The sequence below is a fragment of the Bos indicus genome, chromosome 16 (genome assembly GCF_029378745.1).
Source record: "Bos indicus isolate NIAB-ARS_2022 breed Sahiwal x Tharparkar chromosome 16, NIAB-ARS_B.indTharparkar_mat_pri_1.0, whole genome shotgun sequence".
NCBI lineage: Eukaryota > Metazoa > Chordata > Mammalia > Artiodactyla > Bovidae > Bos > Bos indicus.
Window position 1 is genome coordinate 28179781 of NC_091775.1, and position 247693 is coordinate 28427473.

A 247693-nucleotide genomic window follows, 5' to 3' on the forward strand; every position below is an offset into this window, starting at 1 on the left:
AGTACCCCAGTGGCCAGGGTCCAGAATCGGTGCCTTAAAGCACTAACACTTCCAATAAAAACTCAAACTGCAGAACCACAAGACAACTGCCCAAGGTCCCTTACTAGCAAAGCATTTCTCCTCCTCGGGTTTTTAATTACTGTTTACTTATATGCCCTTGTTTTCAAAAAGGATACAGCATGTCTCAATACTCCTACAATACCCTGTAATAAAATGAAATCAAGTGAGGAAATCAGAATGAAGAGACAATCAGGGTAGAAAAAGTAGAAGGAGGTTAGGAGGGCTTATTCACTGGGTAGAGCCACTGAGAGTCACAAATTCTGAACTCAAGATTCTAGAATGGAAAAAAAATATGATCAATTACATGATGCACAGGACTCTCAGAAATTTAAGGCAATCTGTTGCACAGGAAAAGAACAACCGTTCCCGGTTAAAACCAGAGAAAAACTTTTTCCTGCAAGCTCTCACAAAGGAAATAGTGTGTGATATAGTCATCAACAGCCACAGAAACATCTATAGGAACTAAAATAATGTTATCCAGCTCCCTGCTGATGGCTCAACACAGGCACAGATTTTATAGTAACTAGAAAAACGAATCAATGTCTAGCTTTTCTCTCTTTTTTCTTTTTTTTCCTTTCTCAATATATATTTTTTATTCCTCCTACTCTAATACCTGCTCTTTGGAATTTGAACATTAGTGAAAAAGCTATAAAATCTTGGGCTGAAAATGAAAACCTAGTACAAAGTCATTCTGACAATTACTGTCATAAAGAGGAGGAGGAGGAAGAAAAGGAGGATGTTCCTAAACAACATTTACTTATTCCCTAAATAAATCAACGCTTCTTTCCTTCTGACAAACTAACCCTCCTCCACAGCTACTGCCCTGTACGCTGCCCTCCCACTAGTCAGAATTGCAATGTTCTATTAGAACACATTAGATTCCAAGAGGTATACATTCTTCTGCAACTGCAATATGATACTTTGTAATTTCTTTGCTGTAAAAACTAAATCCCACAACAGCCCAGCTGGGAATGCCCTGCCTGTATAACTACCTGAAGTCTCTGGTAAACCTATTTGAATGCTCATTATTTCCTGGATCCCGATGACCTTATAAATGAGCTATTACGTGATTATGGGAGAACTATTAAAAATAATATCAGGAAGCCAAAGGATATAAAACAAAGACATGAGTAATTGCTTTGGTCTGTGATCATTAAATGTTTGGCACCCGTAAAAGGCCAAGCTCTTTAAATGAGGCAGGATGAGGCAGAAGGCTGTACAACTCTTCCCAGAATGTCCTCTGGCAGATCAATGCCAATGGTCAGTCATCTGATTTCCACGTGATTGTTAGAACAGATAAGTGATGGGACTTCTCTGTCAGTCAAGCAGGTAGGACTCTGCGCTTTCACTGCTGTGCATGCATGCATGCAAGGTCACCTCAGTTGTGTCCGACTCTTTGCAACACTATGGACTGTAGCCTGCCAGGCTCCTTTGTCCATGGGATTCTCCAAGCAAGAATACTGGAGAGTATTCAAGAGTGGTTGCCATTCCTCACCCAGGGATTGAACCTGTATCTCTTACATCTCCTACGTTGGCAGGTGGGATCTTGGTAAGTAGCACCATCTGAGAAACCCACTGCCGTGGACTGGGTTCAATCTCTGGTTGAGGAACTAAGATCCTACAAGCTGACCCCATAGCCAGGAAAAAAAAAATAATAGACAAGTAATTCTCAAAGGTAAGGACCATTCCCTTCTCCTACCCCCACCCCCAAGACGGGAATTTCTCAAAATTTGGAGATGTGAACTATGTCACATTGAAATCACATTATAATGTTGCAATATAATTTTATATTGGAAAAAAGGAAAGTTTTTCCTTTTTGATACATTTTCGATACATCTGAAAATAATGTTCAACAAGGTCTTCTTGGCTGCAGAGAATACAAAGAAGCAGCGTTTGTCAAAGTCTTAAGAAAGCAGGAGACAGGGGGTCATGCCTCCCTATAGACTTACCCTGTAAATCAGGACAGGACCTGAGATTTCCATCGTTATCAAAGAGGACACAGGCTTAAAAGTTGAGAAACCCTGTGCCAGACAGTGGACCATGTCTGATTCATCTTCCTGTGCCCGGCACTTATGATTCCATTTACACAAACCTACAGGACAAATAGGAAAAGGAGTACATCAAGGCTGTATATTGTCACCCTGTTTATTTAACTTCTATGCAGAGTACATCATGAGAAACGCTGGGCTGGAAGAAGCACAAGCTGGAATCAAGATTGCCGGGAGAAATACCAATAACCTCAGATATGCAGATGACACCACCCTTATGGCAGAAAGTGAAGAGGAACTCAAAAGCCTCTTGATGAAAGTGAAAGTGGAGAGTGAAAAAGTTGGCTTAAAGCTCAACATTCAGAAAACCAAGATCATGGCATCCGGTCCCATCACTTCATGGCCAATAGATGGGGAAACAGTGGAAACAGTGTCAGGCTTTATTTTTCTGGGCTCCAAAATCACTGCAGATGGTGACTGCAGCCATGAAATTAAAAGATGCTTACTCCTTGGAAGGAAAGTTAAGACCAACCTAGATAGCAATATTCAAAAGCAGAGACATTACTTTGCCAACAAAGGTTCGTCTAGTCAAGGCTATGGTTTTTTCTGTGGTCATGTATGGATGTGAGAGTTGGACTGTGAAGAAAGCTGAGCACTGAAGAATTGAGGCTTTTGAACTGTGGTGTTGGAGAAGACTCTTGAGAGTCCCTTGGACTGCAAGGAGATCCAACCAGTCCATTCTGAAGGAGATCAGCCCTGGGATTTCTTTGGAAGGAATGATGCTAAAGCTGAAACTCCAGTACTTTGGCTACCTCATGCGAAGAGTTGACTCATTGGAAAAGACCCTGATGCTGGGAGGGACTGGGGGCAGGAGGAGAACGGGACGACAGAGGATGAGATGGCTGGATGGCATCACTGACTCGATGGACGTGAGTCTGAGTGAACTCCGGGAGATGGTGATGGACAGGTAGGCCTGGAGTGCTGCGAATCATGGGATCGCAGACAGTCAGACACGACTGAGCAACTGAACTGAACTGACAGGACAAAAAGAAAAATCCAGTGTGTCATGATAGAATGCAATCTCAGTGATTGCCTAGAGCAAGGGGCATGAGGAGTGGGGATTGACTTGGAAGGGGCACAAGGGAATCTTTGGGGGTGATGAAAATGTTCAGTACCTTTTTACTTTAAAAATACTTCACTGGGACTTCCCTGGTGGTCCAGTGGCTATGACTTCATGCTGCCAATGCAGGGGGCCCAGGTTCAATCCCTGGCCTTCAACTAAAGATGCCACATGCTGCATATAGGGAAAAAAAAAAATATCCTGCATATCCCAACTAACACCTGGCCAAATAAATAAACGAACAAACAAACAAAAATAGCTCACTGATCAAAAATGTTAACCATCATCTGACAATGCAGAGTTGCCACAAACTTTCAATTTACAGAAAAAATGCAATATCTGTGAAGCGCAATAAAGCAAAGTCCAATAAAACAAGGTATTCCTGTACCACATTTTTTTTAATCCATTCAATCAGTAAGGCTTCCCTGATGACGTACATGGTAAAGAATCTGGCAGCAAACAGGAGACTCGGGTTTGATCCCTGGGTCAGGAAGATTGCCTGAAGAAGGGCACGGCAACCCAATCCAGTATTAGGTCCTGGAGAATCCCATGGAATGAGGGGTGTGGTGAGCTACAATCCATGGGGGTCACAAAGAGTTGGACATACTGAGCAACTAACAACACTTCATCAGTAGACAGTAGTATTCTTATCTTGGCTATTGTTTAAAATAAAAATAGCTGCAAAAAACATGGGAGAGGATATATCATTTTGAACTAGTATTTTCATTTTCTTTGGCTGAACAGTCAGAAGTGAAATTGCTGAATTATAGGATCGGATCGGATCAGATCAGTCGCTCAGTCATGTCCGACTCTTTGCGACCCCATGAATCGCAGCACGCTAGGCCTCCATGTCCATCACCAACTCCCGGAGTTCACTCAGACTCACGTCCATCGAGTCAGTGATGCCATCCAGCCATCTCATCCTCTGTCGTCCCGTTCTCCTCTTGCCCCCAATCCCTCCCAGCATCAGAGTCTTTTCCAATGAGTCAACTCTTCGCATGAGGTGGCCAAAGTACTGGAGTTTCAGCTTTAGCATCATTCCTTCCAAAGAAATCCCAGGGCTGATCTCCTTCAGAATGGACTGGTTGGATCTCCTTGCAGTCCAAGGGACTCTCAGGAGTCTTCTCCAATACCACAGTTCAAAAGCCTCAATTCTTCGGTGCTCAGCTTTCTTCACAGTCCAACTCTCACATCCATACATGACCACAGAAAAAACCATAGCCTTGACTAGACGAACCTTTGTTGGCAAAGTAATGTCTCTGCTTTTGAATATGCTATCTAGGTTGGTCATAACTTTCCTTCCAAGGAGTAAGCGTCTTTTAATTTCATGGCTGCAGTCACCATCTGCAGTGATTTTGGAGCCCAGAAAAATAAAGCCTGACACTGTTTCCACTGTTTCCCCATCTATTGGCCATGAAGTGATGGGACCGGATGCCATGATCTTAGTTTTCTGAATGTTGAGTTTTAAGCCAACTTTTTCACTCTCCACTTTCACTTTCATCAAGAGGCTTTTGGGTTCCTCTTCACTTTCTGCCACAAGGGTGGTGTCATCTGCACATCTGAGGTTATTGGTATTTCTCCCGGCAATCTTGATTCCAGCTTGTGCTTCTTCCAGCCCAGCGTTTCTCATGATGTACTCTGCATATAAGTTAAATAAACAGGGTGACAATATATAGGATAGTTCTATATTTAATGCTTTGAGGAACCTCTATACTGTTTTTTATAGTGGCTGCATCAAATTACATTCCCACCAACGGTGCAGTAGAGTTCACTTTTCTCCATATCCTCACCAACACTTGTTACTTCTTGTCTTTTTGATGATGGCTATTCTGATAGGTGTGAGGTGACATCGCATGGTGGTTTTGATTCATATTTCTCTGACAGTTAGTGATGTTGAGCATCTTTTCCTGTACCTATAGGTCATCTATGGACAGGGAAACCTAGCATGCTGCAGTCCACGGGGTCGCAAAGAGTCGGACATGAGCTGAACTGAACTGATGAACTCATGAGCTTGGACCGAGCTAAACTGAACTGATGTCTTCTTTGGGCAAAAAATAAAAGCCTAATCATTTACTCTGTCCATTTTTTAATTGGATTTTTTTTTTTTTGCTATTGATTTGTATGAATTCTTTATATACTATTTTTGCTACTGAGTTGTATGAACTCTTTATATACTTGGAATATTAACTGCTTATCAGATTTTGAACAAACTTCCTGTTCAAAATAGGGAAAGGGGGACATCAAGGTTCTATATTGTCACCCTGTTTATGTAACTTATATGCAGAGTACATCATGTGACATACCAGGCTGGATGAAACAAAACCTGAAATTAAGATTGCCAGAAATATCAATAACCTCAGATGTGCAGATGCTGCTGCTGCTGCTGCTAAGTCGCTTCAGTCGTGTCCGACTCTGTGCTACCCCATAGATGGCAGCCCACCAGGCTCCCTGTCCCTGGGATTCTCCAGGCAAGAACACTGGAGTGGGTTGCCATTTCCTTCTCCAATGCATGAAAGTGAAGAGTGAAAGGGAAGTCGCTCAGTAGTGTCCAACTCCTAGCCACCCCATGGACTGCAGCCTACCAGGCTCCTCTGTCCATGGGATTTGCCAGGTGAGAGTACTGGAGTGCATTGCCATTGCCTTTTCTGATATGCAGATGACACCACCCTTATAGCAGAAAGCAAAGAGGAACTAAAGAGCCTCTTGATGAAAGTGAAAGAGGAGAATGAAAAAGCTGGCTTAAAACTCAACATTCAAAAACAAAGCTCATGGCATCCAGTCCCATCAATTCATGCATTTAAACGGGGAGACAATGGAGACAGTGACAGACATTATTTTCTTGGGCTCCAAAATCACTGAAGACAGTGACTGCCGCCATGAAATTAAAAGATGCTTGCTTCTTGGAAGAAAAGCTATAACAAACCTAGACAGTGTATTAAAAAGCAATGACATTACTTTACAAAGGCCCATCTAATCAAAGCTATGGTTTTTCCAGTAGTCATGCATGGATGTGAGAGTTTGACCATAAAGAAGGCTGTTGTTCTTGTTGTTGTTCAGTCGCTCAGTCATGTCCAACTCTCTTTGACCCCATGGACTGCATCACACCAGGCTTCCCTGTTCTTCACCATCTCCCGGAGCTTGCTCAAACTCATGTCCATTGAGTTGATGATGCCATCAAATCATCTCATCCTCTGTTGTCCCCTTCTCCTCCCATCTTCAATCTTGCCCAGCATCAGGGTCTTTTCCAGTGAGTCAGTTCTTCACATCAGGTAGCCAAAGTACTGGAGCTTCAGCTTCAGCATCAGTCCTTCCAATGAACATTCAGTACTGATTTCCTTTAGGATGAAGTGGTTGGGTCTCCTTGCAGTCCAAAGGACTCTCACGAGTCTTCTCCAACACCACAGTGCAAAAGCATCAATTCTTTGGCACTCAGCTTTCTTTATAGTTCAACTCTCACATCCATACATGACTGCTGGAAAAACCAAAGCCTTGACTAGATGGACCTTGTTGGCAAAGTAATGTCTCTGCTTTTTAAGATGCTGTCAAGGTTGGTCACAACTTTTCTTCCAAGGAGCAAGCATCTTTTAATGTCATAGCTGCAGTCACCATCTGCAGTGGTTTTAGAGCCCCCCCAAAAAAGTCTGCCTCTGTTTCCACTGTTTCCTCATGTACTTGCCATGAAATGATGGGACCAGATGCCATGATCTTCATTTTCTGAATGTTGAGTTTTAAGACAACTTTTTCACTCTCCACTTTCACTTTCATCAAGAGGCTCTTTAGTTCTTCTTTGCTTTCTGCCATAGCGGTGGTGTCATCTGCATATCTTAGGTTATTGATATTTCTCCTGGCAATCTTGATCCCATCTTGTGCTTCATCCAGCCCAGCATTTCTCATGATGTACTCTGCATACATGTTAAATAAGCACAGTGACAATATACAGCCTTGACGTACTCCTTTTCCTATTTGGAACCAGTCTGTTGTTCCATGTCCAGTTCTAACTGTTGCTTCTTGACCTGCATACAGATCTCTCAGGAGGCAGGTCAGGTGGTATGGTGTTCCCATCTCTTTCAGAATTTTCCACAGTTTATTGTGATCCACACAGTCAAAGGCTTTGGCATAGTTAATAAAGCAAAAATAGATGTTTTTCTGTAACTCTTCCTTTTTCAATGATCCAGCGGGTATTGGCAATTTGATCTCTGGTTCCTCTGCCTTTTCTAAATCCAGCTTGAACATCTGCAAGTTCACAATTCACATATTGTTGAAGCCTGGCTTGGAGAATTTTGAGCATTACTTTACCAGCATGTGAGATGAGTGTAATTGTGCAGTAGTTTGAGCATTCTTGGGCAATGCCTTTCTTTGGGATTAGGAATGAAAACTGACCTTTTCCAGTCATGTGGCCACTGCTGAGTTTTCCAAATTTGCTGGCATATTGAGTGTAGCACTTTCACAGCATCATCTTTTAGGTTTGAAATAGCTCAACTGGAATTCCATCACCTCCACTAGCTTTGTTCATAGTGATGCTTCCTAAGGTCCACTTGACTTCACATTCCAGGATATCTGGCTTTAGGTGAGTGATCACAGTATTATGATTATCTGGGTCATGAAGATCTTTTTGATATAGTTCTGTGTATCCTTGCCACCTCTTCTTAATATCTTCTGCTTCTGGTGCTGCAGTCCATGGGGTTGCAAAGAGTCAGACACGACTTAGCTGCTGAACAGCAAGAACAGATGTATGATTTGCAAAGATTTTCTCCCACTCGATGGGTTGCCTTTTCATTTTGTAGATGCTTTCCTTTGCTGTGGGGCCTCCCTGATAGCTCAGTTGGTAAAGAATCCGCCTGCAACGCACAAGACCCCAGTTCGATTCCTGAGTCGGGAAGATTCACTGAAGAAGGGATAGGCTCCAGTATTCTTGGGCTTCCCTTGTGGCTCAGCTGGTGAAGAATCTGCCTGCAATGCAGGAGACCTGGGTTGGGAAGATCCCCGGGAGAAGGGAAAGGCTACCCACCACAGTATTCTGGCCTGGAGAATTCTGGACGACTGAGCAACTTTCACTTTCACTTTCCTTAGCTGTGCAGAAACTTTGCAGTTTGATGTAGTCCCACTTTTTTCCCCCTGCTTTTGTTGTGCTTGCTTTTGGTGTCAAATCCAAAAAATCATTGCCAAGACTGATGTCACAAGAGCTTAATTCTCTGTTTTCTTCTAGATACTTTATGGTGTCAGGTCAAATTTATTTCTTAATTAGTATAAACACACACTTGCTTTTTTGTTTCAAGGTGTTTTTCCCCCTTTTACTTACATCATCTACTTCCCCTAAAATTATATTTAGAAAACTTTTTTGGTAGTTCTCTCTTTCCTGCTTGACCATAAGACTAACGAAGGCAGGAAACCTGTGGATCTTGATCAGCAGTCCCAGGCATATGCACTTAATACAAATGAGTGTGAAATAAATGCTTGAAAGCTAAACACTACAAAAACATTATAAACCAAATATAACTTATGTAATTATAAATTTGCCAATTCTGTTATATCTTTGTCCTGACTTTTTGGTGTTCTGAAATAACTTTTAATTTTTAAGTTTTAAAATCATTTCTAAGAAGTTATACCATTTTGGAGAGAAAATCAGTTTAAAGTACAGTATTTTTATATGAAATTTCAGAAAATATTCTATACCTTGAATGTGGTAGTGCTTGCATGAGCCTGTACGTTTGACATAACTCATCAAAATGTGTGCACTCTGGGACTCCTCTGGTGGTCCAGTGGCTAAGACTCCTCACTCCCAATGCAGGGGCCCAGATTCGATCCCTTCGTGCATGCTGCAACGAAGGACCTGGAGGAGCCAAATAAATAAAAATAAATGTTTTTAAAAATGTATGCACTTATCAACCTGCCTGACTTCATACTATACTACAAAGCTACAGTCATCAAGACAGTATGGTACTGGCACAGACAGAAATATAGATCAGTGGAACAAAATAGAAAGCCCAGAGATAAATCCATGCACGTATGGACACCTTATCTTTGACAAAAGAGGCAAAAATATACAATGGAGAAAAGACAATCTCTTCAGCAAGTGGTGCTGGGAAAACTGGTCAACTACCTGGAAAAGAATGAAACTAGAACACTTTCTAACACCACACAAAAAAGTAAACTCAAAATGGATTAAAGATCTAAACGTAAGACCAGAAACTATAAAACTCTTAGAGGAAAACAAAGGCAGAATACTCTCTGACATAAATCACAGCAAGATCCTTTATGACCCACCTCCCAGAGTAATGGAAATAAAAGCAACAATAAACAAATGGGACCTAATTAAACTTAAAAGCTTTTGTACCACGAAGGAAACTATAAGCAAGGTGAAAAGGCAGCCTTCAGAAAGGAAGAAAATAATAGCAAATGAAACAACTGACAATTAATCTCCAAAACATACAAGCAGATCATGCAGCTCAATACCAGAAAAATAAACAACCCAATCAAAAAATGGGCCAAAGAACTAAACAGACATTTCTCCAAAGAAGACATACAGATGGCTAGCAAACACGTGAAAAGATGTTCAACATCACTCATTATCAGAGAAATGCAAATCAAAACCACAATGAGGTACCATTTCAGAATGGCTGCCATCAAAAAGTCTACAAACAATAAATTCTGGTGAAGGAGAGGAGAAAAGGGAACCCTCTTACACTGTTGGTGGGAATGCAAACTAGTACAGCCCCATGGAGAACAGTGTGGAGATTCCTTAAAAAACTGGAAATAGAACTGCCGTATGACCCAGCAGTCCCACTGCTGGGCATACATACTGAGGAAACCAGAACTGAAAGAGACATTGCAGCACTGTTTACAATAGCTAGGATATGGAAGCAATCTAGATGTCCATCAGCAGACAAATGGCTAACAAAGTTGTGGTACATATACACAATGGAATATTTCTCAGCTATTAAAAAAAAATGCATTTGAGTCGGTTCTAATGATGGAGAAGGCAATGGCAACCCACTCCAGTACTCTTGCATGGAAAATCCCATGGATGGAGGAGCCTGGTAGGCTGTAGTCCATGGGGTCACAAAGAGTCGGACACTTACTGAGCAACTTTCACTTTTCACTTTCATGCATTGGAGAAGGAAATGGCAACCCACTCCAGTGTTCTTGCCTGGAGAATCCCAGGGACAGCGGAGCCTGGTGGGCTGCCATCTGTGGGGTCGCATAGAGTTGGACACGACTGAAGCGACTTAGCAGCAGCAGCAGCAGTTCTAATGAGGTGGATGAAATTGGAGCCTACTATACAGAGTGAAGTAAATCAGAAAGATAAACACCAAAACAGTATATTAATGCATATATATGGAATTTAGAAAGACAGTAACAACGAACCTATATGCAAGACAGCCAAAGAGACACAGATGTAAGGAACAGACTTTTGGACTATGTGGGAGAAGGCAAGGGCGGCACAATATGAGAAAACAGCATTGAAACATGTATATTACCATATGTAAAATAGATGACCAGTGCAAGTTCAATGCATGAAATAGGGCACTCAAATTTGGTGCTCTGGGACAACCCGGAGGGATGAAGGGAGGAGGGAGGTGGCAGGGGGGTTCATGATGGGGGGACACATGTACACCCATGACTGATTCATGTTGATGTATGGCAAAAACCACCACAATATTGTAAAGTAATTAGCCTCCAATTAAAATAAATAAATTAAAAAATTTTTAAACTTAAATAAAATATAAATTGCTTGAATCTAGGTAAAAGGATGTTATATCACAAAAATTTTGGCTTGTTTCAAGATTTGTTTAACATTTGGAAATAAAACTACGCTATCATATTTAAATTTTTAAAAATGTGTGCACTTTACCACATGCAAATCATACCTCTATAAAGCTGATTTTAAAAGAAAACTTAGTAGGTTCAAAACAGAACTCTTAATTCTTTTCACCCTAAGCTTCCTCCCAGTGTTCCCCATCTCAGGAAATGTCTTCCTTCTTTCATTTGTTTGGATTTTGCTGACATCTTTAACTTTACTCTGTATTTTATCTGTATTTTCTTTGGTCTCATCTACACTGTAAGGATATCCAAAATCTGATCCCTTCTCGCTACCTTCCCTTCTTCCACTCTGGTCCAAGCCCCACCATCTCTTGCCTGATGTGAGAACCTCCTAACTGGTCTCCATGCTTCCATCCCCTGCCCCCACTCCACTTCTGCCAGATCTTATAACTATGACTATTCTCTTCCCTGAAAAGACTACAGTAGCTTCCTGGAGCTTCCCTGAAGCCAGAATGATCCATTTACAATATAGCCGTTCATATGACCTCCTAGCTCAAAACTCCCCAGTAGTTTCCTTACAAAAAAAAAAAAATCTGTTTAACAAGGATGACATTAAAATAGCTCCTGACTTTTCCACCCACATCACTAAATCCCCTCTCATTCAATCTCCACACAGCAGGCAGTGACCTTTTCAAATCAGAACATGTTACTTCCCGCTGAAAAGACTACAGTAGCTTCCTGGAGCCCTTAGAATAAAATCCAGTCTCGTTCCCATGGTCCAGAAGAGTCTACGTGATCTTTCCTCAACTTGTCACTGTCCTTCTCACTATCACCCGCCCACCTGGATTTCTGTCAGAACCACAGAGTTCCTTCCACCCCGGGCCATTTGCATTTGCAGTTCTCTCGCCTGACATTCTCTTGCTTGCATCCTTCGCTTGGTTAGCACAGTCTTGCCTCTCAGGTCATGACTCAACCTCACTTCCCCATTGCCACCCAGACCCAGCTGAACTCATCAATCCCAATTACACTTCACACGCATCTTGTCACACTCTATGTCATTGCCGTCTAAGGTTACCTTGTCTCCTTATTTGTACATTTACTGTCTATCTTACCCCACCTTTTTGCCTTGCTCCCCATGGCCTTATGATTAGAACAGTAACTGCTATATAGGAAGTGCACACTAAACAGTTATTATACAAATAGTGGAAAATGTACTTTTAATTAGAAAGAGGTGGAGACATAAGTTTACAAGCATTTTAAACATGAAACTAGTCAACCAGTTTCTACCAATGAGGAACTATTTTATATTCCAATATGCAACCCTTTGACCTTAAAATAGGAGAAGGCAATGGCACCCCACTCCAGTACTCTTGCCTGGAAAATCCCATGGAAGGAGGAGCCTGGTAGGCTGCAGTCCATGGGGTTGCTAAGAGTCGGACACGACTGAGCGACTTCACTTTCACTTTTCACTTTCATGCATTGGAGAAGGAAATGGCAACCCACTCCAGTACTCTTGCCTGGAAAATCCCATGGACAGAGGAGCCTGGTGGGCTGCAGTCCATGGGGTCACGAAGAGTCAGACACGACTAAGCGACTTCCCTTTCACTTTTCACTTTCATGCATTGGAGAAGGAAATGGCAACCCACTCCAGTGTTCTCACCTGGAGAATCCCAGGGACGGGGGAGCCTGGTGGACTGCCATCTCTGGGGTCACACAGAGTCGGACACGACTGAAATGACTTAGCAGCAGTAGACCTTAAAATATCCACACTTAAATTCAATAATATCTTTAAGAAACTATCCTAAAGTTTTCTTTTTTAATAAAAGCTATATCCACTAAATGTTTCTATATCACCTATAATGTAAATAAAAAGAAGCAACTGAAATGGGCAATACTTGGTAAATGAGTAGATAAATTATAGACATTTCACATTATAACTACCAACCTTCTATAACATCAAGAAAAAAAATGTTTCTGATATGTTTTGCTAAAAAACAGCCGAATAAAACTTTCTGTACTTTGTTTTTTGTTCACAAGTATGTGAAATGTGAGTGTAGTACACAAGGAATTGAGGCGGTGAAACTACTGTATTTGAATAACAGAAATAGAGATAGTTTATGTTTCCAAACTTTTCTTTAAGGTTGAATCAATAAGTTTTATGAGAAAATTTTTATACAAAATAAAATCATGTGTACCCTCAGATCCTCTGGGACTGTTCAGTAATAGATACTTGAAGACAGGGCTTCCAAACTTGCTGGCATCCAAGAATTTCTCAGCATTCTTGTTAAGGAAGACACCCAGGACCCATTCCAGGTCCACTGACTCCAAATTGCTAGAGGAGGTGCCCAGGAACCCTTATTTTTAACAAGCACCGATGATCTGATAACCACTAATTTAGGGCAGCAAATGACATCATTGTGACCTGAAAGATTAAATGTCATTTCAGCCCTCCAATTGGTTTTGCTCCTATCCTTAAGTATATGTTTCTCGTTCCTCTGAATTCCCTCTTATTAAAGAACCTCAGTGAACCATCTTAATTAGCCTCCCAACCTACTTTCTGAGAGCTCGCAAAGCAGCAATGTTCTCAAGCAATACATGGTAACAGAAAAGAAACGTGGAGGCTGACTTGGAGTCCTTAGTGAATTACAGGTAGAAAGCAGACCACCATATTGTTTGTGAGATCTGACAACAGAGAAAAGGAAGCTATTTTTTTTTAAGGTATTAAGTGATTGTGATGGTAGATTAAGGAGAGGGTAATAACACAAGGAGGAAAGAGAGAGGAACACAAAATAGACCTTCCTTTTGCCCCTGTTTCTCATTTCCTCCCCACCCCTGGCCCAGGGTAAGGGTGAGAGGCCCAGGTGGTGCAGATCCTATCCAAGGGCCCAGCTCAAGTTTTACTAGGCTAAATGCTGGGAAGATGTTCCCAAGGGGGAAGGTGTGTTCATATACTCATTCTCAACATGTGACAGTGTGGAAGGGTGTCTCAAGAGCTTGCCAAGTGAACTATGGATGTATAACAGGGGAGTCAGGAGAAAGAACCAAGGATAGGGACTTTCCTGGTGGCACAGTGGATAAGAAACCACCTGCCAATGCAGGGGACATGGGTTTGATCCCTAGTCCTGGAAGATCCCACATGCCTCGGGGCAACTACTGAAGCTCTCAGGCCCTAGAGCCCATGCTCTGCGACAAGAGAAGCCACCACAACGAAAAGTCCACCAATTGCAACTAGAGAATAGTCCCACTTGCTGTAACTACAAAAAACCGAAGTGTAGCAACCAAAACACAGCACAGCCAAAGAAAAAAAGAAGAAAACAAAGGCCAAAACAGGTCAAATGGCTCAGGGGCGGGGCCCTTGAATGGAGCAGACTCTCTTTCTTAGGTAATAGCCCAATTCTGATGGTGACAGCAGCAGAGTTCCTAAATGCTCTTTGCTGGACTGAACAAGAGCCTCCTCCTACTGTTCACAGGGCTGGTTCCACCTGTAAGATTAGGTCCCTGTCTGCCATGGTTTCACATTTAACTCTGCAAGTTCGAACTTAGTGTCAGAGTCCAGCTTAGAACATTATTAGCTCAGTTAAAGATTCCAACATGAGCTTTCCTCTCACCAGCCTCCGCCCTCACCTCCTGCTCTCTGAGATGACATCCCAGAACTTAAAACTACTTCTTAGTTCTACCAAATATTGCCCCAACTCACCAGACAAAATATCCTCTGATAAGAGTGTTGTGGCCCAGTTTGCCAAGCCTCTTGAGATAGTGGATTCCTGATCACTCATCCTTGGGGGCAGTTTCTCCTAAGCCCTTTATCCTTCATCCCAGCCCCTGACACTATACTTGGGTCAACCTAAGAGATGACCAATACACAAAGGACATCCGAATGATGCTCAAGGACTTTAGTTACCAGCATGCATTTGATACTTTGTAACAGGGCAACAATAAAGAAACTTTCAAAGAGGTAACAATTTCTTAATTCCTTAAAAGACAACAAAGCTCAGAATTTGAGCAGGAGGGCAAGAATCCAGTTCTTTAAAACCCCTTCTCAGGGTGTAGAGAAAGGGGAACCCTCCTATATTGTTAGTGGGAATGTAGGTTGGTGCAGCCAACTGGAAAACAATATGACAGTTCCTCAAAAAATTAAAAAATGAGTTGCCATATGATCGTGCAGTCTCACTCCCAGACATATATCGGGAGAAAACCATACTTAGAAGAGACACACGCATTCCAGTGTTCATAGCAGCACTATTTACAATAGCCATGACGTGGACAACCTAAGTGTCCATTGACAGATGAACGGATAAAGAAGATAGGACCCAGGACAGGTAGGTGATGTATGTATACCTATGGCTGATTCATGTTGAGGTTTGACAGAAATCAACAAAATTCTGTAAAGCAATTATCCTTCAATTAAAAAATAAATAAATTTTAAAAAGAAGATAGGACACATATATACAGTGAAATACTCTACAGAAATTTTAAAAGAATGAAATAATGCCTTTTGCAGCAACATGGTTGCACCTAGAGATTATCATACTAAGTAAGTCAGAGAGAGAAAGGCAAATATCTTATGATATCACTCACTTGTGGAATCTAAAATACAACACAAATGAACCTATCTACAAGACAGAAACAGGCTCACAGACACACAGAATAGACTAGAGGGCCGAGGAGCAGGTGAGGGGAGGCATGGATTGCGAGTCTGGACTTAGCAGATGCAAATGATTATATATAGGATGGATAAACAACAAGGTCCTACTATATAGCCCAGGATATTCAATATCCCATGATAAACCATAATGGAAAATACTATGAAAAGGAACATATGTATATATGCATATGTATAACTGAATCATTTTGCTGTAGAACAGAAACTAACACAACATCATAAATCAACTCTACTTTAATCATTTTTGTTTAAAAAGTCCCTCTGGCCACTCTCACCTTGTAATATGGCCCATATCTGTCTGTGGAGTGTGTTTCTCTCTAAATAAATCCACTTCTTAAAAAAAAAAAGCCCTTCTCACCGGCCTTCTGCTGTCTGAGATGTACTTGAATCAAGCAGATGGGATCTGAACCGCAACTGTTACTTCAGACCCCACCAGACTCAGAAACATGTCAGGCACCCCTAGTCTGCAGCTCTTGCCATCTCATTTTGTTTGGTAAATTCTTGACTGTTGACTACCATTCTGTGCCTCCAATTCTGCCATAGCTTTTGGCATCTTCTTTTCTGACAGGCAGTACATTGGCTTTGCTCCTTAACTCTGCCCTCACTTGCTAATCTGGCTCTGCTGCACAGATGTCCACCATACCTACGCCCTCACACGTGCCCCCTCACACGTGGGTATGGGACAATGACCAGAGGATAATCAAGACATTTGAACTGCTGTATGTGGTGTTTCTATCCAAAGGTTGCCAGCTTATTTTTTTTAAGCTTCAGAATCATTTTAACTTGTTGCTTAGGGTTTGGGACTCCAAACCATGGTGACATTTCAATGAAGCCTAGGAAAATATGAAGCAGTTATTAGTGAGTCATGGACCATCATTTCTTTTGAAGCTTCTGTAGGCAGGAGTCTCTGTTTAGTCTTGAATCAGAACCACTTTCGATCCTGAAGTTTTGTAGATGAGGATCTGCCTGGGGGAATAATTTCCTTCAAATGTCAGACTCCTGTGGCTCACAGTGTGGGTGACAATGCCTTTACCACTGCCCAACCCCCACAGACCTTCAAGAGCTGACCCCCCCCATTTCATTTCAATGACTAATAAATGTAAACATCCCTCTACTGTGCCTCATGGTCATCTAATCTTGTTCACTGGATATTTGCTCACATCTACTCTGCTAATGCACGATTCTAGCTATTCAAGGCATACATGAGTCAATATGTTTGGATAGAATCACAAATCCAAATTTATGGGGGAAAAAAATCAAAAGTATTTATTTATCAAAAAAGTAGGATGACCTATTCTGCACAAATGAAAATCACATTTTTGGGCCAGTGCCTGAAGGCAAGAGAAAAGAAAAATTCTAGAATAGTTAACTGATGAGAAAATCTGAGTTCTAACAGTACTATGAACTTGAGTACACAATTAAGCAATCTAAAAATACCAGCTTCCTCATAGACTGTGCCATGGGAGAAGGAATGGGGAAACACACAGAGAAAAGCCAATGGCACTCTTGCCTGGAAAATCCCATGGATGGAGGAGCCTGGTAGGCTGCAGTCCATGGGGTCGCTAAGAGTCGGACACGACTGAAGCGACTTAGCAGCAGCAGCAGCAGCAGCATACCATGTCTAAGGAATAGCTGTGGAGTTTATTTACAGTGAAGATTTTCAGAGGTTCTGATTTGGTAGATTTTGGATAAGGCCTAAGAAATGTCATTTTTAACAAATGCTCCAGAATCTTCAGATGCAGGTTTCTGGCCCCACTTCTGAGACATGCTGATCCATAGCAACAAGAGATTGGGGCAGATCATGCCTAGCTGTCCCAACACTTAATTGGAACACTGAGATTCAAATATACAGCTGCCCTGCTATCAACTCACCATCTCTCACCATCCTTCATTAAAACATCATCTGAATGTGAGATAAAGGGACTATAGGAAGTGAAAGAGCCTGACATTTAAACTTCCTTTGCTTTATGGCAAATCCACTTATGTGAAGAGGTGAACTATGAAGTCAAGAATGTGGAGTCCCATGATGAGACTTGCTTTCTTATGAGGGGAACAAGATAGCTAACTCTCTCTGCTCTCCACCATCTGAGGATACAACAAGGTGACATCCAGGGGCTTCCCCGGTGGTCCAGTGGCTAAGACTCCATGTTCCCAAGGAAGGGGGCCCAAGTTTGATCCCTGATCAGGGAATTAGACCCCACAAGCCACAATTAAGAGTTCACATGCTGCAAGCCAAACAAATAAAAATAAGACCAGCGCAGCCAAATATATACTTTTTTAAAAATAGGCATTAGCTGAGACTACCTAGGGAGTGAATATAAGAATAAAGAGATGGTCAAGGGCTGAGCCCTAGGGCATCACAATGTTAGGAGATCAGGGAAATGAAGAGAAAACGAAAGAAGAGACTGGTTGGGTAGAAGAAAAATCAGGATGATATACAAGCTGAGAGCCAGAGGCAGAAAGTATTTTAAAAAGGGTAGAATGACTAACTGTCACAAATGTCCCTGACAAGTCAAATAAGATGGGAACTAACAACTGGCCATTAGATTTAGCAATGAGCAGCTCCCAGAGACCTTATTAAGAGCAATATTGAAGATGTGGCCAGGGTAAAAGCCTGATTACAGGGGAATCAAGACAGAATAAGAGAAGAGAAATTAGAGGTAGCAAATGGGGCCAAATCTTTAGGGAAGTTTTACTGTGAAAGGAAGGGGAGAGATGGAGTAGTAACTGGAAGGTCAAGTTACCTCAAGTTAATGTGAGGTCAAGAGTTTTTGTTTGTTTTTTCCTTAAGATGGGAAAACTAATGGCATTTATGTATGGTGAGGAGAAATACCAAGAAAAGAGAGAACTTTTAATGAAAAGAGAAATTGCTGGAGTGATTCCTTGAATAGAGGGGGGATGGAGGGATCTACTGCACATGCAGAAAGGTTAGCCCTCGCTGGGAACTAGAAAATTCATCCAGGAACTGCCCTGGTTGTCCAGTGGTTAAGACTCCCTGCTTCCAATGTAGGGGGCACGGGTTTGGTTCCTGGCCAGGGAACTAAGATTTCACATGCCATGCAGCGTGGCTAAATAATAAAAAATAAAAAGACAGAAAATTCATCCAAAGTAACAAAAGAAAGTCAGAGTTCATGGGTAGGTACAGGTCAGTGAGTACATGTGAAATGAGGAGCTTGTAGAAGTCCTCTTCTGATTGCGTCCTCTTTGTCACTGAAGCAATTAGAAGTCAGATCAATAACTGAATGTAGATGGGGAGGTGGAAAAATATTTAAAGTTAGAGAAGAGAGGAGATGGTGTGAAATAATCATTAGAAAAACAGTAGAGGAAATGAACTTGGAAAGTGTACAGTGATTGCAGAGCAGCAGTAAGGTACATTTGAGAGTTGTGATCATGAATTTAAAGTAAGAACAATCAGCATGGTTTAGTTTTTTGGGGGTTTTGTTTTTGTTTTTGGCAGTCACATTCAGTTCTCTAATACAGGCAGGAGTAAGTAGAGAACTGCACCTAATCATACTTTAACCATATTATGAACTGTCACCCTACTTATTTACCTTATATGCAGATACCATATATCATGAGAAATGCTGGGCTGGATGAAGCACAAGCTGGATTCAAGATTGCCGGGAGAAATATCAATAACCTCAGATATGCAGATGACACCACCCTTATGGCAGAAAGTGATGAAGAACTAAAGAGCTTCTTAATGAAAGTGAAAGAGGAGAGTGAAAAAGATGTCTTAAAGCTCAACATTCAGAAAACTAAGATCATGGCATCTGGTCCCTTCACTTCATGGCTAATAGATGGGGAAACAGTAGAAACAGTGGCAGACTTTATTTTGGGGGGCTCCAAAATCACTGCAGATGGTGACTGCAGCCAAGAAATTAAAAGATGCTTACTCCTTGGAAGGAAAGTTATGACCAACCTAGACAACATATTAAAAAAGCAGAGACATTACTTTGCCAACAAAGGTCCGTCTAGTCAAGGCAATGGTTTTTCCAGTGGTCATGTATGGATGTGAGAGTTGGACTATAAAGAAAGCTGAGCACCAAAGAATTGATGCTTTTGAACTGTGGTGTTGGAGGAGACTCTTGAGAGTCCCTTGGACTGCAAGGAGATCCAACCAGTCCATCCTAAAGGATATCAGTCCTGAATATGCATTGGAAGGACTGATGCTGAAGCTAAAGCTCCAATACTTTGGCCACTTGATGCGAAGAACTGACTCATTTGAAAAGAGCCTGATGCTGGGAAAGATTGAAGGCAAGAGGAGAAGGGGACGACAGAGGGTGAGAAACTCAATGGACATGAGTTTGGGTAACTCTGGGGGTTGGAAATAGACAGGGAGGACTCACATGCTGCATCCATGGGGTCATAAAGAGTCAGACATGACTGAGCGACTGAACTGAACTGAAACCATAGTTTATCCAGAAGTATGATAAAGCACTGGAAGAGGGCATGGCAATCTACTTCAGTATTCTTGCCTAGAGAATACCATGGACAGAGAAGTCTGGCGGGTCTACAGTCCATAAGGTCTCAAAGAGTCAGACATGACTGAAGTGACTGAGCATGCACAAGCACCCATAATAAAGCAAGAAAGGGCGAGCAAGTAGAGGATTTCTACAAGGGAGTAAAGATCATGACTATCAGTGGAATTTTAGCAGAGTTAGGCAGGAAGAGATGTTATGAGAAGGATGAGGAACAGGAAAAAACTAGTGTGATCAATGGAGGTAGGTCCCAGTGGGTTCAGAGGATTCTTAACAATAAGGTATTAGAGGCAGTGAGCTGCAAAGACAGGAAGAGATGGCCAGAGATTGGGATGTTTGAAACGGGCAGAAAAAATTGCAGTCACTGATAATGACATGGTCTACTACATGACTATGAGAGTAAGTAGCTGTGATAGAATGGAAGATAAGATCACTGGGAGAAGAAGAGAGATTAGAGAGAATGTATTGATCATGTTTTTTATTTTCTGTATCTTACAATGCTTTGACATCTTGGGGCATTTCAACCTGGGGAAGGACTGGGCCTCCAGGGTTAGCATATTCCCTGAGATAGCAAACAACTTGTCTTTTTTTTTTTTCTCCAAACTTGAAGCTTTTTATTTTGTATTGGGGTATAGTCAATTAACAACGTTGTGATAGTTTCAGGTGAACCGCGAAGGGACTCAGCCAGACGTATACACGTATCCATTCTCCCCCAGAAAACAACATGCCTTTGATATGTACACTGACCAATTCAGAGTCCAACCAACTCCTTTTATCAGCCTCTGGTAGTCTGGAACACTAAACCCTTGCCGTAAACCATGCCAGAGAAAAGTACAGTGGAACCAGAGATAACCCAGGAGCCCAGAGTCTGCTGAAATTATTCAAGCTATCCAATCCTAAACTTGGTCAACTTGCCTCCCTTGCTTCACCCATTCTGTCCTATAAAAAGACACAATAAAGGCTGTGGCCATACCTTCCTCTCTGTTCCTTGCATGTCGTAGCTGACCGTGGTTCTTCCCCACGTGACTTCACGTGGAGTGGGGGAGAGAGGACTGTGTGTGTGTGGCGTGCCTCTTCCTCTTGGGAATTGTAAGTGATAAACTCTCCTTTCAAAGTAGTTGTCTTTGAGTCTTGTCATCTTACATTATACCTGATGAAAACAAAATCCTGGATATATTTAAAAATAGAGCATAAAGAAAATGAGAACACCTGCAAAAGTCATTGGCACAAGGGAAGTATTCAAATAATTAGAGCTGTTATCACTTTCTGGGTGCCTCATAGGCATTTAATCTCACTAGGCCCCAAATCAAACTCATTTTCTCTCCTCCCACCCCCAACCTGAGCCTTTCTGATGGTCCTAATATTCATTGACGGCCCATCCAGTCACCCCATTGGTGAGTTTGTGTAACAGTGTCACCTTTTAACTCTTTTTCCAGTACCTGATTTCCAACATCCAGTCATTAAGTAGTGTCAGGGTTTTTTCTTTCTTTCATTTTTGGCAATTTTACAGTTTCTGTGCATTTCTCTTTTCCATCCTAAAAGTCTCTGCTCTATTTCAGTCCCCAAATCTTATTTTTCTGTAACTACCACTCTATCCTCCTAATAGGCATCATACCTACCAACTCTCTGCCTTCCAATGTAGTCTCTCTATTATTACTAGAATCATTTTCCTGAAACACACCACTGATCAAGTTATTTCTCCAACTCAAGATGGCTCCCAATTGCCCACAGCAATAGTTTTCAAGTATTTGTAGAGTAGTAGATTTCGATAAATTTCCTCAGGGAACAAAAGAAAGATTGAATGAGATGAGTCTTGGATCTTCCCACTTGGCTTCAATTAAAAAAGATCTGCTTTTATCTGTTCTCTGTATTAGGAGTCTTGAAAGACATCCATCGTAAAAAATCAATTTCACTACTTTATCAGTCTGGGTCCAATTAAGAGAGAGAAACCAAATAGTAATTTGAACAAGAAGACTTTAATATCAGGATTGAATATAGTAGCAGATTGGAACATTGAGAGGTTGGCTAGTAAGCAATGAAGAGAACTCTAAAGAATACAGAGATGGCAAATATAAGGAGCAGCCATATTCTTTGAACTAAGATACAACATTGAAGGAAGAGGCTCCTCAAGGCTGAGACCCTGACTTTGTGGGAGGGCAGAGCTGTGGTTCATAGGATAGCAGGAAAGTTGCTGTTGTGTCGTGCTGTGCTGACAAAAGTTGCTGGAAATAACCCACCCTCTAGAACTTACTGAAAGAGAAAACTGTTCTCCAGGAGGGAGACCAGAGGCACTTTAATACAAAACCACCAAGGGAGGAGGAGGTGCCAGGGAGAGCTGCTGATCACAGGGTGCTGCTCCTAACACCGTTTAGGAGCTGGTGAAGGAGAAGCCACCCACATGCTCACTGTAGGAGCCTGTCAAGCAAGTTCACAGGAACAAGCAAGAAAACCCTTTTCTGCTGCAACATCTCTCCAGGAAGGAAAACATATTCACAGGGCAGGCAAAAAGAGTGAATTTAGAGCTCAGAGGCAATAAATTGATAACTGACACAAGAATTTTAAAAGAAGAACAAAAAGAATCCCCACTGTCTACAGAATTAAAGTTCAAAATCCTGTACCCACCTGCATTTTTCTGATCTTCTGGGTGTTTACATAGTTCATTTATTTGCTCTTACTGTTCCTCTTGTTTGAAATGTCCTCGTGCTGTTCTTCACCTTCCCAGGTGACTCAAGTGGTAAAGAATTCACCTGCCAATGCAGGAGACTCAGGAGATGTGGGTTCAATCCCTGGGTCAGGAAGATCCCCCAGAGAAGGAAATGGCAATCCACTCCAGTATTCTTGTCTGGGAAATCCCGTGAGCAGAGGAGCCTGATGGGCTACAGTCCGTGGGTTCACAAAGAGTCAAACTCGCTGAACATGCATGTTCAGATTTTATTTTCTCGGGCTCCAAAATCAGTGTGGATGGTGACTGCAGCCATGAAATTAAAAGACGTTTGCTCCTTTCCTTGGAAGGAAACCAATAACAAACCTAGACAGTATATTAAAAAGCACATATCACTTTGCTGACAAAGGTCTGTATAGTCAAAGCTTTGGTTTTTCCAGTAGTCATGTACGGATATGAGAGTTGGACCATAAAATAGACTGAGTGCTGAAGAACTGATGCTTTAAAACTGTGGTGCTGGAGAAGACTCTTGAGAGTCCCTTGGACTGACTGCAAGGAGATCAAACCAGTCAATCCTAAAGGAGATCAACCCTGAATATTCATTGGAGGGACTGATGCTGAAGCTGAAGCTCCACTACTTTGGCCACCTGATGTGAAGAACCTGGAAAAGACCCTGATGGGAAAGACTGAAGGCAAAAGGAGAAGGGGGCAGCAGAGGATGAGATAGATAACATCACCAACTCCATGGACATGAATTTGAGCAACCTCTGGGAGATAGTGATGGAGAAGGGAGCCTGGCGTACTGTAGTCCATGGGGTTGCAAAGAGTTCGACACGACTTAGCAACTAAACAACAACAACAACATAACTTTCTTCACTTTTTAATTTAGAAAGCTTCCACAAGTATCCCAATACCCCCATCTTTCTAGGCAAAGGTGAAATGTAACCTTTGTGAAGCTTCCCTTGATTCTTTAAGTTGGATTAACTACTACTTTGGAGAAGGCAATGGCACCCCACTCCAGTACTCTTGCCTGGAAAATCCCATGGATGGAGGAGCCTGGTGGGCTGCATGCAATCCATGGGGTCGCTAAGAGTCGGACACAACTGAGGGACTTCACTTTCACTTTTCACTTTCATGCACTGGAGAAGGAAGTGGCAACCCACTCCAGTGTTCTTCCCTGGAGAATCCCAGGGACGGGGAGCCTGGTGGGCTGCCGTCTGTGGGGTCGCACAGAGTCGGACACGACTGAAGTGACTTAGCAGCAGTAGCAGCAGCAACTACTACTTACATGTTCCCATAATTTTTGTTTATATACTTTTCTAATGGCAGGAGAGAACACAGTTAGCTGAATCACTTTGTATGAAAAATATTCCACGAAATCTACCTTTTCTTTCCAAATATACAACTTTGTGCTAAATCACTTCAGCTGTGTCTGACTCTTTGCTTTCCTATGAACCGTAGCCTGCCAGGCTCCTCTGTCAACCAGATTCTCCAGGCAAGAATACTGGAGTGGGTTGCCATGCCCTCCTTCCAGGGATCTTCCCCACCCAGGGACTGAATCTGCATCTCTTACATCTTCTGCATTGGAAGGTTGGTTCTTTACCACTAGTGCCACCTGGGAAGACCTAGATAACTTTAGAAAGACTATATATGATGAAATAAAGAGACACTGGTCCAGTCAGCCAGGCCAATGGAATCAGTTCAGCAGATCTATGTGGTAACCAATATTGCAGTCAGAGTCACATTCTCTCAAGGATGTGAAACATTTATCTTAGTGTCTCCCTAGTGCCTTGTCCATCTAGCAACCAATAAACACTTGCTGAACTGAAAGTTTAGTGAGCTATCTTTCCCTACACTCAAAGTTTTATATTTAAAGCATACCTCTAATGATAGAATTTCAGACACGAGTTGTGACAGGAAACTGCTCATCTAGTCTTAAAATGTGTCTTAAAAGACACAGTTAAAGAAGAGTAATGTTGGAGGTATTACACTTTTTGATTTCAAAATTTATTATAAAATTATAGTAATCAAAACTGGGTGTTACTAGCATAAAGGCAGGTATATAGACCAAAGGAATAGACTAGACAGTCCAGAAATAAGCCCACTTATTATATGTGATCAAAAAATCTATGACAAGAATGCCAAGATCATTTAATGGAGAAAGGACAGGCTCTTCAAAAATGATACTAGGGAAACTAGGTATCTAGGCAAAGGATCTATGCAGAGAAGGTTGACCCTTACTTTCTGGTGGGTTAGTTGCTAAAGTTATGTCCGACTCTTATGACCCCATGGACTACAGCCAGTCAATTTCCTCTGTCCATGGAATTTCCCACGGAGAGGGTAGCAATTTCCTTCTCCAGGAAATCTTCCTGACCCAGGCATCGAACTGGGGTCTCTTGAATTGCAGGCCAACTGTTTATGGATTGAGCCACGAGAGAAGTTCAAATTAACTTTGAATAGATCATAGACCTAAATGTAAGTTCTAAAATTGTATCTCTCCTTTAAAAAAAAACAACATAGACAATAGCTTCATGACACTGGATTTGGCTGGCAATCATTTCTTGTATATGACACTAAAAACACAGGCAACAAAAGAAAAAAATAAAGGGGACTGCATCAAACTTAAAAACCTTTGGGCATCTAAGGACACAATCTACATAGTGAAAAGACAACCAATAGAATGGGAGAAACTATTTGCATGTTGCTAATATCCAGAATAAAAAGAACTCCAACAACTCAACAACAAAAACAATTAAAAAAACTGAGCAACGACTTGAATAGACATTTCTCCAGGAATGATCTACAAATAGTCAACAAGCATATGCTTGATATGAGTAATAATTAGGGAAATGAAAAATAAAATCCTGAGGAGGTATCACCTCACACTCATTAGGGTGGCTACTATCAAAAGAACAGAAAATTACAAGTGTTGGCAAAAGTGTGGAGAAATTGAAACCCCTGTGCACTGTTGTTGGTGATGCAAAATAGTGTTGCTGCTATGGAGAACAGTATGGTAGTTTCTCAAAAAATTAAAAATGAAAATACCATATAATCCAGCAATCCCATCTCTGAGCATATATCAAGAAGAACTGGGAGCAGGATCATGAAGAAATATTTGCACACCCCTGTTTATAGCCACATTATTCACAATAGCCAAGAAGTAGAAGCAACTGAAGTGTCCACTGATGGATAAACAAAATTGAGTACATGCATATGATAGAATATTATACAGTCTTAAAAGGAAAGAAATTCTGACACATGCTACAACATGGATGAAACTTGAGGACATTATCTTAAGTGAGATAAACTAGTCACAAAAAGATAAATGGAATAATTCCATTTATATAAGTAGTCAAATTCATTGAAATAGAAAGCAGCATGGAGGCTGTGAAGGGCTGAGGGCAGGGAGGAATGAGTAGTTGGTGTTTAATGAGCACAGGGTTTCAGTTTTGCAGGATGAAAACTTTCCAGAAATCGATTGCACAGCAATGTTACTATACTTAACATTACTGAACTATACTTTTAGAGAATGTGAAGTCAAGTGGGCCTTAGGAAGCATCACTAGGAACAAAGCTAGTGGAGGTGATGGAATTCCAGTTGAGCTATTCCAAATCCTGAAAGATGATGCTGTGAAAGTGCTGCACTCAATATGCCAGCAAATTTGGAAAACTCAGCAGTGGCCACAGGACTGGAAAAGGTCAGTTTGCATTCCAATCCCAAAGAAAGCCAATGCCAAAGAATGCTCAAACTACCGCACAATTGCACTCATCTCACACGCTAGTAAAGTAATGCTCAAAATTCTCCAAGCCAGGCTTCAGCAATACATGAACCGTGAACTTCCTGATGTTCAAGCTGGTTTTAGAAAAGGCAGAGGAACCAGAGATCAAATTGCCAACATCCGCTGGATCATGGAAAAAGCAAGAGAGTTCCAGAAAAACATCTATTTCTGCTTTATTGACTATGCCAAAGCCTTTGACTGAGTGGATCACAATAAACTGTGGAAAATTCTGAAAGAGATGGGAATACCAGACCACCTGACCTGCCTCTTGAGAAATCTGTATGCAGGTCAGGAAGCAACAGTTAGAACTGGACGTGGAACAACAGACTGGTTCCAAATAGGAAAAGGAGTACGTCAAGGCTGTATATTGTCACCCTGCTTATTTAACTTCTATGCAGAGTACATCATGAGAAACGCTGGGCTGGAAGAAACACAAGCTGGAATCAAGATTGCCAGGAGAAATATCAATAACCTCAGATATGCAGATGACACCACCCTTAAGGCAGAAAGTGAAGAGGAACTAAAAAGCCTCTTGATGAAAGTGAAAGTGGAGAGTGAAAGAGTTGGCTTAAAGCTCAACGTTCAGAAAACGAAGATCATGGCATCTGGTCCCATCACTTCATGGGAAATAGATGGAGAAACAGTGGAAACAGTGTTCAGACTTTATTTTTCTGGGCTCCAAAGTCACTGCAGATGGTGACTGCAGCCACGAAATTAAAAGACGTTTACTCCTTGGAAGGAAAGTTATGATCAACCTAGATAGCATATTGAAAAGCAGAGACATTACTTTGCCAACAAAGGTTCGTCTAGTCAAGGCTATGGTTTTTCCTGTGGTCATGTATGGATGTGAGAGTTGGACTGTGAAGAAGGCTGAGCGCCGAAGAATTGATGCTTTTGAACTGTGGTGTTGGAGAAGACTCTTGAGAGTACCTTGGACTGCAAAGAGATCCAACCAGTCCATTCTGAAGGAGATCAGCCCTGGGATTTCTTTGGAAGGAATGATGCTAAAGCTGAAACTCCAGTACTTTGGCCACCTCATGCGAAGAATTGACTCATTGGAAAAGACTCTGATGCTGGGAGGGATTGGGGGCAGGAGGAGAAGGGGACGACAGAGAATGAGATGGCTGGATGGCATCACTGACTCGATGGACGTGAGTCTGAGTGAACTCCGGGAGTTGGTGATGGACATGGAGGCCTGGCATGCTTCGATTCATGGGGTCGCAAAGAGAAGGATACTACTGAGCAACTGAACTGAACTGAAGGTGCTAAGTCTTGTGTTATATGTTTTTTTCTGCATAAAAAGGAAAAAGTATATATGGCTAATCAGAATCCATTGAAACTCTCAAACCTCTTTTTATTTAGTCTATTTTATAAGTTGCAAATCTGCTAACAGATAGTAAATACAATGTCTGGGTTTAATTTACTCTTTTCATTATAAAGTCCATCTTGTGAAGGTACCATTAAATAGCTTAGCCCCTACCTTACTTCACTGCACCCAACCCAATCCTATCCCCCCAACACACACCCTAACCAGGAGGGCAGATGGATAACGGGGGCCAGGATCAGTTCAGTTCAGTTCAGTCACTCAGTCGTGTCCAACTCTTTGCGACCTCATGAACCGCAGCACGCCAGGCCTCCCTGTCCATCACCAACTCCCAGAGTCTACCCAAACTCATGACTCAGAGTCATCACCCAAACTCGGTGATGCCATCCAACCATCTCATCCTCTCTTGTCCCCTTCTCCTCCTGCCCTTATCTTTCCCAGCATCAGGGTCTTTTCAAATGAGTCATCTCTTCGCATCAGGTGGCCAAAGTATTGGAGTTTCAGCTTCAACATCAGTCCTTCCAATGAATATTCAGCACTGATTTCCTTTAGGTGGTTGGATCTCCTTGCAGTCCAAGGGACTTTCAAAAGTCTTCTCTAACACCACAGTTCAGAAGCATCAATTCTTCGGCGCTCAGCTTTCTTTATAGTCCAACTCTCACACCTATACATGACTACTGGGGAAACCATAGCCTCGACTAGGTGGACCTTGGTTGACAAAGTAATGTCTCTGCTTTTTAATATGCTGTCTATCCAGTAACTGTCTCATGTTAAATTGACTTGAATGTTGTTAATCTAGGGAATCAAAAGCTCACCCATTTGCTGTCTCCAGTCAGCCTCAGATTAACTTTGTGAGATAAAGAAGGAAGGTATAAATAACGAAACTAGAAACACAGAGATCTAAAAATGCATAGGTCCATCCTGTACTTGAGATCATCATCCTGCAACGGTGTAAAAATCCTGCTGATGGTGTAAAACCACATTTACAACTCAGAACTACTAAAAGTTCAAATATTTGTTTTAGTTATAAGTATTTGTTTTGATCAGGAAATGTCTCCAAGACAAGCATTTGTTTCAATAATTGAAACAAAGCAATCATTTATTTTGAAATTTTCACTTAAAAAAAAAAGATGTGTAAGAAATATAGGGGCACAGATCCAATATACATAAACAGAGGATAATTTAAGTGGGCTTACTGGCAGGAAGTGGTTTAAATTGTTTCCAAAGTTTTATTTTGCTGTTTAGCTCAGGGGTCAGCCTGCCCTAGATGTTAACTAGTTGACCACATGTGGAGAGATAAGGGAGCAGGAAGGCTTTCCCCATGTCCCTTTCAAGCCAAACAAAACTGCACATAACTAGTGGATTCACCGAATAGACGAAGGCAGTGATGATTCACTCTTTAAAAGATTTTCTATGGGTTTCCTTTATAATGAAAAAGCATGATTCCATTTACAGAAGTTCAATTTCAATCCAATCTACCAAGAAAGTATCTAACTCCAATAAAACAAGGTAAAAAGTGAATTCATTTCAGATCAAATTGAAACAGGTTCTATGAAGATATAGCTTCCCTGGTGGTTCAGCTGGTAAAGAATCTACCTGCAAGGCGGGAAACCTGGGTTCAATAACTTCAAAGAATTTTATGATGTGAAACAATGATAGGTAAAATTACCAACAGTTTACAGACCCATGAGTGAGGAAAAGATGCCAACTCTAATAAGCTACCCACAGCACTTCCAGTTCACTTCCTTGCTTTAGTTGCTACCTGCTTTTCCTCAGCCCTTAGTCATGCCTGGCTTTCTCTGCAGTTTCTACCACGCAACAATTAGATTCCAAACCAAAGCTGAAAAACAAAAGATATATTGGAGATTTTAAGATTAAGACCCTCCCCCCCCCCCAAAAAAAGAGAAAGCTTCAAAACTCAGTGATATTTGCACCTTTATCTTTGTCATAGGCTATTACAAGGATGGGCTTCCAAGGTGGCTTAGTAGTAAAGAATCTGCCTGCTAACGTAGGAGACGGGGGTTCGATCCCTGGGTCAGGAAGATCCCCTGGAGGAGGGATAGGCTACCCACTCCAGTACTCTTGGGCTTCCCTCACGGCTGAGCTGGTAAAGAATCTACCTGCAATGTGGGAGACCTGGGTTCAATCCCTGGGTTGGGAAGATCCCCTGGAGAAGGGAAAGACTACCCACTCCAGTATTCTGGCCTGGAGAATTCCATGGACTGTATAGTTCATGGGGTCACAAAGAGTTGGACACGACTGAGTGACTTTCACCCACAGACAATCCCTTGGACAGAGGAGCCTGCCGGGCTACAGTCCATTGGGTCACAAAGAGCCAGACACGACTGAAGCAACTGAGCAGGCATGTAGGTTATATATGAAAGTTGTTAGGAGAGTAAATCCTAAGAGTTCTCATCACAGGAAAAAATTTTTCTGTTTCTTTCATTTTGTATCTACATGAGATGATGGATGTTCACTAAATTTATTGTGATTATCATTTCATGATGTATGTAAGTCAAGTCATTACGCTGTACACATTAAACTTATACAGTGATGTATGACAACTATATCTCCAGAAAATTGGAAGGTAAAAAAAAGATAGTACAAACTCTCGTATGCTCTTCATCCGGATTCACCAAGTGTTAACGTTTATCATATTTGCTTTACTTATCTCATTCTCTATCTACATATTGAACCACTGAAGAGCAAACAGAGACATCATGACCCATTTATGACCCTAAATATTTCAATGTGTATTTCCTAAGAAGAAGGACATTCTCTTACAAGACCACAGTGCTGCTGCTGCTGCCAAGTCGCTTCAGTCGTGTCCGACTCTGTGCGACCCAATGGACTTCAGCCTACCAGGCTCCCCTGTCCCTGGGATTCTCCAGGCAAGAACACTGGAGTGGGTTGCCATTTTCTTCTCCAATGCATGAAAGTGAAAAGTGAAAGTGAAGTCGCTCAGTCGTGTCCAACCCTCAGTGACCCCATGGACTGCAGCCTTCCAGGCTCCTCCGTCCATGGGATCCTCCAGGCAAGAGTACTGGAGTGGGGTGCCATCGCCTTCTCCACAAGACCACAATAAAATGATCCAAATCAAGAAACTTAATATGATTACATTAAGTTTCAAAGTAATATGAAACTTAATATAATTACAATTTAAACACAATATGATAATTTAAATTTAAATACAATTAAAAATTACAAATTTTGCTAATTCTCACAGTAGTGTTCTCACTACTATTCTTCCTAATCCATGATCCAGTCCAGGATTATCCTTGCATTTAGTTGTCTTGTTGCTTTAGTCTTTTCTAATCTGGTACAAATTCATAGTCTTTGTCTTTCATGACAGTAATAATTTTTTAGATTATGGGGGAACTTACCTGGTAGTCTGGTGGTTAAGAATCCGCCTGCCAATGCAGAGGACATGGTTGTGATCTTTGGTCTGGGAAGATTCCACATTCCATCATGGGGCAACTACTGAAGCCCTCGAGCTTTAGAGTCTGTGTTCTGCAATAAAAGCCAACTCAATGAGAAGCCCTCACACCTCAACTAAAGAGTAGTCCCCGTCCGTCACAGCTAGAGAAATCCCGTGAGCAGCAACAAAGACCCAGCACAGCCAAAAATAAAAATAAGTAAATAAAATTTTAAAAAAATTATGGGGTAGTTACCTAGATTTGTCTACCTCAAATACAGGTTATGCATTTTTGGTAGGAATACCACATTATGCTATGTCCTTTTCAAGCTATCATATCAGGAGCTACATGATGTCAATTCCACTCATAACTCGTGAAGTTAATTTTGATCATTTGGTTATGGTGGTGTCCACCAAATCTCTCTATTGCAAACTTTTTTTTATCTTGTAATTGATAATTAATTTGTGGGGGTTATTTTGAATCTATGTAAATATTATTTTCCAGATCACACTCTTACTTTCTCATTTTAGCATCTTTTGATGATTCTTGCCTAAATCAATTTTTTAGGGAGATATAATTCACATACTATCAAGTTCACTATTTTAAAAAATATTTATTTTTTCCTTTATTTGGCTGGGTTGTTAGAACACAAGCTCTTTCACTGTGGCCCTGGGCTTTAGCTGTGGCACGCAGCTTCAGAGTGCACAAACTCCATAATTGCCACACACAGGCTGAGTTGCCCCAGCGTGTAGGATCTTAGTTCTCTGACCAGGGATGGAACCCAAATCGTCTGCATTGGAAGGTGGATTCTTAACCACTGGTCCACCAAGGAAGTCCAAAAATTCACTATTTTAAAGTGTAGGATTCAGAGGTGTACCCATCACCATTGTCTAATTCCATAACATTTTCATTGCCCCAGAAAAAAACCCTGTACCCCTTAGCAGTCGTTCCCCTTTCCTCTGCTGTTTCCAGCCTCTCAGAACCAGTAATCTACTTTCTGTCTTTATTGTTTTGGCTATTTCAGGCATCTCATATCAATGGATTCATACAATATGTGGTCCTTTGGGTCTTGCTTCTTTAATTGAAAACATTTTTAAGGCTCATTCATATGGCAGTTTTAATCAATCCTACATTCCTTTTTGCCTAAATCAATCATTAGTATGGTTCTTGAAAAATGATGATATTTTACATTGTTTCATCTACACTTACTACTGTTGTTGTTCAGTCGCTCAGTCATGTCCAACTCTTTGCGACCCAATGGACTGAAGCACACTAGGCTTCCCTGTCCTTCACTATCTCCCTGAGTTTGCTCAAATTCATGTTCACTAAGTCCATGATGCCATCCAACCATCTTGTCCTCTGTCTCCTCCTTCTCCTCCTGCCTTCAATCTTTCCCAGCATCAGGGTCTTTTCTAATGAGTCAGGTCTTCACATCAGGTGGCCAAAGTATTGGAACTTCAGCTTCAGCATCAGTCCTTCCACTGAATATCTGGGGTTGATTTCCTTTAGAATTGACTGGTTTGATCTCCTTGCAGTGCAAGGGACTCTCAAGAGTCTTCTCCAACACCACAGTTCAAAAGCATCAATTCTTCAGCACTCAGCCTTCTTTATGGTCCAACTCTCACATCCCTACAAGACTACCACAAAAACTACAGCTTTGACTATACGGACCTTTGTCAGCAAAGTCTGACTCTGCTTTTTAACACACTGTCTAGTTTTGTCACACCTATTCTTCCAAGGTGAAGATGATGCTGTGAAAATGCTGCACTCAGTATGCCAGCAAATTTGGAAAACTCAGCAATGGCCACAGGACTGGAAAAGGTCAGTTTGCATTCCAGTCCCAAAGAAAGGCAATGCCAAAGAATGTTCAAACTACCGCACAATTGCACTCATCTCACATGCTAGTAATGCTCAAAATTCTCCAAGCCAGGCTTCAGCAATACATAAACTGTGAACTTCCTGATGTTCAGGCTGGTTTTAGAAAAGGCAGAGGAACCAGAGATCAAATTGCCAACATCCGCTGGATCATGGAAAAAGCAAGAGAGTTCCAGAAAAACATCTATTTCTACTTTATTGACTATGCCAAAGCCTTTGACTGTGTGGATCACAATAAACTGTGGAAAATTCTGAAAGAGATGGGAATACCAGACCACCTGACCTGCCTCTTGAGAAATCTGTATGCAGGTCAGGAAGCAACAGTTAGAACTGGACATGGAACAACAGACTGGTTCCAAATAGGAAAAGGAGTACGTCAAGGCTGTATATTGTCACCCTGCTTATTTAACTTCTATGCAGAGTACATCATGAGAAATGCTGGGCTGGAAGAAACACAAGCTGGAATCAAGATTGCCAGGAGAAATATCAATAACCTCAGATATGCAGATGACACCACCCTTATGGCAGAAAGTCTTCACTTTAGAGGAACTAAAAAGCCTCTTGATGAAAGTGAAAGTGGAGAGTGAAAAAGTTGGCTTAAAACTCAACATTCAGAAAACCAAGATCATGGCATCCGGTCCCATCACTTCATGGCCAATAGATGGGGAAACAGTGGAAACAGTGTCAGACTTTATTTTTCTGGGCTCCAAAATCACTGCAGATGGTGACTGCAGCCATGAAATTAAAAGATGCTTACTCCTTGGAAAGAAAGTTATGACCAACCTAGATAGCATATTCAAAAGCAGAGACATTACTTTGCCAACAAAGGTCCATCTAGTCAAGGCTATGGTTTTTCCTGTGGTCATGTATGGATGTGAGAGTTGGACTGTGAAGAAGGCTGAGTGCCGAAGAATTGAGGATTTTGAACTGTGGTGTTGGAGAAGACTCTTGAGAGTCCCTTGGACTGCAAGGAGATCCAACCAGTCCATTCTGAAGGAGATCAGCCCTGGGATTTCTTTGGAAGGAATGATGCTAAAGCTGAAACTCCAGTACTTTGGCCACCTCATGTGAAGAGTTGACTCATTGGAAAAGACTCTGATGCAGGGAGGGATTGGGGGCAGGAGGAGAAGGGGACGACAGAGGATGAGATGGCTGGATGGCATCACTGACTCGATGGACGTGAGTCTGAGTGAACTCCGGGAGTTGGTGATGGACAGGGAGGCCTGGCGTGCTGCGATTCATGGGGTCACAAAGAGTCAGACACGACTGAGCAACTGAACTGAACTGATTCTTCCAAGGAGCAAGTGTCTTTTAATTTCATGGTTGCAGTCACTGCCCTCAGTGATTTTGGAGCCCAAGAAAATAAAGTCTGTCACTGTTTCCATTGTCTCCCCATGTATTTGCCATGAAGTGATGGGACCAGGTGCCATGATCTTACTTCACTTACTAGTTAACATTATTTTTATCTCCCTTTATCAGGGAAGCACTTTAGGAAAAATTGCACTGTGAAGTCAATTTCAGACACGGTTCCTCTGCCCTCAAGTCGTTTCCAATCTTAGATGAAAGGTCTTACAGTGACCACCTTTCCAGGAGTTTACGTGATCCTCTCTCCTTCCCACTTGAACTAGCATCAAAGTGTCTCTCTCTGCCTGTCACCCCAAAGGCTCCTCCCCCTCCTCCAGGTGCCCCTCCCGGCAGCTCAAGAGAAGGAAGTGACGCACCGGAAGTGTCCCTGTTCCACTTGCAGAGGGGGGAAGGAATCAAACCCCCAAGATGGCGGCAGCGTCGGAGGAGCGGATGGCTGAGGAAGGAGGCGGTGGTCACGGCGACGGCGGCTCCCCTTCGGCCATCGCCTCTACCCAGCGACTGCCCCCACCGCCCCCGCCCCAGCCCCCGCAGCCGGGGTCCCAGGCGCCCCCAGCCCCGGCGCTGGCTCCGGACCAGCTGCCTCAAAACAACACGCTGGTGGCGCTGCCCATCGTAGCCATCGAGAACATCCTCAGCTTTATGTCCTACGACGAAATTAGCCAGCTCCGTCTGGTGAGGCCCCCTGGGGACCCTTGCCGCCCTCTCCGAGAGCCGAGGTCTGGGGAGGGCCCGAAAGGGAAGAGCGTTCCCCGGGGAGGGAGCCCCTGGCGAGCTGCAGCTGCAGCTGAAGCACCAAGCGCACCCCTCCCGCCCCAAAGTCTCTCTTGGGGCTGGCCCGCGGGGCTTGTCCAGATTCCGCCCTTGCTTGGAGAGTGGGGGCGACTGCTTTCAGGAACTTGGCTTTGAGGGTCTGTGGGGCTCGGGGGCTCTGTGCCCCCGATCCGGAAGCGGGGCCACGGGCGGGGGCAGCAAGAGCTGGGCTTCCAACCTCTGTCCGGCCTGAGCGTGGACGCCGGAGGGGTCTCACCACCTGCCTTTTGTGTATCACCTTCCAACCCCAGGCTGGAGTTGGAGGCGAGCACTCCGAAGTAGGCGAGATTATCCCGGCTAGGTTTGGTTTGTCTGTGAGAATAACGTATTGTTCCCCCTAGCACCCAAGTTTCCTTGTTGCAAAAGATAAAGTAGGATCGGTCAGTCCTCCCAAAAGCCAGTAGAGGTTTGGAGGAATTCAAAGTCGTTTTGGTAACCTCAACCCCAGCGCCTTGGTTGACCAATGAAGGCAATCCTGAGAAGTGACTATCGGGCTTTCCCTCACCCCTGACACTTGCCACCCCATCCTGAAGCACCTTGCCCCTTGAGAAGGTTTTTTCCTCTCCTGCATTTCATTTTCTAACTAGTGATTTACGCCCACCCGCCAGCTTTAGGAGACGTTTTATACCTTAAAATCACAGTTATTCTGTCCATGATTAATGAAAATAAATGAATTTGCCTTTGGGATTTTCTTCATCCCAGAGGCTTCACTGAAGGTTCAATGACTGTCTTAGTTCAGTCAGTCAGTTATTTTGCTTCCTCAGTGAATTTATCTTTAAGTGGGAAGGAAATTGAAGGAGGTGGACATTTTGAAATGATTACAAACCGTTTCTGTGTAGAAGCTAAATATGTGGTCGGGGTTGTTTTTTAAGAGGACAAAGACATATCTGAATGTGCTGTGTATAGCGTTTTCTTAATAATCAATAAACCCTATTTTAGATTTACACCTTCAATTTAAAATTGATTATAATTGTATTTTTGAGATGCAAGCATATTTTTTAAAGGAGGCTCTTAAATATTCAAGCTGGTGAACCGTTTATTTTCTTGTCAACACAGCACAATCAACCATGCCAGTCTGCAGGATAGAAAAATTCATTTGAAAAGTAATATTTAAAAATGATTGTCCCTTAAATGATTGAATTTCCAAAACATGTTATCCTAGAATTTCTTGTAGAATCCTAACTATTGCTTCGATTTTTGATAAAGAATGATACTTGATCAGAATTCATGGTATACATTCCTGTTGCCTGGAAATTGGACATGACATTTGAATTGAGCCTTTCAGCCAGACAATGCCTTTGTAAAGCTTGGAATGTTCACCTTCTTCTTTATAAGTATTGAGAAAAACTGTGTGTGGGGGTGGGGTGGGGTGGTGTTCATTTGTTGGTCAATTTACTTCTTTAAAAATTAAAAACATTCTTAAAGGGGAGAAAACCAGCCTATCCTAGGGGACAGAGTTAAAAACACATCCCACAGTTTATTAGTAAATGACATCTCTTTCAAGTGAAATACTCAGCTGCATTCTTATTTTTAAGCAGTTATCTATTCTAGTATTTTAAAGATACAAATTTGTAGTTTCAGAGATTTTTATCATAAGGAGTCCCTTACCACCCCCCTAAAAAGATTCAGCTCCCAGTTTTACTTCTTAAAGATGGTTTTTTTCTCTGTTTTAGTAATGAGGAACTATTTCTTAGTCCTTTCTTTACTTGAGATTAATGGATAATTCTTAGATTTAAGTGGGTAACCTTTTGTGGCGATTTGGAAGTGTCTTTGGTTTTAAATTCTTTGGTTCATATGTCATAAGGTGCAATTCAAGTAACATGAAAGATTCTTGCCACTAGGTGTCAGCATTAATTTAATTATGGTCATTAGTGAAATTGGCAGTCTAGCGGTAGTGCGTAGTATGTAAAGCCTTTCCTAATGTAAGTGACCGTTTGTACCTAACAGACTGTTTGCGAGAAAATCAATACCCGAGTGTATGCTGCTAACTGGCATATAAATTACATAGTTTTTTTGTATTGTCAAGTGTATTTTTGAGTAGAGTTAAGGTTGGGTGTACTTAGAAAAGAGTGATATTAATTAAGAACAGAATTAGTTTCCATAAAGCGAAATGTCAACCATTCAGTAGTTAATGAGCTGGTTTATGTATTTGTCAGGTGCTTCTTTTTTTCTTCCTTCAGCTTACTTGCCCTGTTGGAACCTTGGGCTTCCCAGATGGCTCAGTGGTACAGAATCCACCTGCAATGCAGGAGACACAAGAGACTCAGGTTCAATCCCTGGGTCATGGACCATCTCCTGGAGGAGGAAATAGCAACCACTCCAGTGTTCTTGCCCAAAAAATCCCATGGACAGAAGAGCCTGGCGGGCTACAGTCTAAAGGGTAGCAAAGAGTCGGACACGACTTAGCACACACATTAGGGCCTCAGTCATAACTATTGTTCACACCTAAATTAGAGGACAGGTGCAGGGTCCATGTACTTACTGCTCTATATTTTCTTTGTACAGTTCGCCCCAAGTTGCTAAAATAACATTTTCCAATTATCTTTGCTTCCTCTCGCCATGAATAATTGAAATTTGACTCTCCAGTCTGGTTATTTCCAAAGGAATGTCCAGATCCCTTATTGAACTGGATTTTGTTTTGTTTTTTTTCTGCCGTTGACTACTGCTCCCAAAATGTACCTGGAACTTGGAAATCCTGGTTACATAAAAATAGTTCTTTAAATATTTAACTTCTCTAATATATTTAAAATTATTTGGATGAAGATACTTTTTGAAATGACAAAATGTGTACTTTGAGTTGTTTTGCAGTAAATCACATAAATTTGTGCTGATGCAGCATTAGTCTGTCACATAAGGCCCCCTTCACAGGTAGGAGAGTTTTTGAAACAAGTGGCAAAGGTTAAGGAAGGTCCTGCACCTAGTTGCAGAGCACATCACAGCCAAGTTGGAACATATAACGTTGACTTGTGAGTACAGAATTCTCACTGAAAAAAAAAAGTATGCAAGGCTTTTTAAAAGTTGTCTTAGGGAATTCCCTGGCAGCCCAGTGGACTGCCACTTTTATAAAGAGATCCTATAGATTTTTCCTCTGTGGTTCTAGTGGAGCTCCTGTAAATTTAATGGAATCCTATTAGTGGTTCAGGACAGATTTGATTAAAAGTTCAATTCAAGTGTCATGCTAATTATCTGGAATGAAATTTTCCATTTGACAGCAAAATATGTAAATCTATGTTTTTGTCCCAGGATATTTCTCTGGTGCACTCTAGCTGGTTAAGTCTATTACTCATTTATAGTTCCTTTCACATCTTTTCTTCAAATGTGTTTGAAAAGTTCAGTTGTAGAGAGAGTTGACTGGTAGAAAATATGAAGGAAAATGGGAAAGTATTACCTTTTTTTTTTTTTAAGTAGGCAAGATGTCTTCCTTATATCTCTTTCTCTATATCAGTAGTTCTCAATTTTGTCTCAGGACACCTTTACATTCTTAAAAGTTGTTGAGGACCCAATTTGCTTACCTTTGAAAATTCTAAAATACACAAGAATGCACAGTGCATAATTCCATTAGCTGTCATCACATGTCATGTTGCCACACACGTTCTGCTGTGTCTTGTGAGAGAATAGCATGAAAATGGCAAATAATATCTTGGTTTTATGAAAATGATTTAGCTTCAGAAACTCTTGAAAGGATCTTGGGAACCCCAAGGGTCCTTCAACCACAGTTTGAGAACCATTGCTTGTATCGCTGTATTATAGAAAATACACTGTCTATACTGCTGGGGGTTTTCTCCCCTACTATGTCATCATCAGGTTATTTATTTTATTAACAAGTTCTTAAGTATAGGTAAGAAATTATATTTTGGGAATACTTCACTCCGGCAGATTCTCAAAGGTGTCTGATCAGTAACCCTGTCTACAAAATCATCACTGAGACAGAATGTACACGCCTTCCTTGAGCACATTTACAAAGAATCAGGATAACAAATGCAGAGTAGGAAATACAAGAGTGTTGAGGTTAATCAGCAGAGGCTTCCTCAGTGTCATGAATTTTTATCCAGTCAGTAAAAATGGAAGAACATTCCCAGTAGGAAAAAAAAAAAAAGATATGTAATTATCCTAATTGTTTTATTCAGGCTAACATTAAATTTATATTTTCTTTCCAAGTGCATATTTAGGAGGGACACACAGGGAATTTTTAATTTGTTGTAATTTTACCAACAGACAATTGAGAATTAACTCTCTGTCTCTGTATATAGTATTATATCTTAAATGGTCAATACCAAGAAGATAGAATTTTTTCTCATAAAAGATTAAAGTGTTCTTGTGAAAGAGATGGGAAGTTGTATAGGACTGGCTCATTCATTGTTCATTTTTTAAATGATTTTATCACCTCTGTCCATGGGATCACATAGAGTTGGACATGGCTGAGCATGCATGTACCTGTCATTAACTTTTTGCCACATTTACTTTATCTTGTACGCTCATTCACCATAGGAAAGTAAGGTGCAAGTACAATGACATTTTACCCCTAAAATACTTCTATATAATCACAATATCATCACTTCCAAGGTATTTAATATTACATTTTATATTCAGGTTTCTCAGTTGTCACCAAAATGTGTTTTGATAGCTTGGAGAGGGGTTGGGGAGGTAGTTAAGGTTCTTAAATCTAATAAAGCATTAGTCTCTTTAATCTGGAACATTTCTCCCACCTTTTCACTGTTTTCATTCTTTCATGACTTTCTAAAGAATCCAGCCCAGATGGCTGTCAAATATTCTGCACAGAAGATTTGTCTGATTGAGAGGATTATAGGAAGATCTTGGTTTAGCTCCATCGCAAAACTTTAGTGGTGTGGCGAAAACACCCCACCCACTGAAGTCCTGCTTTCTAGACTCGTGCCAACAGTTTCTATAGCAGTAGAGTGTTAGAGACCCTAATCAATTGAGAATAATTAGGATAAACATTTCAGTCTACATAGCTACTGGTCACTAAATTGAACAAGACACAAATCAGGGCTTCCTTGGTGGCTCAGTGGTAGAGAATCCGCCCGCTAGTGCAGGAGACACAGGTTCAACCCCTAGTCCAGAAAGATCCCACATGCCTCGGAGCAGCTAAGCCCTTGCACCACAACTACTGAGCCTGTGCTCTAGAGCCCAGGAACTGCACCTACTGAAGTCCAAGCACCCTGAAGCCCATGCTCCCCAGCAAGATAGTAGCCCCTGCTTGCTGCAACTGGAGAAAAGCTGGTGCAACCTAGCACAGCCAAAAATAAATAAACAAAATTAGGGGAGGGAATACACAGATCAAAAGACCTGGATTGTTCCCTCCCCTCCCCGCCCCCAACATAGCTTGGTTTTTATTGAGGTGCCATCCTAGGCACTTTGCTAACCCTTGAAATGTGTAGCCAGTATGAAAAAATGAGGAAACTGAGAGTAAACCATATTAAAGTCCATATTAGAATGATACGTGTGTGTGTGTGTGTTTTAATCACTATTTGCTGGAAGACCCAAATTCTTAATTTCACTTTTTGCCCTTAATGATTGGATGACCTTGAATAAGTTATATAAGTTCCTAAGGCCTCAGTTTTCTCATTGTAAAAAGAAAGGGTAGATTCTGGTGTCGTCTGTCCCTTTCAGGTCAAGGGTCTAAGCAGCCTAATCTTTGATAATAGCTTCCTCATTAATTGGGGGAAACTATTGGCTTTCCTGGTGGCACTGGTGGTGAAGAACCCTCATGCCAATGCAGGAGACAAAAGAGACGCAGCTTTGATTCCTGGGCAGGAAGATCCGCTGGAGGAGGGCGTGGCAAACCCACTCCAATACTCTTGCCTGGAGAATCCCATGGACAGAGGAGCCTGGTGGGCTGCAGTCCGTGGGGTCACAAAGAGTCGGACACGACTGAAGCGACTTAGCACGCATGTATTGACTGTTCAGTTCATTTGAGAAAAAAATAAACATGGCATTTTAAATCTTGAAATAATTAACAAAACAAATCTGTTCTTCATACTAGAACAGCAAATAATAGAGGGGCAAGTTAAATGTCTCTATTGTATACTTATTCCATTAGTTACCTTTTGTTTATATAGTATGTATTTTCCTAATCTCTAAATACATTGATCGTTTTTGACATAGTCATCATCTTTGTATGTTAGATTCTAGAATTTTTCTGTCCTGAGTAAATTGCCGAACTGCTAGGATTTTTGTTTTGTTTTAATTGGGGAAATGATATTTCTTTTCTGTAATCTTGGGAAATAAAGTAACCCCAAATTTCAAGCTACACTTAAATAAGGTAATTTTGTTTTGCAAGTTAATATGCATTGATAGCAGTTATAATTATACTGCTCACCTTGGGGACAATTAATATATTTCTGTTTTTTCAGAGGTCACTTTGCTTTCTTCTGAATTCATATGCTCTATGGTGTCTTTGTTTTTATTTTATTGGTCAGTCAGTGCTTATAAAACATTTATGAAAGGAAGACTATTACATTAAATACTGTTCTTATAATATCAACTAATGCTTCAGATCTTTTTGGTTTTTGTGGTGCTATTCTAGTTTGCTTTTGTTACCTCCTATTTTCTAATTTTTTTTAGTTGAAGTATGGTTGATTTACAGTATTTGTTTCAGATGTATATTTTCTGATCTTTTTGCCAGCTTTTAATTAGAATGATCAGTTAAGACTCTAAAAAGATAAATCTTTTTTCTTGTCTTTTACCTCTTTATTTGGGATTCATCTGCGGTGGTTTCAGCTATCTTCGTGTGAGATCTCCAGAACCTTATCTTTAGTTGTAACAGTATAGTTGCTTATGGAAAATGACCAGTCAACTGTCCCAATACCAGGTCTCTCCCAAAATAGATGCTCTTTTTCCTTTTCAATTTATTTCTCATTACTGTCTGATTTTCCTGATCAAAACATGGGAGCTTTTATTCTTCTCAGCCTTGCTTGCGTATCTGATCTGTCTTCGGAAGTAGTTTGCTAATGGTTTATTCATTCCAGGCTTTGTGCCTTTGTCCCATCAGCATTAACTTAGCAGTCCTGTCCTTTCTTCTTTTAAAGCCTAGGATCACGTTAAGTCTTCCTTGGTTGACCTTACCTGGTTATTTATTTATCACAAATTACTCAGCCAATTGTATGCTCATATGAGTCAGTACTCATTCCATTGCATTTCTAGATCATTAAAAGATTTCTAAATTGAGTATTTAGCTAGATTTAGTGCAGCAAAGTTTTAGAATAATGAAATAATTTAGAACGTACCTTGGAAGTTATTACAGCAGTGTGTTGTGTGCTAAGTCACTTCAGTCATGTCCTACTCTGTGCAGCACTATGGACTGTAGCCTTCCAGGCTCCGCTGTCCATGGGATCCTCCAAACAAGAATACGAGAGTGGGTTGTCATGCCCTCCTCCAGGAAATCTTCCCAACCCAGGGATTGAACCTGCTGCTCATGTGCCTGATGCATTGCAAGCGGATTCTTTATGATTGAGCCTCCTGACTTAATTTTTTACTTTGTAAATAAACATTTTTTTTTCAGTTTTATAGAGATGGCACTGTATAAGTTTAAGATGTACAGAATAATGATTTGACTTAAAAAAAATTAGGAAATCATTACCACAGTGGATTTAGTTCCATTATTGAACTCAGAAATTATCAGAGAGGTTATAGAGTCCACAGAACAAAAGAGTATTTTTCTACAAAGTCGTGTTAGGGGATGCCTCACATTAAATAGTTTTAACAACAATGAAATCCCCAATTTTTATTCCTCAGAGTTCATTTTGAAGTCTTTGGGTGGGTTTTTTTTTTTTTTCCTACTTGATAATGTCTGTTGACTTTCAGACACAACTGAGTGACTGAACTGACTTTCTCCTATGACAGATTAGAATTTAGCCAGCTTTATATCCCCCCATCACACACACAAAGACATACTTTCTTTTTCTTCCTCCAATAACATGATAAAAGTTTCTTTTTTCCTCACACAAAGTTCAGTACCATTGTTTATGGCAATGTGGTTCTCAAATGCAGACCAGGTTTACCAGAAGGATTCCCAAGACTCAGGGAGTCTATATAATCTAAAATATTTTCATTACTGTACTAAGGTATTGTTTGCATTTTTTACTCTCATTCTTTCACAAAGGTCCAGTGGAGTTTTCCAGTAGTTCTGTGATATGTGATGGTACCATCATACAGCTAATGAAATGTGCACTTGTATATTGTGTTTTCTAGAATTTTCTTAGGTAAGAATACCTCAGTAGATTAATGCAAAAGAAGCAGATATGAAAATTCACTTATTTCTATTAAACTACTAGACCTAAACTAAATTAAAGAGATTTGTAGATGTACTCATTAAATATTTTGTTTTAGAAACATTTATATCAGTACATATTGGGTTTATTATTTTTTCAATATAGACACTGAACAAATGTTTATAACTTATTCAGCTAGAAATAGATTCCACTGTATTTTAAAATATGATTTATCAGTAAAGTATCAGTACTTTATTATGTTTTCATCTACTTTGAAATTGAAAAGAACTGTTTACCTTCATACCTTTCATCTGGCGTACTATTATGTAGGGAATGGCTAGTATTTAGTATTAGGGTATCAAAACCTTTATCAGCTCAGCCCAGTTTACCGGAATTTTTGTCTGTATAATCTCAGGAGAAGGCTACTTTTGAGTTTCATCAGTATTTGGTTTTAGCAAGTATTTTTCAAACATTTGTATTTGGGTTCTGTGAGAGATAGAAAGAAGCGTTAAGACAGCCCTTGCCTAATTGACTTAGCCTTGATGTAGATTTATCTCAGTTTTATCTCAGCATTGTGCTTTCAACATCCACACCTATATAGTGAGAATTGAGGTCCAGGTTGATACCTCTGAGTCAATGCAAAATACTCAGGAAACAAACAACAAACATATTTTGTGTAGTAGGTTTCATTAAGATAAGAAAGATACTGGGATATTTCAGAAATATAAGAGCTAAGTATATAAAGCAAAGTTTTCAAATTAGTGGTAAAGTTAAAATTGTTAACAAAATTGTTTAAACAATTTTTATATAGCAATTTATAGTTTACCATAATTTAATGTCTATTTCTTTTAATCCTAATGATATCCCTGTGTATGAGGTACTATCCATATTTTACAGATGTCTGATTCAGGCTTTCAAAAAGAAACTGACTTGCCCAAGGACATAAAATGGCTGGACTCAAATTTAGGTGTTCTGACTTCAGATCCTATGCTTTTATTGTATAAAGATACCATTTTTAAAGTTAAGTGTCTGCTATACATGTTAAAATATTTTGAAGGATATGACAGCATCTAGTAGAGGCTTTGGCCATTATAAACTGTCATACTTCATCCAAGCCACTAGAAGAAATGATTTAAAACTTTCATTCTGGTAATGATAAAAACTTTGTGAGAGGTTAGACTCAAGTTTGAATATGTATTTTTGGCCAGAGAAGAATTTTCTTGTTTCAAACCATTAAAAGCCTTCACATATTTTGTTTTAATGATCTTCAGAATTATAGACTTTGACCATAATAGTGGGGATACATTCAGAACATTTCAACAGATACCTAAAGTGAAGAATCAAGTGGGGCTCTGAGCTTCCACTGCATGAGTCACGCGTTTGATCCCTGGTCAGGGAACTAAGATCCTGCAAGCCATGTCGCACAACCAAGAAAAAGTCAAATATATAAATAAACAAGGAAACATATATATTCCCTTTTTTAAAAAAGAGTAAATTATTCCTTGCTTACATACAATATTAATTTTTAAATGTAGTATTGCAGGTTACAGTGAGGAATTCACATATACCGATTTAAAGATTCAGATAGCAAACTGGAGCACGATTCTAGCACAGAGAACTTTGAACCATCAGTTAATGAGTCTAAGTTAATTGTTATCAATTTGTTTTTAATTAATTTTTATATACTTTTTTGGCTGCACCATACAGCATCTGAGATCTTAGTTCCTTGACCAAGGGTTGTACCCACACACCTTACATTGGAAGCATGGATGGAGTCTTAACAACTGGATTACCAGGGAAGTCCCTTTATTAATTTTTATTGGAGTATAGTTGCTTAACAATGTTGTATTAGTTTCTGCTGCACAGCAAAGTGAATTAGTTGTATATATACGTATATATCCCCTTTTTAGATTTCCTCTATATTTAGGTTACCACAGACATTTTCTGAAGTTTTTACTTTTAAAATTCTTTCTCATTCTGTCTTCCCATAGGTTTGTAAAAGAATGGACTTGGTCTGCCAGAGAATGTTGAATCAGGGATTTCTAAAGGTGGAAAGGTACCATAATCTATGTCAGAAACAAGTTAAAGCACAACTCCCAAGGTATGTTATGGTTAGCAGTGGCAGTAATTCCACAACTGGGGATTTTATTTGTTTCTTGATTATTATTATTATGTTTTAATCTAAGTAAGGGTTTACATGTTAAATGGTTTCCAAGTTTTTGTAGCAAACTATACACAGATCACAAGAAATGATTTTACTATGGTTTGTTCACACTGGCCATATCTGTTCAACATTTTAGTTTGAGCCAGGGCATTTAGGCAAGAAAATGAAATTAAAGGCATCCAGATTGAAAGGAAGAAATAAAATTCTATTCACAGATAACATCATCTTGTATACACATGATATTATATATAAAATACACTGATTAGTTATCAGAGCTAAAAACAAGTTCAGCAAGGATACTAGATAAAAGACTAGTATACAAAAATCAATTGTATAATGCTATGCACTAGCGATAAACAATCCAAAAATGGAGACAATTCCATTTACAGTAGCATTGATAGTAATATATATATATATAACAAAAGAAGTACAAAACTTGTTTATTAAAAACCAGAAAGCACTGTTAAAAGACATTAAAGGCTTAAATAAACGGAAAGGCATTCTGTGATCATGGATTGGAAGATTTCATTTTAAGATGGCCAGGGATTGAATCTGCATCTCCTGTGTCTCCTTCACTGCAAATTTTTTACCCACCGAGTCATCTGGGAAGCCCATTAAAATGGCACTATTCCCCAAATTGATATATATATATATTCAGTGCAACCCCTGGGCTTCCCAGGTGGCACTAGTGGTAAAGAACCTGGATACCAATACAGGAGACATAAGAGATACAGGTGTGATCCCTGGTTCGGGAAGGTCACCTGGAGAAGGGCATGGCAACCCACTCCAGTATTCTTGCCTGGAGAGTCCCATGGACAGAGGAGCTTGGCAGGCTACAGTGGGGTTGCAAAGAGCCAGATGTGACTGAAGCAGCTTAGCACACAGAGCAACCCCTATCAGAATCCTAGCTGTCTTTTTATAGAAATTGACAGACTGATCCTGTAATTCCTATGGAAATGCAAAAAACTCAGAATAATCAAAACAATCTTGAAAAAGAACAGTTGGAAAACTACCATTTCCCAGTTTCAAAGTTTTAGCCACAATAATCAGTCTGGTGCTAACATAAAAATAGACATACAGATCAATGGAAAAGAGTCCGGAAAGTCGACCTTTACATTTTTTGTCAATTGATTTTCAACAAAAATGCCAGGAAAATTCAATGAGGAAGGAATAGTGTTTTCAACAAATGATGCTGGGACAAAAGAATGAAGTTGAAGATGTTCCTCAAACCATATACAAAAATTAGCTGAAAATTAACCACAGACTTAAGTGTGAATGTCAGTGCTATATTATAAAACCTTGAGAAGAAAACAGTCATAAACCTTTATTAACTTGGATTAGGTTCTTTAGATACAACACTAAAAGGACAAGTAACAAAAGAAAAAGGTAGACAAACTAGAATTCATCAAAATTTAAAATGTCTGTGCCTCCAAGGACACCATCCAGAAAATAAAAAGACAGCCACAGAATGGGACAAGACATCTGCAGCCCGTGTATCTGTTATAGGACTTGTATCCAGATTATAGTAGGAACTCTTACTACTCAACAATAAAAAGGGGGACTTCCCTGGTGGCCAGTGGTTAAGATTCCACACTTCGAATGCAAGGGGCACAGGTTCCACCCCTGGTCCAGGAATTAAGATCCCACATTTTCCTGGTGTAACCAAAATATTTTTTTAAGGCATAAACAATAAAAAGGTAATAACCCCAATTTGAAAATGGGCAAAGAATTTGACAGAAATTTCTCCAAAGAAGATGTACTAAAGGCCAAACATCATTAGTCATCAGGGCATTGCAAATCAAAATACTATGGGATACCAGTGAATACCCACCAGGATGGATGGCTAAAATTTAAAAGGACAAAAGTTGGGAGGGAGATGGACAAATTGGAACTTTGACATATTACTGGTGGGATAATGAAATGTTGCAGCCACTTTACAAAACACTTTATCAAAAAATGAAATACAGAGTTACCAAATGATGCAGCAGGCATATGCTGCTTATATGCATATACTGCTGTATACCGCACTTCACTGCTGTATATACTCAGGAGAAATGAAGCTATGTCTACACAAAGTACACGGATACTCACAGCAGCATTATTCATCATAGCCAGAAAGGGGAAACAACCCAGGAGTCCAGCAACAGATGAATGGATAATCAAAATTATGGAATGTCCATAGAATAATATTCAGCAATGAAAAGGAATGAAGAACTCTGAGGCATCCTTCTACATGGATAAACCTTGAAAACATGCCAAGTGAAAGAAGATAGACCCAAAACACGTACTGTTATGATTCCAGTTATCTGAAGTGTCCCGAATAGGCAAATCAATAGAAACGGTACATTAGTTGTTGCCAAGGGCTGGATAATGAGAGTAGTTAATAATGGTTACAGGCTTTCTTTTTATGATGATGAAAATGTTCTGCAATGAGATGGTAGTGATGGGTACACAAGTGTGAATATACTAAAAATGACTAAATGGTACCCTTGAAAAGTGAATTATATGTGAATTATGTCTCAAAACTTTTGAAAAGTTAAAATGAGGTGATCTTGGAGCAAAAATACATGGTCTCTTGTCCTTATGTCCATGTATACTTCTTTCATTTATCTCATTTCTCTGATTCTAATAGCCATTAGGCTTGAGCTTGATATACCCAAGTGAAAGTAAAAGTTAGTTGCACAGTAGTGTCCAACTCTTTGCAATCCCGTGGACTGCAGCCTGCCCAGCTTCTCCATGGAGTTCTCCAGGCAAGAGTACTGGAGTGGGTTGCCATTTCCTTCTCCAGGGAATTTTCCCAACCCAGGTATCGAACCCAAGTGTCCTGCATTGCAGGCAGATTCTTTACCAACTGAGCCACTAAGGAATCCATATAGTCAAAGGGCAAAACACAAAAAAATAATTTTTTTCAAATGTTTTATCAATAAATATTTGATTGATCCTTAGCAAGGATTTCTAAACATAGTGATTCATTTATCATTGTGTTAAATTATGACCCAGTTGTAGATTTCTAAATTAACCTGTAAATGTTAGGCTTACATTAAGGTATTTTGTTTGGTTAGCATTTTAGTCCACAGTACTTCTTTTAATGGTTGCTTTTTTTTTTTTTTTTGATAGGAGAGAGTCAGAAAGGAGAAACCATTCATTAGCTCGGCATGCAGACATCCTCGCTGCTGTTGAAACAAGGCTGTCATTATTAAATATGACTTTCATGAAGTATGTGGACTCCAATCTCTGTTGCTTCATACCAGGAAAGGTAAAATAGAATTGCTTACTTAGTAACAGCTGGATTGGACTGTTTAAACTTTAAATTACTATGAAGTTACAGAGTGATTTTTTTAAATGACAGAATCACTCCTACTTCTTTGGTCATCTGTGAATTCAGTAGTCACAATATTAAAGGGTAAGTTGTATAGATAATTGTGGGCTTTTGACTTTTTTTTTTTTTTTTTTAAATTTTGGCCAGCACATGAGGCACGTGGGATCTTAGTTCACTGAGCAGGGACCGAGCCCATGCCCCCTGCTATGGGAGTGCAGTCTTCCTTAATTGCTAGGGAAGTCCCATTGCTGCTACTTTGAGTGGGTTTCTTGGAATGGATTTGTTTAGCTTCTGTGCAATAACTTATATAAATATATATCATTTATGTGATCTATATACTTAAACTTATGATTATGAAATCTGCTATAAAAGCCCTACAGTTCTTCAGGAAAGTTTTTTAAGGGTTCATACGCAAAGAAAAATTTTTAAGCTTTTACTTTTTGTAAAGATGCCAGAGATACAGCAATGAGCAAGAATAGGTATTGTCTCTGCCTTCAAGATTGTTACCATTTTAGGGAGGGGAGTTGGGAGAGACAAGCTGGTTTTGTTTTGTTTGAGAAATGTTTCATGAAAACAACTTAAAAACTTCCAGATTCGACAAGAATAGATAATTACTGTATAGCAGTATACTCTGGGCTAAGTAATAGTGCTGTTTTACACAGAAATGTTTATTGTGGTGTATTTACTGTGACTAAGTTAATAAAGGACCCAGAATTCAACATGCTGCTCATACCTTCACTGATACCTTGCTTCTTGAATTGAGTGTAAATTCAGAATGAAATAACTTCAGTATCTTTTTATGTGGAAGAGATGGAGATAGAATTAAAGATCATTTTGCTACTTAGCTGCTACTGGCAAAAGGTTCCCTTAACATGGTTGGAACTAATTAATACTTAGTAAAATTTGAATGCTCTCTTTTTGTTATTTCCATTGATAATTAACATTGGCAATATTTTATTATTTTCTTCATTTTCAATATTCTATAATGTTTGTTGGGAGGCAGAGGAGTCCTGTTTCTTATTTAAAGTATTCTTATTTAAAGTATTCTTTGGTATGGCTCACTTTCCTCATATTAGCTACTGATGCTTTTCTATAAAAAGGTGACCAGTTAGAAACTTTAGATTCTAATTCTTAGGCCAGATTTTATCCAGGTCTAATTCATAGGTCTTAATTCAGTGATGTTCACTGAACTAAAATAGGTTGTCTCCTGTAGTTAGCCTCATAGTTTTTATTGCGTATCTCAAAATGTTAAGATTATGAATATTTAAGACACCTCTCTATGTTTCATAACCTCAAGAGACAGTTCAACCAGTTATTGTTAATGAGAGCTGAATAGTTGGCAGCAAAGTCCATATGGCCTGCAAAGCCAAAGATATTTTAGTACCAGCCTTTACAGAAGTTGTCTGTCTGTTGTTCTAGTTGATCAAGATCATGTGATTGAAATGATGCTATTTACTGTTTAAACAAATGAGGTTAAATTCAGCTGAGTCTTGCTATTTTTTGGAAACCACTTGTTTTCTCTTTTAACTCCAGTACTAACGGAGGTGGTAGCAGCGGAGGACGTTTTCAGTTTTGAAGCGTATGTGTATCCCTTGGGCATTTGCTCCTTACCTGAGACCTTTACCTTACCTGCAGTGGAAAAGTCTTCCATTTTTCCTTAATATTACCCATTTCTTCACAAGATCTTATTCTAATTTATTTTTCTCCTGCAAGTCTGAACTGGAAAAACAAATAATTTTTGTTTTGATTATCACTTTGGTTTATTCTGCCATCTTCATAGCTTATATTTTGCCTAAACACTGTATACTTAGATTAATACTTTTTATTTTTATGTAGCTGGTACTTTTTAGCTTACTTAGGCTAAGTCTAAACTGCTAACTTAACATAGTTTGCAACATTTGAGTTGTTTTATCATTGTTCTTTTTTGAACTTTCTCATCCTTAAACTTTCATATTCTGTCTTCAGAACATAAGGATATGGCATTAAATTTCACATCTGTAAATGAAGATATTCTATGAAATACTTTTCTTTCAGTTTAGTGTATAATCTTGATTTGGTATATGATTTCTATAGTAGTTTATTCTTGGTTTCCCCAGCATCTTGCTCCTGGGTTCATTTCACAAATTAGTTTTTACAAGTTACTTACGTGAATCTGGGTAATAGCAACATTCATTTAAATTAGATTGCCTGATATATACCAGAATTTTGGACTTTTAAACTAACAGATGGGGGAAAAATTTTTTTTAAATTATTCTCTGAAAGAACAATCAAATTCGTTTGTAAAATTAAATGGTAGGATGAAGATAGAAGATTAAATGTATGTTTACCTCTTAACTCCTCCCCATACTTGACTCAGTAAAGTAAATGATGTAATTTTTAAAAGGAAGAAAAGATAAAGCCCCATGAAAAGGAGGTCAAGAGAGTAGACAGTAGCAGCAGAATTTTAGAAGTTGGACAGTAGATGAACAAATGATAACTGACTTAGAAGAACTGAGGAAGTTAATTCCTAACCTGTCAGTGGGGGAAGCTGGGAGTCAATGTAGTATGCACAGCTGAACCTCTAAAAAATTCTAGAGTTGAAAACACTTCTGAAAATGGGGCTAAAACAAAAAGATTGGTTGAGAATCTGTATTTAGGAATGATTTAAATCTGTAGGTCCCCTCTCCAACTCCAAACAAGCTAAATCATTGCCCTTCTACCCAGTGAAAATCTAAGGCTTATTCATGGGAGGCGTTTAAAATGGAGTCTCTTGACAAGGATACAGTACTAACAACAAAGGCATTTAAAGGTCTGTCTAAAGAATTCAGACTGGTTGGGAGTTTGCCACTATGAGCTCTGGGAAGGATCAGCAAACTTTTCTGTAAAGGGCCAGATAATAAATATTTTTGACTTTGTGGACCGTGTGGTCTGTGTCATGTCATGGTCTGTTTCTCAACTGAGAAACAGCCATGATTCTACATGTGGTAAATGAATGGGTGTGCTCATGTTCTAATAAAAACCTTATTTACAGAAATAGGCACAGGTCAGTTAGGGCCATAGTTGCAGACTCTGGCCACTATATTGATGTTCCATTCATCTTTTCTCAGAATCAAGTATAGATTCTTGGCTTATTCCTATATATATTTCTCAAATCTTCTGACTGACATACAGAAGTCAAATTTTTACAGTAAGTTCTTGATCATTATTAGCAGTTCACACAAACTGAAAACCACATGGAGCAGAGGCCAACTAACCATTCTAGGAGATACAATAATGAAAAAAGACATGGATAATTTGTTTACTTCATTGTTACTAACAACCCCAGTAAATCTTTTGTGCTTATTGAAATACAGTGGTCTCCAAAAGTCAGTGCTTTCATGGTATAAATGATTGTCATGAAGCTAGATTTCCCTGAAGGAACTTAAAAATCTGTAGATTTTGTATTGCTGGTTTGTTTTTAATACTGTTTTCGGTGGGGGGAGGGAACTGGTGATGGTCATTCTTTATTCTTTTTTTGAGGGGTAGCTTTCTTTTGATGCAATTTCATATTTACACAAAAATTGCAAAAAATATGACAAGGAATTCCCATATTTCTTTTATCCAGATCAGCAGTTATTTACCTTTTGTCTCATTTGCTTTTGTTCTCTCTCTGCATATGTGTTTTATTTTTCTGAACCGTTTGAAGAAAAGTTGGAGATACTGTGACCGTTATTCTGAAATATTTCAGTGTATTCCCTAAGAACTAGGACATTTTCTTGCTTAACCACAGTACAGATAACAAGCTCAGGGAATTTAACATTGATCCAATACACTGATCAGCAGTCCTATTCAAATTTCATTTCTTATCCCAATAATAGTTTTCCTAGCTCTTCTTATTTCTGAGTCCAGAATCCAATCTAGGATCACACATGAATTTGTTAGTTCTCTTTAATGTGGAATAATTCCCTACACTTTGTGTTTCTTGGGCTTCAAGTTTTTGAAGTTATTTTGAGGAATAAATATCCTTCAGTTTATCTAATGTTTCCAGAATGTTGTATTTTTGTTTCTTTTAAAATTGGTTTTAGTGTGAAGACATTCTTAAAAATAATTCTGGCTTAGAAGCATTTCCTCCTTTCATTTTGCTGGTCCTCAAGGAAATACATGCAGTCATTGAACCTTTAAAATGAAAAAAAAATTAATCTATTTTCATTGAATTTTTTAGGTCCCTGTTCTTACACCCCTAAACTCCACCTTTACCACCAGTTTGGCTAACTAGATCTGATCAGCTTTTTATGTGCTGCATTTTTAAATATAAGCAAGGAGTAGAGAATCACCAGGCTAATAAGAAACGCAAAGTAAAACAAATGGAGAACAAAAGACCTTTGAGAAAGCAATACAAGGATATAAAACTTGAACAAACTGTGACTAATGGTCTAAGAGAAATATTAATCAGAAAAATAAAGACAAACACATGCCATATAAAGAATTACTCACAAATATGGAAGAAAAAATAAATGAGAGGAAAATTAAGGAAATCTCAAGTGGAGCAAAGAGAAGGAAATGGCAACCACTCCAGTATTCTTGCCTGGAAAATTCCATGGACAGAGGAACCTGATGGGCTATAGTTCATGGGGTCACAAAGAATCAGCCATGGCTGAGCACATCAGCAAGTGGAACAAAAAGAAACAGAAAATGAGAACATACAAGGTTCAATATTCTAATGGGAGCTTTGTTTGCTAAGGGCATCTGTGGTAGCTCAGCTGGTAAAGAATCTGCCTGCAATGCAGGAGACCCCGGTTTGATTCCTGTGTCGGGAAGACCTGCTAGAGAAAGGATAGGCTACCCACTCCAGTATTCTTGGGCTTCCCTGGTGGCTCAGCTGCTAAAGAATCTTCCTGCAACGCGGGAGACCTGGGTTCAGTCCCTGGGATGGGAAGATCCCATGAAGCTACTCACTCCAGTATTCTGACCTAGAGAATTCCATGGACTTTATATAGTCCATGGAGTCCCAAAGAGTTGGACACAACTGAGCGACTTTCACTCACTTGCACTACTTTGTTTGCTAAACAGGAGATTAAAATAAGATAGAAATTCTCTCATCTATAATAGTTGAAAGCCTTAAATGATGTTCATAGTATGTCATTTATTACTCTGCCAATTTAAACATAAGCATGATAGAGTAAACTATATGTGCTGGGAATGTGATAGTTGTTCACATTTGGTTTCTTACCATTCTTTCTTAAAACTTAAAAATATTTTTCATAAGTATTAATTATCTCTAGTATTCAGCAGTGGCATATTACTTGAAAAGTGTATAAAGAGCCATTAAAGAGTTTCAGTGACCTGCCTAAGACCTGTGGTCTTTACACTGGATACAAGACTCAAACCATTACATTCTGGTTGCTAAAGTAATTTTCAGAAAGTGATTAAACCTATTGAGAAAATGAAATATTTAAAAAATCAGGTAAATACTGTGCTTTTCTTAACATGTATCTCTACAACCATTTCAGCCACTGATGACTCTGAATGCCAGAAGTGGTTTGGTTCTAACATGCTGTCTTTTTCTTCACCTTGTCCTTTGCTTATAACTTTTGGACACAGGAAAGAAAATGTTTTTAATTTTATTGAAAACATGGATTGGATGAGTCCCCTTAATTAAAATAACCTCTATGTAGTAAGATTTAAAAACATTAAATTTCCTAATAGAACACTTGGGCAAAGGGAAAGAGATACACCTTGTTTTCACACTGTATTTAGAAGGCTGAATACGGTAGATAAGAATTTTTCACATTTTGCCTTACAGATGTCATTTAGTATTAGTAATCCCTATGCAATATTTTGATATGAAATTAATTCTGAAGAATCAGGGTTATGGAAGAGGATTCACTACATAATAAATTTATTTTAAAAACCTAGAATAAATGCATGGTATGTAATAAAGTGTTAGTTGCTCAGTCGTGTCTCACTCTTTGCGACCCCATGGACTGTAGCCTGCCAGGCTCCTCTGTGCATGGGATTCTCCTGGCAAGAATAATAGAGTGGTTTGTTATTTCCTTCTCCAGGGAATCTTCCCAGCCCAGGGATCGAACCCCAGTCTCTCGCATTTTGGGCAAATTCTTTACCGACTGAGCTACCAGGGAAGCCCGTGGTACTAATAACACTACATACATTTTGATTCCCTAGCCACCTCCTCACTGCAGCACTCCTCCTTCAGTCATGTACACCCTCCTTCTGTTCAGACTTCTCTTCTCGTTGAAATTCTGCTTATTTCTCATTGCCAAGTCCTTCATTAGGCCTACTCAATCATCAAACAAATCTTATCCCTGTCTGCTTCCTTTTTCACACAACGCTTTGCTTGTACATTGAACTTACTCAGTTTGAACTAGTCTTTGCTGTGTATGGGTCTTTCACTAAGTCATCTTGCACAGGTTAAGATGTAGGTCTTATTCATGCTTGAGTCATTGTAGCAGTCATTTCTAGTCTAGGTCAAACATACTGTAAATATTCTTCTGTCTACCAGTATTTATGTACATAAACTTATTAGGTCCATTTATTCTCTCAGTAAAAATTTTGTTAACAATGACCATTCAAAACAAAATCTAGCCTCTAAAAATCATATTCTTGTATTGACTTTAACCTTGTGGCTTGTCCCTAACCAGTTTTATTTAGATGTGTCAGTATTAGGCAGTTTATGTTATTTGACCATCTTTATCACTCATTTAATGTACGTTGATTAGGGTGTCTGCTATATGCCAGATACTGCTAGGCTCTGGGGATCTGACAGTGGAAACTAGGTATGGTCTCTTCTCTCATTGAGCTTACTGTGTTATGGGAAGAAGAAATTAACAGAAAAAGGTAGTACTTAAACCTTGTAATGTGTATTCTGAAGAAAAAATAAAAGATTTGATGAAGGTGTTAACATACTTAAAAAGGGTTCAGAAAAGACTACTTACTCTGAGAAAGTGTTATTGAGACCTCAAGTGTGAATTAGAAATTTGGGGCTGGAGAAGGTAGGGGAGATATGCAGGGAGAACATGACAGAAAAGAGATCATAATGTGCAAAACCTTGAGCAACAGAGAGAGAGAGGGTCTGCTTTAGGTCAGAGAGCTGAGGGTTACTTTGCACCTGTAGGTGGAATGTACTAGCACCTAGGACGACATCAAATAATACTGGAGTGTTGCAGCACTTTGCTTACTTACAACACACATGTAGCACTACTATGGATCGGTTGATATCCTATCACTAGCAGATTCTTTGTAGTAGAATGTGACAGACTAGTAACATGAAGGACTACTGCTAACGTATATAAGTGTATATTTTGTAATTGACCATTTTGTAGTTATATATAAATATTAGGTAATTTTTTTTAGCCCCAGAACAGTAAAGATGCTTAATAAATATAAATATGAAACATATAGTATTATAACAAGCCCAAAGCCAGGTGTTACAGGTGGTAATGTTACCATTGGTCAGTGTATCAGTTAAGTCAACCTGTAGATCTCTGTAGAATTTGCAAAACAAGCAGTTACCTTACTCCCTGTTTACCTATATTCTTTAAAAAAGATAAAGTGCTAATGAGAGCTCATTATTTTAGGTGATTGATGAGATTTATCGTGTGTTGAGATATGTCAATTCTACCAGAGCCCCTCAGCGAGCTCATGAAGTACTTCAAGAGTTAAGGGATATTTCCTCCATGGCTATGGAATACTTTGATGAAAAGATTGTTCCAATTCTAAAGAGGAAATTGCCAGGATCAGATGTATCTGGAAGACTCATGGGCTCTCCTCCAGGTATCTTTTGTTTATAATACTTTCAGTTTATAATCATGTTCATACACAGGTTTGTAACTTGCCTTTTTTTCTCCCACTTAACTGTGTATCTTGAACTTTTCTGAGTCTGTAACTGTGTATCTGCAGCATCATTTTTGTAGTCTAATGACAGATTAGATTACAGACCATATCTTACGTAGTTCATCCCCTGTTGTTATGCACATTTGTCTCCAGGTTTTTCAGTATTTGAACCACACTGAAGAACAATCTTAAGGCTGAATCTTTATACATACCCACAATTTTTAACTGGGCATAAATTTGTTAGAGCAATTTTTAGTAAAACATTTGTTTCATTCAGATTAGTTAGCTCCCTGGAGTACTCAGTAGAGTGAGTGGGTGTCTGTAATTTAATAATAAAGCTTATGACATCTCAGCATTAATATATCTATTACTTATTGAGTACTATTATGTGGACAGCACTATACTGTGTCCTATGAAGACTAAAAAGAATTGTAATACATGATATCTGCTCTCAAGAATCTGATTATTTCATAGGGTAAGATATAATCATGACTCAAATTATTGCAGGCAAGAGAATAGTTTAAAGGAGTGTCCATTTACATGCCAAATGAGTAGAGAGAAAATCTTAAGGAAGATAAGATCATTGTTGGCTGGTCTGATTGAGACTTCACAAGAGGTGAGAACTGATCTGAGCCTTGTTAGTTGGCTAAAGGTAAGCTGAGAAAGAACAATGTATCAGTCAAGGAAAATATTCTGGTTATTTAAATGTATGAGGAGAAAATTAGCATTAGGGTGCAGATGGATCCATATGGTTCTTTTAGAAAAGCTTCAGAGATAGGGTTTAAAAAAAAAGCAGGTTATTAGTTTAAAATAGTGATTTTTATGCCCATGGTACATTGTTATTCCTAAAACAGAATAGTTCCAAAGCCTTCCTACATCATGTCAGAAGTTCTTCCTGGTCATCGAGTGTGATGTAACCCTTTTTGGTGGTATCCCAGTTATTTGACTTATGAACCTAATAGGTCTGTACGTCTGACTCAGATATTTATGTTTCCTTGTGTGTGATAAGATAGAAAGTAATTCTACTCTAGTTTTACATTTATATTTTCTTAACTAGGTTCTAAAAAAGTGTTATAATATTTTTAAATCCAAGTTAACACCCCTGGACACTCTTTGCTTTTGCTGGCAATCCACATATTGCCACATGAACATGAAAATCAGAATTCAGACTCATTTATAGTTAAGACAAAGTATTTGATTAATTCATTAGACCAAGTAGATTGCAAAGAAGAAATCTGCAGAGGTGATATTACTGAGGACATTAAGAAGTCTCATTAATTATTACTGGTGGTGAGCCATTGAAATGATTGACCATTTTAAACCATTTCTCCATAGTTCCAGGACCGTCTGCAGCCTTGACTACAATGCAACTCTTCTCCAAGCAAAACCCTTCAAGACAAGAGGTTACCAAACTCCAGCAGCAGGTTAAGACAAATGGTGCTGGAGTGACTGTTCTCAGGCGTGAAATTTCTGAGCTTCGCACCAAAGTGCAAGAACAGCAGAAACAACTTCAAGACCAGGACCAGAAACTGCTAGAGCAGACCCAGATCATAGGTGAACAGAACGCACGGTTGGCAGAGCTGGAGCGCAAATTGCGAGAAGTAATGGAGAGTGCAGTGGGAAACTCCTCAGGGTCTGGGCAGAGCGAAGAGTCTCCTCGGAAACGAAAAAAGGCCGCAGAAGCCATAGACTCTCTTAGGAAATCTAAACGTCTCCGGAATAGAAAGTAAATCGGAACGTGCTTCTAGCGCCAGAGGAAGACCTGGCTTTGTAGCTTGACCAGTTCTGCGTATCTGGACACGGCGCGACACGGTGTCCCTCAGCTCTAGGCTTTCAGAACACAACTTGAACTCTCATGGTTGGGACTTTTTTTTTTTCCTGCTTCTCCTCGTTGAACTGATGCACAGAATCTTTTTACTTTGCAATAGATTTGTACTAACCAGACCTATTCTATCATGTTTTGAGAAGTTAACCTTTTTTTGTGTGCAGATAATGTTTAAAGCAAATTAGTTTCTGCATATATGCACATTACATAAGGATCTTAAACCAGTCTTGACAGACTAGAAACTAAGTTTAATACAGAAAATGTCCTGTTCACTTGAAAGAGAAGACCTACTTTTTAAATGGACAGTATCTTGTTTTTAAAAAAAAAAAAAGTTGACTTTTTGTTATAAGTGACCTTTGTCTGGAATGTCTGAAAAGTAGTAAATGCTTTTTGGTATTGAAGTAATGGGTAACTAAAATGGACTTCCATAGTATTGACTGTAGAAGGGGCCTCTACAGTATTGACTATATATTTTTATAAACTACTGGCAAGGGACTTACCCAGTTGTTATATACATGTTTTCAGTTCTCTTTTGGGGCCATGACCTACATTTGCATGGATGCATGCATGCATTGCCTAGTCAATTCACTTACAAAAGCTCTTGCACTGGTATTGATCTTGAACCTCTATACTTCTCCACTTTTTAGAGCAGTGTCTTAGTTCATTTAAGCACTTAACATCTTCCACCGTAACAGCTTGCTTTGGTGGGTGAGGGGGAGTGGTATTTGTATGTCCATTTGTCCTCCGGTTTTACAGGATAAGAGAGTATTAAAGCCCGCTGCTTTAGCTGTTCTCTGTAGGGTTCAGGTACACTGGCTAAGACAGAACCCCAAATTCTTTATGTTGATATCAGACCTCTGGTAACTATTACTATTCCTGACTCGCCACTGTGTATGCTCATTGATCCATTGTGGCCATGACCAGTGGTATGAGTAGGGAACCCAACTTATGGGATGCAGTTGTTTTGCCATTGAAAAACAGTTCATTGAAGAAAATTGTACTATGAAAAAGCATTTTGATTGTTTCATTTCTGGGGGGTGACCTGAGGGAAGCTTTTTAACATTAATTTCAGGCTTTCCTTATCCTTCAACTTTGAACAAAAGCTTTAATTTTGTTTGCACTCCTGTTTTGAGCTTGTAACTGGAAAAGCATGTCTTGCACTGTCAACCTTCTGAGTGGTCACTTTAACACCTGTACAGTGATTATTCTCCCCAGTTGTGTATTTTTTGGAACAGTCAACTATTACTGTCTAGTTTTATTTTAATGTACTAAATTATGTAGTCATTATTTGACTGTTAAGTTAAACAACTGTTGCCTTGGGCTTCAGTTATTTAAGGTAAACTTAGGTGTAATATAGAATACTATCCCTTTCCAGGTGGGAGTTTGACACCTGTATAAAACCTAAGGTTTTGGTAAGTACCTTAGTTGAAGAAAAGCACAAGGTCACTACCTTTTTTTAATCCGTCCAACATGATATGGTTATGCATCCTTGAGATTAACTTCACCAAATGAAACTTCTTATCCATTTTTAATATTGTCCTTACATAATAGTGTCCTTAGATTTTGATCAGTTCTTTGTCTAACATTAAAACTCCATTCACAATGTAGTTATGTTTTCAATGAAACATAAAATAACGTCCAAGTGTTTTCATGGTTTGTTGGGAAGGTAATTTTAAAATAAACAATTTCCAAAAAACATTTGTCAGCCAAGATCATCCATAAAAGTCCCTGTCTGGAACTCATTTTCTCAGCAGGTCTCATTTGTTTAGTCATAGGATTTAGCCATATTATCACAACTTTGGAGGAGGCCTACTGGAATACTTACTCATGGCCTTTAATAGTCTGCTTTCCTGGTAATACGAAGATGTTTTTAAGTAACAAAGTACATGTTTACAGGTTTATAAAGTATGATCTTTATGCATCAAAGGGATATGACCTCAGATGATCTTTTTTAATAATGTTAATGAATTATTTAAAGTTTCCTGGGTTTCTTTTTAAACTCCAGCTAGATAACCCTAAACGTATCTACAGTCTTAGTTAACATGAATATTTGGCTTCCATAATAAACATTCACACTTTTAAAAGATAGATTTTCTGTTTCAAAATCCAAATTTCTACCATATATACTTGTAATCATCTGCCCATAAATTTAATGAGTTGCACTTGTTAATGGGTGAATGTGGCATAACAGTAGGAAATAAAGCACTACAGTTGTTTTAAGTCTTAACTAGCTAAAATATGTTAGGATATTGCCTTGGCCAGTTTGATAGCTGTTATACTTGCATTTGGGTAGTATAATGATTTTTAAGTGTCAACAAATCACAAAATATTTCCATCACCTAAAACTGACATATGTTACAGGAAAATTGTAAGTTAGCAACCCGAGAGAGAACTATCCTGCTCTGGATTGTAGGTCAGTAATTTAAATACTGTATGTTAATATGTTAAATGTTAGGACATTTCATAGAGTATTCCCATCATCTTCCTTGATTAGTCTTTCAGAGGATACTTAAAGTTGTCCCATTTGCAAACTGATCACAACACTACAGACAGATGAAATGTGGAAGGGCGGATGAAAAATGGAAAGGACTGCCGCCCCCTCGCGCCCCACAGGAGTCTCTGCTTGTTTCCCACGTGGACTTGACTTGGTTTTCACGTATTCTGAACTGTGTATTATTTCAGAACATGAGGATATAGAACCTGTTGTTTTTTAAGCTCCTCTTTTGATGTACAGAGCCTGGAAATAAGGGCAAACACAGATGTAATCAGAGTAATCAGTAATTATACTGTTTTAAAAACTTGGGGTGCCATCAGGTCTAAAGCCACTGGTTTTGGAAGCAAATTTTTTTTTTTTTTTTGGTGTAACATGTTTTTGGAGTACTGAACTTTACAGGGGCTTGCCTTAATCTCTATTTAGTAGTTTCAAGATATATGCGCTATTATTCTACTTGTTAAAATATTCTATGTAGCCCCTAAGGTGGGTAAGACAGAGTATAAGTAATGCCTAAATAAATAAGCTAAAAGGTGTCACTACAGCTGGATTTTTGAGAGAAAATGGACATATGAACATAGGCTATGTGTAATAAAAATAATGGCACCTTAAGATTGCACTATTTTATGCATTATTTTATATGCCATTTCATAGCCTGCACTTTAATCTCCAAAGAAATGATGTGTGATGTCCCAGTTGTTCCTTATTAATAACTGTTTCCTGAGACAGGGCACTTAATTCTATTTTACTATACCGAAGTAGTTTCTTGGAGGTAGATTCCTCTTTTGAGTTCTCTATTTCCTTAGCCATAATATTTTCTAGGATCTAGGAACTCCCTATCTTGTCTTATTTTCAACAGTATATAATTTTAATTTAAAATCTCATACTTGGTGATCAGCACATTCTTAATATACTGCTCTAGCAATGAGTACCCATTTGTTAACACTTACCAAACCTCCTTCAGAATAATCATACGTTGTAAAATTTGAAACCAGGAATAAAGGCATTCTGCCTTGTACGATGCAGTCTCTTGAAAAATGGCTGTTCCTAATGTAAAATCCAATACATGCAGTGATTTGGCTTGGGATCTGAATTTCTTTCACTAGTCTTAAAAGGTTAGCAAGAACTACTTCAAAAAGCTCTGTAGCCTGCCATCTTGAGGTGAATTATTTTCAAGAAATACTATATAATCTACAAAATGAGATTAGCAATTAGTTGACTGCTGCCTACCATAAGTTTATTTTTAATAGCAATACATTTATATTTGTGATAAATATAATAGGCTTAAGTAATGGCCTTTTCCAGCTTCCTAAGAATCTTTGTTAAATTTCTGAAATTCAAACGTCAAAAACTGAAATTTTTCCTGTTGTGTCTGAAGAGAACCATGAGATTTAGAAGCATATTGGTAATCCATTAGGTCCATTGCCAAAGTAGATACTGTTCCGTATTCAAAGCTATACCTAAAGTTAGATGCGTTTAAAATTCCTTTATGTTGTGCCATGTCTGTTTACTTATGGTCATGAGCAACAATAAATTACAGTAGTTTATCTGGAATTTTAATTGTTAAAACCTAATTTAATTACTGGAAAGTGAAAAACACCTCCCGGTCACACAGCAGGGTGCATAAATAAATGTGTTGTTACCAGTGCTACCTGTTTTCTTTGTATTTCATACACAGAAGATGACGGAGCCATCCTAAATGCCACCTTAATAGCTACCACCTCTTAAAAGCAGTTTATTTTGTTAATTTAATCCTCACAGCTGCTTTGTAACTGCTTCCCTGGTAGCTCAGCTGGTAAAAGAATCTACCTGCAATGCAGGAGACCCCAGTTCGATTCCCGGGTAGGGAAGATCCATCCCCTGGAGAAGGAATAGGCTACCCACTCCAATATTCTTGGTCTTCCCTGGTGGCTCAGATGGTAAAGAATCTGCCTGCGATGTGGGAGATCTGGATTCAATCCCTGGGTTGGGAAGATATCCTGGAGAAGAGCATGGCAACCCACTTTAGTATTCTTGCCTGGAGAATTCCCAGGGACAGAGGAGCCTGGCGGGCTATAGTCCACAGGGTCACAAAGAGTTGAACATGACTGAGCCGGTAAGCACAAAACAGCAGCTGCCTTATAAAGCAGGTTTTACTGTCTATAAGGAAGTTAAACTCAGGTTAAGCAACAAAGCCACAATGTCACCTAAGTGTGATTTGAACCGTGCCTCCTAAGCTTATGTATTCCTGCTACACTCTGCTGCTGCTAAGTCACTTCAGTCGTGTCCGACTCTGTGCGACCCTAGAGACTGCAGCCCACCAGGCTCCCCCGTCCCTGGGATTCTCCAGGCAAGAACACTGGAGTGGGTTGGCATTTCCTTCTCCAATGCATGAAAGTGAAAAGTGAAAGTGAAGTTGCTCAGTTGTGTCCGACTCTTACCGACCCCATGGACTGCAGCCCACTAGGCTCCTCCGTCCATGGGATTTTCCAGGCAAGAGTACTGGAGTGGGGTGCCATTGCCTTCTCCGCTGCTACACTCTGCTACATTCTAAAATATCTGGGAGCTCTGGGACTCTAGATTACATTAATTCTTCAAATTCAATAAATATATAGATTTCATACATCAACCAGAAGCAGTCTGTGCCAGAATCACTAATGTTAAGAGTAATATACAAAGCTTAAAATCATGGAAAGACTAGGCTCTAAGGAGGCAACTTTTGTCCTGAAGTTTTTTGGTAATGCATTTACATTAGGCATATGGGTAAAAAATATTTTTAAGGCTTCTGTGTGTGTGTGTGTGTGTGTGTGTGTGTGTGTGTGTGTGTGCTTAGTCGCTTAGTCGTGTCCAACTTATGAGAACCCGTAATCTTAAATAAGGCAGTCCTGGCAATAGATGTAGTCAGAGGCCACTAACACAGTCACTTTATTACAAAGTTGGCTACCGATCAATACGAAAGAAGTGATACCAATTCTCTTGCCCTGCTGGGGAAGAAGACTAGTTCTCTTTTCAAAATTCCTTCCAGCTCCAAAACTAAATATTCAAAATTTCAATGAAATAAAACCATGCAAATCAATTTCACCTCTGTTTCACAAAGATGTAACTGATAAGGAATTACTAGAAACAAAACGAAATGACTGGAAACACTCTTTGAGAGACACTTTACCTACTTTGTTCATAACTTAGATGTTCAGAAAAGAGATCACAGATGAATTTAAGTTGAAAGATGAGGATGACAGCAGTGTTACCAGTTACTCCAGCACCATCACTGCATTCTAGTCATCAAGCTATCATAGAAACCTAGAAAAATAAAGACAACTTGTGTATCTCCCCGTCTTTGGAGGGCGGATCAGGATGGAATTCTTTGTACTCAGGTGGTTCAGTTGTGTAGAAAGCACATTTTGGGAAACCAAGAACTTCACCAGTATTGTTGCTTTAAAAATAAAAGGATGTCTCTATTTATGACCTTTCTCATGTTAATTCCTGAAACAACACTTACAGGATCCATTAAAGGTGATTCTTTCATCCAGAAAATATTTTAACTTGCTTGTGTTGCTCTGGTATTGGTGAGTCATTTCCTGAAAGCAAAATTATAGGAAATTGTAAGGAGAAAAAACAATGTGGATGTTTGAGCACAAAGTCCAAATTACGACTGGAAAAGGAGTACAAATCAAGGATGAACTTCCCCCAAATTCAGTCAGTTTTGTTCATAGAAAAATATTCAACCAAAGAGCTTTCAATTTCCTCAACTCTTACATTTCCTTCGATTCTTTTTCCCTGGGTTCTTTGCATTGAACAAAAGTCAGTTTCTACTTGGAATCTGAAGCAGCAGTGTAAAGAGTAATACTGGCTCCTGGGATGACCTAAGGTGTGTCTCTCGGTCTTAAGACACAGGGAAAACTTCTGCTAAAACTTCAAGGCTAAACAGAAGACGGAGTGAGGGAAGAAGGGAAGGGGACCTCAAATGCTTGTTCTTCCTTTGAAGGATTGCAGCAAGCTTTCAAGAAAGCGCCTTAACTCTTTAGATATCCAGTTCTATACCCTAGGTGCTGCCACAACAGTGGCCTTTCATTCCCAAAGCAAATGCAGTTTGTGCCTCCCTTCTGCTGTGCTTAGTTGCTCAGTCGTGTCTGACTCTGTAGCCCGCCAGGCTTCTCTGTCCATGGGGATTCTCCAGGCAAGAGTACTGGAGTGGGTTGCCACGCCCTCCTCCAGGGGATCTTCCCAATCCAGGTTTCCCGCATTGCAGGCGGATTCTTTACTGTCTGAGTCAGAACACTGGAATAGGTAGCTTATCCCTTCTCCAGGGCATCTTCCCCACCCAGGAATTAAACCAGGGTGTCCTGCATTGCAAGTGGATTCTTTTACCAGCTGAGCTACCAGTGAAGCCCTGTCTTATTTATAAGAGGATAATAAAGCAATGAATGTCAAGGAGTTAACAGTGCTCAGCGCATAATAAGCAGGTAATTAAAAATAAATAGTGGTTTATATAGAGCAACAGATATGACTAAGGAAATAGAAGTATAGAATATACATTGCATTGGCTACATGTATTTCCTCTAAGTCCTACTTTAAGCATGTATATTATATATTTTTTAACCACAGAAGACAATTTGCTATTACAGCCTTTCTAGCCTCCTGGAGAAGTTTATTTTTAATATTTTAAAACTTTTGCTTTTGATATTTTTAATATTTCACAGGACTTTTTGCACTGCCCCACAGTGCCATCACTTTGCCAACAAAGATCCACATAGTCAAAGCTGTGGATTTTCCAGTAGTCATGTACTGATGTGAGAGTTGTACCATAAAGAAGACTGAGTGCCAAAGAATTGATGCTTTTGAATTGTGGTGCTGGAGAAGACTCTCAAGAGTCTCTTGGACAGACAGAAAGGCGATCAAACCAGTCAATCCAAAAGAAACCAATCCTGAATATTCATTGGAAGGACTTAGGCTGAAGCTTCAATACTTTGGCCACCTGATGCGAAGAGCTGACTCATTGGGGAAAAAAACCCTGATGTTGGGAAAGACTGAGGGCAGGAGAAGGGGATGACAGAGGATGAGATGGTTGGATGGCATCATTGACTCGACGGACATGAATCTGAGCAAACTCCAGGAGATAGTGAAGGACAGGGAAGCCTGGCGTCCTGCAGTCCATGAAGTCAAAATGAGTCAAACACAGCTGAGTGACTGAACAACAACAGTACTTCCTTGAGAGCCATGGGACAGAAACCAGTCTGGCAGCCCTCATCCTTCTCCACCTTGGGCTGATGGACCTGAAAAGGAAGGAGGACCTTGAGCTGTACCTGGTAGAATAAAGAGAGGAGCCTCTTCAGAACTTCCTTCACCTTAAGACACAACTTAGAGTCAAGCATACACGCTGTGGAACCAGAATTAGTGGGCCCCTATTCCCAGCCAGACCTGTTATGAGTTATGTAATACCAGCTTGGGTAGTTAGTACCTCTGAAGCTCAGTTTCATCATCTGTAAAATACTTTCTACCTGAGAGAGTCAGTACAAAACTCCAAAGGACTCTGGGAAGAGTGGAGTAGGAGTAGGAGAAACCAAGAATCTGCCTCCCCACCTAGAGGAAAATTACACTGGCAGAACCTGTCTGATGTAATTATTTTAGAACCCTGGAGATCTATTGATTTGGGCAATAGACTGGGTCCTATGCTGAGCAAAAAGGAGCCCTGTCCCCCCTGCCGTAGTCGCGATCTGTGCTCTGATCACTGATTGCTGCTTCTAATCACAGGAGTGCAGATAAAGATGGTGGGAAGCCACTGTGGTACCTCCCTCCATTGTTGCAAGCCTCTCCCCAACCAGCTGAAGTGCCTTCTGAAGTATAAGCGAAAGTGTTAGTCACTCAGTCTTGTCCGACTCTTTGTGGCCCCATAGACTGTAGCCCCGGAGAAGGCAATGGCACCCCGCTCCAGTTCTCTTGCCTGGAAAATCCCATGGACAGAGGAGTCTGGAAGGCTGCAGTCCATAGGGTCACTGAGGGTCAGACATGACTGAGCGACTTCACTTTTACTTTTCACTTTCATGCACTGGAGAAGGAAATGGCAACCCACTCCACTCCAGTGTTCTTGCCTGGAGAATCCCAGGGACTGGGGAGCCTGGTGGGCTGCCATCTCTGGGGTCGCACAGAGTCGGACACGACTGAAATGACTTAGCAGCAGCAGCAGCAGACTGTAGCCCGCCAGGCTCCTCTGTCCATGGAATTCTCCAGGCAAGAATAGTGGTATGAGTGGGTAGCTATTTTCCTTCTCCAGGGCATCTTCCTAACCCAGGAATCAAACCCAGTCTCCCGCATTGCAGGCAGATTCTTACTATCTGAGTCACAAGGGAAGCCCTGAGATTTAAAAAGCCAGCACTCCTTTCCCCAACACTCCTTCGTCTTTCTCTCTGTTACTGTCTAAAAGCCACACTTTAAAGACTAAGATTTAACAACCTCGATATGTACAGAGAAAATTAGAAAGTGACGAGGTATGCTGAGGGAAAGGCTCAAATAAAGAACTGAAAGGACGTTAAGTTTACACCTCAGCCAGAGCCTCAGCACAGAGAGAGCCTACCACAATCAAAATAAACATATAAAAAAATTGATTCCCAGGGTCACTGCATTATTAGATTCAAATGTCTAGTTTTCAGCAACAACAAAAGCCCACAAGGCATACAAAGAAACAGGATATAAGTATACTTATAAGTGTAAGCTTATACTTACAGCCCATTAAAGAGGAAAATATAAATCAACAGAACTTAAAAAGGCGTAAAGGCAGATATACTAGACAGACATTTTAAAATAACTTTTTTAGAGAGGCTCAAAGGTATTTCCCTGGTGGTGCAGTGGATAAGAATCTGCCTGCCTAATGCGGGGGACATGGGTTCAATCCCTGGTCCGGGAAGGTTCTACATGCTGCAGAGCAACAAAACTCCACAGCTACTGAGCTCATGAGCTGCGACTTCCGAAGCCCTCGTGCCCAGGGCTTGTGCTGCACAGTAAGAGAAGCCTTCACAATGAGAAGTCCACACAAAGCAGCAAAGACCCAGTGCAGCCAAAAATCCATAATTATTTTTAATATAAATAAACTTTTTAAAATTAAAAAAAAAAAAAGAACTAGTCTATCACAGACTTCACAAACAAACTTATGGTTACCAAAAGGGAAAGGTGGAGGAATAAATTGAGAGTTTGGGATTGGGGTATGGCCAATTAACAATAGTCTCAGGTGAATAGCAAAGGGACTCAGCCATACATACATGTATCCATTCATACCCAAGACAAAATGTTTCTGGTGTTAAAAAAATAAAAATAAAAATTTAAAAAAAGATTTGGGATTAATGTGTACACACTACCATATATAACAATCAACAAGGACCTACTCTATAGCACAGAAACTCTACTCAGTATTCTGTAATAATCTATATGGGAAAAGAATATGAAAAAGAATGGATATATGTATGGATATACATATAAATAGATAGATAACTGAATCACTTTGCTGGACACCCGAAACTAACATAACATTGTAAAACTAAACCCCAATATAAAATAAAAATTAAAAAAAAATTATCAGTCTAAATGCTAGTATTGGGGACTTCCCTGGTGGTCCAGTAATTAACAATCTGCCTTGCAATGCCAGGGACTCCGGTTCGACCCCTGGGCAGGGAACTAAGATCCCACATACCTTGGGTAATTAAGCCCGAGCTCCGCAGCTACTGAGCCCTCACACTCCAGAGCCCACGTGCCACAAGAGAGTCTTTGCACCACAACAAAAGATCCCACAAGACACAATGAAGACTGCGCGTGCCACAACTGAGACCAGACGCAGCCAAAGAAATAAATATTTTTTAAAAAGTCAGCCCACAGAATGGGAATAAATACTTGCAAAGCATATATCTGATAAGGAATTAATATCCAGAACACATGTGAATTCCCCAAATTTCTACTTTTGACTTTAATTCATTTGATTGTGGTCAGAAAACTTACTTAGCATGTTGCAATCCTTACAAACATTTTGAGGCTTGCTTTATGGCCTAAAATGTGGTATATCTTAAAGGATGTTTCTTGTGCACTTGAGAAGAATGTGTATTCTATTGTTTTTTCATGGAGTGTTCTATGGATTTTGAGGTTTAAAGTGGGTTTGAAGTTTTAGTTCTTCTATTACCTTGTGGAACATATGTGTAGTTGTTCTGTCCATTATTGGAAGTGGGGTATTGTCATCTCAATCAGCTATTATTATTGAGTTTCTATTTGTCCCTTCAATTTTATCAGTTTCGCGTCATGTATTTTGGGGCTCTGTTCTTAGATGGATATCCTAATGGATTAACCTTTCAATCCTTATAATATGTCCCATAAAAAAAAGTCCCTTTTTAACTCTAGTAACAATTTTTTTAAGTCTATTGTGTCCAGCTTTCTTATGATTGCTGTTTGCACACATATCTTTTTTCACTCTTTTATTTTCATTATTTGTATCTCTAAATCTGAAGTGTGTCTCCTGTGGTCACCATGTAATTGGATCTTTTTTTAAAAAAAAATCTAATCTGTCAATCTCTACCTTTTGATTGGATTGTTTAATCCATTCACATTTAATATTATTATTGGTATGCTTGGATTTATGTTTGCTTTTTAATTTTTGTTTTCTGTATGTTCCATCTCTTTTTTCACACTATTCCTCTTTTATTGCTTCTTTTTGCATTAAATGAATATTTTCTTATGTAAAATTTTAATTCCATTAAGTTTTTCACTGTGTTTTTGTTATGTTCCTTGTAGATGCACTAGAACTTAACATATACATCTTAACTAATTAGAATATTTTAAATTTATTCTAATTTAATTCCAGTAAGATGTAGAAATATATAGCTATTTCTTTTTCCTCCATTTCATGCTGATAAGTTGGTGCAAAAGTAATTGCAGTTCTTGCACTGTTGAACTTTGCCCTTTGACATTGGAATACATTCTTAAATAAATGTGGTTATGTTATACATCATTTTAATGTGCATCTCTCTTTTTTACCAATGATTTATTACTTGCTGTTTATTTTATATTTATTTTAAACCATGGAAATTATATTAGACAAAAAGCAAATTCAAGGCATTTTCTTATTTGAATTCAAAACGGGTCATAAAGCAGTAGAGACAACTTGCAACTTCAATAACACATTTGGCCCAAGAACTGCTAACAAACGTACAGTGCAGAGCCTTGAAGAGGAGGAGCAGAGTGGCTGGCCATCAGAAGCTGACAATGACCAATTGAGAGCCATCACTGAAGCTGATTCTCTTAAAACTACACCAGAAGTTGCCAAAGAACTCAAAGTTGACCATTCAATGGGTTCTTTGGCAGTTGAAGCAAATTAGAAAGGCGAGAAAGCTTGATAAATAGGTACCTCGTGGCTGAGCACAAATTAAAAACATTGTCATTTTGAAGTGTCATCTTCTCTTATTCTACGCAACCACAACAAACCACTTCTCAATCAGATTGTGACATGCAACAAAAAGTGAATTTTATACGACAACCAGCAATGACCAGCTAAGTGGCTGGACTGAGAAGAAACTCCAAAGCATTTCCCAAAGCCAAACTTGCACTAAAAAAAGGTCATGGTCACTGTTTGGTGGTCTGCTTCTGGTCTGATCCACTACAGCTTTCTGAATCCCAATGAAACCATTACATCTGAGAAGTATGCTCAACAAATCAATGAGATATACTGAAAACTGCAACACCTGCAGCTGGCATTGGTCAACAGAAAGGGCCAAATTCTTCTCCACAACAAATCTGACCTCACAACAATCAACGCTTCAGAAGTTGAACAAATAGCGCTACGAAGTTTTGCCTCATCTGCCATATTCACCTGCCCTCTCGCCAACCAACTACTACTTCTTCAAGCATATTGACAACTTTTTGCAAGGAAAACGCTTCCACAACCCCTGGGATGAAGAAAATGCATGGATTTTTATGCCACAGGAATAAACAAACTTATTTCTCATTGGCAAAAATGTGTTGATTGTAATGATTCCTATTTTGAGTAATAAAGATGTGTTATAATGAGCCTAGTTATAGTGATTTAAAATTCATGGTCCAAAACTGCAATTATGTTTGCACCAACCTAATATTATTGTTAAACATGTTACATCTATATACATTACAAAAATACACTGTTATAATTGTTACTTTATATAATTCTATGCCTTATAAAGAAACTGAGGAAAGTACATATAAAGTTTGCTATACTAGCCTCCTTATTTACCATTTCTAGTTCTCTTCCTTTGCTTCTGTGGAATTGAGTTATCATCTGGTGTCATGTCCTTAATCCAAGGCAGCTTTGCTCCCATTATATCTTCTGTGCTGTTGTCAAATATTTTACATTTTTATATGTTATAGGCCCAATAATACAATTTACATATATATATAATATGTATATATACACACACACACACACACAAACACACACAATTGCTTTTAAAATTAGTTAAGAGGAGCAAGGAAAACAAATAAGCATTTATGCTGTCTTTCATCATTATTTGACATATACTGGGGCTATTTATCTTTCCATGTGGACTTCAGTTACATTCTGAGATCGTTTGCTCTTAGCCTAAAGCACTTCTTTCCATACTTCTTAGCAAGTGGCTTTTTGAGCAGCAATTCTCTCAGTTTTTGTTTACCTGAAAACCTCTACATTATGTCTTCACTTTTGAAAGATAGTTTTTTTAAAAATATTATTTACTTTTTGTTATTTGGCTGTGCCAGGTCTTAGTTGTGGCATTCATAATCTTTTTAGTTGTGGCATGCAAACTTTCAGCTGCTGCATGTGGGATCCGGTTTGTTGGTGTTTTTTTTTTTTTTTAAATATTTATTTATTTGGCTGGGCCAGGTGTTAGTTGCAAAGGTCTTTGATCTTTGCTGTGACCCACAGGTTCCCTTAGTGTGGTGCATGGGACCTTCTTTTTTATTTAATATTGATTCATTTATTTAGGTATGTATTTGGCTGCGTGGGGTGTTAGTTGCGCCACTCAGGACCTTCCATTTCAGTGCGTGAACTCTCTAGTTGTGATGCATGGGCTCAGTGGTTGCAGCACCAGGCATAGTTGACCAACAGCAATGTGGGATCTTAACTCCTTGACCGGGGACCAAAACCACGTCCCTCACATTGCAAGGCAAATTCTCAACCACTGGACCACCAGGGAAGTAAGTCCCTGGGATCTAGTTCTCGCTTAACAGTGTTTTGCCCAGCCAGCACTTGGAATATGCTATCCCACTGCCTTCCGGTCCCCATTGTTTCTGATGAGGAGTCAATTGTTAATCCTTTGGGGTCTCCTTTTGTGTGATTTTTCTCTTGCTCTTTCAAAGTTTTCTCTTTGTCTTTTAGCATTTTTACTGTGATGTGCCTGGATCAGGATCTCTTTGCTTTGTGTTCACTCTGCTTGGAGTCCATTGAGCTTAGATTTCTTTGTCTTTCATCAAATTTGGGTAGTTTTCCGCTTTAAAAAAAAATTTTTTTCCTACTTCTCCTCCCTTTCTGGTATTTCCAGTACATGTATGTTGATGAGCTTATGGTGTCCCATATTTCTCTGAGGCCCTATTCATTTCTTTTGTTGTCATAAAATATACATAAAATTTACCATTCTAGCCATCTTTAACTGTACAATTTAGTGGCATTGTGTATATACACAATGTTATACAACCATCACTGCTATCCACTTATCAGTCCAGACAGAAACCCTGTACTCATTAAAAAATAACTCCCCATTCTTCTCTTCCTTTGCCTCTGTTAACTTCTATTATTTTTTATGTCTCTACATCTGGTCAACTTTTAAACTTTAATCACAGCAGCTCCCCTTTTAGTCAGACGTTCACATAGGGAAGGAGGGGAAATTCTTTGGCTTAAATATATAATTTAACAAAATAACTGCCTAGGAAAAAAAAAAAAAACAGACAAATATAAGCCAGTGGCCACTGGGAATGGTGGTGACTCATCTCACCAGGCACTCCAGAATATCTTTGTTTATCAGTAGGACAAATCTCAGCTTAAATTAGCAAAGGTTATATAAAGTTAGTTGATCGCCTTATCTGATCACACAGCATAGATGACCAGTTTCAAGGGCAAGCCCAGGGAAAGGAATGGTGCCTGAGTACATTGTCTGCTCCTGTTCCCAAAGATTATGAACCTCAAAGTTTGTGGTTTTAAGGAATTACTGCTTATATCAATTGTTTTCTGTAAGATGATATGATGAAAGAGTTTTTTGCACAAGACTTAACATGTTTTTCAAATAACAGGTTGGTTGACTATGAAGAGTAGCTCCTGTTATAATCAAAGTCATTTCAAAACATGTCACCAGTAAATGCATTCAAAAATTATTAGAGCAGGGACTTCGCTGGTGGTCTGGTGGCTAAGAATCCACTCTCTAATACAGGGGCCTTTGGGTTTGATGCCGAAGAGCAACTAAGTCAAAGAGCCACAACTTACAGAGCACCCACGCCACAGTGAAAGATCCTGCATGATGGAATAAAGATCCTGCATGCCACAGCGAAGACCCAACGCAGCCAAACACATACGTACTTATATACATACACACATAAATAATCTGGGGCAGGATACGCACTTATATACATACACACATAAAATAATCTGGGGCAGGATACACACTTATATACATAGACACATAAATAATCTGGGGCAGGAGGGCTATTTAAAAAGGTTTTGTAAATTAATTTATTTAATTGGAGGCTAATTAGTTTACAATATTGTGGTGGTTTTTGCCATACGTTGACATGAATCAGCCACAGGTGTAGATGTGTCCCCCCATCCCAAACCCCCACCCCATCCCTCTGTGCTGTCCCAGTGCACCGTTTCATGCATCAAACTTAGACTGGTCATCTATTTCACATATGATAATATACATGTTTCAATGCTATTCTCTCAAATCATCCTGCCCTTGCCTTCTCCCCCAGAGTCCAAAAGTCTGTTCTTTATTCCCATGTCTCTTTTGCTGTCTTGCACATAGGGTCATCGTTACCATCTTTCTAAATTCCATATATATGCGTTAATATACTGTGTTGGTGTTTTTCTTTCTGACTTACTTCACTCTGTATAATAGACTCCAGTTTCATCCACCTCATTAGAACTCAAATGCGTTCTTTTTAATAGCTAAGTAATAGTCCATTGTGTGTATGTACCACAACTTTCCTATCCATTTGTCTGCTGATAGACATCTAGGTTGCTTCCATGTCCTGGCTATTGTAAACACTGCTGCGATGAACATTGGGGTACACCTGTCTCTTTTAATTCTGGTTTCCTTGGTGTGTATGCCCAGCAGTGGGATTGCTGGGTCACATGGCAGTTCTATTTCCAGTGTTTTAAGGAATCTCCTCACTGTTCTCCATAGTGGCTGTACTAGTTTGCATTTCCACCAAAAGTGTAAGAGGGTTCCCTTTTCTCCACATCCTCTCCAGCATTTATTGTTTGTAGACTTTTTGATAGCAGCCTTTCTGACTAGTGTGAGATGGTACCTCATTGTGGTTTTGATTTGCATTTCTCTGACAATGAGTGATGTTGAGCATCTTTTCATGTGTTTGTTAGCCATCTGTATGTCTTCTTTAGAGAAATGTCTGTTTAGCCCTTTGGCCCATTTTTTGATTGGGTCATTTATTTTTCTGGTATTGAGCTGTATGAGCTGCTTGTATATTTTGGAAATTAATTCTTTGTCAGTTTCTTCATTTGCTATTATTTTCTTCCATTCTGAAGGCTGTCTTTTCACCTTGCTTATAGTTTCTTTCATTGTGCAAAAGCTTTTAAGTTTAATTAGGTCCCATTTGTTTATTTTTGCTTTTATTTCCATTACTCTGGAAGGTGGGTCATAAAGGATCTTGCTGTGATTTATGTCAGAGAGTGTTCTGCCTATGTTTTCCTCTAGGAGTTTTATAGTTTCTGGTCTTACATTTAGATCTTTAATCCATTTGAATTTATTTTTGTGTATGGTATTAGAAAGTGTTCTAGCTTCATTCTTTTCCAGGTAGTTTACCAGTTTTCCCAGCACCACTTGTTAAAGAGATTGTCTTTTCTCCATTGTAAATGCAGAAAAGATCTTGCATGATCCAATAAAGATCCTGCATGCCACAATTAAGACCCAATGCAGCCAAATACATACATACATACGTAAAATAATCTGGGGCAGGAGGGCTATATTAAAAAGTTTTTAAAAAATTATTAGAGCACTTTTACCTCCTGAGCCTGATAGGTATGGGTAAATAGCATCCTTTTGAGGACTGAGGGAGGGTATATGTCCCTCTAAGTGTTTGATGTGGAGAATCTTTTTTTAGCAAGAGCAGCTAACCCTAACCTATTTATTTTTCTGGGCTTCAGAATCACTGCAGATGGTGATTGCAGCCATGAAATTAAAAGACGCTTACTCCTTGGAAGGAAAGTTATGACCAACCTAGACAGTATATTAAAAAGCAGAGACATTACTTTGCCAACAAAAGTCCATCTAGTCAAGGCTATGGTTTTTCCAGTGGTCATGTATGGATGTGAGAGTTGGACTGTGAAGAAAGCTGAGTGCTGAAGAACTGATGCTTTTGAACTGTGGTATTGGAGAAGACTCTTGAGAGTCCCTTGGACTGCAAGGAGATCCAATCAGTCCATTCTAAAGGAGATCAGCCCTGGGTGTTCACTGGAAGGACTAATGTTGAAGCTGAAACTCCAATATTTGGCCACCTGATGTGAAGAGCTGATTCATTTGAAGAGATCCTGACGCTGGGAAAGATTGAGGGCAGGAGGAGAAGGGGACGACAGAGCATAAGATGGTTGGATGGCATCACCGACTCAATAGACATGGGTTTGGGTGAACTCCGGGAGTTGGTGATAGACAGGGAGGCCCAGTGTGCTGCAGTTCATGGGGTCGCAAAGAGTCGGACACGACTGAGAGACTGAACTGAACTGAACTGAACTGAAACTCGATCTTTATTCTTGGTTCCTGACTTAGAGCTCATAAATGGCTTGGAATTCCTTGAGTCATCCTGTGTATTTTTTTTTTCTAATGAAGTGTTTCTTGGCAGGGCTCTAGATGGCTTCAGGATGGGCCTTGTCACCAGAAAGGCCAGGGCATGATTAGAGAGTTAGAATTTTCAGCCTTAATCCGTGGTCAGAGAACTAAGATCCCACATGCCACAGAGCAACTAAGCTGAAAGCATCTCAGTGAAAGAGCCTGAGTACTCTAGAGCGTATGCTCGGCAACAGAAGAAACCCCCACAAGCCACAACGAAGACCCAGCCAAAAAAAAGAGAAAAGTAAAGCACTTTCCTGAGTTCTGTGAGTTATTCTAGCAAATTATCAAACCTGAGGAGGGGCTATGGAACCCCCAACTTATAGCTGGGCTTGGTCAAACATTCATGAGGCCCAGGACTTGTGATTGACATCTGAAGTGGAGGACCACTGAGGGGACTGAACCTTTAAATCTGTGGAACCTGATGCTAATTCTCGGTAGGTCATGTCAGCAAGTTGAAGAAGAAATGATGGAAAAGACACCACCTCTTTCATGTCAGGAGAAAAAAAAAAAAAAGCCTCTCATTTGGTGTCAGAAGTGCTGTGGCTAAAAACAGTAAAGACACTCCTTTACACATCTGCCAGAAGAAATAATTTCTGTATGTTCATGTTCAGGCTCTCTACATTTTATGGGCAATAATGTAAAAACTCTTTCCTCTTTTTCTTTCTTCCTATTTTTTTCCCCCCTGAAATGGTCTGTACCAATTCTAATGCTTCTCCAGGCATCAGCGGACCAGAAACATAGTATTTTTAGGAAGGCATGAGCCTTTTATGGTTTTATTTTGGACATGCCTTATATCAATAAAAGCCTAGAAAACAGCCTCTGTTTTCTAGAAAATTCAAAGCATTGAAAAGCTCTAAGTCCCCTGTATATTTATTACAAATATACAAAACAGTCACTCAGTCTGCAAAATCCAGACTCGGAAAGAATAAAAGCTACACACCACTTCCTCCACTCAGGGGAATGGTTGGCAACTACTTCACCCTGTGAACTGTTCTGTCACAGGTTCATGGTGTTGACAGGGTCCTGAGCCCCACCTTCCTCACAGTGCAAGTCCCTTCCAGATCATTCCCTTTTCCATTAGGGATTTGGAGCCAGAGAGCCTTGGTTCCTTCTTCAAAGTGAAAGTGGAAGTCACTCAGTCGTATCCGACTCTTTGCGACCCCATGGACTATACAGTCCATGGAATTCTCTAGGCCAGAATACTGGAGTGGGTAGCCGTTCCCTTCTCCAGGGGATCTTCCCAACCCAGGGGTCGAACCCAGGTCTCCCACACTGCAGGCGGATTCTTTACCAGCTGAGCCACCAGGGAAGACCAAGAATACTGGAGTGGGTAGCCTATCCCTTCTCCAGCAGATCTTCCTAACAGATCTTCCAGGAATCAAAGGGAGTAGATCTTCCAGGAGTCGAACCAGGGTCTCCTGTGTTGCAGGCAGATTCTTTACCAGCTGAGCTACTGACATTTTGTAAGCTGTGTGAGCTAAGACACACCACTTACTCTTCCCGGGCATTGGCTTCCTCATATAAAACAACATGGGGAACGTGTGACATATCTCGCATCAGGGGATCTGAAGTCTGGGACGTTTCTTTCTAGTCTTTGCCCTTTGCCCCTATTCTGAGTCATGATGTTCATTTCTCATCAACCAGAGACGCTGGAGGATACAAGAGTCATCAGAGCGCAACTGCTTTCAGAGGAGCTGGACGTGGAAGAGTGCTGACAGGAGTAGATAGTATGTTTTCCTTCTTAGCTGCCCTTTATACTGTTCTGCTGAATTCTGACTCAGATGAAGACTCAGGCAGAGCCCAGAGTCTTTCAGTTTCTCTTGGTCACTAATAAATTAATTCCCTTTATTTGGGTATTTAAAACTCCAGTCTGATCCAGGTAAACATGATATTGTTTCACTAGACTAAAAGCTTCTTTCCTCTTTCTACTGGTCAGGCCTGATTTGGGCTTAGATGTTTACAGAGGAGAAAGGCAGGGAGGAGGATATTTCTTCCTGGCTTTTCCTCTACCCCCTCTTGCAGGATTCTTGGCATCTAACCTGGGGGAAGGCAATGGCACCCCACTCCAGTACTCTTGCCTGGAAAATCCCATGGACAGAGGAGCCTGGTAGGCTGCAGTCCATGGGGTCGCTAAGAGTTGGACACGACTGAGTGACTTCACTTTGACTTTTCACTTTCATGCACTGGAGAAAGAAATGGCAACCCACTCCACTATTCTTGCCTAGAGAATCCCAGGGATGGAGGAACCTGGTGGGCTGCCGTCTCTGGGGTCGCACAGAGTTGGACATGTCTGAAGCGACTTAGCAGCAGTAGCAGCAACCTGGAGGAGAGGAGGGTGAGGAAGGTGGGAGAAGGCGAGGGGGTGATAGGCAGGTTTTTTTAAAAGGACAGAGTCCCACACTACTGGTAGTTTTCTTCTGCCATGCCAGCAACCATGAAGGTGCAGATCCAGCCCTTGTCAAATGTTATACTCTGACCCATTTCACCTGATTTCCCTGCTGGCAAAGCCACTACCTGCAGAGACCTTCTGTCCACAGACAGCTCCTAAGCACCTCTAACCTTTAGGTACTGTCAGTCCCGAGGCAGGGACTAGCCCTTGTGTGTCCCCAGACACAAACGTCAAGCTCTAGGGATGGTTTCATGAAACCCGCCTCACTTGGCCAGGATTTATAAAGTGACAATGCTTTTTTTCAGCAGAGCATGTGGTTGGTTCGTGTACCAGAGAAGAGAAGCCCAGCCCACCACCACTAACTCACTCAAAAGAAATTTAAGAACTTCTATTACTTTTTAAAGAATTTATTTACTGGATTAAGCTGGGTCATAGTTGTATCACTCAGGGTCTTTTAGTCGCAGCATGTGGAATCTACCCCGACCAGGGATTGAACCTGGACCCCTGCATTGGACCACAGAACCACCCAAGGAATCCTCTCTATTACCTTTCTTGATTATTCTCTTTGCTTCTTCTTACAGACACTTGGGTGGGGGGTGATAAGCTAATAATAACAAAATTTACCCTCAGCAGGCATTAATTTCCTCATATATAACAACGTGGGGAGCATGTGACGTATCTCTTATCAGAAGTCTGAAGTCCAGGACATTTCTTTCTAGTCTTTGCAGTTTGCATCATCTTTGAGCATGACTGACATGGAGCACCTGACCCCCTCCCATTCACAGTTTTGAAGCTTCTGATAAAACACCTAAACAAAAGGAAAAGTCAAATTTGTATCCAACATTAATATACTTAGGATTATGCTTTTAAACTTGTTGCCTGAGAAGGCTCTCACAAAATTGATCACACGTTCCACAAGTTTGAATTCCTCTCTCTGATCCCATGTCTGCAGATGAGCAGAGACTTCACACAGATTTCTGCTTACACTGAAAACACATGTGTATTTTTCTTGGCACCAGACTATCAAGGAGTGAAGGCATCTGGCAACTTCAGCAGAAGCAAGTGAAAGTCTACTTGCATGCGAGGAAGAGTCATGCTTGCAGGGCTTTCCCACAGATTGCCTCCTGACACGCTGATGTTTTACTATAATTTACAGTCTGTGTCTCTTCAATACCTCTAGGGTTGACAGAAAGAAATACATTTGGGAAATACAATAATTTTTTCCCCAGTCTACTCCTTCAGCAATTTTGCCACAAGAGTAGCTTCTTCTGAAGTGTTTTGCTACAGAAAAGTATGACTTTACCTATTTTCCAAATAGTGTCATAGGTGAAAGAAGATGCAAGCAACTCTGTTCTGTATGTTCTGTGCATGAACCCCTCATAGGTCAGCATTTTTGCTTATGGAGACATGACTTCAAAGACCAACCTGAGGGACCTCCCTGGTGATCTGGTGGTTTGGACTCCATGCTTGCAATGCAGGGGACCCAGGTTCAATCCCTGGTCAGAGCCTGGTCCCACCGGCTCAACTAAAGACAAAGACTCAGCACAGACAAATTAAAAGAAAAAGACCAACCTGTACAGGTTTTACACTTTTCTTAACTGAAAGCTCACTTGTATTGCGGAATCAAAGTTTATGCTAAAACATTTTTCAGACTCACTTTGGAGAGATTAGCAGCAGATGACAGATTGGTGCCTGTATTAGTTTCTACTGCAAACTTATTGACTGGGAAACTTAACAGAAATTTACTATCTCACAGTTCTATAGGCTAACACCATGAGATCAAGCTGTTGGCAAGGCTGATTCCTTTTGCTCTGATGGAAGGATTTGCTCTAGAACTCCATCTTCAGCTTGTAGATGTCTATCTTCACATTCACATGGCATTTGCCCTGTTTCTGCTCATTTTTCTTCATTTAAAAACAAAAAAACCCCCTCTATTCTTCAGGTCGTATCATCTCTATCTATAAATTCAACAGATTTTTCTCCTGTCAGTTGAAATCTACTGTTGAGCCTCTTTAGTGCAGTTTTCATTTTAGGTCTTAAACTTTTCAACTTCAGACTTTCCCTTTAGTTCTTTTTTATAATTTCTATCTCTTCATTTATATTCTCTGTGTGATGAGATATTTTCATCACACCTTCCTTTACCTCTCTAAGCACAGTTTTCTTTAGTTGTTTAAGCATATTTATTGTCACAGCTGTGAAGTGTTGTTCAGTCTGGGCCCTCTCACAGACAATTTCTGTCATTTGCTTTTTCCCCTTGTGTGGATGATACTCACTTTCCTGTTTCTTTGCATGTCTTCTTCTCTCTTTTTTTTAACCCTGAAAAATGGACAGCTTGGGTAATATAATTGTAGGAGCTCTCAATACTGATTTCTCCTCCCCCTATCCCTCAGAGTTTGTTGTGGTAGCTGTTTGTTAAGTGAATTCGTTGGACTTTTTCTTTGTTTAATTTATTTGGCTGCACCAGGTCTTGGCTGCAGCACTTGGGATATTTTAGTTGCAGTTGTGGCATTCGAACTCTTAGTTACAGCATGTGGGACCTAATTCCCTGATGGGATGGAACTCAGGTCCCCTACATTGGGAACGCAGGGAAGTCCCTTGGCTGGACTATTTTAGTAAATCCTATTTCTCTATCATTGTGAAGGCCTTAATGTTGCTCACCATGGGGCATTGCCCTGAAGTTCTGCAGTCACTCAGTGATTCAGTTCAGTTCAATCGCTCAGTCGTGTCCGACTCTTTGCAACCCCATGAATCGCAGCACGCCAGGCCTCCCTGTCCATCACCAATTCCCAGAGTTCACTCAGACTCACGTCCATCGAGTCAGTGATGCCATCCAGCCATCTCATCTTCTGTCATCCCCTTCTCCTCCTGCCCCCAATCCCTCCCAGCATCAGAGTCTTTTCCAATGAGTCAACTCTTCACATGAGGTGGCCAAAGTACTGGAGTTTCAGCTTTAGCATCATTCCTTCCAAAGAAATGCTAGGGCTGATCTCCTTCAGAATGTGATTAGCAAGGTACTTTAAAAAAAATTTTTTTTTTCACTTTTGGCTGCACTGGGTCTTCATTGCTGTGTGTTGGCTTTCTCCAGTTGCAGCGAGCAGGGGCTACTTTCTTGTAGTGGTATACAGGCTTCGCATTGCTGTGGTTTCTCTTGTTTCAGAGCATGGGCTCTAGAGCATGGGCTCAGTAATTGTGGTGCATGGGCTTCGTTGCTCCACGGCATGTGGGATCTTCCCGAACCAGGGACCGAACCCATGTTTCCTGCATTGGCGGGTGAATTCTTATCCACTCTTCCACCAGGGATGTCATCAGGGCACTTTTTGATTATACCTTTCCCTGATGTGTTGGCTGCTTCTTTTGGTATAACACCCAGCTGGTAGGTTTCTCTAATTGCTGGCTGATAACTCTGTTATTATTGACAATGTCCTCGAGCATAAGTTGCTCCACAATCTGATTCAGTTAAATGTGAGGCCCTTTCCAGGGATACAAACGAGTTGATGTGAGGATGATTGAGAGCCCAGTATTCTCAGTCTGCCTCAGCTTTTGTAGAGCTCCCACTCCATGAGATGGCAAGTGGATGAATACTCTTGACTTCCTGCTTCATTTCTCTTGGAATTTACCCTTTGCAACATGGAACTGTGGTGAGGCAGTTGAGGTGGAAGCATGAGAAATGCTGGCAACCTGTCCCTCCTAGGAAGACACCATAGCCCTTTACTGGGAGCTGGGGAATAGGGAACCTTATCTTCTTGGCCACAGCTGCCTGGAGAGGTGCATCTGTTATATTGAGATTGGGTTGACGGGAGTAAAAGCAGGTCATCATTCAAGTGCTGTAGACATTTGCTGTTTTTGCTGAAATTTAGTAGATCCTTTGAATAAATATTTTATTTGCTGTATGTCCTTAGGACAATTTCCACAGACTTTAAATAGCTGCTGTTCTCTAAAACATCCACCAGTTGTAGTTGTTTGGCTGGGAGTGAGAACTTCTAAAATGGTATCTTCCTGTAGAGTTTAATTGCATGTCATTGATATAATAAGGTTGAACATTTTTCACTTCATCCTGGGTCATTTGTGTTAGTTTATGCCCGTCTACCCTCAGATCCATTCCTCATGTTCTCCTGCAGTGCACTGTAGAGGGGCTCACTCCATGGGCTCCCATGTCAACTGGATTCTGGCTGAGTTTGGTTAATAGGAAACACCGAGGGGAGGACACTTGAAGGCAGAAGGGTGAAGCCAAGGAGTTCTCCCCTCCCTTCTCTACCCTGGGCTTTGCCTGCTGCGACTGTGGCTTGAGCTCCTCCCAGACATGCTCACTGCAATTTCAGCTTCCACTGGGTAGTATTACCTTCTGGGGCCCTAGAACACTTTCTCCTACCTCTGTCTCCTTCCAGCTGAGGGAATGGGAATAGTTTCCCACATTGTCCTCGCTATTCCCTCTGCCTCCCAACTCCTCCATCACTGGTATAACTCATGCCCTATGTTAAATTCCCTCTGCTGTAAATACTTGACATGGTATCTGCATGCCAGATTAGACTCTGAGACAACACTAAGGCTTCCTTTTCTGTTAAAGTCTTAGTTTTTACTTTTTTATCTTATAGTCTCCCCTCCTTTTTTTCTTTTTAATTCTTAAGAGTTCTTTATATATATTAAAGTATATATTTTATACTAGTCCTTTATTATTTGTATGTGTTGGAAATCTCTCAGTTTATGGTTTGTCTTTTCACTCTTCACGATGACTTTTCTAAAATAGTTTTGTTTATTATTTATTTTCGGCTGTACTGGGTCTTCGTTGCTGTTCAGGCTTTTCTCTAGTTGCGGTGAGCTGCTGCTGCTGCTGCTGCTGCTAAGTCGCTTCAATTGTGTCCGACTCTGTGCGACCCCATAGACGGCAGCCCACCAGGCTTCCCCTGTCCCTGGGATTCTCCAAGCAAGAACACTGGAGTGGGATGCCATTTCCTTCTCCAATACATGAAAGTGAAAAGTGAAAGTGAAGTCGCTCAGTCGTGTCCGACTCTTAGCGACCCCATGGACTGCAGCCCACCAGGCTCCTTCGTCCATGGGATTTGCAGGGACTCCTATATAATTGTGGTGCACGGGCTTCTCACTGCAGTAGCCTCTCTTGTTGTGGGCTCTAAGGCATGCGGACTTCAGTGGTTGCAGCACATGGGCTTTGTAGTTTCAGCTCCCAGGCTTTAGAATACAAGGCTCAGGAATTGTGGGGCGTGGGCTTAGCTACTCCTCGGTATGTGGGATCTTCAAAGATCAGGAACCAAAGCCCCATCGCCTGCATTGGCAGGCAGACTCTTCACCACTGAGCCACCATGGAAGCCCTTCATGATGACTTCTGATGAAGTTTCTAGAGTTAATGAAGTAGTCTACTTTTAAAATTTGTTTTCTTGATGATTTGTGCTTTTTGCATCTTCTTTTAAGAAATCACTTCCTAAACTTCCCTAAATATCTTCTATTCAAAATCTTCTTAATCTTCCACTTTTAAGTCTATAAGATACACTGAACTAATTTTAGTATAAAATATAAGTTCAATCTCATGTTTTCTCATATTGATAACCAATTATCCCAGCACTATTTTTACTGAAAATCTTTCCTTTTCCTCACTGATCTTATAATTATATATACTGATAGAACTTATTTCTGTACCCTCTATTTTGTCTCATTATTATATTATTTATCCCTGAATTATTACTATGCTATCTATTATACTACACTATATTATTAATATGCTATCTTCAAACTATATATTAAAGCTTTATAAGAATTTTTCAGCTGGTGAACTAAGTTCTCTTACCTGTTCTTTTATAGATATATGTTTTGGCTATTCTTGACCCTTTTACTCTTCTGCTGCTGCTGCTAAGTCACTTCAGTCGTGTCTGACTCTGTGCGACCCCATAGATGGCAGCCCACCAGGCTCCCCCGTCCCTGGGATTCTCCAGGCAAGAACACTGGAGTGGGTTGCCATTTCCTTCTCCAATGCATGAAAGTGAAAAGTGAAAGTGAAGTCGATCAGTCATAACCGACTCTTAGCGATCCCATGGACTGCAGCCTACCAGGCTCCTCCGTCCATAGGATTTTCCAGGCAAGAGTACTGGAGTGGGGTGCCATTGCCTTCTCCGCTTTTACTCTTCTACATAAATTTAATACAAATTTATCAAGTTCCACCAAAACCTAATTTTGAATAAAACTACATTGAATTTGTAGATCAATTGTAGGAGTGGGAATAACTGACATCTTTGTTGTATTTAGTCTTTCAATCTATGAGCCTATTTCACCATTTGTCTTTAATGTCTTTCAATAAAATGTTAATATTTTCTTTTAAAGATCTTATACATCTCTTGTTAGATTTGCTTTTAGGTCCTTTTTTTGCTTTTTAGGTCCTTTTTTATGTTATAAATGTATCTTTCTATTTGACTGCATTATTTAACTGGTTGTTACTGTTTATAAAAACACAAAAGATTTGAAGGGAGTCAAAAGGTACAGGCTTCCAGTTATAAAAGAAATGTCACGGGAATATAATGTACAGCATGGTGACTATAGTTCAGTTCAGTTCAGTCGCTCAGTCGTGTCCGACTCTTGGCGACCCCATTAATCACAGCACACCAGGCCTCCCTGTCCATCACCAACTCCCGGAGTTCACTCAGACTCACGTCCATCGAGTCAGTGATGCCATCCAGCCATCTCATCCTCTGTCGTCCCCTTCTCCTCCTGCCCCCAATCCCTCCCAGCATCAGAGTCTTTTCCAATGAGTCAACTCTTCGCATGAGGTGGCCAAAAAATAGTTTAAAGACCTAAATATAAGACCATAAAACTCCTAGAGAGAACACAGGCAAAATATCCTCTGACACAGATCATAGCAATATTTTCTTAAATCAGTCTCCCAAGGCAAATAAACAAAAACAAAAATTAAGAAATGAAACCTAATCAAACTTAAAAGCAAAGGAAACCATCAAAAAAACAAAAAGACAACTTACGGAATGAGAGAAAATATTTGCAAATAATACGACCAACAAGTGGTTAATTTCCAAAATATACAAATAGCTCATACAACTCAATATTAAAAAAAACAAACCACACACAATAAAAAAAATGGGCAGAAGACCTAAATAGGTATTTCTCCAAAGAAGACATACAGATGACTTTACAGGCACGTGAAAAAATGCTCAACGTTGCTAATTATTAGAGAATTGCAAATCAAAACTACAATGAAGTATAACCTCACACCAGTCAGAATGGCTATCATCAATAAGTCTACAAATAATAAATGTTGGAGAGGGTGTAGAGAAAAGGGAATCTTTCTATACTGTTGGTGAGAATGCAAATTTTTACAGTCACAATGGATAACAATGTGGAGGTTCCTTAAAAAAAATTAAAAATAAAGCTACCATTTGATCCAACAAGCCCACTCCTGAACATATATCCATAAAAGATGAAAGCTCTAATTCAAAAGGATACATGTACTCCAAAGTTCACAGCAGCACTATGTACAATAGCCAAGACATGGAAGCAAATTATCCATCAACAGATAAATGGATAAACAAGGTGTGGTATTGATATGCAATGGGATATAACTCAGCCAAAAAAAAAAAAAAGAATGAAATATTGCATTTGCAACATGATGGACCTAGAGATTATCATGCTAAGTAAGTCAGAAAGAGAAAGACTAATATTATATCACTTACATGTGGATTCTAAAAAATAGTACAAATGAATCTATTAACAAAACAGAAACAGACTTGTAGCATAGAAAACAAATTTGTGGTTACCAAAGGGTAAAGTGGAGGGAGGATAAATTAGGAGTATGGGATTAACACATACTGCTGCTGCTGCTAAATCACTTCAGTCGTGTCCGACTCTGTGCGACCCCATGGACGGCAGCCCAGCAGGCTCCCTCGTCCCTGGGATTCTCCAGGCAAGAACACTGGAGTGGGTTGCCATTTCCTTCTTCAATGCATGAAAGTGAAAAGTGAAAGTGAAGTCGCTCAGTCGTGTCCGACTCTTAGCGACCCCATGGACTGCAGCCTACCAGGCTTCTCTGTCCATGGGATTTTCCAGGCAAGAGCACTGGAGAGGGGTGCCATTGCCTTCTCCTAACACATACTACTATATATAAAACAGATACTCAACAACAATTTACACAAGGGGGATTTCCCTAGTGGTCCAGTGGCTAAGACTCCATTCTCCCAATGCAGGTTTCCTTGTCAGGGAATTAGATCCCACTTGCCGAAATGAAGAATTTGCACGTTGCAATGAAGATCAAAGATTCTTCGTGCCGCAACTAAGACCCAGGATAGCCAAATAAATAAATAAATATTTTTAGAAAAAGAATGTACATAGGGAACTACATTCAATATCTTGTCATAACTTATAAGGGAAAATAGTCTGATAAATATATATAGCTGAATCATTTTGTTGTATAACAAAACAATATTGTAAACTGAAATATACTAACAATATTGTAAATCAATTATGCTTCAATGTTTAAAAATGAATTCTCATTAAAATTTTTTTTTTAATGGAAAATGAAAAATTCAAATGGAAGAACAGGTTGATTTCAAAAATATGATTATTGTCTTCTGAAACTACATTGTCTGACATTTCCCAGTTATCATCAGGAGCTATTGGGATTTACCCACAACTTCTGAGAGCAGACTGGATAGTACTGCCTTTCTAGAATGTCTGGTATGATTGTTTTAAGACAAACTCCCTGTCAAGAGTAAGAAAATGAGGGCTTCCCTGGTGGTCCAGTGGTTAAGAATCCACCTTGCAATGCAGGGGACAACAGTTCAATCCCTGGTCTAGGAAGATTCCACTTGCCACAAAGCAACGAAGCCTGAGAGACACAATTGTTGAGCCAGTTGTGAGGCTGGGAGTGGCAACTACTGAAGCGCTTGTGGTCTAGAGCTCATGCACCACAAGAGAAACCACCGCAATGAGAAGCCTGAGCACTGCAACCAGAGAGCAGCTCCCACTTGCTGCAACTAGAGAAAGCCTGTGTGCAGCAACTGAGATCCAGTGTTGCTCTCGGTCAAAAATAAATAAATCTTTTAAAGAGTGTACAATATACGACCCACAGAAAAAGACATTCAGAATTTTTTTTAAGAAAAACATATGAAAGTAAGACAACACAATAAGATCTTTTAAAAGCCCAAACTAAAGAAACATGTATGTATGTGCATCAGTTCAGTTCAGTCCCTCAGTCCTTTTCGACTCTTTGTGACCCCACAGACTGCAGCACACCGGACTTCCCTGTCCATCACCAACTCCCAGAGCTTACTCAAACTCATGTCCATCGAGTCGATGATGCCATCCAACCATCTCATCCTCTGTCATCCTCTTCTCCTCCTGCCTTCAATCTTTCCCAGCATCAGGGTCTTTTCCAATGAGTCAGTTCTCCACATCAGGTGGCCAAAGTATTGGAGTTTCAGCTTCAGCATCAGTCCTTCCAACAAATACTCAGGACTGATTTCCTTCAGGATGGACTGGTTGGATCTCCTTGCTGTCCAAGAGACTCTCAAGAGTCTTCTCCAACATTGCAGTTCAAAAGCATCCATTCCCCAGCACTCAGCTTTCTTTATAGTCCAGCTCTCACATCCATACATGACTACTGGAAAAACCATAGCTTTGACTAGATGGACCTTTGTTAGCTAAGTAATGTCTCTGCTTTTTAATATGCGTCTAGGTTGGTCATCGGAGAAGGCAATGGCACCCCACTCCAGTACTCTTGCCTGGAAAATCCCATGGATGGAAGAGCCTGATAGGCTACACTCTATGGGGTTTCTCAGAGTCGGACATGACTGAGCGACTTCACTTTCACTTTCCTGCATTGGAGAAGGAAATGGCAACCCACTCCTGTATTCTTGCCTGGAGAATCCCAGGGACGGGGGAGCCTGGTGGACTGCTGTCTCAGAGGTCGCACAGAGTTGGGCACAACTGAAGCGACTTAGCAGCAGCAGCAGGTTGATCATAGCTTTTCTTCCAAGAAGCAAGCGTCTTTTAATTTCATGGCTGAAGTCACCATCTGCAGTGATTTTGGAGCCCAAGAAAATATAGTCTCTCACTGTTTCCATTGTTTCTCCATCTATTTGCCATGAACTGATGGGACTGGATGCCATAATCTTAGTTTTCTGAATGTTGAGTTTTAAGCCAACTTTTTCACTCTCCTCTTTCACTTTCATCAAGAGGCTCTTTAGTTCTTCTTTGCTTTCTTCCATAAGGGTGGTATCATCTGCACATCTGAGGTTATTAATATTTCTCCCAGCAGTCTTGATTCCAGCTTGTCCCTCATCCAGTCCAGCATTTTGCATAATGTACTCTGCATATAAGTTAAATAAGCAGGGTGACAATATACAGCCTTGACGTACTCCTTTCCCTATTTGGAACCAGTCTGTTGTTCCATGTCCAGTTCTAACTGTTGCTTCCTGACCTGAATACAGATTTCTCAAGAGTCAGGTCAGGTGGTCTGGTATTCCGATCTCTTTCAGAATTTTCCACAGTTTGTTGTGATCCACAGTCACAGACTATGGCGTAGTCAATAAAGCAGAAGTAGATGTTTTTCCGGAACTCCCTTGCCTTTTCAATGATCCAATGGATGTCGGCAATTTGATCTCTGGTTCCTCTGCTTTTTCTAAATCCAGCTTGTACAACTGGAAGTTCTTGGTCACATACTGTTGCAGCCTAGCTTGAAGGATTTTGAGCACTACTTTGCTAGCGTGTGAGATGAGTGCAATTGTGCGGTAGTTTGGACATTCTTTGGCATTGCCTTTCTTTGGGACTGGAATGAAAACTGACCTTTTCCAGTCCTGTGGCCACTGCTGAGTGCGTGTGCATGCCTATGTGTAATTAAAATATTGTTAATCCCCACAAAAAGCCTGTAACTGAGTTCTTCTCCTTTTCTCTAGAATGTCAAAATCCACATTCAATTCAAATATAAAAGGTGAAAAGAACTAAGTGAAAATATTCCCTCCCAACCCTTTCCCTCAGATTTCTACTTACTCTCCTAAAATATAATCATTTCTTGAGTGTCTTTCTAAACCTATTTTGTGCATATCCAAGGAAAAACATATTATATATGCATTATGCATACACTCCCCGCTCCTGCTCAATGTTTTGCATTTAATGGTGTATTTTGAAGATTAATTCATATTAACACACAAAGACCTTCCTCATTTATTTTTAGTGAGGCATAGTATAACATTGTATGGTTAACTGCATGCACCATTATTTGTTTTAGTTTGTTTGAGGTTTTTACCTCTGGTATGAAACACTAACAGATATGGTCTTAAAAAAAACAAAAACAAAATAAAACTGTAACCATAATATAGCACTATTATCACAGTTAAATTAACAACTCCTCAATATCACCACATATCTAATCAATATCTGAATGAAATGATCACGTGTCAATTTTTAAAAGTTTTCACAATTTGAATCACAATCTAAATAAGATGAATAAGCTGTGGGCTTCCCTGGCAGCTCAGTGGTAAAGAATCCACCTGCCAAGGCAGGAGACATAGGTTCCATCTCTGACCCAGGAAGATCCCACATGCCTCGGGCAACTAAGCCCTTGTCAGAAGTATTGAGCCTGTGTTCTACAGCTGAGGAGTGGCAATTACTGAAGTCGCGGGGGCCCTAGGGCCTGTTCTCTGAAACAAGAGAAGCCACCATAATGAGAAGCCTGCTCACAGCAACTAGAGAAGAGCCTGCAAAGAAAGGAAGACCCAGAACAGCTGCGCGCGCACACACACACACAAACTAAAATGCTGTAAATACAGTTTGTAAACGACTTAAAATACAAAATCAATAAATTGCAGTTGATTGACGTTTTTTGCAGCCCTTTTAATCTGTCGGTTTTCCCTCTTTTGTTTCTCTTGCATTTTATTTATTAAAGTACTCAGGATGTTGCCCTACAGAATTTCCCACAGTCAAGATCTTGCTGATTCTATGTCTGTGGTGTAGTTTAACATGCTCCTCTGTTCTATTTTCTATACATTAGCATTTGGTTCTAGGTATTTGATCACACTTGGCTGTAGTATGCATGTGTGGATGTGGTGTTTTACTGAGAATATCCTGTTGGTTATCTTCCTTTTTGTAATCTTAGTCAGTTTCTTTTTTATTGGAGAAGGGGTAACTTAATTTTGAGACAAAATGTCCTCTCAGGAAGAGGCGGTGGTTCAAACGACCTGTGATAGATGTAAGGTTGAGCAATGAACTTACAAGAGAAATGGTCACACTAAAATAATTCAGGCAGAACAACAAATTCCTCATGATTTTTCACTCTCAACGAGAGTGATTTCCTTTTTCTTAATTAGCTCTTAATCACCACACGCTCCGCATTTTTTTCCTGAGGTATTATTTCGAGGAGGCAGCCAAAAACAGCTCAGTAAATAATTTGCTTTTCAAAATTAAACAAAACTTGGGCAAGTTGCCACGGATTACTGACCAAGGATTCTTGGGCTCAAGCTCCAGCCTCCCCGCGAGGCGCTAAAGCGCAGTCTCATTTCACTTGAGACCTTTCCTGCCTTTTTCACCTTTTCCCGGGGACCAGCACCAGCACCGCGCAGAACAGGCCTCAGGGAGCTGGGACTTGCAGGAACTCGGCATCCCGGCTTGTCGCCGAGTCACATAAAAAGCAGAAACGAGCGCCGCGGAGCAACGGAATCCCGCCCCGCGGAGGGGGCGCCCGCCCACCCCAGCTCCAGGCCGGGGGGCGGGGCCTCGGGACTCCGCCGGGGGGCGGGGCCTCGGGACTCCGCCCCGGCCTGCGTCTCCTCTCCCGCCCCTCCGCCGCCGGCTGACACGAGTTGCGGAGCGGCAGTCTTCGCTTTCGCCGCCGCCCAGGAGGAGAGTGGATAGGAGCGAGAGCCCGCCGCTGGCCCGTGAGCCGCCGCCATGGGGAATCGCGTTTCACGGGAAGACTTCGAGTGGGTCTACACCGATCAGCCGCACGCCACTCGGCGCCAGGAGATCCTGGGTGAGGCTCGGGCCCGCGCCCCGTTATGTGCGTGCGCGGCCTCCCGCCACCTGGACGCGCCTTCCCCGCGGCGGCCCCTGCGCGCCCGAGGCCCGTTAAGAGCCCGCTCCCGGCCGCGTCCCGCCGCCGCCCGGGCCCCGGCCCGGCTCGTGAGGGAGGGATTCCCCCGCGCGCCCCCGCCTGGCCGCGCAGACCCGAACCTTCGGCGGGGGAGGCACAGGCGCGCCCTCGAGCGCGGGCGTCCGTTCGGGGACAGGGTTTTCTTCAGCCGGGTTCCCTCGGCCAGACCGCGCTCGAGTAGATCCTCTCGCCCAGAGATACTCGTGCTGCCGGTGGGCGCAGTGATCTCCTCTCCCTTCTCCCTTCCGCCTTCCCCCCTTCCCCGTCTCCCCCCTCCCCCGCCTCTTTCTCTTCCTCTCCCTTCTTCCTCTGCCCGGCGGCCCCGGGCGAAGCCAGGCTGCGAGCGTGTGCGAGGCAGGGCGTGGTCCCGGAGCATCTAGAGGCCCACACGCGGGGCGCGCGGACGCTGGCCGACGCCCGCTAGCGATCCCGGCGCCGGCGGCTGCAGCCTGGGCCCAGGGAGGGGGCTGGTGGTATCCCACCCGTTTGCCCCCAGGGGCCTTTCAGACCGGAAGGGTAACCTTTCCAGGGCCTGGGTCCTGGGGTGCTCACGCTGATCTCGTGAATTCTCACAAATAAGGCTGCGAGAGGGGCAGATTCATGTTTATTTTTCATCCATCACAGTTTTTTTTGGACGAAAAGGCTGTGTGTGGAATACTTGCCAAGATTAGCCTTCTGGTTCCCTGACTGCTAATTTAGGGCTTTTACATCAGGTTAAACTAGGCCCTAACAACTCTCTGGAGGTGTCAGGCGCTCAGCTGTTTGCAGCTTCTATATTATATAGAGAATTCTCTCATCTCTCCCAGGGTTGTGTTAGGTACTGTGTTGAGTACTTTACAAACATTAACCAATTTAATCTTCCCAGTGACTAGGTCGATGTTACCCCTATTTTAAAGATGTGGTAGGAGTGAATAACTGTTAGAGGGGCATTTTGATTTGGGTTAGATTCTACCACAACGTTTGCTCTTGTTTTGAAAATCTGGAAACTAATGGGTGACAAGTTGAATAGGAGGAATTATTTCTCATACAGAGTATCCGCCTAGTTGTTCTTGTCAGCATCCATTCGCCAAGTGAAAAGAAAAGGCAAGTCCCTGCTCTTTGCTGGAGTAAGGTAGAAATGTCATATTTTCACAAAAGGAAAGGAATTAGACCTTTAAAAACTTCCATAGTCTAGCAGACTCTTCAAAGTTGGCTATTGAACAGCAGTTCGCCTTCTCCAAATTGCCGGCGTCCTGGATAAAGCAACTGTTCCTTTCCAACCAATACTTGTCTCTCAAGTATTAGCAAACAATGGAACCTGAGTTGGGTAATACGTGATCATATAACTAATACATGGGTGAATCTAGATTTAAACCCATATCCTTCTGACACTAGGGACTCTGTTAAATAAATTTATAAATTGTAAAAAAAAAAAGCATTAGTAGATCCTATTGAAATGGATTTTTAAAAATCGAATCAATAAGCTGGGAGCGTGAACATTTATAGTTGCTATTAACGCTACCCCTTTAAGAGACTTTGGTTCTTGGATGCTTTCTTTACTATTTTTAATCAAAAATGTGTATTTTGCAAATCACACATAAGAGATGGCATATAGTACATTTTAATCTATGCCTAATCAATACATGCATAAGAATAATCTGGTCTCAACTCTGTAAAAACAAACACCTGAATACCAAAATGTAGCTATCTGTTTAATATTCAGACAATCAAGGAAGTGAAAAGGTGTTTGTCCATGCTTATCTCAACATGAACCTTTTTTCCACAAACTTATTATCACTGGACCGTTTCACTTGGAAAGTAAAAGGACTACAGTATTTCCCGATGAAGATGCTGATCATTTTCTCTGCAGGTGTAAATACTGCTCAGTGTTCCATATCAGCGGTGGAGATGGAATAACCTCAGAAAAGATAAGAATCTGGAGATTTGTTTAAATTATACTTAAATGATGAGATATTTTTGAAATGTGTCAGGTTTTGACAGGGTGAGAGGCACAAGAGAACATGGATATGATAACAGCCAACATCCATACACTAAATTTACAAAATTTATGTACAAAACTAATGAAAGCTATTGATTGGGCCATTTATGGTTGTTTAGTTGGACCATTACTACTGTTGTTTAGTCGCTCAGTCATGTCCCACTCTCTGCAACCCTGTGGACTGTGTAGCCCACCAGGCTCCTCTGTGCATAGGATTTCCCAGGCAAGCTTACTGGAGTGGTTTGCCATTTCCTTCTTCAGGGCATCTTCCCCACCCAGGGATTGAACCTGCATTTCCTGCATTGACAGGCAGATTCTTTACCACTGAGCCATCAGAAAGTGAAAGTGAAGTGAAAGTAAAAGTCTCAGTAGTGTCTGACTCTTTGCGACCTCATGGGCTGTACAGTCTATGGAATTCTCCAGGCCAGAATACTGGAGTGGGTAGCCTTCCCCTTCTCCAGGGGATCTTCCCAACCCAGGGATCGAACCCAGATGTCCCACATTGCAGGCGGATTTTTAACCAGCTGAGCCACAAGGGAAGCCCAAGAATACTGGAGTGGGTAGCCTATCCCTTCTCCAGCAGATCTTCCCAAACCCAGGAATCGAACTGGGATCTCCTGCATTGCAGGCAGATTCTTTACCATCTGAGCTATCAGGGAAAGGATGATTATTAGTAGGTCATATAATTGCAGGAAATGTTCCCTTTACTGCTGTACTTCTGCTGGGAAACTTTTTTTTTTTAACTGTCTTATTAAGATATAATTCACAAACTGTAAAGTTCCCCCTCCCCCTCCCCTTTTTTGTTTTTGCCCTTGCTGCACAGCATGTGGGATCTTAGTTTTCTGACCAGAAATGGAAGCTGAGCCCCCTTCATTGGAAGTACAGAGTCTTAACCACTAGATCACCAGGGAAATCCCAAAAGCTCACCTATTTAAAGTGTACAATTCAGTAGGGTGTTTTTTTTTTTGTTTTTTTTTTTAATGTATATATTCACAGTATTAAACCATTCAGTTCAGTTCAGTTCAGTCGCTCAGTCGTGTCCAACTCTTTGCAACCCCATGAATTGCAGTACGCCAGGCCTCCTTGTCCATCACCAACTCCTGGAGATCACCCGAACTCACATCCATCAAGTCGGTACTGCAATTTAATTTTTAGAAAGTTCTTGTCACCCCAAGAAGAAACCCTATATTCATTAGCATTGAATATATCCTTCACTCACACTGCCCAGTCCTGGGCAAACACTAATCTTTGTTTCTGTGGATTTTACTGTTCTGGACATTTCTTATGAATGAGGTCATAATACTTGGTCTTTCGTGACTGACTTCTCTCACTTAGCACGATGTTTTCAAGGTTCACGCATGTTGCAGCATGTATCAGTACTCCATTCCTTTTTGTAGCCAAGTAATTTTTGTGACTTCCCTGGTGGCTCAGAGGTCTGCCTGCAATGTGGGAGACCTGGGTTCGATCCCTGGGTTGGGAAGATCCCCTGGAGAAGGAAATGGCACCCCACTCCAGTATTCCTGCCTGGAGAATCCCATGGACGGAGGAGCCTGGTGGGCTACAGTCCACGAGTCCATGTGTCCACAGACACGACTGAGCAACTTCACTCACTCACTCAATTTTTGTGTATGGTGTAAGAGAGAGGTCCAGTTTTATTCTTTTACATGTGGATGACCAGTTGTTCCAGCACCATTTGTTGAAAAGACTATTCTTTGTCCTGTTTAATTATATTGGCATCCTAGTGTTGATTTTTTATATACTAGAGTCGGACACAACTGACGTGACTTAGCAGCAGCAGCAGCAGCAGCAGCACACCTGCAAAACGTGTGTTATCTTCTATCTTTTGTCAGATATGTCCATTTAATCAAATTTTATTTAAACTAAAAATGCTGGAGCTCTAAATAGAAATAACATTTTAATACAAAAGAATTACTACTTATTCACCAATGAACTGAATACTTTGTTATTTTATGTTTGAACAACTGTTGGACGTACCCATATTTAAATGAAATACTTACTTGAGCTTTTAATTTATCCCAGGATAATTAGTTTTAGACTCAAAACCCATAAGATTACTTTTTTTGACCCATTGCCTACAAAATTGTTAACACTGATGAAATGGACTAACAGCAAGAAAGATGAGAAGTTAGGGATAGGAGAGGGGAAAGGAAAGGAACAAGAAGAATTACCTTGAATTAACCCGACCCTTATATATGTGAAACTGGACTTACCTTCCTGTCCTGCATTTTAAGCTAGAATTCTTCATTTCACTTTTAGAGAAAAGAAGGTGAAGCTGCTCCTCTTCTTTTTGTTGTGCTGGGTTAAACATACTTGCCAACCCACAAAACCAAAGTGTGTATCTGGGCTTCCATTACCTGGAGTGGCAGGATACGGAGAAGAATCTGCATTTGCCTCTAGGCAATACTTCCCTGAATTACTAGCATATTCCATAATACTTGGTTAGATATTTGTGTGTGAAGTCAACAAATAATAATCTAACACAAATTAGCATTGTTCAGTCCTAATGCAGAAGGAAAGGAAAGAAAGAGGCATTGTGAATCGATAAGAGTTCTTTAGAATCTACACTAATTTGAGATAACTAGAAGTCTACATTGGCAGAAATTTATACATCTAAACATTTGAAAATACAGAAAATGGCTAGAAGTTACAACAAACTGGCAAGTAGAAGTGACTTGGTCAGTATAAGGAAATTATAAAACCTAAATCAGATACATCAGTTTATCAGACTATGATTGCCACTTTTGTAAAACTTACCAATTTAACATACAAAATTTTTTTTTTTTTCTTTCTTTTTTTTTTTTTTGAGTGCAAGGGCCACACCGACGCCTGCGTGCCCTCCTCCCTCCCTCCACCGCCCGGGGCAGAGGGAAGGGACACGAGCGGACGTGTGTGACAGCGGCGACAGGCGCGCGCTGCCGGCCCCCCGGCCCCGCGCGTCCCCCCCTGGGAAAGGGGTAACATACAAAAATTTTTAAGAGTGAAAAGGGAACTGCTGCTGCTGCTAAGTCATTTCAGTCGTGTCCGACTCTGTGCGACCCCATAGACGGCAGCCCACCAGGCTCCCCCGTCCCTGGGATTCTCCAGGCAAGAACACTGGAGTGGGTTGCCATTTCCTTCTCCAATGCATGAAAGTGAAAAGTGAAAGTGAAGTTGCTCAGTCGTGTCCGACTCTTTGCAACCCCATGGACTGCAGCCTACTAGGCTCCTCCATCCATGGGATTTTCCAGGTAAGAGTACTGGAGTGGGGTGCCATCGCCTTCTCCAGAAAAGGGAACTAGATAACATTTATTCATGTTGTGACTATCTTTCTGTTAATGTATGAGGGTCTAGATTTTGAGGCTCATTTTTTCCTACAAAAATTCTCAAATTTGTTGTGACATGATATTTAGTAACTTTACTGTTAGAATATACTTCTTCCCGGGACTTCCCTGGCAGTCTAGTGGTTAAGATTTCGCCTTCCACCCTGAAGGAGGGCATGGCAACCCACTCCAGTATCCTTGCCTGGGCCCTGGACAGAGGAACCTGGCAGGCTACAGTCCAGAGTTGCAAAGAGTCAGAAGGGACTTAGAACCCATGCATACTCTATTTAAAGAAAAAAAAAGACTTCCAATGCAGGGGGTGTTGGTTCCATCCCTAGTTAGAGAGCTAAGATGAAACAGAAGTGGTATTATAACAAATTCAATAGACATTAAAAATAGTCCACATCAAAATATACCTATTTTTAAAAAAGCATATACCCCTTCCCTGTAGTAGATGAACATTTGATAGTCTCAAAGAGAGCATATGATTTGGAAAAAATTAATTGATGTGTAAATTGATATTAGTTTAATTGCAGAACTGTTATGCACTTTTCTCAGGCTTTGATTTTTTGTTTGTTTTTTTCCTTACAGCAAAGTATCCAGAGATAAAATCCTTAATGAAGCCTGATTCCAACTTGATATGGATTGTAATTATGATGGTTCTCACTCAGTTTGTTGCATTTTACTTAGTAAAGGACTTAGACTGGAAATGGGTCCTGTTTTGGGCATATGCCTTTGGCAGCTGCGTTAATCATTCAATGACTCTGGCTATTCATGAAGTTTCCCACAACAGCGCCTTTGGCCATTACAAAGCTATGTGGAATCGTTGGTTTGGAATATTTGCCAATCTCCCTATCGGTGTCCCATATTCAGTTTCCTTTAAGAGATATCACATGGATCATCATCGATACCTCGGAGCTGACGGCATCGATGTGGATATTCCAACCGACTTTGAAGGCTGGTTCTTCTGTACTACTTTTAGAAAGTTTATATGGGTCATCCTTCAGCCTCTCTTTTATGCTTTTCGACCTCTGTTCATCAACCCCAAACCAATCTCCTATCTGGAAATAATCAATACTGTGATCCAGATCACTTTTGACATCGTGGTTTACTATGTTTTGGGAGTTAAATCTTTAGTCTACATGTTGGCAGCCTCCTTATTTGGCCTAGGTTTGCACCCGATTTCTGGACATTTTATAGCTGAACATTATATGTTCTTAAAGGGACATGAAACTTATTCATATTATGGGCCTCTGAATTTACTCACCTTCAATGTGGGTTACCATAATGAACACCACGACTTTCCCAACATTCCCGGAAAAAGCCTTCCCCTGGTAAGTAAAGGATTTTATACATGTTCTAATTTCTGATGGTTCTGTGATCACAATTAGTCTTGACTTGCTCATTTAAAATGAAATGTAGTATATTTTGTCCATCTAGGCAGTTCATCAAAGAAAACAGCAAGAGTCTTAAAAGTCATGAGTTGGGCAGCCTAATTTTACAGACCTCACTGTCCTGGATCCCTAAGCCTTGTGGTGACACATAAAGTTTAGAGTGTTCGGGGGGTCTGTATAATCAACTGACATGTAAAGTAATTCAGAAATGGAAAATGAAATTCCCTCTGTAGAGGCAGCAAAAATTTACATAACCTTTATCACTGTTAAATACACTTAGCTAAAGTTTGTGTTGGTTTATTGTGAAATACAGATACTCTGCATAATTGCTCTGCAGAATAAGTGAATGTCAGTTTCCAGTGGTGCAGACATCCCACAGGCAGGGACCATCCGTTTCCCGTCACAGTAGACTTTTATCTTACTGCTTGTGGAGTAAATGAAAGGCAGCATATTGACTTTCATCCTTTCTCAAAGGATAATCCTCTCCAAACTTCAGTTATATTTCTGATGAATTCACTTATTAGACTTTCCATCCTCAGAATGGATAGCTTTTACAGTTCCATTACCAAAAAATGTTTCTGTAATTCTAAAAAGGGGAAGTTGTAGGAGATGTAGTATCAATTTTTCATGATTTTTTATTTTTTTAGCTGTGATATTAAGGAAACCATAACCAGATATTTTATGCTAGCATATCTACTCACCCAAATTTTATAGATTTCATCTTAAGTTTTTAACTGTTGACTGTTTACAAACTTGCATACAGCATGACAACTAAATATAACATTTGATTATTGATTGGATTACTAGTTGAGGAAAGAAAAATCTAGAAAGGACATTGAGTTAGTGGGAAGTTTTGAATATGAACCACATAATAGTAATATTGTGTCAGTGTTAAGTTTCTTGGGTGTGGAATGCTATTATGGTTTTGTCGGGAAATGTCCTTGTTCTTGGGCTTCCCAGGTGGCTAAGTGGCAAAGAATCCGCGTGCAAGTGCAGGAGATGCAGGTTCGATCCTTGGGTTGGGAAGATCCCCTGGAGGAGAAAATGGCAACCCATCCCAGTATTCTTGCTGGGAAAATCCTATGGACAGAGGAGCCTGGCAGGCACCAGTCCATGGGGTTGCAAAGACTCAGACATGACTGATGACATAACTTTTTCTTAGGAGATATGTATTGAATATTTAGGGTGAAATATTCAGAGTAAGTTTGCACATAACATCTGCAACTTCTCTTCCAGCAAAGAGCAAAGTATGTGATTTATATCATATATGGAGAGAGAGAGAGAAAGTAGCTGTGGCATAGTGTTAATTGGTGGACCTAAATGAAGAGCATATGGCTGATGGTTTTGTTGTTCTTTCAGCTTTTCTGTCGGTTTTGTGTTTTCAAAATAAAATGGGGGAAATCACCACACAGCTGGCTGAAAACAGTTTTGAACGTGGTGTGATGTGCCCGTGTGGCTACTTTGTGTCATTTTGGTTGGAGAGTGTGCCCACCTTTGCTCACCTCTTCCCTGCCTAGGAAAGTACATTTTTATATTTTTAAGAGATTAGGGCTTCTTAGGCGGCTCACTGGTAAAGAATCTGCTTGCAATGCAGGAGACACAGTTTCGATCCCTGGGTCAGGAAGATCCCCTGGAGAAGGAAATGTCAACCCACTCCAGTATTCTTGCCTGGAAAACCCCATGGATGGAGAAGCCTGGTGGGCTACAGTCCATGGGCTCGCAAAAAGAGTTGGACATGACATGGTTTAAGGAGAAAGCTGGTCACCTTTGAACAAAATAATTCACCTTTTCCAACATAAGCCACATATTTTGACTTGTAATTTTCTTGAGCAGTCTGTAAACTGAAAACTTAGGTCAGCTTAAACATTACCTGCTCATGGTTCATCAGTGAGAATTTATTTCCCACTCCATTCCACACATAGCTGAACTAATAGACATTCTCAAAGTTCTCTGGTCTTCCTTTCCTGCCTGTTCTATTGTGTATGCCAAGAAGTACCTTGTTCTGCAATAGTTGTGTTGCAGTAATTATGTTGCATGTAACGATCACATGGTTAGTTAATAGATATGCATAACAAGGTTTCTTTCAACATCTCTATTGAAAGGTAACTCATAGATACAATTCATACACTTACAATGTGCAATTCAGTGGTTTTTAGATTGTTCAGAGCCTTACAAACATCACTGCAATCACATTTTGTTGAAATCAGTGTTTTACTCCGCACTAACTAGTCTTGCTTGCTAATCACACTGGCCATAGTCATTTTTTTTAAAAAGACATCCTTAACGTGAGGTGGCTGAATTGTACGTTTGATAAGTGATTAATTTCTAACTGGCATGCCACAATAATTCATCGGTATTTGCAGGCAGGTTCCTTAATGGCAGCGTCAAGTGGTGCCTTTAAACCCTGCAATGCCAGTCATTCAGTATGACATTTAAAAAACATCAAGTTGATTGGATTGCAAGTATTTGTTATTAAAAGATGGCAAGTGCCACATTTACAAGTAAGCTAATAAACTACAAGTAAATTTACAAGTAAACTAATCCCTCAGAGCTTGTTGAAAAGAGTCAGTAATCCTAGAGGGTCAAAGATGGTTTATTCCAAAAATGTAAACTGCTTTCTGTTTAGAATTCCCAAAGCTGCTGCTGTTACTTATTTATTTAAGAGGGAGGTAGGAGAAAGTTTCATGGTTTCTTTTCTGAGTGTGCATGTCAGACATCCATCTGTCATCTTTAATAGGACTCTGTTAACACTCATTATTCATCTTGCTGTATTTTTTCCCTTCTAGGTGAGGAAAATAGCTGCTGAGTACTATGACAACCTCCCCCACTACAATTCCTGGATAAAAGTGCTATATGATTTTGTGACGGATGATACAATAAGTCCCTATTCGAGAATGAAGAGGCATCTGAAAGGCAACGAGGTTCAGGAGTAAATGTCATTAAGACCAAAGGAACTCCTCTCTGAAACTTGATCATAACTGAGAAAGTGGAATTTTTGAATTATTAAGACCAACTATGTTTAGAAGCTGCCCTCATACAAATTCAGAGTGTGATCTTCATAGTGTCAAGAAGCTAATCTGGCTTTAAAGAGTCCATCTGCGCAGTGTTCAGCTTTACTCATTATATTACCACTGTGGTGGATGTTTTCACTTAGGTCTGACCCTTTGTAAGCATATCATAAAAAAAGCTTTTAAAAAGCTATTTCTAGTATGTTGTTTTCACTATAAGGATTTACTTTATTAAAATCGCTAATAAACTGAGCTATTAATCACAATACATAGTGTTTATCACTTTTTTTTTTAATTGACTATCTTTATAATCACAGACTGGGGTGAGCTTACCGAGTCCAGCACAAGCTTACTCATAAATAAGGACATTATTGAATTCAGTCATGTCCAACAACTCAACTTCCTTTTCTGCGTGGACTCTCAGATTAGAAGTAGCTTTACTGATAAGTTTATGTCATTTCATTTCAGCAGAAACTGGTTGGGTCTGATGGTAGATGGCTGGTGTCAAGTAGCCAGTATTGGGGGTTGTTAGGCTGGTATTCCTGGTGACCTGAAACATGTCACTCAGGTATATTTATTGTAATACAGTGAACTATTTTAAAAGTAATCTTCAGTATCAAAGAAGTCAAATAGTCTACGATTTGTACACAACACCAACCCTCCGGTGTACTGAAGATGAGATACTATAAAATTCCTACTTGTGTAATTCTCAGCTGTATTACACTTTTGCCTACTGGTGGTGAATAGCACAATACTCACGCTCAAAAGTATTGGTTTCTCACAGATCTAATTTTGGGGGACAAAGTACACGTTTAGAGTCATAACAAGCAACTTTACGATTCAGATGTACACGCTGAGTCAAGTAAAAGTATCTGGTAAAACCTACCGACAGGTTTGATGCTAAGTGGGCCCTACGTTCTCACTGAACCCTCCACTCCCCTCGCCTGTACAACTCTGGCTGCAGCTGCCAGACCAATGCTGAAAGCCCCTAGATCTCCTGCCGGGTCAGCCCTCTCTCAGTTCCATTTTCTGCTGGGTCTGGAGAGGGGGTGCCTCGTTGTCCTTCCCCAAACCTGTTAGTTCTGCTTGTACCTCTTGCTTGGTGGAGGTTTTGGCCTCCTAGCATCTCTGGGCCAGTCTGGCTCCCATCTGCAAACTATGGCCATTCTTTGTGTCACTGGCAGTGACTTTTCCAAAGGGAGAAGGAGGAGTCGGGGGTAGGGAGAGGGCATAGGAAGGCTGGGCTGCAGAGCCTTGAAGGCACAAGGACAGGTCCTGAGACAAGGATCCCATCAGGTCAGGTGTCACTTTTGGACTCTCCAACCAATGCTTACCTAATCATTTGTGCTTCAGTCACTCAGGCTTGTCTGACTCTTTGCGACCCCGTGAACCGCAGCACGCCAGGCCTCCCTGTCCATCACCAACTCCTGGAGTTCACCCAAACTCATGTCCATTGAATCGATGATGCCATCCAACCATCTCATCCTCTGTCGTCCCCTTCTCTCGCCTTCAGTCTTTCCCAGCATCAGGGACTTTTCAAATGAGTCAGCTCTTCACATCAGGTGCCCAAAGTATTGGAGTTTCAGCTTCAACATTAGTCCTTCCAATGAACATTCAAGACTGATTTCCTTTAGGATGGACTGCTTGGATCTCCTTGCAGTCCAGGGGACTGTCAAGAGTCTTATCCAACACCACAGTTCAAAAGCATCAGTTCTTCAGCACTCAGCTTTCTTTATAGTCCAGCTCTCACATTCATATATGACTACTGGAAAAACCATAGCCTTGACTAGATGGACCTTTGTTGGCAAAGTAATATCTTTGCTTTTGAATATGCTATCTAGGTTGGTCATATTGGAGAAGGAAGTGGCAACCCACTCCAGTGTTCTTGCCTGGAGAATCCCAGGGATGGGGGAGCCTAGTGGGCTGCCGTCTACGGGGTCATGCAGAGTCTAACATGACTAAAGTGACTTAGCAGGTTGGTCATAACTTTTCTTCCAGGGAGTAAGCGTCTTTTTATTTCATGGCTGCAGTCACCATCTGCAGTGATTTTGGAGCCCCCCAAAATAAAGTCTGCCACGGTTTCCACTGTTTCTCCATTTGCCATGAAGTGATAGGACCAGATGCCATGATCTTAGTTTTCTGAATGTTGAGCTTTAAGCCAACTTTTTCACTCTCCAATTTCACTTTCATCAAGAGGCTCTGTAGTTCTTCTTCATTTTCTGCCATAAGGGTGGTGTCATCTGCATATCTGAGGTTATTGATATTTCTCCCAGCAATCTTGATTCCAGCTTGTGCTTCATCCAGCCCAGCATTTCTCATGATGTATTCTGCATAGAAGTTAAATAAGCACGGTGACAATATACAGCCTTGACGTACTCCTTTTCCTATTTGGAACCAGTCTGTTGTTCCATGACCAGTTCTAATTCTTGCTTCCTGACCTGCATACAGGTTTCTCAAGAGTCAGGTCAGGTGGTCTGGTATTCCCATCTCTTGAAGAATTTTCCACAGTTTATTGTGATCCACACAGTCAAAGGTTTGGCACAGTAAAGCAGAAATAGATGTTTTTCTGGAACTCTCATGCTTTTCGATGATCCAGCGGATGTTGGCAATTTGATCTCTGGTTCCTCTGCCTTTTCTAAAAGCAGCTTGAATATCTGGAAGTTCACGATTCACGTATTATTGAAGCCTGGCTTGGAGAATTTTGAGCATTACTTTGCTAGCGTGTGAGATGAGTGCAATTGTGTGGTAGTTTGAGCATTCTTTGGCATTGCCTTTCTTAGGGATTGGAATGAAAACTGACTTTTTCCCAGTCCTGTGGCCACTGCTGAGTTTTCCACATTTGCTGGCATATTGAGTGCATCACTTTCACAGCATCATCTTAGAGGATTTGACATAGCTCCACTGGAATTCCATCACCTCCACTAGCTTTGTTCATAGTGATGCTTCCTAAGACCCCCTTAACTTCACATTCCAGGATGTCTGGCTCTAGGTGAATGATCACACCATCATGACTATCTGGGTCGTGAAGATTTTTTTTTGTACAGTTTTTCTGTGTATTCTTGCCACCTCTTCTTAATATCTTCTGCTTCTGTTTGGTCCATACCATTTCTGTCCTTTATTGAGCCCATCTTTGCATGAAATGTTCCCTTGATATCTCTAATTCTCTTGAAGAGATCTCTAGTCTTTCCCATTCTATTGGTTTCCTTGATTTCTTTGCTTTGTTCACTTAGGAAGGCTTTCTTATCTCTCCTTGCTATTCTTTGGAACTCTGCATTCAAATGGGTATATCTTTCCTTTTCTCCTTTGCATTTTGCTTCTCTTCTTTTCACAGCTATGTGTAAGGCCTCCTCAGACAGCCATTTTGCTTTTTTGCATTTCTTTTTCTTGGGGATGGTCTTGATTCCTGTCTCCTGTACAATGTCATGAACCTCTGTCCATAGTACATCAGGCACTTTGTCTATCAGATCTAATCCCTTGAATCTATTTCTCACTTCCACTGTATAACATTTAGGGATTTGATTTAGGTCATACCTGAATGGTCTAGTGGTTTTCCATACTTTTTTCAATTCAAGTCTGAATTTGGCAATAAAGAGTTCATGATCTGAGCCACAGTCAGCTCCTGGTCTTGTTTTTGCTGACTGTATAGAGCTTCTCCGTCTTTGGCTGCAAAGAATATAATCAATCCAATTTCAGTGTTTACCATCTGGTGATGTCCATGTGTAGAGTCTTCCCTTGTGTTTTTTTAAGAGGGTGTTTGCTATGACAGATGGTAGGCACTGGCGTGGCTGTGAGGAGATACCCTACATCCAAGGCCAAAGGAGAAGCCCCAGCAAGATGGTAGGAGGGGTGAATTCGTGTTTAGAATCAAACCCCTTTCCCGCCATAGATGCTCAGAGGGCTCAAACAAACCTTGCACACACCAGGACCCAGAGACGCCACAAAGGCTGAGACTGAACTGTGTTTGAGCATCTCCTGTGGAGCTACGGGTCGGCAGTGGTCTGCTGCAGGGACAGGGGCTCTGGGTGTGGGTATGGCATAAGTCCTCTTGGAGGAAGTCACCATTAACCCCACCATAGAGCTGCCAGAACTTACACAGGACTGGGAAATAGACTCTTGGAGGGCACAACAGAACCTTGTTCACCAGGACCCAGGAGAAAGGAACAGTGACCCCACAGGAGACTGTCCCGGACTTGCCTGTGGGTGTCCAGGAGCCTCCAGTGAAGGCGTGGGTCAGAGGTGGCCCGCTGCAGGGTTGGGGGCATGGATTGTAGCAGTATATGCATGGGATCTTTTGAGGGAGGTCACCATTCATTACCTCCACCATAGTTTGGCCCCAGGTAAATAGCAGAGAGGGAATAGCTCCACCCATCAACAGAAAATTGGATTAAAGATTTCCTGAGCATGGCCCTGCCCATCAGAACAAGACCCAGGATCCCCCTCAGTCAGTATCTCCCATCAGGAAGCTTCCTTAAGCCTCTTGTCCTTCTCCATCAGAGGGCAGACAGACTGAAAACCACAATCACAAAAACTAACCAATCTGATCACATGGACCACAGCCTTGTCTAACTCAATGAAACTATGAGCTATGCCATGTAGGGCCACCCAAGACGGACGGGTCATGGTGGAGAGTTCTGACAAAACGTGGTCCACTGGAGAAGGGAATGGCAGACCACTTCAGTATTCCTGCCTTGAGAACCACATGAACAGGCAAAAAGATAGGACACTGAAAGAAGTCCCCAGGTCGGTAGGTGCCAAATATGCTACTAGAGATCAGTGGAGAAATAACTCCAGAGAGAATGAAGAGACGGAGCCAAAGCAAAAACAACACCCAGTTGTGGATGTAACTGGTGATGGAAGCAAGGTTCAATGCTGTAAAGAGCAATATTGCATAGGAACCTGGAATGTTAGGTCCATGAATCAAGGCAAATTGGAAGTGGTCAAACAGGAGATGGCAAGAGTGAACGTCGACATTCTAGGAATCAGCAAACTAAAATGGACTGGAATGGGTGAATTTAACTCAGATGACCATTATATCTACTACTGTGGGCAAGAATCCCTTAGAAGAAATGGAGTAGCCATCACAGTCAACAAGAGTACAAAATGCAGTACTTGGATGCAGTCTCAAAAATGACAGAATGATCTCTGTTCGTTTCGAAGGCACACCATTCAGTATCACAATAATCCAAGTCTATGCCCCGACCAGTAACGCTGAAGAAGCTGACATTGAACAGTTCTATGAAGACCTATAAGGCCTTCTAGAATTAACACCCAAAAAAGATGTCCTTTTCATTATAGGGGACTGGAATGCAAAAGTAGGAAGTCAAGAAACACCTGGCTGCTGCTAAGTCACTTCAGTGGTGTCCGACTCTGTGCGACCCCATAGGCGGCAGCCCACCAGGCTCCCCCATCACTGGGATTCTCCACGCAAGAACACTGGAATGGGTTGCCATTTCCTTCTCCAATGCAGGAAAGTGAAAAGTGAAAGTGAAGTTGCTCAGTTGTGTCCGACTCTTCGCAACCCCACGGACTGCAGCCTACTAGGCTCCTCCACCCATGGGAATTTTCCAGGCAAGAGTACTAGAGTGGGGTGCCATTGCCTTCTCCAAGAAACACCTGGAATAACAGTAACAGGCAAATTTCTCCTTGGAGTATAGAATGAAGCAGGGCAAAGGCTTAATAGAGTTCTGCCAAGAGAATGCACTGCTCATAGCAAACACCCTCTTCCAACATTTGTGCTTACCATGTACTATTTAAATACACAGTTTGTTTTCCCCCTGATGCTGTAACTTAAGGGCTGGGATGATCTTTTATTTCTTTGTTGCCCAAGCCTAGCAGGGTCAGTGCTTGGCTTGAAGTGCTTGATGAATGGAGACCAATAGAGGTTATTAAAACTTCAGAAGCTTTTCATTGAAAACAGAGGCAAAGTTCAAGATAGAGGGCATATGGATAACCTTTGAATGTGGTATACTGAACACAGTGGACATTTATTGAGAATTCTATTATTCACTAGCCCTGAACTAAGGTTTTTAATTAATTATCTTATTCTATTCTCAACATGGCTGTGATGTAGGAAAGAAAAAAAGTTGAAAATGTTAGCTGGGTCTGACTCTTTGCAACCTCATGGACTGTAGCCCACCAGGCTCCTCTGTCCATGAAATTCTCCAGGCAAGAATACTGGAGTAGGTTGGCATTCCCTTCTCCAGGAGATCTTCCCGACCAAGGGATCGAACCTGGTCTCCTGCATTGCAGGCAGACTCTTTACCATCTGAGCCACCAGGGAAGCAGTTAGCATTATTAGTATCTTCATTTTATAGATGAGAAGACTGAGCCTCAGAGAGATTAAGTAACTGGCACAAGGTCACACTTGGAGACAGGATGTGAGATTGAGACAGTGACTGGAGAACCCAGACTCTACCGAGCTTCACGGGGCTTATCTAATGAGCCTAGTCCTGCAGCGGGAGCATGAAGGAACACATGTTCCCATGTGTTATCAAATGTGTGTTCATTCCACTGCCTGGTGGACCCCTTCCTGTGTGCCAGCAGTTTGGGCTATATTTCTGGGAGGGGGTTTGACTTTTGACAATCAAAAATTCTTTTTTATTTTTTTCTAAGAGGTCAGCTTTGGATTGAACATTACAAAATAGAAATATTACACCAGAGATTTAATCAAAAGACCAAACCCTATGTCATCTTCAGACTCCTCAGTCTTCTTTCTCTGCTCCCACTTTGTCCTCTGTAGGGGCAGAACCTCCTGTTGGGGCAGGGCCACCAGCCCTGTGTTGTAGATAAGAGTCTCGATGTTGACATTGGCCAGGGCCTTTGCAAACAAACCTGGCCAGAAAGGCTTGACATTCACATTGGCTGCTGCTAATGAGGGTGTTGACCATACTCTACGTGACTGGCACCTCATCCTTGCACAGGATGAGGGTTGGGTAGATGCAGGTGAGCTCAGAGATGGAGACCGTGGAGGGGCGAGTGCCAAGTGGACGACTGCCAGGTGCATTGAGCACCAGAAACGAGGGCCTCACTCCAACACTGCGTTAGCTTCCTTGGTAGGACTGAGCATTTTCACAGAAGCTGAGCAAAGAACCCAACTAAATTCTTATATGAAACACTGGTTTAAATCCTAAGTAAAAATGAACTTACTTATTCATTCTAGGGGCTTCCCTAGTGGCTCAGATGGTAAAGAACCTACCTGAAGTGCCAGAGACCTGGGTTTGATCCCTGGGTTGGAAAGATCCCCTGGAGGAGGGCATGGCAACCCACTCCAGTATTTGAGAATCCCATAGACAGAGGAGCCTGGTGGGTCGCCAAGAGTCGGACACAACCGATTGACTAAGCACATTCATTCTATGGGTACTTGGCTAGGCACTACATTAGGCAGAGAGGACGCAAAGACAAAATATCCGAAGTTAAGGAGCTGATGCCCTAGTGCTGGGATATGCAAATGAATCAGAATTCAGTAATAGAGGCATCTGCAGCAACAGGGATAGATCTAGAAACTATCATGGAAATGGCAACCCACTCCAGTATTCTCACTTGGAAAATTCTATGGACAGAGAGGAGCCTGGTGGGCTACAGTCCATGGGGCCACAAAGACTCGGACATGACTGAGCACACACATAAACATATGTACAATAGGTTGCTAACAAGGACCTACTGTATAGCACAGGGAACTTTATTCAGTATTCTGTAATAATCTATACAGGAAAAGAATCTGAAAGAGAATGAGTATATATATATCCATATCCATATATACATGACTGATTCACCTTGCTATACACACCTGAAACTAACAAAATTGTGAATCAACTATACTCCAATCAAAGTTGAAAAAAGAAAAGAATTCAGTAATAAAGAACTCAATGCCTTAACTAGGAGAGTCATGGGACTTCTGTGGTGGTGCTGTGGCTAAGACTCTGTGCTCCCAATGCAGGGGGCACGAGTTCAGTCCCTGGTTGGGGAACCTGATCCTGCACACCATAACTAATGATCTCGAACGCCGCATGGAAGATCAAAGATCCCAAATGCTGCAATGAAGATCAGAGGGCCCCGTGCCACAGTGAAGTCCGGGCACAGCCAAATCCATAAATAAATAAAAATAAATATTAAAAAAAAAAATAGGACAGTCACGATGTGGCTGGTGTGCACAACAGTATCAGGTGTCTAAACTCTGCCAGACCATCCCTGCAGGCTATTGTTTTCATCCATATTGGCCTGGGGAGGCAAATATCATCCCTTGTAAATTCCCATGAAGACAGGGAGGTTCCAAGAGATTAGCCTGAGGTGAGCACTGTGAGCTGTCCAAGCCAGGGCTGTTGCTGCTGTTCCACTCGCCAGCTGACTTGGAAGATCTGTTTGGATAAGGAAAAAAAAAAAAAAGTGTTTTCTTAGGGAAAACTTCCAGAAGCCTTAGTCATTTGGAATGAAGCAAGGATAGTTTGATCCTTGGGCTGGGAAGGTCCTAAAAAAATTGTACCCGCAAAAACCCAAAAGCACAAAAACCCTGAGACCCTCTTCGTGTATCTGATTCTGAAACAGGATAAGGACAGGGGTAGCACCTGCAAGGGGGGTCTCAGAGTGGAGGAGAAGGGGCAACTGAGGCCTAAAGACATCAAAGTAAGAGATCCCCACTGGGCTGTGGGCGAGGTCTGCAGTGGGGATTAGCAGAAAGGGGTGTGGTGACAACCCAAAGAGTGGGGAAAGGAGTAAGATTTGACAACAGAGGGACATGCAGCTACTTTTTGGTTGGAAAATGAATGACATGTTAGATGAAGAAGAAGAATGCGGAGCGTCATCTGAAACTGGAGTTTTGTTTTTGTTAAATTTAATCCAGATTGGCATATGGCTCCTGAGGCCAATAACTGGACCCAGCAAGAGGGAAGCTTTCAGATGTGGACAAAGAATGTATCCCTGCCGCTCAGAAGGTGACTGCTGTAACAAGTGTGTGTGAATTGGCACACACAGATCAAAAAGAGTGGGTTTGAGGGGGTTCTTTGTAATGGACCCCTTCTGTGATCCAGGGCACACACCTAGAACTTTCTTTGAAAAGCAGAACCCGAAGAAACCCGAGCAGCATTTGTAGAATTAAGAGTGGATTCCGTGTTACTAGGCACACATTCCTGTATTTGCAATCCTTAGCAAAGGCACAGAATAGTTGCATTGAGGAATGGAGCTGCCCTCGATGTTGGGTTCTAAATCCTCATAGGTCAGCAAGTTGCTAATCCAAGGAGGGCCACTAATATCCCTTCCCTGTGAGGTTATGATCCAGGACTGCAGGAACAGACCCTCAGAACAAGAGTAACCCTTTATTATTCAAAAAAAAGGCCGGGGTTGGGGGGTGCATTCATTGGTTTGGTTGTGGTTTAAGCCTCAAATTTCCCTTCCAATTAGTAGTTGAGATTTTTTTTTTTGGAAGTTTGTGGGCGTTAGGTTGGGGTTCCAACCCCCCCGAATGGCAGTCTGATCTAAGCCATAAGCCATAATAATCACACAGCTTTTTTTCATCACAATTTTGCAAGCAAATTTTATTTTTAAAATTTTTATTGGAGTATAGTTGACTTAGTAAACACACATCATGACAGTTGGTTTCCCCTCCAGGCTGGGCCTTAAACGTGTGAGAAAGTAATTCTTTTCTGTTGTAGCCTTGAGTGAAAGTACTTTCATGTCACTTTTCCTTGCTTTTTGGTTTAGCGTTGACCAAAAAAGTGCTAGCCTAGCAAGCCGGGCTTCTAAACCCTGTGTGTCCCATTGTTTGGCACACACCCCATCCTCTAAGTGCTCCCTGGCTGGTGTGGCTGCTTTCTCTCCACAGATGCATAAATAAGCCTGGTAGCTCACCCACTATGCCCCCACTCTGAGGACTTTTAGAATTGAAAACAATTGCAGTTTCCAGTTGAAATTCTGCCATCCCTAAATTTCATGAAAGCAATCTTTTCATCTCCTGCTACCTTCTCAAAAACAGGTAAGTGAAAGCATGAGAATTCACCAAAAATCAAGTCTGAATGACAGCGTCGTCAAATTTCTGAAAATTTCTTTCTTTCCTTTCTGAGTACCTGACTCCCTCTGGGGCCTGAGTCCCTGGGGCCATCAAACTAGCTGGATCTTAAAGTAGTTTGACCAGAGCTGTTTGTTTCCATCAGAAGGAGGGGCTTGACCAGAGGAAAAGACAGATTTTGAAAATCTCCATAGTCCTTTGGGAACTGAGTTGGCATTTAGCTGACTGATCTAGAGTCTCTTCCTCTGTAGAGTCAGGAGATTTCTCCAAGTACGTGTGGGATTCTGCCACCCCTGAGCTCACAGGCCAGGCTCCCTGGGAAGTAGTGGGGGCACCACCCCAAGTGCGCTCTGATGGTCTCACTCATCTGTTTGATAGCTTTGTTATTTCCTTTCTTAAAGGATCAGAGACAAGAGTAATCATGTATTAGGATAGTTCAGTTCAGTCGCTCAGTTGTGTCCAACTCTTTGTGACCCCATGGACTGCAGCACACCAGGCTTCCCTGTCCATCACCAACTCCTGGAGCCTGCTCAAACTCATGTCCATTGAGTCGGTGATGCCCTCCAACCATCTCATCCTCTGTGGTCCCCTTCACCTCCTGCCTTTAATCTTTCCCAGCATAAGGGTCTTTTCCAGTGAGTCTGTTCTTCACATCAGGTGGCCAAAGTATTGGAGCTCCAGCTTCAGCATCAATCCTTTCAATGAATATTCAGGACTGATTTCCTTTAGGATGGACTGGTTGGATCTCCTTGCAGTCCAAGGGACTCTCAAGAGTCTTCTTCAACACCACAGTTCAAAAGCATCCATTCTTCAGTGCTCAGCTTTCTTTATGGTTCAACTCTCACATCCATACAAGATACTGGAAAAATCATAGCGTTGACTAGACAGACCTTTGTCGGATTAGGATAGTCACTGTCTTATTTCCATTTAGCATCATTATCTCTTTTTAAATCACTTGATTACAGTCCCTAATCTTATTTGCATTTACAGGAGAAGGAAACTGAGAATCAAAGAAGTTAAGTAACTTGCTTCAGGTTGGGTTGGCCAGCTTGATCTCCCACAACCCGGATGTTATTGAGCTTACTCCCAGTCCAAGCCCTTGCCAGCACAGGTGGACACCTCCCTTCAGTTACTAACTTCTCTCTGAAGAATCTCTGTTTGTTCCCACTTGAAGCAAAGGTGTTGGGGTATAGTGCCATCCAGTTTGGAATCCTAGAGTTTCTGAATGTTCCACCACAGAGGGCTGAAACCCACCCATGCCCCAATCCCCTCCCCAAATTCCAGGGAGAAACAGCTAACAATATCACCAGCTGTCTCTGCTACCAACTCAGGCCCATGGTTGCCCTTCTAGGGGAAAAGTGACATTGCTCCAGACGCATTTGGATCTGGCCGGCCCGTAAAAGTTTGCTGAGAAAACTAACTATGTAAGCAAGCGTGTAGGAAGAACCTTAATCCTCTTCACAGAATTACATGGTAAGAAGCCAAACTGTTTCTAAGGATATAAGGGCCATAAGCATACATGCTCCCAGAGAATCCTAACTCGGGGGCTGACAGTACTGATGGGGCTCCTGCCACGTGCCAGGCACTGGACCAGTCTGTTCATGCACTATTAATCTTTATGTTGGTTGTTGCTGTGTTGATCAGTTGCTCAGTTGTATCCAACTCTTTGTGACCCCATGTACTGTAGCATGTCAGGCTTCCCTGTCCTTCACCATCTTCCAGAGCTTGCTCAAACTCATGTCCATTGAGTAGGTGATGCCATCCAACCATCTCATCTTCTGTCGTCCCCTTCTCCTCCTGCCCTCAATTTTTCCCAGCATCAGGGTCTTTTCCAATGAGTCAGCTCTTCACATCAGGTGGTCAAAGCTTGGAGCTTCAGCCTCAGCCTCAGTCCTTCCAATGAATACTCGGGACTGATTTCCTTTAGGATGGACTGGTTTGATTTATTTGCTGTTCAAAGGACTCTCAAGAGTCTTGTCCAACACCACAGTTCAAAAGCATCAGTTCTTTGGTGCTCAGCCTTCTTTATGGTCCAGCTCTCACATCCACATATGACTACTAGAAAATCCATAGCTTTGACTAGGTGAACCTTTGTTGGCAAAGTAATGTCTCTGCTTTTTAATATCCTGTCTAGATTGGTCATAGCTTTTCTTCCAAGGAGTAAGCGGCTTTTAATTTCATGGCTGCAGTCACTATCTGCAGTGATTTTGGAGCCCAAGAAAATAAAGTCTCTCACTGTTTACATTGTTTCCCCATTTATTTGCCATGAACTTATGGGATTGGATGCCATCATCTTAGTTTTTGAATGCTGAGTTTTAAGCCAACTTTTTCACTCTCCCCTTTCACCTTCATCAAGAGGCTCTTTAATTCTACTTCATTTTGTGCCATAAGGGTGGTGCTGCATATCTGCATATCTGAGGTTACTGATATTTCTCCTGGCATTCTTGATTCAAGCTTGTGCTTCATTCAGCCCAGCATTTTACATGATGTACTCTGCATAGAAGTTAAATAAGCAGGGTGACAATATACAGCCTTGACATACTCCTTTACCAATTTGGAACCAGTCTGTTTTTCCTTGTCTGGTTCTAACTGTTGCTTCTTGACTTGCATACTGGTTTCTCAGGAGGCAGGTCAGGTGGTCTGGTATTCCCATCTCTTGAAGAATTTTCCACAGTTTGTTGTGATCCACACAGTCAAAGGCTTTGGCATGGTCAATAAAGCAGAAGTAGATGTTTTTCTGGAATTCTCTTGCTTTTTCTATGCTCCAACAGATGTTGGCAATTTGATCTCTGGTTCCTCTGCCTTTTCTAAATCCAGTTTGTACATCCGGAAGTTCTTGGTTCACATACTGTTGAAGACTAGCTTGAAGGATTTTGAGCATTACTTTGCTAGTGTGTGAGATGAGTGCAATTGTGCGGTAGTTTGAGCATTCTTTGGCATTGCCTTTCTTTGGGACTGGAATGAATATTGACCTTTTCCAGTCTTGTGGCCACTGCTGAATTTTCCAAATTTGCTGGCATATTGAGTGCAGTACTTTAACAGCATCATCTTTTAAGATTTGAAATAGCTCAGCTGGAATTACATCACCTCCACTAGCTTTAGTGATATTTCCTAAGGCCCACTTGACATCGCAGTCCAGGATGTCTGCCTCTAGGTGAGTGATCACACCATCGTGGTTATCTGGGTCATTAAGATCTCTTTTGTATAGTTCTTCTGTGTATTCTTGCCACCGCTTCTTAATATTTTCTGCTTTACGCTGGCATCAGTCTCATTTCTCAGTCAAGAAATGAATGAATAGGAAAGAATAAGTAACTTGTCTAAAGCCACAGTCAGCCTGAATCCAGTGTCTAAATTGAAAGTCCATGACTTCTGGGACTTCCCTGATGGTTCAGTGGTTAAGGCCCAGAAACTGGGAATTTGATCCCTGATCAAGGAAGTTCCCACATGCCAATCAGCATGGCCAAAAAATGAAAATTAAAAATCAAAGTTCATGACTTTTGCATTTGGACTTTACAGTGAACATTACTGGTGAATTCAGAGCCCTGTCCTAATTAGTGTAACGTGTGAAGTTTTTTTTTTTTTTAAAGATATTATCAATTTCGACCCTCCCAGGAATTTGGGCAGCAGGCTCAGTGACAGGGTGCCATGAGGAAGGTGGGGAAGGCTTGGCCTGTAAACTGCTCAAGCTATTTCAACATGTCCTAGGTCACAGGGTACTTAAGCAAAAGTCAGAACAGGAGCCTGTGGCCTGGAGCTCACACATAACCACACATTTTTAAGAGCTTTCTCAGCAGTTATGATTTTCTAAATAATCAGTCCTACAAAGCCCAGATTAGATGCTCCAGCAAAAGCAGGCAAAACCTGGGCCTGATTTGCCAACAAGAAAGGAAGGTGGACAGCTGGGCGCTGTGAGCTCCTTAAAATGGTGACTCCTTTTCCTGACAGGAGGACAATTGTCAGCTACTTAATAAGCCTCAGCTGTAAACCCTAGTTGCCAGGGCCCAGGACAGAGCACGGGCCTGTGAGGGGGAAATCTGGAAAGGGATCTTGACTGGGTCACCAATGTTCTGTGGCTTTTGGAGGAAAGTCACAGCAGTGAGGAAGAAAACAGGACCTTCATGTGCCTGGAGTCAGTTCACTAACCTCTCAGAGCTGGTTTCTTTATCTTTCTATCTACCTCTTGGGCTGTTGGGCTGGATTGTGGAGATTAAATATGTAAGGCACTGTCACTAGGAATGATGACTACTGGAACATCAAGGTGCTGGAATGGGCCACCTGGAACAGTGCCAGAAACCAAAAAAGTTCCAACCCAGAGCAATTAAGAACCGCTGCCTAAACTATGGTCTGATATCTGGGCTTTTTCAGGAATTAAAAAAAATATATTTATTTTTATTTATTTGGCCGTGCTGGGTCTTAGTTGCAGCACATGGAATCTTTTAGTTGGGGTACGTAGGATCTAGTTCTCTGACCAGGGATGGAACCTGGGCCCCCTGAATGGGGAGCGTGGAGTCTTAGCCACTCAATCACCAGGGAGGTCCCGAGAATTTTTAGAAAAATATTTTTTATTTGTTTATCTTTTGGTTGCACCGGGTCCTTGTTGCTATGGGCAGGCTTTCTCTAGTTGTGGCGAGCAGGGGCCACTCACAGTTGTAGTGTGTGGGTTTCTCACTGCGGCGGCTTCTCTTGTTGCGGAGCACAGGCTCTAGGGTGTGCTGGCTTCAGTACTTGGGGCACGTGGGCTCAGTAGTCATGGCTTCCAAGCTCCAGAGCACAGCCTCAGTAGTCGTGGCACACAGGCTAAGTTGCTCCGTGGCATCTCCGTGGGATCTTCCCGGACCAGGGATTGAACTTGTGCCCTGCATTGGCAGGTGGATTCCTATCCACTGTACCACCAGGGAAGTCCTAGGATTTTTTTTTTAATTGTGGTAAAATACACATAACAAAATTTACCCATATTAATCAGTCTTTTTTTTTTTTTTTTGATAGGTAAGAGGTGGATTTACTTAGAGAGACATACACTCCACAGAGTGTGAGCCATCTCAGAAGGCGAGAGGCCCCCAAATTAACCATCCTTAAATATTATTAAGTACATTCACATCACTGTGAGCCTCTTAATGAGGGTGAAAGAAGAGAGTGGAAAGAGTGGCTTAAAATTCAGTATTATAAAACCTAAGATCATGACATCCAGCCCCATTACTTCATGGCAAATAGAAAGAGAAAAGGTGGAAGCTGTACAGACTTCCTCTTCTTGGTCTCTAAAATCACCACGATGGTGACTGCAGCCATGAAATTAGAAGATGATCGCTTCTTGGAACAAAAGGTATGACAAACCTAAACAGGACTTTGCAGACGAAGGCCCGTGTAGTCAAGGCTACAGTCTTTTCAGTAGTCATGTATCGATGTGAAAGCTGGACCATAAAGAAGGCAGAGTGCTGAAAAACTGATGCTTTTGAACTGTGGTGTTGGAGACTCTTGAGAGTCCCTTGGACAGCAAGGCGATCAAATCAGCTAATCCTAAAGGAAATCAACCCTGAATATTCATTGGAAGGACTGATGCTGAAGCTGAAGCTCCAATATTTTGGCCACCTGATGCGAACAGCCCACTCATTGGGAAAGACTCTGATGCTGGGAAAGATTGAAGGCACAAGGAGAAGAGGGTGACAGATTAGATGGTTGGATGGCATCACGGATTCAGTGGACATGAACTTGGGCAAACTCTGAGAGATGGTAAGGAATAGGGAGACCTGGCAAGGTGCGGTCTATGAGGTCAGAAAGAGTCAGACGTGACTTGAAGACTGAAGAAAAACAACAACATTCACAACGCTGTATAAACAGTCTCCAGAACTGTTTCACCTTACAAAACTGAAAGTCTGTACCCACAGAACAAGTCTCCCTCCCTCAGCCACTAGCATCTGTCATTCTACTTTCTGTCTCTGAGTTTGACTTGAGTGGTTTGTTTTTTTTTCCAGCAAAACCTTTCACTGTGCATGTCAATCCACATGACAAGCACTCCGTGGCAGGCCTGTTTCACAGTAGAGTAACAAAGACAGGTATTCATTAGAGGGGGAGCCACACCCACCCCAGCCTCAGGTCGAGGCAGCTCTCCATACACTGACTCACTCCCCTTTGCTGGAGAGACTTGCCCCCAGGAAGGGGCATCTCAGCTCCAGGGCTGCAGTTGGGCAAGCACAGTCGTATCTCCATCATTAGCCAGAACAGCACAGTTGAGGTGGCATCCTGGTGATTCAGGTATCTCCACACTTAGTGTGGCTCATGGGGAGATGATTTGGTTTCAAATGACCTGATTTGCATAAATACTTGCAAATGGGCACATGGAATTGGGTTTTCAAAGCTCTGCTTCTGGTGAGTGTGTGCACTTGTGGACGTTCAGGTTGGATTGGGGGGGTGGTGGGTAGGGAAGGAGGCAGGGCCTCTCCCCACAGGGCCCTTGCCCCACCACCCACACAACTCAAATACGTACATACGCACACAGACACACACACATCTCCAGGCTTCTGCTGCCTCTCCTGTGCCTGTGTCGCAGCCACATAGCAGGCTTCTTTCTGTTGCCTGGGCACCTGGGCCCATTCTCCTGGGGCCTCCATGGGCACCCCCCCCCCCTCTACTATCTGAAACACCTGGCCACATTTCTGCATGGCCAATGTCCTTTCAACACCCAGGTCCCACCGCAGATGCCATTTCTCTAAAGAAGCCTTTCCTTACCAACAGCCTGCTTTGCGTTTCACCAAAAACTGATCCAGAGACAAGAATCTGGTGCAAGCCACTTCTTTGGAACGTGGTGCCAGGAGCACAATGAGGCAATGGAGAAGTGAGTCAGAAAAGTCTCGCCGCGGTGCCTCCTGAGACTGGACGGGTTGCACCTGAGAACAGTCCCCCAGTGTCATGGGGTGTCTGCCTTAGAGTAAGCCATGAAGCCCTCGACTTCTGCATCTGCACTCACAATAAAAGATTCTTTAAAAAGTCCCTCTGAGGGAGGAGGAGGCTGAGGGGTATGTTCACCAACTCCTGACCCTCTTTGCTTGATGGTTTCTCCTGGGGCCACTTCTAGGCTGCTGAGGGTGGATACAGAGGAAGCCCTTGAGAAACCCAGGGAGGGCTTCTGCAAAAGAGGGACTGGGACCTCCAAGGAGGGTGGAGAAGACAGGAGGGGCAGTGATGGGTCTGCCGTGTCCCCTCCACCCCAGGGATGGTGCGTCCCCTCCCGTCACACCATTGCTCACCTGCATCCCACGGGGACAGCTGCTGCCACGCTGAAGAAGCTATGCCTCAGAGCCCCTCGCTGGCACAAGGCCCTATAAGCCCTGGGAAGAGCCCTAGCCTTGTGCTGGGGTTGAATTTTGTCCCCCACAGAAGACATGCTGAAGGCTGCCTATTTCAGAACGGGATCTTATGGGATGTAGGGTCACTGGACGTGATTAGTTAAAATGAGTTGATGCTGGTGGAGGTGGGGTGGGTATGCACAATTAAAAAGGGAGTTTGGGCTTTCCTGTACACCCTACTATGTATAAAATAGATAGCCAACAAGGACCTACTGTATAGTTCAGGGAAATGTGCTCAATACTCTATAATACCCTAAATGGGAAAAGAATTTGAAAAAGAATAGATACATGCATATGTATAACAGAATCACTTTGCTGTACAGTTGAAACTAACACAACATTAATTAACTATACTCCAATATAAAATTAAAAACAAAAGGCAAAGTCATGCTCCTAATCCAACAAGACTTAGAGGAAGATGTCAGTGCAGGAACAACGCCATGGGAAGGTGGAGGATGGAGTGGTGTGTCATCTACAAGCCAAGGATGGGCCACGGAGGGCTAGAACAGACCTGCCCTCAGAGTCCTCAGAAGGAACCAACCCTACTTTGGATTTCTAGCCTCCAGAACTGAGATAATTATTGTTGAAGCCTCCAGTTTGTGATACTTCATCATGACAGCCCTGGAAAATTAATAGCTCATGTATTCTTTTTCTAAAAGATGGCCCTCAGATAAGCTTCCGCCTCCACAAAACTGGGATCTGGGGCTTCCCTGGTGGCCCAGTAGTTAAGAATCTGCCTTGCAATACAAGGGACACCGGGTCGATCCCTGGTCCTGGAAGATCCCACATGCCGAGGACCAACCAAGGCCGGGAGCCACAACGACTGAACCCATGTGCCTCAACTCCTCAACTCCAGACATCCTAGAAGCCATGCTCTGCAACAAGAGAAGCCGCTGCATTGAGAAGCCCGTGGACCACAGCAAAGAGTAGCCCCCTCACCATAACTAGACAAAGCCCTCGTTCAGCAATGGAGACCCACCACAGCCCATAAATAAATATATCTTTAAAAAAAAATCCAAAACAATCCACAATTGGGATCTGCCCCCGCCCATTCCCAACTTATTTCCTTCCAGGTACGCATTGCTACCACAGGTGTCCCATCCAGATATGTGCTTGCTTCAGTTATGAACCATCACGTGGGCTCTGGGAGAGAAAGGGCCGTATTTGCCACCACATCCCCAACTCTCTAACAGAGCCTGGCAGGGCTCACTAAACTTTCCTTGAACAATAAGTATGTAAATTGACTGGTTGGACCTATTCTCTCTTATTTTTAACTGGCTTTCAAGGACATTTGGGATACATGGAGCATGGTACTGTTACCGAACCAAATTCAGGACCACTCACCCAAAAAAGCCGATTTACGGACACCAGGCTGTGGGGAAGGAAAAGTGCAGCATTTATTGCAGGCGGCAAGCAAGAAGTCCAGGTGGCGAGTGCTCAAAGGGAATGAACTCCTCGAAGGCTTGCAGGGAAAGGTTTTTTTTTTTTTAAGGGAAAGGTTTATAAAGAGGGTGAGGGAGGGGAATTGTGGGGTGTGTGGTCAGTTTGTGGATATTCTTCTGATTCTGGATGACTTTTTATAACTCTCTGTAATTTTTTTTACAAATTCCTTTAGCAACAAAAAGATATATGAACAAAGCTATCCACAGGTGTATTAAATGGCTCTCCCATACCTAAGTTGGTCATTCTATCTAGGCTCCTCACAAACAACCTTTTTTTGTGCCAACCCGCAGGCAGTATTTAAGACTACTTAAGTCCTCTCTCCTTTCCTAAGTCACCATTTTTTGCCTTGTGACTACACTCGGCGTTATTTAAACCCTAGACCTTTGAACTTTCTATAATTGTGCTTTGTTTCCCTAAAGAAAGGGATTTTCTTTATGGATAAGACTTGGCCGACTCTGCCTCTAGCCGTGGGTGATTTCCTTCATCTGCAAACTGAGGATAATAGACACACCATCCTCCCAGGGCTACAGGGAGAAGTGAAAGAGCTAAAATCTGGGAAGGCAGCCAGCTCACTGCCCCTCAGCCTCAAGGTAATGACCCTTGAGGCCACAGGAATCCAGGTGTGACAGCTCTGCACTTCTCCTTCCCTGCAGAGGTTAGGGGTCATTGATGCCACAGATGGAGCTTGAGACAGCCGCAATGCAGTCATGCCCTACCCTGGAGAGTGAGGAGGACAGAGACAAGACCAGACCACCAGCCTGGCCTGTTAGGAGGCTAGAAAGTATCTGAGGAGCCGCACATCCAGCAGGAAGAGGCTGCCCAGGGGTACTATGTTGTGTGTAGGTTTAATGAAGATGTAGGTAGAAAGTGAAGGCACAGTGGCCCAGTGGGGAGTAAATGCCTTCGACTGATGGAAGTTTAGGTTCCGAGGCCTCATGGGGAAGAATAAGGAGCTCCTGACGAATGGCAGTGTGGTCCAGCACCCTTAACCCCAAAGGCTGCCTGCCTCTCTCTTGCTTCCTGTTCCCACTCATCTACGTAAAACAACCATTGACCCACAGACCCACAAACTTGGCTCTGCCCCTTCCCTCCTTTTTCTTAGCAGCACTTACCTCTCGTTCTATTTGATGTGCCTGTGCCTAAGCATACATGTACTTGGTACTCTACACATGGACATCACCAGATGATCAACACCAAAATCAGACTGAGTATATTCTTTGCAGCCAAAGATGGAGAAGCTCTATACAGTCAGCAAAATCAAGACCAGGAGCTGACTGTGGCTCAGATCACGAACTCCTATTGTAAAATTCAGACTTAAATTGAAAAAGTACAGAAAATCACTAGGCCATTCAGGTATGACCTAAATAAAATCCCTTATGATTATATAGTGAAAGTAACAAATAGAGTCAAGGGATTAGATCTGATAGATAGCGTACCTGAAGAATTATGAACAGAAGTTCATAATACTATACAGGAGGTGGTGATCAAAACCATCCCCAAGGAAAAGAAATGCAAAAAGGCAAAATGGTTGCTTGAGGAGGCCATAGCTGAGAAAAGAAAAGAAGGGTAAGGCAAAGGAGCAAAGGAAAGATAAACCATTTCAATGCAGAGTTCCAAAGAATAGCAAGGAGAGATAAGAAAGCCTTCCTCTGTGATCAATGCAAAGAAAGATGAAAACAATAGAATGGGAGAGACTAGAGATCTCTTCAAGAAAATTAGAGATACCAAGGGAACATTTCATGCAAAGATGGGCATAATAAAGGACAGAAACAGTATGGCCCTAACAGAAGCAGAAGATATTAAGAAGAGGTGGCAAGAATACACAAAAGAACTATACAAAAATGATCTTTATGACCCAGATAACCACGATGGTGTGGTCACTCACCTAGAGCTGGACATCCTGGAGTGCGAAGTCAAGTGCGCTTAGGAAGCATCACTATGAGCAAAGCTAGTGGAGGTGATGGAATTCCAGTTGAGCTATTTCAAATCCTAAAAGATGATGCTGTGAAAGTGCTGCACTCAACATGCCAGCAAATTTGGAAAACTCAGCAGTGGCCACAGGACTGGAAAAGGTCAGTTTTCATTCCAATCCCAAAGAAAGGCAATGCCAAAGAATGCTCAAACTACTGCACAACTGCACTCATTTCACACACTAGCAAAGTAATGCTCAAAATCCTTCAAGCTAGTCTTCAACAGTATGTGACCAAGAACTTCCAGATGTTCAAGCTGGATTTAGAAAAGGCAGAGGAACCAGAGATCAAATTGCCAACATCTGTTGGTTGGATCATAGAAAAAGCAAGAGAATTCCATAAAACATCTACTTCTCTTCATTGACTATGCTATAAAGCCTTTGACTGTGTGGGTGGATCACAACAAACTGTGGAAAATTCTTAAAGAGATGGAAATACCAGATCACTTAACCTGCCTCCTGAGAAACATCTATCCAGGTCAAGAAGCAACAGTTAGAATTGGACATAGAACAAAGGACTGGTTCCAAATTGGGAAAGGAGTATGTCAAGGCTGTATATTGTCACCCTGCTTGTTTAACTTCTATGCAGAGTACATCATGCGAAATGCCAGGGTGGATGAACCACAAGCCAGAATCAAGATTGCTGGGAGAAATACCAATAACCTCAGATATGCAGATGGCACCACCCTTATGGCACTAAGTGAAGAGGAGTTAAAAAGCCTCTTGATGAAGGTGAAAGAGAAGAGTGAAAAAGTTGGCTTAAACTCAACATTCAAAAAACTAAGAGCATGGCATCCCGTCCCGTCACTTCATGGTGAACAGATGGGAAACAACAGTGACAGATTTCATTTTCTTGGGGTCCAAAATCACTGTGGACAGTGACTGCAGCTATGAAATGAAAAGACGCTTGCTTCTTGGAAGATAAGCTATGACAGATAGCATATTAAAAAGCAGAGACATTACTTTACCAACAAAGGTCCATATAGTCAAAGCTACTGTTTTTCCAGTAGTCATCTAGGGATGTGAGAGTTTTTTCCAGTAGTCATCTATGGATGTGGGACTATACAGAAGGCTGAGCACTGAAGAATTGATGCTTTTGAACTGTGGTGTTGGAGAAGACTCTTGAGAGTCCCTTGGACTGCAAGGAGATCAAACCAGTCCATCCTAAAGGAAATCAGTCCTGAATATTCATTGGAAGGACTAATGTTGAAGCTGAAACTCCAATACTTTGGCCACCTGATGTAAAGAGCTGACTCATTGCAAAAGACCCTGCTGCTGGGAAAGATTGAAGGCAGGAGGAGAAGGGGTCGACGGAGGATGGGATGGTTGGATGACATCACTGACTCAACGGACATGAGTCTGAGCAAGCTCCGGGAGATGGTGAAGGACAGGGAAGCCTGGGGTACTGCAGTCCAAGGGATCGCAGAGTCAGACACGACTGAGTGACTGAACAACACCTGGACTTATCAACTGCCTTTTTACCTCCCCACACCTCTCAGAGGAATGACTTGGGTTTTGCTCCAGGTTGAGCTGTACTGTCCACAACTAGCAGCAAACCTGCTCTCGGTCGTCAGTCAAGAAATATTTGTTGAACAAATTAATGAAATCTCTCCTCCCACTTACGTGACTGCCTTTCAGTTTCTGATTTCAAGTTACGAGTGGACTATGGACTGCAAACTACTATAGCTACTGTGCCCTGATGCCAATGAAAATTCAATCATTAGATTCACCTTAAATGAACTTGAGTTTCATCTAGCAACAGAAACTGTTACGGGTTCCCGAATGCAAACAAATTTAGGATTCTTCAAGATTTGAGACCTCATGTAAATCTGAAAGTCTTCCCCCTTTTCCAGCTTTGCCACATGCTGAGCAGCAGGAAAGAGGGCTCCTAATCTGTCCCTCAGCCCCTTTGCTGCCAATCACGCTGCTCCCTGCCCAGCATACCCTCTTGATCTGAAACGCCTCTCCTGCTCTCTTGCACTGTAAGAGAGGAACACGTGAACTTCCACTGGGGCAAATTTTGTCATGTGTCAGCTCACCCCACAGCTAGCTGCAAGGATTAGGCTAAAGGTGAAAGAAAGAAACAGGAGGTGGAAACTGTGGCACCAAAGCCATCCCTGGGTTGGTAACTCTCCAGACTTCACCTTGAGAAGGAGGGTGGCGAGCACGTCTGGATGGCACATATTTGCTCACCAAGGCCGGCTTGTTTGCTTGGTCAAGGTCAGCAGAAAGCCAAGGTTGGCAGAACCCACTTTCGCTTTCTCTTTTGTTTTCAACATGACTGAGGCTTTACCTGGTCATGTGTTGATGTTGTTTAGTTGCTCAGTCATGTCTAACTTTTGTAACCTTATGGACTGTGGCCCGCCAGGCTCCTCTGTCCATAGGACTTTCCAAGCAATAATACTGGAGTGGGTTGCCATCTCCTTCTCGAGGGGATCTTCCTGACCCAGGGATTGAACCTGTGTCTCCTGCATTGGTAGGCGAGTTCTTTACCTCTGAGCCACCAGGGAAGCATACAATATAGAAGCAGTCAATAATATTACAAAAATTTTGTATGGTGATAGATGCTGGCTAGACATTGTGGTGACTAATTCATAATGAATATAAATGTTAATGTACTATATTCTATACCTGAAACTAATATATTATTGTATGTCAACTATATTCCAAGTGAAAAAAAAAATCACCTAGGGAGATCCAAGTTGCAGCTCCCCAAGCCCCACCCAGGGACTCTGACTCAGTAGGACTGCAGTGAGGCCCAGGTTGCATTTTTTAAAAAACATTTATTGAAGTAAAGTTGACTCACAAAGTTGTGTTAATGTCTGTTGTATTACAAAGTGATTCAGTTATATATATTCTTTTTTGTATTCTTCTCCATTGTGGTCTGTCACAGGATACTGAATGTGGTTGCCTGTGCAATACAGTCGGACCTTGTTGGGTATCCATCCTACATATAATAGTTTGTATCTGCTGGTCCCAAACTTTCAGTCCTTCCCTCCCCTCCACCTTGGCAACCACAACTCTGTGCTCTACGTGTGTGAGCTGATTTCTGTTTCATAGATATGTCCATCTATGTTGTATGTTGGATACCACATGTAAGTGACAGCATGTTTGTCTCTTTCTTTCTGACTTACTTCACTTAGTATGATAATTTCTAGGCCCATCTGTGTGGCTGCGAGTGGCATTTCATCCTTTCTGATCGCTGAGTACTATTCCACTGTGTACATGTACCACATCTTCTTTGTCCATTCATCTGTCAATGCACATTTAGGTTGCTTCCACGGCTGGGCCATTGTAAATAGGGTTGCTATGAACATTAGGGTGCATGTATCTTTTCAAATCACAGTTTTGTCTGGATATACGCCTAGGAGTGGGACTGCAAGATCATACGGCAACTCCATTGTTAGTTTCTTGAGGAACGTCCATTCTGTTTGCCATAGTGGTTGTACCCTTTATATTTCCAGCAACATAAGAGGGGTCCCCTTTCTTCACATTCTCTGCAGCATTTATTATTTGTAGATTTTTTTCTGATGTAGACTATTTTTAAAGAGAATTGTATTTTATTTGTTACCATATTGTTCCCGCTTTGTATTCTTTCTGGCCAAGATGCACCTGTGATCCTAACTCCCTGACCAGGGATCAAATCCTCCAATGGAAGCTGAAGTCTTAACCACTGACGGCCAGGGCCCTGTAGATTTTTTAATGATGGCCACCGTGTCTGGTGTGAGGTGTTACATCATTGTAGTTTGATTTGCACCTAATAATTACCGATGAGCATCTTTTCATGTGCCTATTGGCCAGCTGTATGTCTTCTTTGGAGAAGTGTCTGTTTAGGTCTTCCGCCCATTTTTTCGTTAGATCGTTTGGGGGTTTTTTTGTTGTTGTTTTGAATTGTATGAGTTGCTTGTATATTTTGGAAATTAAGTTCCTTATCCGTGGCATCATTTGCAAATATTTTCTCCCAATCTGTAGGCTTTTGTTTTAGTGGTTTCCTTTGCTGTGCAACAGCTTATAAGTTTGATAGGTCCCATTTGTTTATTTTTGCTTTTATTTGTATTGACTTGGGAGACAGGCAGATAAGGTATTTTTTAAAAGCCTCAGTTGATTTTTCTGAAATCCAGAATTGAGAAACACCGACAGAGGATTCAAAGGCCTCTTGTAGCATGACAATTCAATAGTCTTGAGAAGGGGGCTGTAAGTAAACTGGAGGTAATGATCTGCAAGATAAAACTCAAATGGTAATGCTGCTAGATGACCTGAGATCCCCGGATGTGGAGAAATAACCATTGTTCTCCAGAATTCAATGGGATTTGAAAAGCACAATGCAAACAATGGTTTCTGATGATGCCTAAGGAGGGACTTGAGCATCGTCTAATGTCCCCAGACTTCAACATTTGTCCATTTTCTTACACCTTTTACTCCCAAGGCTGGAGAGTAAGATAGCTGTTTCTCTGCCTACAGCCTGTTGTTGTCACCCAGTCCTGTCCGACTCTTTGCGACCCCATGGACTGCAGCGCGCCAGGCCTCCCTGTCCCTCACCATCTCCCAAAGTTTGCCCACGTTCATGTACATTGCGTCAATGATGCCACCCAGCCATCTCATCCTCTGATGCCCTCTTCTCCTTCTGCCCTCAATCGTTCCCAGCATCAGGGACTTTTCCAATGACTTTTCTGCCTCCAGCCTACCCATTTAAAAATCACTATTTAAAATACACACAGGCAGTATCTCCCTGGTGGTCCAGTGGTTAAGTCTACAAAGCTTCCACTGCAGGCAGTGTGGGATCAACTCCTGGTCCGCAGGTTCCAGCTCTGATTGGGGAATTAAGATCCTGCATGGCACGTGGCACAGCCAACAATAAATGTATGTATGCATTATATAAAACTAACACGTGGCATTTATGTATGTATATGAATTAAATGATAGGCTGTCTCAGACTTCCTTCACAATTATTCAGGGTGGGGATAGCAAGGGAAAGAACAGATGAAAAGATTAAGCATGAGGTGATCACTGGTGAAGCTGGGTGATGAGGCACATGGGAATCATTCTATTTAGTTGAACCATGTGGCACTGGTAAATTTGATCCTTTTAACTTATAAAAATGACCATTTCATTTGGTATAACTTAATGATTTTTTTATACATGTATTTGAATATTTCCATGGTGAACAGTGAAATCACACACTCAGCTATATCCTCATTCCTCTCGTTTCTACCTTTGTGCTTACATTTTGCAGTTTAGAGCTTGACCAATAGTTAACTCCTGAAAAGGACCCTGCTGCTGCTGCTAAGTCACTTCAGTCGTGTTTGACTCTGTGCGACCCCATACACAGCAGCCCACCAGGCTCCCCTGTCTCTAGGATTCTCCAGGCAAGAACACTGGAGTGGGTTGCCATTTCCCTCTCCAATGCATGAAAGTGAAAAGTGAAAGTGAAGTCGCTCAGTTGTGTCTGACTCCTAGCGACCCCATGGACTGCAGCCTACCAGGCTCCTCCATCCATGGGGTTTTCCAGGCCAGAGTACTGGAGTGGGGTGCCATTGCCTTCTCCAAAAAGGACCCTATACAGTCACTATACAGACAGAGTATCTGAAGAACTATGGATGGAGGTTCGTACCATTGTACAGGAGGTGGTGACTAAAACCATCCCCAAGAAAAAGAAATGCAAGAAGGCAAAGTGGTTGCCTGAGGAGGCCCTAAAAATAGCTGAGAAAAGAAGAGAAGAGAGGCAAAGGAGGAAGGGAAAGATATACCCATCTGAATGCAGAGTTCCAGAGAATAGCAAGAAGAGATCCTCTTAACTGAACAATGCAAAGAAACAGAGGAAAACAACAAACTGGGAAAGACTAGAGATCTCTTCAAGAAAATCAGAGATACCAAGGGTATATTTCACGCAAAGATCGGCACAATAAAGGACAGAAACAGCAAGGACCTAACAGAAGCAGAAGAGATTAAGAAAGGTGGCAAGAATACACAGAACTGTACAAAAAAGTCCTTTAATGACCCAGATAACCATGATGGTGTGGTCACTCACCTAGAACCAAATATTCTGGAGTGAGAAGTCAAGTGAGCCTTAGGAAGCATCACTACAAACAAAGCTAGTGGAGGTGATGGAATTCCACAAGATGATGCTGTGAAAGTGCTGCACTCAATATGCCAGCAAATTTGGAAAACTCAACAGTGGCCAAAGGACTGGAAAAGGTGTTTTCATTCCAGTCCCAAAGAAAGGCAATGCCAAAGAATGTCCAAATTACCGTATGACTGCACTCATTTCACATGCTAGCGAGATTATGCTCAAAATCCTTCAAGCTAGGTTTCAGCAGTATGTGAACTGAGAAGTTCCAGATGTCCAAGCTGGTTTTAGAAAAGGCAGAGGAACCAGAGATCAAATTGCCAACATCTGTTGGATCATAGAAAAAGCAAGGGAATTCCAAAAAACATCTACTTCTGTTTCACTGACTATGCTAAAGCCTTTAACTCTGTGGATCACAACAAACTATGGAAAATTCTTTAAAAGATGGGAATACCAGATCACCTTACCTGTCTCCTGAGAAACCTGTATGCAGGACAAAAAGCAACAGTTAAAACAAGACATAGAACAACCGACTGGTTCCAAATTGGGAAAGCAGTACATCAAGGCTGTATATTGTCACTCTGCTTATTTAACTTCTATGCAGAGTCCATCATGCAAAATGCCAATGCTGGGCTGCATGAATCACAAGCTAGAATCAAGATTACTGCGAGAAATATCAACAACCTCAAATATGCAGATGATGCCACTTTAATGGCAGAAGGTGAAAAGGAACTAAAGAGCCTCTTAATGAAGGTGAAAGAGAAAAGTGAAAAAGCTGGCATAAAACTCAACATTCAGAAAACTAAGATCATGGCATCCAGTCCCATCACTTCATGGCAAATAGATGGGGAAAAAGTGGAACAGTGACAGGTTTCATTTTTTGGGGTTTCAAAGTCACTGCAGATTGTGACTAGAGCCATGAAATTGAAAGACGTTTGCTCCTTGGAAGAAAAGCTATGACCAACCTAGACAGCGTATTAAAAAGCAGAGCCATTACTTTGCCAACAAAGGTCCATATAGTCACAGCTATGGTTTTTCCAGTAGTCATGTATGGATGTGAGAGTTGGATCATAAGGATGGTTGAGCACCAAAGAACTGATGCCTTTGAACTGTGATGGTGGAGAAGACGCTTGAAAGTCACTTGGACTGCAGAGATCAACCCAGTCAATCCTAAAGGAATTCTACCCTGAGTATTCATTGGGAGGACTGAGGCTGAAGCTGCAGCTCCAATGCTTTGGCCACTTTATGTGAAGAGCCGACTCACTAGAAAAGACCCTGATGCTGGGAAAGACTGAGGGCAAGAGGAGGAGAAGGGGGTGACAGAGGATGAGATGGTTGGATGGCATCACTGATGCAGTGGACATGAATATGAGCACACTCAGGGAGACTGCAGAGGACAAGGAAGAATGGCATGCTGCAGTTCATGGAGTCACAAAGAGTCAGACATGACATAGCAACTGAACAACAAATGGTCACTTCCAAGCTTGTCTGCTACAATCTTATGAGTTTTCTGGGTGGCAAGAGTGTACAGTTTCTGATATTAGTTGCTTGAGTTCAAAGGAAAAAAAAAGTTATTCACTATTTAATAAAGAATATTATTACTACAACTCACACTAGTTAATGACACAGAAGTCCATTTTCTGCCCCCCAAAGCCAGTAAGATGTAGGAGAAGGGCAAAGACTTTAAAGGTAAGACACTCTCGAGTTTGATTTTTCCAGATAATAATTTATTAGCTGAGAACCAAGATAAGTTGTTCAACCTCTCTGAGCCTCGTGCTAATTTGCTGCAGTTGTGTTTGATTTTTTGTGACCCTATGGACCGTAGCCCGCCAGGCTCCTCTGTCCATGGGATTCTCCAGGCAAGAATACTGGAGTGAGTTGCTGTGCCCTTCTCCAGGGATCTTCCCAACCCAGGGATCAAATCCATGTCTCTTATGTCTCCTGCATTGGCAGGAGGGTTATCACTAGTGTCGCCTGGGAAGCCTCTCTGAGCCTCAGTTTTCTCAAATATAAAATGAAGATACTATTTGTCTCAGTTTTAATGTGTCAGTAAAGAAACAGTCTGTAAGTCCATCTTCCTCTTCTTTCCTCATCCCATGCCGCTGGCAATAACAACAAAGCCCGTGATATTTTGTTTATCAAAGCACAAATGCTCCAAACCTCTGCCATGCAAGGTACAAAATTAAAGTGGCACAAATAATTTCATTTTTAATAAGTGACTCTACGTTGGACTACAAACTGAGTTTGACAATAAAGTGTCAAGAGAATCTGTTGCTCCAACATCCAAGTTCTAAGTGAGCTGAGAATAATGGAGGCAAATGAATAAAAAAGCAAAAGCAGATATGAAATAGATGTTCCAAAAGTGCTGAATTAATTAATTTGCTTGTTGTTTAGTTGCCAAGTCTGACTCTTTTGTGACCCCATGGACTGTAACCCACCAGGCTCACCCATCCATAGCATTTCCCAGGCAAAATGACCGGAGTGGGTTGCATCTCCTTCTCCAGGGGATCTTCCCAAGCTAGGGATCAAACTCACATCTCCTGCTTGGCAGGTGGATTTTTTACCACTGACCCACCCAGAGAACCCAGACTTTCTTATACATATACTGCAAAACAGCGATTCTCAGGTCCCTGAATTAAGCTACTTCTGCCACCTGGTATTTCCACTTTTAACAGCCTCAGTTTCTGTGAAACTCATTTAGCTTTCTGTAATATTAGTTTTGAGAAAGTTCAAGCTAGAAAAACTTCCTGGAGTCTGTAAAGAAGACCCATTGTTCATTTATCAGGCTCACTCAGTCACAGAGTAGGAGAGCAGATTTTCCTGTCTGTGTAAAGGTAATTAGCATTTGTAATAAACAGCAGTTGTAATAAATATATATAATCTCTTTTTAAAGCTTTCTGCTTTAGAGAGAGAATACTTATGTAGAGCAAGCTCTTAGAAATAGTTTCTTTTGAATGCCTTGAGCACACCTAGAGGGGTTCCTTAGCCATGGAGGAGTATTGCTAAAAGGACTTCTGACAAGCAATAAGTAAGTGCTAGAGGAGGCCACTGGAGAAGGAAATGCAACCCACTCCAGTGTTCTTGCCTGGAAACTCCCATGGATGGAGGAGCCTGGTAGGCTGCAGTCCATGGGGTCGCAAAGAGTCGGACAGAACTGAGCAACTTCACTTTCACTTTTCACTTTCATGCGTTGGAGAAGGAAATGGCAACCCACTCCAGTGTTCTTGCCTGGAGAATCCCAGGGACAGGGGAGCCTGATGGGCTGCCGTCTATGGGGTCGCACAGAGTCGGACACGACTGAAGCGACTTAGCAGCAGCAGCAGCAGCAGCAGAGGCCACACCTCCAGAACTTTGCTGATTTCTCTTCAGAGAGCCATGAGCCATGAAGTTCCAGTCTGGTAGATTCCTCAGGTGAAAACAACATAAAATCTGCACCAAATCCCCCCACTGTTGACAGTGCTTTGTGCCATTGAGCAAGGGATTGAATTGTGTTGTTAAAAAGCTACTTTGTTCTTATTATGTGTCAAGTGCTGTAATGCAAAAATAAACTAAGGACTCTGCCACTGAGAATCTAGTACTTAAAGCATATAGTCTAGGTCAGAACAGTGAGCAAAAAGCAGAGTGAGGGATTGGGCAAGACTTCTCAATAGGAGTGTTTCAAGCCTGGAAGAGGGTCCTGTGTTTAGGTGGATTTGCCAGGTAATGGGAACCTCGTGAGCCAAGGCCGAGATGTGAAACAATACGGTGTTCTACTGGAATGGCAATGAATCCAGTCAGGGGAGAGGAGGTTGGATGGGTGTCAGAGGTGTACTGCCTGCAAAGGTCCATGCATAACGAGACCAATGAGTTTAGGCCACAGGAGGCCTGAAAAGTGACATAATGAATAAGTATCTTCTGACGGCAATCCTGGTTTTAGTTAGAGTTTGGAATAGGACATTAATTAGGTCAAAGTAAACATATGAAGGCTGATTACAGCTTGAACTAGGTCAGTGTCCGTGAGAATAAATAATGAATGACTGATCACTGATAAGTAGTACTCAAGATGACTTTCACCCTTCTGGCTTGGGTGGTGAGGACTGTGGGAGGCAGAGAAAGTGTTTCAGTGCAGAGGTAGGGCACAAAAGCAGAGGAAGGAACTGTTGAGTTTCTCCATCTTGAGGCTTACTGCAGTCTTGGAAAATAGAACATCCTTGTCTATGATGTAATGTGGACTGTTCACCTGCACACCTAGGAAAGAGGTCTTTGGAACAAACTTTGCCAAGTTCCTCCTGCTCTCCTCTTAGGGGCAAAGCTTGCCTGGAAGTGGGACCAGACTGCATGGCCAACATGCCCTCTAAAGAAACATTCCAGACAACCTTGATGGCTACAGACATCCTTGAAGCTCACATTCTCCCAAGTGGAGAGAGAGACATTAGAACTGGGGTAATTTAAACAACCAAATTCCACCCCACTCACCTCTTTAACCTTTCTTAACTCTAACCAGCTGAAAGGACAGTATGAGCAACATGCCTGGTGTTTTAGGGGGAAAAGAAACATGTGGCTGGCTTTTCTTCAAGTATACTGGGCTCTGTGTGGTTCTTTACCTTTAAATGACCTACATTTTTAATACTGCTACTCCTATCCTTTTAAATTTTTGAAATGTTTATTATAAATAAAATCATATGAAATCATAAATTATAGATAAATCTTCATAAGTTTAAAAAAAAAAACCTTTTTAACTGATGTGAACATACTTACAGAAAAGAGCTATAAGCATATGGAGCAATGAGTCATCACTAACACACGCAGGAAACTGTTATCGGATCCAGGAGGCTATGGCCAGCAACCTAGAGGCCACGCCACTTGGTGCTTCTTCCAGGCACTGCCCTCTAATATTAACCGTAAGCCTGACTTCTAACTTATATTCAGAGTACATCATGAGAAACGCTGGACTGGAAGAAACACAAGCTGGAATCAAGATTGCCGGGAGAAATATCAATAACCTCAGATATGCAGATGACACCACCCTTATGGCAGAAAGTGAAGAGGAACTCAAAAGCCTCTTGATGAAAGTGAAAGTGGAGAGTGAAAAAGTTGGCTTAAAGCTCAACATTCAGAAAACGAAGATCATGGCATCCGGTCCCATCACTTCATGGCAAATAGATGGGGAAACAGTGGAAACAGTGTCAGGCTTTATTTTTCTGGGCTCCAAAATCACTGCAGATGGTGACTGCAGCCATGAAATTAAAAGACACTTACTCCTTGGAAGGAAAGTTATGACCAAACTAGATAGCATATTGAAAAGCAGAGACATTACTTTGCCAACAAAGATTCGTCTAGTCAAGGCTATGGTTTTTCCTGTGGTCATGTATGGATGCGAGAGGTGGATTGTGAAGAAGGCTGAGCGCCGAAGAATTCATGCTTTTGAACTGTGGTGTTGGAGAAGACTCTTGAGAGTCCCTTGGACTGCAAGGAGATCCAACCAGTCCATTCTGAAGGAGATCAGCCCTGGGATTTCTTTGGAAGGAATGATGCTAAAGCTGAAACTCCAGTACTTTGGCCACCTCATGTGAAGAGTTGACTCACTGGAAAATACTGATGCTGGGAGGGATTGGGGGCAGGAGGAGAAGGGGACGACAGAGGATGAGATGGCTGGATGGCATCACTAACTCGATGGACGTGAGTCTCAGTGAACTCTGGGAGTTGGTGATGGACAGGGAGGCCTGGTGTGCTGCGATTCATGGGGTCGCAAAGAGTCGGACACGACTGAGCAACTGATCTGATCTGATCTGACTTCTAATGGCATTGACCAGCTGCCTTTTTGAATTTTATATATTAATACGTAGAATTGCCCAAGATGATTTCAGGACAGGCTTCTTCCACTCAGTATCTGTGAGAATCATCCGTGTGTTGCGTATAGTTCATCATCACTGTGTAGTATTCTAGTGCATGAAGATACCACGTTTACCCGCTCTACTATTGATGGATACTTTGGTTTCCATTTCTGGTCAATTATGAATTTTGCTGCCTTTGTGTATGCATTTCTATTTTGGATATATGTGTTAGAGTGAAACTGTTGGTTATAGGTTATTCACTTGTTCCTTTATCTTTTTTCATATGACACAGTGAGGTTTCTATTACCCAATGAATCAACACTTACAGTTCTCCCACAGAGGGAGACGCTGGGCACAGTGTCTAATTTTGGCAGTCCTGTTGCCTAAGAACATTTAATATTTATTATTAAATGCTTCCTGTGATCCAGGCACTGGGCTGGATGCTAAGGAGACAAGCCTGACAAGATCCCTCCCCTCATGAAACTTAGCAGGAGACCCAAAGTCAGTCAGTCAACTATAACACCTGCATATTTAATTGAATTTGTTGTCCTTATTTTATAAAAAATAAGTTGAAAATTAAAAATGCTGATGCCAGCACAAGCATAGGTCTCATGGAACTAAAGCAATGGAGTTAAGGATAGCATCTGAATGATGTGGGATTCCGTTTTATCCCAAATGTACCTGGCCCCTAGGCTTTGGAACTGAGTGGTGCAAAAATATATCCAAATCCATTCAGTTCTGAGTTCAACAGTGAGAGATAAACAATGACTGAAGATTGTGCCTAACACATAACTAATTTGCTTTCTCACTATTTCAGCTTTTGGAAGTAAGACCCTCTTGTAAACACAACTTTGATGGATGAACAGGAGAATTAGTTTCCCAGACATCAGTCCCTCTCACATCTTGAGGTTTCTACCATCTGTCAGATCATTTATTCTCTTCCTGCATTTCCCTCTCCAGCCTTCAGGACTCAGCTGAGGTGAGGCATCATTTTCTTTGGAGAACTCTCCCTGACCCCGTGATGAACCAGCTGCCTTTCCTCTGGGCTCCTCCTAACAGCATCTACTCTCATCCCTTCACAGCCATTTGCGCGCGGTTTTCCAACTTCCTCCTTGTCTCAACACGCCATTAACTAGGATATTAGACTGGCTGCTCTAAGAGACAAAAATTTAACTGGCTTAAGCAAGATAAAGGTCATACATAAAAGTTCAGGCTAAATGAGCCTTGAGTGGTGAGAAAACTGCCCAACAAGTGCTTAGGGACCTTAAGTTTCTTATGTCTTATGGTTCTGTCACCTTCTAGAATGTCACTATTTATATGGTCAAAGCCAGTCTTCACTTCATCATTCCAGCCTAGGGAAGGGAGAACTAGAATTAAATGGGCAAACAGTGTTTTCTTTTTTAAACCAGGTGTGGTTTCTGAGGACATTTTCCAGAGTCTGCTTATGGGCTAAGATGCATTGAGTTCAAGGCAGATTGCCCCCATTTAATGATAGGTTTGCAGTTCAAGTGTCTTCTTTTTAAGGGTGTGACCAGAACTGAGGTCATCACCAGTGTTAATATTACACTAGACAGAACACAGTCACTCTCCTGGCAGCAAGAACTCTTCCTACTAAAAGGAAGAAGGGAAGAATGTATATTATGGGACAATTGGCTATTTCCGCTATACATATCAAATTAGGCAGTAAGTTCCGAGTTTACCAGTATGTTATCAGTGCGCAGCACAAAGCATTTAATGAGGTTGCTGAATCTTTCACAATGCTAGAACAGAGGATACAACTCCAGATGTTTCCTAACACAGGGCTGGAACTTTTTCTCAAGAGAAAGAAAAGCCAGATGGACAGCTGTGGACCAGAATTCAGCTGTTCCATATACACGCATGTATATACAGCAGGTGACTGTGAAGAAGCTCTTCTTTTTAGTAAAATGAAGATGCTATTCGATCCCTATGGTATGGGGAGTAAGAGTTGGGAGAATTAAAACAATACAACACTGTCCAGCACACAGATGGTGCTTAGAACATGTTATCTTTCCTTCCTTATGGAGAGTGTTGGCAATATTCTCTGTGACATTAGTTGGTTAACCTCCTGCCCAATAACTCCCTGCTGTCCAACGTACATCACAGCTGATTTGCAAAGCTGACAGACAAACGCAGCTTAACCTGTGATGCAGTCAACACTTGGCATTTAGGATAAGCTAAACAACCAGAAAGTTTGGTACTTTAGACTTGTCTAGAAATTGTCAAGAAAATTCAATTGTCAAGACAATCTTCACTATCTCTTATATTATATATACGACATACCAGACTGCGTTTCTCTCTTGATTTGGCTGATACCAAGCCCAATCAAATCTGTTACTCAAATTACATAACTCTTTAAGACCTTGTGGCCTACACTTTTTAGCTTTCATTCTTAATCATCTATGCTGAAGACATGACCCTGATTTGCTTTTTCTTTTGGTGTTCTTCCTCTGGGGTCCTACAGCGCCCTCCTTTTCATGCCCCTCCCTTGGGTATTGTGATACTCTGGTTAGAAGCCTATATTCGGTTGTGAACTCGAAAAAAAAGGACTGTGCCTTACTTACCTGACTTGCTTTGATCTATTACTATTTTCTTCATTTTATCAATCACATTTTTAAAAGTAGCATAAACACTTTTGTAGAGTCAGGTGGAATAGAAAATTTGGAAGGGGAGAAAGTGGGTAACCAAAGCCATCTACACAGTCTCAGAAGACACTGAGCAGCACTGTAAATCAGCAATGAGATATAAGAGGACACAAACCCTTCTGAAATTATCAGCTAGAGACTTGCCAAGAGTGCAGAGAGGCAAATGTGAAGGGGCTCCCGACTGACTGAATCTGGGACGATTCCAACAACATAAAAGAGCACACACTAAAACAACAGCAATACCTCAGTGTGATGAGAGTCACTTTATAGTGTAAGAAGCTTGGCAGAACCCTCTTAAGTGATCAAAGTGAACATCACTAGTAATGGAACAAACCAAGACTGCACCTACCTGACAGGATGCAGTGGGAAGACCATCACTTCATGATATTTATTCCTGCCAAAGAGGTACAAGCTGCATTTAATTATGGGGAAACATCAGACAAACTCACATTGAAGGCATTTTACAAAGTAACTGGCCAATAACCTTCAAAAGTATCAAAAGTTAAGACAGAAGCTGTTCTGGACTTTAAGGAAAATAGCAGGATTTCTCTGGTGGTTCAGTGGTTAAGAATCTGCCTGCCAATGTGGGAGACACAGGTTTGATCCCTGGTTTGGGGAAGATCCCACATGATTCGGGGAAGATCCCACATGCGGCAGGGCAACTAGAGCCTGTGCTCTGCAACAAGAGAAGCGGCTGCCACGAGAAGCCCACACAACAGGGAAGAGTAGCCCCTACTTGCCACAGCTGGAGAAAGCCTGCGTGCAGCAACGAAGACCCAGCGCACCCCCCGCCCCCAAAAGAAAAGCAAGGAGTTGCAACAGCTAATTCCAAACTAGATTCCTTTGTTATAAAGGACTTTATTGGGACAACTGGAGAAACCTGAATGCAGCCTGAGGATTTGGCAGGGAAGTATCACAGCTGACATGGCTGATCTGATGTGGATGGCTGGTTATGTAGGGGACTATCCTGCTGTGCAGGAAATATAAAGTATTTACGGGTAATCAGGCATCAGGTTGGGAAGCACCCCCAGATGGTTTTGGGGGGGGAGTTCTTTTTACTGTAATTACAACTTTTCTGTAGTACAGTCGAGGTTGTTTCAAAATAAACATTTTTATTTTAAAAAGGTTATCTGTTACTTTACTTTGACAATTAATTTTTTTTTTTTCCCCTTAAATAGGAGGTAGGGTGTTTCCATATGAGGTTGTCCAGATGGGAAGAATCTTCAGCTTTGACTTGGCCTCATTAATTTGAGGATAAAACGCTTATGTGAGACCACATGTGTCAAGTCGAAAGTGGGCAGCTCAGAGCACGTGGGCATCTCTGGCATCTCGAGACACTGGACTCTCGGAAGGCTCGCTGCTGGAGAAGTCACCGGCTGAGGGACCACTGGAGAGCCTCATACATTGCTCGATCCTGAGAGGAGAGGAGAGGACAGAATATGGAGCTAGACACTGAAATGAGCTGAACTGTGTTCCCCAAAATTCAGATGTTGAAGTCCTCACCTCCAGTACCTCAGAGTGTGACTGGATTTGGAAATGAGGGTCTTAAAGCGATTTAAGTTAAAATGAAGTCATTAGGGTGGGCTTTAGTTACCCACTATGATCTGGTGTCCTCGTAAGAGGAGGAGTAAGACACAGACATGCACAGAGGGAAGACTATGTGAAGACTAAGGCACAGAAGACCACGTAAAGATTAATTTAAAAAATTCTATATATTTATTTCAGTGATTTTTTTCAAGTACCTCTCTCTTCTTTTTTTTTGGTCGCATTATGCAACTTGCCGGATCTTAAGTTTCCTGTCTGGGGACTGAACCTGGGCCCATGGCAGTGAAAACATCATTTTGTAACCCTTGGACCAACTCCTGGCAAGTAGCTCTCAAACAGTGTCAACAGTGAATGTAAAACAGATATTAGTGAAATGCTGAATTAACTCTGAAGTAGGATAAGAGGGCCTTGGTATTTCAATTCACTGCTAAATAATAAAGGTGTAGTAAAGACATTCAATCTTAAGGGAGATCAACCCTGAATATTCACTGGAAGGACTGATGCTGGAATTCCAAACAACTCGCTGGAAAAGTCCCTGATGTTGGGTAAGATTGAGGGCAGAAGGAGTAGAGGGCATCAGAGGATGAGATGGCTAGACAGCATCACCAATGCAATGAACATGAACTTGGGCAAACTTTGGAAGGTGGTGAGGGTCAGGGAAGCCTGGCGTGCTACAGTCTATGGGGTCACAAAGAGTCAAACAGGACTGAACAACAACAACAAACATTTTAAGCATGCTGTGTTTACAGCCAGATTAAAGTGATTCCCTTTTTAATAATAATGTTTTAAATTATAAAACATTTATTGTAGAAATATTAGAAAGTACAGATCAGCAGAAAAAATTAAAAAGTAATCCTTAATTTTCAGAAATAACTATCACTACTACTTTGGTCCTCAAGGTCTTTTAAATTATTATTTTTTTAGTATTTAAGTTTTTAAATTAGGTAATACATTTACATGGTTCAAAATTCAAATAAGATGAAAGGTTCATTTTCAAACTTCTGTCCTCCAGTCACCCAGTTTCTCTCCCCACAACCATCATTAGTTTCATAAGGGCCAGTTATGATGCCAAACAAGGAAAGCTGTCTCTCTACCTTAACTGTTGTGCCTTAATTTTTTAAAAGATCTCACAAAGTAATAATCAGCTTGGTCATTTATTTATTATTTATTCAAAATTCATACTATGCCTATCTCCAAAAGAGAAGTGATAGCTTATGATTCACTAGGGTAGTTTTCAGAAATTAAATATTTCAAAGTTTTAAGGTTTATGACCATCACAAGTATTAAAGAGAATATACTGGAATCAAGTAGTATCACTGGGACACACACCTAGCCTTCCTGTGGATGTTCTTCAGAGGATAAAGAAAATTATACAGTGTGTGGAACCACTGGTTCAGATATGTGAGTAATAAAATCAGTCACATTGCCATTGTCACACTGTGCTGATACCTTCTAAGCAAAAGTTACTTGCAAACTATTTTCTAACACTGAAGGAATTTGAGTGATCAGGTTAATACGTATTCTATGTACACATCTATGGTAGTGTTTACAACTCTTTAATTGCTCAAAATGGTTCCTAACTCAGGTCTTATGCAAATTTATACCTTGTGAGTCTAGCACAAAGCCTGGCATGTGTATGGCAGGTACATGATACATGTATGTTTCTGGATGGATGAAAGGATGGGCTCCTAGGCAACTCAATACACAGCTAGAGGCAAGAGCAACTCTACTTGGGAAGTTTTTCTCTCTCAATGTGACAGACTTGATCAAGCAAATGGATGAATGATATAATCCTGAGTGTGAAGAAGAGAATCAAGTGTGACAGCCAGTGGGTGTGAAAAACACTAGACCAATGAATTAATAAAACAGGAGGGTTTCTATGGTATGGTTTTAATAGAGGAGGAAGGAAAAAAATACCTAATTTATGTTTGAGTGAGGTTTCCTTCCTGACAGTTGAACAATGTCATTGTAGGCAGAGGGAAAAGCCTACATTTGAGATAATACATAGATGGGAAAACAATTTCAAGGTCTCAACATTTACTGATGTTAACCCAGGCTCAGGTTTCTGGTGAGCAGTTATTTCTGAAAAAAACCAAACCAACAAAGTAAGTTATGCTTTGTAAGTCTGTGAAGTGACACATATTGGACAATAGTTTCATTCAGGGAAGAAAGTAACAGATGACTAAGAAGAAACTGGCAAAAAGAGTACAATCGTCTAAGTTGGGGTATCTGGCGTAATGAATTGCCCATCTATTCAGTCTTCTTAGGATCACAATAGGACGTGGCCTCTCATGAGAAACTAGGACTGGGCAGGGATCTTCAGATGGAGCCTGACAGTTTGGTAGCAATGAAGTAGGAATGAATGAGGAATACAGGCGGAGTCTCAGAAGGAATGTTTGCAAACTGTGTTCCCCTCTCACCCTCAGCTGGTTATGAGGATTCATTCGGTCAGATGACAAGTTTCTGCATCTGGCCTCTAAACCAGACCCTACTATCATGTTGCCAATTGCTGGACACCAAATCCACTTCACACGCTGTTGTTTTCCAACCTCAAACTAAAAACCATGTGGCACCAGGGAGCCGACTGCCTCAAGGAAAGAGAAGGCACCAGCTAGCAGGGCAGATTTACCTAGCCTGAGAACAGGCTGGACATTTCTGAACTATACGGACCAGCTCTGTGGACCTTGGCACAGAATGTGCACACCGTTCTTTCATTTTTCTTTTTCCTTTTTCGACATCTCCCAATCATTTATTTAATGTTAACTCACTTCAAAGCAACTGCTATCTCTGTAAGTATGTCTGAAAGGTTAAAATGTAAAATGTAATTAAATGTTCCTTTTGTGTTTAACAAGCCTAGTAGATTTTCTTTTAGTGTGAAAGACGTAAGTTCGCCTTATCTATAGCTTTTTATCCTAGGGCCTGAAGTCATGATCTTTAGAAAACTATGCTACCGCTTACATTCCACCTTGCCAGAGTATCTAACTTTTGAGCTAATCATAGTGATTAGTTTTGCCATGGGCTCTAACCTGAGCTGGACCAATCACAGGTTCCCTGAAACTCTCCTGTTGGAGCTATCAGGAAATTCTCTTGCTATGGGGGTTAATAAACAAGTAGCCTGTATGTCTGGGCCTGCAGGCAGCCTTCTCCCCCAAGAAACAAAGCAATGAAGTTTTTGGATCCAGCATGCCTGAAGCCAGCAGTACTCTCAACTTCCTTATATGTGGAATGGATTCCTCTTTATTCCCACTTAGAGAGTTGGGTTTCTGTCATTTACAACTAAAGGAACCCTAATATTAAAAGTAGAAAGAGGTGGGTTACAAATGAGCCACTCAATCCTACGTTCAGAATTGTATCAACAAATGCCACACCTGTCTTTTGGTTTGATTTTTCAAATGGATTCTGTTTGACTATCCAACTCCTCTAATTTCAACTGAATTCTCCTAAATCAAAAGAAGGCTTCTCAAAAATAGAGTGGTCATACGATCCAGCAATCCCACTCCTGGGCACCCTTCTGGAAGAATGAGATAACGTCCATTTGCAGCAACATGCACAGACTGAGATTATCATACTAAGTGAATTAAGTCAGACAAAGAGAAAAATACCACATGAAATTACTTATACGTAGAATCTAAACAGGACACAAACGAATTTATTTACAAAACAGACTCACAGACAAATAAAACAAACTTATGGCTACCAAAGGGGAAAGGGGCTGGGGAAGAGACAAATTAGGAGTTCATGATTAGCAGATACAAACTACTATATATAAAAGAGATAGCAAATTCCACAGAGGTCCAATAGATAGGGCTCCATGCTTTCACTGCCAGGGGCCTGGGGTTCAATTCCTGGCTGGGGAACTAAGATCCTGCAAGCGTCATAGCTCGGCCAGAATAAATAAGCAAAGTAGATAAAGAAGACCCTACTGAATAGCAACAGGTAAGTATATTTAATATCTTAAAATAATAATGAAAATATGAAAAGTATATATATACACACACATATATAATATACATAAATATATATCTGATTCAACTTTGCTGTACACCAGAAACTAACACAACATTGTAAATCAACTATACTTCAACTAAGAACAATTTAAGGAAGGAAGATGTTCTCTGGCACAGCTGTGGACTGTGAAGGATGAGAATCAGAAAGCAGAGACTGAGTGCCCGCCCCCCACCAAACGTAACATCCACTGGTTTCAAATCTACCAGCAGAGTTTCAGAACAGGTAACAAAATAAAGATTTACTCCTTAATTATCACAAATGCAAGGATGAAAATGTGGCCCAATTTAAGGATAGGTCAAGCAAGCAATTTTCAAACCCTGCATGACATTTTTATAGCCAACTCTAATACAATTACTTAATTGTAACTGCAAAATATAAATGTAACTCTTAAACGTAAAAACATTAAACATGGAAGCTTTTCAAAATTAGAGCAGGCAAATACAAACAAGATGGTTTCATTTTTTTAGTCTAGAAAACCGAAGTAATTTTTTTAGAGGTAAAGAAGGTAAAAGAGTGACAAATGAAGAGCTATCCCAGGTCAATACACAAAGACCAAGTGAACCTCCATATACTAGGAGCAATCCCTGGTCAATACACAAAGACCAAGTGAACCTCCATATACTAGGAGCAATCCCAGGTCAATACACAAAGACCAAGTGAACCTCCATATATTAGGAGCAATCCCAGGTCAATATATAAAGACCAAATGAACCTCTATATACTAGTAGCAATTAGAGAACAATATTTTAAAAAACATTATAAAAATAAAAAACCATACATTAATCAATTTGATGAAAAATGTACATCCTGAAAAATCTGCATCCTGAAAATGCACAACGTTACTGGGAGAGATCAAATGGCTCTAATAAGTGAATTTTTAAAAAATGAATAAATTTATATAAAAGAAATAAAATGACCTAAATTAATGAACAGATATACTAAGTTCACTGACTGAAAAACTCAGTATTTTTAATACTCTCCCAACTGATCTACAGATTCAATGCAAATCCATTCAAAATCCCAGAAAGTTTGTTTTGCAGAAATTGATACACTGACTGCAAATTTTATATGGGAAAGCAAAGAGACTAAGATAGATAAAACAATTTTTGGGGGAAAAAAGAACAAATCTGAATGACTTACACTAGCTGTCTTCAAGATTAACATATCTAATCTGTAATAATCAAGGGGACTTCCCCAAAAGTGATTAAGAACCTAAATTTCCACTGTAGGGAGCACAGGTTTGATCCCTGGTTGGGGAGCTAAGATCCCACATTCTGTGGCCAGAAAATAAATAAAAATTAAAAATTGATGTAAAACAATCAACAGAGTGGCAAAACATATACATGACATAAAATGGATATAAAGATCAGTGGAACAGAAAAAAGAGTGAATAAATAAATTCATGCATATATGATCAATTGGTTTTCAAAAAGAGTGCACGATAATTCAATGAAAGTAAAGTATTTTCAACCAACAAGACCACAGTAACTAGATAGATGCATGGAAAAAAATAATCATGACTTTTCTATCTAACTTTAAATTAAAAAAAATTAGTTTGTAATGGATCATAGTTCTAAATGTAAAACATAAAACTATAAAACTACTAGAGAAAAGCAAAGGAGAAAATTTTCATAAACTTAGGATAATCAAGATTTCTTATGACAGAAAAACACAAATCATTTAAAAAAAAATGGATTTCATACAAATTAAAAACTCCTGTTCTTCAAAAGATGCCTTTAGAAAATTGAAAAAACAAAACCAAAAACCAAAAACCAAATTAGGACAAAATATCCTCAATATGCACATCTGTATTACTCAGCCATAAAAAAGAACAAAATAACATCATTTGCAGCAACATGGATGAACCTAGAGATTATTATAGTAGGTAAAGTAGGTTAGAAAAAGGACAAATATGATACTGCTTATATGTGGAACCTAAAAATAAAAAAAAAGGTACGAATGAACTTCTATTTATAAAACAGAAACACAGTCACAGATATAGAAAACAAACTTATGGTTACCAAGGGGGGAAGAGGGAGGGATGGATAAATTTGGAGATTGGGACTGACATAACACATGCTACTATATACAAAATAGATCACTAATAAGGACCTACTGCACAGCACAGAGAACTCTATACTCAGTGTTCTGTAATGACTTATATGAGGAAAAAAAAATTAAAAAAAAAAAAGAGTGGAGATATATATACATAACTGATTCACTTTGTTGTATAAATCTTGAAACACATTTTAACTATACTCCAAAATAAATCCTACAGATATTTCAGAAAAAAATGTGTATCTCATAAAAGGCTTCAAGCCAAGATAAACTAAGAATCTGCATAACTTAATAATAAGAAAACAACTCAATGTTTTAAGAGCAAAAGGTGAGGATACAAAATAAGATATCCAAATGATCAATAAGCATATGAAAAAATGCTCAACATTTTAGTCATTAGGAAAACAAATTTAGACCACAACAGGATACTATTTCACATCCAGTAGAATGGCTAAAATTAAAAGACTGAAAATACTCAAGTGTTGGTAAGAGTGTGGGCCAACTGGAAAGCTCACAAAATGCAAAACGGTATTACAGTCACTTGGAAAGAAGGTTGGCGGTTTCCTATAAAGTTAAACATACACTTGCCGCAGTTCCAGCAATTCCTCTCCTAGTTATTTACTCAAGAGAAATAAAAACACATGTTCTCGTTCTCTCTCTCTGACACACTATTATCTGAGGAAGCCAAAAACTGGAGAAAACCCAAGTGCCCACCAGCAGGGGAAAGGATACACAAACTGCAGTATATTCATTTAATGGAAAACTACTTAGCAAGAGAATGGATCAAACTAGTGAAAAATAGCAATGTGGATGAGTCTCTGCAACATTACATTGAGCAAAAGAAGCCAGACAAATGAGTATATTGATATGATTCTATTTACATAAAGTTCCCAAACAGGTGAAGTTAGAGCATGATGACAGAAGTCAGATTAGGGGTTACCTGGTACAGCATTTGTAAAGGGACTGACAACTACAAAGGAACACAGGAACTTTCTGAAGTGATGAAAATGTTCTCTATATTGACTGAAGTACCAGTTAAGCGTGCCGAAACTTACAGAACTGTAGGACTTACCAAACGGCGCTAGTGGTAAAGAACCTATCTGCCAATGCAGGAGACATAAGAGACATGGGTTCAATCCCTGGGTCGGGAAGATTCCCTAGAGGAGGGCATGGCAACCCACTCCACTATTCTTGCCTGCAGAATCCCCATGGACAGAGGAGCCTGGTGGGCTACAGTCCATGGGGTTGTACAGAGTCGGATATGACTGAAGCAAGTTAACACGCACACGCACAGAACTGTATTTGTGCACTACAAAGGTAAATAAAATTTCAATTTTAAAAAGTAAGGTTACAGGATGAGAGTGACAAATGTGGAGCTATGCCAGTATGTCCTGATTCTTGAAAAGCCTCAAATCAGAACTCTGATTACAGGTAATAAACATAAGGAAGATTTGTTTTTTAATGACTAAATCTTTGGGGAGGGGGGACACTTGTATCACTACTTTCCTGTTGATCAGAATGAAAAGTGCCAGTAAGATTAACTGTAAAACTGTTTGATTTTAATTAATAAGACTATCTTATTCAAAGACAGACAATGAAATAAAAACATTTCCTCTAGTGTACAAAATGCCTGGGAGGTCAAAACAGACTTTCATTTCTCCACATATAGTAAAAGACCCAGGCCAGGTTCAGCAGACTAGACCTTAGTTGAAAAAGAAGTAAACTATATACTTAAAAGACACCATCACCAGCCCAAACTCCTTAACTGATTACTTTAGTTAAAAGTGGTAAGATGGTCAAATAAGAGTATTTACACCAGGACTGGAGGTACTGGAACACAGCAACCCATCTCATGTAACTGTTTGAACTTGGACTTGAGTGTTTTCCATCAATAATCTTAAGAAATACTGAGCCAGGGGTAATAAATGGATAATGACTTAGAGGAATTTTAAGTATAGTCAATAAACAGAATCACTTGGCTAAGGCAAATTAGACTTCTGGAAGTCCAGAAACAAAGATATCCATCCAATATAGGTGGTTTAGTCGCTAAGTCGTGTCTAACTCTTATGATCCCATGGACTATAGCCTGCCACGCTCCTCTGTCCATGGGATTCTCCAGGCAAAAATACTGGAATGGGTTGCCATCTCCTTCTCCAGGGGATCTTTCTGACTCAGGAATAGAACTTGGGTCTCCTGCATTGCAGGTAGATGATTTACCAACTGAGCTATGAGGAAGCCCTAAGATATCCAGTGTTCAATTCAGACATTACTTTGGGTTGGGTTCAACTCTTTTGTGTCACAGTAACCTCACTTCACTTAACAGCAAACATTTTAACTTATTACAGACAGAATACCTCAACACAGTAAGAAATACAGTAAAATTCAGCATTTTTTGTAAGGACAAGTCTGAGTGATTTTTAACTCTTCTCTGACCTTACAGTGAAGGTATTTTTACTTTCCTGAAACTATGGGTAAGTGTAAAGGGTGATACAGCTCAAGTAACACTTGAATGATTAAAAATTCTGAGATTATGAAAACATACACGAGGTCATTTTCTCTGTGTTTAGTCTCCAGAAACATTAAAAATTACAGTCTCTCAAGAACACTCTCTCAGAGGCAACCATTTTGCTTTTTCTCATAAATTCATACTTACTACTCTCAATTCTAATTGCTCTTCTACCTTTAAGAGCATTGCTTACCTCTTTTGATATAGATGATTTTACTTTCTTGAAAGCTTCTTCAAAGTGCTTCTGACTAATCTTCAGTTCACCTGTGGAGCAAATGCATGAACATACATAATTTTTGGGTATGGTAAGCTAACTGTGATTTATAACTAAATTTTTCTTGAGAGACTTACAAGCATTCAAGGCAAACACTGAGGCAATTAACGACACTGGCTCTATTCTTTTTCAGAGCAATATTCAAGCCAGATATATTCTGCTCATCAAAGTTATAGACAGTTTTTCATTTTCATTTAATTTACATATACCAGACCACCTGACCTGCCTCTTGAGAAATGTGTATGCAGGTCAGGAATCAACAGTTAGAACTGGACATGGAACAACAGACTGGTTCCAAATAGGAAAAGGAGTACGTCAAGGCTGTATATTGTCACCCTGCTTATTTAACTTTTATGTGGAGTACATCATGAGAAATGCTGGACTGGAAGAAACACAAGCTGGAATCAAGATTGCCAAGAGAAATATCAATAACCTCAGATATGCAGATGACACCACCCTTATGGCAGAAAGTGAAGAGGAACTCAAAAGCCTCTTAATGAAAGTGAAAGCGGAGAGTGAAAAAGTTGGCTTAAAGCTTAACATTCAGAAAACGAAGATCATGGCATCCGGTCCCATCACTTCATGGCAAATAGATGGGGAAACAGTGGAAACAGTGTCAGACTATTTTTTTGGGCTCCAAAATCACTGCAGATGATGACTGCAGCCATGAAATTAAAAGACGCTTACTCCTTGGAAGGAAAGTTATGACCAACCTAGATAGCATATTCAAAAGCAGAGACATTACTTTGCCAACAAAGATTTGTCTAGTCAAGGCTATGGTTTTTCCTGTGGTCATGTATGGATGTGAGAGGTGGACTGTGAAGAAGGCTGAGCGCCGAAGAATTGATGCTTTTGAACTGTGGTGTTGGAGAAGACTCTTGAGAGTCCCTTGGACTGCAAGGAGATCCAACCAGTCCATTCTGAAGGAGATCAGCCCTGGGATTTCTTTGGAAGGAATGATGCTAAAGCTGAAACTCCAGTACTTTGGCCACCTCATGTGAAGAGTTGACTCACTGGAAACTCCCTATGCTGGGAGGGATTGAGGGCAGCAGGAGAAGGGGACGACAGAGGATGAGATGGCTGGATGGCATCACTGACTCGATGGACGTGAGTCTGAGTGAACTCCGGGAGTTGGTGATGGACAGGGAAGCCTGGCGTGCTGCGATTCATGGGGTCGCAAAGAGTCAGACACGACTGAGCAACTAAACTGAACTGAACTGAACCATATTTAATTTTCCATAAGTTATGTCATATATTTTAAAAGCACAGTCTTTTTTTCCCCCCAGCAATCAAAACAGTTTATTATGGGACAAATTATATTAAAAAGTATTTTGTCCATATTTAATTAAAAGGAGATTCTTATCCTTAAAAAAGATAAATGGTTCATATATTCTGTTACTTTGTGTTCCCCTCAGCTCTACTAAGATACTGTTGGTACATAATAAATATAAGTTAACTTTAAGAAGTACAGTGTGACACGATGATCTACTGCAAAATTGTTACCACAGTAAGGTTAGTTAACACCTCCAGCCCCTCATGATCACCTTTTTATTTATTTTTGTGGTGATACTTATTATGATCTACCCTCTGAACAGCTTTCAAGTTCAGCTGACCCTTGAACAATGTGAAGGTTAGGAGTGGTGGCCCTCAGTCAAAAATCTATGTATAACTTTATAGCTGACTCTCTGAATCTGTAGTTCTTTTTCTGTAGATTCAACCAAGCATGGATCGTGTAGTCCTGTACTACATATTTACTGAAGAAAATCCACATGTATAAGTGGATCTGCACAGTTCAAACCCAGGTTAACTGTATATAACACACTACTGATAATTAGTACACGGGATCCTCAGAATTTATTCATCATATAGCAGGAAATTTGTACCCTCTGATCAATACCTCCCCATTTTTCCCACTCTCTGGCTCATCATAGTTTAATGTAGTAAGAGAACTATCACTCATTAACAGATAACCCCGTTATCTTTGTATTGTTTAACTTAATGGCAATGTTCAGGACAAAGCGTCAGAATTCTTCTCTTTCAAGATAATTCAAATTAATTTAACTAAGAATGGAAAACGGAATTCCATATTACTTAAGGGTACATACACATAATGAGATGAATGGAGTTACATCATAACACATAATACATACAGGTCATATGGCAACACCGGACTGGAAGGGCGCTTTGATTCCTTTTAAGGTTATGCCAACACACGTAAGAGAAATCCAGTACCTAAATGTTACTTAAGAAAGGCTTCGCTTACAATCATATGACAACTTACGAGATGACAATTCATACTTAAAATAGTACTAATATATAAATTAAGAAAGTGTATTTACCTAAAAGTAAAATACAATGTGTAGCTGAACATGTCAAATGGAAGTTGAATGGCATTACTGATTTCAGGTTCAGTAAGATATCAATGCAAAGTCCCTCAAGGACAGGCAGCTGGAAATGAAAACTGCAGCAAAGCAGGGATGTCAGAATCTGTTACACATATTTATAAGAAGACATCCCATTAGAGTTATTAGGAGCAGTCAATACATATACAGAGGCCTGCTAATTTTTAGTGACAAACAAATCCAAATATAGTTATCATAATCAGCTCTCAGGCAGCATAGTACCACATAAGGATTTTTTACATGACATTCTTATTTTGTGAATTATATCCCACCTACTTTCAAAACAAACTTAAAACAGCTTACATAAAAGAAGTTCAGATAACTGAATCTTCAAATTAAACAACCAAAAGCTCAGGGACTTCATGATTAAGATACGAGTGTTGATTTTCTGGGTTTGCTGAGGCTGTCTGCAGCGGCGCAGGCCTCAATATTGGACAGTATACAATCTATGTAACAAAAACTACTGGAGGATACTGCAGCAGTGTCAGGAGTGACAAGAGCAGCCACTTGTATGGCCTTACTTCTACAGCAGGCTATCCACTGTATGACAACCTACGTTCTTGTGTGACGGCATCTTATCAGACATGGTCTCAGCATTCCTTGGGCTTCCCAGGTGGCTCAGACAGTGAAGAATCCTCCTGAAATGTGGGAGACCTAGGTTCGATACCTGAGCTGGGAAGATCCCCTGGAGGAGGGCAAGGCAACCCACTCCAGTATTCTTGCCTGGAGAATCCCCATGGAGAGAGGATCCTGGCGGGCTACAGTCCACAGGCTCGCAAAGAGTCGGATACAACAGCGACTAAGCAGCAGCAGCATTCCTCATCTACACTAACACAGAAGCACTCTCAGGGCAATGCAGCCAGCCAGGGCAAGTGCAGCAGCTTACTGACCTCCTGGAGAACAACTCATCAGTAAAGAATGGGATTAGGGAAAGTAAGCTTTAAGGAAGGAGTAGAGCTCAATGGATGAGCTGTTAACAAGATATTTGGAAAAACCAGATTTTGAATAAATGCTATGAGAAATTCAAAACATGAAGACTCCGACAGAACTAGACTTTTATGCTTAAGCATGGAGAAAATGTTAGGAGCTGAAGTAGACAGACTTCTGAAGTCTGAGGTGCAGATCTGGAGATACTACAGACTTGATGGGATGAAATCAGTCTTGTGCAGATCTTAAGATAACTATAGACTTGATGGATGAATCAATCTCCTTGGAGAGAGTCTCTGAAACAAGTTTGCCAAGGCTATTTTCCCACAGTGAAGAAGTCCACGCTATTCAGAAGCTCTTTCTTTTTTTTTTTTTTTTTTTAAGATGGAGGCAATATTTATTTAAAGGGCAATTCAACAGTCCACAGAACTAAAGCAACCTTTTTACTTCTAAGACACATGTTACAAGTTCAAACAATCTTCACATTGGTAAAAACAATTGGCATCCATAAGAATATGATTTTTAATTTTGTTGCCAATGAAGATTTCCTTCCATCAAACCTGTCAATCTTGAACATTCTGGCTAAATATAGGTTTGTGGTTTTTAAAAGTCACTCTGTTTCAAAGTCTGTCTTTCCTTACACAAAGATAGAAGTTATTTCAACATACCTTGTATTTTTGTCCTGAGCACTAAGAGGAACACTCTGCTAACCTAGTTACCCATAAATGTTCATTCCAGAAAGGGCCTGGTTACTGAACTGAAGGAAGATATTTCAGTACACTCTTTTTTTAGGTCATGCTAGTTGCCATTTTGTAAAATTTCTTTTCTCTCCTTTGCTTTTTTTCCTTATTTAGTTCAATTTTTCTAATGGTAGGAAATATAAAATAGCCCTAGATGGCTCCATGGGCCAGTGTGATGACTGGTTTTGTTTTTCACTAGGAGATAAAAAGAATCCGCCTGCCAATGCAGGGGATGCAAGGGATGCAGGTTCAATCTCTGGGTTGGAAAGAGCCCTTGGAAGAGGAAATGGCAACCCACTCCTGTATTCTTGACTGGAAAATTCCATGGACAGATCCACGGGGTTACAAAGAATCAGGCACAACTGAGTGACTGAGCACACAGCATACAATGCATTTTCCACGGGGTAACAAAGAATCAGGCACAACTGAGTGACTGAGCACACAGCATACAATGCATTTATAAGCATTTTAATATTCTGTAAAGTGGACTAGAAATATAATTTTACAGACAGGACAACATGTTTGCTTTTATTTTAAAAGAAGCACTACTTATGAAAATCTGAACTGTGGGATATTTTTTGATTTGAGAGAAGTAAACCTCATTTGCAGAAACTTGTGGCCATGATTCTGTAAAGTATCATAGTCAACAGTGTGTCTTTAACAAGTTTCTGGTAGTTACAAATAGGCAGTTAGCATACTGTGTGATTATAACATTATATAAGCAGCTTTCTAATGATCATAAGGTATCAAAGTGAAAAAACATGTAATTCAGCAATTGAAAGTGCGATGCTAAAGCTGAAATTCCAATACTTTGGCCACCTCACGAGAAGAGTTGACTCACTGGAGAAGACTCTGATGCTGGGAGGGATTGGGGGCAGGAGGAGAAGGGGACGACAGAGGATGAGATGGCTGGATGGCATCACTGACTCGATGGACGTGAGTCTGAGTGAACTCCGGGAGTTGGTGATGGACAGGGAGGCCTGGCGTGCTGCGATTCATGGGGTCGCAAAGAGTTGGACACGACTGAGTGACTGAACTGAACTGAACAGCTGTGTCTTCACTGATGAAAACAATTCATATACACTTTAAATTGTCCAGGTACAAGTAAGCATTGTCCAAGCAAGAGTGATGGCTGGGTGAATAATCTCTTTGCTGGGTAAGTGAGTGCTTAAGGACCTAGGTCAGTGTCTAGAAACTTAAATTTATATTGTTGTACACATTCTACTCTTACAAAGCATTTTGCATGCCGTACATTTAAAGTAAAATAACATTCTAATTTTAAAGATATAAAACTGTTTTTTAGATATGTATGTATACACATAGCTTGTTCTTATGGTTTCAAATTCTTCAGCCCTACTTTTTAAAAAGTTTTTACACATTATAATTCACTTTATACTTTGTGGATCTTCCTTCCTCCCCTTTCCCACCTGTCAACTTTTTATTCCATGTCAGTGTCATATGTGAAGGTACCAAATGATATCCAATTACCTCCTAGTAAAATTACTCTGAAAAATTTCACATAGCTAGACAAGAATACTAACTTATTTAAAGAAATCTCAAAGTTGATGTGCAGTGGCTATACCAAATGACAGATTTTTTTTTTTAAAAGACTCCCTAAAAGAGGCCAATTCCTGATATATTTTTGATTTTGGTTGAAGTCATATCTACTCTTAAATAATAACTGGCGGCTTATGTTTCTATCCTTTCTTTCCAGTTCTTTCTATTCTGCACTGATACTTTAAAGTTTAAGTGAAATTTGACACAAAGAAGTACATCAATGGTCCTTCTTTTTACCTTTTAAACTAGAGTCAAATTTTAATTCTGAAACCAGGGAATTCAGCCCTCTTTCTTTAAAAACAAGATAACATCTTGTTGTTCAGGTTTATTTTTTTTTCCAACTTAATACTTCTTACTGAAAGTCTTGCTCTTATGCAGAGCGTTCAGATATTTAAGCACATAAATCTTAATATTTCTGAGGAAAAAAGAATAGTAGTGGAATAACTGCAAAAGTAATACAGCAGAATAACTGCAAAAGTAGTGCTGTACAGAGAAGAGGTCAGTCAATGCCATGACTCCTATTTGTATTAAGCTGAAATATGGAAATCAGCAAAGGTGAAGTATACTTATGTTCAGCTCTGGCTGTATCAGGCCCCAAACTATGGAAGATGGAACATGTTTTAGACCATGGTGGAGGGGGATGATGGACGGAGACCTATTTTTAAGAGGACCATGTTGGTGGTCAGTAGAATTCAACCTCAAAGAGGGAGATTCCTGAACATATACTGAGGAAACTGTAAGACAGAATCACTGCAAAATTTTCAAGTTTTTTCAAAAACAAAGTTAATATCTGCATACATCCTCCTACACACTAAGTAACCCAGAACAACAAAATGGCATTAGACTTGAATTTGGGGTATACAATTTTAGTGTTACCTTAATTTTTGGATAATGCTTTTTCCTAAAATTATACCATCTACGGGAAGTGGCTTAAGTTTTAAATCTGATAAATTTTCAAGGCATAATGCTGGAAATTATAGAAAACTGCACAGGCATTTGGAGTTTATACCATTTTCTTAGATTGCATTAGTCAAGCTTTGGCATTTCTTTTAAATTTGAAGACCCCCAATATGCCAAACTCTCAGATGTCAGTGGAGCAAAGAATTGAAGGCAAAATGGTGATTCAAAGACTGTCCCCTCTAAATCCCTCCTTCTTGTCTCTGAAATGGTACTTTGGAAGGCATTTAGACAGCAGATTGGTTTGGGAGCCTCTATATATGCATATAAGTTTACTGGCAACCCACTCCAGTACTCTTTGCCTGGAAAATTCCATGGACAGAGGAGCCTGGTAGGCTGCAGTCCATGGGGTCACGAAGAGTCGGACATGACTGAGAGACTTCACTTTCACTTTTCACTTTCATGCATTGGAGAAGGAAATGGCAACCCACTCCAGTGTTCTTGCCTGGAGAATCCCAAGGACGGTGGAGCCTGGTGGGCTGCTGTCTATGGGGTCGCGCAGAGTCATACACGACTGAAGCGACTTAGCAGCAGCAGCAGCAGCATCCCTCAACTTGGTTTTATAGAAAAGAGAACATCTTTGTTTCTATTATACTGTATTTCATCTGTCTGACTTCTATGGCAGGTTAGATTTTCCTGGTCCTATAGGGTACATTTTGCCTTAATAAATGTTTGTATACATAACAGTGGTTCACTTCTTAGTCTGGAGCATTTTCCCCCCTTATAAATGTTTGTTAAACATAAAAAAAGGGGGTAGGGGAAGGAGAGGATGGGACAAATGGAAAGAGTAACATAGAAACATATATACTACCATATGTAAAATAGGTAGCCAGTGGGAATTTGCTGTATGACTGAGGGAACTCAAACCAAGGCTCTGTGACAACCTGGAGGGGTGGGATGAGTTAGGAGGTAAGAAGAAGGTTCAAGAGAGAAGGGATATATGTATACTGATGGCTGATTCATGATGATGTATGCTAGAAATCAACACAATATTATAAAGCAATTATCCTTCAATTAAAAATAAATCAATTTTTAAAAAGTAAAGCCTAAATAATTAAAAAAAAAGGAGATATGTGTGTTGATAAATCTAAGCTAAGCATATGCTGCTGTAACTGTAAACAAAAGTTAGCTCCAAGATTCCTGGTAGCCAAAGAAAAAAGGGAAAAGAATAAATGAAATAAACACAAATAAAGAAACATCTTCTGGGAAATCTAATGAATAAAAGGAGATCAATACAGGTTTGAACTTGAGATCAAAGTACAGGTTTTGAGGAAAAGGTAGGTCTTTCTGAAGAAAGTATTCAACAGTACTAAATGTATATGTTCAAAGACGGCCACATACTGCAACCGATCAAACAATCCTCCCAGAAACCAAGCAAAGCAGAGGCTATTTCTCTACTTGACAGTCAGACTGCAGGTCACAAATAAAGCATTTTCATCTACACACTGCTGCTAGGTCGCTTCAGTAGTGTCTGACTCTTTGCGACCCCATAGACTGCAGCCCACTAGGCTCCTCCGTCCATGGAATTTTCCAGGCAAGAGTACTACACACCCAAATGGTATTCTCAAACACACTGTCAAATATGAAGAACAGGGTAAAGCTGTTGAGATGTCCCAAAAGAAAGTGTAGGTATATGGAAAGTCATTTCAATTTTCATTTCTTATGTGTTTTCTAAGTTCTTCAGGTTAGGTTACATTTTAACCATAGGTATTGCCCTAACACGGAGAAGGCAATGGCACCCCACTCCAGTACTCTTGCCTGGAAAATCCCATGGACGGAGGAGCCTGGTAGGCTGCAGTCCATGGGGTCGCTGAGAGTCAGACACGACTGAGCGACTTCACTTTCACTTTTCACTTTCATGCATTGGAGGAGGAAATGGCAACCCACTCCAGTGTTCTTGCCTGGAGAATCCCAGGGACGGGGGAGCCTGGTGGGCTGCCGTCTTTGGGGTCACACAGAGTCGGACACGACTGAAGTGACTTAGCAGCAGCAGCACTGCCCTAACAAAAAGAATGAGGAGGTTTTCCAGGACTGATAAACAGACCAAACTCATGATGCAAACAGTATATGTATGATGATAAGCAAAGACAGAATACATTGTATAAGGCACCAAGTAACTGCTGCTATTATAGTTGTCAGCTACAGAGGTTATATAATATTCCAGAACAGCTGCTAAAGGTCTCATCAGAAAAATGTCAGTTTTAACATCACAGATGATAAACGCTAGGAAATGGTCATTTTCCAGGTTAACAGTGGCATTAGGTACCCAGAGTGATAATTAACTAGGACTGAGAGATTCTGGCGAGAACTGTACCTTTTTCACTTCCACTCTTCTGTCTTGCCATTTCCTGCTTCAAGGCACAGATAGAAGCCTCCCGTACCAAAGCAGAGAGATCTGCACCCCTGAAATAAGAGAAGAGCTCTTAACTCATTTATTCTTAGACACTGTGCAAAAGCCCAGAAAAAAGTCTGAAAGCAATTTCCTTTTTTCTTTAAATGTATTTTTTGAAAGCAGTGAATTTGTGATAATATTGCTTGTTTTATGTTTTGGTTTTTTGGCCAAGAAGCATGTGGGATCTTGGCTGCTCGATCAGGGATCGAATCTGTGTGCCCTGCATTGGAAGGCAAAGTCTGGACTGGATCACCAGGGAAGTTCTGTAATTTTCTTTTAAGTCACATATTAAACATTTAGGAAAGAAACTGACCAATAAAGGTGGGATAAACCAATCATGGTCACTAGGAAAGAGCTTTTAGTTTTTACTCAAAATACTTCTAAGTTTTAGAAGAAAGGAAATTATGAAGGAAACATGCAGAGAGTCAAATATTCTCACGCTAATCACTATAGATAGTAATGTTAATATAAAAAGTCTCAAACAGTCAGAAGAAAGCAACCTACACATTATTTACTGTAAAATTTTATTCACAAGGCTCATGCTAAAGTACAAACTGGCCCATTACAAGTATATACCATTAATATATTACCTAAAGTCTAAACTAAGCTTATATAAAAAGTCATTTATGACCCTAGTTCAAAAAAGGAAAATACAAAGGCTGAAGAGTTTGATGCATTTGATTCAAGCTCAAGCTGAATTGACACATCATAAATTACTTAAAATATGACAAGAACTAACAAGCCTTCATTTAATTGGTCTGTGTAATAACATGCTGAATCAGCATGGTTCTTGCGTTCAATGAAAGATGTTGGGGCTGACTGGTGTTTCAATACATTACATCTTTAACAGGATTCTTAGAGATTCTTTGAGAAAGAGTTTCAACTGGGAGATAAAAACCTCATCTTTAAAATTAAAATCATCTCTAGACAAACTAATTTAATATATAATGCTGATAATCCACATACCTAAGATTATTAAATTTAGTTTAAATTATTAACTGAACTCAATGTTTCTGCTGGTTAGGTGTTAGGTTTGTAATATTATTTAACAATCATACATATGCTGTTGCTGCTGCTGCTGCTAAGCCGCTTCAGTCGTGTCTGACTCTGTGCGACCCCATAGACGGCAGCCCACCAGGCTCCCCCGTCCCTGGGATCCTCCAGGCAAGAACACTGGAGTGGGTACATACATGCCAGGGTATTCATTTCTTTGTGAAAAGCGTGAAAGTGTTAGTCACTCAGTCATGTCCAACTCTATGTGACACCATGGATTGTAGCCCACCAGGCTCCTCTGTCCATAAAATTCTTCAGACAAGAATACCAGAGTGGGTTGCCATTCCCTTCTCCAGGGCATCTTTCCGATCCAGGGCTCGAACCCAGGTCTCTTGCATTCACAGAGATTCTTTACTGTCTGAGACATGGGGGAAACCCCATATGTTAAATCAACACTGGTGCAGAGACACCATTAACTAATGTAACAAGTAGCTGAAGGCTGCAGTCTTATACAGTCCCTGTGATGACAGTGGTATTAAAACCCAAAACATATACCATTCAAGTTTAACCCTGACCCATTTAATAAATGACCTCCTATGTGGTATAATCCAAAAGATTGGCCCAGGGTCAGTTCTGCATCAAAACTGCCTCTATTATCAACTGAAAATCTTTTCAGATTTTAGCACTCAAATACATAAACTACTCACTTAAGTCCTATTTTCTTTAGCAGTAAGTTCGTTAACTACAGACTGGCACGCATTTGATTCCCAACGAGGGAAAAAGGTACATTCTCCTTAAAGGTAATGCAGGGCTTTTACACAGGCCCTTCAACACCATGGCCTGGGACTGACCATTTCCCCTCCACTGAGACAGTCACCGCTTTTTTAAGTGAGACAAGAGTCCCAACTGGAGTGCAGCAAATCTCTCAGGAGCACTAGGGGAGCGGTAGCAGAACAAAGATCAAGACTCAGATCCCTAAGATGTTTATGTATGAAAAAACTGGAAATTAGACCTTGGATCCTGGCCACACTCCCTAAAAGTGAGTAGCATGGTTTCAAGTGTAATCATCTCATGAGACAGTTTTGTGAAAATCTTCAACCAGAACTGGAAAGAACTGGGTGCCTGTATCAGTACCGGTAGTTATGTTCTTCGGATATAAATTTACACTGTGAACAACAGACTCTAGAAGACCTCGAAGATTAAAACACTACCTTCCTTGACTGACTTAGCTTCAGAAAGCACATTTATTTGGCTTTCAGCTATAGGAATATCATGAACACCAAGTATATTGTGGACAATCAACAGGGATAAGCCAGAGGAGAACTCCCTGGTGGTCTAGTGGTTAAAACTCCATGTTTCGATGGCAGGGAGCATGGGTTCAATCCCTGCTCGGGGAAGTAAGATCCCACATGCTTTGAGGTTCACCACCTCATTAAAAAAAAAAAACAAACCCCCAAACGGAGGGAGAGATGTGCCCTGTTAAATGTGAATTTCATTTTCTTCCCTGTGACCCAAAATTGGGAAAGTTACTATAATGAAGTTTTATGATAATGAAGAAAACAACAAAAACTCATAACAACCATAAACTATGAAAGTAGAAATATCTGACCTCCTGTTTTCATAGATTGTGTGGATATTAATAGGTGTGCTATGAAAAATGCCTTCTGAGGCTTGAAAAGCTTGTAGATTATTTTCTTTTAAATGCTGAAGCACCTAGATAATTTGGCAGCTGGTAATGAGATGTCTCCTGCAATATTCTGGAAGGACAGAGAGACAAGCTGTGAAGGGCAGTGATGGTGGTCAGGATGGCTGAACACCAGCAGCTGACACACGAGAGGACTCGCCTATTCCTGAGAACTCCTCAGGGCCTCAAAATGGGTGGTCCTGTCTCTAAGAAGGAGGAAGAGCCAGACCCTAGTGCTTTACAGGACTCCTAACTTAATCCTTTTGCTATCACTCTCCTTCATTTTACACATGAGGAAATGGGACCTCAGAGAGTTAAGTGATCTGAGACCGACATACTTACGTGTAACAATCACAGCGAAGGTCACCAGCAATTGCTTCCAAGTTTACATCTGCGTCCAGTGGGGGTTTTGTACCATTCTAAGTGAGAGAGAAACATCCACTTTAGTCGAGACTTTAAAGACCAGTATTTCCCCACATAATAGGTTCTAAACAGACAGTAACGGCTGCTTGACTGAATGAATGTAACTGACTCCCAGACTAGTGTTACAGATTTTTACAAATTTCAGTTTTGAGAAACAAGGTTAAGAAGCTGATCCCAAACTTGGGAAAGCCAAAGGCAAACAGTTCATGCTGGTGAAGTATGACAAACGTGCAAGCACCACAGCCAAAAACAAAACACCGAGAACGAAACCCACACCCTCAATCTTTCCAAGGTGAAGACTCACATTTCCTTTGCCTGATTCAATATGGCAAATACACAAGCAGTAATTAGTTTTGATGTGTATATGTTAGCTTAGTTTTAGTGTGAGGTTGGCTCGGAAGGGAGAAATAACACTGACCATGGCCAGGAAAGAACAATCAGCAAACGGCTCTACAACAAAAGCCTAAAGCCCTCTGTGCTCAATGTCTTCTTTTCCAACCCTTTATCTAAAACTTAACCCTCACTCTGATGCCATCTCCCCTCCAGCTCATACCAAGAGATGCTAGAAAGGACAAGTATCAGAACAGTCTCAAAATTTCAACAACACTTAACATGGTACTTTGCATGCATACAGTACATATCCAATAACATTTTTAGTGACTTACACTGCAGAGGCAAATAAAACAGATTTTAGTGACAAAGTTTACGATGTTAGATGGTAGGCTTATATGTGCTTTATTATTCTGATTCATAACTTATATCTACACTGCATACTGTCTTTCCTTTGTAGCAGATATTACATGGACACAGTTTAAGAAGAAATATATATATAGGAAAATAGCAAATAAACATATGTCATTAAGCCTCAAGTGTAAATATTAGCTCAGCAGGTGCTCTCAGCAGAGGGTCAGACGACCCGGCACTTGAGCCATCACCTTCCTCTAGCACATGCTCAGCAGGTGTCCCTGCAGCTGGGCATGTTTAAGAATTTCACAAACTGTACATATGCTAGCTGCTATTATACGATAAAATGCAAATGTTCATCCATCACAGATTCAAGAAAGTTATGTTTCCCATTCAATCCACTCTGACCTGTGAAATAAACATGGGAAAGTAAACTCTCTGGGTGACCTCAGCAGACAATTTTGGTGCTTTTTTCCTTTCTCTCTCCGGTTGTATATAAAACTAGACAGACTAAGTGACCCCTATGGTTCCTTTTAATATCAATGTTTTCAATTTTGTCAGGGGGCAGAGGTGGGCAGGGATTCAAGGAGGCAGGATCTAGGTTCCCAGATGAGGGACTGGCCCCAAGTCCATGGTAGCACCAAGTTCTTACCAAGTTCTTACCACTGGGTCACCAGGGAATCCCCCCAAAAAACCCAAGATCTTATTACCAGATAAATAGAGATAATTTGGTGCTATATTTAAGAGAGGGAGGGGAAGTCTTGTTTAAATAGTGATGATGAACATGTAATAAGGATTTATTATGATGGAGAAAAATGTTTGGACTTTCCAAGCTACGTCTGCAGTGGGAAAGCCTGAGAATACTGCCTTGTTGAGTCCCAGTCCACTGTAGGAGGAGGCACGGGGTGGGATGAGAGGCTTCCTCATTAGGCCTGAGCCCTTATGAGTCTCTTTAATGTTCCTGAGAAACTATCAACCTTACCCTGACTGTCACCCAGTATATGGACGTTCCCTGCGCTGCTAGAGAATTTTACTTCAAACTATCTATTGTCTGTTTTGATCAAAAACTCAATCATAAGAAATCAATTCATGGAGGAATACCTGAGGATACTTTTATATTTCTCAATATCTAAATTCTATTCTTGGGTCAAGCTGGACTTTCACAGAGGCCCACACATCTCCGAATGCATGTCTTTGAGCTTTCATCAAGTTGTTTTTAATGAGCCGGTTTTTAGTTATGTCCTCAGCTTACACCAGGACAACCACCAGCTTCAGTACTGAAAAGCTTATATTGTGTTTATTGTGTTATTATTGTGCTATTATTTGACAGGGATATTATCAAAAACATCTATCACATCTGAGTGCTTTCTTTATGACACCCTAGAGGAGAAACTTTTCTCACAACTACATACTGGGAGCAATCGCCAACTTCCTATATTCAGGGCACTCTTTTAAATATTTTGAGAAAGCTCAATATATAAAGGAACACAATAAACAAATGCTTATCTAAGAGCAATATTTTAGAAAAATTAACTCCCAATATATTATCAATTGGAAAAAAATAACAAATTGTCCTTTTTTGGGGGTGTGTGTAGTGTGGTCATGGAGAAGGCACTGGAAAAATCCCATGGATGGAGGAGCCCGGTAGGCTGCAGTCCATGGGGTCGCTAAGAGTCGGATACGACTGAGTGACTTCACTTTGACTTTTCACTTTCATGCACTGGAGAAGGAAATGGCAACCCACTTCAGTGTTCTTGCCTGGAGAATCCCAGGGACGGGGGAGCATGGTGGGCTGCCATCTATGGGGTTGCACAGAGTCAGACACGACTGAAGCGACTTAGCAGCAGTAGCAGCAGTGGCGTGGTCAACATAAGATACTTACAAAAGTTTCAATAACAACATTACTTTCCAGTGTGTAGAAATGTGGGCTAAGGAATCTTGGGATCATTAAAATCTAATTATTCCTAACTGAAATGTGGAAATGTTTCTGACCTTCAGTAAGAAGTAAAATGAAAGGTCAATTCTATTTACTGTCAAGTGGGAGCAATTAGAACAAGTTTAAGTGGAATATTAGTAAGCTTATAAAACCAAATATGTAAATACTATAGAGACTCATTTATTAAAATGATACTTACATGTGTATGAAAATATTTAGAACTTTTTATACTGGTCTTCTTCACTACTGATTTATCACCTCTTGAAAGTGCCAAAGTGCTAGATGCTCAGTCGTGTCCGACCCTGCAACCTCATGGACTCTAAAGTCTACCAGGCTCCTCTGTCCATGGGATTTCCCAAGTACTCTTGAGTGGGTTGCCATTCCCTTCTCCTCCCAACCCAAGGGTCAAATCCAGGTCTCCTGCATTGCAGGCAAATTCCTTTACCATCTGAGCTACCAGGGAAGCCCCTCTTAATAAAACTCTAATGGAAGTCTCAATAATTTCATGACTAGAGAAAGCTGAGTCAAAGCAACTGTTAGAGAAAAATAGTCTCTTAAGAATCTGACTTTTGCGACCCCATGGACTGTACCCCTAGGCTCCTCTGTCCATGGGGTTCTCCAAGCATACTGGAGTGGGTTGCCATCTCCTTCTCCAGGGGATCTTCCCAACCCAGGGAATGAACTTTGGTCTCCTGCATTGCAGGTGACCTGAGCCACCAGAGAAGCTGAAAGAGTATTCAAATTCATAGAGACAGAAAGTAGGTGGTTGCCAAGGGGTGGGAGGAGGGTGGAATGGGGAGTTTAATGGGGATAGATTTTTAGGCTGCAAAATGAAGAGTTTTGGAGATGGACTCTTCAACTATGCTTCAATAAAATAAAAAATAAAAAGAAACACACATCTCTGTATCTTGTTGTTGAGAGAGAGTTAGTTTATCAGTAAAATGGAAATAATATTCATGTGAATATTTAAATATTAGAGTTCAAAAAGCAGTTGCAAGGATTAAGCATATTCATATATGCAAAGTACCTAGAACAGAGTGTTTAATAAATATCACTTATCATTCTATCAGATATTTTTATCTTAGCTCATGAAAACTTAACAGTTATACTTCTAGGTGAGATGTTTTATACGTTTTAGTCTTTTGGAGCACATTTTATAAACACTGAGAATCTTGGGTCTTTCAGTAGGGTTTTTATCACCATTTTAAAGATTGCATATTATTATCTCAAAGCATTGGCAGACATCAAATAACCTTTCTGGCTTTCTGAGAAGAGGGTAAGTTTTAATAACACTTATAGGAAAGAAATGGAAATTACGAAAGAAAAAAATTCCACTTGTCCAAGGGGGTTTTTAGTGATAAGCCTCTCATTATCACATGATTACCAGAATCACCAAATACAAAGTATAAAGAAACAGTATGTCATTGCTCACTGTTCTCTTAAGAAACTTAGGCTCCGAGAGATACTGAAAAGTTGCTCTGACCTACACTTTTCAGACCAAGACTAAAGAATTTTATTCTAATCTCCCCATACTATTCCAAGTATTAATTGGAAAAAGAGGAAAGAGTATAAAAACCATCTGGGGACATTAAGTAAAAAGCTAGCAAACTTTGAAATACAATGGCTTACTAAACATTAAAAATGCCAATTTTCCTCACTTTTGGCTGAGTCTTTATAAAGACAACCTGTGGGCAGGAGGTCTGCCTTGTGGACTCTGCCCTGAAGTTAGAGATTCTGCTTCCCTTCCCTCTACCCTGCTTCAGCTTTAGCCATCGACAAAGATGTTTAAACATTTCAGGCCTCTGGAGGGGAAAAGTGAGGTAAGGATGTGAAATGCAGTGCAAGGAGCTCTCCTCAGAGGGCAACAAAATGTGCCTGGCTGCCCAGGCCCGAGCGGGTCCCTTCCTGTGGAATGGGTCTGAGAACACGACACACTTGAAACTGCTACAAAAACAAAGTCGAAGAAAAAGTGGCCCAGAGCCCTCCTTAGCCTTTAGCATAGACAGATGTTGAGAACTGACAATTTAACGGTCTAAACCACAAGCCCACAAAAGTTCCTTTCGAAGCTGTACAGATTTTTATCAGTCTTTTGCTTTTTCTTTTCTTTCAACAGTCACAACTTTGTGCAGGGAAGCTGCCCAAAAAGCCTTTCTAGCTAATTCTAGGCCCTTCCCTTTTAACCTCAACATTTATGTTTTTGTTTGGGAAAAAATTCTCCATACCCCTCCCCCTAATATACAGCTATATGTTCATGATAGAAAAATCTGGAAATATAAAGCCACCAAGACAGAGAAAAGCAGGCCCTGACATCCAGCAAGTGGCCCATGGCATTGCTATGAGTTGACTGGGCTCACAGCTAGGCAGTGGTGCTCTTCTGTTGAACATAAACACTTTTTTTTTTTATAGAACATCAACATCAAACAAGCCCATTCCTGACCAGGATGGATCGACAGAAAAACAAGACTCCTGGATAATCACGTCTGTTGTTTTTCAGTCACTAAGTCATGTCCGACTCTTTGTCCGACTCTAAGCCATGCCAGTAGGTTCGGTGTCTGGTGAAGGCCACTTTCTGGTTCACAGACTTTCTTTTTGCTATAATATCAAACGATGAAAGCAGGGAGGGAGCTTTCTGGGGCCTCACTGTGGTGCTGTTCAGTCACTAAGTCGTGTCCAACTCTTCGCGACCCCATGGACTACAGCACAGCAGGCTCTCTTGTCTTTCATTATCCCCTGGAGTTTGCTCATTCACGTCCACTGAGTCTAGTGATGCTATCCAACCATCTCATCCTCTGCTTCCATCTTTTCCTTTTGCCTTCAATCTTTCCCAGCATCATGGTCTATTCTAGTGAGTCAGTTCTCTGTATCAAGTGGCCAAAGTACTGGAGCTTCAGATTCAGCATCAGTCCTTCCAATGAATATTCAGGGTTGATTTCTTTTAGGATTGACTAGTTTTATCTCTTTGGAGTCCAAGGGACTCTCAAGAGTCTTCTTCAGCACCACAGTTCAAAAACATCAACTCTTCGGTGCTCAGTCTTCTTTGTGGTCAAACTCTCACATCATACATGATTCCTGGAAAATCATAGCTTTGACTACACAGACCTTTGTCAGCAAAGTGAGGTCTCTGCTTTTTAATATGCTGTCTAGGTTGGTCATAGCTTTTCTTCCAAGGAGCAAGTGTCTTTTAATTTCATAGCTGCAGCCACCATCTGCAGTGATTTTAGAGCCCAAGAAAATGAAATCTGTCACAGGTTCTACTTCTTCCCCTTCTATTTGCCATGAAGTAATGGGACCAGAAGCCATGATCTTAGTTTTTTGAATGTTGAGTTTCAAGTCAGCTTTTTTACTCTCTTCTTTTACCTTCATCAAGAAACTCTTTAGTTCCTCTTCATTTTCTGCCATTAGTGATATCATCTTCATTTCTAAGGTTGCTGATATTTCATCTGGTAATCTTGATTCCACTTTATGCTTCATCCAGTCCAGCATTTCGCATTCTGCATATAAGTTAAATAAGCCAGGTGACAATATATAGCCTTGTCGTACTCCTTTTCCAATTCTGAACCAGTCTGTTGTTCCATGTCCAGTTCTAAGTGCTGCTTCTTGACGCACACATAGGTTTCTCAGAAGATGACAGGTAAGGTGGTCTGGTATTCCCATCTCTTTAAGAATTTTCCACAGTTTGTTGTGATCCACACAGTCAAAGGCTTTAGCATAGTCAATGAAGCAGAGTAGATATTCTTCTGGAATTCTCTTGCCTTCTTTATGATCCAACGGATGTTGGCAATTTGATCTCTGGTTCCTTAGCCTTTTCTAAAACCAGCTCGTACATCTGGAATTTCTCAGTTCACATACTGCTGAAGCTTAGCTTGAAGGATTTTGAGCATAACCTTATTAGCTTGTGAAACAAGTGCAACTGTGTGTAGTTTGAACATTCTTTGGCATCGCCCTTCTTTGGGACTGGAATGAAAACTGACCTTTTCCAGTCCTGTGGCCACTGCTGAGTTTTCAAAAACTGCAGACATATTGAGTGTAGCATTTTAACAGCACGTCTTTCATGATCTGAAATAGCTCAGCTGGAATTCCATTACCTCCACTAGCTTTGTTCATAGTAATGCTTCCTCAGGCCCACCTGACTTTACACTCCTGGATGTCTGGCTCTAGGTGAGTGACCACACCATTGTGGTTATCTGGGTCATTAAGACTTTTTAAATATAGTTCTGTGTATTCTTGCCACTTTTACAAGAGAAATGCAAATCAAAACTATGAGGTATCACCTCACACCAGTCAGAATGGCCATCATCAAAGTCTACAATCAATGCTGGAGAGGGTATGAAGACATGTGACCCTCGTGTACCACTGGTGGGAATGTACACTGATAATAGCCACTATGCAGAACAGTATGAGGTTTCTCAAAGCTACCAAATGACCCAGCAACCTTATTACTGGGCATATATCTGGAGAAAACCATAATTCAAGAACACACAAGCACCCCCGTATTCACTGCAGCACTATTTACACAAGCCAGGACACGGAAATGACCTAAATGTCCATCAACAGAGAAACGGATAAAGAAGATGTGGACATACATACAATGGGATATTCCTCAGCCATAAAAAGGAATGAAATTGGGTCATTTGTAGAGAAATGGATGAACCTAAAAACTGCCATACAGAGTGAAGTAAGTCAGAGAAAAACAAATATTGTATATTAATGCATATATGTGGAATCTAGAAAAATGGTAAAGATGATCTTATTTGCAAAGCAAAAGTAGTAGAGAACACATGTATGGGTGCCAAGGAGGAAAGAGGGGTGGTGGGAGGAAATGGGAGACTGGGACTGACATATATGTATACACTAGGTAACATATATGTATAAAATAGGTAACTAAGGAGAACCTATTATATAGCACAGGGAACTCCAGTGCTGTGTTGACCTAAATGGGAAGGAAATCCCCAAAAGAGGGGATATATGTATACATATAGCTGATTCACTTTTCTGTACAGTAGAAACACAACACTGTAAAGCAACTACAATCCAATAAAAATTAATTAAAAAATTATAAATAATAGTTCACCTTCTCCCTTGGGAGATATAGGTTGGGCAATATTTAAACCTATCTATATTTAAAATGTCAGAAATATACACAAAAATATACCATTTCCTTTACTCACTTTTGTGATAGTTTTTAAGATGGCGAGACGATCTGCTGGGGGTGGTAAACCCACAAAGAGTGTTTTGTCCAGGCGGCCTGGGCGCAGGATTGCAGGGTCAATGATATCTAGAGACAAAGGGAGGAAAAGCCTTAAATAAATAAAATAAAATCTTTTACAAAATATAATTAACATGAGAGACAGGAAGAGTACATTTTTAAGAGAAAAAAACTGATAAATTACAGTAGTTTTAGAAATAAAAGATTCTCCTTGTCCTTAAAAAAGTGAAGTCTATCTATCCACCTCCTGCCCCAAACCTGTTTTCCTTCAGGATTCTCAAACTTATATGATGACCCCTGCCTGTCCCCCAAATACCAGGCAGGTTTCTCCCTTCCTTCTAATTGGTGACACATTCTATCAATTTTATCAAGTCTGCTTCCAATTACCTCAAACCTCAGTCAAGGCCAAATGTAATGTCCCCTTAACTGGTTCTTTTCTAAATTTCCCCTCCCTGGGACCCCTCACAATGCTGCCAGAGTTATCTTCCTAAAATACATATTCAGTTCTCTCAAATCCAGCTCCACCCTGCAGAATGAAGCCTGACACTTTCACCACCACGTGTCTGACAAGCCTAAGGGTTACCTGACTCTACAGGGCAAAGGTTCGTAAACATTGTGGTCTTAGGAAACCACTGCACTTTAAAAATGGAGTACACTTTACTGATGATTCCTTTTTACTGATGATTCCTTTCTACTGATGATTCCACTTTACTGATGATTTCCTCTCTCTCTTGTCCTTCCCTAAATCCCCTTATCCTAGGCAGCCACTGATCCGTTTTATCACGATGGATTAGTTTGCATTTTCTTGAATTTTATGTAAGTGGAATCATACAGCATATACTGTCTGCTTTCTTTTACTCAACATAATTATTTCGAGATTCACCTAAGTTGTCATATGTATCAGTACTTAACTGTTTTTTATTGCTGAGCGGCATTCCATTGTGTGGCTATATCACATTTGTTTTTTAATTCTTCTGTTGACAAACATTTGGTTCATTTCCAGTTTTGGACTACTATAAACAGAGATGCTGTGGCCACTCAAGTACTAGTCTTTGTATATGCTTTTGTTTCTCTTCAGTAAACACCTGTGTATGGGATGCAAAGCAGTATGGCAATAACACACTGCAGGTGTACATTTAACTTTTAAAAATCAACAAGCTGCTTTCCATACAAGCTGTACCATCTTACATTGCCAACAGTAATACATTCATATACTCTGTATCCTTGTCAGTTCTTAGTACAGTTAATCTTTTGTTGTTGTTGCATTATGATTTAATCTAATTGTACAAAACCTTGAAATTACAACTCCTCTCCATTTCTAAGTGGAAGGATATGTGTGCCTCCATATTCAATTCTGCAGTTACCTCTGAGTCATAAAGTGCGTTTTACATCATGATGGATCAATGTAGAATTACCACGTAATATCTCAAATTACATAAAATGGAAGCAATTTTTAAAGCTTTGTGGGAAGTTTTCGTACTAATGATAAAAGTTTTTCTTTTTTTAGGGAAACTGAATTATAATGTATCATGTAACTGTATTTTAAAATGTTGGTCACTGAGTATCATGAACTTTGAACTGGTTTCTACTCCTAAAAGTGTACCATCACTAAGGTAAGACAACCAAAGTCTTCCTTCAATTCAAAACCCTCAATTGTGTTTCTTTACAAAATAAGATTTGTGTAATCAACTGCCTTCTATGGGACAAGTACTATGGTAATAGTGGATTAAACTATTACACAATATTTTAGTTCTTTAAGGAAAAAACAGGCTTTCAGGTTAAAACAACAATTTGTAACGAAAACTTTAATCCCAAGAATTCTCACAAAATATATTACAAATGACAGTATGGAAAAAAATTCTTACACAGTATCTCAAAGTTCAGCTCTATAATGTACCCTTAAATTGGAGGCCACAGTTATCTTGAATAGTCTCAAATTTCCAAATAAAGAATGTTACAAAGAGCTATGTATTCATATACATAACTCAGTGAAACTACAAACCAACTTACCTTAACTCAGTGAAACTATGAACCATGCCGTGTAAGGCCACCCGAGACAGATGCGTCATGGTGAAAAATTCTGACAAAACATGGTCCACTGGAGGAGGCATGGCAAACCACTCCAGTATTCTTGCCTTTAGAACCCCATGAACAGTATGAAAAGGCAAAAGACATGACACTGAAAGATGAACTCCCCAGATCGGTAGGTGCTCAATATGCTACTTGGAAAGAGTGGAGAAATACCACCAGAAAGAATGAAGAGACGGAGCCAAAGTGAAAAGAACACCCAACTGTGGATGTGACTGGTGATGGGAGTAAAGTCCAGTGCTGTAAAGAACAACATTAACATTGCACAGGAACCTGGACTGTTAGGTTAGGTCCATGAATCAAGACAAACTGATTCAAACAGGAGATGCAAAGAGTGAATATCAACATTTTAGGAATCAGGGAACTAAAATGGATGGGAATAGGGGAATTTAACTCAGATGACCATTATATCTACTACTGTGGGCAAGAATCCCTTAGAAGAAATGGAGTAGCCATCAGAGTCAACAAGAGTCCAAAATGCAGTACTTGGGTGAAATTTCAAAAACAACAGAATCATCTCTGCTCATTTCCAAGGCAAACCATTCAATATCACAGTAATCCAAGTCTATGCCCCAACCAGTAATGCTTAAGAAGCTGAAACTGAACGGTTCCATGAAGACCTACAAGATCTTCTAGAACTAACACCCTAAAAGATGTCCTTTGCATTATAGGGGACTGGAATGCAAGAGTAGGAAGTCATGAGATACTGATGAAGTGAAGTTGCTCAGTCACGTCCAACTCTTTGCAACCCCATGGACTGTAACTTACCAGGCTCCTCCATCCATGGCATTTTCCAGGCAAGAATACTGCAGTGGGGTGCCACCCAGGGGATCTTCCTGACTCAGGGATTAAGCCCAGGTCTCCTGCATTGCAGGCAAATGCTTTAACCCTCTGAGCCAATAGGGAAGCCCACCACCAGGAAATCACATACAGAACTTCTGACCCAAAGCAAAGGCAAACTAACTTTTTTGAAATTTCTAGGATTCCACACCAAGTGGAAAACCTCTTGTCCAGTGCGAACACCAACGGTGGAACTCTCAAACCTCTCATCTAGATGCCCACATAGTCTTCTCCCATCTAGCCCTGCATCTCAGGGATCTTCCAATTCAACAAAAGCAAAGCTGGGAGGGCTTCTGGCAACCCACATTCTTTGGAGTGGTCCAAAATAGTCTAAAGGTCATTCCAATTCAGCCGTCATCATAGTTTCCAAGATTACCTACATAACTTCACAGTCTAATGGACAGGAATCACAATGCATTTCTAAATCCTGGCTTAGAAATATCGAGGCTCAAATCCGTACACCTTCAGCTGGGTCTTCCTGGTGCCCTCCCGCCTGGCACTCACGTACGCTCTCACAGACTCGGCATCCATGAAAGGCCCTATAATTAGTCTCTTTCATTTTAGTCATCCTAAGGTTGGCAGTGATATCTCACTGCAGCTTTAATCTGCATTTCCTTGATGACTAATGACACTGAGCACCTTTTCATCTGTCACCTGTATACTTTCTGTGATGAGGTGTCTGTACAAATCTTTTGCCTATTTTTAATACCTTTTGTTGCTGTTGAGTTTTTAGTTATGTTGTTGAGTTCATGAAATATCCTTTATCAAATAACATGCTTTGCAAATTTTCTCTCAGTCTGTGGTCTTTTTATTCTCTTAGTGGCATCCTTTGAAGACCATTTCAATTAAACCACTTGCTCGAAAGACTGCACTTTTGGTATCACATCTATGAAATCTTTTGCTTGATCCAAGGTAGAAAAAATTTTACCCTATGTTTTCTTCTAGCAGTCTTGTAGCTTTGGATTTTCATTGGTCTTTGATCATTTGAGTTCATTTTTACACATCATAAAAGGTATGGATCAAAGTTTACTCTTCTTGCATATGGATATTCAATTGTCCCATCACTGCTGAAAAGGTCATCCTTTTCCCACCAGTGCCTTTGTGCTTTATTAAAAAAAAAAAGTCAATTGTCCACATATTTGTAGAAACATTGTTTTGATTCTATAATCCAATGATCTATATGTCTATGTCTATGCCAATACCATGCTGTGAAAACATCTTTTATTTTAAACATAAAAATGCAGATTTTTTTTTTAAATTTTTATTTATTTAGTTTTATTTATCTGGCTGTACCAGGTCTTAGTTATGGCATGTAAACTCTCAGTTGAGGCACGTGGGTTCTAGTTCCCTGACCAGGGCCTGAACCTGCGCCTCATGCACTGGGAGCACAGTCTTAACCTCTGGACCACCAGGGAAGTCCACAAATGTAGGTCTTAAAGCCAGATCGGCATGTCTCAAAATAAAGCTTGATATAAACAATCCCTATTGTATTTAGAAAGGATTCTTAGTTTAGGACTTTAATAATAATTTAAACTCTCTTACCAAAAAACATTACATTTAGTATTTTAGAGTTTATTATTTTAAGAAATTATTTACTTACTTTATTTACAGTAAAAAGCATCCTGAGAACTTTACATGCCATAAAGTGTGCATGCTAGGGTGGGTGGGTGGGGGGGTTAGATGACTTAAACAATGCTCCAACAAAAGCTCTTATAAATTTTCATGTATTACATCATTTCTCAAAGAAAAGCTGGTTCATACTCAACAATTCGGTTTCACTACAGGCATCTTAATGATGACTGAGATTCCGATCTTTCTCCATCAGTTCCCACCCTGGTTAAGGCCAACAGATCCTTCCAGTTTTTCAGGCCTGAAATCTGGGAGTCATACTGGATTCCATTCTTCCACATCTATATTCAAGCCATTAGCAAATCCTGTCAACTCTATGATACAACATATTCAGATTCTTTCTACCCCCAGATATTACCTGATTCAAACTATCATCTTCTACTTGGATTATTTTTACAGCTTCCTAAATGGTTCCTTACCTAATTGTGTCAGAACTTTAAGTTGAAGACTCAAGATAACAATTCTTACCCTCTTCGGTTTCTAACAGAACAATTCTTAACTTTGCAATGAAGAAGTCATCAACAATTCTAAAGATTTAAGGACAAAATCCATTCGCTTACAAATCAGACAGATGCAGAACAGGAGAAACTCTTCCTCAGCTATTGATCAAAAAGCAACTGCTATCCTATACAGTTCAGTTCAGTTCAGTCACTCAGGCGTGTCTGACTCTTTGTGACCCCATGAATCGCAGCACGCCAGGCCTCCCTGTCCATCACCAACTCCCGGAGTTCACTCAGACTCACGTCCATTGAGTCAGTGATGCCATCCAGCCATTTCATCCTCTGTCGTCCCCTTCTCCTCCTGCCCCCAATCCCTCCCAGCATCAGAGTCTTTTCCAATGAGTCAACTCTTCGCATGAGGTGGCCAAAGTACTGGAGTTTCAGCTTTAGCATCATTCCTTCCAAAGAAATCCCAGGGCTGATCTCCTTCAGAATGGACTGGGTGGATCTCCTTGCAGTCCAAGGGCCTCTCAAGAGTTTTCTCCAACACCACAGTTCAAAAGCATCAATTCTTTGGCGCTCAGCTTTCTTCACAGTCCAACTCTCACATCCATACACGACCACAGGAAAAACATAGCCTTGACTAGACGGACCTTTGTTGGCAAAGTAATGTCTCTGCTTCTCAATATGCTATCTAGGTTGGTCATAACTTTCCTTCCAAGGAGTAAGTGTCTTTTAATTTCATGGCTGCAGTCACCATCTGCAGTGATTTTGGAGTCCCCCAAAATAAAGTCTGACATTGTTTCCACTGATTCCCCATCTACTTCCCATGAAGTGATGGGACCAGATGCCATGATCTTCGTTTTCTGAATGTTGAGCTTTAAGCCAACTTTTTTACTCTCCACTTTCACTTTCATCAAGAGGCTTTTTAGCTATCCTATTAAGTACTCAAAAAAAGCTAAAATTTAAGAGCTAACAGTAGCAACTTTCAACTTACAGAAAATAATTTGTTACCGATGGACCTTCAATTTTCAACAATGCTGCCAAGACAATTCTATGGGGAAAAGATTAGTCTTTGCAACAAAGGATCCTGAGACACATGAATAGCCTGAAAAAGGATGAACACCTTTCTCACAACAGATAAAAATTAACTCAAAATGGATCAAAGACCTAAATATGAGCACTAAAAGTATAAAACTCTTAAGAGAAAACGTAGGAGTTAATCTCTGTGACCTCAGGATAGGCAATGATTGCTTAGGTATGATAATAGCAAAAGAAACTGATATAAAATAGAAACCTACTTACTTCTCTCCAAGTGCTCTCCATTTCAACAAGTAGCAAACTTTTTACCTAGCTTTTAGGTAAAAAAATCTAATAGTAACCTTTGTTTATTCTCTGTCTCACATCCACATCTAATTACAGTACTTTCTATTGGTTTAACCTTCAAAATATATCCCAAAGTGGGATCAGCTCCCACTGATCACTTCTTAATTCTCCCACCACACTCACACCAATTCTGCTCTGGACCATGGATCTTCTAACTCAGATGCTCCTCTATGTTAAGAACTCCTTTGGGACTACAGTGAAATGTATGGACTCCTTGTCAAAAACTTGCTTTAATGCATAACGCAAAATGCACAGGATTACAAAGAAATCAATGGTATTAAAAGTTACCAAACTGTTAGGAAAACAAAATTTTGAATAACACATATGAAGTGAAGTCGCTCAGTCGTGTCTGACTCTTTGCGACCCTGTGGACGGTAGCCTAACAAGCTCCTCCGTCCATAGGATTTTCTAGGCAAGAGTATTGGAGTGGGTTGCCATTTCCTTCTCCAAGGGATCTTCCCAATCCAGGGATCGAACCTGGGTCTCCCACATTGTAGGCAGACGCTTTACCGTCTGAGCCACCAGGGAAGTTTCTAATAATACATGTACTTCCTTAATAATATCTTAAACAGCAAGTCTGATTAAACTAATTGTGGAGTAGTATAGATATTAACAGTATTGTGTGATATCTGCAAAGACTGTAAGGTGACAGAGAAATAGCTACAAGTTCACAGTTCCAGGTATACTCTGTCTTGTCACCAACGTTCATAATTTAGGGAAATGCTAAAATTCAGTTAGACGTTGGTGAAATTAAAAGTTTGTCACATTTAGGCTCATGTCTGCATGCGTGTGCATGCGTGCTAAGTCACGCAGTCGTGTCTGACTCTTTGTGACTCTATGGACTGTGGCTAGCCAGGCTCCTCTGTCCATGGGATTCTCCAAGTAAGAATACTGGAGTGGGCTGCCATGCCCTCCTCCAGGGATCTTTCCACCCAGGGACTGAACCTGCGTCTCCTGGCAGATGGGTTCTTTACCACTAGCACCACCTGGGAAGCCCCATGTAGGGTCCTGCTGCTGCTAAGTAGCTTCAGTCGGGTCCGACTCTGTGCGACCCCACAGACGGCAGCCCACCAGGCTCCCCAGTCCCTGGGATTCTCCAGGCAAAAACAATGGAGTGGGTTGCCACTTCCTTCTCCAATGCATGAAAGTGAGAAGTGAAAGTGAAGTCTAGATCCCTTAAATTCTAGCTACAGATCCCCAAGGTTAAGAATATCATTTTAAGTTAATTTTTGTGAAAGGCGTAAGATCTACGTCTAGTTTTTTTTTTTTTTTTTGCATGTGAGTGTACACCTGTTACAGCACCATTTGTTGAAAAGACTATCCTTTCTGTTAGGATACTGTCTTTGTTCCTTTGTCAAAGATCAGTCGCCTATTATCTGTGTGAGTCTATTTCTGGCTTCTGTTCGGTTCCATTGATTTATCTTATCCTTTCGTCAGTACTACACTGTCTTGATTATCACAGCTTTATAATAAATATTGAAGCTGGGTAGTGCCAGTCCTCCAATTTTATTCTTTTTTGTTTATTTAAATTTTTATTTACTTTTTATATTTTGGCTGCGCTGGGTCTTTGTTGCTGAACACAGGCTTTTAGTTGTGGTAAGCAGGGGCTACCCTCCAATGGTGGTGCACAGGCTTCTCAACTGCCATGACCTCTCCTGTTTCAGAGCACAGGCTCTATAGCATGCAGGTTTCAGCAGTTGTGGTTCACGGGCCTCAATGCCAGAGGCCTGTGGAATCTTCCTGGACCAGGGATTGAACCCGAATCCCCTGCCCTGGCAAGTGAATTCTTAACCAGTGGACCATCAGGGAAGTCCCTGTTCTCTCCTTTAATACTGTGCTTGCTCTTCTGAGTCTTTTGCGTTTCCAAATAAACTTTAGCCTTTCCATATAAACTTTAGAATAAACTTGCACTTCCATATAAACTTTAGAATATAAACTTTGCCCTTCAATATCAACTTTAGAAACAAATGTTCTTTAAAAAAAACTTGCTAGGATTGTTTTGAATCTATAGACCAAACTGGGAAGACCAACATCTTGACAGCACTGAGTCTTCCTATCAGACACAAGAGATATCTATTTATTCAGATCTTTGACTTTTTTCCATCAGAGTTTCATAGTTTGCTTCATACAGATCTTGTACATATTTTATTAACTTATACCTAAGTCCCTGTTTTTCTTTCTTTTTGGTGCTGATGTAAATGGTATTGTATTTTCAATTTCAAACTCCAATTATTCATTGCCAGCACTGACCAACTTATTTTTGAAAAAGGTGTAAAAGTGACTCAGTGGAGGAAGGAGTCTTTTCAATGAATGATGGTAGAACAACTAGATACCACAGGGGGAAAAAAAAACCTTTGACCTAAACTTTGTGCCTCACATAAGTGACCTAACAACAGATCACAGTTTAAGTGTGAAACATAACCATAACACTTTGAAAGAAAACACTGGAGACAATCTTTGCAACATAGTTTTGAAAAACAGATTTTAGACATGGTCCTCAGAAAGTAATGTATAAAAGGAAATAAGATGATGAAAAGACAAGCTATAGACTGGGACAAAGATGCAAGAAAAACTGAATCTCTCTTAGCCTTATTGATAGAAATCACAGTAACTCAAGCAAAGTCTGACAACCTCTTTAAAAATGAACATATATTTATCATATGACCCAGCAACCATGCTCCCAGGCATCTATTTCAAAGAAACAAATTATGTCCACACAAGAACCTGTATGTAGGTGTTCAGGGCAGCTTTATATGAAGCACTCAAAAACTGGAAATGAACATAATGCCCCCAAGAAGAGAATGGTTAAGCAAACCAGGACCTACCTCCACACCATAGAATATTACTCAGTACTGAAAAGGAACAGCCTATTGATACATACAAGAATTCCAATCAGTCTCATATTTTGCCACCTGATATGAAGAGTTGACTCATTGGAAAAGAATTCTAATGCTGGGAAAGATCGAAGGCAGGAAGAAAAGAGGAACACAGAAGATGAGATGGTTGGATGGCATCACCGACTCAAAGGACATGAGTTTGAGCAAATTCTGGGAGATGGTGAAGGACAGGGAAGCCTGGTGTGCTGCAGTCCACTGGGTTGCAAAGAGTCAGACACGACTTAGCAACTGAACAACATGGGCATTAGAATAGGTGAATAAAGTCAACCTACAGGTCACATTTTGTATGATTACTTTCATACAAAATTCTTAAAGTGATACAGTTATAGAGATGGAGACCAGACTAGCAGTTGCCCTGAGTTAGAGATGGGGGGAGAGAGGTGGTTATTTCCATAAAGGGACAGCAGGAAGGAGGTCTGTGTGGTGATGGAACAGTTCTTGTGTTGACTGCAATGGGATTACATGAATCCACACATGTGCTAAAACAGCACAGAAATAGACAAAATTACACAAATGTCTATTTCCTGGTTTTGATTTTGTACCATAGTTATGTAAAATGTAACAACTGGGTAAATGGAACGTCTGTGCATTATTTTTTATGATTTCCTGTGAGTTTATAAATGTTTCAAAATACAAAGTTATTAATAAAAAAAGTCATGTATTTTATAAAAAGAAAACTAGATCACATCATTCCCATTCAAAAAATCTTCACGGCAGAATAAAACCCACACCCCATACTGTGGCCTAAAAGGCCCCTTGCTCCTCTCCATTACTGACTCCCCCCCGCCCCCCGCAGGTCTTTTCACTTGAGACACACTAGCCGTGCTGGTTCTCCAAACTTGTTCTCACCTCAGGGCCTTTACACTTATTGTTTCCTACCTGGAACGCCTTCTCTCAGATTATTGTATAGCTCAATTCTTCACATTATTTGGTTTCCTGCTCATATGTCACTTCTTCTGAAGAAGGCTTCCTGGACCATCATATCTAAGTTAGCATTCCTTTCCCCAAAATAGACATTCTCCATCCTCTTACCCTGTTTTATTGGACTGCCTATTACTTATTCCCTGTTCAGCCCCAAATCAGAACATATGCAGGCAAATAAGTTTTCTGAATTGTTAACCTTTGAATTCCCAAAGCTCAGTAGGACCAGGCATATAATAAAAATTCTGTAAAAATGAGTGAAAAAGTAAATCTTCTGAGATTAAAGAAAACTATACTGATATAACTGATCCATATACAACACCAAACCGTAAGGCTGAATGTATAACTTGCACCATAACACAAAGAATATGATGAGAGAAAAATTTACATAACAAGGATTAAAGATAACTACATGTTTTTACATTCCGAATTCTCTCCCTTTGAATCTGGCTCTTCCTGTCACTGTCCTGACAGAGAACTTGTCTAATCTGGGCCTTACCTTAAAGAGGAATGGCAACTTCTGCCTTTATCTCTTGGAATCCAGCTGTTGTCTAAGAAGGGTGAGTACTCAGAGAGCCATGCTAACAGAAGTCAAGCCACATGGCGAGGCCTTGGAAGAGGACAACTGCTAAGGGAGAGGGGAGGCATAATGCCAAGGAGCACCAAGGCGTCACCTCGGAAGGGATTCTCTGGCCCAGCCATGCCTGCTGGTGGCATGTGGATCACAGATGAACCCCCTGGACAAGCCCTCCCTGAATTCCCGACCTACAAAATGAGGAACAATGCAAAAATGGTGATTTTAAGACACTAAGTATGGTAGCAGTTTGTCACGCAGCAATAGCTGACCAGTACATCAGGCAAGAGCGGATTTCTTAAAGCTAACCAGGAAAGAAGTTATAAACAACCACACAGAATGTCACAGGATAGAATACAATGGGACAGAACTGCCAAACAAGCATCAATACAAGCAGAGAGACCCAGAACATCTGTTTTTAAGTTTATGTGGCTCCTCAATGTAATTGGGAGGAAGTGATGGGTGAGGTACAGTAGAGAGGAAGACAATACTCAAGGATGCTGGAAAGAACAAAACACAGGGGCCACGTGATGATTCAGCCTCCATTCACTGGCTAAGCTCAGTAGACGACTACACTCAGTTGTCCGTTTTTACAACTAAGGAGAATCTGGAGAAGGAGTTAAAAGGTGAATAAAGAGATCAGAGGAGGTGAAAAAAACATGAGGAAAGACAATGTACCCGAGTCCTTTTGAAGGAAAGGATTTTAAGTAAAATTTAAGTAATGCTGAAGGATCCACTATTTTCTAATCTACAGAGATTAAACTAAAAGATAAGATGTCTACAATAAACATGAATGAAAGATGTTGAGTGCAGTTAAAGACAGAATAGGTTATGGCAGACCCAATACTGTCTTCTTGAAATCTGCTAGAAAAGATCTGCAGCTGCTTGGAAAGGCAGGATGTAATGTTATCCAAATTTGAGACCTTCAAGGTTTCTTCTAGCATGACTCTGATTTTATGACCCAACGACTGTTCCTACTGCCAATACCTAAAGTGTGTATGACAATGATAATAATTACTTAACAGCTACTTGCCACACACTACAATACATACATAACCAACATCACTTAAGCTTTGTTGACAATACTGCCTATTAGGTATTATCATCCTCATTTTATAGATGAATAAGTACTGGTTAGCAAGATGAAGTTGGAGAAGGAAATGGCAACCCATTACATTGCCTGGAGAATCCCAGGGACGGGGGAGCCCGGTGGGCTGCCGTCTATGGGGTCTCACAGAGTCGGACACGACTGAAGTGACTCAGCAGCAGCAGCAGCAGCAAGATGAAGTAATATATGCTCAGGATTAATGTGGTACAGTAAAGAGTAAGTACAGTGGTCGTTACCTCTGGCTCTTGGCTAGAGTTTTCTGTGCAACAGGAGTGTTTTTGTTATGCTCAAGAGATGACTCAAGGTTGGCCCCAATATAACTTCAGGATGGGGCTGGTTATCAGAATAACTAACCATCTGATTAGAGGGTTGGAACTTGTAGCCAGACATCTGGGGAGGCAGGGGGACTGAGTTCAAACACATGGCTGATGAGTAATCAATAAAAACTCTGGACATCAAACTTGAGGGAGATTCCTGGTCGATGAACACACTGATGGGACAGGAGGGTGACGTGTCCTGACTCCGTGGAGACAGGGCCTGGAAACCATACCACCTCTGAGATCTAGCCCCAAGTGTACCCTTTATAATAAACTGGAAATGTAGGTATAGTGCTTTTCTTCATTTTGTTAGTCCTTCTGGCAAATTATTGAACGTGAGGGCAGTTATGGGTATCCCCAAGTCTGTGTAGCAAGTTGGTCAGAAGTGCAGGTGTCCTGCAGACACCACGTGCAGCCAGCATCTGAAGCAGGGCAGTCGTCCAGACGACTCACCCCTTAACTTGCAGGTTCTGGCACTAACTCTAAGTGGTTAGTGTCAGAACTGAACTATAACCTACTCAGTTGGTACAGACTAGTTAGGGTTGAAAGAGAAGAGTTGGTAAGATGTGAAGTGCTACAGCCAGGACTCATACCCAGTTCTGCCGAACTCAAAGGAAATATCTCTAATTCAAAGATAAGAGTCTAATTCAAAGGTGTTAAACCATAACACCTTTCCATTTTTCTTTTTAAAATGAAATGGTATACAATTCATGAAGATTTTAGTATCTGTACTAACTTATGAGAAACGAAAAATTGTATCAGCTTGGAAAACTGAAAAACCCATTTCAGCAATTAAAGTCCCATGTCACTGCTGGCAGACACAGTTAGAAACCTCAGTGCAGGGCAGCTATGAGAGTCGCTCATATGGATGGCGAAGTATCAACAATACGAAAACAATTTAGGACCCAAAGTATAAGCCACCTCCATTCATTATTTCTGAAGTTTTGAGCCTTTCCCAGAGGACTTAAGCTTTTTAACAATTTAAAAAATGAGTTAAGTGCAGGTATATGGATAAGCTTCTAGGATAAAACCTTAAACACCCACCTTCAACCTTCAGATACAGTGAAAAAGAGCCTGGTTCCTGTGTCCTATAAGCTTGAGAGGAACCACAGGATATAAATCCTGATAATACTTCACGGTCAAAGTGTATGTTACAAGTGTTCTTGGCCAACAAGACAACTTGCTGTCCACCAACACAGAAAAAGTCTTACAGAATCCAGGCCATACCACCAAACACACACACACACACACACACACACACACACACACACACACATCCATTTAAAAAAAATTATAGGTGACTTAAATGCTTCCTAAAGTTTTATTCCAACTTATGAACCAAAAAGGGATTCCCCAAACTTAATCTTTCTTTACTAGGATGTATGTAAATTATACTGTTTGTAAATGCTGGAAGTTTTTAGACTTAGCTGTTTTATAATCTTCTTTCTTACCTGGTCTGTTAGTGGCTGCCATAATAAAAACTTGCTGACGTGTTTCCAGACCATCCATCTCTGTAAGCAGCTGATTCACCACTCGGACACTTGCCCCTGTCTAAAACAAATAAATATAGCTCCATCAGTTCCTAATAAAAAGAACAACACACTGCTATTTTTTTTTCATACAAAACATTGTAATTGCTAACTTGAATGAAAGTTTCTGTCAAAAGATATAATATCATTTCCAGAAGTCACTGTATCTGATCACTGTGCAAAACATGTTCTTGTCAGAGTGCTTCCCCCGCAATCCTGCTACTATTCACAATTCAGATGAGGAAACCAAGGCTGAGAGAGGCTCTTCGTCCAAGGTCTCAAAGCTAGATAAAGATAGAAATGAAATTCAGTCTCAGGCTCAGCTAGTCCCAAAGTTTTACGCTTCTGAGTCAGTTGAAGAAGCAACAGCTGAGAATTCAAAATCCTGTGATAAACCATAATGGAAAAGAATATGAAAAGAAATGTACATGTGTATAACTGAATCAATTTGCTTTAATACAATTAATATTATATATATTAATTGCATTAATATTAAATATTAATATAATAACATAAATATTAATGCACTAAATATCAATATTAGTATAATTAATACCATCAGTTAGCTTTAATACAAATTAATACAACACTGTAAATCAATTATACATCAATAAAATAAATTTTTAAAAAAGATCTAACAGCTACAGTGAATTTCCCTTTAGGCAAATCTAGACTCAGCTCTCGTTTTTAAGGTATTTAAAGATTTTTTTGATGTGGACCATCTTTAAAGTTTTTATTGAATTTATTACAATATTTTTTGTTTTAGGTTTTGGTTTCTTGGCTACAAGGCATGTGGGAGCTTAGATCCCTGACCAAGGATGAAGCGTGCACCCCTTGTATTGGTATGTGAAGTTTTAACCACTGGACTGCCAGGGAAGTCCCAAGACTCAGTGTTTGGATGCCAGATCAGACTCCCCAGGACACTGGATATCCAGAGCTATCAGCTGGGACGCTGAGGCCTTTTCTCTTTTCCGTGAAGCATGTAATACAAAGCTCAGGGCAACATCCAAGAGAAAGGTTATGTATTTTTTTATACTATGCTTCACTACTCTTCCAGCTCTTTATAACAGTATTCCTGAGACCTATTTCTGAGCACTCATTGTACTGAAATTTCTAAGAACAGTGACTCACAGTAGTAATGCAAGTGGTATTTAATGCAGATCAATTCATATCTTCCCCAGATAGAAATGGTGCTGAATCTTAAAGCATATTATCTGACCCTACTTAGAGCACATGATGTCTGAAATTATATTTTCTACTGTTTCAGAAACCTTGAAAAGAATAATCAGATTACAAGGTAAGCTATCCAGAACTAACATTCCATTCCCAACAACACACTTGTGTCAAACAGGTATGACAAACCAAAATAATACACAGGAAAACAAAATGAATACAGAGACTAATAAAAATAAAACTGTTATCCTTAAGCCGTTTTCAAATTACTAGCTTTCTTCACTTAAACAGTCTCAGCGTTCTCAAGGAATGACTTTATAAAACAACTATTTGAACTCTACATAACTTTACAAGAAGTTAAAAAAGGTTTGGTGCTTCAAAAAAATCTGTAATCACTAAACTATGATACCTACCTCCCGGGCTGATCTTCGAGGGCATAAGGCATCCACTTCATCAAAGAATATCACACAGGGTGCTGAGTTCTTGGCTCGTTGAAAAACCTGTCGCACAGCACGCTCACTCTCACCAACATACTGACCATACACAGAATGGAAATAAAATGTAGAAACAATTCAACTTTGGAGTTTGGGCCAAATTATAGTAATACTAGTTTTAAATGACATGTATATATCAGAGTTCAAAAAGCATTAGGTCAAACCACAGACAACAGCTGACATTTAACCATTTTGACCTATAAAAATAGTTTTATTTGGTTCGACTTCGTAAAATTAAGTCTTATTTAAACTTATTACAAATTTCCTCATTTATAAAATGAAGACTAAATAGAATATAAGGTCTCTTCTAGGTCAAGAAAAATTCCACAATTCTATGGCATTTTAGAACTGATCAAAGCTTTATGCATATAAAACACCCAGCATATATTTTCATTAATTCAACAGTATTTTAAATGCAAAGAGGACAACTTACTGTCCTACTGTTGTTTCTATATAGGTCATCTTGCTAAAGGAAGAACTCATGATCATAATATAGCATCAGAGGAGGCAAATCAAGCCAGCTAGATATCTACCAGGTTTCATAAATGCATACTGTATGGTAAAATCAAAATACAAAGCAATTCATAGGCAGCTATAACATTAGAACTAACTAAAATAAAAAGTTATATGTAAAATAGTTTCACTTTTAGCTAGGCACAAAAAATTATTTGTGTAAAATTTCAACCTAGTTAACTAAGAAAAGCTTTTTTTCTAATATTGCTAAATAAGACAGAATCTGAAAACATCTTTACAACACCAATTATATCTAAAGTATCTTTTATATTACTGTATGACTACATGGCCATATGAAAGTAAGGCACAGAAGACATCAGAGATGACAGCGATTAAAGCACTTCTGTTTTCTATCTGAGGAGATCTCCTTTTCTTCAGATCTGTCCTATAGCTTTCATTGTACTTTGCCTTACTCTGCTTCTCTCACAGGACCTGCTTTTCCAACCTACCTCAACACAGTTCTTGCAGTCTAAACGATCATTGATCTTTCTTCCCATCGCTCTCTCATCTCTTATAGCACCTCCTACTGTTGTAATTTCTGAGCTATTCTACAATACCTTCACCATATTACAACATAAGTCCTTGGAAAGCAGAAGCCATGACCATTTCTAATTTTTCTGTGACCATAACATCCTGCACAGTGTACAAATACAGCAGACCAATTTAGTTTCCTGAAAAAATCTAAATTAACAAAAATTAAATTTGGAATGCTGAACTGAAACATTCAGTAGATATTTTAAAATTATTATCATTTTAAACTAATTGATTTTGGCTGCACTGGGTCTTTGTTGCTGCACTTTGACTTGTATATAATGCTCAACTTAAACATCTATCCAGAAAAAAAACTGAGTTTTTATTTTTTTCAAATTTCTAATTGAAGGATAATAATTGCTTTACAATACTATGTTGGTTTCTGCCATACATCAACATGAATCAGCCATAGGTATACATATTTCCCCTCCCTCTTGAACCTTCCTCCTATCTCCCAATCCATGCATCCCTCTAGGTTGTAACAAAGTTTTTAAAACTGTGGTTATAAGTCATTCAATAGACTACTACACATAAAACTAATAACTAGAGGCAATATATCAACAAGGAAAATATTATAATGTTTAACAAAAATAACAAAATCAAGTTATAAAAGAACACATAACATTTATAAAAAGTGGCTTTGTTTTTATAGTTCCAAACATATAATGAAAGTAGACATAATAATGTAATGAATCCCAAATACCTCCATCACCCAGCTTCATAATTATCAACACAATTCATGACCAGTTTTATTTCATCTAAACCCTGTCCACTTTCTTTCTTCTTGTTATTTTGATGGAAAGCCCAGACATCATAACTTTATTTATAAATATTTTACTACCCCTAAAAGATAGTAGTTTTAACATTAACTACATGACTACCACACTTAAAAGTTATTTTCTTAATATAGGGATAAATATAAAATATATAGTAAATGTAAAAAGTGCACTGAATGAATTGAAAAAGGCTTTTTAAACAAATGATACCATTTTCATTTCTTCTTTCTTTGAATATTATAGAATGGCATTTTTACTTTTCACAGGCATAAACAGGAAATAAGAAATTCAAAGTCTCAAACTTGAGATACAAATTGCTTAAATGCAGAAAGAAGTTATTATATAGTAAATACTTCAGTGATTTCTTTCCCTCTAAGTATTTTTATTTATTAATCCTTAGCTCATCTGAAGGAAAGCAGGTTAGGAGTCTGACGACAAAGATTCAAATGTCAGCTCCACTAACTCCAAGCTATTGGGCACTGGCCAAGTTATGCAACTCCTCAAAACTTAAGTTTCCTTATCTGTGAATCAGGGCAACAATAATATGTACCTCACAGGGTTGTTGAAGAATAATACATGTAAAGTGCTTGACAAATTCAGAGTTAACACTTTAAAATGTTGACTATTTTGATTATTTCCATTTTGCTGGTGAAAAAATTTAGGCTCAGATGTTAACAGACTTAATTAAGAAAGCATTTATACACAGTGAACAGTATAGCAAAGCAAAGCTCAATCTCTTCACTCCTAATGCAGTGATTTTACCAAAATACCATGACTATTTCAACAATCTGAGGACCCTGTACTCTGACCATTACTTTTCCTAATAAAAAATAATAGCTAATGCCACAGCAACTTACCATGTTTAGTAATTCAGGGCCCTTGACAGATATAAAATTTAACCCCGACTCATTTGCAACAGCCTAGTAAGAGAAAAAAGACATAAATAAGACAAGGATACAATAAAATACTAAAAATGTGTGATAATACAAGGAATTTTTTTTTTAATACAAGGAATTTTTGCTGTTTATCTCTATTTCCCCCTTTTCATAGCTGCCTCTTTCTCATTAGAAGGACAATAGACAAATGGGAATAAAAAGAAACTCAATACTTTTCACAAATTACTCAGACAAAATTTAGATGAAAATGACCAGAAACATTTATGTAAATCTTTTGTTTGCATAAATGTGGTACACGTAAGCATATTTGAAGCCTGAGTTTAGAATCCTAGTAAAATCATAATCTCACTGGGCACAAATGCCCTGCCCAATGAAAGCAATCAGTCATTCATTCATCTATAATCCAAAATTCAAAAGCATCAATATTAGTCTTTATGGTACTTCAGTCAGTTCAGTTGCTCAGTTGTGTCCTACTCTTTGCGACCCCATGGACTGCAGCACGCCAGGCATCCCTGTCCGTCACCAACTCCCGGAGTTTACTCAAACTCATGTCCATTGAGTCGGTGATGCCATCCAACCATCTCATCCTTTGTCGCCCACTTCTCCTCCTACCATCAATCTTTCCCAGCATCAGGCTCTTTTCCAATGACTCAGTTCTTTGCAACAGGTGGCCCAAGTATTGGAGTTCAAATTAGTCCCTCCAATGAATACTCAGGACTGATTTCGTTTAGGATGGACTGGTTGCATTTCCTTGCAGTCCATGGGATGCTCAAGAGCCTTCTCCAACACAATTCAAAAGCATCAATTCTTCGGCGCTCAGCTTTCTTTATAGTCCAACTCTCACATCCATACATGACTACTGGAAAAACCATAGCTTTAACCAGATGGACCTTTGTTGGCAAATTAATGTCTCTGCTTTTTAATATGCTGTCTAGGTTAGTCATAACTTTTCTTCCAAGGAGCAAGCGTCTTTTAATTTCATGGCTGCACTCACCACCTGCAGTGATTTTGGAGCCCAAGAAAACAAAGTCTCTCACTGTTTCCCCATCTATTTGCCATGAAGTGATGGGACCAGATGCCATGATCTTTGTTTTCTGAATTCTGACTTTTAAGCCAACTTTTTCACTCTCCTCTTTCACTCTCATCAAGAGGATCTTTAGTTCTTCTTTGCCTTCTGCCATTAAGGGTGGTGTCATCTGCATATCTGAGGTTACTGATATTTCTCCTGGCAATCTTGATTCCAGCTTGTGCTTCATCCAGCCCAGCATTTCTCATGATGTACTCTGCATATATGTTAAATAAGCAGGGTGACAATATACAGCCTTGACATACTCCTTTCCCAATTTGGAACCAGTCTGTTGTTCCATGTCCAGTTCTATCTGTTGCTTCTTGACCTGCATACAGATTTCTCAGGAGGCAGGTCAGGCGGCCTGTATTCCCATCTCTTGAAGAATTTTCCATAGTTTGTTGTGATCCACACAGTCAAAGGCTTTGCTACTGCTGCTGCCAAGTCACTTCAGTCGTGTCCAACCCTCAGTGACCCCATGGACCGCAGCCTTCCAGGCTCCTCCGTCCATGGGATTTTCCAGCCAAGAGTACTGGAGTGGGGTGCCATTGCCTTCTCTGCAAAAGCTTTGACATAGTCAATAAAGCAGATGTTTTTCTGGAACTCTCTTGCTTTTTCAATGATCCAACGGATGTTGGCAATATGATCTCTGGTTCCTCTGCCTTTTCTAAATCCAGCTTGAACATCTGGAAGTTCATGGTTCACGTACTGTTGAAGCCTGGTTTGGAGAATTTAAAGCATTACTTTGCTAGTGTGTGAGATGAGTGCAATTGTGTGGTACTTTGAGCATTCTTTGGCATTTCCTTTCTTTGGGACTGGAATGCAAACTGACCTTTTCCAGTCCTGTGGCCACTGCTGAGTCTTCCAAATTTGCTGGCATATTGAGTGCAGCACTTTCACAACATCATCTTTTAGGATTTGAAATAGCTCCACTGGAATTCCATCACCTCCACTAGCTTTGTTCATGGTGATGCTTCCTAAGGTCCACTTGACTTTACATTCCAGGATGTCTTGCTCTAGGTGAGTGATCACACCATCGTGATTATCTGGATCATGATCTTTTTTGTATAGTTCTTCTGTGTATTCTTGCCACCTCTTCTTAATCTCTTCTGCTTCTGTTAGGTCCATACCTTTTCTGTCCTTTATGGTACTTACAGATTATTTTTTTAATAAAGATTAAGCTGTATGGTTTAAAGCCACTGATAGCAAATAAGGAGAAATATATGGTGATACATTTAGAAGAATCCAAAAACTATACTGTGAATGCAGAGATGAAATCTAAATAAAATCACTCAAAATTTCAAAACGATCAAGGAATAAAGCTCCTTTCTATGTTTAAAACTTGATATCTGAGTTCAAGATCTGTGTTCAACACACTCCTCAGCATCTCCACTTGGAACTTTTCCATTTGGATCTTATAGGAATTTCAAGTCTGTCATTTCCAAAGCAGGACTCCTGAATCTCCCCTAACACTCCAAACCCCACACCCCAAACTCTTTTCCTCCTCATCCCAGTAAATATATTTTCTAAGCCAAAGCCACGGTGTCTCCGCTTGATCTCTTGTTAGATCAGTGAGCCCATATGGAAGTTCTACTGGCTCTAATGCTAAAACGTAGGTGAGTCTGTCACTTCCTATTTGTCCACTATACCATCACCTTCATCCACATCATGTCCTATTGTCTGAACAGGCAAAAAACCCAGATCAAATCAAACCCCCAAAACCCTGACTACTTTCCCTCTTGTCTTCCTCCAGTCCATTTTCCACTTAACTGTCAAGGAATTCTTAAAAATGTAAATAAGAGGGGAGGGATAAACTGGGAGATTGCAACTGACATGCACACAGTATCATACATAAAATGGGTAACTAATAAGAACCTGAGGTGCAAATATAACCAATTCAAAAACAAACAAACCTGACAAGGCACCCAGGCCAGGGAACTGCATCAACCCAGTGAATCCACATATTAGCTTGCAGGACCTTCCTTCTGGCTAAAGTTTTCTAAAACTGTTGTGAAAAAATGCAGACCAACAACCCCCTCCTTTATTCTCATCCGCTCCCAAACTCCTTTACAGCAATGCTGTATAAGAGTACTAGAAGCATTAAGCAAGAAAATTTAATGACATAAGTAAAAATAAGTTTAAAAAATTTTACATGTATACACACACACATGAGCAAATGGCACTGTGGATATTTGGTATTTACTGAAGAGCCACAAATTATCTGGCTGCTGTGAAACTTAGTAAAAATGCCATTGGTTTTATTTTTTGATTCTATAATTTTATTTTTAATCAATTAATTTATTTTTGGCATCAATTTTAATTTGTTTACAAGTAATCCAAATGTCTTTAAAAGGTGATAAGGGTTAAGTAAATTATAGATGGAATATTATACAGACACTAAAAACCATGACTAATGTAAGTTTACAAATAACAAAAATGACTCTAGTAAGCTTGATTCCAAAGGGAAGGTAGGAATCACAAAAGACTGAGAAAACTGCCCAGATGATTACTGGGGGCAGGAGGGAAAGCCACAAAACTTAAAAAGTGTCAAAAATATGATTAACAAAATAAGAAGGCCCAAAATACTGATAAACTACAAATATAACAGATCTTACTATATGAAGAGTGATTAAAAGAAAATCACATGCATGTCAGTAGGAAAACAAAGGATATGAACAAACAATTCATCAAGAAAAAAGCCAATAAAACACATTATTTTTAAAAACACACTGCTGCTGCTGCTGCTAAGTCGCTTCAGTCGTGTCCGACTCTGTGCGACCCCAAAGACCGCAGCCCACCAGGCTCCGCCATCCCTGGGATTCTCCAGGCAAGAACACTGGAGTGGGTTGCCATTTCCTTCTCCAATGCATGAAAGTGAAAAGTGAAAGTGAAGTCGCTTGGTCGTGTCCGACTCTTAGCGATCCCATGGACTGCAGCCCACCAGGTTCCTCAGTCCATGGGATTTTCCAGGCAAGAGTACTGGAGTGGGGTGCCATATTTTTAAAACATAACTTAAAACCTGGAAGATAACCATGTTTACCTATAAGACTGTCAAATATTAAAAACAGTGTCAACGGCTACTGCTAATTCAGGGTGCTGGGGAAACAGATACTCATACTCTACTGGAAGGGGAGAAACTGGCACAAACTTCTTAGGAGACACTTTGGTAACGGATCCAATGCACCTGGGTAACGAAGTATTTTGATGGAGTGGTAATGGATCAAAACCTTTGAACGCATGCATTCTTTTCACTAAAGAAATATTCAGGAGTGCACTCTACTAAAATTACCCATCAAAGTACAAAAACGTCAGCACAGGACTGTTTCATGCAGTGTTGTTTAAACAGGGGATCATTTCATGAACTATAGAGCATCTTTATAGCAGAATACTCTGCAGGTATTAAGAACACTAATGTTTATCTATGTATATTGACATGGGAAGATGTTCAAGAAGTATCGCTGAGTGAGAAATCCATGTTTAAAAATCTTAGAGTTGTACATATATGTGTAAAAGTTATGTATGTTATCTTGATATGTAAGTGGAGAATAACATCTGGAAGGACTAACAACAAAATGAAATTATTAGCAGGGAAGAAAGAGGGGATTATAAGTAATGCTTTCCCCTTTTGCTTATCTATTTTTTCTGTTAATACTGTAAAAAACGAAGTTTTCAAAATAACAACTGCAATAAGGAATGCAGAAAAAAATACTTCACTTATAAATAACTATACCAAGGCAGGAAACAATCTTAGCTACAAACTACAACTATGTGATAATGCTCATTAAAATCAATATAATACATAGAATATACAATTTCTGTTAAAATCGATGGGGTTTTGATGTATTAAAATTTTTCTTTTCTAAATTTTCAATGATATTATCTTTTGTAATTCAAATCAAAGTGGGAAACTTTCATGAAGAAAATTTGCTAGTCTTTCCAAAATGAACTTCTAATAGAAACTATGCAAAATTATCCCACTGTAACATTTAAAGTTGAATTCATATTACCCTGATAGTAAGAAACAAAACACATGCCACTGATTTATGCCATACCTTTGCGAGCAGAGTTTTCCCACAGCCAGGAGGACCAGCCAGGAGGACTCCAGCTGGAGTCACCAAGCCAAGAGCTCTGAACTGATCTGGGTTACGTACTGGTGCCTGGAAAACACAATCCCAACATCGACCTGTTACAAATGTCCACTCTATACTGCATATTCAAATTATCTCTAGATGCCTATTTTCAACACTGATTGTGAGGCCTGAAGATAAGAACAGGGCTTAGCATAGAGTGCTTCCCTCTGTTCCCAGCATGAGGTAAAGGGTGATAAATTTAAAATCCTTGCTCTTAAAAAATTTATACTTAAATGTAAGTTCTGGGAACATTTTAGATACAATATTTCAACATTTTAAACTCGGAAATTTTTAGAAAATGTCTCTAGATTTCTAGGCTATAAAAATTTTAGGCACTGCTCCCCTTTAAGAAATCAGAAGCAGAAGTACTCCATGTAGTCAACAGCAGGAGATACCTGTTCACTATCATCTCCATGTATTTTCTTTTAATATTTACACACCTCTAAGGGAAAAGTTCATGCAAAGACGGGCACAATAAAGGACAGAAATGGTACGGACCTAACAGAAGCAGAAGCGATTAAGAGGAGGCGGCAAGAATACACAGAAGAAATATACAAAAAAGATCTTCACAACCCAGATAATCACAATGGTATGATTACTCACCTAGAGCAAGACATCCTGAATGCAAAGTCAAGTGGGCCTTAAGAATCATCACTACAAACAAAGCTGCTGCTGCTGCTAAGTCACTTCAGTCGTGTCCGACTCTGTGCGACCCCACAGATGGAAGGCCACCAGGCTCCCCTGTCCCTGGGATTCTCCAGACAAGAACGCTGGAGTGGGTGCCATTTCCTTCTCCAATGAGTGAAAGTGAAAAGTGAAAGGGTAGTTGCTCAGTTGTGTCCGACTCTTAGCGACCCCATGGACTGCAGCCTACCAGGCTCCTCCGTCCATGGGATTTTCCCCGCAAGAGTACTGGAGTGGGGTGCCATTGTCTTCTCCAAAGCAGAGGTCATAGAATTCCAGTGGAGCTATTTCAAATCCTCAAAGATGATGCTGTGGAAATGCTGCACTCAATATGCCACCAATTTGGAAAACTCAGCAGTGGCCACAGGACTGGGAAAGGTCAGTTTCCATTCCAATCCCAAAGAAAGGAAATGCCAAAGAATGCTCAAACTACCGCCCAATTGCACTCATCTCACACACTAGCAAAGTAATACTCAAAATTCTCCAAGCCAGGCTTCAAAAGTACGTGAACCATGAACTTCCAAATGTTCAAACTGTATTCAGAAAAGGCAGAGGAACCAGAGATCATATTGCCAACATCTGGTGGATCATCAAAAAAGCAAGAGGTTCCAGAAAAATGTCTGCTTTATTGACTATGCCAAAGCCTTTGACTGTGTGGATCACAACAAACTGTGGAGAATTCTGAAAGAGATGGGCATACCAGACCACCTGACCTGCCTCCTGAGAAATCTGTATGCAGGTAAAGAAGCAACAGTTAGAACTGGACATGGAAAAACAGACTGGTCCAAATTGGGAAAGGAGTATGTCAAGGCTATATATTGTCACCCTGCTTATTTAACTTAAATGCAGAGTACATCATGAGAAACGCTGGACTGGATGAAACACAAGCTGGAACCAAGATTGTCAGGAAAAATATCAATAACCTCAGATATACAGATGACACCACCGTTACGGCAGAAAGTGAAGAAGAACTAAAGAGCCTCTTGATGAAAGTGAAAGAGGAGAGTGAAAAAGCTGGCATGAAACTCAAAATTCAGAAAACGAAGATCATGGCATCTAGTCCCATCACTTCATGGCAAATAGATGGGGAAACAATGGAAACAGTGACAGATTTTATTTTTGGGGCTCCAAAATCACTTAAAAAATTGCTCTTAAAAAATTTATACTTAAATGTAAGTTCTGGGAACATTTTAGATACAATATTTCAACATTTTAAACTCGGAAATTTTTAGAAAATGTCTCTAGATTTTTAGGCTATAAAAATTTTAGGCACTGCTCCCCTTTAAGAAATCAGAAGCAGAAGTACTCCATGTAGTCAACAGCAGGAGATACCTGTTCACTATCATCTCCATGTATTTTCTTTTAATGGTGAGTGCAGCCATGAAATTAAAAGATGCTTGCTCTCTGGAAGAAAAGTTAGACAGCATATTAAAAAGCAGAGACATTACTTTGCCAACAAAGGTCCATCTAGTCAAAGCTATGGTTTTTCCAGTAGTCATGCATGTATGTGAGCTTGGACTATAAAGAAAGCTGAGCACTGAAAAATTTATGCTTTTGCCCTGTGGTGTTGGAGAAAACTCTTGAGCGTCCCGTGGACTGCAAGGAGATCCAACCAGTTCATCCTAAAGGAAATCAGTTCTGAATATTCATTGGAAGGACTGACGCTGAAGCTGCAACTCCAATACTTTGGCCACCTGATGCAAAGAACTGTCTTATTTGAAAAGACCCTGATGCTGGGAAAGACTGAAGGCAAAAGGAGAAGGAGATGACAGAGGATGAGATGGTTGGATAGCATCACTGGCTCAATGCACATGAGTTTGAGCAAACTGGGAGTTGGTGATAGACAGGGAGCCCTGGCATGCTGCAGTCCATGGGGTTGCAAAGTGTCGGACACGACTGAGCGACTGAACTGAACTGAAATGGATTGGAAATCATTAAGGAACCATGAAGGAGCATGAAAGTGGAAAAGAGTAAATGAAAATTAACCGAAAGTTTCATGGGCACTAAAACTGTTTTGATCCCAATGAGTGTGATTGAGCTCAGAAAGTATTTCTCAAACAATTTATTCTTCATTGAATCCTAAATCTTTTTCTCTTTAAACCTCAGTGCCATAGAATTCAAACACAACCAAAAGAGTAAATATAAAACAAATCTCAGAAGAATGAAAAGCCATCATTGGGGTGTCACAATAATACCATTGTGTTGTTATACAATAATGATTATTATCGTATTATCATACAATAATAATTATATTATTATAATTGATATATTATTATGTAATAATAATATTACAAGAGAACCTATCACAGAAAGTATATCATCATGCCAATTTAGATATATAACCCAGTACACATGCATGGCTGTTTAGGCATCACACACACCAACAACATTTAGTGGCAGAAACACCTACCAATATCGCCATGGTGAGCTCTTCTCTAATGTCTTCCAGGGCACCAATATCTGCCCATGTCACATTAGGGACAGTGGCAAAGCCCTCCCTTTTGGCAGAGGGTTGGACAGACGACAGAGCAACAATGAAATCATTCAACTCAATGCACAGTCCTTTAAGCTGCTCCTCTGAGAGGGGATCTTGGTTCCTTAGCAACCCCAGCAGCCTTTGTAATTCTTCCTTAAAGGAAACAAATGAGGGAAAAACTGAAAAACCACAAAGCTTGTTGAAAAAGTTACTTTTTACACTTAGTGTAACATTTCTGTAAGGTATATAAACCTCTATACATTTTAATAATTTTCTTCATTGATATAGGTCATTTCTTTTTTTTTTTTTTTTTTTTTACAACAGAAGCACATCATCAGGATTTTTTTTTCTCCTGGAATCAAGAGTCAACAGTATCTGAGGGGCGAAGACCTAGAGCAGGAGGAAGCCAGCCCCCAGGCGGCTAGTGGTGGGGGCGCGGGAGTCGAGAAGGGCCGGCTCAAAGTCCTTCCTGCACCTGAGGCCATGGCTCTGCTGCTGCTAAGTCACTCAGTCGTGTCTGACTCTTCTCGACCCCATGGACTGCAGCCCACCAGGCTCCTCCGTCCATGGGATTTTCCAGGCAAGAGTACTGGAGTGGGGTGCCATTGCCTTCTCCTAGGTCATTTCTTTTGCTCTGATTTAGTCAAGAAAAGATATATCAACTATTAACAAAGATAAGAAAAATAATCTTTATATACTATACTAGGGCATGAGCAATTGGTAAATATTCATTTCAACAACCACATATTTCCAATTTTCACTTTTTACATATTCAAGAAACAGGTGAATTTTGATAAAAATCCTAGCTTACATGCACTATTATAAAAGGAATAAGTCTATCATTATTACTAACAGATATCCTTTTGGTTCCAAACGAGTAAGAAAGAAACAAATGATTTGAAAACCAAAGACCTGGATCTAAGCCCCTGCTCTGGAAAGTAGAGGCCACGTGGCCTCAGGCAAGTCACCATCTCTTAAGCTTCATTTCTTTGACTATAAAATGGGGACAGGAATGGTATTTATTTGATAAAGTTATATGGATCAAATTATATAAAATCCCCCTGTTCAAGCTATAAAATGCTATATAAGTGTTATATTGAGTTTTCATGACTCACAAGACTCAAAATTTTAACAGATCTTAGATGATAAACATCCCCCTCACATTCCCAGCACTGTCCCCTAGTTGAAGTAGGGCCAAGGATATGGTTATGTCAGCAGACTATTTTAGTCTGCCTAACAAAAGATAACCTGGAATTATAACCAAATGTCAATGTTATCACAGGAGTTGACAAATTTTCTGGAAAGAATTAGAGAGTAAACACCAGAGACTTTGTGAGTCGTGCACTCTCTGCTGTACAGACACCTATGAGAATCCTGCTGTCACGTATGAAAACAGAAAAAGAGTCTACATCAATAAATGAGCATGCCTATGCTTCAACAGAATTTTAATTTACAAAAACAGGAGGTAAGCAGGTGGGCCACAGCGTGCCACAGTGTGTCAACTCCTGCTCTAGACCTCATAATCATTATTACAAAGGGAATTTATTTGGAATCAACTGAAAAAAGTAAAACTTGTACTTCGGAAATTTTACATATACTGGGTATAACAATTATTTTAAAGACACAGTTCCAGTGAAACAGAAAATCGCAAACTTCAACTACACTGACACCTGCCTGCTTTTGAGGTTAACACAAATTAGAAACATTCAAATGGAAAGTTTAAGGTCATTTAAGGTACCTGGATAGGAAGCACCTGTGTTTTAGAAGTGGGTTCAGCCCCAGTCCTTTCTTCCTGGTCTCCTTCAGAGGGCGAAGCTTCAATCTCAGGATTTTTCTTGTGCTGCCCCTGCAGCTCCATTAAGACCCTATTGACTGCACACATGGCTGCCTCTCGGCAGAGTGCCATCAGGTCAGCACCAACAAAGCCCGGCGTGAGGTGTGCTAAGTGACGAAAATGAAAAGTTTCAGGAAGTCTTAGTTTTCTGCACAAAGTCTGAAGTATTCTGTGGAAAAGACAAGGAAAAGAAATTGAGATTCCTAACCTACTAGTAAAAATAAGTCACCAAATATATTTATGGGGACTCCCCTGGTGGTTCAGACGGTAAAATCTGCCTTGCAATGCAAGGGACATGGATTTGATCCCTGGTCGGGGAACTAACATCCCACATGCCACGGAGCAACTAAGTCCCCATGCCGTGACTACTGAGCCCCCGGCCACAACTAGAGAAGAGTCCACGCACCAAAACAATAAAGATCTCATGTGACACAACGAAGATACTGAGTGCTGCAACTAAGACTCGACACAGCCAAATATTAAAAACTATATATGTTTATGGAAGTCTTTCTTCTCTGTCAATGGTATTATAACGGACACAACTTAAGATCAAACAGTTCACTTAACAGACATAATGTAAGATCGAATAGTTCACTTATTTAACAAATGCTAACTCTCTAATATATATCCCACCTTATTCTATTAGGGATTAAGTTATAAATTTCTGCTGTATTAGACAATAGAATAAAAAAAATAGGTTTTTAAAAAATATTCTGCCTATAAGAGTTTGACAGTATTACAGAAGAAATAAGATAAATGATTTATAAGAATGTAAGGTAAATTCTTTTAGAGTAAATTAAACAGACATCTGCCAAAAATTAAAAAAAGCCTCTAAACTCAAACCATTAGCTTTATTCATCACAAAAAGTTATGCTGATACAAACCTTAATACCCAATCCTATATTAGGACAGTTATTTCTCCAATTTCATCTTTATTTACTGCTGATCCCCTGTATTTCATGTGTGAGAAACTTTGCTGAACTCAACTGGCAACATGGTATGTGTCAATGAAATGTGGACTTCTGGATAATTATTATCACTAAAAGTGAAAAAGTGAAGTCACTCAGTCGTGTCCGACTCTTTGTGACCCCATGGACTGTAGTCTACCAGGCTCCTCAGTCCATGGAATTTTCCAGGCACGAGTACTGGAGTGGGGTGCCATTTCCTTCTCCAGGGGATCTTCCAGACCCAGGGATCAAACCTGGGTCTCCCACATTGCACACAGATGCTTTACCGTCTAAGCCACCAGGGAAGTCTATTATCACTAAAGGAATACTTAAAATAAAAATTTAAAAATAGTAAAGATATTCTGGACAAAAGGTCTGATACCAGACCACCTCAGTTTGAAGTCAGCTCTGCCACTCTGTGTTACTTCATTTCTGTGCTTTAGTTTTCTCATCTGTTAAGTATAATTATAATAGCACTTAATCATAGGGATGTTAGGTGAATATATGCAAAGGTGCCAGAACACTGGCTGATGCACAGTAAGTTCCCAATAAATGTTGATTATTATTATTTAGATATTGTGATATTATACATTAACCTGGACAAAATAACATGTTGTGAAATTTCCAAATGTGTAAGAGAAACAAATAGTTTAATATGTCAAGCTACTGGACAATAAGTTATAGAAACACCCTTTGGGATCATGTAAGTGAACAGAAGAGAAGCAGATGAACATTACTTATAAATGAAAATTTTCACTTAGATACTGTAAATAGTAGGAGTGAAGGAAAAGTTCATTATAGAACTACTTCCAAAAAAAAAAAAAAAAGAACTACTTCCTGGGGTTCCCTGGTGGCTTGGTGGTAAAGAATCTGCTTGCCAATGCAGGAGACACAGGTTGGATCCCCGATCTGGGAAGATTCCACATGCTGTGGAGCAACTAAGCCCATGTGCCAAAAATACTGAGCCTGTACTCTAGAGCCCAGGAGCTGCAATTACTCAGCACATGGGCTGCAACTACTGAAGCCCACAACCTAGAGCCCCTGCTCCACAACAAAAAAGTCCACAGCAACGAGAAGCCTGCACACCACAAGTAGAGAAAAGCCTGAGCAGCAACGAAGCCCAGCACAGCCAAAAATAAATAAATTAAAAAAAAAAGAACTACTTCCTCAAAACACAGATCTGATTTGCTACTATGCATAAGAATACTAAGAAATTTAGAATGTTAAAGAAAAAATAGCTAACATAAAATAAATATCATCCTTTTTTCATTAACAGTCTACTCCTAAAAAAATGTTAACTTTGGTTATCATACTATGGAAACTCCTCAGATGGTAAAGAATCTGCCTGCAGGAGACCAGGGTTCAATCCCTGGGTTGGGAAGATCTCCTGGAGATGGGAATGGCAATCCACACCAGTATTCTTGCCTGGAGAATCCCCACTGACAGAGGAGCTTCGTGGGCTATAGTCCATGGCATCGCAAAGAGTCAGACACAACTGAGAGACTAACACTGACATGGAAACTCCAAAGGAGGAGAAAATTACGATTAAGAGATTTCCAGTTTTAAGACAGTTGAGTAAAGAGGCTGGAGCCAGGTGGCCTGGACTCAGAAACTGAGCTCTACACTGTCTACAGCATACAGCATATCAGCTAGCCCTGGAAGAAAAGTCCCGTAGCATCAGTTCCCCTATTCTGTATTGACTGATGGGTCACTCAGCCCAGATTCAAGAAGAGGAGACACAGACCCACCTCCCACTAAGAGGAGGACCGAGAATTTACAAATATATGCTTTAAAACTGTCACAATAATGAACCCTCATGTTTTTAATCACTCAGTTTCAATAATTATCAACATTTTCACAGTCTTATTTATCCCCTACTTTTTTTTCCCTCTGGAGTGTTTTAATGCAAATCCCAGGCATTATGTCATGTCAACTATAAATATGTCCATATCTAATGACTAAAGGCTTTTTAAAGGAGATTAAAGGGACATGCCAACTACATGGCAGGTTTGTTCCTTTATTCTAGGTTTTAAAAAAATGAAAGATTAAAAGAACAATGGACATTTGGGGGCAACTGGGAAAATCAGAATAGATTGTACTGAGTAATATTATTATCAGTGTTAAGTTTATTTACTGTGGAAAATGGTATAGTTACACAGAAGTATTTACAGCTAAAGTATCATAATTTCTTCAACTATCCTTCATGTGGGCTGGCAAAAAATAAAGATATATACACATGCGCACACCCATACACACATGATGTTTTTACATAAAGAGTGAAATCAAACATAGCAAAATGTTAACAAGTGGTAAATTCAGCTAAACATACATATATTTATTGTATTATTCTTTCAACTTTTCTGTAGGCTTAAATATTTTCAAAATATGACTACCTAGGAAAGCCCTTTAAGGACTCGACTGATGATGGAATAGTGAGTGGATCAAGGAACAATTTTATCTAGTAGGGATGGTGGGCTTTACTGTGTCTATGTCTCTATTATGATGAAGTTTGACACTTAACCAAAAAAAAGATGTGATAAAGGATACAGGCCTTATTTTTCTTTCAGTATCGTAAACATCCTAAAAGCAAGGGTTTAGAATTCTTTATATTCCTTACATTACCTATCCCATTAGTATACATATACTATATGCTTAATACACGTTTCCTAAGTAAATACAAACAACTTAACTTGAATAGTTGAGTAACCGTTTAAAGATTATATTAATACACGTGAGAACACAATGAGCATACCTATAGATGACGCTGAATACAACAGCTGAGGAAGCAACTGCCAATCAGTCAAAAGCTGAAGCCACATTAAGTATTAGCAAGAAGGGAAGGATGACCTCTTCTTCCTAATGCTTTCTCCTGCCCAGTGTCTTCTGGTCAGTTTTGTGTTCAGCACTCATGAAGTCTCCTGTTCATCTCTACCCGTCTTCCCTGTCCCCATGCCTATCCTTTCACTATATACCACTTTCCCTAAAAGCTGCTAGTAAGCGTGTGCAGCAATTTAGTGTCATGAACTTAAGCTGAAAGTCATTATAAATACAGTATTTCAGAACACTTCTTTACTAGATTTCCTTTACTCCACTGCCTGAACAGTGCCTCCCCAGATATTTTTGTTATTGAGATGCTGGTGGACACCTCTCTGCTCTGTGGACATTCAAACCCAATCACTAGGAAAGGGTGGTCTTACAGCAGACAGACAGTTCCCAACTCTCTGGCTGCCCCTTAATTATCTGTCAGGGAGCTTATAGTTTTAGGCAGATTAGTGCAACAGGTTAAAATACGGTACTCAGATTTAACCCACATGTGAACCAATGAGCACTATTCCATAGCTCTAAACACTCTCCCTAGGCTGACAGCCACCTAAAAAACAAAAGACATTGTTAATAAGATCAGACAAATGAGTGTGGACAGAAGTCCATTATCACTACTGGAAAAGCAGCCTGAAACCACTGCAGTATTAGTGAGTAAATTGTTTTCTTAAGCATTAATTTAATGTGGGCTTTTTCCTTTCCAAATCAATTTCATTGGCACATAAAGAAAGAGATAAGAGAGAAAGAAGGCTTCATGGCATTTCTCACCCCTCATTTTCAAAACACGCAGTTCAGATGACATAGTGGCATACAAATTTCATTCTCTAAGAGTATACCTTTCTCTGGACGCTTCATCTGGGATACCTAGGCATATTTCTCGGTCGAACCTTCCTGCACGTCTCAAAGCAGGGTCTAAGGAGTCTGGTCGGTTGGTAGCTCCAATGACTAGGACCCGAGCTGTAGCAGCCACATTATTCAGATCTAGTAAGAACCAGACAGAGGATGAGTGGTGAACAAGACACTTGACACTAAGGGTACTAATGTTATCCAAGTTATTAAGTGGTTAGAGAGAAAGTATTACACAATGACAATTATATATTATATATATGAATATAAAACATAACATTTAACATTTACCATTTATTAAATGCCTAATATGTGAAACGGAGAAGGCAATGGCACCCCACTCCAGTACTCTTGCCTGGAAAATCCCATGCACGGAGGAGCCTGGTGGGCTGCAGTCCATGGGGTCACTAAGAGTTGGACACGACTGAGCAACTTCACTTTCACTTTTCACTTTCATGCATTGGAGAAGGAAATGGCAACCCACTCCAGTGTTCTTGCCTGGAGAATCCCAGGGACGGGGGAGCCTGGTGGGCTGCCGTCTATGGGGTCCCACAGAGTCGGACACGACTGAAGCAACTTAGCAGCAGCAGCAGCAATACGTGAAAGATGTGAGGAAAATACAAACTTTGTCCTCAAGCAACTCAATCTATTTGAAGCACAGTAAGTATACATGCAGGTCAGGAAGCAACAGTTAGAACTGGACATGGAACAACAGACTGGTTCCAAATAGGAAAAGGAGTATGTCAAGGCTGTATATTGTCACCCTGCTTGTTTAACTTCTATGCAGAGTACATCATGAGAAACGCTGGGCTGGAAGAAGCACAAGCTGGAATCAAGACTGCTGGGAGAAACATCAATAACCTCAGATATGCAGATGACACCACCCTTATGGCGGAAAGTGAAGAGGAACTAAAAAGCCTCTTGATGAAAGTGAAAGAGGAGAGTGAAAAAGTGGGCTTAAAGCTCAATGTTCAGAAAACGAAGATCATGGCATCCGGTCCCATCACTTCCTGGGAAATAGATGGGGAAACGGTGGAAACAGTGTCAGACTATTTTTTGAGGCTCCAAAATCACTGCAGATGGTGACTGCAGCAATGAAATTAAAAGACGCTTACACCTTGGAAGGAAAGTTATGACCAACCTAGACAGTATATTGAAAAGCAGAGATATTACTTTGCCAACCAAGGTCCACTTAGTCAAGGCTATGGTTTTTCTTGAAGAAGGAAATGGCAATCCACTCCAGTACTCTTGCCTGGAAAATCCCACGGACGGAAGAGCCTGATAGGCTACAGTCCATGAGGTCGCAAAGAGTCGGACACGACCAAGTGACTTCACTTCACTTAATGGTTTTTCCAGTGGTCATGTATGGATGTGAGAGTTGGACTGTGAAGAAAGCTGAGCGCTGAAGAATTGATGCTTTTGAACTGTGGTATTGGAGAAGACTCTTGAGAGTCCCTTGGACTGCAAGGAGATCAAACCAGTCCATCCTAAAGGAGATCAGTCCTGGGTGTTCGTTGGAAGGACTGATGCTGAAGCTGAAACTCTAATACTTTGGCCACCTCATGTGCAGAGTTGACTCATTGGAAAAGACCCTGATGCTAGGAGGGACTGGGGGCAGAAGAAGGGGATGACAGAGGATGACATGGCTGCATGGCATCACTGACTCGATGGACCTGAGTCTGAGTGAACTCCGGGAGTTGGTGATGGACAGGCAGGCCTGGCGTGCTGTGATTCACGGGGTTGCAAAGAGTTGGACACAACTGAGCGACTGAACTGAACTGAAGTATAAACAAAGCACTGCAGTGATACAATGGAAGATATTATGAATTCAGACTGAGGAATCAGGAAGAACTTAGGGAGCAGGTAACATTCCAAAAAGGCTTAAAGGGTGGATAGGCTATTAACAAGGAGACATAGGCTAATGAAATCGTACATGGAAGAAAGAGAATGAGTGAAAGCACAGAGGTACAAACAGCTGTGCCATGTTTAGACAGGGAGAGTGGTCCACCATCAGGAAGTCTGGGCAAGACACAGTAGTAAGTATCTCAAACACACTCGTGGCACTGAGACGGGGGAATACAACATAGCCTCCAGTTGCTCTGGCAACTAATTTAGTCACAGATTTTTATTCATGGACAGAATACAGGGCCTAAAGTGTGCCTTCCACAAGCATTATTTCTCACAACTGAACCAGAGTGGACTAGCGGAGAGACTTGAGGTTTACACACCAACCACGCCGCCCCCTGCCCCACACACAGGTAATGGCTAACGAAGTCCTCTAACAGTCAAGTCATGGGAAGTTTATAGAACATTCTTTTGCCAACAGAAGCCACGAAATGTTTTTCTGTTAAGATGTGTGTTTTGGAAAGATAACTCTAATAATAATTTTGAATGGAATAAAAAGGAATAAATACAAGAGTTTGCTGTGATTTGAATACAATAATCAGGTAACAGATGAGTGAAGGCAGGCACAAAGGAAATAAAAAAGAAAACCCCAATTCAAGGTCCAAGTTGTAGATGACATCAAAAGCACTACACAAATGATTCAATGTGAAGGAGGAAGAGAAGGAAGAGACAAAGACAACTCAGTCTGGAAGCTGTTACCTTAAATATGGAATACAGAAGGCGGGTCAGACAGCAGGAAGGGCCACAGGCGAAGCCAGTGGACCCACTGAGTATGAGGGGACGTGGGACACTTACCTGCAAGTATCTAGCAGGCAGCGGTGAACATGGGTTGGAAGTTTATCAGAAATGAAGGTTAGAGATGTAATTTCAAAGTTTTCCAAAGATGAGCTGAACAGGAGATAGCTGGAAGTAGGGAGAGGGCAAGAAGAAAAGAAGATCAAGTGTGAAACCGTATGGAATATCTTTCTTTAAAGGATGGGGAAAAGGAGGCAAGTAAGAGAAAGTGTTAGAGAGCTATCAGAGAACAGGAGAAGGACAGTGTGTTACTCAAGTCAAGTGTGCTGACACCTGTAAGGACAAGGTAACAACAGTATCAGATGCTCCCAGACCCACTGCTAACACTCACTGGGTGCTTGCCCTGGGCCAGCACTACTCGGTAGAGTCCCTTCCACCAGTTAACTTTAAGAGGTGGGTTCAGAGGGGTGAGGGCTAAAAGCACGCCCAAAGATGTGGCCAGTGGTAATTGTCAATGACCTTTCTGGGATTAGTTTCAGTGAATGGCAGAGGCAGAGAGACAATTACATGGGTGGGGTTACAAAACAGAACCAAATTAGAAGCATTTAGTTGGCAGTAATTACTCTTTGAATAAAGAAGTAATTACTCTTTGAATAAAGAAAATATGCATAAGGTGTGTCTTTAAGTGAGACAGGAAAGCTCTTTAACACTTTTTGAAAACTGAAAAAAGGGAATCAGCTAAAAAAAAGAGACTCATATGCTACAAAAGGAGATCCGTGAACAAAGAGACCTATATTTCAAAGGTAACAAGGTGACACCCCGTAATTGAGGTAGCACCATGAGTTACAAACTTGCAGTCACAGCAAGATGTTCTCATAACTGAACCCTTCCTGCACTAATGCTGGCACAGAGCCAAAGCTGTTCCCCTGCTAATTCAGGGGTGCTTTCATTCTCAGAGCTAGAAACAATGACCAAGGGTAGCAGTCAGCTTCCTTTTCCTAGTTCATGTTGCTCAGACAATATAGTCTTGGTGATGAGTTCTGAACACAGCAAGGGTTAGTAACAGAATTCAAAAAGAACAATCATGGAAATCTGTTAAATCTTCAGTAATGAAAAAAATCCTTCCCCAGGAAATCAATACTTAGCAACATAAAGGTTACTTCAAAAGCTTCTAGAAAGATAAAAATCAGACCTCAGCTAGGATTGGCCATCCACTATAAGACAAACTTCATTCCTTTTCTCCCTCTTCTAGAGGACTTGATCTTTTAAACTGGTTACATTAGCCAAAAGAATGAATTTCTGAGTATTTAAAAAAATGAAGCTTCAGTTCTTTTTACAGAGTTAATAAAAAAACTAGTTAACACGTTTCTTGGGTAACAGCTCTCATAAATAAAGCATTCGTGAGTAGGTCATTAATTGTATGTGTAAATAAATATCCGGATTCTAGCTGATACTTTGCCAATGACTAAGTTTGCATCTGGCCTTCAGCTGTGTATCAGTTTTCTCATAAACAAATGGTATTTTTAACATCCTTCACATGTCTTAGTAATTAGAATTACATCTGAGTTTCGTTATTAAAATTAGAATTTTTTTTAAAGTGGTCTTAATTATCTTGTTACATATTAACTTACTTAAGAGTTTTAACTTACTACAATTTCAGATTTATAAACTCTGAATTAATAATGTTTTTACAAAATTCTCAAACTGTAGGAAGAAAAATGACTACAAGTCACAGGTTATTTGGGGAGAAAGACACAAGCCCCCCAAAATCAAGTTCCTCTGCAGAATTTATGATTGACACCGCTATCCAACACTTTATTTCCTGTTTTGTCTCACTCTTGTTCCCCCTCAGCACTGAGAAGTATCAAAGAAAAGGGAGGGCTGAAACCAAGCAAGATCCTGCTGGGCTTTCCTGGGTACAAGCCCCTCCATGTCCTCTGCTTCTTGTCTGGTCCTCCCAGAGTTCTAAAAAGTGAACTCAAGCAGCTAATAATTAGAACAAGGGAGTCACAGGAAGGGATATATAGGTAACAATCTGTAGGGATCTTTGAGTTGTTCTATAGAAAGTAAGACCCTCTACCCAGTGGAGCACAGTGACTACATGCCGACCACAAGCAGAGAGACCCCAGACTGGCTGATGATTAAGATTCCCGAAACATCACCATGCCACCAACCAATCAGAAAAACGTCTCAAGAGCTGATTTCACGCACCCTGAAACCCTCACCTCTAACGCTGCCTTTAAAAACCCTTGCCTGATAGCATCAGGGATTTGGGTCTTTCAAGCATTCGCTACCTACTCCTCTTGCCTGGTACCGTGCAATAAACACCGTACTTTCTTTTACCACAACCCAGCGTCAGTAAATTGGCTTTGCTGGGCATCATGCAACTGGATCCAAGTTCAGTTCAGTAACAGGCTGACTATGTAAATTGAATTGTTTACTGTTTTCCCTATTCTGTTTTAAAAAAGGAAACCTTAAAACACACACAGAGACACACCAAAAACCTCAACTAACAGAGCTTTCAGTAATGTTCTAGTAATAAGCAGTCTGCTTAATCCCTATACTTAGTCATTTTTCCACATTTTAATATCTCTGAAATCAGAATGCTTATGCTATCAATGTAATAAGCATTATGTCATATTCTGATTGGTGTTATGTCTTTTTCCTTCTCAGATGTACATAAAATGATGGTGCATCTTATGATAACATATTAGCTTCAATAAACTATGGTAATTCATTGAGGTCTGACAGAAAACAACAAAATTCCGTAAAGCAATTATCCTTCAATTAAAAAATAAATTTAAATAGATGGTAATTCAGAACATAGGCCTTAAGACATTCCAAGAAAATTTTACATAAGAATAAAACAGCAGAATAAACAACCTACAACCTACTATCACAAGAAATGCAAATTACATATTATTTCAAATTTTCTTATGTACACAAAACATATGCTATTTTCCAGCAGGTAAGATCTAGTTCCAGAAGTTCTACTTGTGCTGATTTCTTTCTTCCAAATTTGTATCCAAAAACCATTAAACAAAACTGAAAAACAAGCTACAGATAGGAAGGAATTGTACTACATTTAACAAAGGATTTGTTTCTATAATATATTAAAATATAGTATTCACTCAAATTTTTAAAAATTCAATCAATGGGAAAAAGATAAAAAAAGGGATTTTGGAAAAAATATGAAAAGCCAAAAACTATGGCAAGATGATCTACATCAAGAGTAATCACAGAAATGCAAATAACAACAAACATGCCACTTTTCATCCCTCAGAGTGTCATAAACTAAAACAATTTAGTGTTGGGAAAAATCTGGAGGAAGGGTGACTCTCGAATAGTACTGGTAAAGACGTAAATGGAAAAGTCTTTTTGGAAAGCAATTTGCCATTTCTTATAACAATTTTAAATGTGTAATCTTTAACCATTACTTCATCTTAGAAAAATTTATGTGTACCAAAAAGGCCCATTTAAGGATATCCCTTACAGTTCACTGTAAAGCAAAATCAAAACAACTTGAATATCCATCAAATGGAAATATTTAAGTACAATATAATGAATTTATTCTAAAGGATACCAAGCAGCAATTAAAAAGAGGTAGATATAAATGGATTAAAATGGCAACATTTGGGCAGAAGGTAGGAGGGAGGGGACATATGTACACCTATGGTTAATTCATGATGATGTATGACAGAAATCAAACCAATGTTGTAAACCAATCATCAATTAAAAATGAAATTTTTTTTTTAAATGGCAACATTTCCAAGATATTATTAAGATACAAAGAGTATAGAATAGTGTGTGTGGTGCACAGTATTGGAAAAAGCAACACAAGATTTTAGTGTATTTACATATGTGTGTAAATGTGTTAAAAATAAATAATAAGACATACTTCAAAAATTAATGATATAATTTTTTATGAAAAGAAACAGATTTCTGCTTTGTACTCTAAGTTTTATGCTACTTAAATATTTCATATCTTCACATCTTACAATATTTTAAAAAAAAAACATTATCTTAAAGTGAATTCACTGTTTCAAACTCACCGTCCATGCAGGTTAGGAGCTGGGCTACAATTCTTCGCTCCATATCTTTTGAAGCAATTTCTCTTTTGGGGGTAATAGCATCAATTTCATCAATAAAGAGGATACATGGTGCACTTGACTAGAAATAAGAAAAAAAATCATAAATGTAAATGTATTCCCTATACTGGTGTGGTTAAGTATATATGTATTTTTCAATCTTAAAGTTCAGAGACCATTCACCAAAAGAACTACCCTAAAGAAAGCAGTTTACACATGTCTTATTGTACCGACTTTCACCAGGAAATGGGGAGACTGGAAAAGAGGGGTACTAGACCATATGTTTATTAAGTACCGGCTGTTATGCATCGTACCAGCATAGCACTGGTTCAGAGCTAGATAAGCACAGAACTAATAACTAATTTTTCCCTTTGTCACTTTTATCCTCATTCATCATTGTCTTCACCATAAACACAAATGTGGTTACCTGTCTTTCTGTTGTACGCCAGTTAACAAACAAATCAAGCTCATTTTGGAAAACAGGTAACGCCTTAAAGAATGTAGCTGTGCTCTGCAGAGTATCCTTCCCACCCTCCACTGCACCTTCTGTACATGCCCACAGCTTTTCTAATGCCAGTCTATGTTTGGCTCACAGGAAACATCCTGACCAGGCCCACCTGTGAATGACTACAGGAAGGAAGAAATGAACACATTCCCTCTGGAGTCTGACTGGAACAAGGACTTTAGCCCTTCTCCTTTTTGGAATTAAAAAAACCTATATTCTAACGCAGGGAGGATGGTTTGGGGGACACTAGTCTATTTTCCGGAGAAGGCAATGGCACCTCACTCCAGTACTCTTGCCTGGAAAATCCCATGGACGGAGGAGCCTGGTGGGGTGTAGTCCATGGGGTCGCTAGGAGTCGGACACAACTGAGCGACTTCACTTTAACTTTTCACTTTCATGCACTGGAGAAGGAAATGGTAACCCACTCCAGTGTTCTTGCCTGGAGAATCTCAGGGACGGGGGGGCCTGCTGGGTTGCCGTCTATGGGGTCGCACAGAGTCGGACATGACTGAAGCGACTTAGCAGCAGCAGCAGCAGTCTATCTTCTGGAGAAGGCAATGGCACCCCACTCCAGTACTCTTGCCTGGAAAATCCCATGGACAGAGGAGCCTGGTGGGCTGAGTCCATGGGGTCGCTAAAGAGTCAGACACGACTGAGTGACTTCACTTTCACTTTTCACTTTCATGCATTGGAGAAGGAAATGGCAACCCACTCCAGTGTTCTTGTCTGGAGAATCCCAGGAACGGGGAGCCTGGTAGGCTGCTGTCTATGGGGTCGCACAGAGTCGGACCGACTGAAGCGACTTAGCAGCAGCAGCCCCAACTACTTGTTAATTTATTGACCTGCCACAGCAAGCAATACAGAGCTTGGACTAGGTAACAAATTTTGCTACTTTCTTACTATTTAAAAAAACATTTTCAAGTACTGGTAAAATATACTTTATCTTCTCAGCTTTGCATTTCAGACGCACTGGCCATATTCACCAGTCCCAATGTATTTGGGACGCATATGATGACAATGTAAAATTAAACTTATCAGTATTTTTAACTTCTTAACCACAGTGATGACTAGTGACTGGTCAAAGGAGCATGATGTCATAGCCAGTATTTACATGGCTTTTGCTATGTGTTAGACACTACATTAAAAATTTACATAAACCCTTTAATACAATCAACAACCCCATGAGATTTGATCAGTATTATTTGCTAGTAAGGAAACTCAGGGTTAAGAGTGGTTAAATCTCTTGCCCAAGATTACACAATTAGTATGCAGTGGCCTAAGGACTTGAACCTCTGTTTCTAACTTGAAAGTACATTTAACCATAACACTATACTGAAAATAAAACTTCAATGGAATACAAATGTCATCTTCCTCAGAAGTTCTTAAGCAGCCAAATTTTAATGAGTTATAATCAGAATAAAAAAAAAATATCACAAGGATAATCTATTTTTAGCATATCGCTATCAGGTATGACAGTCAGAACTTCTCACCAATTATGTTATTTTCAGATTAAACAGATTATTTTACCCAACAATCTATCAATTAATCTACTTTAAACATTTAGCCATCATGAGGAACAAATTACTACGTTTAGAAAAGAATAGCCAGTGAACATGTTAACAGATACCAACCTTAAAGAAAACAAGAACTTCCATATAGCCTTATACAATCTGACAACCTGACATTATAGTCATTAGCTGACTCACCACAGCTTGTTCAAATAGTTCTCTTAGCTTCTGTTCGGATTCTCCAGACACTCCAGATACAATCTCTGTAGCAGCTACTTTGAGAATTGGAAGATCAAGTTCCTATGCATAAATATATTAAAAAATGACTAAATTTTCAAAGTTTCACTTACCTACTTTTTCTTTACTCAGTCCCTCTCTCAAAATTACATTTTTTAAATGACCAATTTTCTGAGGAACGTCGTATCTTTTTGTACTGTTCCAATGAAAAACATTACTTAAAAATCTGAAATTTTATCCAAACACATTGACTGGATACTTTCGACTTATTTTTACTTTACAGATATCATAAAACTGTTATTATCTCTTCTGAATAAAGGGTCTTGAATCTTAAGAAATATATTTGCCTTACTTAGAGCTGAGCCAAAACAAATCTGTTATTTATCTGCTGGATATGAAACAGCAGGGAGTTGTGACACAGTCATTTCCCACACACCCTACTGGCATTTCTCCACCAAAGAAACCCAGAGAAATAGCCAGTAACAAGTCAGAGGAGGCAGATTCTTAAAGGAAGAGAAACTACCACTGTCCCACCAATATAACTGGCAACAACCCATCCTAAACCCTATTATTCTTCTGACTATCTTTAAATTTCACTTCCTCAATGATATTCTCTTTAACCCTAATTCTTAACGTGGGTAAAGGCAGCATACCAACAACACACCACATGGCATTCTGCACTGCTTCTGTCTCCCACTCAGTGTAATCGTAACCATGAAGCAACATTTATTCGTGTAAAAGACAGTTTAACGCGTCTCGTGTATTAGATCAAAAAACCCCTTTTGGATAAAAACTGAGTTTCTTGTACTTATCACTATATCTCAATGTCTGGCACGCAATAGTCACACAAAAGATTTATTTAACAAATGAATAAATGAGGCAAATCTATCAATTTCTTCTAGAAAAACAATTTTCTTTCAAAGCACACTATCTATTAACGACTGACAGTGTGCTCCTCTTCAAACTAAACTTACTTGGACATTTTGCATTTTACAGTTTCCAAGAAACCTGATGGGGCTAAAATGAAAATTGCTAACTTTTTATTTTGCCAACTGAGTATCTATTATCACCATTTAAGAAAGGACATTTTTACACTAAAAAGGATAAAAACATGACTCTGGATGCAAATTCTGAATAAATTTGGTTCTATGTAAAATATGATCCTCCAGTTTAATTTTATTGCTCTTGAAAACCACTAGCTTAAATGGAAAGAACAGTGACTAAAAACAAGAACTAAAACAATGGGTAAGAACTAAAACTAAAACAAGAACTATGGGTTAAAAAAATGGGTTGTTTATAAGTATATTATTTGGCTTCCCACCCGACCCTTGCCATATAATTGGATACATTAAAAAAAAAAAAAAAATCTCACAAAGAGCAGCATGAAAAGAATGAAGGGATCAGTCCTCCTGAAAATACGCCAAGTCTGGCTCAAGCTGACCAATGAGAAAAAATAAAAACAAATAACAACAAAAGAACAAAAGCAAACAAACGTCAGTAAACCTCACCCCAGCAATCGCGTGTGCAAGTAATGTCTTCCCACAGCCTGGTGGTCCATGAAGAAGAACTCCACGTGGGGGTATGACGCCCAGGTGGTGGTACACCTCTGGGTGACGCATGTGTACGAGCATCTTGCAGACCTCCTGTAGGAATAAACAGAACCATGTCCTTCACAGCCCCAAAGGGAATGAACCAATGTGGAATGAAAGGACCTGTTCTTTGGAGCAGCAACATGCAGTAGACAGGTTTTAGACTTACACCTGAGTTTGAATCCTGTTCTGGTAACTGTCATGAGGCATTAGCAATAACCCCTCTGTGAGCTTCCATTTCCAAAGGGTAATAATACCTACCTTGCAGAAAGAATGAATAGTAACTAGCATAGTAACTGAAACAGAGTAAACACAAAAAAACACTAACCATTACAACTGTTAAAGTGCTACTCCTGATAAAGCAAGTATCTTATGCACACTGTAGCTAAAATGGTGAAAAAACCGAAGATATGTTTCTTGTATCCCGCATGACCCTGAAGGGGACAAGTCAGGCTTGCCCTTCTCACTTTCCTGGCCTCCTTTTCTAGACTCAGCTCCTATTAGATACAAAGAGGAAGGCGTTATTTGAATACCTTATTGAATACCTTATTTGAAGGCCTTATTTGATTGGCAATATACCCATTTGAGGTAGAAATTCTAAATCTGAACTAACTTTTAATGTTGTATCATTGCCACCGACGTCTTCGAACTTCACACTGGAGATCTGTAATTCTAGCCCCTTGGCTTTAGCTGGTAAACAAAAAAGGAGGAGGTGAAAAGATTAGTGATTCAGTAGCGACTCAGAACTATACTGAATAATCTTTACATAAACAAAGGTCCATTAGACACTGAAATATTTTCTAGTAAATGTCTCCACACGTAGGAGGTTCCCCAGGCCAAAGAGCTTGGAATCACAATGTCTCGCTCAAAGCAAACACAGCCACCGCCACCCACAAGACTTCCATTTCACCTCTCTTCTGCAGGACAGCTTCTATTTCCCCATCTACTTCCTGAAGATCTTCTTTCTTCTTTTTGCCTCCTTTGCTGTTTAGCTTGCCTTTTCTTTTTTTGTTACTCTCCAGAAGAGAAGAATCTTTTGAATTCTGCGGAAAAAAAATTAAACGTGTCATGCTTGGAACTACGCCATTTAAAGGGGGGGGGCAATTACTAAAAAATAAATAAATAAAAATACATTTCAACCCTGGTACTTTCACCCATTAGCTATTCCCAACATTTTAGCTTAAGGGTGACCTCTGCTGGGGATGTCCTTTTCCACAACCTTAATGCTCAGTTTACTTCCTAAAACCTGAAAAACCTTTCCAGAATCTTCTAGATAGAATTAATCTCTTCTTCACACTCTCAGAACACTGAATTTGCAACTGTGGCAGAGCCTATACAATCTGCTTGTAAATGAGTGGCTCACCTGTCTATGTTATTTCTTCCTCACTGAGTTGTGTGCTTCTGGAGTTCAGATAACAGCATTCACCTTTTATTCCTCACTGAGCCTTTTACGTAGTTGGTACTCACCTGATGTCTAATCAATCACTAAATTAAATATGACTAAAAAGCTGCTCTGACAGCCATATAATTTAACATAAAAGTCGAGCTTTGTCCTTGACCTTGCCAACAATAATAATGTTCTTTAAAGACAAAGTAAATAGATTTGGAAAAGGCCTATTAATAATTCAAAAGCAGAGGGGAGAGGCTTCGCCAAATCAAAGAGCTTGGTGCTTGAAAACCACTTAGAATGGCATCACCCGAGAGAAACATAATACCACCCACACATGAGATTTTAAATATTCTAGTTGTCATTGTTTAGTTGCTAAGTCATGTCTGACTCTTTTATGACCCTGTGGGCTATAGCCCACCAGGCTCCTCTGTCCATGGGATTTCCTAGGCAAGAATACTGGAGTGTGTTGTCATTTCCTACTCCAGGGGATCTTTCCGACCAAGGGACTGAACACATGTCCCCTGAACTGGAAGACATATTCTTAACCACTGCACCACCAGGGAAGCCCAAATATTCTAGCAGCCACATTTAAAAAGGGAAAAAATAAGTGGAAGTATTTTTTAAGAAAATAATAATCTATTTTATTTAACCAAATATATTCAAAACAGTATCAACATATAGTCAGTTTAAGAATTATTAATAAAATGTTTTACATTGTTTTTACAATAAGCTGTCAAAGTCCAGTGGATACTTTATATCTACTGCACATCTTAATTCAGACAAAAAATTTTCAGGAGAAATACTTGATGTGTTTATATTTTATAAAATCTATAGCTGAAAAAGTATATTCACATACCCAAGTTATTTAAAATATACGCAGAAGTTTCCTAATAACTAAACTGACTGATAGTTTTTACATTTAAATTAAAAATTCAATTCCTCATTAGCACTAGCTCCATTTCAACAGCTCAAAAGACACAGGCAGCTAACATTTCCCATACCAGACAGCGAGACCCAGAGCCCAAGCAGCCACTCTACTGGGAGACAGATTACCTGAAACCCCCTCTCTGCCAGGCATTAAAAGAATCAAGTAAGAATGATGTCCGATGTGCTCACTCTGTAACAGTCCATCAAGCTTTACTTTTTTTATATATGGTATATTCCAACTTAAAAAGATTAAAAAAAGGGACTTCCGTGGTCATTCAGTGGCTGAGACTCCTTGCTCCCAACAAAGGAGGCTTGGGTTTGATCCCTGATCAGAAAACTAGATCCCACATGCCACAACTAAGAATTTGCATGCTGCAACTAAGACCCAGAGCAGCTAAATAAATATTTTTTTAATTAATTAAAAGAAAATTATTTTAAGTATCTATTTATTTTATCCATTTTCATAGTATATTTATTTATGTTGGATCCCTCAAAGTATCATCCTAAACTGAAAATAAACCACACAGATATTTTAGCAGCTACCCTCCCTTCTGTCTACAATCATCAATTTTCTGTGATGCACACCAGAGGTAGTTACTCCTTAACTTTCACTAATAAAAACAACTCGGGAAGTTTATCAGGCACTAATTCACAAACTAACAACTTCACGCTAGACATATTTTAGCCAGGGACACATTATTAAACAAAGCCCCTCCTCTCTTGGAGTTGCCATTCTTATACAACAACCCAAAAACAATTATACAAACAGTCATTTTAAATACTTAAAATATAGTGATTTTTTTAATTACTTGAAAAAAGTAGGGTTAGGAAACAAGAATATCCAACGATGCGCTATTTTACATGTCTGGGAAGGCCTCCGGGAAGATCGCAAGTGAAACAAGATGTGAAGAAATGATGGTGGGACTTCCCTGGTGGTCCAGTAGTGAAGACTCCGAACTCCCAACAAAGGGGCACAGTTTGATTGATCCCTGGTGGGGGAACTAAGATCCCACATGCTGCACGGTGCAGCCAAGAATAAGAATCAATATAAAAATTAAAAGAAGAAATGAGAGAGTAAGCCACAGGAATCTCGGGAAAGATGTTCCAAACAGAAAGTACAAGTGTGACTGTCCCAAATGAGAGAAGGGTCAGCATATTCAGAAACAGCAAGAAGCCCAGTTGTGGCTGAGGCCAAACTTAGGAGGTGGGAGAGGAGGGGAGCAGGAGATAAGATTAAACAGACAGCACAGAGCCAAGTCAGGCAGGGCTGCCAACTGCAAGATCTCTGACTGAAGACTGAATGAAGCCACTGGAGGATTTTTAATAAAAGGACAATCATCAGACTTAACTCGTAAAAAAATGATCTCTGTGTGTAGAATAAACTAGGGGATCAAACACAGAAGCAATTGAAGGTTATTTCAAAAGTTAAGGGAAGAAAGAGTAGAAGCTTGGACCAACATGAAAATGATGACCATAGTGGGAAGTGAGCAAATTCTATCTCAAGTTTGTAAGCCTTTTATAAAACACAAGAATCTACATGGTGTTACATTCAATGAAAAGGGTGTAATGTATTCCAACTACAAGAGGCTAAAATGCCAGCATAAAAAATACCTCTGTCTCAGAGATCGGCTTCTTATCATTACACTTCTCATCTGATAGATCCGAGAAAAAACTGTCCTTCTTTCTACCCGGGGTTTTGTCAATAAACCATCCTCCTTCAGAACCTTCAGCAGGGGCCTTTGAAGGAATGGAGCCTGTTCTGGAAGTTATCCGTGGTGGTGAAGTAATGGATTCTTTTTGTTCCATCTCAGGAGTACTTGAAACAGAATCCAGATTTCCTTTCCGATACAAGGAGAGCAGTGAACTGTTCATATGATTTGCTGACTGGTGGAAACATGATTTTAGCATAAATTACTCAATAGGCACTCATGAAAATTTGATTACATGTATTAAGTTTTCTATATTTTCTTCTCAATACCTTTTCCCAAAACAATTACAGTCAGAAAATACATGTGCTCACAATACAATACTTCACAAACATTTACTATTCAAAAAGATGAACCCCCTCCATTCCAGGTTAATGTACAAATTTATACTTGGCAAATAAAACCAAATAAGAAAGGTTGTTTCTAAAACATCGAAGTATGAAAATGAGCTGGTAGGCAATTATTATCCTATCAATTCAACTAGATCAAATATAACGATATCATCATGACTTTTCTGGCCATTCTCTTCCCTTCTTTTTCCCTGTGTAACAGGCTATACACACAAATACTGGAAGGATGGCCAATCCATGAGTTCAATGCTCCACACAGAAATATTCAATTATTTACTAATGAAGATGTTCAAAGTCTCTAACTCTATTCCTTACTGGTCTTTTCTGAGGAGGATTCAAAATGATTTTCTAAAAATCAAAGTTGGTTCATTAAATATCTGGCTTACCTGTGGGTCTGGGTAATCTTCCATACTTGAATCATCAGAATAGCTTTCAGTATACCTCAGTAAAAAGAAGAAAAGAAATGTAAATGATTTTCTCCCACATCCTAAAAAAAAATACTACTCAAAACAAGAAAATAAACTGAGGCAAAATACTATGGTGGTAAAGAATCCAGGCTTTGGAATCAGAGAAGTGTGGATTCAAAATACAGCTTAAAAAAAAAATTCATCTTCACCAGATACTAGCTTTGTAATCTGAGCCTCAGCTTCCTTATCTATAAAATGGAGATTATAAATGATGTCTATCTCACTGGCTTATCGGATTTCCAGATGGCACAGTGGTAAAGAATCTGCCTGCCAATGCAGGACGTACAAGAGACACAGGTTTGACTCCTGGCTTGGGAAGATCCCCTGGAGGAGGGCATGGCAACCCATTCCAGTATTCTTGCCTGGGAAATCCCATGGACAGAGGAGCCTGGCGGGCTACAGTCCATGGGGTTGCAAAGAGTCAGACATGACTGAGCACGCACACACTGGCTTATCAGAGGATTAAATAAAAGCTTTAAAAAAATTGTTTTGCCCTACAATTCATGCTCTACAAAATTATCAAGAGTTAAATGAAATACCACAGATACAAGAAAAAAGTATAAGTAATTATTCTACATACTCTTGTGACAGAGGTCTAAGTGTATTAGCATAAATCATAAAAGAACAGATTGAAAGATATGACTAGGTAAAGATGTATAATTTTTCAATTAAAAGTCACTATAAACAAAAATAAAATGCAAATGGCAAACTGTGACAAGCATTTGTAACACAAATAAAAAGAGATATTATTTTACACAAAGAGCTCTGACAATAAGGAAAGTCCAAATAGATCTCAAATGAAAAACAAAATCCATAAATAAGCAATTCACAAAGGAAACACAAAATTAGTTATCAAAATATTACGAGTGAAAATAACACAATCAACTTTTTGCCTATAAAACTGGCAAAGATTAAATAACAAATATAACTAGAACTGCAAGCATGTTGAGAAATGCACTCTTTATACAAAACTGTTGGGAATATAAACCAAAGGCAACTTTTTTGGATGGCAACTGCATATGTACCAGAAATTTCAAAAATATAAATCTTTTTGATCCTAGAAATACCGCTTCAGGACTTCAACATAAAAAAGAAATCTGTACAAAGATATATATATTAAAGGATTATTTATTACATATACAATAGTGCAAAAATGGTAACAATTATAAGCCCACAAATGTGAAACTAATTATAAGAACTATGGTAAAGCCAAATAAAAAAAGAGCAGCTATAAAGAACAAAAAGGAGTTATCATCCATAGATCCTACAGTTATTAAAAGGAAAACAGAAGAGTATCTGGAAAAGTTTTATGTCAATAAATGCCACAAATTTTCAATGCCAAAATGCCAAAATAGGTGAAATGAACAAATTTTTTTAAAAGTACAATTTACCAATGCTGATGTAAGGGAAAAAAAGGGGGACGAGACCTATGTCTACCAAAATTAAATGTTATCAAACTCCTATCCACAAAAAAGACTCCAGGCCCAGATGAATCCTGGATGAATTCTACGAAATTTTCCAGAACAAAATAACAGTAACATTATACAAACATAAACTAGAGACCAAAAAACCCACACGCTTTCCAACTAATATTATAAGACCACTATAACAAAAGTCTGAAGAGGTTAGATAAGTATTCTGCTAGAACTCATACCAAAACCTAACAAAGAGGAAAAAAAAGAAAGAAAAAATTCAGATCAATGTGAAAACAGATGTAAACATCTACAGAAAAAGATTAGCAAATAGAGTTTTAAAATATATTACAAAGATAATGTTTTAGGACCAAGTAGGGTTTGTGGCAGGAATGCAAGATTGGTTTACCACTCAAAAATCAATAAAATTCACCAGATTCATAGAATAAAGGGAAAAAGCCAATAATAAAACCCTTAAATATCCACATAAAAAGCATTTGACGAATGTTATACCTATTCACGATGAAAACTTTCAGCAAACTAGGAATATTAGGAAGCTTTCTCAATCTGATAAAGAACACCTTTTAAAAAAACCTACAGCTAACATACATTTTGTTACTTAGTCACAAAGTCGTGTTCAACTCTTTCCAACTCGGTGGACAGCAGCCCACCAGGCTCCTCTGTCCTTGGGATTCCCCAGGCAACAATACTGGAGTGGGTTGCCATTTCCTTTACAGGCTATCTAAAGTTAAAGCCTGATCATACCAAATGTTGGTAATATGTAGAACTCTCACATGGTAACAGAGGAACTCTCACATACTGCTGATGCAAAGGTAAAATGATACAAACATTCTGAAAAAGAGTCTGGCAGTCTCAGTTACCATATGACTCAGCTATTCCGGTTCCAGTATTAAGAAATGAAAACACTCTCCACCAAAATGCCAGTACATAAGTGATCATAGTAGCTTTATTTGTAAAAACCAAAAAACGAAAACAATCCAAAACTAATATGTAAGCAGATTAAAAAAAATAGTGGTATATACATACATACATACATATAGGGCAATAAAAAGCAATGGAATTTTGATACACACAACACTGATAAATCTCAAACTTATTATCCTGAATGAAAGAATCTAAATTTTTAAAGTATTAATGCATACTCTGCAATTCCATATATACAAAATTCTAGAAAATATAAATATATAGTGACAGAAAGTAAATCAAAGGCTACCTCAGAATAGGAATGGAAGGAAAAATAAACTGCAAATGGGTGCAGGAAAATTTGTGAAGTTGATGGATATGCTTAGTATCTTGCTTAGGGTAATGGTTTAATGAGTATATAGATATGTCAAAAATCAATACACTGTACATTTTAAAAAATGTACCACTAATTGTACGTCAATTATACTGCAATACAGTCATAAAAGTGTCAACAATATTACTTCTTAAACAAAAAATTAATTGACACCTTTTTACATACCTGGCATTGTATTAGGACAGAGAAAAACAAAGCTAACGAGAAAGTTCTGTAAGTAACACAAATAATCTCATATACCAGATGACAGAAACACTATACTAAATTACCTTTGAGTTAAGGAAAAGCTGAGAAAGGAGTCCAAAAAGGCTTGAAAGGCAAGAAAATAACCTTTTGAAGGCTGACTCTTGAAGGCTGAGTCAAAGTTCATGAAGGGGAAATGAACACTCCAGCTACAGAAAACCACCCACACAAAGGCACAAAGAAAGAATCTAACCTCTCTGAGAAACAGCGAGTATTCCGCATGTCTGAAATAAGTCTGGAGAGGTTAGGTAAGTATTCTGCAGGAACTTATCAGCAATGAAGAGCCAAGTTATCCTGTTTGGAAGTTTTACAAGTAGGAATGTAACATGATCAGGTTAAAGTTTTAGAAAAACCCTCCACTCCATAATCCTTACTCATTATCCTCTTCACCGTGTCTTGCTCTTTTGGCCAGATGTTCATCTTCTAATTCTGCTAGATCCTTATGTTCTTTCTCACTACTAATTATGCTAAAAACTGAAACAAAAAGAAAAATGCCATGAGCTGAAACAATTCTATGACTTCATTAATAATTCGGCTCTAACACTAAAAGACTTACCTTTTTCCACCTGAATCCTAAAGGCATTTCTTTTCCTTCGACCATAGTCTATACTGAAAAACATAACAAGAAGTTTAGTACCAGGGTCTCCACCAATATTTTCCCATTAAGCTCAATCTAAATTGAGAACTTAACCTTACATGTATATATAATTATGTCACTATACTTACATTAACCATAAGCCTATTTTCAAACAAATTCTATGTTTACATTTTTACTACTCTAATTTTCCTTGACTAGAAATAGGGTTATAGCCGCAGCAAAGTTGCCACCTTGTACTGAAGACAACAGAGGAGGGATGAAATGAAGGCAGGCTACTGGATTTCTTGGATCCCACAAGACAAGCCAAAAGAACAATGCAGCTGTGAACATGTGTTACCTTTCAAAAAAACGGAAAGGCGGCTCCAAGGGAAGCTCCAAGTTGGCAGGGCTGCCACTCACACCATGCACCCAGGGCGCACAGGCCCAGACAGAGGCACTGTCTCTCGCTTGGTCCCAAAAAGCAGGGCAGTCATTCTATTGAGTCCAGAGGACAGAGCACTGAGCCAAAAACAATTACTCTTAAAGTCTAGTGAATCTGCCTTGCCAGGTTTTGGACTTGCTTAAGACCAGGACACCTTTCCTCTTCCCAATTTCTCCTTTTGGAATGAGAATGTTTATCCTATGCCTATCCCATCATATTTAGGAAACAGGTTAAGTTGTTGTCTGACTTCACAAGTTCACAGCCGGACAGGAATTCTACCTCAGGAGGAACTATACCTCGGGTCACACTCATGCATGCATGTTAGTCACTCAGTCATGTCCAACTCTTTGTGACCCCATGGACTGTAACCCACCAGGTTCCTCTGTCCATGGAATTCTCCAGGCAAGAATACTGGAGTGAGTTGCCATCTCCTTCTCCAAGTCACACTTGTACTTGAGTTAAATGATATTCAGATGAGATTTTGGATTCAGAGTTGATGCTGAAATTGGTTAAGAACTTCTGGGGTGGCTGGGATGGACAGAGTATATTTGCAAACAATGAAGGCATGAATTTGGGGGGCAAAAGGGCAGTGTTAGGAGCTTAACTGTGTCCCTCTAAAATTCATAATGTTTAAGTCCTAATCCTCAGTATCTCAGGATATACCTGTTTTTGGAGATATGGCTTTAAAGAGGCAACTAAAGGGAGGGAGGGAGGAGAGGCGTTCAGGATGGGAGGGATACATGCATACCTGTGGTGGATTCATGCTGATGTATGGCAAAAAACCATCACAATATTGTAAACAAATTATCCTCCAATTAAAATTAATTTAAATAAATAGACACATTAAAAAAAAAAAGATGTAACTAAAGGGACTTCCCTGGAGGTCCAGTGGTTAAGACCCTGCACTGCCAATGCCGGGGGCATAGGTTCGATCCCTGGTCAGGGAATAAGATGCCACATGGCACGCAGTATTGGCCAAAAGATAAAAAGAGGTAACTAAGGTAAAATGAAGTCATATGGGTGGGCCCTAATCCAATATGACCAGTGTCTTCTTAAGAATAAGAGATCAGGATACAGATGCACACAGAAGGAAGAGCAAGTAGAGACACAGGGAGAAGATAGCCATCTGCAAGTCAGGAAGAAACCTCAAAAAGAAAGCAATCCTGACAACTCCTAGATCGTGAAGCTGTAGCCTCCACAACATTAAGGAATACAATTTCTGTTGTTTAAGCCACCTAGTCTATGATGCTTTTTGATGGCAGCCTTAGCAAATTAATATACAGACAAAGGGAGAGAAAAAAACAGAGACACCAATACACAAAGCAGGGATAATTAATGAGGAAAGATATCAGAAGACCTGGAACCGAGGCACAAAAGAAGGATTTAATTTGTAGTGCAAAGACTGCAGGAATGACACATTTTTAGATAGTCAGGAAGCTGAAGGAGATCATGCCTGATGGTTTTCATTTTTTAGTGAAGAGAATACTACTACTGACGAGTGAGTAAGATGCTGAAATCTAAGAAGTAGCCATTTTCATTAATAACAAGGGCAGCTCCTTCCATATAACTGGTGCTTGATAAATGCTTATATAAATGAACTGAGTTCTAAACCTGTGGATTGGTGAACTAAAGCTAGCAGCTATAAATATCAACTGGAAATGCAGCTATAAATACCAACTGGAAATTTAGGTAGGATGGAAATTTAAAAAATGGTTGGAAAGGGACTTCCATGGTGGTGCAGTGGTAAAGAATCCCCTGCCAATGCAGGTGACATGGGTTTGAACCCTGGCCCAGGAAGATCCCACACGCTGCAGGACAACTAAGCCCATGCGCCTCAACTGCTGAGCCTGTGCTCTAGAGCCCAGGAGCCACAAATACTGAGCCCAAATGCTCTAGAGCATATGCTCTGCAACAAGAGGAGCCTCCACAACGAGAAGCCCAAGTACCATAACTGGAGAGTAGTTCTTGATGGCCACTAGAGGAAAGCCCTCGCAGCACGAAGACCCAGCACAGCCACACAAATAAATAAACAAATAAATCTGTTTTTAAAGAAAGGTAGGAAAGAAAAGCAAAAATTTGGAGACTACATTTCTTTACCTGTACATTCTTTGTAAATCACATGCTAAGATTCCAGTGTCCACATATTTGCCGCATCTGTTACTGGTGAGGTACTGAAACAGAAAACATGACAAATACAGCACAGTAGTTCACACTCAGTGACTGTAATCAATGACTAAGCAACTGAGCTATTCGAACATGTTATACTTTAATGCAAACTCATTAATAAAGCATGCTAGAAACATAAACAAAAATCACCAGACAATTGCCAAGTCAGAATAAAAGAATTTAATTAACATTATTAATCACTATGAAATGCAATAACAATAACCAGAATGGCTATAAGGCAGTAGGTGAGAGCTTATTATATCCCAGATTCCCAGACATACCACAACAAAGCACTGAACTTGTAAGAGCACTAAGGGATATTTTAAATTTGAAGGAACACAGTATTTGATCTGTCCATCTGCAGGAACTACATATGACCCTCAAACAACATGGGTTTGAACTGCACTAGTCCACTTACAGCAGATTTTTTCGATAAATACATTTTACAGTACTACATGATCCAGGGCTGGTTGAATATGCCAATATAGAACCACAAATATAAAAAGCCAACTGTAGCTATACACAGATTTTCAAATGAATGGGGCTGGGGGGAGAAGGGGATGTTGGCATCCCAACCCTCATATTGTTCAAGGGTCAATTGTACTAGCCTGAGACAATTCATGGTTTCAATATTAAATCACCTTCTAACGATGTCACATCTTTGCAAAACTGGGTTTCCAGCGTTTCTTGTAATAAAAATCAAGGTGGAACAGGAAATGAATAGCAGTGTCAATCTGATCTCAAAGTATGAGAAGTTGTGCAGTGCCCAAAAGGCATACAAATTTCACCAGTAAATAACTGTGGTTATTTAAGAATGAAATATTGGGTCAGCCAAAGTAAAAAACCTGAATGGACTTTTTGGCCAGCCCAATACAAACATACTGGGGCCTGGGCTTCCCCGGTGGTTCAGCTGGTAAAAGAATTCACCTGCAATGTGGGAGACCTGGGTTTGATCCCTGGGTTGAGAAGACCCCCTGGAGAAGGAAAAGGCTACCCACTCCAGTATTCTGGCCTGGAGAATTTCATGGACTGTATAGTCCACAGGGTCATGAAGAGTCGGACACGACTGAGTGACTTTCACTGACTGACTTTGGGACCTAGAAACAAGAGCCTGGTAAAGCTGCCTGGTAAAGCTGTTCTAGGGGCCTTTTACACATTCTCTTTTAGTGCTCACAATGCTATGAGGTAGATGTTACTCTCCCCCTATTTTATTTTTTAAAAATTATTTATTTATTGGCTGTGCTAGGTCTTCGTTGCTGCACAGGCTTCTCACTGCAGTGGCTTCTCTGGCTGCAGAACAGGGGCTATAGGACGCAAAAGCTTCAGTATGTGCAGCTCCAGGCTCTAGAGCACAGCCTCAGTAGTTGTGGTACATGGGCTTAGTTATTCTGGGGCATGTAGGCTCTTCCAGGATCAGGGATGGAACCATGTCTCCTGTATTGGCAGGCAGATTCTTTACCAGTGAGTAACAAGGGAAGCACTCTGCTCTGATTTGAAGCTTTAAAAGCTTACTTACTTGCTTCAGAACAGATCAGATCAGATCATTCGCTCAGTCGTGTCCGACTCTTTGCAACCCCATGAATCACAGCATGCCAGGCCTCCCTGTCCATCACCAACTCCCGGAGTTCACCCAGACTCACGTCCATTGAGTCAGTGATGCCATCCAGCCATCTCATCCTCTGTCGTCCCCTTCTCCTCCTGCCCCCAATCCCTCCCAGCATCAGAGACTTTTCCAATGAGTCACCTCTTCGCATGAGGTGGCCAAAGTACTGGAGTTTCAGCTTTAGCATCATCCTTCCAAAGAAATCCCAGGGCTGATCTCCTTTAGAATGGACTGGTTAGATCCCCTTGCAGTCCAAGGGACTCTCAAGAGTCTTCTCCAACACCACAGTTCAAAAGCATCAATTCTTCGGTGCTCAGCCTTCTCCACAGTCCAACTGTCATATCCATACATGACCACAGGAAAAACCATAGCCTTGACTAGACAAACCTTTGTTGGCAAAGTAATGTCTCTGCTTTTCAATATTGATATTTCAATATTTCAATTTTTCAACCTTTTCTAGGTTGGTCATAACCTTCCTTCCAAGGAGTAAGCGTCTTTTAATTTCATGGCTGCGGTCACCATCTGCAGTGATTTTGGAGCCCCAAAAAATAAAGTCTGACACTGTTTCCCCATCTATTTCCCATGAAGTGATGGGACTGGATGCCATGATCTTCGTTTTCTGAATGCTGAGCTTTAAGCCAACTTTTTCACTCTCCACTTTCACTTTCATCAAGAGGCTTTTTAGTTCCTCTTCACTTTCTGCCATAAGGGTGGTGTCATCTGCATATCTGAGGTTATTGATATTTCTCCCGGCAATCTTGATTCCAGCTTGTGCTTCTTCCAGTCCAGCGTTTCTCATGATGTACTCTGCATATAAGTTAAATAAACAGGGTGACAATATACAGCCTTGACATACTCCTTTTCCTATTTGGAACCAGTCTGTTGTTCCATGTCCAGTTCTAACCGTTGCTTCCTGAGCTGCAGACAGGTTTCTCCAGAGGCAGATCAGGTGGTCTGGTATTCCCATCTCTTTCAGAATTTTCCACAGTTGATTGTGATTGTGATTGTGATTGTGACACTGACCAAAGTCCAAGGCTTTGGTCAATAGAGCAAATATTTTTTTATAGTCAATAAAGCAGAAATAGATGTTTTTCTGGAACTCTCTTGCTTTTTCCATGATCCAGCGGATGTTGGCAATTTGATCTCTGGTTCCTCTGCCTTTTCTAAAACCAGCTTGAACATCAGGCAGTTCACGGTTCACATATTGCTGAAGCCTGGCTTGGAGAATTTTGAGCATTACTTTACTAGCGTGTGAGATGAGTGCAATTGTGCGGTAGTTTGAACATTCTTTGGCATTGCCTTTCTTTGGGATTGGAATGAAAACTGACCTTTTCCAGTCCTGTGGCCACTGCTGAGTTTTCCAAATTTTCTGGCATATTGAGTGCAGCACTTTCACAGCATTATCTTCCAGGATTTGGAATAGCTCAACTGGAATTCTATCACCTCCACTAGCTTTGTTCACAGTGATGCTTTACGATTATACAGTGGAAGTGAGAAATAGATTTAAGGGCCTAGATCTGATAGATAGAGTGCCTGATGAACTATGGAATGAGGTTCGTGACATTGTACAGGAGACAGGGATCAAGACCATCCCCATGGAAAAGAAATGCAAAAAAGCAAAATGGCTGTCTGGGGAGGCCTTACAAATAGCTGTGAAAAGAAGAGAAGCGAAAAGCAAAGGAGAAAAGGAAAGATATAAACATCTGAATGCAGAGTTCCAAAGAATAGCAAGAAGAGATAAGAAAGCCTTCTTTAGCCATCAATGCAAAGAGATAGAGGAAAACAACAGAATGGGAAAGACTAGAGATCTCTTCAAAAAAATCAGAGATACCAAAGGAACATTTCATGCAAAGATGGGCTCGATAAAGGACAGAAATGGTATAGACTTAACAGAAGCAGAAGATATTAATAAGAGATGGCAAGGATACACAGAAGAACTGTACAAAAAAGATCTTCATGACCCAGATAATCACGATGGTGTGATCACTGACCTAGAGCCAGACATTCTGGAATGTGAAGTCAAGTGGGCCTTAGAAAGCATCACTTACTTGCTTACCAGCCCGTAGGTTACAGGGCCAGATTTCAAACCTAGAATGTTTAGTGATCAACTCACAAGTTTCAATATTTGCTAATTATCTAGTTTAGGTTCCCCACTTTATACAGCAATTTCTTCTCAAGGATCCCTAATACATGAGAACTGCCTCGGCATAAATGTCCCCAATGGCAAGAGACTAGGTGTCCAAAGCTGCAGTTTCAGTTAATTGTCCCCTTTTCTGGACTCCTATAGATTGCTGTCATTTACCACAGTCAATCTTGAATTGCACATATATATCTCAAACCCACTTCAAATCAAAAACAACAGGACTACAACCACTTTAACCTGCTAAGTTTTAGAGTAATCTGTTATATAGCAATAGATTAATGTGCTGGTTAAAAGGAGGCAAGTGTACTGCTTGAAAGATGTCTAAAATGTATTGCTACATGAAACAAACAAGCAGCAGAAGAAATGCAGATGAGCCTGTGTGATTTAAAGAAAAAATCTATAAGTGCATATATGCATACAAAATTTTAAGACAAGTACAACAGAAACTCTCCATGATTACTCATGCAGAAGTGGAGTGGAGATGAAAAGAATTCTTTCTTCTCATTTTATACCCTCCAGTTCCCTTTTTTTGGAGAAGGAAATGGCAACCCACACCAGTATTCTTGCCTGGAGAATCCCATGGACAGAGGAGCCTGGAGGGCTACAGTCCACGGGGTCACAAAGAGTCGGACATGACTGAGCAACTTCACTTTCTTTCCCTTTATTTTAAACCATAAGAACCTATTACTCTTATTTTTTAAATTACTATTTATTTGACTGTGCCAGGTCTTAGTTGTGACATACAGTATTCCTGGTTTTCGATGCGGCATGTGGGTTCCAGTTCCCTGACCAGTGTTCAAACCCAGGTTTCCTGCATTGGGAGCATGGAGTCTCAACCACCAGACCACCAGGGAAGTCCCCCTATTACTTTTATAATGAACCAAAGTAAAAAGAGAGGAAAACTGCTAATGTCAAACGCTGCAGAGCAGTCAAGTGTGGCAAAAACTGAGAAGAGGCCACTGGATTTAGCCATTAGGAGTTACTGCTCGGAGATCTGAATAAACTGAAGCAGCAAATTGTGCGAACATTCAGAGAAAGAGCAATAAAGTGAGTAAACTGCAAAAACAGAAGTCCTGTGCCCAGGAAGTTTAAGAAGGTCCATGTGGATAGGACCGTGCAATCAAGGGAGATTACAAAAGGGGAAAAAAGCAATGGACAAAAAGGTAGATGGGGCCAAAATACAAAGGGCTATTTAGGATGGATTTTACTCTAGATGTCTGAAAGTCCACAGAAGGGTTTTGAGTAGGACCCTGGCACACTCCAATCTTCCCTTTAAAATGATCTCCCTGGGTGCTCTTAGTGTAGAACAGACTAAGTAAAACCAGTAACAGTGAGATCAGTTAGGAGGTATTTCAACAGTCTAAAGGGAGTGTGGTTTGAACTAGGATGTTAGAAAGAAAGTGACAGTCTCTAAGTCCTGTCCAACTCTTTGAGATCCCATGGACTGTAGTCCACGGAATTCTCCAGGCCAGAATACTGAAGTGGGTAGCCTCTCCCTTCTCCAGGGGATCTCCCCGACCCAGGAATTGAACCGGGGTCTCCTGCATTGCAGTTGGATTCTTTACCAACTGAGTTATCAGGGAAGCCCAAGTGATTAGGTTTGAAGTATATTTCGAAGGTAAAGCCAAATAGGTCACTGATTAATTGGTTACAGCAAGTCAAGAGTCAGAATGATTCTTAAGGTTCTGGGCCTTAACAAATGGATAGATGGTGCGATGTCATTTACTGAAATAAAACAACACAAAGAAAAGAACAGTTTGGAGATCAATACTCTAAGCTGAAATCCTACAAGATACTCATGAGAAGATGTTGAGTATGCAGCTGGATATATCAATCTGGAACTCAAGATAAAATCAACACTGGATTATAATATAAATTTTGAAGTCATGAATGGATGTATAATATTTAAAGGTACTAGACTGGATGAGATCACCTAGAAGTATGCACAGATAGATAGAATATAAAGAGAAGGTAAGAGCACAGGTGCTCAAGGCACTTCCAACATTTAAAGGTGAAAGGAAGAAACAGATTCAAAAAACTGACGATATAGGAGCTGGAAGGGTAAAAGAAAAACAAGGTGAGAATATAGCTCTTAAAGTGTCCCTCCCTCCTTCTAACTGAGTGCTTAGTAATCTAAATGTCCAAGGCATTTACCACACAATGCATTCCACTGACGATTATGAATACAAAAAAAAAAAAAAAAAGGGCAGGTAAAGTGCCCGTTATGAAGTAAGATTCAGAGTACTTGTCTTTACTGGTGTCCGAACCTGACTCCAAGTTTCCTAAGAAAGGAAGTTAACGTATTCTTTATGACCCCGAAAGCAATTCTTCCCTACAAGGTTTCGAGGAACATTTCCTTCCCAACTACACAAGACAGGAATTTTAAACTCAAACGCCATCTCCACTCTCTTTACGGATCTGCACAGAGGTCAGGCAGATCCGGGCAGGCCCTCATCAAGCTGCTGCCTCTCAGAGTCTCGGGCTGCGCCTTGAAACTCGGCCGCAAAATGAGGAGGAAGGGGCTTGAACCACCCGCGAAGAAGTGGAGTCGTCAACAGCCCCACGCTGGAATCCAGACTGACGCTGGCGGCAAGTCAGTCCGATCTAGAAACCTCCCCCCTTCTCCCAGCTGCGGCGAGAAAGGGCCTCTGGGGCTCCTGAGCAGCGAACGCGGACCACTCTGAGAGCTGGCCGTGCAGGATACACACCTGGATAACGCGCTGCTTCAGTTTATTATCCACGAACCTCGCGGGCCTGGGCTTCATCGCAGCTGCCTCTACTGTTGCTGCAGGGACTTCACGTGAACCGGGGGCCTCCCCGAGGCTGTCCACGGCGATTGCCGAGCCAGCTGCCCAAGAAAATGCGCCCCACCCGCCCTAGCCCACGCCGTTCCCTTCAAGACTTTTGTACCGCGAGTAAACTGGGAAAAAATCACCAAGAACAAGATGAAGATTTGAGAGAAGAAGGGAGTTTTTCAGAGTCTTATTTTACAGGCTTGTCCAAGAGGCCCTGGAATACAAGGACCCATTTGAACACGCTCAACTTTATTGTTCCCGACTCTGCGGACACGCGCAGGGGCGGGAGCTGGGAGGTTCCTGCGGGGGCGTGGCCACCCACGTCTGTAACAGGTTTCTAGCCTGTCGAGGAGCACAGTTTGCGAATTTAGTTAATCTTGACCCGGAATCTTAAAACCGAAGCTGGGTAATTGTGATGATTAGATCAGGGTAAAAACACACCGCCACCCTCCTGCTTATTTTCGCACACAGTGACCCACGTTAGTGAGTCCCGACAAAGGGGCTTGGTGTCCAAAAAAAAAAAAAAATTAGCTTAACCAGAAAACTAAACCATCTGTTACATTTGGGAATCGCTTGGTCTTACGGTATTTTCGGCAGATAATTCCTTGAGCACATCCACTGGCAGACTCCATCTTGGGCTAGAAACTGCCCGGGATTTTCTTAACTATGTATTTGCCCGCAAAGAAGTTTATCTTGCATCTCAGAAGATACAAATAAAGAATCAATTTTCAAAAAATTTACTGTCTTTAGTTTCTACCTGTTTGTTTGTTTCAATTGTGTTCTCAATATTCTTATTTGAGGTCTTACTTGGCTTATGAGACTATTAAGTGCAGCCTATATGTCAGAAAATTTGGAAATCTCAGCAGTGGCCACAGGACTGGAAAAGGTCAGTTTTCGTTCCAATCCCAAAGAAAGGCAATGCCAAAAAATGCTCAAACTACCACACAATTGCACTCATCTCACATGCTAGTAAAGTAATGCTCAAAATTCTCCAAGCCAGGCTTCAGCAATACATGAACTGTAAACTTCCAGATGTTCAAGCTGGTTTTAGAAAAGGCAGAGGAACCAGAGATCAAATTGCCAACATCCACTGGATCATCGAAAAAGCAAGAGAGTTCCAGAAAAACATCTACTTCTGCTTTACTGACTATGCCAAAGCCTTTGACTGTGTGGATCACAATAAACTGGAAAATTCTGAAAGAGATGGGAATACCAGACCACCTGACCTGCCTCTGGAGAAACCTGTCTGCAGGTCAGGAAGCAACAGTTAGAACTGGACATGGAACAACAGACTGGTTCCAAATAGGAAAAGGAGTACCTCAAGGCTGTATATTGTCATCCTGCTTATTTAATTTATATGAGAAACATCATGAGTACATCATGAGAAACGCTGGGCTGGATGAAGCACAGGCTGTAATCAAGTTTTCTGGGAGAAATATCAATAACCTCAGATATCCAGATGACACCACCCTTATGGCAGAAAGTGAAGAAGAACTAAAGAGCCTCTTGATGAAAATGGAAAAGAAGAGTGAAAAAATTGGCTTAAAGCTCAACATTCAGAAAAACTAAGATCATGGCATCTGGTCCCATCACTTCATGGCAAATAGATGGGGAAACAGTGGCAACAGTGGCTGACTTTATTTTGGGGGGCTCCAAAATCACTGCAGATGGTGACTGCAGCCGTGAAATTAAAAGACACTTATTCCTTGGAAGGAAAGTTATGACCAGCCTAGACAGCACATTAAAAAGCAGAGACATTACTTTGCCAACAAAGGTCCATCTAGTCAAGGCTATGGTTTTTCCAATAGTCATGTATGGATGTGAGAGTTGGACTATAAAGAAAGCTGAGCACTGAAGAATTGATGCTTTTGAATTGTGGTGTTGGAGAAGACTCTTGAGAGTCCCTTGGACTGCAAGGAGATCCAACCAATCCATCCTAATGGAGATGAGTCCTGGGTATTCATTGGAAGGACTGATGTTGAAGCTGAAACTCCAATACTTTGGCCACCAGATGCAAAGAACTGACTTATTTGAAAAGACCCTGATTCTGGGAAAGATTGAAGGCAGGTGGAGAAGGGGACGACAGAGGATGAGACGGTTGGATGGCATCACCGACTCAATGGACATGAATTTGGGTAGGCTCAGGGGGTTGGTGATGGACAGGGAGGCCTGGAGTGCTGCAGTTCATGGGGTCGCAAAGCGTCAGAAAAGACGGAGCAAGTGAACTGAACTGAACTGAAGTAGTGCATTGAGGTGTGGAGAGGAGATGGAATTAAGAGAAGGTGGTGAAATGTTGACAGTGTGGATAAAGAATGTTGCCTGCCATTTTAGTAAACAAAGAATGTTGTGGCCATAATGCCATCAGCCATATCCTGCCCCTAATGGTGCACCCTGAGAGGACTACTAGAGCAGGCTGCAATTTCCTGCTTGAGGATATCCTCCACTTGATCCAGAAATTGAACCCATGTCTTTTATGTCTCCTGCATCAGCAGGCAGATTCTTACCACTATCGCCACTTGGGAAGCCCACTAAGTGTTAGTCACTCAGTCAAGTCAGACTCTCTGAGACCCATGAACTGGGGAAATGGCAACCCACTTCATTATTCTTGCCTGGGAAATCCCATGGACAGAGGAGCTTGTCGGGCTACAGTCTATGGGTCACAAAGAGTCGGACTCAACTGAGGGACTGAGTACCAAATGTACTACATAGAATAAAACAGGCCCAGCAGCATTACAACATATACCAAGCAGCATAGTTGATTAGTCCATAATTTGTTTGAGAGTACTACCCTATATTTGGGGTGAGCTTCATGGGTGTGTGACCTGTGCAGTTGCAAAGAGCTTTGTGCTCAGAAAGGGCTCAACACCGGGTTAATGCTCCACAATTGCTATCCTGAAATTCTTAATACAGTTTGAACAAGAGGCCCCTTATTTTAATTTTGTACAGGGCCCTGAAAATTATATAACTTATTTGGACCTTAAGTACTCTAGAATGCAAACCTGTTAAGGGCAAGGAGTATTTTTCACCCATTTATTGCATCAGGTGCAGTAGGCAATAATTCAAAGTAAGTTAATGCTCAGCATCAATAATGGTATGCTATAACATTTTCCTTTGGAGTTATTTCCATTAATTATTGCCCTGAAGATAATTTTACATCAATTCCAGTATTCAGATTTTACAGTACCATACAGATAAACCAAAAAGATTGCTGAACAGTAACCTGAGTGCATGTACATCTCAAGAACTTCCTATAAGTTAATTGTCCTCCATTCTTTGATGGCACAATCCCACCTAGTGGTAGTCATACATTTTACTATCTATTTTTCACATCTTTGCCCTCCCAAACCTTGTACCTCACTAGTAAATAGCCTCTTGTCTAATTGTGCTTCTTAATTAAGGTGATATGTGTCCTGATTTACTCAAAATAGTCCCAATTTTTGCCTCTTGACCCATCACAATCATTATTTTGTCCATGCCTTGCAGCATGTGGGATCGTCCCTGACCAGGGATTGAACCCCTGTCCCCTGCAATGGGAGCATGGAGTCTTAAACACTGGACCACCAGGGAAGTCCCAGCACAAGTTATTTTATTTTAGTTTTTGGCCACACTCTGTGGCATGTGGGATTTTAGTTCCCCAAACATGGATCAAACTTGCACCCCCTGCATTGGAAGATGACATCTTAACCACTGGACTGCCAGGAAAGTCCTTGGCACAATTATTAAGAGTATTCCTTTCATGGAAATGAGTGAAAGTCACCCAAATGAGAATAGGCAAGGACTATTCAAAGATTGCAAAAATCACGTGCATTTTGGCAGAGACTCAAAGGCAGGTAAAGGACTGGGAAAGCACCATAGCTGAGAGAAGGGAAGGTTTCAGATGTGTGCTGACTAAAGGCTGTTGGCATGGAGAAGCTGTTGAAAGGCTAACTAAAGAGCAGGGCATCTCTGTGACTAGTTGTGTGTGCTCAGTCCCTCGGTTGTGTTTGACTCTTTGTGACCCCATAGACTATAGCCCACCATAATACTAGAAGGGTTGCCATTTCCTACTCCCGGGGATCTTCCTGATCCAGAAATCTAATCTGCATCTCTTGTGTCTCCTGCATTGGCAGGCGGATTCTTTACCACTGTGCCACCTGGGAAGCCCAGGTGACTACTTAGGGGAGCATATTTGATTTTTCTGGTGAGTCCTGTCAGTGGAGTCCTAGACATTCAGGACCAATGCTACAGGGTTTATGGTTTGGCTTCTGGGACTGTTTGCTAGAGATATTGTTCTCACTTCCTATAAGTCTAACTTGTAGATAGCAGGTTGGTTTCCTGGGCTGGTTGCTGCAGATTATAAATCAGAGCATAGTTTTTCTGTTTTGTTTTACAGCGTCTGGCCATTGTTCATTTGAATACCCAGTTTCTCACCTTTATGTCTCATAAGGGTTCCAGTTTAGACAATGAATTATATAGTCATCAATGTATGATAGGAATATGGAGAAAAACTGTGCGAGTGTGCATAGCTGAGATTCCTTACCAAGGTTCAAAAGGGAGGTTGCCTGCTTGCTGTGAGCTTGAGGCTGAGGCTGTATCCATGTTTTCTGAGATGAGGAAAAAACCCTTTGATTTGGTTTATTTTGTGAAGGCCAATAATTCTGATTTCTAATCAAGTTTGTCCTCCTTTGAAATGAATGCCGTATTCACGTCCCTAATCCTAAGAGAATACAAGTAATATTCTGAGCTGTCATTTTTTCATTATATCTACAAATGTTTATTGTCTACTATATGGCAGTTGCTATGCTAAAGTCAGAGGACACAGTGATGATCACAGATATGGTCTTGGAACTCATATTCTAGTGAGAGGGTCAAACAGTGGGCTGGCTAAATAATAAACACATGGAACTTCCCTGGTGGTGCAGTGGTTAAGAATCCACCTTGCAGTGCAGGAGACATGGGTTTGATCCCTGATTGGAGAACTAAGATCCCACATGCCATGCATGCTGCAACTAAGACCTGATGCAGCCAAAATAAATAAACAAACAAACATATAATTACAATAATGACAAATTTCAAAAGTTGAGCCTAAGATTAATGTGAAAGAACAAATGGCCAAGAAGAGCAAAAGATTGTTGAATGAGAATTTAAATATCAATACTCTTTTTAAAAAAACTTTATTGATGTATCTTGTATCTATAATAAAATGTATTCATCTTAAGTGTATAATTCAATACTTTTTTAATTGAGGTAAAATTAACATAAAATTCACCATTTTAAATATAATACAGATGATATTTTGTGACTTTTAGTATATTTACAGTGTTGGGCCAGTGTCATGAATACGTAGTTCAAGAATATTTTCATCAGTTCCAAAAGAAAGCCCGTGCCCTTTAAGCAATCACTCCCAATTCCTCCCTTTCCTCAGCCCCTGGAAAGCATTCTAAGCCACTTTTTGGATCTATGAAAGTGAAACTGAGAGTGTTAGTCACTTAGTCATTTCACACTCTTTGCAACCTCGTGGACTATAGCCCTCCAGGCTCCTCTGTCCATGGGATTCTCCAGGCAAGAATACTGGAGTGCTAGCCATTCCCTTCTGCAGGGGATCTTCCCAACCCAAGGATCGAATCCATGTTTCCTGCATTGCAGGTGGATTCTCTACTGTCTATCTCTTTGGATTTGCCTATTATGGACATTTCATATGCATGAAACCATACAATAGTGACTTTTTGTGTCTGGCTTCTTTCACTGAGCATAGTTTGTTTCCAAGATTTATCCAGGTTGTAGCATGTATTGGCATTTCATTCATTTTGTGGTTGTGTTCCATTGTATAGATATGTCACATTTTACTTATCAGTTCATAGTTGTTTGACATTAGGATTATTTCATCTTTTTAGCTTATAAGAATAATGCTGCTTTGAACATTTGTATACAAATTGTTCTATGAATACGTGGTTTCACTTCTCTTGGGTATACAGCTAAGATTGGGATTGCTAGGTCATGTGGGAATTCAATATTTATCTTTTTGAAGAACAACCAAACCACTGTCCACAGCAGCTGCAGTATTTTACCTTCCCACCAGCAGCGTATGAAGGTTCCAATTTCTCCATATCCTCTCCAAGACTTATTTTCTGTTATTTTGTTTTTTAATTTCAGTTATCCTAATAGGTGTGAAATGATATCCCATTGTTTTTGATTTGCATTTCCCTAAAGTTTATTTCTTAATGGTTGCCCTGGGATGTACAATTAAATACCTTAATTTATAACAATCTATTTTGAATTAATATATTTCAACAGCATATGAAAACTTTGCTACTACTATATATATACATATATATATATATATATATATATATATATATATATATATACATACACACACACATATATATAGCAAAGTAACGCTCAAAATTCTCCAAGCCAGGCTTCAACAGTATGTGAGCCAAGAACTTCCAGATGTTCAAGCTGGATTTAGAAAAGGCAGAGGAACCAGAGATCAAATTGCCAACATCTGTTGGATCATAGAAAAAGCAACAGAGTTCCAGAAAAACATCTACTTCTGCTTTACTGACTACGCCATAGCCTTTGACTTATGAATCACAATAAACTGGAAAATTCTTCCAGAGATGGGAATACCAGACCACTTTACCTGCCTCCGGGCTTTCCTTGTGGCTTAGCTGGTAAAGAATCTGCCTGCAGTGCAGGAGACCTGGGTTTGATCCCTGGGTCGGGAAGGTCTCCTGGAGAAGGGAAAGGCTACTCACTCCAGTATTCTGGCCTGGAGAATTCCATGGACTGTATAATACATGGGGTTGCAAAGAGTCAGACATGACTGAGCAACTTTCACTCACTCATTTGCCTGCCTCCTGAGAAACTGGTATGCAGGTCAAGAAGCAACAGAACCAGACATGGAACAATGGACTGGTTCCAAGTTGGGAAAGGAGTAGGTCAAGGCTGTATATTATCACCCTGCTTTTTTAACTTCTATGCAGAGTACATCATGTGAAATGCCGGGCTGGATAAAGCACTAGCTGAAATCAAGATTGCTGGGATAAATACAGTGACCTCAGATATGCAGATGACACCACCCTTATGGCAGAAAGTGAAGAGGAGTTAAAGAACCTCTTGATGGAAGTGAAAGAGGAGAGTGAAAAAGCTGGCATATTGGCATACACACACACACACACACACACACACACACACACACACATATATATAGCTTTGTCATTCTCATTACATATTTATACATTGTGTGCCCATCGGTAGATTTGTAATTATAGTTTTATGTAATTGTATTTTAAATCATATAGGAAAGAAAGAATTACAAACCAAAATTAAATTAACATTAACTTTTATATTTACTTAAGTTGTTACTTTTACCAGAATTCTTTATTTCCTCACATGGTTTCAAATTAGTGTCCTTTATTTCAGCCTAAAGGACTGATCAGATCAGATCAGATCAGATCAGTCGCTCAGTCGTGTCCTACTCTTTGTGACCCCATGAATCGCAGCACGCCAGGCCTCCCTGTCCATCACCAACTGCCAGAGTTCACTGAGACTCATGTCCATCGAGTCAGTGATGCCATCCAGCCATCTCATCCTCTGTCGTCCCCTTCTCCTCCTGCCCCCAATCCCTCCCAGCATCAGTCTTTTCCAATGAGTCAACTCTTCGCATGAGGACTGATACTCTTTATCTTTTTAGTAGTGGGTCTCCTAGCACAGAAATCTCTGTCTTTGTTTACCTGAGAATGTTTTCATTTCTCCTTCATTTAAAAACATTTTAGAGGGGAAAGTATGGGAAAGGGATAATTAGGGAGTTTGGGATGGACATGGATACAGTGCTATATTTAAAGTGGGTAACCAAGAAGGACCTACTGTATAGCACATGGAACTCTGATCAATGTTCTGTGGCAGGTTGGATGGGGAGGGGAGTTGGGGGGAGAACGGATACATGTATGTATGTCTGGCTGAGTCCCTTCACTGTTCACCTGAAACTATCACAACATTGTTAACCGGCTATACCCCAACACACAAAAAAAAGCTAAAAAAACATTTTAAAATATGTAAGCAAATTTTCAAAAATATGTAACAGTTCACCATCTTAACCATTTCTAAGTGTATATTTCAGTAGTGTCAACCACATTAACGTTGTTGGGCAACAGATCTCCACAACTTTTTCATTTTGAAGAACTGAAACTCTGTATGCATTGACTAAAAAGTCCACATTTCCTCCTCAACTCAGCCCCTGGAAACCACCATTCTACGCTTTGTTTCTGTGAGATTTACTACTAGGGTATCTTATATAAATGGAATGATTCAATATTTGTCTTTTTGTGGCTGGCTTATTTCAATGTAGCATAATATCCTAAAGGTTTATCCACATCATAGCATGTCACATGAATATTATTCATGAAAGGCTGAATAATATTCTGTTGCATTTATATATCACATTTTATCCATTGATCTGTCAAGGAACATTTGGGTTGTTTGGACCTCTTTGCTATTGTCAATAATACTGCAATAAACATGGGTGTGCAAATCTCTCTTTAAGATTTTGCTTTCAATTCTTTTGTATATATATACCCAGAAATGAGATTGCTGGATCATATGGTAATTCTATTCTGAAATTTTAAAGACACTTCCATCCTACTTTTTTATAGTGGTTGCACAATTTTACGTTCTCATTATCAGTACGAAATGGTTCCAGTTTCTCCATAGCCTCATATATTGACCATATAAATATGTGTCTTCTTATGAATGTTCTATTTTGTTCCACTTACCTGTGTGTGTGTGTGTGTGTGTGTGTGTGTGTGTGTGTGCGCGCGCGCGCGCGCTCAGTAGCTCAGTCGTAATTGACTCTTTGCAACCCCGTAGAGTATAGCCTGTCATGCCCCTTGGTCCATGGAATTTTTCAGGCAAGAACACTGAAGTGGGCTGCCATTTCCTCTTCCAGGGAATCATCCCAACCCAAGGATCGAACCCAAGTCTCCTGCATTGACAGGTGGATTCTTTACCACTGTGCCCCCTGGGAAGCTGACTGTGTCTCAACTCTCATTAATATCACAATGTCTTGATGGCTGTAGATTTAGTATATCTTGAAATCAGCTGATGTGAATCCTTCAACTTTGTTTCTGTTTTTCAAAATCATCTTGAAATGATATTTATATTACAATATAAAGTATTATATTTCCTTTGCCTTTTTACATAAATTTTAGAATAAGCTTGATATTTCTATAAAAGAAATCCTACTATGGTTTTGATTAGAATTGCATTGAACCTATAGATCATTTTTGGAGGAACTGACATTTTAAGCATTTTGAATGTTCTGATCCATCTACATTGTTTCTCTCTCTATTCATTTAAGTGTTTGATTTATTTCATGATCTTTTTGAAAAAAAGATCCTGAAGATAACTTAGTAGCTTTATCCCTAATATCTCACACATTTTTGGTGATAGTGTAAGTGGTACTGTTTTAAAATTTTCATTTCTAACTGTTAATTGGTAGTATGTGCTTAATTGTGTCGAATTCTTTCCAGTCCCATGGACTATAGCCCACTAGACTCCTCTGTCCATGGAGTTTTCCAGGCAAGAATAATGAAATGGTTGCCAATTCTGATTCCAGGGGATCTTCTTTTCTTTTTTTAGGATTTATTTTCTTTAATTTACAATATTGTATTGGTTTTGCCATACAACATGAATCTGCCACAGATGTACACGTGTTCCCCATCCTGAACCCCCCAGTCCACTTCCCACCCCATACCATCCCTCTGGGTCATCCCAGTGCACCAGACCCAAGCATCCTGTATCCTGCATCGAAATTAGACTGGCGATTCATTTCATATATGATATTATATATGCTTCAATGCCATTCTCCCAAATCACCCCACTCTCTCCCTCTCCCACAGAATCCAAAAGACTGTTCTATACATCAGTGTCTCTTTTGCTGTCTCACATACAGGGTTATCGTTACCATCTTTCTAAATTCCATATATACGCGTTAGTATACTGTATTGGTGTTTTTCTTTCTGGCTTACTTCACTCTGTATAATAGGCCCCAGTTTCATCCACCTCATTAGAACTGATTCAAATGTATTCTTTTTAATGGCTGAGTAATACTCCATTGTGTATATATATCACAGCTTTCTTATCCATTCGTCTGCTGATGGACGTCCAGGTTGCTTCCATGTTCCAGGGGATCTTCTTGACCCAGGGATCTTAACGTCTTTTTTGTCGTCTGCATTGGCAGCCAGATTCTTTACCACTAGTCCCACCTGGGAAGCCCCAGTAGTATATAAAAATGCAATTGGTTCTTGTGTATTGACTTTGTGTCTTCCAATCTTGTTAATAAGACAATTGATATAGACAAAATCAATACCCTCCTTTTTAGCCCATAAGTATTTTTTCTTCCCTTCTTGTACTGACTAGTCATAGCAGAGAACAGAAGGGCCAACACTGAAAACAAGATTAAGAGAAAGTCTTTGAATACGAAACCACAGTTCCATTTCCCCATTTGTTTTTCAGAACACTGGCAGCCTGGCTTGTACTCCTGTAGGTAAGAACTTGGGCTTTTTTCTGGAGTAACTGAAGGGCCCTCTGGAAAAGATCCATATTTGAGGAGGTGAGGGTCAACTACTGATCAACTGGGTCACCACTGAGCAACACACAATGAAACCATTAACCAACCAGTCCTGCTCATCTACACTGAGCTTCCCACTACCTTCTTTTTTCTTTTCTTTTGTTTTTTTTGGCCATACTGTGTGGCTTGTGGGATCTTAGTTCCCTGACCAGGGATCGAATCTGGGCCATCGGCAGTGAAAATGTAGACTTCCAACCGTTGAAGAGCCAGGGAATTTCTCCAACTACCTTTTATTGTTTATTTTTTTTTAATTTAACATATGAAAAGACTGTCAAGAATCAAAGTTTGCTTGCACTGTGAATTACAGATCAAAACAAAGTAATGGTGAAAAGAATAGAGGAAACAAAGGCAAAGCACAGAGCGAAGTATTTGAAGTACATCAAAACTTATACTCTTGTAAAAATGGGAAGGGGCTTCTCTAGTGGTCACTGCAGGTAAAGAATCTGCCTGCAATGCAGGAGCTGCAGGTGACACGGGTTCAATCCCTGGGTCGGGAAGATCCCCTGGAGGAGGACATGGCAACCCACTCCAGTGTTCTTGCCTGGAGAATCCCATGGTCAGAGGAGCCTGGTGGGCTACAGTCCATGGGGTCGCAAAGAGTTGGGCACGACTGAAGTGACTTGGCATGCACACAGAAAGGGGAAGATACTGTATCACTGAAATAAGAAGAGGGTGCTATAAAACAGAGCAATCGGAGGACAAAAAGAATCTCATAAGTAAAAATATAATATTATAGACTTCATTAGAATGTTTATAAGGTAAAGTGGAGAAATTCTTATAGAAAGTAAAACAAAAAATACACAGGGATGAAGAGAGGAGAGGAAATATTCCTCAATCTAGGGGGTCCCAGTGTATAACTAAAAGGAGTTTTATGAACCTAGAAGGGAGAAAGCAGAAGTAAAAAGTAATAATCAAAGAAGCAACCCTTAAAATGATCAGAACTGGAAGGCATGGGTATTTAAATTCAATGAGCCTACCGAATGCCTTGAACAATGAGGAAGGCATGTTATTATGACATTTCAGAACGTCTAGGCTAAGAGAAGATCCTACATCTTTCAGGGAGAACAGACAAGATGCATCCAGAGTGTCAAAAATTTTAGAATGGCAGAAAATTTTCAATGTGTGCAGTAATACAGTGCTGTCAAAATTATTCTGGAAAATAATTTCAACCTATAATTCTGTACTAATTCAAAGTATCAATCAAGGTAGGAGTAAAACGCTAGTCTTAATAGCTATAGTTAGTAAAAAGCTAGATATACTAAGTTTCCATGTAGCCTTACATTCATATATCCTTTCTCTGGGGGCTTCCCAGGTAGCACTAGTAGTAAAGAACCTGCCTGCCAATGCAGGAGACATAAGAGACGTGGATGTGATCCCTGGGTTGGGAAGATCCCCTGGAATAGGAAATGGCAACCCACTCCAGTAATTTTTCCTGAAGAATCCCACAGACAGAGTTGCCTGGTGGGCCGCAGTCCATAGGGTTGCAAAGAGTCGGACACGACTGAAGCAACTTAGAGTGCACGCACATCCTTACGCTGGAATCTACTGAAGGGAGCCATCCAGCAAGTGAGAAAGTGAAGTGAAAGTTGCTCAGTTGTGTCTGACTCTTTGTGACCCCATGGACTGTCCATGGAATTCTCCAGGCCAGAATACTGGAGGGGTATGAAGAGGAAAAGTTAAAATTTTTACATAACCTCCTGCTCCTTATGTCTCTGTAACTCAGCTTGCTCCTTGCAAAGTCTGAATCACGTAGGTCTCAGAAAGTGGGGACTCACAATACTAGGAACTGGAGCTTATCTCACTTACCCTTGTCCTGCTCTTTGCAATTGCCCTAGCCCCTACAAAACCGCAAACCCGCTTAATCATGCCTGTCCGTGTATAAAAACTCTGTAACCCCTTTGTCTGGGGCTCAGAGCTTGGAGTGTTAACTCCTCTGGGCCCGCCAGCATAGTAAATCTGAGTTCTCCAACTCTCTGAGTGTGATGCTTGGTTTCTACAACATTTCTGGAGGCCCCAGCAAGATTCCAACCACGCCAGCCCCTTGAGTCACTGGACTGGTGGCTCAGCCGGGCTGGAGGGAAGGAACCCTGAGAAGAAGGAGGAGGCACACCACCTGACGGTATTCCGGGTTCTCTTTTGGACCCGTGTTCCGACTCTCCGGATGGCCAAGCCCCGAATGGACTCACTGGAGGGATGGACCAACTCACTAGGAATGGCCACAGGATAAGGTAAAGCTCCAGGGCCAGTCCCCAGTGAGGACCTACCCCAACGGGCAAAAGAGGAGACTGATCACCTCCTTGGGCTCCCAGGAAGGGAACATCAGATAGCGAGAACTGGGGACCCGGGAGAAGGGAGGTATTGTGACTGATAACCTCCCTGGAGCTCCCAGGAAGGGAGCAACAGTTAAGGAAACCTGAAGACTCGGGAGAAAGGAGGCATTGTGATAGCCTCTGAATGATTGTGAGTGTGTGACTGCTGATTGAACAGAGTGAAAGTTTTCTTCTTGGGAACTGCAAAACCAATTCTTTTTGCATATGCAATTAAAAACAACGATGGGCTGCTGTCTATGGGGTCGCACAGAGTCGGACACTACTGAAGCGACTTAGCAGCAGCAGCAGCAGCAGCTTGTTAAAAGGCCTGCCTAGGAAAAAGCTTGAAGTTAACCCTTTCCATGTCCTTGAAATACACAGCCAACTTTGCCTGAAACCTCATCCTTGGGCAAATTAGAACTTCAAGCAAAGAAAAAAAGGGGTCAAAGAGATATTTTAAATCTCAAACAAAAAAACTATAAGATCTCTGTCAGTCTGTCTGTCTGGATTTATGTATGTCTCAGTGTATGTCTTTTGTTTTTTTCTGATAATATTGTTTACGTTGTAAATGGGTTCTAATTTAATTGGCCTAAAGAAAAGTAAGTACTTACAAATCAAACAATTCTAAATACAAGAAAAATTAACCTAAATAAATTTCAGATTCACATAAACTTGGAAATATTCAATATTAAATATCTAGTATTAATGTTTTTTGCTAATCTAATAAGGAAGTAGGATGTATGCTTTTACTAAAGAAGATATAAGAATAAAATTACATTTTATAAAGGGAAAATAAAGTAGGTCTGACTTACAGGTAGCTGTTACAGAAAGTAATTAAAAGGTTTGTGGAAAGTGGACCCTGAAAAAAAGTTTTACGCATGGTTAGGACTGAGTTTAAAATAAATTTAATTAAGTTTACCTAAATGAGTTTAAAGTAAGCTCATACAAAAACTTGAATTTGGCCTTTCTCTCTGTTAAGAGGACATACTTTCTTCAGATGCTGAACTTCTTTTAATAATAGATTTAAGTTTCTTTACCTCTTAATTGATCTGTTCTATATTTACCTTTGAAATCTTTTGTTAACTTTGGCTAAGTGAATAACTATTATTTCACAGTAACTTATATGATCCTACCTGACTAAGTGTTATAAACTCTTTTGATATTTATCAACAAAACTTCCAAATAACTTGACTTCCAGCTAGCTTTGGGATGCTTCCAGAGGGCCCCTGAAACATCCCAAAGAGCTATTAAGCTACCTGGGTTCATTGGACATGTTAAATTACATGAGAAGTACTGTTGAAGGGGTGATAAATCTTTTCAGGTTATACTGTATGGTTGATGTTACAATATAGATACCCTAAAATTATGTGAAATTCATATAGATCTGATATGCCATGATAAAATACAATTATAATTCTAGTTATCATATTAAAGTGTTATGACCAGGTTTCTTTATCAGTTGCAATAGAACCAGATTTTAAACATGCCTCCTATGGTTTTACTCTCATGCCTTTAGAAGAATACTACTAGTTTTTCAAAATATATGAAAAGACTTTCTAAGATTAAGCAGATAAACAAATTTTGTTATTAACAGTAAGCTGGTACCAGACTGGAATTTGGTCTTCTTTCTGTTTAGAGAATGAAGTTTTCTTAGAATGCAGCTTTTGATAACAGATTATGAATTTCTTTGCCTTTAAGTGATTTTATTTGTTTTTAAAATCTTTTTGTTACTTTGGTAAAGTAAATAAACATTATTTAAGATTATGGTACATGTAGACAAAGCTCATTCTGCTTCTATAAAAAAATAATCCCTCACGGTTGGACTTTTGCTATCTTGATGTTCTTAAAACATGGTAATAGTCTGCTCCTAAATCAGGAAATTAAAAATGGATAAACAACAGCTAAAAATCAAAGAGCCAGGGCTATGGGAAATCCAAGACAGTAGCTTGGCTTTTTCTGGCTCCCTGACAGACCTCATTTTTATTTGATGGGTTAAAGCCTTCCCTGGCTACAGTGTTAATGCCTTTACAATGAGTTCTTCAAAAAAAAAGAAAAGAAAAAATTATGTTTCATTGAATATTAAGTTCTAGTTTTGCTAATTAAGGTCTGTGCTTACTAAGGCACTTCTGAAATAGTTCCTTGTTATATTATATTGCTAAAAGGTTTAATTAAGTTATTAAAAAGGACACTCTAAGATTATTTCTAAAGCTTATGTCAGTAACCAGTCTTTGGATAAAGGTCAGATGCTCCATGATATACAACCAGGAGATTAACACTTAGCTATAATCATTTACGGAGAAAGCAATGGCACCCCACTCCAGTACTCTTGCCTGGAAAATTCCATGGACAGAGGAGCCTGGTAGGCTGCAGTCCATGGGGTCGCTAAGAGTTGGGCACGACTGAGCGACTTCACTTTCACTTTTCACTTTCATGCATTGGAGAAGGAAATGGCAACCCACTCCAGTGTTCTTGCCTGGAGAATCCCAGGGACAGAGGAGCCTAGTAGGCTGCCGTCTATGGGGCTGCACAGAGTCAGACACAACTGAAGTGACTTAGCAAGCAGTAGCAGCAGCATAATCATTTAACTGAGTCAATTGACCTGGGGAATACCAGGCTATATCCAATGAAAGTTTTTGACTTAACTTTACTAATAACTGCTAGCTATATTATTTTCTATGTAGATTGTTTCAAAAGATTATTTCTTATGTTACCAAATGTGTGACTGAGCCTGTGATAAAATGCTGATATGCAGTTCCATATGAGATCAATAATTGTAATAATGTAACTCTAGATATGGGAAGAAGCAACAAGAGGAAATATTTTCCTGGACCAAGAGGCTAGTAAGACAGGTATGGTCCAGAGATTTTTGCTACTTACAAGGCCTGGCCTAGTGACAACACATTTGAGTGGCCTGTCAATAGAATCTTTGTTAGACCTGGAAATGAGCCCTCCCAGCACCACGGGACACAATGACCATGAAAAACCCACAAGACACAGTCAAATATGTGGCTATGAAGGGGCCCTGCTGACTGAAAGGTTGTCCTTGCCAGCTGCCTCTACAAAGATTAAATCATGACCAATACAAGATGCTGACCTTCAACACCCTCTTGAAAGGAGTTCAGGATGGAGACAAAAAATAAGGCACTCAGTGCTCTGGAAAAAAAAAAACAAACAAACAGGCCTTCAGATTGTCACATGTTTTCAGGTAAAGATTTTTGTGAGTCCAAATTCTTGCATCTTCCAAACCTAGAGAAACACTAATGTCACAAATCAATGTCTGGATCTGGTTCTCCTGGCTAGCCCCTCAGCAGCTTTCCTACTTCTATTCATCTTTGGGCCATGTATCTTTAACTTTCTTGTTAAATTTGTTTCTCCAAGTAGTTGTACAACAAGAATACCCGCCGGCCAACACCCAGACAGCGCTACAACAAGCTGCCTTATCATTCTGTGGACTCTTACCGCCCTCCGTAAAGGCACCCCGAGGTCCTCAGGCTAGTCTCCCTTTGAGATCTTTGATCTCCCCGAGATCACTCAGGGGGAGACCACCCTGAGTGATAGAAAAGCTCAAGGGAGACCACCAATAACTAGCTGACCTGGAGATGTCTCAACATCTCCAGGCCCTGGGAAAAGTCTTCCACCATTTCTCCCGAGAAACCTTAAAAATGACACCCATTTTTTGGGAAATTGGGTTCATCCCTATAAGCCAGGAGATGAGGTATGAGTTAAACACTGGAAAAAAGAACCACTTTAGCCAGTTTGGACAGGCCTTCTCACAGTTGTCCTGACAACCCCTACTGCTGTTAAAGTTACAGGCGTCATCCCTTGGATCCACCACACCAGAGTCAAGAAGGCAGTGGCCTCCTGTAATGAGGACAACTGGAAAACAGTTCAGGACCCTGAAAATCCCCTCAAGGTCTGGTTCCAAAAACAATAGTTTTCACCCACAAAAGACACTGAGCCCCAGTTAGCTGTCTGTTACCTCACCGTAGTGGGGAAGCCTCATTCTTATTAGATGTTTCTTATGATCGATTCTCGGAGAAGACAATGGCACCCCACTCCTGTACTTTTGCCTGGAAAATCCCATGGACGGAGGAGCCTGGTAGGCTGCAGTCCATGAGGTTGCTAAGGGTTGGATACGACTGAGCGACTTCACTTTCACTTTTACGCATTGGAGAAGGAAATGGCAACCTACTACAGTGTTCTTGCCTGGAGAATCCCAGGGACGGGGGAGCCTGGTGGGCTGCTGTCTATGGGGTCGCACAGAGTCGGACACAACTGAAGTGACTTAGCAGCAGTAGCAGCAGTATGATCAATTCTCCCTACTAACTAAATCACTCACAGTATAGCTGACCCCCTCTTCACGATAGGCTCAGTTGCTATAGCTGTGACAACCCAAAGATAGGGAGAAAACCTTTAGCTAGTGTTCAGTTATCTGTTATGTGCAGGCTGCTTTGCTAGTGTTATCCTCAGGTAACACTGAGCAGTATGACCCAGGTTACAGAGTCAACTCCCGCTTAGACTCTTGTCTGTATACCATGGTCTCAACACAACTCATCGCCTTTTTAATGACACCAACCCCCAGTTGGCCAGGGATTGCTGACTTTGCTTATCCTTAGGAGCACCGTGGAGCACACCAGTACCATTAAATAATGCAACAGCCATGGGAACTCCTATAGATCCACCCTTACAAGGGCCAATCTTAAGGCCAATTGAGTTAACTCAAAAGGCTCCAGAACGCTTTACAAATGATGGAGGAACTGAACCTGTAGGCAATTTAACCAGGGACCAATGTAATCAAACTTTAAAAGGTGAGTGGCTCACTCATCCCCCCACAAACACAATATGGTGCCACCCTCATCAAGGCCTTTTATTTGTTTGTGGGACAAATGCTTACTTACATCTGCCAATCAACCGGACAGGTATCTGCACAGTAGCTTTCCTCATTCCCCAGATGAACATTGTCCCTAACAACTGGACTCTCGCCATACCTCTGACAGCACACATGTGGTCAAAAAGAGCCAGCCAGTTTATACCCCTACTAATTGGTCTGGTGATTGCAGCCATGAAATTAAAAGACGCTTACTCCTTGGAAGGAAAAAAGCAGAGACATTACTTTGCCAACAAAGGTCTGTCTAGTCAAGGCTATGGTTTTTCCAGTGGTCATGTATGGATGTGAGTTGGACTATAAAGAAAGCTGAGAGCCGAAGAATTGATGCTTTTGAACTGTGGTGTTGGAGAAGACTCTTGAGAGTCCCTTGGACTGCAAGGAGATCCAACCAGTCCATCCTAAAGGAGATCAGTCCTGAGTGTTCTTTGGAAGGACTGATGCTGAAGCTGAAACTCCAGTACTTTGGCCACCTCATGTGAAGAGTTGACTCATTGGAAAAGACCCTGATGCTGGGAGGGATTGAGGGCAGGAGGAGAAGGGGACGACAGAGGATGACATGGCTGGATGGCATCACAGACTCGATGGACATGAGTTTGAGTGAACTCCGGGAGTTGGTGATGGACAGGGGGGCCTGGCATGCTGCGATTCATGGGGTCACAGAGTCAGACACGACTGAGCGACTGAACTGAACTGAATTGGTCTGGGAATTATGGCTGGTATAGGAATGGGAATAGGAGGAATTGCTTCATCAACTACCTTCTGCCATACACTATCCAGGGATTTCACAGACGACATTGAGAGAGTTGCCAAATCTTTAGTGGCCTTACGGGACCAACTGGATTCCCTGGCTGAGGTGGTTTTACAGAATAGGAGAAGGCTAGACCTACTGCCAGCTGAAAAGGGAGGACTCTGCCTCTTCTTAAATGAAGAATACTGCTTTTATGTAAACCAATCAGGATTAGTCAGGGACATGGCCCAACAGCTAAGGGAATGAATCATGAAGAGGAGAGAAGAACTAGCAAATTCCTGGGGTAACTGGAACAATATCTGGAGCTGGGCATTGTGGCTTCTCCCTTTAACTGATCCTCTCTTCATGTTCTTTGCAGCGCTCTTGTCTGGCCCTTGTATTCTCAAAGCTATCACCCAGTCCATAACCTCTCAAATTGAATCCGTAAAGTTACAAATGGTAATAGCTCAATATAGCCCCCTATATTGAGGGGGATCTCTGAATGTCTTACCAAAACATGAGATGATGCTTTCTACAATGAGTGATAGAAGCATCAAGAGTGGGGAGTGAAGAGGAAAAGTTAAATTTTTTACATAACCTCCTGCTCCTTCTGCCTCTGTAACTCAGCTTGTTCCTTGCAAAGTCTGGATCATGTAGGTCTCAGAAAGTGGAGACTCATAACACTAGGAACTGGAGCTTATATCACTCATCCTTGTCCTGCTCTGTGCAATTGCCCTAGCCCCTACAAACCCGCAAACCCACTTAATCATGCCTGTCCATGTATAAAAACTCTGTAACCTCTTTGTTTGGGGCTCAGAGCTTGGAGTGTTAACTCCTCTGGGCCTGCTGGCATAATAAACCTGAGTTCTCCAGCTCTCTGAGTGTGGTGCTTGGTTTCTGGAGTACTGGTTTCTACAACAGGTAGCGTTTCCCTTCTCCATGGGATCTTCCCAACCCAAGGATCAAACCCAGTTCTCCCACACTGCAGACATATTCTTTACCAGCTGAGCCACAAGAGAAGCCCAAGAATATTGGAGTGGGTAGCCTATCCCTTCTCCAGTGGATCTTCCTGACCCAGGTATCCAACTGGTGTCTCCTGCATTGCAGGCAGATTCTTTACCAATTGAGCTATCAGGGAAGCCCCCTGAAAGTGAGGGAACAGTTCAATTTGAGAAGAAAATGTGTCTTCTGCTCTCAGATGAAATCACCTT

At 40.4% G+C, this 247693-nt stretch overlaps 3 protein-coding genes and 1 pseudogene across 13 annotated transcripts; 2 read left to right on the plus strand and 2 right to left on the minus strand.

Annotated features, from left to right (window-relative positions):
• Positions 1-34865: 34865 nt before the first annotated feature.
• Positions 34866-62793, plus strand: FBXO28 (F-box protein 28). Its single transcript, XM_019976462.2, has 5 exons — positions 34866-35168; positions 45529-45638; positions 48819-48957; positions 56574-56769; positions 58165-62793. The coding sequence occupies exons 1-5, from the start codon at positions 34902-34904 to the stop codon at positions 58557-58559; spliced, it is 1107 nt and encodes a 368-aa protein (XP_019832021.2). The 5' UTR covers positions 34866-34901; the 3' UTR covers positions 58560-62793.
• Positions 48957-227993, minus strand: NVL (nuclear VCP like). Of its 11 annotated transcripts, none has more exons than XM_070768021.1 (24): positions 227860-227993; positions 221337-221410; positions 218777-218829; positions 218595-218694; positions 215167-215221; positions 214336-214608; positions 211318-211450; positions 211021-211097; positions 210327-210461; positions 208780-208881; positions 206533-206650; positions 199831-199975; positions 195132-195396; positions 193328-193546; positions 190156-190260; positions 184999-185061; positions 182241-182360; positions 180577-180676; positions 166888-166994; positions 159019-159095; positions 155922-156010; positions 146944-147014; positions 64624-64702; positions 48957-50739 (listed from the first exon to the last, which is right to left on the minus strand). In XM_070768021.1, exons 1-24 carry the CDS (start codon positions 227914-227916, stop codon positions 50711-50713), a joined length of 2646 nt encoding a protein of 881 aa, XP_070624122.1. In that variant the 5' UTR covers positions 227917-227993; the 3' UTR covers positions 48957-50710. The 11 variants fall into 11 exon arrangements, with proteins under 11 accessions (XP_070624122.1, XP_070624121.1, XP_070624129.1 ...); XM_070768020.1 differs by lacking the exon at positions 48957-50739 and adding an exon at positions 64026-64424; XM_070768028.1 differs by lacking the exon at positions 48957-50739 and adding an exon at positions 64026-64424 and having other exon boundaries at positions 218777-218824; positions 227860-227907.
• On the plus strand, positions 91293-101607 carry DEGS1 (delta 4-desaturase, sphingolipid 1). Its single transcript, XM_019976755.2, has 3 exons — positions 91293-91521; positions 97531-98273; positions 101120-101607. Exons 1-3 carry the CDS (start codon positions 91440-91442, stop codon positions 101264-101266), a joined length of 972 nt encoding a protein of 323 aa, XP_019832314.1. The 5' UTR covers positions 91293-91439; the 3' UTR covers positions 101267-101607.
• Positions 97896-109552, minus strand: LOC139176507 (large ribosomal subunit protein P1 pseudogene; annotated as a pseudogene).
• Positions 227994-247693: the final 19700 nt, after the last annotated feature.

Excerpts from the sequence above, each read along its gene's own strand:
- FBXO28 (XM_019976462.2), top strand. The coding sequence starts at position 34,902 with ATGGCGGCAGCGTCGGAGGAGCGGATGGCTGAGGAAGGAGGCGGTGGT. Across the intron at positions 35,169-45,528 it reads AAATTAGCCAGCTCCGTCTG|GTTTGTAAAAGAATGGACTT; the intron begins GTGAGGCCCCCT and ends GTCTTCCCATAG. Across the intron at positions 45,639-48,818 it reads GTTAAAGCACAACTCCCAAG|GAGAGAGTCAGAAAGGAGAA; the intron begins GTATGTTATGGT and ends TTTTTTTGATAG.
- DEGS1 (XM_019976755.2), top strand. The coding sequence starts at position 91,440 with ATGGGGAATCGCGTTTCACGGGAAGACTTCGAGTGGGTCTACACCGAT. Across the intron at positions 91,522-97,530 it reads TCGGCGCCAGGAGATCCTGG|CAAAGTATCCAGAGATAAAA; the intron begins GTGAGGCTCGGG and ends TTTTCCTTACAG. Across the intron at positions 98,274-101,119 it reads CCGGAAAAAGCCTTCCCCTG|GTGAGGAAAATAGCTGCTGA; the intron begins GTAAGTAAAGGA and ends TTTCCCTTCTAG.
- NVL (XM_070768020.1), bottom strand. The coding sequence starts at position 227,916 with ATGAAGCCCAGGCCCGCGAGGTTCGTGGATAATAAACTGAAGCAGCGC. Across the intron at positions 218,830-221,336 it reads GATTTACAAAGAATGTACAG|TATAGACTATGGTCGAAGGA; the intron begins GTAAAGAAATGT and ends TATGTTTTTCAG. Across the intron at positions 190,261-193,327 it reads AGCTCACCATGGCGATATTG|GCACCAGTACGTAACCCAGA; the intron begins GTAGGTGTTTCT and ends TGTGTTTTCCAG.